General features: G+C 56.9%; 9 protein-coding genes, 1 long non-coding RNA gene and 1 other non-coding gene across 21 annotated transcripts; 6 read left to right on the top strand and 5 right to left on the bottom strand.

Annotated features, from left to right (window-relative positions):
- Positions 1-821: 821 nt before the first annotated feature.
- Positions 822-9,898, bottom strand: CDT1 (chromatin licensing and DNA replication factor 1). Its single transcript, XM_073308193.1, has 10 exons — positions 8,846-9,898; positions 7,760-7,918; positions 7,050-7,270; positions 5,863-6,057; positions 4,832-4,977; positions 4,109-4,212; positions 3,307-3,495; positions 2,869-3,003; positions 2,572-2,773; positions 822-1,712 (listed from the first exon to the last, which is right to left on the bottom strand). Exons 1-10 carry the CDS (start codon positions 9,881-9,883, stop codon positions 1,549-1,551), a joined length of 2,553 nt encoding a protein of 850 aa, XP_073164294.1. The 5' UTR covers positions 9,884-9,898; the 3' UTR covers positions 822-1,548.
- Positions 9,899-19,136: 9,238 nt separating this feature from the next.
- On the top strand, positions 19,137-133,121 carry PIEZO1 (piezo type mechanosensitive ion channel component 1 (Er blood group)). 6 transcript variants are annotated; one of them, XM_073308187.1, is made up of 51 exons: positions 19,140-20,308; positions 70,513-70,608; positions 80,338-80,460; positions 85,287-85,329; positions 85,994-86,156; positions 97,522-97,687; positions 98,007-98,220; positions 99,536-99,707; positions 100,366-100,467; positions 100,996-101,068; positions 102,058-102,158; positions 102,684-102,944; positions 103,032-103,143; positions 103,754-103,932; positions 104,496-104,644; positions 105,414-105,593; positions 106,853-106,935; positions 107,344-107,504; positions 107,820-107,996; positions 108,253-108,378; positions 108,779-108,979; positions 109,337-109,541; positions 110,144-110,248; positions 110,800-110,953; positions 111,359-111,602; positions 112,142-112,238; positions 113,126-113,294; positions 113,789-113,878; positions 114,188-114,276; positions 115,039-115,110; positions 117,999-118,099; positions 118,570-118,657; positions 119,146-119,223; positions 119,683-119,855; positions 119,934-120,046; positions 120,363-120,557; positions 121,317-121,575; positions 121,770-121,958; positions 122,732-123,197; positions 123,492-123,591; positions 123,850-123,997; positions 124,192-124,406; positions 124,878-125,036; positions 125,364-125,511; positions 127,618-127,806; positions 128,361-128,453; positions 129,429-129,601; positions 129,693-129,815; positions 130,470-130,549; positions 130,995-131,193; positions 131,922-133,121. In XM_073308187.1, exons 1-51 carry the CDS (start codon positions 20,245-20,247, stop codon positions 132,169-132,171), a joined length of 7,710 nt encoding a protein of 2,569 aa, XP_073164288.1. In that variant the 5' UTR covers positions 19,140-20,244; the 3' UTR covers positions 132,172-133,121. The 6 variants fall into 6 exon arrangements, with proteins under 6 accessions (XP_073164292.1, XP_073164288.1, XP_073164289.1 ...); XM_073308188.1 differs by having other exon boundaries at positions 97,519-97,687; positions 130,995-131,155; XM_073308186.1 differs by having other exon boundaries at positions 97,519-97,687.
- LOC140896562 (uncharacterized) lies at positions 60,373-62,434 on the bottom strand. Its single transcript, XM_073308489.1, has 2 exons — positions 61,579-62,434; positions 60,373-60,990 (listed from the first exon to the last, which is right to left on the bottom strand). The coding sequence occupies exons 1-2, from the start codon at positions 62,159-62,161 to the stop codon at positions 60,491-60,493; spliced, it is 1,083 nt and encodes a 360-aa protein (XP_073164590.1). The 5' UTR covers positions 62,162-62,434; the 3' UTR covers positions 60,373-60,490.
- CTU2 (cytosolic thiouridylase subunit 2) lies at positions 133,048-145,854 on the bottom strand. 4 transcript variants are annotated; one of them, XM_073308207.1, is made up of 15 exons: positions 145,731-145,853; positions 144,752-144,826; positions 143,519-143,597; positions 143,364-143,423; positions 142,645-142,705; positions 140,370-140,479; positions 139,583-139,869; positions 138,819-138,954; positions 136,401-136,532; positions 135,841-135,932; positions 135,335-135,441; positions 134,663-134,804; positions 134,369-134,435; positions 133,964-134,022; positions 133,049-133,668 (listed from the first exon to the last, which is right to left on the bottom strand). In XM_073308207.1, exons 1-15 carry the CDS (start codon positions 145,790-145,792, stop codon positions 133,599-133,601), a joined length of 1,539 nt encoding a protein of 512 aa, XP_073164308.1. In that variant the 5' UTR covers positions 145,793-145,853; the 3' UTR covers positions 133,049-133,598. The 4 variants fall into 4 exon arrangements, with proteins under 4 accessions (XP_073164307.1, XP_073164311.1, XP_073164308.1 ...); XM_073308206.1 differs by having other exon boundaries at positions 133,048-134,022; positions 145,731-145,854; XM_073308209.1 differs by lacking the exon at positions 133,964-134,022.
- Positions 145,855-145,974: 120 nt separating this feature from the next.
- On the top strand, positions 145,975-172,806 carry RNF166 (ring finger protein 166). 3 transcript variants are annotated; one of them, XR_012154546.1, is made up of 7 exons: positions 145,975-146,181; positions 157,836-157,992; positions 160,370-160,482; positions 161,143-161,257; positions 162,212-162,319; positions 164,355-164,479; positions 172,607-172,806. XR_012154546.1 is itself a non-coding variant. In XM_073308185.1 (6 exons), exons 1-6 carry the CDS (start codon positions 145,985-145,987, stop codon positions 164,418-164,420), a joined length of 756 nt encoding a protein of 251 aa, XP_073164286.1. In that variant the 5' UTR covers positions 145,975-145,984; the 3' UTR covers positions 164,421-172,183. The 3 variants fall into 3 exon arrangements, 1 of the variants encoding a protein (XP_073164286.1); XR_012154547.1 differs by lacking the exon at positions 172,607-172,806 and adding an exon at positions 170,050-172,183; XM_073308185.1 differs by lacking the exon at positions 172,607-172,806 and having other exon boundaries at positions 164,355-172,183.
- Positions 172,807-183,798: 10,992 nt separating this feature from the next.
- On the top strand, positions 183,799-190,172 carry SNAI3 (snail family transcriptional repressor 3). The gene is made up of 3 exons (XM_073308488.1): positions 183,799-183,907; positions 185,354-185,971; positions 189,283-190,172. Exons 1-3 carry the CDS (start codon positions 183,832-183,834, stop codon positions 189,462-189,464), a joined length of 876 nt encoding a protein of 291 aa, XP_073164589.1. The 5' UTR covers positions 183,799-183,831; the 3' UTR covers positions 189,465-190,172.
- Positions 190,173-206,712: 16,540 nt separating this feature from the next.
- On the top strand, positions 206,713-206,805 carry TRNAR-UCU (transfer RNA arginine (anticodon UCU)). The gene is made up of 2 exons: positions 206,713-206,749; positions 206,770-206,805. It is a non-coding gene; the product is annotated as a tRNA-Arg (tRNA).
- Positions 206,806-210,448: 3,643 nt separating this feature from the next.
- Positions 210,449-222,451, top strand: MVD (mevalonate diphosphate decarboxylase). The gene is made up of 10 exons (XM_073308182.1): positions 210,449-210,655; positions 211,633-211,703; positions 213,452-213,566; positions 214,277-214,423; positions 214,910-215,109; positions 215,802-215,876; positions 218,073-218,291; positions 219,620-219,735; positions 220,378-220,486; positions 221,609-222,451. The coding sequence occupies exons 1-10, from the start codon at positions 210,586-210,588 to the stop codon at positions 221,687-221,689; spliced, it is 1,203 nt and encodes a 400-aa protein (XP_073164283.1). The 5' UTR covers positions 210,449-210,585; the 3' UTR covers positions 221,690-222,451.
- On the bottom strand, positions 222,366-225,338 carry LOC140896414 (uncharacterized). Its single transcript, XR_012154545.1, has 3 exons — positions 224,993-225,338; positions 224,254-224,393; positions 222,366-223,456 (listed from the first exon to the last, which is right to left on the bottom strand). It is a non-coding gene; the product is annotated as an uncharacterized lncRNA (long non-coding RNA).
- A 35-nt stretch (positions 225,339-225,373) lies between these two features.
- CYBA (cytochrome b-245 alpha chain) lies at positions 225,374-234,255 on the top strand. Its single transcript, XM_073308183.1, has 6 exons — positions 225,374-225,521; positions 229,225-229,294; positions 230,115-230,189; positions 231,582-231,665; positions 232,829-232,910; positions 233,680-234,255. Exons 1-6 carry the CDS (start codon positions 225,464-225,466, stop codon positions 233,881-233,883), a joined length of 573 nt encoding a protein of 190 aa, XP_073164284.1. The 5' UTR covers positions 225,374-225,463; the 3' UTR covers positions 233,884-234,255.
- Positions 234,256-240,319: 6,064 nt separating this feature from the next.
- IL17C (interleukin 17C) lies at positions 240,320-244,976 on the bottom strand. Its single transcript, XM_073308181.1, has 3 exons — positions 244,788-244,976; positions 243,751-244,067; positions 240,320-242,460 (listed from the first exon to the last, which is right to left on the bottom strand). Exons 1-3 carry the CDS (start codon positions 244,803-244,805, stop codon positions 242,211-242,213), a joined length of 585 nt encoding a protein of 194 aa, XP_073164282.1. The 5' UTR covers positions 244,806-244,976; the 3' UTR covers positions 240,320-242,210.
- Positions 244,977-245,293: the final 317 nt, after the last annotated feature.

Here is a 245,293-nt window from a genome sequence, read left to right as displayed (position 1 = left end):
GCACATGTGCAACCGCTTTGTCTACTGCCGTCCTTCTGGGGGAAACGGGCACCTTCTGAACCTGCTCCCTAAATGAGACAGGCCAGCCTGGCTGCACTTTACCCAGGGGAAAGTGGTAAAGAACAGAGCTGCTCCCTGTTTGGACTTCTGATATAACCAAGCAGTAACTCACATTCATGTCCTAGTACTTGAGACAAGGAAGACTTGTTCCTTAACTCCCCCACGCAGCATTTGTATATCCTGAAGCCTCTTTAGCTGAGAAAGCCCTTGCTAGCACAGACCTGGATGGCACCTCTGATTTGTAAGCTCAGGGGTTTAGGGTCCACCCTCAGACTTACAGCATGGACCATCTAGAGCAGGGTTCCATCAACAGGGGCTTGATGTCCTACCAATTCACAATACATTTTTAAAGTGGTACATGAACCAATAGTTAAGAATGCTCTGTACCCCTCCATTTGTGCTAATTAGATTATGCTGCAGTTGCCAAAAGCTGTCAGCAGTTCCCAAAAGCTGTCAGCAGTTCCCTTTCCTTGAAGGCCTAACCTTTGATTAGGTACCAACCCTCAGATGCTAAACTCTGCTCTCAGCCATGCCTGTACGTACAAAAGTTGCAGTCATTTCTCTACAAATCCCTGCTCATTTTTCTCAAGAAGTCTCTGCATAAATTGGCCGACAACTCAACCCTTCCCCTACTGGTAATTCACAATGTTCTGCCGCCGCTGAGAAGCCTCAGCACCTACAGCTGGAGTTAAGGGTGCCTCAAGCAGCCCACTGTTTAAGGCAAGAACTCTTTCTTTAAAGCAGGGAGCATTGCTACTGCCAATCATTTAAAAGTTTAATACCAACACATTTCAACAATGTCAGAGCTGGAGTGGTCTGAGATGCACTCTCTCTCTCTCTGTAAAACAGAACAGATTAAAAGAGCCCCTGGGATTTTTCCTTTCCAAAGGAAATTCCATTTTTCTTATTTCTCACTTTCTAGAAATGGCGTATGATCCCATCCACCCCCACAACACCTTCAGCTAATGGAAGAAATGGATGCAAGTTGTCATACTGGAAACTTGTTCAAGGGAATTAAACATTACAACATTGCTCAGAGAGGGGGGTCTGGCTTATGTAACTAAGGCCATGCCAGCCAGAGATGCTCAAACACCCCTGGCTCCCACTGTGGCCCGAGGAGTTTTATTTGTTGTATGAAGTTGCCCATAGTAACTAAGCAGTCAGAGCTAAAAAAAGGGAGCAATTTAGGTAGGAAAGCCAAATGCAACCTCCTACTGAAGGAAGGCATGCAGTAGTGAACATAACCTATTAGCCCTCATATTTGAGGGCCAGGGGAGTTGCCCAGAACTGTGCCAAAGGAACAACTTCAGATCCAAGAGGCTTGTCTACCTTCTTGGTTTCTTGTGCATAGGTAGGAACGAGAGAGGTCACAAGCAGCCCAAAGGGGAGTTCTCTGCAAGACCTTAAGAGGGACACATCTCTGCTACATTCAGAGGCACATCTAATTAAGATCAGGATCTCACCCCCAGCCACTCCCTCCCCCCGGAATCAGAGCTTCTCCTCCTCCTTAATTATCCTCCTCAGTCTCTCCATAATGACATTGAGGTCCATGCTCTTGTCCAGCTTGATGTAGGTGTCTTTCCTGATCCGATGGATGATGACCCAGTCAGGCAACAACTCCGAGAACAGGTGTAGGTGTTTCTCCATTTCACCTGCAGAGAACCAGAAGTGATCAGCAAGTTAGTTTCAAACAGCTTCTCCCAGCTGTCAGCCAGTGTGTTACACAATGGGCAGCAGTTCTGGCTTCTGCTCCCTACCCAAATCACAGAACCACGCAGGTGAAATTCCTCCCAGCCATTGCTTCCAGGCTTTGAGCTTAGCCATCAATTACACAGCTGTGCTTGGCACTGCTGGTACACAGGAACGGAAGCAATACAGGGCAGGGAAGCCCTATAAAAATATTCCCACTCCTCTCTCCATCAGATTACAGCCGTTATTTGAGGAGTTCAGACTACCCCAGGGTTTCCCATGTCTGGGGGAGAGGCTACAGAACTCACAATACCAAGCCGATGAAGCAGTGTCAGCTTCTACATTGGCAGGCAAACTAGTCTCTGGGGGAGGGGTGCAGCAGCTAGGCATTCTGGGGGAGCATAGAGATGCCGGATAAAGACTAGACCCTTAGCTTCCACCAAGGTAGGGTCTTAGGGAGACCACTGAGGGAAAATGAATTATTTACTATTGTTCCATTGACAGGATAAGCACTGTTCCAGGATTCCATCAAGACCAGCACGAGGAGCATGAGTTAGAAGTGAGGCTAGAAAGTAAAGGTTCTGTCCATAGGGATCCTCCAACTACAGCTAACTCCAGGATAGCGTTGCAGCTCCCAAAAATGTATTGTTTAACATGGTAGCCATAGCAACCTCTAGAGGTAAGTAGGTATTACGGTACCCATTCAGTGCTTCCTAGCATTCAGCTCTACCTTCGCTCCGCGGTGGCAGGAGATGTTGGATTTTGTGACTCAGAACCTCACATGCCAGAGGCAAAAACCCCTTTCCAATCCCCCTCTATTACCAGCAGTCATTGTGGTACAGTAGCTGTCGAGCATCCGCGCACATGCCACCTCTGCAGTCAGCGCCTGCTTCTTTTCAGCCACGAACACATTGCGCAGGAAGCGTGCCATCTCTGGCAGCCGTGAGATCATGACGAGCCGCTCCTCCTGTTGTGGGTTCCGGGTCATCAGAGCCTGCAGTTTCTGAGCCTCCTTTGCTCTGATCTAAGGGAACAGAAGTTAGTGGGGGTTGGGTCAGACACTCTCCAGACCCCCCTTGTCGGGGACACTCCCTCTGCAGTCACAACCAGGTTACTCACCCTTTCTAGCAGGGCCTGGGACACTCCTTTCAGGGCACTGGAGGTGTTGGCCGTGCATGTTGCTTTGGGGGCCTCATGCTCTCCTGGGCTGGTTTCAGCTGTTCTTAGAGCCAGGTTGGCAAGAGCCTTTTCCATCTGTTCACACAAAGGAGAGTCAGAAGTCTCATGCGGGAGCTGCAAGGTGTACCCAGGGAGCCTATGCTTGAAGCTAGGGGCACGGTTCCCAACTGCAGGTTAACAGTTCAGGGTCTTTGATCAATAGCAGGGAAGAGTCTAAGATGGAGTTTCCTCCCCAGGGAGGAGTGGGTGCTTGAGTATTACTGCAATTGGGTCACAGGAGTACCAGTGATCCCACAGATGTGAGAGGGGGTAACAAGTTCTTCACAACCATCCAGTATTGGTGCTGTGTACTCCATCCTAAGCATCTCTGTCCCTTACCTTTGGGGTCATCATGCTCTGGGCCTTGGTCAACACCTCCTGTGCCGTGGTCAGCTTGTCCACCTGAGGGGGCCGGGGCAGCTCAGCTGGTATGATGTCTGGCACCTCGTCTACATTGAAGCGAGGGTGCCATCTAGTCAGCTTGTCATCTGGTATGACCATTGTGGGGTTGAGGGAAGCCATGAACATCTGGAGTGAAAAGAGTTGTGTGTCAGCCACTGCAAGTCAGATACCCAATAAGAGTTTGGTTTTGTTACCCTTGAGCTAGATCCATTACCTCACCGCAGTGTTGTGCTTTTAGCAGAGTTTAGTGTCATGTATCTATGAGAAACCAGAGCCAGGAGAGTCCAGGACAAGTCTCTCTCCCTAGGAGAATCCTGATCCTTGTCTCAATGTTTCAGATTTTCTCCCCTCCCTGCCTAGGATTCCACAGACATGAATGGTTTGGTGGTCCAACTATGTACTTTTATTTTGGATCCCAGGCCCCTCAGTTAAGTGGATTCTTATCTCTGCCTCTAGATATCAAAAAAGTGTCTTGGGGAATCCCAGATCCCTGAAGGTGAAAGACAGCAAGTGACCTAAGAAAGAGCAGGTCTCATCATTGCATGATGGGGAGTTTCTGAATTGGAGAGATTGTTAAGGAGGCGATGGCTTAGCTTCACGAAGTACAGGAGAACGCAGCACCCCCGAACGGTAGTAAGGTTCCAGCTGGCTGCATGCACAGATGGCAGATTCACTCAGTCGGCATGGCCCCTGGTCTATACCAGTCTCCCCAGGATACCAAAAACACCGAGCCATTCACCTTGTGGTGCTGTTTGACAACGTTCAACAAGTTCCTGCCGAATACCCTCCTGCGTTCCAGCAAGCGCGACGCTGACAGGTGCGGGCAGCCATCTACCTTCTCCTCTGGAGACAAGAGAGGTTCCCTCATTATCCCCAGGTCCTGAAACTGGGGAAGCTACAGGGGGAAGAACTGGCTGCAGTACCCCAGGGCTGACACATGCCATCACACTGCGGCAGCTGTAAGTACAGGAGCGTGAAGCAACACAGCCTCAAGGACACCAGACTTGATTGTCAGCTTCAGAGCCAGCCCTCCGCCCCCGCCTGCTGCATCACAGGGAAACAAACAGAACAGCACCTGGATGAGTGCAGAGCACCAGCGTAGCCAGAACTGGGAATGCCATCAACAGGTTATGTTCTGAGCCGAGTTTCAAAGGAACCCCTGGGAAAGACGACAGGCTTCGAGATCCATTGCCAGGCCAATAGTTTTACATGTCTGGCCCACTGCTGGAAGAGGTCAGAGCTGCTCCCCACTCTGCCCACGTTCAGGGAACCAGCTAGTCAGATGGTCTCAGTTCCGTCAGACACAGTGAACTCGTTTGGGGGGAAAAGGTTTCCAGAGACCCAAACATCCTTTCCCAGCAAGCACCATTAGGGATCAGGTCAGAGAGAGAGCTTAGAGCCCAGCCTGCCAGCAAGGTCTCCTCCACAAGGGCTCGGTCAGACAGTATGCTGCAGCACGTACCTTCCCCCAGCACTGGCTCTATGGTGAGCTGGTAGCTGGATTTCTTCCAGAAATTGCTGAAGGTTGGGATGTTCCTCTCCTGGCGGAACTTGTACGAAGTGGGGTACACGGCTTTGATCTGACCCACATTCCTCTCTTCAAACTGCCTGTGGCATTGCAGGAAGAGTCGGAAATTAGGTAGCAGCACGGACACAAATGAGCATCAGCAACAAGTGCTTAAACCCAGCAGCCCCGATGGAACCCAGAGCAAAGGGGGGCCCCGGGAATCAGACTCCCACGCGACACGCAGGGTACTAGCAGTCAGAGTCCCTGCCTGCAATACGTATGGGAGTGAACAGCAAAGGACAGAGGAGCTGCAAGTTAAAGAGCAAATCCTGTCCTGGGAAGTGGTCTGAGTACAGGTCCAGGAGCCAAGGGCTCTCCTGGTCCAATCCCAGTCTTGACATAAGCTTCTTCTGTGGCTTTAGGCAAGTCATTTAATGCCTGTGCCTCTGGTCTGCTCTCTGTGACGTGGAGACAGTCAGGGTTTTCCCCTGTGACGGGAAATAGATTTGTAAGAGGTGCTGCAGGTACCGCAGCAAGGAGTGAGTCACTCCACACGCTCCAGCCAAGTCTCCCTTGTGCCAGCATCAAAGACTCCTCCCCCACCCACATGGGCACATCCAGCAATGCCAGTCCTCAGCTATGCTGAGCCCTTCCTCATTTAGAGGAAAACGTTACAACCAGAATTTATCACAGGCAGCCAGAACAGGTGGAAGCCCCCTCCCCCTCAACCCTTCCATGTATGCTTCTATAGGTCCCTCTTTGCAGGTTTGGGAAGTCTGCATGAGAAAGCCCTTCCAGTGCACTTGAATCCTGACCTTCTTAGATGCTGCTCATTGTGCATCTGCTTTGTACTAGGCACAAAACTGGGAAAGTTCACAGCTGTTATGCTGCTGGCACAATTACAGGGAATGCCGAATGCGGAGTCCTACAGCGCTATAGCAATTCCTCGTACATAGAGCTACCCACCATCAGGAGGAGGAACTTACTTGTGCATTATATCTTGGACACCCTGTTTGACTTTGGCAAAGGTTACCGTCTCGGAGCGATTGAAGAGCATCCCCACAATGGTGTCCATGCTGCGGAACATCTCTGCCAGTACTTTGTATTTATAGGGCAGCGCGAGACCGGGGGGAATATCCTGAGCAAGGGTGTGGAATCGCTGATAGGCAGGTGCCCTCTCACTGATAGAAGGGAAAAGTGACCAGGAATTAGACCCACAACAAGTAGCTTCAACATGAGATTAACACCAGGTGTCTGTGAGCACGTGTGTGAACAGACTGGCTCTTGGTTTGCTACTCAGAAAGGAGGTCAGTAGGAAAGCCTGCTAGTTTCAGGTGTGGTAGAAATCTCTGTTGAGTCCATGCTGACATGGCGATTTGATGTTCATACAATCCCCAACCTCTGCAATCTTTTGCCTCTATGTTCTCCAAGGGCCAATCCTGTGCTGGCAGGATGGGGATGGATTAGAGGAGCTGAAAAGGTCCAGCTCAGATTCTGAGGCTGTGCTACACATTCCAGAGGCAGAGAGTTTCTTTTCCTAGCCGTCAGAATAGAAAGAAGATACGTGCGAGTTGCATCCCAAGTTCACGACAGCATCTGTGTAGTGCTTTCTTCAAGTGACCCTGCTGAAGTCTTCCCCCACCCTGACTCTGCTTCAATGGAGAAGCCCGCTCACTTTTGCTGTCCAGAGCATAGGCAGCCGCAGGTCACCCCTCAGGGATCACTCGCGCAATGCCATGTCAGTGCCCAAGAGTGGACATGCTCAGAAGTAGCCTCTCGGTTTAAACCATTTAGTGCTGGCGCACATATTTGTGTGAACGAGGCAAGCAGGCTCTCACTTCTGGAGCGGAGATGTTTGGTCTCCGAGTAGAAAGATCCCATCTATGCTGAACCCCAACTACTGGGTATTAAACATCAGAAACAGATGTTTGAGAGACCACTGGAGAGCTGCAGCATTTTGCTACCCAAGTGCCTTGGGCTACATTCTACCTCTGCCTCGTAGGTGGTAATTAGCCCTTCAGGAAACCCAGAGCAGCCTTAGTTTTACCATCGCTGACTACGCCAATTAACTGGAACCCCAGGTCTATTGTCCCAGACTTTGTTTCAGCACCAGGTTAAACACACACTGAAGGTGAAGTTCCTATTCCAGCTATCCCCAAAGTTGGCTTCTCACCTGGCTTCCACGGTTGGCTCACAGGTCTCTTTGGATGGTTGCAGTCCAGATCCCTTCCCCTCCTCTGCCTTCCTGTTGCGGATTTTGGATTCTAGCTCCTGCACTTGTTTCAAGCGGCTCTTCAAGTCACTGCAGGTCTCAGAGGGGCAAGCTGGCAGTTTGGCTTTCCGAGTCAGCTCCTGGAGTCTCTGCAGGCGGTGTTTCAGCTCCTTGGATGAGACCTGAGATGGGGAGTGGGAAGGGAACAGATACAGGACTCTCAGAATGGGAAGATTGTTTACAAGTAATGCTCAGTTGTTATTCTGGACGGGGCTGGAGGGTTAGCATAGCTCCAATGGTCACTTATACTCCTACAGAATCATGTATTTAGCATGCAGGGGGCCAATCTAGGTACAGCACACTTGCTGAACATACCAGGCACGTGCTGGTATCTCAAGGACGCCAGAGGTGGGTTAGTGAGAAGAGAATTCATAAGGGATTCGGCAGGAATTCTACCCCGACCCAGCTTGTGAGCAGAGGGAGCTGTTACATCCCCCCTTGGTGTTAACATGCATTTAGATGCCGCTGCAGAGCTAAGAGTGATGGGGTTTGTATCCCCATCAAGCCACTTTGAGGGAGAGCGTGCAGAAGAGCGCGGAGTTATTAGCAGAGCTCACTCAGTGGAGCCCCTTCCCAGTCTCAGGGAGAGAAAACTCACAAACTTTCCATACCTGCTTAAAGCTTATGTTTCCCCCTAGCGTAGCCAGGCCAGACTGCAGCCCACTTTCTGGACCTGGTGAGAGGGTCCCATTCACCAGGTTCTTCACATTCTTGTCAAGGGATGACGGGGTTGGGGGTCTGAGGGCAGCACTGGAGCAGGGGCTGGAAACCTGCAACCGGAATTTGTTGTTAGAATGTTTTGCCTTCACTGCCTGGCTGTTACTCACCAAGGAGTCTCCCTGCATCAGTGGAAGATAAACCTTCCTATGGCTCCGAGTCAGCATGTCCGCTAGAGCTCGAGTCAAAGTCAGATTTTCTAATACCCAGTGAATCCAGGTCCGAGCAGTGCGGTGCAACTAACAGACAGCATTCGTTCTTTGACTCCCCCACTCCCCAAACACACACACGCTGTCTCAGCAGCCCTGCACCAGCGATTACAGACTGGGATTAGGAATTCCATCCCTGGCCCAAAACGTTTTCTACACTAGTTCTACTCCACCAAGTTTTGCAACATCCGAAACCCTAGCAGAGATGGGCCACCAGCTGCTGCAGGCTGTTAATACTGAGTCACTGCCCTTATCAAAGCAGATCTAATCTCCAGAGTGCACAAAATACCAGCAGCCTGTCTACACTAGAGCTCCCAGCGTGCTTAACACCAGGATGAGCAACAAGGGACGAGTCCTTCCTTCCTTCCCTCCTGTAAGCAGGACCCCGGAGAGCCCAGCAATTTGAGTTTATTACAAACGCTATTGCTCAGGTTTGTTGCCCGCAGGGATGTGCCCTGTCTGCTTCAATGGGGTGTGAAGTAGGAAGCACAACGGCAAGGTGAAAAGACACGCTGTTAATGGTTTCCCTGCTGATATTTTGGGCACTGGATCTTCAGCGCAGGCCGGAGGGGGCCAGGGGAGCAGCTAGGGGCCTGTCCTACTTCTTGCCAGCACAAGCGGTACGGAAGGTCCCAACAGGCCTCAGACCCCGCGCTGCCCAGAGGCCCCCAGGACAAAGGGAACCCACCCAGATCTGCGGGGCCAAAACTGCCCCCGTCCAGGGGTCTCGCGTGGGTCTGGGCTGGCCAAGGGCCTTCAGGGGGTACCTACCGTGACTGCCGCCTCCTGCTCTGTACCCTGGTGATCTGCATCTGCGGGCAGTACGAGCTTCTTCCTGGCCCCTCTCTTGCGGGTCTCCCGGGGCTGGAGGCCGGCTGGCGGGTCGGCGTTTCGCTCCGCTTCCGCTCCAGGATCCAGTTCCTGTCTACACCGCTTTCTGCCCGTGGGTGTCCGTGCCGGGGGTTGTGGGCAGCCGGGATCGGGGCGCCCCGGGGTGCGGGGCGAGGCCAGCAGCTGCTGCTGCTGGGGGCTCAGCGGAGGCAGCCCGGCTGCGGCGCTCACCGCCGCCCGATCGTCATTTCCCAACCCGCCCAGCGTGGCTCCGGGGCTGGCTTCCCGGAGGCTCCCTGCCGGGATCGCTAGCGGGGCCGCGTTGGGCCGGCTTCTGGAGCCGGCGGCCCGGCGCTTCTCGCCGGCCGCGCCGCCCACGGGCTGGGTTTTCCGCCGCTTGCTGCCCAGCGGCCCGTCCCGGGCGGGGTTTTTGCTGTGCGGGAAGAAATCGGTCACCCTGCGCTGAGCCATCCCGGCGGGGCCGGTTCCGGGGGGAGGCCGGCGCGGGTGGGCGCTCGGACGGACCTGGCCCGGCTCGGCTCGGCTCGGCCCGGCTCGCTGGGAGGTCCGCGCGGTCGGACGGTGCTGGCCGGGCCCGGCTCGCTGGAACGTTGGCGCGGCCCCGCGTTCCACCGCGCGCCGAATGTAGCCACTTTCCGCGGGAGCCCCGCCCCCCCCTGGCGGCGGGCAGCTGCGCACAGGGTGCCGCGCGGGAAATTTGGCGCCAGTTTTCTCGGGAAGGCGCCGCCCGCCGCCCCTCTGCGCCCGCGGGGGCCCTTGCGGGCGGCCCGGGCAGAGGCGGGGCGCGCGGGGGTCCTCCGCCCGCGCGGACACCGCCGCCCTTTGGGGCGGAAGGATGGTGCCGTGGTCCGGCGCCCGGCTGGGGCGAGGGGAGGTCTGGAGTGGAGTCTTTGCTCTGGCACCGAGTTCCCCTGGCACCTTGGGCAGGTCACTTAGCCCCGCTGGGGGTAATGACATGAGGAGCGTTAGAGATTGTGAAGAGATCAGGCATTCCTGCCACAGAGGCCACCCAGCCTCCAGCCCCTTCCCCAGCTCCCCACACCCTGTGGAGGGGCAGGCCGCCGTGGGTTCTAGAGGAGATGGTGCTGGGCTTCGGTGTCTGAGACCTCTTCCCTCTGGGCATGGTACGCTGGGGGAACAGACCAGGGACCGTGTATCCAGTCCCTGTCCTACTTAAAAAGCCGGGTGTCTTCTGCTGCCAGGTGCCAGGGAGATTCAGGCTCTTTCAAAGGCTAATATCTTCAGTGGCCTCCAGGGCGTGGGTTTGTACCTTGCACCAGTGGGATGCTGGCACATGGCCAGGGTTTCTGGGGCTACTAGAATACAAGTAAAAATAATCATAATTAGTAATAGAGATCAATTAATGAATTGTATAATTAAGCATAAAAGGCTGTTTGTCGATGGGCCCGTTAGGAGTTCATCATAAGGTTGGGGGTGACCCTGAGGCTGCGAGACCTTCAGGCACTGGGGAAAGAATGCCCAGAGAGGCTGCTGACACACGCCGCTTCGGCTTCTTCCCCCTCCACCAGCATATATCCCTCCAGCCCAGTGCTTCCCTCCAAGCTTATCAGAGTTTCCAGCATGTCTGTTAGCAAACAGATGTGGGTTTCCAGTCAACACACGGATACACTTTAGACTTGGCTTTTTAATGGCTTGTCAGCATTACTAGTTCTTTTTGCTTCATACTCCAACCCTGAGTTAAAGTTGTTGACTTAAAACTTGATTCCCCTCCATGATTTGACATGTCATAACAGCTCTGACCTACTCACATTTTGCTGTTTTGCCCAAACATCCCATAGCAATTTAACAATATCCATTAATAAACCTCACAATATCCTTGTGATATTTTGTTTTCTTTTTTACAGATTGGGAAACAGGCACAGAGGCATTAAAGGCCAACATTTTCTGTCTAAAGTTAGGTTTCAGAGTAGCAGCCGTGTTAATCTGTATCCGCAAAAAGAAAAGGAGGACTTGTGGCACCTTAGAGACTAACCAATTTATTTGAGCATAAGCTTTCGTGAGCTACAGCTCACTTCATTGGATGCATTCAGTGGAAAATGCAGTGGGGAGATTTATATACACAGAGAACATGAAACAATGGGTGTTACCATACACACTGTAAGGAGAGTGATCAGGTAAGGTGAGCTATTACCAGCAGGAGAGTGGGGAGGGTGGGGACAGATGGCGGGGCGGGGGGCCTGGGGGAACACGACCTTTTGTAGTGATAATCAAGGAGGGCCATTTTCAGCAGTTGATAAGGAACAGTGGTGGGGGGAGGAAGGGGGGGAATAAACATGGGGAAATAGTTTTACTTTGTGTAATGACCCATCCACTCCCAGTCTCTATTCAAGCCTAATTTAAGTTTGCAAATTAATTCCAATTCAGCAGTCTCTCACTGGAGTCTGGTTTTGAAGTTTTTTTGTTGAAGAACCTAAATTCATATTTATGCACCTAAATAATTTATGCAACCTGGTTTTCAAAAGCAATGAGCTCTCACAACTCCATTAACTTCAATTAACAAGAAGGCCACGTTTATGTCATGGAAGTCACAGGATGTGTGTGACTTCCAGAGACCTCTGTGACATTCTCTCCATCAGCCCCAAGAGCTGCAGGACTCTGGAGCTGGCAGCCAGCAGGGCCCTGGCAGGGTTCCAACGACAGGCGACAGCAGAGACAGGAGGCCCCCTGCAAGGTTCCAGCAACGGGCGACAGCCTCACTTGGGGGGGGCACCTCGGGTGAGCACCTGGGGGTGTCCCATTTTCTCCTGCAGATCCCAGCCACGGGGGGCAGAGGGGGAACCCCGCAGCTCAGAAACCATGGAGCCACAATGGCAAAAGTCACACACAGGTCACGGCTTCTGTGAATTTTTGTTTATTGCCTGTGACCTGTGTGTGACTTTTACTAAAAATAACCGTGACAAAATCTTAGCCTTAATTAACAATCCTCCAAGGGGTCCTCGAGTAAATAACAGAAGTCAAGTCCTGTGATTTCTAATGCAAAACAACAAAATCCAAGAACAAATCCCTATATTAACAACAAAACTCTTTTGTTTTGATTTATAATCATGCAGAACACAAAAAAGATACTGGCACGTTTTCCTTTGTCAATCATCTTTAAGGTTAATTAATCCATTCAAATTCCCTAGCTAGAGCAATGTCCATCAAATCTCTGGTGAAGGTCTGACTACCTGTTGGACCTAACTATGAGTCCAAAGATGCAAGGGCCAAGATGGCTAAAGACCTTACTATGGTTTCAGAATCTAATAAATTTATTTGAGCATAAGCTTTCGTGAGCTACAGCTCACTAGTCTCTAAGGTGCCACAAGTCCTCCTTTTCTTTTTGCGGATACAGACTAACACGGCTGCTACTCTGAAACCTGTCAGAATTTAATGTAACTATTAACGCCCCTCGGAGAGCTCATGGGCAGTTACCTTACAGTTCAGCCCAGAATTCTGCACGGACAACTGGCAACCAGCGCAAGGGGCTGAGAGCCCTGTGTGTGGGTAACACCTTGCAGACTTCAGAGACAGAAGATGGACACATCTGGGGCACAGTTGTTTCCACATCCACATAGCTTTGATCTGCTTCCAGGTTTGTGTCAAGGTGAAGCCAAATCTGGGACGCAGCTGCTTCCACGTCCAGCTGAGCTTGAGCCTTTAGGAAAGTCCTGCTGTGAGCAGGGGGTTGGACTAGATGACCTCCTGAGGTCCCTTCCAACCCTGATATTCTATGATTCTATGAAAGAAGCCCCTGATGCAGCTGGCAGTTTAGTGTTCTGCAAACACATACAAGTCACGGCAACCCTTTGGAGAACACCCTTCCTCCCAAGGGATCCCAAAGCACTTCACAAACATGGAAATATAAACGCCTCTGGGATATAAGATGGCAACCAGCCAGCTCACTGCACAGCCGCAGGGGAAGGGAAAGTTTGAGGTTGACGACACTGAGGCAGAGTTTATGGGTTCTTAGTCCAGGACTAGGAGCCAGCAGCTCCTGGGGCACCTGGTCCTAATCCTGGCTCTGAAATCATCTCTTACTGCAGCCATGGGCAGTCACTGCTCATCTGGCAAATGGGAATAATGTTACTGACCCACCACCCAGGGGATTAGTTTGATTGCGCTAGTGCCCTAATTTAGCTAGGTGGTGTACAATCCCTGTCCTGAAGAGCTTATGTTCTAAAGGTTATTGTCAATCAAAATACTATAGCCCCAGCTAATAATGGATATGCTGTGTATCTGTGTGGAGGATATGCCCCTTAAACGAATGCAAGCCAGGAAAGGCTGAGTTAAGGTTGTATGGATCTGATCTCACTTTCAATTACTTCAGTTGGCTTTGGATCAGGCCCCAAATGAACTTGGCATGCGGGTATATTCTCTAGGGGTCAGGACTCCTGGGTTCTATTCCTGATCCTTCCACTTACTCCTTGTATTATTCTCTGATTCCCTCGCTGTAAAATGGAGACGATGCTTTCCGAGTTCTCCAGGAGGATGGGAAGTTGAAATGTGTGAAAAGCACATTTGGATGGAAGGTGCTAAAAACAAAGGGAGTACCACCTTTTCCTGGAACACCTGCATCGGCTCAATACACAGTGTGTCAGGCTGGACTCATTTGCTGCTGAAGTCCTGCCGTGTCTGGTTTTTGTGGGTTTGTTTCAGGCTCTGGACATTTAGTTAATGCAGAGCTCTGTGGCTGAATGCTGAAGAATGCTTTACCTTCAGTGAATACGTCTGGAGACCAGCCTTACCAGAATCAATAGCAAACCTGCAGTGCCCAGGCTGTAAGTGAAATGAGCTTTGATGTGTGACTAGAATTGGAATCTTTGTTCCGCTCTAATGACATCTGACAGCATTTAGGCCAACTGAAGCCATCTCCGGATTCTCTAGGAACACTCTGACGGGGGGCTGGGTTTGTTTGATTAGATCCGTGCACAGCACAGGTATTTCAAGCCTGTGTGGCTAGTAAGTTAGGCTCCCTTACCTTCCCTTAGGGCACAATCCTGCTGCTATTGCATTCACTGGCAAAACTCCAGTTCACTCTCATGGGTGTATGATTGGGCCCTAGTAGAGCAGCATTTGCTCCTCCCTCCCCCATCATAAGTTATGCATGTTCTAATTTGCAGTGGAGCTGGGATGTTCCAAACCACATTATTTCAATAGCAGCTAGAGCCTCACTGCAGGTTAGAGTTTACCACAATTGAATTGGAGGATCTGGCTGAGACAGCCAAGGTCAAGGCAAGGTTGCCCCCAGAATTGAGTAAGTGGCAGCTTTGGATTTTTGTTGGGAGGTTTTTGTGTTCTTTTTTTCTCTCTTATCTACTCCTGTCCATGCCCTCAACTGAAACATCAGACACTGGGGCTCAGTAGAGTTTGGTTAATTAATTGCTTGGTGCAGAGTTGGAAGTTAGCTAGAGAAACCATGCAAAAAGCTAGTTACAACCCAGGTACCTTTAAAAATAAAATTTAAAAGAGTGTAATCAACTTGCAGGAAACCGTGGGAAACAAGCTATCTGGGATGACAATTGGATGCCATTTTATTTAACATGGACAAATGTACTGCGAACCAAGTAATGTAAAGAATTTCATGCCTGTTATTTCCTGTTACAGTGTCTGGAACACCATTTATCATTACTGTAATTTGAAATTAATAAAACAAATCCGTTCTGTCCCATCTGGAAGGGGGACAGGAAAGTGTATTCTACTTTAAACTGGAGCATTTATTTGCATGTATACATCAATGTGGACTTGTCTCAGCACGCAAATGTTAAGCATCATATACTGGCCGCAGTCTGCATGCTCAAGTCCCAGGGAGGTTAGTGGGAGCTCTGCATGTCAGCTGAGGACAGTATATTATAATTGGTTTCAGAGTAGCAGCCGTGTTAGTCTGTATTCGCAAAAAGAAAAGGAGTACTTGTGGCACCTTAGAGACTAACCAATGCATCCGATGAAGTGAGCTGTAGCTCACGAAAGCTCATGCTCAAATAAATTGGTTAGTCTCTAAGGTGCCACTAGTACTCCTTTTCTTTTTATATTATAATAATACTTAACATTTATACACAGCTTTTCGTCATCAAAGCTGTTTACAGACATGGCTAACTACATGGCACTAAATGAAGCACTCAACCTCAATTGGATTTACTATCTTAGTTATGATAGGCAAACAGAAACCACATTATCATTTTGACCACAAATGTCCTTACCCTCTACCTGCCTGCTGTAAAATGAGAAGTTGGCATCTGAGCACTTCAGTTCAGCCCTGATCCTGCAATGGGATGCATGCAGGTGGACCCAGGCAGAGATGCATCAAAGCCAGGGCAGCTGGGCCTCCTTCAACAGTTAGATGCTCAAGAAAGGGCAGGGCTGTGTCCTCAGGGTGGGGTAGGGAAGTCATTTCAGGGGGAAGGTCTGCAAAGGCTAGTATTATACTCGGCCTAAACATCCTATACACCAGGGTGAAATCCTGGCCGACTGGGGAGTTTTGCTATTGATTCCAATAGGGCCAAAATTTCACTGCAGGCTTTGTGTACTGGCTGGGTTATTTGATGGCTGTCCCAAACAGCTGAGGATGGCCTGAGAGCTCAGGCCCACCGCCCACTAAATACATGGTCTCCATGCTGAGACTGACAACCAGGGTCTGGTGTGACAGAGTGGGAATTTTCTGTAATATTATGAGTCTTGTTTGTGCCTCAGTTCCACCGCCCCCAATGTGCTGCATTGTTGCCCAGCGGTGGAAGGGGAATTGTTTGCTCTCAGGGAAGGCTGAGACACATAGGTGTGGGTGTCACCTACCTAGTTGTCTGGGCCTCAGTTCCCATATGAATGGAGGATCTCAGAAAACAATGGCAAATCCAATCATCAGGACATTGACACCTGGCAACCAATGACCCAGAGGGATCTGGACTTCCCTGCCTCTCCTGGGGGAAGCTGAACAGTCTCTAGCTCCAGATCAAAGGACTGGAGAGGTGTGAGAGTTGGCTGCTGGAAGGAAAAGAAGGAGGCGGTGAGAGGGAGAGACAAAGCTTGAACCAAGGGGTTCACTACAGGTTGGCTGGGCTCTGGGCTAACCAGAATGGACTATGCTTTAACCTTCATTTGTGTATGCTACCCTAAGGACTTCCTATGCTGTCTACCAGTTAATGAGTAACCCTACTGTTTTGACCGCTATCACCAGTTGTCACGGGGACTCTGGAGCTGCTCCCTACGAAACCAGGCAGGACTCTGGGGAAGTCTCCTCTCTGGGAGCAGACTGTCTGCAGGGCAAGAAGCTCACATGGCTTTCACCTTCCTGGGTCTGACCTCGGAGCAGTCAGCATCCTCTCTGCCCCTCCGTGCGCTTCCCACAGCGAGTCTGCCCAGGCGGGGTCCTGGGGAAGCCAGAGGGTCCTGCCCTCCAACTTTGCAGTCAGACATGACTGTCAGCCAGCCAGTAAAACTGAAGGTTTATTAGACAACAGGAACATGGTCTAAAACAGAGCTTGTAGGTGCAGAAAACAGGACCCCTCAGCTGGGTCCACTTTGGGGGGCAATGAGCCAGACAACAACGTCTGCACTTCACTCCATGTCCCCAGCCAGTCCCAAACTGAAACTCTCTCCAGCCCCTCCTCCTCTGGGCTTTGTCCCTTTCCTAGCCAGGAGGTCACCTGATTTATTTGTTCTCCAACCCTTTAGCTCTCACCTTGCAGGGGGGAAGGGCCCAGGCCATCAGTTGCCAGGAAACAGGGTGTCGGCCATTCTCTGTGTCCAGACCCCTGCACACACCTGCCCTCTAGGGCTCTGCAACGATCATACACCCTTATCCCACCCCCTAGATACTTAAGAACTGCACTGGGGAAACTGAGGCACCCCCACACTATTCAGAGGAAACATTAAGAACAGTCCCACTTCGAGACCGAACTGAGCGGGGTCACTTTAGCTGGTGACCTGGGGAAGTTTGAACCCACCAACATTCGCTGTGTGAGTGTCACTGCAAATGTGCACGGAGCTCACAATGTGAAGCAGGCATGCTGAAGGCTCAGAGGTCCAGTCTAAGGAGCTGGTGAAGATGTTCGTCTTTCCTCAGAGGAAGAGTGAGACACCCAGGGGGTCTGGCACACTGAAGAGTTTCCTCCTAGAGGGTGTTCCAAAGCTGGAGCCGTAGCACCGATACTGTGAACATAAGAACGACCATACTGGGTCAGAGCAAAGGTCCATCCAGCCCAGTATCCTGTCTACCCACAGTGGCCAATGCCAGAGGGAGTGAACCTAACAGGCAATGATCTAGTGATCTCTCCCCTGCCATCCATCTCCACTCTCCGACAAACAGAGGCGAGGGACACCATACCTTACCCATCCTGGCTAATGGACTTAACCTCCATGAACTTATCCAGTTCTCTTTAAAACCCTTTTATAGTCCTAGCTTTCACAACCTCCTCAGGCAAGGAGTTCCACAGGTTGACTGTGCGCTGAGTGAAGAAGAACTTCCTTTTTGTGGATCCAGGACGGTTGGTGCCACGATATTAGAGAGACAAGGTGGGTGAGGTAATATTTTTTATTGGACCAACTTCTGTTGGTGAGAGAGACAAGCTTTCAAGCTTACCCAGAACTCTTCTTCAGCTCTGCCAAAGGTTCTCAGAGCATCACAGCTAAATACAAGGTGGAACAGATTGGTTAACGACATATTTAAAGGGACCATTCAAGGTGAAATGGCTCATTAATACCCCTGCAGTCACAGGAGAAATTAAAAAAAGGGGGGGGGGGTTAGTGGGTTACAGATTGTTGTAATAAGCCATAAATCCAGTGTCTTTATTAAGACCATGGCTTTTGCTATCTAGCAGAGTTATTAATTTAAAAGCTTCCAGGCTCATCTTTTGAAGGTGTTTGCGCAGGTTTCCTTTGAGGATGAGAACTGAGAGGTCAGATATGGAGTGATCATTCTGTAAAAAGGGTTTGCCCATAGGGTGTTTTTGTCTTTTATCATTTTCCCATGTGAGTTCATGACAGTGTAGTGACTGTCTGGTTTCACCCACCTAGTTGCTATTGGGGCACTTAGTGCACTGGATGAGGTACAGCACATTTTGTGATCGGCATGGGTAGGACCCATGCATTTTGAAAGGTGTGTTGTGGGGGGTTTGATCACTGCAGCGGAGGAGATATGTCTGCAGGTTTTGCATCTGTTGTAAGTTGGATACAATACTGGGATTGGTCCCCTAGCCTTATCCCTGCTTCTTACCAGGTCCTGAAAACCCTGTCCACAGAAAAGTTTTCAACTAGCAATAATCACACCTTAGTCTGAACTTCATCTACGATACTGCCCTGTTCGTCTGGCAGTGCACTGAGTTGGTGTGTCCTGGTCTGTATGGCTCTTGCTTTTGAGGATGAGCTTAGTGTGGTTAGGGGTTGTTCAAAGGCCAGAAGAGGGGGTATGGGAAAGATTTCTTTCAGGATGTGGTCTCCATTGAGTTATGGGTTATAATTGTTTAATAATACCCCAGATGGGTTCCAGTGTGGTGTGGTAGGTGACAGCTAGGGATATGCAGCCAAAGGTGGTTGTTCCCCCTGTCCCCCCCATTGAAGGTTCTTTTGGAGTATTTGGGTGGCCCATTCCATGCTGCAATCTACATCTCTGGGGAAGTGTCTCTGTTTGGTGAAGGTGGTTTTTAAGCATTGTAAGTTGTGTATCTCGGACTTTCTCCTGGGAGCATATTCTGTGGTATCTGAGGGTTGGCTGGAGATAACCGATTTCTTGGTGTGTTTGGGGTGGCTACTGGATCTGCAAAGGTTTGTGTGGTGACCGGTTGTCTCTAGGGTTCCAACACTGGAGCTGACCAGGGTGCCCTGGAAGTTGGTGGGGGTGCGGGAGGGGGAGTTTGATGGATGGGTGCTGATTGTTGAAGTTGTGGTGGAAAGGGTGGAAGGCAGGTGAGCTCTGGCTAAGGCTTCTGGCTCCTGGCATATGGCTCTGGTTCCTCTGGCAGGGGGAGAGGTGATTTGCTGTTAATTTGCACAAGGCACCTCTCAGGTTGGTTTCTCCTTTTCTAAAGGGCAGCAGAGACCGAGGCTGTGATCCGCTCGCACTTCAACAATAAGAGGAGTCTCCCAGAGCTTCCCCTCCACTAACTGCACAGCCCCAACCCCCCTGAGCCCCCCAGCCCGCAGTCTCCTCCTTGCGCAAGGCAGCCCCAAATACAGCAGCGGGCGCGCACTCTCCTGGCAGAGCCCCGCCAGCCCTGTCTCTTTTCCGACCGGGCAGGGGCCACCCCAGGCAGGAAGGACGCCACAGGGTGGGTGCTGGGTGCCCCCCAGCGCTGCGGAGTGTCGCGGGCTGCCCGGCGCTAAGAGGAGCAAGCGTGGTACCGGCGCTAGGTGGTGCTGGCTCCCCGGCTGAGCGCGGCGGCTGCCCGGGGACGGGCAGGGAGTGGGACCCGCTGGCGCAGGCCGGGGAGGCCACAGCAAAGCGCAAGTTGGACGCAAAGCGCCTTGTGGCCGCAGCTTGCACACGTGCTGCGGGGATGGGGTCGGGATCCGAGGCCAGCCAGGACCCCCGGAGCCAGGCCCGCGGCAAGGAGGGCTGCGCCTCGGGAGGGCGAGAGCGAGCAGCCTGCCCCTGCCCCGCCCCGGGCGGCAGAGCTGCCAGCGGGCCGGACCCACACGTGGGGGGAGCCCCTTGCTCCGGGCTCGTGGGCACTACGAGCAGAAGCCGGGCCCGGGGGGCAGCTGTCGCTTCCCCATGAGCCCTCCGCGCCAGGACAGCGAGGCCTCCCGCCCGCGCAGCGCCTCCCCCGGGCAGGCTGTGAGCCCGGCCGGCCCGGCCCAGCCCAGCCCAGCCCATGGGGGCTGAAGGGAAGCGGCCCGGGGCTGGGCAGGGAGGAGACCGCGCCTATAAAGACCCGTGGGAGAGCAGCCGGGCCCAGCCCGCCGAGCTCGGCCCCCGGATAAATCCACCTTCTTCCTTCCCCCGCATCAGACTTTCCACTGGAGCGCCGGGGCCAGGCTGCTCGGGTTACACACGAGCCTGCGCGGGGCAGCGCGGGAAGGGGGCTCCGCGATGCCGCGCTGTTCCGCCCCCCGCAGCTGGGAGCGGGCTCGGAGCGGGCCCCGCTGATCTGCCCGGAGCGGAGTTCCCGCAGGAGCGGGGCCAGCCCGCCGCGCCCGGGCCCGAGACTTTCCCCGCGGGAGCTGCCCGGCACCAAGGGACGATTGCGCGCGGAGCCCGCCGGGGCTTGCCCAGCGCCATGCGCTGCGGGCGGCCCCTGGGCTCAGCCTGACCGCGGGGCTGGCTGCGGGCACCCACGGGGAGTCTGGGCTCTTTCTGCCCCCCACCCCCGCCGAAGTCGCGGGGCGGGATGGAGCCGCGGGCGCTGTGTGGGGCGCTGTACTGGCTGCTGCTGCCTCTCTCGCTCCTGGCCGGTGAGTAAGGAACTGCCCCCCTCCCTCCCGGTTTGTCAGAGCCCGCTGGGGGGGCCCGCTGGGGGTCCAGGCGAGGCCGGGTGGGTCGGGAGTTCCCTCGGGAGGCTCGCGTAGTGGAGAGCCTAGGGAAAGTCCGAGCCCCCTGCTGCCAGGAGAGGGCTGCTTGCCGCGCGCGGAGGCTGGATTTGGGGGGGTTGGATGTGTGATGGTGCGGTGCGGTTGTTTGTTTTTTAAGACGTGGCTGGCGACCCTTCCAGCCCCCGTGTATGTCGCGCTGGGACGGGAGGAATCGCCAGCGTAGCGTGGAGAAACTTTGTGTCCGCTCCGGGCTCTTGGGCTTCCCCCGTCCCTTTGCAGAGCGGAGAGCTACGCGTTCCGCGCGGCCGGCGGGCGATCCCGCGTGGGAAGCGCGCTGCGACTCACCAGCACGCGTGGGGGAGCGAGCTCGAGAAGGAGACCGGACTGGGGCAGAGCCCCCTGGGCACTCGACCTGTAGGATGAACTGGCCAGTCACTGCACGCAGCACGTGTTCTGCCAGGGCTGGGTCCGCTCTCTGAGCAGCGCGGGCATGTCCATGGGGGGAACGGAGGAGCAGGAGAGAAACAGGGGGCAAGGCCGACCCATGGGGGGAAGGAGGGGGGGTGTCACTCTATATAAAAACCACAGATCAGTCTCAGCTTTTCTTTTCCCCACCCACCAGTCCCTGAATTGCTTAATTTTGACGCTAAGTACATCCCCAGCAGCAAGAAGAAAAGGAGGACTCGTGGCACCTTAGAGACTAACCAATTTATTTGAGCATGAGCTTTCCTGAGCTACAGCTCACTTCATGGGATGCATAAAGTGGAAAGTACAGTGGGGAGATTTTATATATACATACAGACCATGAAAAAATATCATTTGGCAAGGAAGATGATGTCTGTCTGTATCTGTACAAGTTCTTTCATGAAGTGGATCGATTTCCACTCCATACAGCTAAATGCAGTGCCTTGCATAAGGACAGGTTTAATGTCCCTGCCCATAGGGGCACCACCTACCCATATGGGGCACCACCTCTCCAGCTTTCCTCTTCATTTCAACCATCTTTCTTCCTGCCAGATGAGACCTTAAGAAAAGATCCCCCCCGCCCCATCCCCACCCTTCTGGCTGCACCCCCACCCTTCTAGTTGGAAGGCACTGGGCAGGAACCCAGTCATGTTCCTGTCTTAGCCTGAAGGGCCCTTGTTTAGTGACCCGAGGTGCTCCCAGGGGTGAGAGGTTAGCATAGATCAGTGGTTCTCAGCCAAGGGTCCGTGTACCCACCCGGGGGTATGCAGAGAGTCTTCCAGCAGATTCATTGACTCATCGAGATATTTGCCTGGTTTTACAACAGTCTACATAAAATGCACTAGTGGAGTCAGTACTAACTAAAATTTCATGCAGTGACTTGTATACACTGCTCTAGATGCTATACGCTGAAATGTGAGTACGTTTATATTCCAATTGATTTAGCTTCTAATTATGTGGTAAAAGTCAGCAATTTTTCAGTAACCGTGTTCTATGACCTTTTTGTATTTTTGTGTCTGATTCTGCAAGCAAGCAGTTTTTAAGTGAGGTGAAAGTTGGGGTGCACAAGACAACTCTGATTCCTGAAAGGGGTACAGTAGTCTGGAAAAGTTGAGAGCCACTGGCATAGAGGATGGAACATGGGTGTCCACATGGCAGTGCTGGCTAGGTTGTGTGTATTTATATTCCTATGTATGGTCTCTCTAAAGCTGCCTACCGGGCACCTATGTACTATGGCAATCAGTGGCATGCAAACACTCACAATAGTATATCATCTTTTGAAGAGTAACTGGCTTGTCTATCACCACTGGTGTGCATGGCACATTCAAGACATGTAAGAAACCATGGTCCCTACCCTGAACAGCATGTCTGAAGAACAAATTTGTATCAAAGCCCTGAATGCTTAGTGTGGGATGAAATCAGGTGTCATACTTTCCAAGATGCTTTGTGTTCATGGCCCGGGTGAACCTGGCTTTCTGCTCTTAGGCACCTGTGGAACTCATTGCCAGGGGATGTTGTGGAGGCCAAAAATGTAACTGGGTTCAGAAAAGAATCCGATAAGTTCATGGAGGACAGGTCCAGCAGTGGCCATTAACCAAGATGATCAGGGACACAACCTCATGCTCTGGGTGTCCCCAAAGCTCTGACTGCCAGATGCTGGGACTGGATGACAGGGGATGGATCACTTGATAATTGACCTGTTCACTCCCTCTGATGCATCTGGTTCTGGCCAGTGCTGGAAGACAGGATACTGGGCTAGATGAACCATTGGTCTGATCCACTGTGGCCGTTCTTATGTTCTGTTGTCCCAAGACACAGGGTTAGGGGGTAGAAAAACAAGCAACTTCTGCCTAGTGCTGCTGGGGGAGTAGCTCTTTTAAATTTTCCCCAGGCAGTAGGGAAATGCATCAAATCAGTGCAGGCCAGCTATTACTAAACATTCGCTTTGCTTGGTTTGCCTTTAGCTAGGTGAATGGGACCACACCTGTTAACAGGACCTTGTCAAGAGGGTTAGGTTTGTAAAAGGAGTCTGCTGTGGTCCCATGGATGGAGTACAGGACTGGGAGTCAGACCTGGCTCCTGAGTCCGTCCTGGAACCACTGTGAGAACTCAGCCTCTGGGCCTCCGATTCCTTAACTATTGAGTGGGGACAGTGATGCTTGTCTGTGAAGTGTTCTGAGAGCGGCGGGGGTAAAGACTAGTGTTTTATTGGAGTTTTATTAGACTAGTGTTTTATTCGTTACCCATCAGATAGCACTGTGCAAGAGGAGTGGAAATGTCTCAGAACAAACAAGCAGCGTATGTGGTAGAATGTCCGCTTCACAAAGCAGTAGTGGTGCAAGAGCCAGGGCCACGCTGTCCTCAGATGAGGGCAACCCAGCTGGGGAAGGAACTTCCGGAGATTAGAATCAAGCAACTGAGCACTCTTGAAAATGCTGCAAATCCTTCCTCTTTGATAAAGCTTTTCTTTAGTAGAATGATCTATTCCACATCAGCCACCCCTCAGCGTAACCTCCCTCTTCTCCTCCCAGCATAACTCGGAAACAGAGAATATCCAGAGATAATAAAGTCCCTAATGTTCTTCATGTGTCATCAATCTATCGTAAGGGGAAGGCACTCGGCTACTATGCTGGTGAGTGGCAGTACAAAACCCTAAGACAGGTGGTTTTAATCATATCAGGTGGTAGTAACAGGTGTTTGTTGGTTTTTTTGAAGTGAGTGTCATTTTTGCAGGAGTTGTTATTCAGAATGATAAAACAGTGAGTGCTACCAAGGCGTGAGTATGTGAAGTAGGAAAAAGTTGTGATGTTGGAGTCTAACTTCTTACTCTTCCTCCCCGGCCTCTGTCTGAAGTCTCTGCATGCATCAAGTCAGCAAGTATTTCAGAAATATTTAAAAAGCAAACTTCTGGTCATCCCTGAGCTGTTTCTGTTAATCCAGAGTTTACTTTTGCAATCTAATTTCCAGAAACTTGTGAGAGAGGGACTGACTGGCGTATAGTGACGCAGGTGGCTGTTAGAAAATCTCGGCAGCGTTTCCAGGAGCTGTGCTAATAGCCTTCAGGGTGCAGTTTTGACTAATTTTGGCTTTTCCCCCTAATCCATTCACTCAGCCCAGAGAAAGTCTCAATCTGTTAATAAGACATTCTGGGTAATTTGTATGCTTGGGGAAAACCCACCTAGGCTGTAGCAACTGGTTTTCAGAGAGGTCAAATCAATGATAAAAGGCTGCTCTCAGACTGTTTTAAGCAATGCACCACCAGCCTGAGCAGTCGTTTGGCTAGTAGTCTGGAAAATATCAGTGTCCTGAGACTTAAAAAACAGAATAAACCTTTTCGATCTGTACTACTCTGTGAAGTACGTTAGTTGACAGTGGACTGTCCGTTTCCCTTTAAACAGACACTAATGAAAAGCCCTGTTGGGTCATCCAGCCCATTGCTCTGCAAATGAAGGATTGCACTCAACAGCTTCCTTGTGTTTTGTCTGGCCAAGTTTAGAGAGAGGCCCAAGCTATGGTGCTTCCACCATTTCCCCAGGGAGATGAGCCACAGCCAAAGACCTCCTCAGATTCTAGTTAGAAACTGGGGGGAGAGGGAAGGGGAGGGAAGGCGGCGTGTGGCTTTCCAACCCAAATTCTGTGGCAAACTGCTGCTTGGAGGGGAAAAGAGAGCGGTTGAGGGGGAAATCTGCCGCTGTGAAAAGCTATAGTGTGACTCTTCTCCAGTAGGTCAAAATTGCTTGACTGCTTCTGCCATCAGCAATGCCACCTCCTCCGATTAATAAACTGAAACTGTTTTGCCATGAGCTGTCAGGCTGCATTTGGGATCACAGCAGGTCAGGATGTGATTTACAGGGATTCGGGTGGCAAAGTGGGCTTTCTTGGCGGTTAGAGAAAATCTGACTAGCTCTTTAGCTGCCCTTTTTACTTTGGGTGACAGAGGCGTTTTTAAAAGTTGCTGACTTCCTATTTGTTCTAGTCTGTGTGTGTCTCTCAAGCAGTGACTCACAGTGACAGAGTGTGCAGGATGTGAGAAGATAATTATAACTCTGCCTGCAAACACCACTACGACAGTGTGCCCATCTGTCTGTTACAAACCCACTTTTCTGGGTGTTAACCACAGCCGCAGGAAGTTGATGTGGAGCATTTCAGGCTGGGAGCAAGGATTTGTTTCCCAAATTTGCTTCATGTTGGTTTGGGCATCTTGGAGACACACATGGTTATAAAATATACAGGGGCATATCCTCACCTGGTGTAAATTGGTGTGGCACTGTTGACTTCTCGTGAGGCCTACTGTCATTTACACCAGTTGAGGTTTTGGCTGGTTAAGTGTGTGTTCACAATGGATATAATCTCTTTCTAAAAGAGACTTCCTCTGCGTGTCCCTGTAGTAGAACAGCAGCTGAGATTTGGACTGAAAGTACATTTTTTGCTGTTCGGTGAGTTTTGACAGCGCCGCGAACCTTGTCAGTTTCACTTTCTGCCTTGGCCTACTGCTGGCAGCATTTACATTCACAGCACTACAGGCAAATGTTTAAAGCCGCAAACCCGGTGTTCTTCGAAATCCTGTAAAATTGCATGACTTCCCCCTGCACGTTAGGTTCTGTAGTTGTTTCTTTGTACTGTACTAGGAACTGAGTTAAGTAGCCACTGTCCCTTTTAGTTAGAAGACTCCTGGGTGTGCTCAAAACTATTTTTCCGAAGTGGAACGTTCAGGTGACCAGCTCCCAGTATGATGTGGGGAAGAATATTGTGAAACACCTGCCGAGTTATTTCCTTCTGAAAAGGGCTATTGCGCACTTCTGTGGTCCTGCGCCCCACTGTGCCTGAGCACTTCGCAAACGTCACTCTGTGAGCTTGGGCAGAACTGTGCATTCTATGGATGGGGAAACTGAGGCACAGAGCAGGGACATCACTTATCCAAATTCACACAGTGAGTCAGTGAAAGAACCATCAATAAAACCAGATGGCCTTACTCCCTTCCTTCCAAAATCCAGAACATAACCCAAGTCCTGCAGCTTCTTTCTGTACAACATCTCTAAAACATAACCCACTCTTCCTCCCCATCCCAGCTGCTTCTCCCTGCCCTAGTCTTCGCCTGTCTTGACCCCGTAATCATCACCTCTCAGGTCTTCGATATTCCTCTCTCCAGTCCATCCATCCGTGGCTGAATCCTCTCCCCTGCCTGTAGTGTCACTTTGCTGCCTCCCTTTTGGGGTGCATGTGAAATGAAAGCCCCATGTTGTCTTTCCAGGCTCCCCATGACACTGCTCATGTTTCTACCCTGGTTTTATTAGGGGTCTCATCCCCATCTCTGTCGTTGCTGCCAGCCTCCGTTCCCCTTCAGTCTCTTCTCACTATTGTCTCTGCTGCCAACAACCTTCCCAAATCTTGTCCTCTTCCTCCCCCACCTCACTTCAGCTACTCCTGAAGCCCCTCTCTGGAAGCACCACATGCGAAAAGAAGCAGGCATCTTCACTGCCAGCCCAGAGTACGTGGCTTAGCTCCAGGCACTGGTCCAGGGCCATAACCTCAGTACTGCTCCTCAAGAACTCCGTGCGCATGTAGCCTGCCCAGACCTTGCCTCGCCTCCTAGTCCCTTTGCTCGGATGCCTCAGTCCCTTCCTCCTCCTGCCCTTTGCCTGTAGACTGTTCCTCTTCTCAGCAGCTTTGGGCAGGGAACTTGTGTATGTGGGAAACACCTGGCCCATTTACAGTGCTACCAGGCTACCCCCTCGGGGGCTGCTTCCTCAGAGCTATTTCCCTCCCTGGTCCCACCCAGCTGTCTCCATTGTGCCAGAGGTTCTCCGGTTGGTCATAGGCAGTAATTGTGAATGGAAGCTCCTAGGCGCACACCCCGCTCCCAGGGCAAGGCTTGGCATGGCTGGGGCCTGTGGCCGGGGCAGGCGTGTGCATTCGGACCTGATCTCATGCCCGCAACAGGGAAGACGGACATGTGGGGATCAGTGTGCCGTGGGTTAAAGCTCTTTGTAGACCAGGCCGTGTGTAGCGTTAGCGGGTGTTCGCTGGTGGAGGTTCCTTGTCTGTACTAGAGTTCTGTTTAACATCATAACTTTAAAGTGATGGAAATAGAACTGCACAGCCCGGAGTACCGGGACCCGAGCAGGCTCCTGACCGTGAGGAACTGGCGCGGAAACTGCCCTCTGTCCACACCAGGATGGCACTAAGACTGGGATAAGGACCCCGCGCCGATGTGACCTGCTCTTGAGAGGCCTCATTTCCCTGGGTTTCAGCCTCTCTCAAGTGTTCTGTGTAATAAGGAGTCCCCCTAACCCCACCTGTTTAATACTGTAACGATAGGGAGTATGTTGAGGGGTTTCTCTCCTGGACAAGCCCAGGCGTTGGGTGCTGGCTGCTGTTCCCCAGCCTCCCTATTTTAGCTTTTATGTTTTTTCCTCCTGAAATAAAGGCTCCACGAAGTCGGCTCCAGCCGATGACTCCGCTGCCGCTTGTCTGGGAGAGTGGGCTGCACGGCCGTCCCTCCTGTGGCTGGGCCCTGGGTTAAATAGAAGAGAAGTAAACCAGCATCAGTGGCTGCGTCTTACGGGCAGGGCCTCAAAAGAAAAATAACTGGTGCTTCCAGCAAAGTGCTGGTCTGCACTGTGTGTGTGTGTGTGCGCACGGTCCCGGTCTGCACGGGGTGTGTGCGCACGGTCCCGGTCTGCACTGTGTGTGTGTGTGTGCGCGCGGTCCCGGTCTGCACTGTGTGTGTGTGTGTGTGCGTGGTCCCGGTCTGCACTGTGTGTGTGTGTGTGCGCGCGGTCCCGGTCTGCACTGTGTGTGTGTGTGTGTGCGTGGTCCCGGTCTGCACGGGGTGTGTGTGTGTGCGCACGGTCCCGGTCTGCACGGTGTGTGTGTGTGTGTGTGTGTGTGCGCACGGTCCCGGTCTGCACGGGGTGTGTGCGCACGGTCCCGGTCTGCACTGTGTGTGTGTGTGTGTGTGCGTGGTCCCGGTCTGCACTGTGTGTGTGTGTGTGTGCGTGGTCCCGGTCTGCACTGTGTGTGTGTGTGTGTGCGTGGTCCCGGTCTGCACGGGGTGTGTGTGTGTGTGCGTGGTCCCGGTCTGCACGGGGTGTGTGCGCACGGTCCCGGTCTGCACTGTGTGTGTGTGTGTGTGCGTGGTCCCGGTCTGCACGGGGTGTGTGCGCACGGTCCCGGTCTGCACTGTGTGTGTGTGTGTGTGCGTGGTCCCGGTCTGCACGGGGTGTGTGGGTGTGTGTGTGTGTGCGGTCCCGGTCTGCACGGGGTGTGTGTGTGTGTGTGTGTGTGCGGTCCCGGTCTGCACAGTGTGTGTGTGTGTGTGTGCGGTCCCGGTCTGCACAGTGTGTGTGTGTGTGTGTGCGGTCCCGGTCTGCACGGGGTGTGTGTGTGTGTGTGGTCCCGGTCTGCACGGTGTGTGTGTGTGTGTGTGTGTGTGTGTGTGCGCGGTCCCGGTCTGCACTGTGTGTGTGTGGTCCCGGTCTGCACGGTGTGTGTGTGTGTGTGTGCGCACGGTCCCGGTCTGCACTGTGTGTGTGTGTGTGTGTGCGCGGTCCCAGTCTGCACGGGGAGTGTGTGTGTGTGTGTGTGCGCGGTCCCGGTCTGCACGGGGAGTGTGTGTGTGTGTGTGCGCGGTCCCGGTCTGCACAGTGTGTGTGTGTGTGTGTGTGTGCGTGTGTGTGCGGTCCCGGTCTGCACGGGGTGTGTGGGTGTGTGCGCGGTCCCGGTCTGCACGGGGTGTGTGTGTGTGTGCGTGTGCGCGGTCCCGGTCTGCACGGGGTGTGTGTGCGCGTGTGTGTGCGGTCCCGGTCTGCACGGGGTGTGTGTGCGTGTGTGTGTGCGGTCCCGGTCTGCACGGGGTGTGTGTGTGTGTGCGTGTGTGCGGTCCCGGTCTGCACGGGGTGTGTGTGCGTGTGTGTGTGCGGTCCCGGTCTGCACGGGGTGTGTGTGTGTGTGCGTGTGTGCGGTCCCGGTCTGCACGGGGTGTGTGTGCGTGTGTGTGTGCGGTCCCAGTCTGCACGGGGTGTGTGTGCGCGTGTGTGTGCGGTCCCGGTCTGCACGGGGTGTGTGTGCGTGTGTGTGTGCGGTCCCAGTCTGCACGGGGTGTGTGTGCGCGTGTGTGTGCGGTCCCGGTCTGCACGGGGTGTGTGTGCGCGTGTGTGTGCGGTCCCAGTCTGCACGGGGTGTGTGTGCGTGTGTGTGTGCGGTCCCGGTCTGCACGGGGTGTGTGTGCGCGTGTGTGTGCGGTCCCAGTCTGCACGGTGTGTGTGTGCGCGTGTGTGCGCGGTCCCGGTCTGCACGGGGTGTGTGTGTGTGTGCGTGTGTGCGGTCCCGGTCTGCACGGGGTGTGTGTGTGCGTGGTCCCGGTCTGCACGGGGTGGTGTGTGTGTGTGCGTGTGTGTGCGGTCCCAGTCTGCACGGTGTGTGTGTGTGTGTGTGTTGGTGTGTGCGCGCGGTCCCGGTTTGCACTGTGTGTGTGTGTGCGTGGTCCCGGTCTGCACGGTGTGTGTGTGCGTGTGTGTGCGGTCCCGGTCTGCACGGGGTGTGTGTGTGTGTGTGTGCGTGTGTGTGCGGTCCCAGTCTGCACTGTGTGTGTGTGTGTGCGTGTGTGCGCGGTCCCGGTCTGCACGGTGTGGGGTGTGTGTGTGTGTGCGTGTGTGTGTGGTCCCGGTCTGCACTGTGTGTGTGTGTGTGTGTGTGTGCGTGTGTGTGTGGTCCCGGTCTGCACGGTGTGTGTGTGTGTGTGTGCGTGTGTGTGCGGTCCCGGTCTGCACGGGGTGTGTGCGTGTGTGTGCGTGTGTGCGGTCCCGGTCTGCACGGGGTGCGTGGGTGTGTGTGTGTGTGTGTGCGGTCCCGGTCTGCACGGGGTGTGTGTGTGTGCGGTCCCGGTCTGCATGGGGTGTGTGGGTGTGTGTGTGTGTGCGCGGTCCCGGTCTGCACGGGGTGTGTGGGTGTGTGTGTGTGTGTGCGGTCCCGGTCTGCACGGGGTGTGTGGGTGTGTGTGTGTGTGTGTGCGGTCCCGGTCTGCACGGTGTGTGTGCGTGTGTGTGCGGTCCCGGTCTGCACGGTGTGTGTGTGTGTGTGTGCGTGTGTGTGCGGTCCCGGTCTGCACGGGGTGTGTGCGTGTGTGTGCGTGTGTGCGGTCCCGGTCTGCACGGGGTGCGTGGGTGTGTGTGTGTGTGTGTGCGGTCCCGGTCTGCACGGGGTGTGTGTGTGTGTGTGCGTGTGTGTGCGGTCCCGGTCTGCACGGGGTGTGTGTGTGTGTGTGCGTGTGTGTGCGGTCCCGGTCTGCACGGGGTGCGTGGGTGTGTGTGTGTGTGTGCGCGGTCCCGGTCTGCACGGGGTGTGTGGGTGTGTGTGTGTGTGTGCGGTCCCGGTCTGCACGGGGTGTGTGGGTGTGTGTGTGTGTGTGTGCGGTCCCGGTCTGCACGGTGTGTGTGCGTGTGTGTGCGGTCCCGGTCTGCACGGGGTGTGTGGGTGTGTGTGTGTGTGTGCGCAGTCCCGGTCTGCACGGGGTGTGTGTGTGTGTGTGTGTGTGTGTGCGGTCCCGGTCTGCACGGGGTGTGTGGGTGTGTGTGTGTGTGTGTGCGGTCCCGGTCTGCACGGGGTGTGTGGGTGTGTGTGTGTGTGTGCGCGGTCCCGGTCTGCACGGGGTGTGTGTGTGTGTGTGTGTGTGTGTGCGGTCCCGGTCTGCACGGGGTGTGTGGGTGTGTGTGTGTGTGTGTGCGGTCCCGGTCTGCACGGGGTGTGTGTGTGTGTGTGCGCGGTCCCGGTCTGCACGGGGTGTGTGGGTGTGTGTGTGCGGTCCCGGTCTGCACGGGGTGTGTGGGTGTGTGTGTGTGTGTGTGCGGTCCCGGTCTGCACGGGGTGTGTGGGGGTGTGTGCGGTCCCGGTCTGCACGGGGTGTGTGGGTGTGTGTGCGTGTGTGCGCGGTCCCGGTCTGCACGGGGTGTGTGTGTGTGTGTGTGTGTGTGTGCGGTCCCGGTCTGCACGGGGTGTGTGGGTGTGGGTGTGGGGTGGCCGTCTGCACAGTGGGCGGTGGGCGGTGTGGGGGGGGTGTATAGCACATGGGCATGTACAAATATGTCCTGTGTGCAGGGTCCTAAACCAGCACAAATTTCCCCGCTCTGGGCCTTGCTTAAGGGCATATGCATGAGCCCACTTGTAGGCCCTCAGCCTTGCACCCTGCACCGCCCTCTCACTAACCCTATCTCTGTGCAACATCTCCCCCCACCCCCAACCGCTTGCAACACTTGCTTCAGTCCTGCCCTGCCCCTCCAGTTTTTGGTTTCACTTTGTTCCCCTCCCACCTCTTCCCAGCCCCTGCTGTCCAGTCCATCCTCCACCCCCCACCCCCCGCCAGTCGCATTGTTTGGCAGCTGCTATACAAACCTGCCTAGGATCAGCCTTGTGAAAAAGCTGCCGTGTAAACAGATTCCAGGGTGGAATGTAAGCGCACCCTGCTGCCATGCTGTGTGGGCCAGTCTCCTCTTCCTTTGGCCTGCTTTCCTCATCGCTGCCTTGGCTTGCAATCCTGGCTGGGGTTTCGAACTGGTCCGGAGCGCTGTGGGGACTGGGAGAGCCGGAGCCGCTCTCAGCCCCGCTCTAGGACTGTACACACGCGTGCTGTTTAGCACTCTGCTCCCGTCAGACACGGCGCGATCAAACGCCGCACGCGTCCGAGGGCTGCCGTGGTAATCGCTTGTAGGGCAATGAGCCGGCTCTGCACGTGTTCGGTCCCCTGCATGGCTCTCTGACTGAGCCCTCTGCAATGTCATTAGGGTATTAGAGATCCAACTTAGACCAGGGGGCCTCTGTATACAGTCACCTGGCTGTATCCTGGCTCTCTTGGGTGGTTAAAACCACGGAAGCATTGATCTCTTTTGCGGGGGAGGGAAGGGGGCTGTTCCACTGATTAATTTACATTGTTTATTTCCAAACGGTCCATGCTGCTGACTGTGTGTCCCAGCCTGCAGGGGAAGTGTGACCCGGGGAGGGCAGCTGCACTGTGTTCAGTTTGCAAGTTTATTCTGTGGCGTGTGGTGGGGTGGGGAGGTTGTTTAAACAACGGGTGTTTAACTTCACTGCAGTGGCGTAAACTGTTGAGACCTGGACAGCGAATGGAAAATATGATGGCAGCTCAGGGAATGTAGCTGTTGGGGGTGGGGAGAACTGGGCAGTAGGTCGAAAGCAGGAATCGGGTAGCTTGTTATCTAGCGTGGGCCTTACCTCTCCACGGGCAGTGTCCAGAAAGGAGTCTAGGCTGGTGACTGCAGCCCTGCTATTCTTGGCCATTGTAAAATGCCCCTGTTGGGATCTGAAGTTTGAGTGAGACTTGCAGATAAGTAACCATTGCTTAGCACTTTGCTTTAATGACACCCCCTGGGAACTTGGCTACGGAAGCTGAAGCAGAGAGAGTGACTTGCCCCCAGGCCACAGCAGGGTTGGTGTCAGCGCTGGGATTAGAACCGAGTTCTTGGTTCCCACTCCTGTCTTCAGCCCATGCTTCTCTCTTGAGTCTTTGTATCTTTCTCCTCTCACTGAGCCCAGTGTTTTGGGTGATGATAAGCTTCTCTCGGCTCAGGAGCGGGCTAGCCTATGGGCTGGGAAGCTTATGCAAAGGGCAATGGAACTCCCATAAATCTCTGAGAATGTTGAGCCGGCCAGTGTGAGTGAATATGGTCCTGCCAGGCCGGGGCAGAAATGCCAAGGTGCAAGAGGAGAGAGATCCAACGTCTGGAACACTTTCCTTTCCTGTCCTTCCAGGGTCTCAGACCCTGAAACCCCAGGGTGCAGGTAATGCTCTGAGATGGTATGGGGCTGTGCAGGCCAGCTGGGCCCTGACACCTACACAACAGAGCTCTGCTCTGGTGGGATCAACGGGGCTGTTTTGGGATCGCAGGGGCTGTTACAAAGAGTTGCGGGTTCACACCCAGGACAGCAGCTGCTTCAGCCCTTCACTGTGAAGCTGCATTCTCAGGGTTCCTCTGCCATTCAGTCCTGCTCAGCCTGGTAGCTGGGTGGGCACAGCAGGGACTGAGATGGCAGCTGCCCTGTACCACACACAGGTCCGACTGAGTTTTCTGCCTGCCTGTGAAAATTGAAGTTTGCAGGCAGATTCCAGCCCCCCAGGTTGGCGCAGACCATGTTGCTCCCAGCACCATCTCCCCTCCGAAGGGGGATCATTTGCGCTTAGCGCAGACTGTTGCCATTCCCCGTGCCTGGCCCCGGTGAGCCCAGACTTCCCAGCCAAGCATGCTCCTTGGGCTTATCCCTGAAAAGCACCCAGCAGGCTCAGCTACTGCAGAATTTATGAGCCCGTCTCTTAAGAGGGGCAAACCTTTGAGACCCCAGTGCCCATATCAGTGCTCAGCTCGCTCCTAAGTCACTTCTCCCTGCATCCCATCGCCAGGCCAGTGGGATCCCTTCTGCTGGCTGGTTTGGGGGCAGGGGCTTGTCCAGACCCCTCGCTGTCTGGGCACCCCAGCTCCTGGACTGGCCTAGCCTCAGGAGTCTGGCCGATGGGGGAGGGGTTTGCATCCCTTTCCCAGCGTGCCAGGGGCTCTGTTCTGGATCTGTGGAGCTGGGCGACTGCACGCTGTTGTATTTCAGTGATCATGAGGTGCTTGTGGGCTGCACTGGTACATAAACCACCCCGCCCCAAACTCCTCACGGGGGTCAGCCATCCACTGTGCAGAGGGGCCTCCAATGGGCAGGGGCTGTGGGGCAGGGAGGGATGTGGTGGGGAAGCATCCCAGATGGAGGGGGAGAGGGAGACCACTGGGGAACAGCAGAGCAGCCAGGGGATGAGAATTGGGGCAGCTGGTTTGAGCGAGCCCTTGGAGCTCTTGGTTGGCTCTGGAGCGGGCTAGGGAGCCGGCGATGATACTGGAGGCTGGAGAAGGAGCCATGGTCCCGTGCAGGCTCTGGCTGCAGGAATGCCATCCTAGGGGGCTAAAGCAGAGTGTCTTCCCACATTGTTTTACTTGATTCTGCCGGTGCTGCGGCCTAAAGGTGTGTCGGACACAGACTGGCCAGGTTGTCAGGACGCTGGGATTTCTCTGTCCCCTTCCGCAGCTCTGGGCTGACACAATGTCCATGCATCCTGGCTCCACATCCCGAGGAGCTGAGGGCTAGGGCATGCTCCAGGGCGCCCCGCCCCTCGTTGCAGCTGAATGCATGGGGGCTGTGTGGCCTAGTGATTGGAGCACAGGACTTAGGAACTGCTGCTGGGGGCTTGTGACCCTTAATGTCTGCAGACAGCTTTGGGATCCTTGGGTGTCAGGGGCTGTGGAAATGCAAATGATTCCTAGGGGCGGCTGCGCCTGCCAGTACAGAGCGCCAGATGGTGCGTTGCACAGAGCCAGAAGCTGGGCTCTCTCCTGTACCCTGCCGTGCACCTGGCGCTCCCTCCCCATTTGACAGGCTCCCACCCTAACCGGAAGGGCTGGTGACGCAGGAAGGAGCCAGGGCCACGTATCCATCCATAATAGCCACGCTCCCCCTTCCTTGCTGCCTGAGCAGCGTCGGTGGCCTGCTCTCCTTCTGGGTGTCTGTCTGTGCCCGGAGCCTGCCTGTCACGCTGGTTCCTGCTGCCTAGACATCCCCTTTGTGTCACTGCTGAGCCGAGGGCGGGCACAGGCTTCCTGTGGGGATGAGAGCAGCGGAGTCCAGGCCAGGGGCTTGTCCGGCCTCCGCCACTGGGAAATAAAACCCGGGCTGAGCCCTCTGCCCTTCCTGCTCCTCCCAGCCCAGCCTCCCTGCTGGCCTCCTGGGTTTGTGGTGTATGGTCCTGCCTGGCAGGGTCTTTCTGCCACCTCCCCGTTAAGATCTATTTTTAGCAGAGCAACGAAGCTGGCTCCCTTGTGGGGCATGCCTTGTGCTCCTGCCGGAGAGCTGGGCTGCTCCTCTAACACCTGGACCTCTCTGCACCTCCTACCCCACCCTTCACCATAGTTGGCATCCAGACCCGGGGGGCTGCCACAATAGTGCCCTGGGGTGGGAGCTGCCCCTTCAGAGCATGGCCGCAGCCTGTCATGATTTCCGTGGCCACTGGCAAGGGAGATGAGCACTGCCCAGCCGCTCCCCATACAGCCTGCTTGGGATTCCTGGGTCCAAATGGCCACCCCCTCGGAATATGGTGACCCTGACCGCAGCTCCTCCCCCAGCAAAGGCCCCGGGGATCGTTAGCGGATGTCTGCATCTCACTGTGCAGTTAGGAGTTGGGTTAATTTCCCATAGAAACAGAATGTAGTGGGTGAAATGGCATTTCTGATCGCCTCTTCCAGTAACAGGAAATCTCGACTGATTTGCTAGGAATCTTGCTGACTGGGAGCGTGTTCAATACGTCCCTGGCAGCTCAGAGCAATCTGTCTGTCCTCTGAATTAGTGGGCAAGTGGGTTTTTCATCTGAGTGTCAAGTGCAAGGCAGCATGGGTGTGTGCATCCCAGGGAGGCTGGAGAGTGTGGTGAGGTGGGCAGCTGAGGTGGGACAGAAACGCAGTCAGGATTGATTTCCCTGTGATTCACTGGGGGGGAGCGGGAGGGCAGTTGGCTTAGGGAGTCTGTTCTGGTGCCAGAGCTAGAGGGTTTCTAAGCCTGGTCCCATTAGCATGGGGAAGGGAAGCCCTGGAGCTGGAATACGAAGGTGACTGGAACTCCTGAAGAAATAGCACTTAGAGAAGGGCAAACTCCTTTTGGCTGAGGATCTCCAAGCACTTTACATCCTCTTATCGCCATGGTAGCAGGGGGTTGCTAGGTGCTTTAGAAATGTCTAAGATGTTCTCATAGCCGCCTGATAGGTCACTTCCCCCTCTGTGAAGTGGGGTAATGGAGGCGCAGAAGGGTTAAGTGACTTGCCCAAGGTCTCACAGCAAGGCAGTGGCAGAACTGGAAGCAAAGCCGCAGAGTCCTATCTCCCAGTCCCCAGCTCTAATTAACATGCCACCCCCCCTTCCCCACCAGATGGGTGTCGGACAGAGGCAGCATGCTGCCTTCTAGCCGTTTGAGTCACAGCTGCCCATTCTCATGGGCCCTGAGATTTCCAGGGCTGGGAGCGTGATGTGATCTCGTTGTTCAGTTTGCTGTGTAACGTGTAGAGACACAAATCTGTCCTGTCTTCCATGGCATGAAAATAACCCCCCAAGTGCAGGAAGAATGACGCCTCTGCAGCCTGTGGTCACACGGGTCACGGCCTTGGGTCGCTGGTCTGGCTCGACGCCTTTCTGTGGCTTGTTTGGGATGAATGCGAGGCCTGGGTGTGAAGGAACATCATGGGGACATTTGCCTGCACCTTCTAGCTGGGGAGCTGGAGTGCGGCTTCATGTCACTGCCATGCCATGGGGGAACCAGGAGAGCTGCCCACTGTCTGCGTCCGTCTCACCCAGCTTTGCTGTCCTCCTGCCAGGGGGCTGCAGCTCAGGTGTGGGAATCAGGAATGCTCTAAATGGGCACGGGGTGAGTGCTCTAAGGAACCGGGGAGCCGGGGAATGACCCTAATGGGGTTTGTAGGAGCAATTCACTGTGGATAATCTCCCTCAGCTATAACTGTGATGGGGACATTGGAGGGTTAAATGCTCAAAGCATCCCATTAATGGGGAGTCCCTAGGCTAGGTCCCTTGTTCCTGTCCTCGTAACACGCCCTCCGTCACTGCCCCCATTGTGGGCGTGTACAAATAGCGCTGCAAGCCGTGGATTAAATAGCGCTGTGTTAATTACTGCTGAGCGCCAGCGGGTCCCTGGGAGGGCAGCGGTAATTAATGAGGCCAGCTACTTAGCATAAAGAGCTCCTGAAACCTCTCCACTTGCTCTTTCCAGTGAAACAGCCACTGTGGAGATTCACAGCCGCCAAAGGCGGCAACGGGGTCAGGCCGATCATACGAGGGGGACGCTTCGTGTGTGCGATGCTGCAGTGACTGTTTCAAGCGCAGCACTGAGCAGCCGTCCCAGCACGGAGAGCCGGCTGCTTTGTCAGGGGCTCTGAGGCTGGCTGGCTACTTGAATGGGCTTGGGCCAAGAGGCCTGGAAGCTGCTTCATGTTGCATTAAGAAACCACCTGCCTCAAACCGGCAGGTGGCTTGCCCCTGTTCTGCCAAATCCCTTCCCTTCTGTTCGTGACCCAGCTAGAGAGCCTGAGTCCCAGAGCAGCACAGCTTGGTGGAGGTGTTAGCCACTGACTAGGAAGTAGATCCTAGCCCCTGTAGTTAATGCCCGACCAGCTAGTCTGGGTCGTGAGCTGGGGCTTTCACACGACCTTCTGTCCCCCACTGTTTGCTTCAGAACCTCCCTCTCTTCCAGCACTAGCTGCTGCAGCCAGCAGTTTGTGAGCCGGAGCTGGGTTTCATCCCAAGGCTAACCTGCGAGAATGTGAGCTTGGGGTAGGTTCCTTTTACGTGCCCCGGTACGAGGGCTGGGTGGACATGGGATCTGCACCGTTATTCAGAATGCAGCACTGTTTCTAACATGGAAGCTAAATGAATCAAGTCTGGCTGTGGATTTACTCTGGGACTGATGATCCAAACCAGTTGGGTCCCCTGCAGTAGCCCCCCGCATAGAAAACACAGTAACTTACTCTTGCCAGGATAGGAGGTATGTTGTTATGGAGATGGCTTGCTATCAGCTGGCAATAGTGAAATGGGAGATGGGGCACATGCTGTTCCTTGACTATCTTCAGCTCCTTGCTGGAATTCCTGCTCTAGGGGATGCACCCGCCACCCGTGCCAAGAACCTGTCCTCCTTGGGTCAGTAGTTCAGGATTTCTGCCCTCTAGGTGAGTTTCTGTACCAGCTTCCTGGCTACGCCCATGAGATCCCACTGGGTGGGAAGGGGTTGAGTGGAGAGATTACTCCTTACAAATAAAACAAATGGGGCTGAGCACCCTTTCCACAGAAATGCGATTGATTCCCAAAGAAAGGCGAGGGGATGCTTCCCAAAGCTCTGACCTGGTGAGCTGGGGCCCCTAAATCCATAGATGACCCCGCTTTGCCATCAGGGTACAGTAGCGATTCTACTGGTGATATCTCCTCTCCAGGGTCACAGGTCTTTGTTATCCTGGGTATTGAAGGTGACCAAGTTAGGGAGCTCTTCCACAGAGCTGAAGGTGTCTCTAGAGTCTGGTTCTTGACTCGCAGACTTTTCTGGGACCAGGGAAAAGCAAAGCAGCCATTGTCATCATCTTCCTTTTTTATTTTATTTTTTTTATTGTCTAGCTCCTTCTTTCTCTGCTTGTGAAATACCCTCTCCTGTCATTGGCCAATATGTCTTGCTTTGAAATTTTCTGCACCAGCTGTTATTCTGGCTCATTAAGCCAACTGGTTGGCCACTTTGGCTTCCCAGTCATGGATATTTCTGTTGCAGTAGGGACGGACGTATTTGGGTCTCTTCCTCTCTTTGCCTCGTCACCTCTTGCCCATATTAAAGTTCACTGTAGATTTTTCCTTTTGGAACCTGTCATCTTCCCTGAAGAGGGCATGTCCAGTCAAGCAAAACTAAGCTTTCATAGGCATGTCTTCAGCACTGTTTGTGCAACATCGCTGGAGAACCTCTCTAGAGTCATGACTTTATCCGGCTACCTGAAATGAATGAGACCCTTTCCACCCCCTGGATATGCCTGGGATAACGCATCTGTATTCCAGTGCTGTGGAGTAAAGTGAAAACACTACATGATGGGAAAGGGGGACTTTGTTCTCACGCATGACCCTGTGCTGTTACAGACCTGATGCTGCAATCTGCCAAGTGGTAGAACATGTCTACAGTCCCACTATGCTGCAGCGTAAGCCCTCCTTAGTGGAGAAAATCACTCCTACTTCCCTACTGAAGGTGACCTAGAGAGTGTGTCTAGTGAATCTAGTACCCCGCTTGGGTGTGGTGTAAACAGTGATAACTCTGGAAGGACTCGGTCAGTTGTTATCTTCGGGGAGCACTCCAAAGAGAGGGGACCCATCCCTTTGAGAGTACTTGCCCTCCCTTTCCTTGCCTCTCTTCGTGATTCAATAGATGATATTGATAGTTCCTTGATCTTCATATTTATTATTTGTAGTATCGTGTAGGACCCCAGTGTGCTAGGCGCTGTACAGAGACTGAACAAAACAACTGTCCCTGCCCCAAAGAGCTGACGATATACAGATGAGACAGCAGATGGAAACAGGCAGACTGATGGGGGAGCACAAGGAAATGGTGCTGCTCAACATGACAGGTTGTGCGCTCAACATGACAGGTTGTGCTCTCAGCACCCCAGCAGCCGAACTGTGGCCAAGTTTTTCTGGAGGCTTTGAAGGAGGAGGAGGTAGCTTTGGAGACTCGGATGGGGAGCTGCTCCCAAGTGTAAGGGGCAGTGAGGACCTTGTGGGACTAGTCCCTCTGCCGTTTTGTCCCAAAGCAGGCGCACAGAGGGTTGGTAAATACAGTGCTGCCAGGCACACAGGCTTCCGGGGCTGTTTATGTCAGGACTTGGGGCTCTTTTGGTTTTGATCACTCTCACCACAACATGCCAGGGAGCGCTCAGCGGGCCGGATGCTGCTTCCCTTCTCACCCTGAGCATCGCTCTCCTCCCCGCGTGTTGCGGTAACCAGGGGCACAACTTGGAGAGCAAAGTGTTGCTCAGCCCGTGCTCAAGGGTGGGGAAATCTGTCCCCTGAAAAACCAGGGAGAACCCTCCTCTCTCTCCTTGTGTCACTGAAAGGGTGGCTAACCTGCAGCCTGCTTACCCATCATGGCTCGCCAGACGGCCCAGTCAGCTCTTCCTCAGGCATGAGTCACGCCAGCCCTTGGAGTGAGCTGATGGCTTCCTCCAAGTCTCTCTAGAGCTGCTGTTAGTCATGCTGCGGCCATGCACAGCACGCTGAGAGATGAACGCCTCTTCCTTTGTGCTAAGCTGTGAACTGACTTATTCCCTCTGACAAGCTCTCCAGATCCTTACTGATCACCTTCCAGGCTGTAAATCTGACACCAGCACATCTGGGCCCTTCACCTGGCTCGCCATGCCAGTGGAAGCCTGTTTCCTGAGCACACCGTCTTCTGCACAGAAGGGCATTAGGAGGTAGCGCGTCAGTTCTCTCGAAATCTGGGCTGTTTTTCGCTCTCAGCAGAGTGAATCGTTATTCTCCTGAAGTGCCCAAGATGAGAGTGTGACCCTCCCTTCTCTGTATCCGCTGGGGTGTGATGAGCTACCAGCCATGGCTTACTGCTCTGGCAGAAGGAAGTGGACAATTCACAGGGTACCCCGGCTAGCCCCTGCACTACATAGGATGAGCAGTGGGATCCTAAACAGGCCTGCCCAGCCAGCCAAGGCATCCACTCCTGCTGCTTCCAGCTCCAGTGTCCCACAGCTCACGTGCAGACTTGCAGACTGCCAGCTGCTGCTGGTTGCCCAATTGACCTGCATCTGCTCAGATTTAAAGTGAGACTTGTGTGGAGCCACTCCAGTTCTCTAGTGGGCCAGTGCCCCTGGTGAGCATGGCACAAAGCAATGGATGAGTTGGGTTCGGGTTCCCTTCCCCAAGAAGGCCAACCTACAGACATACCCACTTCATCCCACAGAAAGTCCCAAGTCGATGGAGTATGGGTGTTGGGTACATGGGCCGATGCACTGCCCCTCTGGGACCCAATACCGCTCTGAGATCCACAGTCTAATATCCTTAGGGAGCCAGTTACTGTTCTGAGAGCCAGAGGGTGGTGCAGTGGCCCTTGCTTCTACAGACTGGGCCATAGAATGGCAAAGCTAGAGAGCCCCTGGCTCTGGCTCTTGCTTGCAGCCCGGTCAGCCAGTGTGCAGCCCCTGGCGTAATGAGGGGTGCTGGGCGGGGGCGGTGGTGTGCCTGGCACAACGGAGGGCCCTGGTCTCGATCGATGTTAGTGCTGTGCCTGGCTCAATGGGGGCCCTGGTCTTGGCTGGGGCCTCTAACTCTCCCGTAATGCCGCTAGTAAATCCCGTCGTGCAAGGGGAAGAGTCACTCGCTCCGTTTTGTGGCTTTGTCTTGCTGTGCCTTCACCTCTCCCTGCTGAGTTGCGCCTGCCGTTGCGCTAGCCGTCTCCTCCCCACGCCCCGCCAGCGGTGGTTGGCGACTGCATGGGGCACTAAGTGGCTGAGCGAAGGAGTCGGTGAGGTTTCGTTTCCTTGGCAATCAGTGTGTAGCCGTGGGCAAGTCTCTTGCACTGAGCTCTTCTGACTTTGCTTCTCGGCCTCGCAGGCAGGGTTGCTCCTAACCCTAATGTACAGCACCGAGTCATCTGGGAAGATTTCTATCACATGCTGGATCCGAGCCCCTTGCGCTGTGAATCCCTGGCTAGTTTTTGCCATGCAGCCAACCCCACCCCAGCTGTGACAGTCTCCCCTGTAAGCTAAGCAGGGTCAGACCAATTCAGCCTCTGGAGGGGAGACCGCGGAGGAGTTCTGGGGAGCTGCAGGAAGCTGATGCTTCGACAGGAGGTGCTGTTCCCTCCGCAACCACACAATGCCCCAGCCATGCAGCTGCAGCATAAACCCCCTTGTGAGTGTAAAAAGTCCCTCGGTGGCTGCCCTGCTTCTCCTGGTGCTTCAAGCTGGGAGAGCCCCCGAGGGACCCCAATGGTGACAGATGCTCTGAGATGCATCAAGCCCTGGCTGAGCTGCTGGTGAGTCCCCAGGCTCTGTGCCAGGAGCCTGCTTGCTGCCCTCCGCTGATGGATGGTGTTTGTGCAAGAGAAGCGGCTCTGCAGCCGCTTTCAGAAAGGTGCTGGCTCCGGGGTGGTTGTCTGCTTACGTCAGCACATTGGAAAGGATTTCACGGGCACATCAGTTCACTGTTTCCCAAGTAGCCCTGCCCCGGGGAGGGGAAGCAGCGTACTCCAGAGAGGCATAAAATAATCAACCCGGCTCCTTGGGAAAGTCCATAAAACCCAGCGCTTTGGCCAAATTGGGAAGATGCACGTGGCTCAGCAGGAGCAGCTGTCTGCCCAGAAAACAACCGTCCCAAAGCCCCAGTGAGGGAGGAGGAGGCGGGATTCAAGCTTGGCGAACTTTAGCCCATGCAAAAAGATTGCTGCTTCTCTCCTCTCTCCCTCACCTTCCCGGCTCTCTGGCAAGCCCCACTGGCTAGGCCTGGCTGCCCCTCAGCCCCGCTCCTCAGCTGTGTGTGTAGCGGGTGAGACTGAGTGATCTGGGCAGGTTAGTGAGACCAGCGAGGTGGGCAAGGGAGCCTTTGCAAGAAAGAGGGCCCACTCGGCAAACCCCAGTGGCTTCAACTGGGGGGCTTGGACAGCACCTCTTTACTGCCCTCCCCGCCCACCAAGGGCAAGGCCCTGCCAGCCACAGGCCAGCGGGGTGAATCCGTCAGGTTCCTTCCCCACAGAGTTTCTCTGGTCCCTACAAAAACACTGGGGAGGATTGGATCAGAGACTTTTTATTAACTCTCAACATTTTGAATAGACTCTCGACTGTCTTATAGATCCCGGTCTGAGGCCTCGGGAGAGGGCTCGGAATGAGAATCTGAAACGACTGGTGCTGTTGAGTTTTGAGAGGAGATTAATAGGAAAGGGCAATCCAGAGGCGGTCGCAGTCATGATTGGCACAGAGCGGGCAGATTGGGAGCTGCTCTTTACCCTTTCTTTTCATCCAAGCGCTGGGAGACAGTCAGTGCAAGCAGCAGGTCTAAAACTGATAAAGGGAAATGCCCCTTTTATGCCAGGCCTAATTAACCAGTGACCCGAGGTATTGTTGAGGCCAGAGCGAAGCAGGTAAAATTGAAAGAGGATTAGCCTTTATAAGGATAATCCAAGCCTGTGTGATTACATTGGATGGGATAGAAAATTAAAAAAAAAGTGTGTGTGGGGGGAATAAACCCTCATGCTTCAGAGCATAAGCAAGCCACTAAATGATGGGGGTCAGGAAAACTTCCCTAGGGGCGGACATTGCGTAACTGCAGCCCAAAGGGGCTCTTTCACCTCCTGTGAAACACCTGGTATTAGCTACTGAGAGAGACAGGGTGTGGGACTAGATGAACCTCTGGTCTGATCCAGTCTGGCAAGTCCTGTGTCCCTAAAGGAGAGTGTTCTCGCTGTCCTCTTGGCTATTGCCCCATCTTGGAGCTAACTCCGAGTCCTAAATCAACAATGTGGCAATTGTAATGGTTCTGGTACCTGGAATGGCTCCAAGGGTGAGCTGTGGGAGGGAGGATCCAGCAATCCTGGACAGTGTCCTTTGGTACCAGTTAGCATAGCAGCATGTTTGCACATAGAGGGAGTTTTGCGCCAAATTCCTCTGGCCTGTCGGCCCTCAGCTCTGAGGAGGGTCTGACTCCGCGCACAGCAGTAGCAGCTGGACGTGGAGGAGCAGAGAAACACCCCTGCTACAAAGGCAGTGTCCCAGGGAGCACCACTCGCATTGTGCCTGTGGACTGAATTTGGCACAAGTATCCCTTGGCCACTGCTGAGCTAGACAGGGCAGGGCTGGAATGTGGAGTGATTGCTTTGGATTGTCACCTGGATAATGTACTTATTTATTGAGGGCTCGGTTTGCGTCAAGATGCAGGATTGAAGGAGGAGCAGCATAGGGGGAAATTAGTATCTATCTTTCTTGTAAGTGATGTATATACATGGAAAACTCTGTTTGGTGGTGGTGGGTTTTTAACCTTTAGAAGCGTAGCAATACTGCGTTTCGTCTTCCCTCTTCCCTGTTCGTTCTGGAGGGCTAGAGAACTAGGCATCTGCTTTCCCAGAGACAGTAACTGGAACGGGTGGGTGTCACGGAGTCCTCGGGTGATGCCCTGGAACTGCTCCCTACGAAGCCAGGCAGGACTCTGGGGGAGTCTCCTCTCTGGGAGCAGACTGTCAGCAGGGCAAAAAGCTCACATGGCTTCCACCTTCCTGGGTCTGACCTCGGAGCATTCAGCATCCTCTGCCCCTCTGTGTGCTTCCCACAGCGAGTCCGCTCAGGTGGGGCTCCTGGGGAAGCCAGAGGGTCCTGCCCCCCAACTCCGCAGTCAGATGGGACTCTCAGCCAGCCAGTAAAACAGAGGTTTATTAGATGACAGGAACATGGTCTAAAACAGAGCTTGTAGGTGCAGAGAACAGGACCCCTCAGCCGGGTCCATTTTGGGGGGCAGTGAGCCAGACAACCACATCTGCCTTTCACTCCATGTCCCCAGCCAGCCCCAAACTGAAACTCTCTCCAGCCCCTCCTCCTCTGGGCTTTGTCCCTTTCCCCGGGCCAGGAGGGCTGTTCTCCAGCCCTTTAGCTCTCACCTTGCAGGGGGGAAGGGCCCAGGCCATCAGTTGCCAGGAGACAGAGTGTCAGCCATTTATGTACACTGGCCCCTTGCTCTGCAACAATCTCACTCCCTTATCCCGCCACCTAGAGACTTAAGAAATGCCTTGGGGAAACTGAGGCACCCCTACAGTATTCAGAGGAGACATTAACAGTCTCACTTTGTCACAGTGGGCCAAGAGAGATTTTCTCCCAAGTGTTTCACAGATGTTCACAACAATCAAAGTTTTAAGTTTTAAGGTCTCACATGTCAGATCTCAGTCTTTTGTGACGTCCGATCCCACTGCCCACCCATGCATTTGCTCGAGGGCTCTTTGAAGGCAAGACTGAGATTTTTAACTTTAAAAAAACACGGGCTATACCCAGGGCTGGATTAAGACCTTTAGAGGCCCTAAGCCTCTAAAGATTATGGTGCCCCCCCATGTAATTCAAAATAAAAACAATATTATACCGTAAAATAAAATTTTATTTTTCAAAATGACACAAAATTTACGTGTATGCTGAAATTAAAATAGTTTCTTTCTAGATTTTCTGATTGCAAAATTCTGGATAAGTTCATCGAAGCTGACTCGACGAAGCATGTTTGCTTCCATACACAATAGGGAAAGTGAATCAAGACTGTCCTGACATGTTGTTGTTCTCTGAGGGTTTTTTATTCTTTTCAGCTGAGAAAAAGAGCATTCTGTGGAGCAGTTAGTAATCATCACTGTTAGAAAAATCCATCGTGCGATTTATGTACACTGGCCCTTTGGAAATACACATTTGGAAATGCACATTGTATTCTGCCTTTCAGTATTGTGTCCTGAAGATCAATGTGACTGAATTTCATTTTCCCTGTTTCATTAAACGTTGCGCACATGTAACGGTGAAACTGCCGGACTTCTCCACAGAGATTCATGTTCAAGTCAACAGGGTCTGAGTCAACTAGCTTTTGGGAACCTTGTGAATATTGTTAGTCAGATAAGTCCATATTGTTTAGGGGAAAAAAATCTACTTGATACTACTTTGTACACTTCACCTCTCCTCTTCATATGAGCTTCAAGTTTATCAATTATAGCGTAGTAAGTAGATATGGAAATTTGTCTTTAGAGTTCAATGCTGTTTCTGTTGCTCTGCTATCATTTGCTTGTTTTTTCCTGATTTGACTGCGGGACTGGCCTTCTTTATAGTTAGTATCAGGCAAGATATCTTGATAGGTCTTCAGATCTTTCAAAATCATTCCTCAAAGTGTGTAAGTGGTCTGCTGATGATTGGCAGAGGTCTGCACATATTTTCAAATCCAATTCTTTTTCTTGGAGAGCTTGACTTGTGTGGTAAAACTGCTGTAAAATTTCATTCCACATGGTCAACATGAATACAAACTCTAGTTCTTGCATCTTGTCTGCAATGTTTGCTGCCTCTCGTCTAGTTTCTCCCTTTTGTGATTGGTCTTCAGCTGTACTTTCTAATGCATCCACAATCTTTGAGTAGGACTCCAGAATGGCACTTGTTGCCGCTTCCTGAGCCTGCCAGCAAGTATTAGAAAGAGATTTCAACACAGTCATTGCCCAAATATGTTTTAAGAACTGCCCATCGGTATGTTGAGGCAGAGAAAAATGTGTAAAGTAACTGGACTGTTGAGAAGAACCTTACTGCCACCGGACAACAATCAACAGCTCTGCGGCCAGCAAGATTGAGAGAGTGCGCAGCACATGGTGTGAATATGGAGCATTTGTTCTGTTCTAAAAGCTTCTTCTGCATTCTTTGATAACGCCCTGACATCTTGGCAGTGTTGTCGTAAGATTGACCTCTGCACTTTGAGAAATCTATTTTACAAACTTGGCACAGATAATGCAGTACTTGATTTGCCATTTCTTCACCAGGGTGGCTTTTCTAATTGAGGAATGTTATAAATCGTTTGACTGGTTTTCCATCTGTGGGAGACACGTATCTTAGTACAATACTCAATTGATCAATATGTGAAGGATCAGGTGTAGAGTCAACGGATAAACTGAAGTACCCAGCCGTACTTATTTCATCCACAATAGCTGGACGAACTTTGTCACTCATTAGACCAATGAGTTCGTCACATATTTTCTTGGATAAGTATGATGGATTACCTTTGCCGGCATTCCCATATTTTGAAATATGTGTCATCTGATCCCCGGAAAGGCAGACCGTGTTCAGCTAATGTTTGAATAACAGCTATAACGTGCTGCAAGACATGTTGCCAGTATTCACGCTCCCTTTAATTTGTTCTTCCAATTTTTGTGTTAATCCAAAATCCTGTCTTCGATTTAAATATGTCAACATTGAATCTTTGTGAGTAATGCTATTTTCATGTTGTTTAATTAAAACAGTATTCCACCAGTCACTAAATCCATCTGTAGCAAACCGGGGTGTTGAAGGTTTATGTGCAAAAAGTTTGCAAACAAAACAGTACACAGACCCTGTTGATGGTGAATACAGTAGCCATTCTCGAGTGTATTTCTCACCATTCGCTTTCATGCCGAAAAATATTTTTTGTGGACAATATTTTGTTTGCTTGCCACTGGTAAAAGTCTGACGTGATTTCTCAAATGGCCCAGTGTGGTGCTGACAGTCATTTGGTCATGATCTATCCAGTAAGCTACATCATCGGTACTGAAATCAACCCACATACCAGGATCTTTTCTCCTATTATTTACAGCATGAGCAGGTTCAGTCTCTGACGCATCCACACCTTCTAGAACAATGTCTGTTTTACCACCAGGAGTAGGATGATCGGTTACAGTCTCTGACACATCCACATGTTCTGGAATGGTGTTTGTTTCACCAATAGAAGAAGGGTTAGTCTCTGAAACACTTACAGGTTTTGAAACGATGTCTGTGCTACTGAGAGAAGATGTTGCTTCTGATGGATTTGCTTTGAAAAATGTCAGCTTTTTGGAAGATTTTAGAAAATTTCACTAGTTTTTTGTTCTGCCAGTTTACGTTTCTGTGCTCCAATCAGTTGGTTACGTTTCATCCTGCCCCTTCTCTCAGTTATCTGAACTTAAAAAAATTACACAACTTACACTATTTTTATGTATATATTGTGACAGGGTCGGGCCAGATGGCTACAGGAGAGTAATAGAAGGTAGATATATTAGCCCCAGGCTAAGTAGGTCCCTTTTCCCTGGGTAAGGTAACAGGGAAGGTTTCAGAACAATCAGGAACCTTCTGGAGACAATTAAGACAGACAGACTGATTAGAACACCTGCAGCCAATCAAGAAGCTGCTAGAATCAATTAAGGCAGGCTAATCAGGGCACCTGGGTTTTAAAAAGGAGCTCACTTCAGTTTGTGGTGTGCGTGTGAGGAGCTGGGAGCGAGAACGCGGACTATTGGAGGACAAAGGTGTACAAGCATTATCAGACACCAGGAGGAAGGTCCTGTGGTGAGGATAAAGAGGGTGTTGGGAGGAGGCCATGGGGAAGTAGCCCAGGGAGTTGTAGCCATCGCACAGCTGTTCCTGGAGGCACTCTAGACAGCTGCATTCCACAGGGCCCTGGGCTGGAACCCGCATTGGATGGCGGGCCCGGGTTCCCCCCAAATCCTCCCAACTCCTGGTCAGACACAGGAGGAGTCGACCTGGACTGTGGGTTCAGAAAAACGGCCAAGCTGAGGGCTGCCATGAAGCTCCAAGGCGAGCAAATGCGCCAATAAGCGCAAGACCCACCGAGGTAGAGGAAGAACTCTCTCTCTCTCTCTCTCTCTCTCTATAGAAATATATATATATAATTATATAATATAATTATAATTATATAATATAATTGATTCAGAAACTGAATCAAGTACATATAACTCAAGAAAATATCAATAATAAAACATAAATTTATTGCAGTACATGACAGGATCTGATTTCCTCGCATTATTTCGATCTACGTTAGTAGGATGTCCCCCTGGTTTAGGTGGGGATAAGTAATAAAAAGAGAACAGAAAAATGGAGGAAGTGTGTGTAGTGGAGTGTAAGGAAGTCTAACAAAGTTCTGATTTTTACCATGATGACTACTTTGATGCTTTTTTGAAATATCAAATGTCAAATTTTTTCCAAAAAAATCTTTTTTTTTTTGGTGCCCCCTGCTTTGCTGGTGCCCCAACCGCGTGCTTAGTCTGCCTATTGGGTAATCCAGCGCTGGCTATACCTGAGCCAGGGAAAAGCTTTTCAGGTTTTCTTTATACGTATAAAAACTTGAAGGCTGGCAACCCCTCATGCTCTTTAGCAGAAACCCTCCATGCATTTGCACCTTCTGGCTAGATTGGCTCAAGTGAATGAGTCAGAAATACCAAGAGGGAAAATAACTAATGACCATTGGCACCCCCGAGCTTGCTGAACGGAGTGAACTGGAAAAATCGGGCCCTGCCCTTTGTAGCCATGCCAGGAGCCAGCAAGGCTGAAGGATATTTGTGAGCCTGAAGCTGTTGCCCGTTAATGCTAACGAAGAGGTGAAAAGGGTGAAATCAATGGAAATTAAGAGCCTAAGTAAAGTACCTCAGTGGATCTGGCTAAACTGGCTCCGTACCAGAGGGAGCTTCCAACGCTGCCCTGCTGGGATAACTTCAAGTCAGCTTGATGAGAACATTTACCTAATAATCCACAGTGCTGGGGACATGGCCATATAGTAACACCCCATATTCCCTGTCTCTGACTCCAGCACCGATTTGCTCCATTGGCAAGTTCCGAGGTGATGCCCGCCCCCTCCCGCACACCGCTCGCCACCTGCCTTGCGAGGGGCCAGGGATCTGGCCGCATCGCTGGGCTTTTTCTGCCTCCTGCAGCATCAGTGCTCCATGGCCTGGTAGGATGATTTCGCTGAGGAGGCATGTGGCAGGATGGACACTGACGGGGCTGACGAGGCCAGACTCACTGTCCGCAGGTCAGCAGGGGAGCCTGGCAGGGGCTGCGATGGAGACGGAGCGGAAAGTGACGCCGCATAGTCACTGTGATGGCTTCAGGTGCTGTAAGCAGGGCAGGGGTGGTGGTGTTGGGATGGGCCTTAGTCTGATTAGTAACCAGCCCATTCCGCAGGCTTTAGTTGGAGTGAGGCTGGGATCTTCCTCATTCTGGGTCAGGATCTCCCCAGCTTGGCTAATCCAACGTCCCTTGGGCTGGGCCGGCCCCTTAAGTACTCTCAAGTGGCAGGTTTGCCTTGCTTCAGACAGCTGGATCTTTGACCCGCTTGTAGGCCAGCTGGCTAGGAGAGGCAGTGGGTTCTGTGATTCTTCTGGCTCTTGCTTAAAGCCTGTTCTCGTTTTTCCAACACTCTCTTAATCACATATGACTCTGAACTCCAGTGGGTTAAAGTGGATGTTACCAGTCTAACCTGCTCAGAGGTTTCCTCCTAATCCCCACAGCTGGCTTCTGAATGGTGGGAGGGTGGCTGCTAAGTGAGGAAAGGGCATAAATCAAAGGAGTGGAACAGCTGACCGGGGCGTAGTTGGGTAATGGTGATTCTCCCTTGCGAGCAGCAATCCAGATCTGTGCGCTCCATAGGCCTGAGACTAAGTTAGGATGTAAAAATAGTTCCTTCTCACTGCTGTGTGCACGCTCGCAGCTCGGCTGGGACAGGCAGGTTTTCACTCCTGTTGGCCCTGGCGAGCCGGCTCTGCTGGAGGCTGGGAGAGCTGCGCTCTGACCTCTTGGGGATGCATGAGCCAGAAGTGCGAGTGAGGCTCTGAGAGCAAGGCCAGATCCTGCTTCTGGGGCCTCCTGTGCAGCCCTGCTGGAGACCACCAGGAGACTGCAGCTGCCCGGGCATCAGTCTGTATCACTGCTGTGGAGAGGAGCAGAAAGAACCGAGCTTGACTCTCAGATCCCAGGCTGAGTCATAAAACTTATTGTGCAAACCTCCATCCTCCTCCTTGTAAACTGGAGCAGGCTGGATCTGGAGCCAGCGAGAGGCAGCAAACAGGAAATTATGTGGTGAGCTGTATTTTAATTTAGTCCCTTTTCTGAGGAGCAGGAGGCTTTCAGGCTTCCATAACTTGCTCAGCCGGTTCTTAACTACGGTTTTGACAATGTCTGCAGAATCCTCCTGTCCCCGCCCAACCCCTGTGATTGCACAGGACTGCGTTAAATTGCAGGCGTGTGAAAACTCGGGGACCAAATCCCTGTGCTGCTTGTTCTAATGCTCTCTCTGGGGCAGCGCCGCTGTGTCTGTGCTGAGTGGCAAGGCACGGTCTGGGAGGTAGAAGCTGAATGTGGATTTCTCTTCCTCTCTCCCCCAGTAGGTTTTCTGATCCTCTCCGGTTTATTGGAGGTGGGGCGGGGAGGTTGAGCAGATATCCTGAATGCCTCTGTACACCAAAGCTTTCCTCTTCCTGGCGCCTGGCTGGCCCCGTGATAACAGCCAGGAGCACGTGATGGGGGAGATGAGACTGAGATAAGCCTGTGGCTTCATCCCATGAGCCCCATGACAGCAGGAGGCCTGCGGGATGCCACCGGTGCCAGCAGGCTCTGCTCTTGCTGCTACTTCCTCTCTGCCTGGCCTTGTGGCGGGAGCTAGAAACTGAGGGCCTTGTGGGTAGGGGCAGGGCTCTCCCCATTCCTGGCAGTGTCTGACCGCGGCACCGCTCCAGGGAACGCTGGGTGAGCGGCCTGGGCTTCCGCCCCACCAAGGTCTCGTACCTCGGGCCTGTGCAGAGCAGCTGCGGTTGACTAAAGTGAAGGAATTCCTTTGGGATTGAAATCGCTTTCTAATGCATCAGAATAACCCCCTGGCTCCTTAATGCCACCCCCCGTAAAGTGCCATTGCTCTCAGGTGCGCAGTTATAGCTTACCCCTAACGGGCAGGGCCTTCCCTGTCTGGTGCACTCTGCCCGTGCAGGCCAAAGATGCTTTGGGCATCCCCCTCTGCCCAGGAGCTGGAGAAGGATTGGGGTCCCCTCACTCATCCATGGGAGGGCTGGGAATAGAACCCAGGTGTCCTGGCTCCCAGCCCCTTCCTCCCTTGTGCCCAAGGACCGGTGTGCTGCATGCATCAGGTTAAACGTGGACAGAGGCTGCCTGCATGTGCGACTTGCCCTTAGTTGGGAGAAGCTGGGCACAGAGGACAGGGCTGTGCTGAATGCCTGGAACAGCACAGCACACTGGCAGCAGCTTCTGAAGGTGTGCCCCACACCGCTGGGCACACACCCAGCAAGGGTCACTGCAACCCCCTTGAACAGGATGCAATGTGCGCTCCTCACTTCGCTAGCTCATCTCTGCAGACTGGTACAGAGCGGGGTGAGGCCATGGCCCCTCTGGGGTCCCAGCCACTCTAGACTCTCCAGTGCCATGTGCTTGGGCAGAACCAGGGCTGGCTTCAGGGCTGGCCCATGTGTAGGGACATAAGGGTATCTGGGAGTGCAAGAGATACCCTGGGGCCCCTTCCCCTGGGGCGCCTGCGGGAGACGAGCTACAGAGTGGCCCTTAGGACTTGTCTACGCTTGGAAACGTACCAAAGTAGCTACTCCGGAGCAGTTTCTTGCGAAAAACCCCCATGCGGCCAGAGAGCTCCTAGAGCGCAATCGCCTTTGGGCAGGGGACTGTGTTTTCTCTCTAAGGCACAGTGACATGGGTTTAACCGTGCTGCGGTGGGATGGCGTGGCAAGGGAATTGCAATAGCTCTAATCACGCTACAGCAAACGGGCTTGGTGGTGGCATGGCTGTCCCCGTGGAGACAGTTTGCCCCTGTTGTGCGCTCTGGGGATGGGGAACGTGCCTGGCAGAAGGTGCAGTCAGTGGTGCGAGCGTGAAGGGCTGTCTGCCCAGGCATGCGTGTGGAATGGGGGTAAATGGTCCGGGAGCGATCTGGGGCCCTGGAATGTGCCGCTTGCTAGCGGAGAGTTCATGGCACTTTGCGGCTGACTGGCAGAGAGCGGGAGAGAGCCCTCGGCGCGTATCTTCCCCACTGCCACTTGAGCAGCGTTCCCAGCCAAGCAGAGGACCCAGCAAACCCCGGGATCAGACACCCAGTCCTGCTGCTCCGCAGCTCCTGTTCTCTCTTGGCTGGATCCCTGTGCGGCCTGCAGGGCGCTACCGGGCCTCCACATATGAGCATCGCTGGGGCCATTCACGGCCTAGCTGTCTACCAGCCTTTGCGGCGGTGGGGTCAGACTGTGTGAACCTGGCTGGCTCTGCTCGCTGTGCTGGATTTACCACGTCTGAATGGTCCTAGAGGGCAGCTGGCTGGGAATGCAAACCTCCTCACTGGGCCTGGAGGAGCTGCTGCAGCTGCAGGGGAGGCGGGATAGGCTGGGAAGGGGTCGCAGAGCCTAGGTCACTGGTGTAAATGCAAAGTGAGGCTGCAGTGGGCCGCCAGCTCAGGTCAATAGTTCTCAAGGTCTGTCAGAGGCTCCCGCCTTCCCTGCAGCAGCGGGAGCACCGGGCCACGCGAGTGCCTCCTTGGGATGGATCGAAATGGAAGTTGCGCTAACGGGATGGCCGTGGCTGCCCAGTTCCATTTCCCCACCCTGGCAGCAGGGTTTAACCTGTCTTAGCTCTGAGTCACCTCCGTTGCCTGCTGTCCCTGCAGCTCTGCATCCCCCCCCGGCTCTGCGGCTCGGTTCTCCTCTCTTGGGTGGCAGCTGCTTCCCCGCCAGTTCTGGGGCTGGTTGCAGAGGGGAGGGCTGAGTCCGCCCCAGAGAAGCAAGGCGAGGGGTGAAGCAGCTGCCCACGGCACAGGGATGGGGTTCGCTGGACTTAGTTCAGCTAGTTGCTGAAAGCCGTGGGACGCCTCCGAGCGCCCAGGCCTGGGCCTCAACAGGCGGGAAGCGCTGCAGCTTGGCTGGTGCTTCCCCCACGCCTTGAGGACAGAAACAGCCCCTGGCTCCGGAAAGTAGCTTAACAGGGCCAGGCCCTCTCCAGTGCCTTCAGCGCTCAGGCCCCGGTGGCTCAGGTCTGAGGCCCTGTGAGGCAGAGCGGGGTGTGAGCACTCCCCCTGCTCAGTCCGCTAGCTCTGTGGCTAGACGGTTTTGTCTCCAAGACCCTCAAGGCAGCTCCTCTCACCCACCCTGTTCCTCTTTTTCACTGAGTTTTCGGTACAGAATTTCCCACCCCGCCCAGTGCCACCCAGACACTAGGCTTAGGGGCTGCTGAGCTTATTCTCCGCAGCGAAGAGCAGTTCTGAAAACCAGCTGCTGCACAGGGAATGCTCAGCATGTTAGTGTGTGTGTAAGGCTCTCTCCCTCATCCCTGAAGTGCAGCTGCCTCTGGGGTGGGACGTGGCGTATGCTCTGGCTCAGTATTGCTGCAGAGCAGTGTTTGAGGAGGGGGAGGAGATGAACACTGGGCTGTCGTGCGTGTGTGTATGCATGCACAGTGCTTAACACAGTGGGGCTGGGCCGTCCAGGTGCTCCTGTACCAGGCAGGTAGGTTGCTACAGCCCACCAACCATTGCACTGAGTCCTGGCCAGAGGCAGGAAGGGAAGTGTGGGACTCTGCTCACATGCCCTGTTGCCTTGAGGAGCTGGGATCCCATCCCACACATGGAGCTGCTTCCAGTCCCACACCCTGGCCTGAGTTGCATTTAGCTGCTAGTCAGTTCTGGTGGCTGGGTCTGTGCCGACTCCTCCCGAGATCAGCCCTTCTGAGTGGCTAGAGCCCAGCAGCCGTGGAGACTGCTCTGATGGGGAGAAGAGAGGACTCTCACTGCTTGCTTCGTCACATAACCCTGGGGGAATTCTGTGCCTTTGCACATGTGCAGAATTTATGTCCCCCCCCACATTTCTTTGCTTCCCTGCAGAAAAATGACTCTGACGGGGAAGCAAAGGGAAGCCAGAAGAGTGGTCATATGACCTTCCCCAGCAGTATGTTTCAGGTGCTCAGGGCAGCTGGCAGAGAGGTAAATCACTATGGGGAAGGGGGCAGACTGGGGAAGACCCAGCTGGTGGTTCCTACCCTGTGCGGGGCTCAGCGGCTAGTCCCGGCTGGGCTGGGCTGGGCGGGACTTCCTTTTTCCCTGCATGGCATCCAGGGCTGTGTCAGACCCACCCCCAGATTTCTCCCCCAGGAGCAGAAAGTTCTGCAAACTCCCCCACCCCCCTGTACAGGGAGTTGCTCCCCCATCTGCCCAACCCCTGTGCATCCGGACCCCCTTATAGCCAGACCCTCCCACCAAGCCTCATCCCCCCGCACTCAGAACAACCCTAATGAGCCCCACTCCCTTTGCACCTAAGACCACCCCGACGAACCAACTGCACCTGCATCCCAGCCCCACCGAGCGCCAATCAGCTGCACTTGGATCCCCACCCCGCTGAGCCCCACTCCCCCAGCATCTGGACGCCCCCACTGAGCCTCCCACACCCAGAGCTCCCTGCTGAGCTCTATCCTCCCCACACCCAGTCAACCCCCACATTCATCTGAACCCCCCTGCAGAGTCCCATTATCGTTGCACCCAAAACTCCACAACAACCCTCTATGTACCCAAATCCCCCTGCACCCAGATCCCCCACTGAGCTGCTCACAGCCAGATTGCCCCACACAGCGCCCTCTCAACCCACACCGAGCCCCTCTTGCATTGCTGAGCCTGCCTTCCCACGCCTGGTGCACCTGGCATGGAGGGGCAGGGCCCTGGGGTGTTTCTGGGGCCGGCCCGGTCCTTGCGGTGTGTCAGGGTTGGGTGCAGCCTCACCACTGAGTCCGTGTCCCAGGGGGAGTTGCACAGTGAGCTCCCACTTCTGCAGCCAGTGGCCTGTGCTCCCCACTGCCATGCTGGAGTCTCCACATTTATCTGACATAAAATTTGCAGAATTTTAAAACATGCACAGAATTTTTAATTTTTTGGCACAGAATTTCCTCAGGAGTAGTCACAGCTGGATCTGGGGTGTGGTAGGTCTTGGTGCTGAAGGGGTTAACTGCCTGGCGATTTAACCTAGAGGCTCTAATGCCCCTGGGCTCAAGGGGCCAAGGTCCCTGGCAGGGAAGCTGGGAGTGGTCCTGAGCCTCCTGGGGAAGAGGAGGTGAAAACGGGGTTGCCCTCCTGAGTCAGCCACAGCAGCTCCAGCGGTCTCTCGCTCTCAAGAAAGGGCGCTCTCTGCCTCATTGTTGCTGGCACCGGAAGAGGCATATTTGCTCCATGAGATCATGCAGTCTGCTAACTACAAAACGTACAATCGTTGGCACTTGTGAAGCCAGGGAGCGCAAGTCGCTGCAGGCAAAGGTCCCTGGCTGGACTGCTCCCCTCCCAGGGCAGCACCGAGGGATGCGCCGCGACCAGTGTTGTATGGGACTGGAGTCGGGGATGCCGCTGATCAGCGCTTGCCCCGTCACCCACACCTGTCGCCTCCAGGCTGCAGCGGGCAGGGCCTGCCAGTGCTGGCCGAGCTGGGAAGCACCCAGGGTGCACACAGAGGAGGCCAGACCTGCGCTCTAGGGTGGACCCTGTGGCTCGTAGGCACTGCACTCTGGGAGCCAGACCCCTTTTGGGGCCACGTGACTTACAAGCTTTTGGCTCCAGCTTTCCAGCCTCGACTGCCCTGTGACACTCGCACTCGAACCCTCTCTAGCGCTGGTTTCCTGAGCGGACAGCCGGGAAGCGAAACTTGGGGGGTGGCTGTGCGGAGAGAGAGAGCAGCACCATTGCTAAAGGGCAGATCCCCACTCCTCGGGGCCACACCCTAACGCGTGCTAAGAAGGGAGGCTGGGAAGAGGGAGGCACGCTGAGGGGGCATCTCACTCCTGAGCCCTGTATGCCCCAGCCTGTCTCTCCCCTGGGCTTAGTCTGACCCTTACCGCAATGGGCCGTGTTCACCCCTGGCTGGCATGGGTGGGCTTCTTGTCGTGGAGAGCCAGTGTCTCCCTGGGGCAGTGCAAGATCTGCCTTTTTGGGAGGGGGCGCGTTTTAGGAGACCTGGGAACGTCCAGCAACTGCCTCTGCCCCCCATCCTCAATGACTGGCTGCTCCTTCCTTGTAAGCGGTCACATCTCTGGGTGTGGGAGGTGCCCCGAATGTTGTGCATGGAGCCACTGGGGAGGAGGAAGCGAGAGGGAAGGGGGTGGGTGATCCTTGCCTGCCTGGGCACAGCTTGCTCTTCCTTTGCACAGGAGAGGTTGCTGGGCCGTACCCGTTCCCCAGGTGGCGGATGGCGCCTGCTGGTACTTTCCCTGGAGACCATGGGCTGTTTTGCCTTCCCACATGCTCTGTTTCAAACTGGGCTCCGGGCCCCCGGGCTGCCCTCGTCTCCTGCCGATAGGGGGGTCTGGTGGGGCAGGCTCCTTAGCAGGGACGGAGGGGGCTGAGTGGGACATGGAGCCTAGGGGCAAGAGGCGGTGGTCGTCCCCGTCCCCCCACCGTCCTGTGTTGCAGGATGGGGGGCACTTGTTCTCTTGCCACCGTTAAGATTCCTGAGAAAGCGGCTGAGCTGGCTTTGATCTCTGAAACGCTCTGCAGGGCTTTCGCCTTTTGCCACGTGTCCCGCTCCATCAGCGCCTCGTTCGGATGCATGGAGCGGGACCGGGGACTGGCAGTATCACGGGTACCTCACTCCCAACATAGGGAGCAGCCAGTGGGTCACCCCAGCTCTCTGCATTCTGATTCTCCGCGGTGGACCCCCACCGTGTGCCCCACACCAAGCACTCTGGGTGCAGCACCAACCTGCCCATTGGTGGGGCTCAAGGGAGACTGGTTTGCTGGGCTGCAGGGATGACAGGCTCCAGCCCAGCCTGCCCCCAGCAGGGCTCTGGATGGTGTGCTCACTCCTGGGCGTGTGTGTCGGGCAGCACGGAGAGGCCCTCTGTCCAGGCAGTAATTTTATATCCTTGGCATCCCAGTCCTGGGCTTTCCGCCTGGGTGCATTTGAGCTCCTGATGGGAGCATGACGGGGCAGTGGCTGGGGTCATGTTTGTTCCCGCGGTGTCCGGCTACTCGGCCTTTCTGTGCATGTGCGGCTTCCTATCCCCAGGGAGCGAGATCCCACGGAACCCTGCTGGTAAACACAGGAAGAGCCGTGCCCCCTTCCTGCCAGAGCACACCGCCCAGCACCACCAGCCCCCTTGTATGGAAAGGATTTATACTGTGCTGCTGCCTGGCTGGGGCCTGTTCCGCTTGTTTCCAAATTGCCGTTGGCAGCTGGGGCCTTCTCCGTCCCCCCCCTTGAGAAACGAGGCCCTGGCGCTCCGTGTAAGCAGGACAGGCCTTGCTTATTGCCCCCCCACCCCCGCTGCGTTTCGTTAACTCAGATAAAGGCCGGGGGAAGCTGGGACCTGGGAGTCCTCAGCCTCTGCTTCTGGCTGGGCCTGTGGGTGTGAGCCGCTCTGGCACAGGGAGTCAGGCTAAGAGAGGCCACGGGCCTGGAGCGAGCTGGGGAGGGCAAGGGAGGAGGTGATGACTCCGGGCGAGTGCTCAGCAATCAGACACTGAGGGGTGCATGTCAGGGCGGGAGAGGCCAGCCAGTTATACCCCTCCCCACCCTACCCCACCCCATTTCTGCACCTGGCCCCTTCCTAGCCTCCCCAATTGCTGCTTTAGCTGCCTCCTAGGGCCGTGGTTCTCAAACTTTTTTTTTTCACAGACCACTTGAAAATTGCTGGGGGTCTCAGCGGACCACTTACTGATCTTTCCAAATGTTGTTTGTACCCTTAGCTAACTATTGCAGCGCGCTTTGGATAAAAGCGCTATATAAAAAAACCTTAATAATAACGAACTTTTTTTGTTCTACAAATAAAAGCACAGGGTTCAGAGTAGCAGCCATGTTAGGGTATGTCTACACTACGGAATAAGGTCGAATTTATAGAAGTCGGTTTTTTAGAAATCGGTTTTATATATGCGAGTGCGTGTGTCCCCACAGAAAATGCTCTAAGTGCATTAAGTGCATTAACTCGGCGGAGTGCTTCCACAGTACCGAGGCTAGAGTCGACTTCCGGAGCGTTGCACTGTGGGTGGCTATCCCACAGTTCCTGCAGTCTCCGCTGCCCATTGGAATTCTGGGTTGAAATCCCAATGCCTGATGGGGCTAAAACATTGTCGCGGGTGGTTCTGGGTACATATCGTCAGGCCCCCGTTCCCTCCCTCCCTCCGGGAAAGCAAGGGCAGACAATCGTTTCGCGCCTTTTTTCCTGAGTTACCTGTGCAGACGCCATACCACGGCAAGCATGGAGCCCGCTCAGGTAACCGTCACCCTATGTCTCTTGGGTGCTGGCAGACGCGGTACGGCATTGCTACACAGTAGCAGCAACCCCTTGCCTTGTGGCAGCAGACGGTACAGTACGACTGGTAGCCGTCATCGTCATGTCCGAGGTGCTCCTGGTCGCCTCTGTGAGGTCGATCAGGAGCGCCTGGGCAGACATGGGCGCAGGGACTAAATTTGGAGTGACTTGACCAGGTCATTCTCTTTAGTCCTGCAGTCAGTCCTATTGAACCGTCTTATGGTGAGCGGGCAGGCGATACGGACTGCTAGCAGTCCTATTGCACCATCTTCTGCCAAGCAGCCATGAGATGTGGATGGCATGCAGTCCTTCTGCACCGTCTGCTGCCAGCCAAAGATGTAAAAGATAGATGGAGTGGATCAAAACAAGAAATAGACCAGATTTGTTTTGTACTCATTTGCTTCCCCCCCTCCCCTGTCTAGGGGACTCATTCTTCTAGGTCACACTGCAGTCACTCACAGAGAAGGTGCAGAGAGGTAAATCTAGCCATGTATCAATCAGAGGCCAGACTAACCTTCTTGTTCCAATAAGAACGATAACTTAGGTGCACCATTTCTTATTGGAATCCTCCGTGAAGTCCTGCCTGAAATACTCCTTGATGTAAAGACACCCCCTTTGTTGATTTTAGCTCCCTGAAGCCAACCCTGTAAGCCGTGTCGTCAGTCGCCCCTCCCTCCGTCAGAGCAACGGCAGACAATCGTTCCGCGCCTTTTTTCTGTGCGGACGCCATACCAAGGCAAGCATGGAGGCCGCTCAGCTCACTTTGGCAGTTAGGAGCACATTAAACACCACACGCATTATCCAGCAGTATATGCAGCACCAGAACCTGGCAAAGCGATACCGGGCGAGGAGGCAACGTCAGCGCGGTCACGTGAGTGATCAGGACATGGACACAGATTTCTCTGAAAGCATGGGCCCTGACAATGCATGCATCATGGTGCTAATGGGGCAGGTTCATGCTGTGGAACGCCGATTCTGGGCTCGGGAAACAAGCACAGACTGGTGGGACCGCCTAGTGTTGCAGGTCTGGGACGATTCCCAGTGGCTGCGAAACTTTCGCATGCGTAAGGGCACTTTCATGGAACTTTGTGACTTGCTTTCCCCTGCCCTGAGGCGCATGAATACCAAGATGAGAGCAGCCCTCACAGTTGAGAAGCGAGTGGCGATAGCCCTGTGGAAGCTTGCAACGCCAGACAGCTACCGGTCAGTTGGGAATCAATTTGGAGTGGGCAAATCTACTGTTGGGGCTTCTGTGATGCAAGTAGCTCACGCAATCAAAGATCTGCTGATATCAAGGGTAGTGACCCTGGGAAATGTGCAGGTCATAGTGGATGGCTTTGCTGCAATGGGATTCCCTAACTGTGGTGGGGCTATAGACGGAACCCATATCCCTATCTTGGCACCGGAGCACCAAGCCGCCGAGTACATAAACCGCAAGGGGTACTTTTCGATAGTGCTGCAGGCTCTGGTGGATCACAAGGGACGTTTCACCAACATCAACGTGGGATGGCCGGGAAAGGTGCATGACGCTCGCATCTTCAGGAACTCTGGTCTGTTTCAAAAGCTGCAGGAAGGGACTTTATTCCTAGATCAGAAAATAACTGTTGGGGATGTTGAAATGCCTATATGTATCCTTGGGGACCCAGCCTACCCCTTAATGCCATGGCTCATGAAGCCGTACACAGGCAGCCTGGACAGTAGTCAGGAGCTGTTCAACTACAGGCTGAGCAAGTGCAGAATGGTGGTAGAATGTGCATTTGGATGTTTAAAGGCGCGCTGGCGCAGTTTACTGACTCGCTTAGACCTCAGCGAAACCAATATTCCCACTGTTATTACTGCTTGCTGTGTGCTCCACAATATCTGTGAGAGTAAGGGGGAGACGTTTATGGCGGGGTGGGAGGTTGAGGCAAATCGCCTGGCTGCTGGTTACGCGCAGCCAGACACCAGGGCGGTTAGAAGAGCACAGGAGAGCGCGGTACGCATCAGAGAAGCTTTGAAAACCAGTTTCATGACTGGCCAGGCTACGGTGTGAAAGTTCTGTTTGTTTCTCCTTGATGAAGCCCCCCGCCCCTTGGTTCACTCTACTTCTCTGTAAGCTAACCACCCGCCCCTCCTCCTTCAATCACCGCTTGCAGAGGCAATAAAGTCATTGTTGCTTCACATTCATGCATTCTTTATTCATTCATCACACAAATAGGGGGATGACTACCAAGGTAGCCCAGGAGGGGTGGTGGAGGAGGGAAGGAAAATGCCGCACAGCACTTTAAAAGTTTACAACTTTAAAATTTATTGAATGACCGCCTTCTTTTTTTTGGGCAATCCTCTGTGGTGGAGCGGCTGGTTGGCCGGAGGCCCCCCCACCGTGTTCTTGGGCGTCTGGGTGTGGAGGCTATGGAACTTGGGGAGGAGGGCAGTTGGTTACACAGGGGCTGTAGTGGCAGTCTGTGCTCCAGCTGCCTTTGCTGCAGCTCAACCATACACTGGAGCATACTGGTTTGGTCCTGCAGCAGCCTCAGCATTGAATCCTGCCTCCTCTCATCATGCTGCCGCCACATTTGAGCTTCAGCCCTCTCTTCAGCCCCCCACCTCTCCTCCCGGTCATTTTGTGCTTTCCTGCACTCTGACATTATTTGCCTCCACGCATTCGTCTGTGCTCTGTCAGTGTGGGAGGACAGCATGAGCTCGGAGAACATTTCATCGTGAGTGCGTTTTTTTTTCTTTCTAAGCTTCACTAGCCTCTGGGAAGGAGAAGATCTTGTGATCATTGAAACACATGCAGCTGGTGGAGAAAAAAAAAGGGACAGCGGTATTTAAAAAGACACCTTTTATAAAACAATGGCTACACTCTTTCAGGGTAAACCTTGCTGTTAACATTACATACATAGCACATGTGCTTTCGTTACAAGGTCGCATTTTGCCTCCTCCCACCGCGTGACTACCCCCTCAACCTTCCCCCCTCCCTGTGGCTAACAGCGGGGAACATTTCTGTTTAGCCACAGGCAAACAGCCCACCAGGAATGGGCTCCTCTGAGTGTCCCCTGAAGAAAAGCACTCTATTTCAACTAGGTGACCATGAATTATATCTCACTCTCCTGAGGATAACACAGAGAGATAAAGAACGGATGTTGTTTGAATGCCAGCAAACATACACTGCAATGCTTTGTTCTACAATGATTCCCGAGTACGTGTTACTGGCCTGGAGTGGTAAAGTGTCCTACCATGAAGGACGCAATAAGGCTGCCCTCCCCAGAAACCTTTTGCAAAGGCTTTAGGTCTACATCTAGGAGAACCGCAAATGCCAGGGAAAAGTAATCCTTTCACATGCTTGCTTTTAAACCATGTATAGTATTTTAAAAGGTACACTCACCAGAGGTCCCTTCTCCGCCTTCTGGGTCCAGGAGGCAGCCTTGGGTGGGTTCGGGGGGTACTGGTTCCAGGTCTAGGGTGAGAAACAGTTCCTGGCTGTCGGGAAAACCGGTTTCTCCGCTTGCTTGCTGTGAGCTATCTACAACCTCCTCCTCCTCATCATCTTCTTCGTCCCCAAAACCTGCTTCCGTATTGCCTCCATCTCCATTGAAGGAGTCAAACAACACGGCTGGGGTAGTGGTGGCTGAACCCCCTAAAATGGCATGCAGCTCATCATAGAAGCGGCATGTTTGGGGCTCTGACCCAGAGCGGCTGTTCGCCTTTCTGGTTTTCTGGTAGGCTTGCCTCAGCTCCTTCAGTTTCACGTGGCACTGCTTCGGGTCCCTGTTATGGCCTCTGTCCTTCATGCCCTGGGAGATTTTCACAAAGGTTTTGGCATTTCGAAAACTGGAACGGAGTTCTGATAGCACGGATTCCTCTCCCCAAACAGCGATCAGATCCCGTACCTCCCGCTCGGTCCATGCTGGAGCTCTTTTGCGATTCTGGGACTCCATCATGGTCACCTGTGCTGATGAGCTCTGCATGGTCACCTGCAGCTTGCCACGCTGGCCAAACAGGAAATGAGATTCAAAAGTTCGTGGTTCTTTTCCTGTCTACCTGGCCAGTGCATCTGAGTTGAGAGTGCTGTCCAGAGCGGTCATAATGGAGCACTCTGGGATAGCTCCCGGAGGCCAATACCATCGAATTGTGTCCACAGTACCCCAAATTCGAGCCGGCAACGTCGATTTAAGCGCTAATCCACTTGTCAGGGGTGGAGTAAGGAAATCGATTTTAAGAGCCCTTTAAGTCGAAATAAAGGGCTTCATTGTGTGGACGGGTGCAGGTTTACATCGATTTAACGCTGCTAAATTCAACCTAAAGTCCTAGTGTAGACCAGGGCTCAGTCTGTATTCGCAAAAAGAAAAGGAGGACTTGTGGCACCTTAGAGACTAACCAATTTATTTGAGCATAAGCTTTCGTGAGCTACATCCGATGAAGTGAGCTGTAGCTCATGAAGCTTATGCTCAAATAAATTGGTTAGTCTCTAAGGTGCCACAAGTCCTCCTTTTCTTTTTGCAAATAAAAGCACGCAACTCATATTTTAATATCAGTCGTCTTACCTTTCTAATGTGATGGATGTGCCCTCTCTCCCACACCGCAGCAGTCCCCGAGCTGGGGCTGGGAAGACGGGGGGTCTCTCCCTCTCTCCCCTGCTGCGGCAGCCCCCGAGCTGGGGCTGGGAAGACGGGGGGCCTCTCCCTCTCTCCCCTGCCGCAGCAGCCCCTGAGCTGGGGCTGGGGAGGAGGGCCATCTCTCCCCAGCGGCCGCAGCCCTGGAGCTGGGGAAAGTCGCCTCTTTCTCTGCCCGCCGCAGCCCTGCACTTCCCAAATTCCCCCCACCCCCTCTTCTCACCCCACTGCCCCCTCCCACCTACCCCCTATTCCCCCCAAGGCCACCTCCTCACCTTACATGTGCGTCTTCTCCAGGGTCCAGTCATCTAATTAGTGGAGTCACGCCGGTCGGCTCCACTAATTAGGTGGGTGGCCCTTCATTCTCTCGTATGCAGGCCAGGCACGCACCTTACAGGGAACTATCCGCAGACCACCTGAATGGAGCTCGCGGACCACTGGTGGTCCATGGACCATAGTTTGAGACCCTCTGTCCTAGGGGAAGGGCCTCCCAGTGGCTATTTGCCTAGTGCCACCCCCCTCCCGCTTCGCTCCTCAGATGCCCCCTTTCCCATGAGGCCTCAGTACATGAACCTCCCCCTCCCACGGCCTCCCCAGACTGCCTGTGCCAAGTATCAAAAATCACATCAGGCCCCTGAAAATCGGGAGATCGGCTTGAAGATCATGAGATTTTAAAACCAAAATCAATGTTTGGGCCTTTATCTTGGCCTTCTGGCCTCTGGCGGGTCACACTGCCAGTTCTTCCCCGCAGCCATGTACACTAGAAAGTGAATTAAAAAAAAAAAAAAAGCAGAGATTTTCCTGTAATCGCATGACTCAGGTACTGGGGCTTTAAGAAAACCAACAGATCATCAGCTCCTGATCTTGTCGGGTCTGGCAACACCATGCAAATAATCCTTCACTTTTATTGTTGGGGGGAAGGGCGCAGCCTGCTGCACATGGTGGGTGACCCGTCCCACCCCGGTCTGGTATTCCAGTAGGAAAGTGGGGAGGGTGGCTAGAAACGTGGGGCACAAATTAATGCTGACAGCAGCTGCGGTAAGCGGTGCACCTACGGCTTTGTGGCTAGCCTCCTTCAGTGCCGGCGAGTGGTTCCGGTCGGCCTGTTGCTCATGTGGGTGTCTGCAGTTGATTGCAGCTCGTGCGTGGTGTTGCTCAGCAACCCTGTTTCTGATCAGATAGCATCTAGCCTGGTGAGTTACACCTGAAGTAGACAGACTTTCTCTGTGTATCCCCGTGAGCTGCCGTTTTTGTAACCCCACTGTATGGATTGCAACTTCTCCGTCGCTGTTGCTGTCGGCGACGTGGGGTTTCCAGCTATAGATTAAAATGAGAGGCTGGCTGGAAGCACAGTGCCCATCGTTGGATCTAAATCCCTCCAAGCTCCAGACTGGTCAGATAGTTTCACTCCTAAAACAAGCTGTAATTTGCCTAAAAATAAACCCCAGCAAAGAGGAAAGCTGATCTTGTGATTAAAGCACAGGATGGGGAGTCAGGCGATCTGTCTCCTAGCCCGGACGCTGCTGCTGACTTGCATGCGGCTTTGGGCAAGTGGCTTGGCCTCTCTGTGCCCCTCAAGTACAGGTGGGAGGATGGGCCTGAGCTTCCTTCCCAGTGCACAGCAAGGGTGAAGAGCAGGACAAGGCTAGAGTTACCCAGTTTGGACCCCAGTCTGGACTTTCCCCTAGCTCAGTGGGCTTGGAGCCCATGTTCTGGTGTGAACGAATCTCTCCATAGCTGTAATAAAGCTACAAGTGCCATGGCTTCAGGTACAGGGGCGTGGGGATGGGACTTACACTCCGCTTCCCTGGAGCAAGCCAATGAGAGCAGATTGGTGTCACTGTGCCCCCAAAGGTCCCCCACCTCCGGCCTCCCATGCGTGTCTCACAGCTGTTCTTAGAGCGGGTTGAGAGGCCGTAAAGGGTCCCACACTCTGGGGAGCCCAGAGGGAAGCCGTTGTTTAAACTGCTTGTGCTCTGAATGTGCCAAAACAAACACTGATAATCGGGATACACAAGGGCCCTCACCCAGACACCCACCCTGCTCCCGGACGCTGTGGCTACTCTGCAAGCTGTGCCAGCTTCCTGCCGAGGGCTGGGGCAAAGAGCGCCCGCCCCCTGAAGGCCTGATGGCAAATGGCTGGTTCCTTAGGGTGTTGAATTTCCCCTGCAGTGGAGCCCAGAGGGCCCACACGCAGTGGCATTTCTCCCAGTGTCTTGCCTTTGGGGTGGTCCATCAAGGTGCTTATACAGTGCACAGCACCGGTTTACGCCCTCCACCCCCGTGAGTGGGTGCAGCGGACACGTGAGACACGGGAGGTGATGGCTCTGCTGTACTCAGCACTGGGGAGCCCTCCGCCGGAGCGCCATGTTCAGCTCTGGGAAAGACAGGAATGAACTGGAGAGAGTCCAAAGGAGAGCAAGAAACGCCATCAGAAAACCTGGCCTATGAGCACAGGCTGGAAGAATTCGGCGTGTTTAGTCTAGAGGAAAGGAGGCTGAGAGGGGATCTGAGAAGCCTTCAGATATATTAAGATAAATGGACAGTGACCAACTGTTCTCTGCATCCACTGCAAGTAGGACAAGAAGTGATGGGTGTAAGCTGCAGCGAGGGGGATTTAGGTTAGGTATTAGGAAAAACTTTTGAACCATGAGGGTAGTGGCCGAATGGAATAGGCTTCCTGGGGAAGTTGTGGAATCCCCAACAGGTTGGACAAACACCTGTCTGGCATAGGGTTGCCAATTTTGGTTGGACGTATTCCTGGAGGTTTCATCACATGACATAATCTTTAATTAAAGATTGATCTTTAATTCCTGGAGACTCCAGGGCAATCCTGAGGGGTTGGCAACCCTAGTCGGGTATGGTCTTCTAGGCTAAGACTCCCCAAACCTCGGCTAATGCTCCCCACCATGGCCCCAGGGCCAGGCCGTGATGGGGCTCAGGACTCCTCCAGTGGGTGGGCTGGGAGTGGCTCAGTCGAGCCGTCTGGAGCTCCTCCAGTTGTGGTGGGGGCCTTGGAGATCCTCTGGCCCTGGTGGGTGAGAGCAGGAAGTGGGGACACGGGGCTAGCCTCCCTGAATAGGGGGTTCACACACTGTCCATGTTCAGCATGGGGGAGTTGGGCCAGGTGACCTCTTCCAGCCCTACGTTTCCATGATTCTCTAATGTGGTAACACACCCAGCCATAGGCCGGGGCAGCACTGTGCTCGGTGCTGTATAAACATCACAGAAAGAGAGTACCTGCTCTGGAGTGCTTACAATTGACGTAATTCAACCCTGGGCACAGGATGAGCTCAGTGCCCCAGCCCCGGTGGGAGTCTTGCAGAGATGGTGTAGGGTGGGGCAGATCCCCCAGGAGGCCAGGGCCAGCCCTGCTGCCTGTGACTTGTTTGGGTGTCAAAGCAGAAGGGAAGGCGTGTTCCTGGCTCTGGGTGAAGCGTGCCTGTCAGGTCCCGCTTTGCAGGGAAGGCTGGTTCTGGCGCATTCCCAGTGTGGGCTGTAGTGCGAGCTCCTTGGGGAGGGAAGATGATGGGACCCTTAGCGACACAGCGGGCTTCTTGTGGCATGTCTCTAGAGAACGCTGCCCTGATCTGAAGGGGTGCGTGTGGGTTTGTGTGTGAGATGTATTGTGGAAATGGGAGTGGGAGGTTTTCAAATAAACAGTCACATAAAAAGGTCTTGGCTGGCACCATAGTACCCGCCCCCCCCAAGCATTGGACGAGATTGAGTTTTGTTTTGTTTGGATGGACACATACAACTACAGGAACTCCTCACTTAAAGTCATCCAGGTTAATGTTGTTTCGTTGTTACGTTGCTGATCAATTAGGGAACATGCTCGTTTAAAGTTGTGCAATGCTCCCTTCTAACGTCATTTGGCAGCCGCCTGCTTTGTCCACTGCTTGCAGGAAGAGCAGCCTGTTGCAGCGAGCTTGTGGGGGCTTCGAACCAGGGTGGGCTGGCAGCCCCCAATCAGCTCCCTGCTCCCCTAAGTCCCCTGTGCAGCACCCGCCTAGGCCCAGCAGGCTATCAGTTGCTGGCAGTTCAGCTGTCCTGCTTTCCCTACCCCCCCCCCCCCGCCATGTGCTGCTCCTGCCCTCTGCCTTGGAGCTGCTCCCCGAGACTCCTGCTTGCTGTGGGGGGACGGTGGAGGGGAAGAAGAGGGGGGCTAATGTCAGGGTGTCCCCTTCCCCACTGCTCCTGCACCCCGCTCACCCCATCTTCTATAGAGTGGGGGGACACACAGACGGAGGGAGCTGTGGTCTGGTCTCAGCTTGCTGATCTAACAAGGCAGTGTACTTCTGACTCCACTCTTCATACTTAAAGGGGAAATGTGCATCTCCATCTCTCAAACACACACAGGGTGTGTGTCTCTGTCTCTGTCCGCCCTCCCTCCTTTCCTGCTGCCTTGTAGAGTGTGAGTGTTAACCCCTCAGGGCTCAGCCAGTCACTAATTCATCATTTAGCAGTCAGGCATTCCCTGGGAAATATCCCACCCTCTGACTCTGGCTGGGATGATTTAACTGGGAATTGGTCCTGCTTCGAGCAGGGGGTTGGACTAGATGACCTTCTGGGGTCCCTTCCAACCCTGATAGTCTATGATTCTATGACTCCTCCACCTCAACCGAGCTTCACAATCATCATCGCTGTGTACCAGTATTACACTGTTTGTTTAAAACTTATAGTGGGTGTGTGTGTATATATATATAGTCTTTTGTCTGGTGAAAAAAATATCCCTGGAACCTTATCTCCTCATTTACATTAAGTCTTATGGGGAAATTGGATCCGCTTAACATCGTTGCGCTTAAAATCGCATTTTTCAGGAACAGAACTACAGCGTTAAGTGAGGAGTTCCTGTATTACCAGACTGCCCACTTTCTTTTAAAAAGGGGAAATCCTGGCAGCCTGAGCCTGGCGTGGGGGAATGGAGTCTGGCCTGAAACCATTTCTTGGGACAGTCTCCCAGTACGGAGCTCTGGCTCGCACGCTTGTGCTCTCGCTTTCTTGAGAGGATTTTTTTTTTAAAAAATATGTATTTGAAGTGGCTGCATCACTGGAAGGAAAGTCGCCGCCTTTTCCAGAGGGCAGTGGCTGCTAGCCATGGGGAGGGAGTGCTGGCTGGATGAATGAGTGGAGATTTATCCTGCCTGTATGGTGCGCGCCTCCTCCCAGAACATACGGGCTGATTCCACGCTGGGGTCGCCCTGTGGGTCGGAACCAATAGGGAAGGTCCGGCCGATCTAGTGGCCAAATGGGATGCTCCTCCACCATGATCTGTCCCAGCCAAAGCCCCAGCCATGGGAGGAGGGCAGCAAGTCCCAGAGCCTGCCCACGGGCTGGAAAGCCATACTGTGACGGCAAGTGGAAAAACCTGCACAGGAACCTGCTTCCGTTTGGGAGTCTCCGTGTGTCGTTCCCCCCCCCCCCCCCCCCTGCACAGGCTAAGGGCTAAGCCTCTGGTGTGAAGTGACAGGGAGGCAGGAGGGGCTAAGTTTTTGGGGAGGTAGGAAACCCTGGGAACTGGATCACAAAAACGCTGACTCTTGTCCAGCGGTATGGATCCTGACTCCCTCCTGCAGGACTCTCCCACGCAGGGGTTTTGCCCGACACGGGAAGCACGTCTCCCTCCCCGCTGATGATGGTCCAGCTTCAGAGCGTCCCTTTTGGGCGCATGAGCGAACAAGAGGGTTTCCCAGCGTGCCAGGTCCGATTGGAGGCTGGGTCCCCCAGGGGATGAGCAGGGAGCCCGAAGAGAAGGGGTCAAGGCTGGGAATAGGGTGTGTGTGAGTGAGGAGGGGTCCCGTAGAGATTCCGTCTTGTGGAGCAAACTAAATGGTGTGAAGAACCAGACTTGGAAACACACTGGGGGCAGGGTCTTAGAAGGGCGAAGCCACCCTTCAGCCCCCTCGCTGGCTGGGGCGGGGCTGGAGCTCTCCAGAGGGGTGGCTGTGTGAGGCCCCTGCTGCGTCTCTCTTCCCCCGCACCTTGAAATGCAGGGTCAGGTGTGCTGGGAGTTAGGCATGGTCTAGTGGCCAGACCCCTGAGCTGGGAGCCATGAACTCCTGCGTTCTACTCCCAGCCCTGATGCTGCTCTGCCTCTGGGGGAGACTTGGCCTTTGTTAAAACGTGTAAAACGCCATGTAACGGTTGAATATCGTATTAGCCCTGTGGCTGCCTGGGAGCTTCAGTCCTCTCCATGCTGCACAGCAGGGCTATGCCACAGCAGGGTGATGGTGGGGCTGGAGCTCTGCAGCTCCAGACACACCGGCCTTAGTGCTGCAGCTAAAGGGAGAAGTTCTGTAACCAATACAAAAAGAAAAGGAGGACTTTTCCTGGCACCTTAGAGACTAACCAATTTATTTGAGCATGAGCTTTCGTGAGCTACAGCTCACTTCATCGGATGCATACCGTGGAAACTGCAGAAGACATTATATACACACAGAGACCATGAAACAATACCTCCTCCCACCCCACTGTCCTGCTGGTAATAGCTTATCTAAAGTGATCATCAAGTTGGGCCATTTCCAGCACAAATCCAGGTTTTCTCACCCTCCGCCCCCAGCAGGAGAGTGAGTTTGTGTGTGTGGTTTTTGGAGGGGGGTGAGGGAGTGAGAGAACCTGGATTTGTGCTGGAAATGACCCACCTTGATTATCATACACATTGTGAAGAGAGTGGTCACTTTGGATGGGCTATTACCAGCAGGAGAGTGAGTTTGTGTGGGGGGGGGCAGAGGGTGAGAAAACCTGGATTTGTGCTGGAAATGGCCCAACTTGATGATCACTTTAGATAAGCTATTACCAGCAGGACAGGGGGGTGGGAGGGGGTATTGTTTCATGGTCTCTGTGTGTATATAATGTCTACTGCAGTTTCCACAGTATGCATCCGATGAAGTGAGCTGTAGCTCACGAAAGCTCATGCTCAAATAAATTGGTTAGTCTCTAAGGTGCCACAAGTACTCCTTTTCTTTTTGCAAAGACAGACTAACACGGCTGTTACTCTGAAACCTGTAACCAATACAGGGGATATGACACACGGCTGAACAGTTCTGAATCTGTCCAGTAGAGGGCAGTGGTGCACATTCCAAACCAGGTCATGGCTGGATTGTTTTTTGACAGGCTGCTTCTAGTCTACTTCAAAAACTTCAGTTCTTCTAGGGACCTTCCCTCAGTTTCTTCCCAAACATTCCCATATTATGAATCTGCAGACCCAAAGTTTAACAAATCCCATGTCCTGAAACCCCATGCTGGTGGGTGTCGGGAATGCCCCTGCTTTCCGGGAAGCATTTGGGGGTGAATCCCCCCTTTTGGGGTCAGAACTGGTACTTTTATATGGAGTGGGCGAGCAGCCAGAGGTGGGTTGAGGTCAGAGCCTGTCTGCCTGTGGGTCCCTCTTCCTTGGGGGGACAGGCGGTGGCTGGTAGCTTGTCGGTGCCTTGACGCTGTGTGGGTCCCCCAGGAGGAGGTGATCTGGGTTCTTGCTGCCTGAAGGCACAGGCCTTGTGCTGCAGCGAGGCCTCGGTTCCTGGACCGAGTAATGAAGAGCTCTGCCCGGGGTGGAGATGGGGGGGAATGATTCCCCACAGCCAGTGGGCTTGTTCTACAAGTCGCTCCCAGCTGCCTAGGGGACCCTGCAGCAGCGGGGGCCACGGGGCGTCCTGCCCCGGGGCGCCCCAGATCTCTAACCCGCCTCCCTTTGCCTCTCTCCCCAGCTTGCGTGTTCCGGTTCAATGCCCTCTCGCTCGTGTACCTGCTCTACCTGTTGCTGCTGCCGTGGTTCCTGGGACCCACTGAACACACCATCAAAGGTAAGGGCCGAGGGCTGCCGCGGCTCTCGCCTCCACAGGCTCTGGACACGGCACTTTTCCCTTCGCCATACGATCCCTGAAGGTTTGCCCTCTCCCCACCCTCCACGCCTGCTCTCCTCGCTCTGTCCTGGCTGATGGTGACTGAGATTGGGGGGCAGCGACCTGCCAAGTGACAGTCTCTGGAGGGAGATGCCAGCTGCAGTCACGGGGAGACTGCTGTGCTTCCAAGGGGCATTGCTCTGGGAGCTGGCGTGCTCTCTCCGGCAGGGCTCCTGGCCTAGCGCCGGAGCGAGTTCCTGTCCTGGATACAAGCCATAAAATCCTTCCTGGCCTGGGCAGCCAGAGCGCAGGCCCCACCCTGAGAAGTGTCCTGGGTTTTAACAGGAACAGTCCCATCACTCAGCTGCTGTGGTATTCTCCACCCCTGGAAAGCCAGGCTGGAGTTGGGGGAGGCAGCGTTGCTCAGCGGCTAGAGCGTGAGACTGAATATTAGCAGTCCTGGTTCCGCAGCCGTGGGCGCACCCTGTCCCAGTGCTGTGCCTCAGCCTTCGCAGCTGTCGAATGGGCGAGAAGGAAACTCCCCCTCTCTCTAATACTGTGAGATGCACCCATGAAAAACATCCTCAGTGCTGTGTATTATAGCAAGTCAGCCCACCTGGAACTGCTCACTTGTCATCGGGCTGCACTCCAGGCCCACTGAGAACTTCCTGACAGCAGGCACAGGGCACAGGAACTCCTGCATCCAAAGCTCAGGGCTCTGCCTCTTGAGCTGAAGGAGAATCTCCCTTAGCTGCTAGCAGTATTGAGCCTATGGCACACAGCTGAGCAGTTCTGATTCCGTGCAGTAGAGGGCAGTAGCACACACAGATGCTATTCATTATGACCTTATTCATCCGTATTCATGCTGCCTCTCTAACTGGGAATGGGCTAAAGGCCACAAGGCAACTCAGACATGGCTTGGAGATAATCTCCCTGTCTCCTGGACACAGCCCACATTGCTAGCTTGCCTTTTGGGGCCTGAACACAGGACTTGCCAGACTGGATCAGACCCCAGGTCCATCTGGTCCAAAGTCCTGTCTTTGACAGCAGCGCACCCCAGAGGCTGCAGAAGGAGGTGGAAGAACTCAGCCGTAGGCAGGTGTGGGATAAGCCGGCCCCACGTTATGTCTCAGTCTGGTCTCTAATAGTTAGAGGCTGGCTTAAGCACTGAAGCAGGAGGCTTAATATCCCTGCCAGAATTCTGATCCTTTGTATAATGGATATTCTAGTTCTCCATAGAAATGTCTATCCCTTTTTGAATCATGCTAAACCCTTTGCCTCAGTGACTTCCTGTGGCAGTGAGTTCCACAGTCTAGTTTTGCATGGGGTGAAGAACTATTTATCTCTGTTGGTTTTGAATTTTCCATCTTTTAATTTCTTCGGGTCCCCTGCTCTACCCATCCCATAGCCCAAAGACAAGAAGGTGCTGCTCCCCCTCCCATTCATTACTTTATGTACTGCTCTCAGGGTGGATATTTGCACTTGGCATGCAGTGGGACTGGGTCCTCACTGGAGCAGGGGCTGGTTCTAAAGGAGACCTCGGGCACAGACGCGTGTGAATCAGCAGTGGCAGGGAAAGCGAATGGAGACAGTGTGGACGAGTCAGTGAAGCGCCGAGATAATCTTGTGCTCTAGCTCGGTGCCCGGGCCCTGCCCTGTGGTGCCCCCACAGTCTGGAGGAGTGGTTGCTTTTCTTGAGTTTTGCTTCGATTGCTGATACGAACCACGCTTGAGGGTAGCTGCCATGGCGGCTCACCTCTGAGCCACAAGGTTGTGGGTTCCAGTCCCACACTAGGCCTTGAGCCTCTTGCTGGTGCTGCCGGGCAGCCCAGGGGAGGCAGCGGTGGTGCTAGAGGGGAGACATGACGGAGAACTAGTGTTCCAGTGGAAGTAAAAGATCCCAAGTTCCGCTGGGGACGATTGTCCTGGCCGTTCTGCCTCTTCCTGAGAGCGCTGACGCGAGTCTGCAACTGAGAGCCGGACACCTGCCACGCCTGCCTGTGCACCAGCATCGTCCATCTCCCTGAAAGTGACTGGGACCCCTGGGGTGGGAAAGGCTCTGGAGATGGTTTGGATGCAAAATCCTTCCTGCTTCCCCTCTCGCTGCAGTGCCTGGCCTGAGCCACTGTCCTTTCTTCTGCAGGCCGACTCCTGCGTGGAGGCCAGATTGTGGCTTTGAACCACAGCCCAAGCTGGGGGAGGCAGCAGAAGGCATGTGATGACTCAGCCAGGATCCCTCCCTTATGAAGGGTGCTGCAAGCACTCCCATCCTAGGGGGCTCTGCTCCCCATGCTGGCCCCGTGTGTCGCTGCTGGCTAGCTCGAACAGCTCCTGATGGGCATTTCAGGAGAGACGGCTGCATAGCAGCCCTGACTAAATCAGCTTTTGGGGGCAGTGGCGGGCAGCCGGCTGGCTTAGGGTTTGCAGAGCCAGGGGATCGTGAGAGAATCCGCTGCCTTGTTAGCACTGTGGAGATGGGGTATCCCAGAGTCGCCAGGCGATAATCCCTCTCCACGTGGCTGCTGAGAGCGCACCTGGCATGTGGCGTCCAGCTCCGGGGCCCTCCGTGCCAGAGAGATGTCAGTGAACTGGAGCCAGCTCAGAGAAGATCCACAAGAATGCTGAAGGGACGGAGGCTCGACTGGGGAGACAAGGGTAAAAAGTCCATCCGTGCATGTCCTTCGGCTGCTCGGGGAGGGACCGGGCAGGATCCCAGAGGAGAGGAATTGGAATCGAGCTGGGAGCAATGGGATGATATGTCATCAAAGGAACAGAGAGCCTGGCTCTCTGGGACAGGACTGTGGAGTGGGGCCCAAGGGAAGAGTCGCTTATAAATAGAGGGTTCAATCACTGCAGGCTCCCTGCCAGGAAGAGCCCTGTCTTAGCCCCAGGGCCAGCCGAGGTGACGCAGCCATGGCTCTTTGTACCATCGTGACCCCAGCACCACTGGCTGCTGCCCCGGGGAATGGGGGACACCAGCGTGTCCGTGGGGAGTCCTGGCTCTTCAAGCTGGCGAATTGCTGGAGAGGGGCGACTTGCTCACGCAGCACTCGGGGTTTAACCGGCCCCAGCACTGACCCATGGCTCCTCGTTCTCCACCTGCCGGGAGCAGGATTAGAGAAGAGGGTCTGAACCCCATCTGCACGCCCAGGATACCACTCCTGCCCGCACTGGCCTGCACCACCAGGGAATTATGGGTCCTTCTTTCTCTAGTGTCAGCCCTGGCCTGCCCTCACTGTCCTGCACCCCTCTCGTGGTCCCGCTCGGAGCCGTGACTGCAGCCGAACGGCTATCCAGATCTGCCTGTGCGAACAGCCTGGGTCCTGGTGAGGTGTGCCACGGTATAGCATTGGCACCAGTGTCTGCCAAAGACCAGTTAGCCTCTTGGCCAGCGGCTCTGGGTGGGCATGGGAGCTTTGTCTGCTCTGACGGGAGGGGTGCTGGGGCAGACTGGACTCAGGCAAGCAGCAGGGGCTCCCCTGGCGCCATTCATCCTGGGGCAGGACCCGTCCTCGGAGTTCAGAGCTCACCTCTGGGAGCCCCTGATATTAACTCTGCTGCCCCAATGCCTCCCCCACTGGGGCTCACCCTGGGGGAAGCAAGCTCACTTCCTGGGCACTGGGCAGGCCCTCAGAGCTTTATCTCCAGGCTGGCAGCACCTTGCTGTGGGCAGAAGCCTTCCCTTGCCCGACGATACCATCGGGCACTGCCCCCAGATGTTTGACATGCAGAGGAGAGGAGGGGCAGTCGAGACCCAAACTCCATGAGTGGCAGGAGTGTGGTGTCCCCCGGGGAGGGGGCTGGAGCGCCATGCCCCCGTGACTGAGCAGGGTGGGTAGCTCTGAGGCTGAGAGGCCTGGGTTTCTCAGTCTTTGGGGGTTATTTTTAGGGCGAGGGGGGCGTGAGCTGTTCTAAAGTGGGCACCTTCTCTCCTTCCTTTGTGGTTTCCCCCAGGCCGGGCAGCTTGGGGACTCTAGTCTCCTGGTGGTTCCTGGGCAGTAGCACCGCTGTTAATTATAGCCCGGCTGTGCTATGAATAGGCCTCTTGCTCTGAAATGGCTGGGTCCAAACACCAGGCTTATTAACCAGAAACCTCAGAGCCGAGCTGCATCCATCCAGGGAGGAGGGAGATGCTGCGAGTCAGCCCCCCTGCCTCGCCGTGCTCGCCGCAGGAGCAGAGGGGCATGCGGCGGGGGGGTGGGGGCTGGCTGCAGCAGGAGCCCCATGAGATCAGCTGTTCAGCATCTCCTGGGGGCCGTCCATGGCTGGGCTGGTGGGAGCTGCTGGGGGCCTCCGGCGTAGGGAGACCCACCGCAGGCGGGCAGGCAGTGCCTCCCGCAGGGGGAGAGGTTGGCAGTGCCATGGCTTTGGGGCAGCTGGCAGGGCTTTGGGGTGTGGCGAGCGGGCCGCCCCTCCTCCGAGAGCTGGCACTGGGGCCGCCCTGCTGCCGGAGCCCGTCTGGATCGGGCCCCAGGACCGCCCGCCCCCTGCAACAATTAAAAGATCCATAATCAGAACTGGCCTCCCTCGTTTGCCACCACTAAAAGCTTCTGCCCCTGAATATTTCATGGCTTTCATGCCATCCGAACCCAGCTCTCTCCGGCGAGCCGCAGAGCTGACTTACAGTAAAGGATCATCATCACTGAGTGAGACTTTGGACGGGCCAGTTCTCCCTCCCCTCCCGGGATCTCTCTTTCCAGCTGGGAGAGGAAAATGTGAGCCCCCCCAAGTCTGGCATCCTTGGATTTATGAGGCGTGTGTGAGCACAAGGGGCTTAGCAGCATCTGGTGGAAGATTTGACTGGGGTTATTATCGAGGGTGTGGGGGGGTTGAAGTTATTGGCTACCTTGTGGCTCACGATTGGAAAATTCCAGGCTGGCTTGAGCCAGGGCCGCAGCCTGCAGTGAACGGGGGTGGGGAGAAGAGCCATCCCTGGCAGGCCGCAGGAGCCCAGCTGGGTTTCATTTCTGCAGGCCCCAGGCAGAGGAAGGTGCGGTGGGGTGAGGAGGGGAGCCTGGATCCTTGGGCAGCTCCCCTTTGTCAGGGCCAGCTGGGCCCAGGGGTTTCATTTAAGCAAGAGGGGAGGTCCCTGAGACTGCCCACTGGGGGGCATTTGGGGTGGTATCACCCCAGGGATTTGCCCCCCCCCCCACAGGGACCCACCAGCTTGTTTCCCATGGGACCCCAGCTACTGGGTCGTGACTGCTGCACCCGGCAGGGTTGGCACTGGCTTTGCAGAGCTGTGAGGCTCCGTATCCCGCTGCCCGTCACCTTTGCCAGCGGCTGTCCCGGATAGCACACCGGCCGTTTGGGGGCGTTTTCTCCTTCTTTGTGTCCTGGCTCTAACCCATGCCCCATGTCTGACCCTGTGCCTCACTTCCCCATCTGTAGGGGGGGGATGATAGCTCTTCCCAGCATGACCAGTCATGCTGAGTTTAACTCATGAATGTCCATTGAGCCCTGTGAGATCCTGGTGTCAAAGCAGCGAAGCAGTGGGAGGGAGAGAGGGGATTTTTACCTAAACCTTCCTGCTCTTGGCACCCAACCTGCTGTATGGAATCAATGGGGCTGCCCCAGATGGGACAGCATGGGCGGGGCGATGTTCATCGTCCACTTCCAAAGGTCCCTTTGTGCTGAGAGTAGAGAGGAAAAACGCAGCACTGGGGACTCAATCCGTGGGCCCAGCATCTAATCCCCAGCTTCTCTCCCTGCCCCAGCACAAACATACCCCCAGCGTAAAGCCTGGGCATGGACTGCTGGATTTTTGCTTTATTTTGGTGATTCGGTGTCTAATTTATATGTGTGGGACCGCGATGGTGTGTGCAAATTGCGAAATCTCCCTCCACACGCACCTCAGCTGGCCTGGTTTGTGCACATCACTGTGGTCACGGTGCACAGATACAGAAGTGCAATTGCACATGCATTTTAAAACTGAACATATGCACACCGAGCGCTGGCCCCTCTTAGCTCCCTCTCCCGCCCCCGGAGCGCCGGTTCTGTGCTCCGCCTGGAGCTGGGATGTGCTCAGCAGCTGGCACAGTGCATCCCGGTGCATGTAGAAGAGAAGGTGGTGGCTGGCAGGAATGGGAGAATGTCCCCCCCTGTGCCCTGTTCTTTCCAGGCTGTTTGGGGCATCTGGCTCATGCCGCTGGTCTGAAGTATTTGCAGGTCCCCTCTTCAAGGGAAGTCATAGTTGCCCCATGGCTGGGAGAAGACGAGACAGTCCCCGCCGGCATTGCATTGTGACGTGGCCTCCTACAGGAGAGACCCTCGGAAGGGGTGACCCCTAGCACAAGTGTCTGACTGAGTTCCCCCAGGGGAGCCCGAGGTTCCTGCGGGAGGTACGGGGATTCTCCTTCAAGCCATCCTCTCTGCTGGCTTGATCCTGCTATGTGCAGAGCACTCTGCCCCGATCCAGCAGGGCACAACACCCCATTGACATCAAGCACATGTCTAAGCTTTGCTGGGTTGGGTCGGAGCACTCAGCCCCATGCAGGATTGAGTCCTCACGGCTGGTGCTCTGTATGAAGTGGCGTGGCTGTGAGCCACTGAAAAGGATCTGATTGAGAATTACACAATCTTGGTTTGGCTGTTGAATACCCAAAACTCGGGGCCTCGGGGTTTGGCCCCGTCTCTAAGCTGGAGCAGAACCAAAGGGAGGTCCAGTTTCATTTCAGATGTAAACTGATCACTTTGCATAGCCCACATTGCCCGGGCTGGCTGTGGCTGCTGTGCCCCGCACAGGGGTGTGCCCTTCCCAGCCTGCCCGAAAGCTGGTGCTCTCTAGTGGTGTGTGGGGCAGGAGTTGTTTCTCTGAGCTGTTTGCTTTGTGAGAGTGTGTCTGACTCCTCCAGCATTGCAGCTGGACAGGGCTGGCTGCGTGTGTGCAAATGGGACCGATCCTTACGCAGGTAGAGCTGTGCTGGGGGTGCACAAAGGCTGTGAAAGGGTGTACACAGTAAAGTCCTTCGTGGGCCGATGAAGTGGGTGTGGGAACTGTCAGCCGTGTGTGTGTGTGTGTGTGTGAGTGTGAGAGAGAGAGAGACTCGGCCAGTCATATGGTGTCCCATCAGTTAATGTAGGAGCCTGGGGAGGAAGTAGGGATCTGCATGACACCCCCCGAGATCCAGGGTTCATTCCCCTCTTGGTTTCCCAAGGCAGGGGATCCCATCCCCCTCTTGTGTGGATTCAGCCAGTCATAGTGATGGGGGTTGGTGTTGAGACCCTCAGCTCCAGGGGTGACCAATTAGGTCTCAGGCCTCCGGCCGTCACTTGTCTATGGGCAGGGCATGTCCCACGCCCTCCTGACCAGGGGTTAGGCTGCCCAGCTCCTGCCATGCACTGCTACCCCCAGCAAGCCCGTCTGCCTAGCAGCCAGCCTCTGCGCTTCGCTTTCTCTAGTGCCGGCAGTTACCCCCAGCTCTTTCTAAGCTTGTTAACCATAAAGGTTCCTGGACGCAGGCTCGAGGTCCCCCGTGAGCCTTCTGGAGCCCTAGCAGGCCCAAGTCTTTCCAGCCCTTCCCCCTGGGTTGGGCCCCCATGGACAGAAGGCCCAGTCTGGTCGCTGGCACAGAAAGAAGGCCCTGAGTCAGTTCAAGCTCATCTTTTTTACACCAAAAGCCCTTTCTTTGTCTCTGAGTCTTGGGAAAACCCAGCCTGACCAGTCTATGAAACCTCGCTGGGGGGTTCCTCTCCAGGGCTGGCTAGTGTCAGTGACTCACCTTAATCACCCCCCAACCCCAGCTGTTCTGAGTTTCTGGAGGAGCTGTGGTCCCCATCCCCGGGGCAGAGCATAGCCCGTCATGAGCCATTCAGAGATTTGATTCAGTGGTCCCAAAGATACTGCCTGGGGGTGCAATATCAGTGTGCACCGGGCAGACTCCGCTGGGGTTAACGGGCACGTGAGGGCACGATCCCTGCCCACCAAAGGCCTTCAGGGGACAGCATCTAGCCCCCAACTCCTGGGGGAGGCCTGGACGTTGGTGCTGCTCTTGCTGTGGTCTGGGCTACCCTGCGCCAAAGCAGAGGGCCTGGCGGGCTCTGTGACCGCCCCACCCACATCTTCCCGTGGCCTGGCAGACCGCGCCAGTCATGTTCCCCATCTTGCTAGTGAGGAGAAGGGTTAGTTCTCCCCCGTCTGCCTCGCGTGGGAATCTCTGCTCCCAAGGGAATCTCTCCCAGAAGGGACCTTTTGTTTCCCACCACCTCCTTCAGTGGGTCTGTGTTTAAATGAGCCCCCGGGGGCCTTCCTGATTCTGGTCTAAGAGTGTGACTTTGCTAGAGTTGCCTTGGAGGAATCCTTTGCTAATAACTTGAGGCTGCTAGCACCTTTGCAGGGCTGGTGTGGACACTCTTCTGCCTGTTTGTTTCCAGGTAGAAGCACTTGGAATTTACTCTAGGCTGATCCCTATGGGACGTCATAAGCCGTCCCCACCTCCCACTCCCCAACTCCCATCCTGCTTCCAGACATCACACCAGGTCTATCTTTCGCCTCGGTCCTGATAGTCTCACGCTGTCTCTTTCAGCTGTGGGCCCCACTAAGAACAAAGTCCTCCCTGGCATATTCCCCGGATTGCCCTGTCCTGATTGGCTGCAGCTGTTCCTGGAATGGGGGACGGCTGCTTGGGCACCATGGCCCCACCGTGCCATCTGACCGGTGTGTGGATATCTCCCAGGATTGTGACAGCCTCCCTCCCTTCCTCCCACAGATCTGCACTCCTCTCTGCTCCTGGTGATGGAATGGTCCCTGCCGATCCTGCCCCTGCCATTCTGCAGGGAGAAATCCCAGGAGGCCTGGGGCGGGGAGATGCAGGCCCCTCAAGCGTGGGCGTCTGTTGGGAAGGGGGCCCCGGCCCTCTCTGGGTGGGTCCGGCTGGACTCTCCTGGGACATAGCCCTCCTGATGCCAAGGGGCGGAAGGGACGTTCCTCCGATAGCATGCAGGGTGACACATTCCTGGGTCAACCAACCTTGGAAGGTTTGGAGGCTGCTTCTCCCAACCCCTTGGGTGTGAGGACAGACACAGGGACCCAGCTTGCAGAGGACAGGGTGGGGAGTGTGCTCTGACTGTGCCCCCGGGTGGTCAGTGTGAGGAGTGCCATGTGGGTGGGGCTTGAGAGACCCCAGACCAGGTAGGGGCTCTCGATACAGAAGCTGTGTGCGTTTTGCTCCCAGTCTGTGATGCTGTGAAGGGAACGTGCGTCGGGGAGCAGTGCACCAACCGCAGCTGGGGCTGGCTAGGATGCTGGTGTCCGAGCAGGCTGCTGGAATGCAGGAATAACGTAGCCGCCTCCGGCCCAGTCCGACACAGCTAGAGCATGGCGTGCGCTGAGCCCCTCCAGCGGTTGAGCTGATGGAGTTGCTTGCCGGGGGGAGGCCTGCGTTTGCACAGCAGTGGGTCAGGTTCCCTGTACGCAGCTGGCGAAGCGTTTGTGGGAGATGCAATCATTCTCTGGCACTGGAAACATCACCCACATTGTGGGGTGTAGTGGTTAGAGCAGGGGGGACCGGGGTTCTCATCCCAACTCTGCCACTGTCTTGGTGCAGAGCCTTGGGCAAGTCACCCAGCTTCTCTCTCTCCCCGTCTGTGAAACAAGGATGCTGGCCGCAGTGTAAAAAGCATTGGGGCCTTCGGCTGGGAGGTGAGCCAGGAGGAGGATTTAATAACCGGGGGGTTATTTTTGTCTTCTAGGGCACACAGGTCGTCTCCTCCAAGCTCTCCTGGGAACCAGCATCCTCTTTCTCACTGCCCATTTGGTCTTCCAGATATGCCTGTACACTGTGCCGGATCTGGGCCAGCTGCTGGGACAGAACTGTGAGTACCGAGCCCCCATGTGGCTCTGCTGGGGGTTCTTCAGTGCAGCTCAGTGAGCTCCTCCCCTGGCCCCAGTCAGTCGTATTCAGTCCCAGCTCCGTTACTGGGCCCATTTTGCCCATCACTCCTCTCTGCTAGTCAGATCTGGGAACCAGTCTGTTCCCTCTGGGGTTTGGCTGGGGCGCTCTCAGCACCTTTCCCAGACCTGAAGAAGAGCTCGAATGCGTGTCTCTTTCACTGACAGAAGTTGGTCCAAAAGGAGATATTACCTGCCCCACCTTGTGCACTGTAGTTACTTGTGAAATATCCCAGGCAGGAGTTGATATCTGAGCAACCTAGATCACAGCTGCACTGCACAGGCATCCACTCATCATGGACTGACCAAGTGTGCATTTGGTGGGCAGGGTGACTCTTCCCCAGCCTTGGTCAGGAATTGTCAGAGGATTCCCTCTATGATTTTCCAGGACCCATCTCCCACCCCCTTTCCTCCCCATTCTGGGGGCAAATGTAAATATTTGTTGCATCTCAGTGGTAGCTACTGGATTGATTCCAGTTAGCCCCATTTTTATCCCAAGCCTCTGCTCTTCTCCAAATGCCTTGCAAAATGCCCCCGGGCTCCCTCCTGCCGCCCAATGCAAGCTTTCACGAAGAGCTGGCACTTTGTTTTCAGAGGTTTCTTACTTACTTGTCGAACAACATCCCCAGATGGGCGCAGGCTGGCCGAGGGGTGAGCGGGGAAGGTGTGTGCCTCTGCCCTCCAGCCCCTGCAGTTCTGTTTATACTGGATTCTCTCGCAGCCTATGGCAGACGGAGTCTGTTTGGTCTCTGGAGGAGCGGGGGGGGGGGGGGGTGTCTGGCAAGTGCCTTTCCTCTTCTCCGAGCGGAATTGGAGGCAGTAGGAAATTGTTTCCCTTATGGAAAGCCAGGCTTGGCTTCTGCCGCTTGTTCCCGCTGTCTCTCCCCCCATCCCCCGGGAACAGCCTGGCCGGTCAGGGCTGCATATAGTACACACCAGTGAACCACTCCCCGGCAAACCAGGACAACCAGTGGGAGAAATGTCCCCCTACTCCCAAATTTCCTCCTTTCCCAGCGAGGGGCTCCCTGCAGCCAGTGCCCCTGTCTTGCTCCCCGTGGGCCCTCCTTCCCCAGACCCTACAGATCTTCCTCCCCAGTGTGGCAGGGGGCAGAGGAAGGGGAGCAAGATGGGAGAGGGGGGTGTGCAGCCACCTCTGTCCCCAGAAACCACCTTCTCCTGGGCCTTGGCTCTGTGTGTCTCCTTTGGAATCCACCCAGAATATAGGTGTCCGCTGGGCGTCACCTGACAGTGCTTGGCCAATCCGATTGCTCGGCTCCCGGAACTGTCAAGGTGAAGGAGATGTACCTGTGTCACGGGGTTCCCGGGCGATGCTCTGGAACTGCTCCCTACGAAGCCAGGCAGGACTCTGGGGAAGTCTCCTCTCTGGGAGCAGCCTGTCTGCAGGACACACAGCGCACACAGCTTCCACCTTCCTGGGTCTGACCTCGGAGCATTCAGCCTCCTCTGCCCCTCCGTGCGCTTCCCCCCAGTGAGTCCACTCAGGTGGGGCTCCTGGGGAAGCCAGAGGGTCCTGCCCCCCAACTTCACAGTCAGACGTGACTCTCAGCCAGCCAGTAAAACAGAGGTTTATTAGACGACAGGAACATGGTCTAACACAGAGCTTGTAGGTGCAGAGAACAGGACCCCTCAGCCGGGTCCATTTTGGGGGGCAGTGAGCCAGACAACCACATCTGCCCTTCACTCCATGTCCCCAGCCAGCCCCAAACTGAAACTCTCTCCAGCCCCTCCTCCTCTGGGCTTTGTCCCTTTCCCGGGCCAGGAGGTCACCGGATTCCTTTGTTCTCCAACCGTTTAGCTCTCGCCTTGCAGGGGGGAAGGGCCCAGGCCACCAGTTGCCAGGAAACAGGGAGCTGGCCATTCTCTGTGTCCTGACCCCTGCACACACCTGCCCTCTAGTGCTCTGCAACGATCATACACCCTTATCCTACCACCTAGATACTTAAGAACTGCATTGGGGAAACTGAGGCACCCCCACACTATTCAGAGGAAACATTAAGAACAGTCCCGCTTCGTCACAACCTGCTCCCTGGCCTGTTCTGTTCCAGCCCCGGGTTGGGGTGGGGGACTTGGGACAGCTGAGCTGGGTGTTCCCGGCTCCTTGAGCGGTGGTCCCGGCTCATCCTGTTGTATTCATTTTGATGGATAGTATGGGCCGAAGGTGTTCCCGTAACCCCCGTGTCCTACATCAAACTGTGTCAAACAAGGGGAGGGGTCGGTGTACAGAGACCTCCGCCTGCGTCGCCCCGGGGCGGGTGCCCCATTAAACAGCCACCTGACCTTTCGCGAAAGATGCAGCAAAGCGGGAGAGACCGTTCAAGCCTTGGGAATGTGACATCAGAACTACGGCTTTCACGTTTGCCACATCCCTGGCCCTTGAGCTGGCGAGCGTCCTTAGAAGGAGAAAGCCCCTGGTGTGCCAGTCCCTTGGGGGGCGCTCTTAGAGGTCCTGCTGGGCCAGGGAGAAGTTTGCTGAGATGCGCTGGAGATGTCACTGTTGCTGCTGTCGTGGAAGTCTGGCCGGTTAGGTGGCCGGACGGTCAGAGGGCGGCGCGGGGAACGCTGGCACGGAAGGCGTGTACGCGCCGGGCGGTGCCGCACGGGGCTGCGGGGAGGAGGTGCTGTGGAGGAGGGGGGGGTGGGGCTGTAGCACACAATCTCCCCTCTGCCCCTGCCATGGAGCAGCTCCCCACACCTGCTGACCCTTTCGACGAGCTCGCTAGCCAGCTGCAGAGCGGGTGGTGTCTGAGCTCTCAGCAGCTCCACTGGCCCTTGCTCCTGTTCCTGGCACCCTGCCCTTCTCGTTCTTCCGGGCTTGACAGGGAGAAGGGCTTTGCTGGCGGCGTCCCCCCGAGCAGTACCGCATCCACGTGTGCTGGGGACGTTGCTGGAGGCAGCAGCCTGGGGCCAGGGTTGTGGGGGGCTCTTTGCCATTCAAGGAGACCCATCTGTGCCCCCCGCCCCCCCAGTGTTGTCGGATATATCGTGGCCCCATAGTCAGGTGTCCCAGCCAGCCGGGCTCTGCTCCCAGCCAGAGCGCTCTGGAAGGAAGGATGCACTCAGCAGTGCACGGCACGGCGATAGGGATACAGATTCCCTGCATGACAGGGGCACGTTGTGAATGCCTGAGGCAGGATTCAAAGGTCCACGTTAATTCTTGGTGGGTCTCCATTGCCTCTGCGCCAAGTGTGGCCGTGACCCCATGTGCCCTTCCCCATGTGCACTCTGGGGAGTCCGCTCCGGCTGCAGGGCTAAGAATGAGATGGCAATGCTACGGTCCTGACCCACCTGGGGTTACGGCAGCCCCCCCCCGACCCCCCCGAGCAGGGCTGGGAACCCCGGTGTCCGGCTCTAATTCCAACCTGGCAAATTGCATTTTGCTTCCTAAATTCCCCTGCAGTTTCAGCTAGATCGAAGATTATTCTTATCCTCCTCTGACGAAGTGGGACTGTTCTTAATGTTTCCTCTGAATACTGTAGGGGTGCCTCAGTTTCCCCAAGGCATTTCTTAAGTCTCTAGGTGGTGGGATAAGGGAGTTTAATTGTTGCAGAGCAAAGGGCCAGTGTACATAAATGGCCAACACTCTGTCTCCTGGCAACTGATGGCCTGGGCCTTTCCCCCCTGCAAGGTGAGAGCTAAAGGGTTGGAGAACAAAGGAATCCGGTGACCTCCTGGCCCGGGAAAGGGACAAAGCCCAGAGGAGGAGGGGCTGGAGAGAGTTTCAGTTTGGGGCTGGCTGGGGGCATGGAGTGAAGGGCAGACGTGGTTGTCTGGCTCACTGCCCCCCACAATGAACCCGGCTGAGGGGTTCCGTTCTCTGCACCTACAAGCTCTGTGTTATACCATGTTCCTGTCGTCTAATAAACCTTCTGTTTTACTGGCTGGCTGAGAGTCCCGTCTGACTGCGGAGTTGGGGGGCAGGACCCTCTGGCTTCCCCAGGACCCCGCCTGAGCGGACTCGCTGTGGGAAACACATGGGGGGCAGAGGATGCTGAATGCTCCGAGGTCAGACCCAGGAAGGTGGAAGCTGTGTGAGCTGTGTGTCCTACAGACAGGCTGCTCCCAGAGAGGAGACTCCTCCATAGTCCTGACTGGCTTTGTAGGGAGCAGTTCCAGAGCATCGCCCGGGGACTCTGTGACACCTCCCCTCAACGGATATTATGAGGCTGTTAGACAGCCGGCCCGTTCCACCTCGGAGGTGATCGCATTTCAGCGGTGGGCAAAGCGATCCCTGCATGGCTAGTCTGGAAAGAGCTTTCAGCTCTTTGGAAGATGTTGTATAAATGTGAGATCTAGAGGGCTGAACCTGGCATTTCTATGGGCAAAGCGGATTGTACAGTATTCGCTAAGACCGTAATTGGGTGTGCAAACAGCCGGGGGCAGAAATAGCCGTCTGACTGTTCCCTCCCACGTGCCCTTGCAGTAACTTTGCACAGATTCGGTGCGTGCCGTTTTGCACACACGGGTCTGGTGATCTAGGCCTGCACTAGTCACACTGTTCCTTTAGGTGAAACATTCTAGTTTTGAGCCATTTGGCTCGCGAGGGTCAAGCTGGTGAGTTACTGCAGGCGGCCACCTGCTGTGGTATCAGGCGCTGCTGGCCCTGTGCTGGCCCTCAGCTCCCCTGCTCAGACACTGTCCATCTGCTGCTGGGCTCAGCAATGTCTTGGTGTCTGTGTCCGTTCCCAGGGGGGTTGCCAGGCTAACTCCCTCTTTGTTTGCTTCCCTACAGGCAGCACGTGGGAAACGCTCGCCCGTCACATTGGGGTCACCAGGTAAGGGGCAGATCTCTGCATTATGCCGCGTGGAGCTTGGGTGGTGATGGCTTTCTCGCATGTGGCCCCAGGCACGCTCCTCTGGGGCGGGCCCCATATAGGGAGCCAAGCCCCTGCTGTGATTGGGCGTTGGCTGGGTGGTCACGGGGGCCATCGGGGGCTGTGCTCCAGCCCATGAACTGATCGCTGGGGGGAGGCTCAGAAGGCAGGTCCCCACCCCGGGGGAGTGTCTCACAATTGGGCCTTACGCCTACCTCAGCAGCACCGTGTGGTGGGACAGGCCAGGGCCAGAGCCCGCCTGTGTGCCCCAGCATGCCGCCGCAGCGACTCAAGGCATTTGCTGCTGTGCTGGCAGAGGGCGAAGGCAGAGCCGCAGTCTCCTTGTCCCAGCTGGGTTTGCCAGCTTCCCACCCAGCCTGGCGGAGGGACTCGCTCGCCCAAGGCAGGGCCAGAGGGAGCTGTGGGGTGGCCAGCAGGAGCACGTGGCAGGGCGCGTTGCTCCCTGATGGTCTGTTCCCACAACCGTGGCTGAGCCACGTGGGTCCCCCCCCAGCCACTCCCACTGGCCTCTGCCCGTGGGTCTCACACAGCGCGAGGGGCTGGCCTGTCGGCAGGCGAGTGTTTACCTCTCCCTCCCCCCGCCCTCCGACTCGTTCCCTCGCAGGCTGGACCTAAACGACATCCCCAACTCTGTGCGCCTGGTGGCTCCCGACCTGGGGATCCTGCTGGTCTCTGCCACCTGCCTCGGCCTGGGCCACCGCCTGGTGCCCAAGGGCAGTGCAGCGGTGCGTGTCCAGAGGCTGGAGTCGCTCGAGCCCCTCGAACAGGTGAGATGCTGCCCCGGCACTGGGTTCTCCACCAGCTGAGATGGCTGGTCTCTGACGGACAGGCGCCAGGCCCGGGTGTGGTCCCTGCTGGGATGGCCCGTGCCCAGCGGCAGGGGGAAGCTGGTGAACTGCTCTAGCTGTGGGTTAGAGCTGTCAGGCTTTTCCACCCCGGGTTTCTGTTAGCCCCTCCCGTGGGCAGGATTCTTCCCCAGGGCCTTGTCCAGACTGGCTGTCAGTGTCTCGGGTGATGGGATTTCTTCTAGACCAAACACACACACAAACAGCCCTCCACACACACTTTGGGGAGCTGTCCTGTGCAGGGCATGGACTCAGGAATGACCCCCGCACCCCCATTAGAATCTGGACCTCAACAGAACCATTCCACGGCCACAGGGATCTTCCGGGCTCCAGCCATGGCCTTGACTTGTGTCTGCAGCTTCAATCCGTGCGGTGGGGGAAGGACTTCCAGCACAGGCCAGGCCAGGCCAGACCTGCCTCAGGATAATGAGCATTGGGTCCGCAGCTGGTGTGTGTTTCCTTTCCTTGCCAGCCACGGCCCTGCTCTTTCCAGAGCCCCAGCCAAGATAACAGGCTGGATTCCTTGGATACAGGATTGTCCTTCCTGTCCGGAGCAGTTCTGCCCTGTTAAACAGGGGCACCAGAGGTGGCTGCCTGGCACTAGGGCTTGTCTACACTTGAAACGCGGAAACAGAACAGCTGCAGCGGTGCGGGGATCCCCCTCCCCAAGAGGCGGTAGCCAGGTGGATGGAAGTTTTCTTCCACTGACCTAGCACTGTGTACACCGGGGGTTAGGTCAGCTGAACGACACTGCCGTGGGGGGTGGATTTTTCACACCCCTCAGCAACGGGGCGACCTCCCTTTTCAGTGTAGGAGGAAAGTGATCCTTGTGCATACGTGAGGCTTGCTTCTGCCGTGGCTGCGTACATGAGCTCAGAGGGCCTGGCGTGTGCACTAAGATGGAGAGCCCTTGGGATGGGAGGTGTTAGAGAGCATGGAAAATGATGTACTTATTGTACCGTCCTGGCCCTCGTACACGGGGAATCCCATTAGCTGACACTGAGCTCCTGGGAAAGCGGCCCCGAGGAGGAGTTCAAGGGGCTAGGTCTGTCTGGTCCCAGGTTAATCTGCAGCACAGAAGTGTCCCAACCTGTCTGCAGCCAGCCCGCCGCTTAGCACAGGAGCTGGCCAAGCTGAGCTCCCTCCTGAGCATTATTTAGCTTTTCAAATTGCTGCCGCTGGAGCCAGCTGGGAGCCTGGGAAGCTTGGCCTGGCCGAGGAAGCCCCAGAGACCACTTATGGAACAGATGTGCTAATGGGATTAGCCAGGACCAGCGAACCTGGCCCCCTGGGAACCGCATTCCCGGCTGTGGAATCTGGCACTGCTGCCTAATTTACGGGGCAGATCCTTCAGCTTCACACTGGGCCTCGCCCTGTCTCAGCCCCCGGAGCTTGCAGGTGCTCAAGGGCTGACAGCGAGAGATTGGACTGTTCCAGTTTGCACCAGATGCCTGCTGCGTGCCGGCCTTGCATTCATTGGCCTTGCAAACCCTGTCCGCATGAAGGGCTCTTCAGCTCTGGGGCCTGGGAGGGACCCATCCCTGGGACGGGGCAAGATGCAGCCTCCTAATGGGGGACACGTCTTGTACTCGCCAGCCTGCCCTGGATCTCCCCCAAGAGCCGGGGTTGTCTGCCTGCACTGACTCATTGACCCCTTCCCCTCGGGGTCCCCCCTGGTGGCTAGGGCAGGTGTGCTGGTCGCTAACCGCCGGTGCTGTTGGATGCCGTGGCCTGGCCGTGTGCTAATGAAAGGCCTGGGGAAGAGCATGACCAGCCCGTTGGGTTGCCAGAAGGGAGGCAGCCCTGTCCAGTGAACAGGGCCTGGGGCTGTGGGTCCAGAGAGCAGGGTGCTGTTTCTAGCTCCACCGCTGCCTCTGTCATCTGACCTAGGGCAAGTTGTGGTCCATTCCTGTGCCTCAGTTTCCCTCTCTGGAAGAGGAGGCTTGGGCACCCCTTGTTCCCAGTGGATTTGGGAGGGAATCCCCCCCCCGCCATCCTGGGGCATATTTATGGGAATGGGACGTGAGCTGGGGTTAAAGCAGAGGACTAGAAACTGGGGAGCTCTTCCATTCCCAGCTCTGGCATTGCTGTACTGCCATCTTGAGCCAGGCCCTCCCCTGCCTTGTGCCTCAGTTTTCCCATTGGTTTGTAAAGTGCCTCAGGCAGACGGACAGCTCTAGAGAAGGGCAGAGGGTTCTGATTCCCTTGGCCTGACTGACCGGGGTAACCTGGGCCCTTTCCCCACGACTGACGCCCTGGAACTGCAGGGCGAGGGAGCCCCCAAACATGGGTGGGGCTCGGTTCCTCCCATCACCTGCACTCCCGGCTCAGTGCAGTCGTCCTTTGTCCTGCCTGCAAGTCACCCTAGGGCCTGTCTGTGCATGGGAACGGGCGGGCTCTTGGCCCATTCACCGGCGGCCTTTTGCGGCAAACCACATCAAGGGCCCCAGCTGACTTGCCCTTTCAAGGCACCACAAAGACTCTCCTGAGGGAGGAGACCAGCACCCGAGGCTAATCCTGGCACAATTGTCCACAAGCTGCTCCAAGCCTGACTCACCCAAGCCCCCTCAGCATGGCTCTGGGTATGAGGGGCCCCAAGGCAGGTGTGGGAGAACCCCACAGAGAGTGTGGAGCACAGGGCCAGGCCCCCCACCCATCCTGGTCCTCCCTGGCCTGTGTCCAGTGAGCCTGGGTCATGGATTCATAGCAGCCAGATGCTTCTGCCACGGACACAGAGTGCCCTGGTGTGATGGCAGAGAACCTGGCCCGTTGTGTTTCCCGGAAAAGTGGGGGGCGAATGGAAGGATGAGGCCAGTCGGTCCCATCCCGGACTGGTGCTTCCCTGCAATAGCCCCGGCTGGAGCCTTTGTTAGCTGGTCAGACAGCTCCCATGTAACAGCCACCGGCTGCAGGAGTGAGTCTGCGTCGAGCCTGGGAGGCCGCTGGGGAGAGAGCATGTGAAGTCGGGCGTCGCAGCCTCCTGCACTGCTGATCTGATCCAACCCCTACTGGTCTTAGAGACGGAGGCCAGCCCTCCCCGCTGGGCCCTGCCGCCAGCCCCCAGTCCCTGAGCTAGCACCCAGCCACGAGCTGCAAGGCAAGGCTGTCCCCAGCTCCAGGCTCCCGGCATCTCGGAAACCTTGTTTCAGCAGCTGCTGGGCCCCTCTGCCGATGGAGCCAGCCCAGCGCGCCTGGCTCAGTGCTGCGTTCGCACAGCCCAAACTGCCCGCGTCCACCCCCGGGCAGATCCAAGCAATGGCATGACCGCAGTGCCGATAAACCCCTGGCCTCGAGCGACACGTGATCTCCACAGTGGGGAGAGCCAGCCAAGCGGTTTCCTCCCAGCCCTGACCCCACGCTCCCTCTGCTCCACAGAGGAAGTTTCAGGGCGTCTGCCCAGATAACCGGAGACTTAGCACTGCCAGCGCACACTGGGTTCGGTTCTACTCCAAAATCCCACGGACGCTTTGGCCTCCTGCGTCTGCACATCCTCCAGTATCCGGACCCCGCAGAGTTCTGTCCAGCCTGTCAGCTGACACGCAGCCCGAGATCGGGCTGCTGCAGCTACGAGCCCAGATATGTAGCCCTCTGGCAGCACCGTTTGCGGAGGATCTCAAAGCACTTCACAGATCTTCGCACGGCCCCTGTGAGAGAGAAATCCCTTCTTCCACTGGTGAAATGCAGCCACTTCCGAGCTGGAATGGAGACGTCGCGCAGCAGCTAAGGACAGGACGTGCAGGGAGTGCTGTGTCCCGCTGAGCACGTGTGGGGCTTTCTGGGCGGCAGAGTGGAATTACCACAGCACGAGTCTGGCCAACATGCAGGGCCAGAGCTCCCCCGTTTCTGCTCCAGGAGGGCAGGACTCTCTGACGGCCGTAACACCTTGGCGTCTCCGTTCCTTTGCAAGTCACCGGCTTCCCGGCTCCCACCCCAGGGGCTTTGGAAGGAGGTGGACGCATGGAGCCTTTTATCCCGCCGGGGGGATCCAAGCATGGAGCCAGCGTGAGGATCTAGGCACGGAGCAGGCAGGACGTCCATGGCGGGTGAAGAGGAGAGCTGCTCCAGGGCTTCTCTAGCCCCCACTGATTTGGGAACGGTTTGGATGTTGGACCCTTTGGAGGCCAAACCCCAAACTTCTGACCCGCCAGGCTCCCCACTGGAATCCCCCATCCTCAAACTCAGGGCTGTTTGTTGGGAAAATCACCAAGAAAATGGCCCATGAGCAAAATCACCAGGCCTGGCCTTGCCGGCAGCGGGACACCTCTAGTGCCCTGAGACAGGGGGCAGGAGGCCCTGCCCCAGTGCAGCATAGAGTCTAGCACACCCTTTGTGACAGCCGTGTGCATCCGCCTTTCCAGCCAGAGGAGAATGAGTCCTGCCCAGGACCCCACACGCTGGGCCGGGGTAAGGAGCTGGTTTGGCAGAGCTGGGCCTGTGTTGCCCAGAGGCTGGGGTTTGGAATCCGGGTGCGTGGGGCTGGTGCTGCCTGGCGCCGGGGGGGGCGGGGTGATGCAGGCAGTGTTCCCCCCACGCCCACCTGGAGGGAGCTCCTGCTCCTCTGCCCCCCACCCCCATCCCTTGTTCCGGGCGCCTTGTAAAACCCAAGGTGAGTCACCCAGCGAGCGGAGGAGGGACCGCGTTTGCTCCTCGGTTACCATGGGGACCCTAGGAAACAGCCCGAGTAACAGAGCCGATATTATGTGGGGCTCGCCAGAGGCCAGGCTGCAGCTGGGGCCGGGGCCAGATGGGCTGGTGGCCGAGTGTTGCTGCCTGCAGCTCCTGGAGCCTCCCGCGGCCTCCCTGTCCGGCCCCTGCTGCAGCCCCTGGGCTTCATCACTGGAGCGGTGCTCCTGGCGAGCTGCCCTCGGGGCCGGGCGCAGCTGGATCTGCAGCCCAGGCTCCGGGGCTCACAGCAAGGGGTGTCTGGGGGCAGCGGGGTGGCACGTGCAGCCTTCTCCCTGGTGTGCTGTCCTGCAGCGCTCTCTACTCCCAGCACAGAAAGCCTCTCCTGTCCCATCCCTTCAGACCCTCGCTGAATGGTGACCAGTGGAACGAATCCTCCCCCCTGAACAAACCAGCCCGGCAGGTCCATCCCCAGCCAGGGCACCCAGAGGTGCCTGTGGGGGCAGGACGCTGGCACTCCAGCTGATGAGGCCGGGAGGTCACCGCTGTGTTTGAGGAGTTGGCGTTTTAGAAGCAACCAGTCACTCGAAGCCTGAAGGGGAACCTAGGAATTGCAGCTGCGGAAATGAGCATTGGTCCGTCTAGCTGCAGGAGAGGCCAGTGCTGCGTGCTTCAGAGGAAGGTGGGAAAAGCCCACAATGCACCTGGCTAAGGCTACACCCTGGGAGGGGATGCTTTACTGCCTCAGCTGGTGATCAGGTTGTGGCCTGAAGCCTGAGGATCAGTTGCCTGAGTAACTATATCCTAGCAACTAGGACGTCTAATGCTGCAATCCATGGACATCTGGAACCCTTGTTGTTCGCCTCACTAATACCCTGCAGCAGTGAGTTCCACGGGTGAATTGTATATGGCATAGAGAATTCTCTTCTCGTCTGCGTAGTGGTGGTGCAAGGTGCTGGACCGGCAGCTCCAGAGCCTGCAGGCTAGAACTGCTAGTGCAGGTAGTAGCACTGCATTTCCCCGGCTCTGATCCGTGCCCCTGCCCTGGAAGGGGCACCCCCAATGGAGAGAGCTTCTCCGCTGAGCCCAGCAGCAAAGTGGCACCCAGTCTGGGGTTTGTTTTGTGACAGGGACACAGGACTGAGGCCATCTGGGCCGCAAGTGGCTATGGGATGGGAAAGGCCTCTGATGACTACCAGTCAGCGACCATCTCCTGACCCTCCTCTTCTCCATCTGACTTGCCCCTGGTTCCTCAGAGGAAGGGGCCTTGGGTTGGGAGCACTCGTCCTGCCAAGACGGACAATGTTTTCCTCATTAGCTGTGCCTGCGGTTCCAGGAGCTGCCTGGACCATCCCAGGAATTGTCTGAACCGGTGCCTGTGCTGTATTTGGGATTGGCGCGGCCCCTGGCCCCTGTGAACATTCCTCAAGATTCACATTCCTTAATGAGAGCTCGCCTAAGCAGCCCCGGGCCGCGGACCTGGGGAGCAGGGCCTCCTGCCTCTTCTGGATCAGACGCTGCCCAGATCCCCCCGTGTTCTGCCCCAGCTGGTACCTGGGCTCACTTGGCTCCTGCCCTCCAGCCATGTTGGCAGGAGGCCGAGCGGCCAGAGCAGTGAGCCAAGTAGGAAGGAAATTTCCCTCTGCGGTTTGGAGATGCTTGTCCGCTGCACTGGGGGTCTGGCTTGTTTGGGGACCCTTTGTGGTAGTGGGTGCTGCCGGGTGCCGTGTTCAGTGGAGATGTCCCCCTGCTGCCACAACAAGCTGTCGGGGGCCTTGGGGTGCGTGTAGGGGCAGAAAGCAAAGGCGGACCTGGGGCAGCACCGCGGGGGATGTGGGCTTTGGCCAGCCTCAGGCCCAGCCGCACCTGGGCTGGGATCGGGGGCGCGGAGCCTGGCCCTCTCCGCTCCTGCTGGGAACGTTAACTCTTCAGCTCCTCCCAGCCCAACGCCCTGCCCTGCCCTGCCCGCCTCAGAGCTCTACGGCGCCAGCGTCCCGCCCCGGGTTGCGAGGGGGATGTGTGTCGGGGTGTTCTCGTGCGCCTGCTGGCCAGAGAGGGGGCTGATTGCTGCACCCAGGAGTGGTTCGGGGCGGCTGGCTCATCCTCAGAGCTCTGCCAATGTGCCTTGGGCCCAGTCCAGCCCTTTTGTGGCTGAAGGCTGCCAGTCCTACCCAACTGGCGGATGGGTCCAGACAGGGGCCAGGTAGAGACCCAGCAAACTCGTTCCAGCTCTGGCACTCAGAGCTGAGCGCTGTAGAGCTCCCTGGTCCCTGCTTGGTGTCTGGGCTGAAGAGACTCACTGGCAGAGAGCTGAGCTTGCGTCCCATGATGGGGACCTGGTCACCAGCACCCTGCGTGGCGGGGCCTTTAGGGGGTTGCGAGTGGATTATTGTTTCTAGTCCTGTGCTGGCTGTGTGGCTGGTTGGGAGCAGGGCCTAGTGGTTAGAGCAGAGGGTCCGGGTTTGGGTTCTGGCTGTGTCCTGACTTGCTGTGCGGTGCCACGTCTCTGAGATGGGAGCAGTGCCCCCGGTGCCCTCCTTCCAGAGGTGGCACAAGGCTTCATGCCAGAAGGATTGTAAAGTAGCGTGAGATTCCTCAGCTGCTACGACCCGGCTGCTTTCCCCAGTTCCTCAGACAGCTCTGGCATGGGCCTGTCCAAAGCCAGCTGCTCGGGGATAGACCGTTCTGATTGCTTCTGGCCGTGCTAGCAGTGAAGAAACCAGGGGGCTTCTCCCCACCCTCTGTGCTCCCGGCCCACAGGAGACAGACCCCAGCCTAACTCAGGGCCGGCCAGGCCTTTTGTTTCCCATTGGCACTGGCCCGTGAGAACGTTGCCCAGTGAGGTGGCTGGCACAGCTGCGCCGGCCCCTGGGTTGCGCCAGCCGCTGCTGCCAGGAGCCCCTTGGCTCAGCTAGGGGGAAACGCCATCGTTAGCTCTTGGGTGCTGGGGGAGGAGGGTGGGGTTTGCAGAGTGCTCAGGTCGGACCAGGGTGAGCCAGGGGCGCGGAGCCTGGAAGCTGCTAAGTCTCAGCTGCCCCAGCCCCCCACGGGGAGGCAGGTGGGAAGTGTCCGCGTCCCCCAGCAAGCTGCAGCATCTGATCTCTCTTGGTTCCTAACACTGGCTGTTTGTCCCAGCCCGGCCTCGGGGATGGGGCTGCCTGGGCCAGCCACGGGGAGCGCCCAGCAGGGTGCCTGGCAGAGCTGGCCCCGCAGAGCTGATGGAGGCTGGCAGCTGTGGGGGGAAGGGGAGGGATTTTCTCTCCAGCCGTGGCACTTGGTGCAGCAGCTTCCTGCGGCCAGCGCTCTTGGCAAGCCGACCCGGGCTGGGGCCACGCGCAGGGCACTTAGCTGGGCACTGGAGACCACAGGATGCGTGGGGACGATTCCCTGCCCACCCTTCCGGCAGTGGCTCTTTAGGGGCAAGGGGGCCCAGGCTCAGACAGCGAAGGAGGGGACTCGCCTGGGGTGACCCCAGAACATGGCTCCTTCATGCCTTTGATTGGGCTCAGTGTGTGGCTGCAACCCGCTGTACCCCGGCCTGCTCTCTGGGCATGGTGCCTCAAGGGCCCTCGCTTTCTACCATTGCTGTGAATTTTAGCTCCACGTGTCCCGGGGTCTGTTCTGTGACTGGTGCTTGTGACCCATCAGCCCTGGGCCTGGCAGCCTGGCGGGCGAGACGCCCTGGTGCTGATGGACAGTGCCCAGAGCAGAGCCAAGGTCTGCCTTGGCATAGCTCTCCTGGCAGAAATGGAAATACCTGGCGAGGGCCTCAGCCCCATAATTCAGTGGGGTTCCACCTCCAAATCCCACAGCTGCAAAGCCCTGGCTCCCCTGGGTGCACAGCAGGGACCCTATCGATACATCCAGCTGTGCAGGAGGGAGCTGCCCAGTTCTCCTCGGCTGCCCATCCCCCTCCAGTTAGGATTGAAGCACTCCCTGGCCCTGGCCCTGGGCCTGGGCCCCCTCTCGCTGCAGATCCCCCATAGCAGGGGCCAGCAGCGAGTGCAGAGGTGAGGGTGGAAAAGGCTGAGTGAATGCCGGCTCCAGGAGAGGGTTCCAGCCAGCCCTCATGCCGTTTAGTTGCGGTCTGTTTCTGTGCGTGAAGTAATCTGAACTGGATCTGAACCCGGCGCCCCGAGCCCAGGCCCGGACAGTGCCAGGCTGCGGCTGGAGCCCCGTCAGCTGCAAATACCTTTGCTGCGAGAATGGATCAGTGCGGAAGGCGGCCTGGAAAATTGCTCGGTGCCGGGAACCCAGGCTGCAGCGCCAAGAAAAACAGGCTTTTTGTAATGTGTTTTCCAAGCAGCTAATGAGACAAACAAGGCCAGGTGCAGGGCTGTGGGGTGGAGAGTGGCGGCAGCTGGCTCCCACACCAGCAGGGCTGGTTCCAGAGCTGCAGAGAGCAGGGATTGCTGGAGGACTGGGCAGCATGTGAGTGAGCAGTGACCAAGCTCCTGGTGGAATGTGCTGGTCTCCAGTGACCCCCATGGGACGGGGCAGGTCCCCAGCCTGTCTCACCCTCCCACCCCCGTGTAACATGACCCAACCCAGAAATACTCCCAGGTTGTGACTCTCTGACCTGGAGGGTCAGGTTATGGCTGGGGAGGGACGGGACACCACTGTACATGGGGTGATGAGGCACCTTTGCCCGCCCAGCCCAAACAGTCTGGGTCTGAATCTGTCAGCAACGGGCTGAACCCGACCCACCAGAACCTTGGAAGAGTCTGGATCTGGATCTGGACATTGCGGCCCGGGTTCCTCGTCTGGTAGGCAGCATCACTCAGTGGACAGGACACACAGATGGGAGCCGGGACTCCTGGGTCCTCGTCCCAGCTCTGCCACTGATTCACTACCACTGTGGGGGAGTCGCTTCTCATTGCTGGGACTCAGTTTCCCCTGCTGTGGGGTGTGGGTGAGGATGCTGCAATGGACGGCTGGAAAGTGCCCTGTGAGAGCAGCAGAGCCCGGGGGGATCCCAGATCCCTTTCCCCTTCCCAAAGGTCTGGAGAAGCTCCTGCCTCTGAATCTATGGCATTGTCTTGGGCGCTCGCTGTTAGAGACAGGAGACCAGGCTGGCTGGGCCCTGCCCTGCTCCAGCGTGGCAGCTCCGTACATAGGGCTGCCCCCTTGTGCCCTCGCCAGGCAGATCATGCGTGGCATTTATATGTAGCTACAGCTGGGCTGCTGTTGTCTGAAATCTCTGAACCTCCCCGTGGCTGAAGGGTGCAGCGAAGGGAGGAAGAGGCAGGTGGCCAAGCGGCTCCCGGCACGCCTGGTACGTGGCCCGGTGGGGCTGCTCTGGCAGCAGATTCCTCGTTGCTCCGTATTTATTCTTCCCTCGCCCACCTTGCTGTGGAAATGGCAGGTGCTTTGAGAACTGAGCAGGACGGGCAGCTGGTTCCACTGCGACTCCCTGTAACACCGGTGGCTTCTCCAGCTATCCTCCCACCGAAGCCCTGGTGGGGAGCTTGCCGCCTCTGACCACAGGAGACGGCACCCTTTCCCAGCAGCCGCAGCAAACTCCTGCTGTGCCACGTCCAGTCCTCTCCAGGGCTTTGCTGGTACCTTCCACCTGGGACCCTCAAAACACCAGCCGGCTGAGTGAAAAAATCCCTGCAAAGCAGGTCTGGTTATCCCTGTTTTACTGATGGGAAACTGAGGCATGGAGCTGGGGTATGACTCACCCGGGGTCAGTGTCAGAGCCAGGCCCAGCCCCTGACTCCTGTGCTCTAGCCACTGGTCACTGAAATGACCATGGTGTGGGTGCAGAACCCTCTCGTGTGGGGCTGGTAAAAAGGCCAGGCCATTGGGCAGGTAAACCAGACCCATAGAACCTCCCCCACCCGTCGGGCCAGCGCCACAGGCTGGTCTAGAATAGGAGTCTCTGTCCCCATTTATTCCTCTCTGTGCGTCGGCGGAAACCGCAGCCTGACCATGCTGCCTGCATCTCCCGACCCATCCATTGCTGGGGGTCCATGTCTGTCCGGTGCTCTGTACAGCCAGCGTGACTGATCCCTGAGCGTGGGCTCTGCTCCTGCCCTCCCTTGCTCTGACGCCTCGCCTCCGGTGCCCTGCCCAGAGACCGATCGAGGGTCTCCTTTCCCCGGCAGGCTCCATGGTGGTGTCGTCCTTCTCTGCATTCCATGGCTCTGCTCTGCGTCGCCTGGCCGGAGCTCAGCTCATCCTGGGCTTCCGACTAGCTCAGTGCCTTTGTATTGTAGGGATAAGGAGCCCTTTGCGTAAGCCAGGCAGGTCAGGGGCACCAAAGGCATCTGGAAGATGGGGAAACTGAGGCACAACAAGGGGCAGTGACTTACCCACGGTCACACAGTGAGGGTGACGGAGCCAGGAATAGAACTCCGGAGTCCTGCTCCGTGCTAACCACCAGTCAATGGTGTCTTTACCACGTGGTGTGTGCCGCACCCTCTGAAGAGGGGAACTGTCTCCTCCTGGCCCCTGGCTCTGTACTGCCTCCTGTGGGGCCAGGGCGCGTGGAGAGTGTGTGCGTGTGTGTGAGACGCCCCAGCGTGCAGGGCTGGATCCCTGGATTTCCTACCACGTGTGCAGTAACTGCACCGACCAAAGGAATCCATCTCTGTGGCCGCTCTTGCTGCCGGGCCGGAGGGACACGGTGACAGCCTGGCTCTCGTTCCTTACTTAGGAGGAGGAGGAGGAGGAGGACCTGAAGAGGCCGGCTGGGCAAGGGACTGCAGAGGAGGTGGGCTCTGCGAAGCGAAGGGGGCTGCTGGCTGCTACGCTGCGGGTGAGGGTGCACTGGCTCCTGCTGGCGGTGGGGAAGTTTCTGGCCATCCTGCTGCTGGCTCTGGCAGGTAGGTGTTGAGGGGAGGGTCCTCTCCAGTTTCTCCTGGCCCAGGGTCGCCGGGTCACTGCAGGATCCGTGGCCTGGGCATGGGATGAGTCTGGGGCTCTCAGCCTAGCTGGCAGCAGAGGGGCTGGGGGTTCGGGGAGTGCGGGGGGGAGCACAGCCTGCACTGCCCCTGTTCACTGCAGAGGCCTCTGTCCCCAGTGCTGAAGTGGGGGGCCCCCGTGGGCCTCAGAGCAGGGCCCTGGGGGGAGCCCCAGCTGTGACCCGGCTACTGCAGCTCTCAGCAGCCCCAGTAACAGCCCCGGTGTCGGCTCGTTCCCCAGGGATCGCTCTGCCATCTGCCTTCTCCAGTGTCTATTACCTACTCTTCGTGGGCATCTGCACCTGGTGGGCCTGCCACTTCCCCATCAGCCACCTGGGCTTCAACACGCTGTGCGTCATGGTGGGCGTCTTCGCCGGCGGCCACCTGCTCTGCATCTACAGCTACCAGGCGCCGCTCATCCAGGGGCTCTTCCCCCCTGCCAGCATCTGGGCACGGTAAGGCCCCGGGCCTGGCCTCCCTCCTGTGTTCTGACGCCCCTATCCGGAGCCCTCCCACCCCCCTGCTGCCGGGCTGGCCCGCCCCTGTCCCATCGCCCCTCCAGCCGGTCTGGCCTTCCCCTGTCCCGCTGCCCTTCCAGCCCCTCCAGCCGGTCTGGCCTGCCCCCGTCCCGTCGCCCCTCCAGCCGGTCTGGCCTGCCCCGTCCCATCACCCATCCATCCCCTGCAGCGGGGCTGGCCTGCCCCTGTCCCGTCGCTCGCCTGTGGCAGGCCTGCCCCTCCAACTCCAGTGACAGTGGGCATCACGGCCTCATCCTGCAGCACAGGTGGGTGCAGCCGCCTGCCCCCTTCCTGACTTGCGGGGGGAAGACCCATCTCCCACGGGTGATATTCCCACCTCCGTCCTGCCTATCAACCTGCCTCTGGCACCAGAAGGTTCCCCTGAATAAGCCCCTCCCGAGGGAGCAGGGAAGGAAGGGGGGACCTGTGGGTCGCCAAGGAGGAGCTCTCCCGTAGCCAGGGGCTGGTTTGGAGGGGGATGCCAGGGGGAGCTGATGGAACCAGCTGCCAGTGAAGGGACCCTGGATGTGCCGATCAGACCGGGATCCAGCAAGTCCTAGGGCCTAGTCCCAGCTCTGCCACTGGTTCGCTGTGTGCGGTGTGGGCACGGCACGGCACGGCCCTGCTCTCAGTGCCTCAGGGGGGCTGTGAAGCTTGGTTGGTTAGCACAGCCGTCTGTGCAGTCACCAGTCCTCGGCTGGGTTCAGCAGTAACTATGGCCTCTGCTCAGCGGACGGTGGCAGTGAGGAAAGCCGAGGACGATGGGGTGGGAGGGCTGGGCTGAGAACTGATCCTGAGCTCCCCGGTTGGGTGGATTGCTGGGCCGCTGGCCCGGCAGGTGGGTTCTGTCCGGCCCGAGGACAGAGCCGAAATGGAGGGATGACCCGCGAGGCTGGCTGGAGCCCTGGCGAGAGGAGGGGGTATGGGAAAGGCTCAGGTGGTCCCGTTTGCAGAGCGGCCGGGAGAAGTGGCAGACGGGGGGTGGGGGGCAGCGAACGGCAAAATGAGCAAAGGAAACAATGTGCTGTTGTGGAAGAAAGCATGGTCGCTTTTCCCACTGGCGTCCCGGGCAGCGAGAGGGGCTCTGGGGCATGCTCAGCACCGGGGCACCCCTTGCAAGCCTGCGAATGACCATCAGCTGCCGGCACCTCAGTACCCAGACTGGCCTGCCAGCTCCCAGCTGGCTCTGCCCCCTGGCCTTGACAGTGCTTCCATGCCCAGGGGTGTAACGCCGCCTCCTTCCTCCCTGCAGCATATTCGGCTTGAAGGCCTTCATCCTGCCGCTGAATTGCTCCAACCCCAACGCCCTCCTCCTCAACACCAGCCACCCCTGGCCGGTCTACGTGAACCCCGGTGTCCTGCTGCTACTGTATTTCACCGTGGCCTCTCTGCTGAAGCTGAGGAGGTTGGACTCCTCGGAACGGGTGAGGGGCTCGGGGGCCGGGTACAGCACAGTGCTGTGCCCATCCTGCCCCCTTGTATCCCACCCAGTGCCAGGGGAGGGGCAGCTGGGAAGCTGGTGCTCCAGAGGGCACTGGTGCCGACCTGGGGACGTGGGCAAAGAGCAATCAAGCTAGCGGCTGAAAGTGGAACTCTTCACCATGCTACACAGCAGGGAGTGGGGCCAGAGCCCCAAACCATTGGCTGCCCCACTGCAGATGGTCCTCCTCCAGCCCTGCCAAGTGTGTGCCCCATGGGTCTGCAGCACAGAACCCCACAGCTAGGGATCCCTGCCAGGCCAGGCCTCTGCCCTGCCCCGAGTTCCCCAGAGCTCGCTCTCGCCCAGCGTGTGACTCCCCGGGTGCTGGGGAGCCTTGGAGAGGGAAATGGGGCATGTGGCCAGTAGGATTTGGGGGCTTTACGTGCAAAGGCATCCAGAGCATGGAGGGGACGGTTCTGTTCCAGGCAGCTCAGTCCCAGAGGCTCCCCTCTCGGAGCAGGGAGGGCGCAGTCCTTCTCTACCTGGCTCTGGGGAGACCCCCCCCACGCCCCGGGTCCCTGCTGCAGCGCCCGTCACCGTCTGCCCCACTGTGCATGTGGGAGCGAGGCACTGAGGTTGGCTCTTTCCCCCCCACCCCGAAGGACATGGCGGAGGCATCAGCGGTGGCAGCGGACCCCCAGGATGAGCTGCTGGAGCTGGAGAGCTGGCCCAGTGCGGGAGGCCACCTAGCTGAAGAAACCGAGGTTAGGACAGGAGCCGCTGGCCCTTGGGTTTTTGGGAATGGGGCCCCTGTACTGCGCTTGCCCTTTGGAGACTCCCGGCTTTCCCTCTGGAGTTAGTGCGACAGCTGGTGCCTCAGGGCAGAGGACGGGGCTGTTGGGCACCAGCCAGACGAGGGCTCGAGGGCTTGGTGGGTTAGTGGGGCCGGAGAGAGGTGGCATGGAAGGGGGGATGCTCTTGTCCCTCATGCTGGAGAGTCCATGGGGTGGGGCTGCAGGGGGCAGCAAGAAGGGCCAAGGGACACTGGGTCGGGGGTCTTGGTGCAGGACGGGTGTGTCTGTGTGTGTGAGAGAAAGAGAGAACATCCTGGACAGATAATGGCGGGGGAGGCAGGAGGAGGGGTTGTGGGGGGAGGAGAGCACACAGACCTGCCCCTTGCACCCTCCGTGGCTGTGAAGCCGCCTAGCGTTTGCAGCCTGTATGCCCAGGCCTGACGCTCTCCAGACTGGGGCTGCCCAGGGGTTCACCCCCCTCCTATCTCTGTCCCCCAGCGGATGCTGTCCCCGGGCACCGAGGCCTCAGCTGCAGACACTGAAAACTGCACCGTGCATGTGATCGGGCCAGGTAAGTGGCCGTAACCAGCCCAGGAGAGACACACTGGGGGGCGGCTCAGCTCAGTGACTGCAGCGGCTGCCCCTTCCTGGGCACTGCCCTGCTGTGCTAGCCTCTGGTGCTCTCCTGGGCGTAGGGCTCCATCACGGCCCCACTCGCCTCGGCCCTTAGCTGGTCCCCACCCCAAGCCTGCAACCCCTGCGCCAGGAACCCCCTTTCCTTGCGCCCAGGGCGGGGCAGCCTCCAGAGGGGAGTTTCTAGGGCTTGGCTGGCACAGGCCCTCGTCCCTGCTCTGCCCCAGGCAGTGAGGTGGGCATGAGCTGCCCCCCAGCCCTGCTCATATTAAAGGGACCCCAGCAGCCAGGCTGAACCGGCTGCTCAGTTGGGTGTGAAGCAAAGCTGACTCCTAGTGGTCAGAGCTCAGCATTGCAGGGACGTGCACCTTCCAGGGGTCACATGAATGGGGGGTCTGTTCCTGTGTGATCCCCCAGGCCCCACCGCCCCCTGACCTGGTCCCGGGCACTGCGCCTGTCACTGTCTGATCCCCTCATGGCCCCACAGCTCCCTGCGCTGACCCTGGGCACCGCGCCCATCGCTGTCCAATCCCCCCACAGCCTCTGACCTGGCCTTGGGCACTGCGCCCATCACTGTCTGATCCCCCCATAGCCTCCAGCCTGGCCTCAGGTACCGTGCCCGTCACTGTCGGATCCTCACGGCCCCCGGCCTGTCGGTGCCGCTCTCGTTCTATATCGGTCCCAAAGTGCGTGGCCAGTTTTCAGCCTTGCTCTGTCTCCTCGAGGCGGGTGGGGCTGAAGGGGCTGGTGGGGGGATTTTGGGGCAGTGTCAGGTGCCTATGGGGTGAGCTGGAGCCTTCATGCCCCATGGGATGGGCTCCTCTCTGGGAGGTGATGGGTATGAGTCGTGGGGTGCTCTGGTGGTGGTGGGGGTGTATCTGGGCAGTTTTGGGGCTGCTCTAACCGTCCCTGCGATTCTCTGGGCAGTGAGTAAGAAGCCGGAGCGGCACAGGCAAAGGCTGCCCCTGCACGCGCTGGGCCACGTGATAATGAAGCAGAGCTACGTCTGTGCCCTCATCGCCATGATGGTGAGCCTGGGGCAGGGTTCCGAGCGGCTGGGCAGGGGGAGCGCCGGAGCGGAGCGCTGAACCCAGGGGGGGCTGGGCTGACGTGGGCAGGGGGTACGGCTGCTCCGGAGCGGAGCATCGAACCCCAGGGGGGGCTGGGCTGACGTGGGCAGGGGGTACGGCTGCTCCGGAGCGGAGCATCGAACCCCAGTGGGGGCTGGGCTGACGTGGGCAGGGGGTACGGCTGCTCTGGACCGGAGCATCAAACCCCAGTGGGGGCTGGGCTGACGTGGGCAGGGGGTACGCCTGCTCCGGACCGGAGCGCTGAACCCCAGTGGGGGCTGGGCTGACGTGGGCAGGGGCCAGCTCTGTACTGGGGCTCCGAGCCCCAGTTTGGGGGCTGGACTGACATGGGGTGTGGGAGGGGGTGCACCAGCTCCGGATCAGGGCTCTGAGCCCCAGTGGGGGCTGGGCTGACATGGAACATGGGGAGCGATGCACCAGCCAGGTGCAGGGCCTGAGGGCAGAGTCTCCTCTGCCCACCAGGTGTGGAGCATCACCTACCACAGCTGGCTGACCTTCGTGCTGCTGCTCTGGGCCTGCCTCATCTGGATCGTCCGCAGCCGGCACCACTTCGCCATGCTCTGCTCCCCCTTCCTCCTGCTCTACGGGCTGGCGCTCTGCAGCCTGCAGTACGTCTGGGGCATGGACCTGGAGCCCGAGCTGCCCACCCGCGTCGGCTTCATGAGCCTGGAGCAGCTGGGGCTGGTCAGGACCAAATACCCCTGCTTGGACCTGGGGGCCAAGGTAACCCCCCCTCCGCTCCCCTCCCCTCCCCGCCTTTGGGCCGGCTGGTTCCTCTGCCCGTGGCTGATCTCCCGCTGCTCCCCACAGCTGCTCTACACCTTGCCCTTCTGGCTGCTGCTGCGGCAGTTCGTGAAGGAGAAGCTGCTGAAACGCCAGCGCCCGCCCGCCCCGCTGCTGGAGGTGACCGTCTCCGACACAGGTGAGAGCCCCTCCCCCACAGCCTGCGGGGTGACCCCGAAACACCCCCGGGTCCTGCCCGGGGCCTCGGCCTCCCCCACCTCCACGGGGAGCCCACGGCAGCCTTCGGAGGGGGAGGTGCAGCGAGTGCGCGCTGGCCGGGGAGACGCTGCTGCGCCCTCCGCCGTGCCCTGGGCTGGAGCGGGCACAGCCAGTGCCTGGCCGGGGCCGTTGTGGCACTGCAGACCTGTGTGCCGGGATGATGAGGGGCTGGTCTGCGTCCGGCTGGATATAACTGTGGCGGGACCTGGGCAGCTGTGTGCCCCCCTGCCCACAGTAGCAGGGCTCACAGGTGTTGCTCAGAGCAGCCTGGGCACGCTCACTGCTTTGCCATGGGGAGGGGAGCGGGTTGGGGAGCTGGCCCCCTCTGCCTGGGCACGGAGCAGGGCATCTCGGGCACCAGCGGGCTCTGATCCCAGGAACCATGCCTGGTGCCACCTGTGGGTGATGTCTGCGTATCTGGGGCCGGAGCCTGCCGCCCACCAGGGAAACGTACATGCTGGGTCGCCCGGAGCCGCTTCCCTGGCTCCAGGCCTGGCATGTCCCCGGCTCTCACCCGCTGTGCCCTGCAGAGCCCGGCCAGCCACGGAGCATGCTGAAGTTCTTGGGCGAGCTGCTGATGGATCTGTACGCCAAGTACTGGATCTACGTGTGCGCCGGGATGTTCATCGTGGTCAGCTTCGCCGGGCGCCTGGTGGTCTATAAGATCGTCTACATGCTCCTCTTCCTCCTCTGCCTCATCCTCTTCCAGGTGAGGCCTGCGCCCGGCAGGAGAGGCTGGCTGGCAAGCCCTGCGAGGCACCTAGTCTGGGCATGTTCCCTGCATGGGGCGCTAGCCTAGGCAGCCGCTTGCTGTCTGATTCCAGGGCTGCCTGGGCACCTGCCCCGTGATCGGCCACTGTCTGCAGCTGTGATGGGGAACCCGCCTAGGTAGGGTGGGCAGGTGCACCAGGCTGCTGGGTGGGGTGCTTCCCGGCCAGCCCTCCGTGCCGAGGCTTAAAGAAACCTCCAAGGCCCCATGGGGTGACTGAGCCACTCTGCGGGTGGCAGCCATCAGGTGGGGCAGAGCAAGGGGCATTGAATTAACTGGCACAGCCGTTGGGGGTCCAGGCCAGGCTCCGAGGGGGGTGACAGGGCTGCGCTGGGCAGGGTGATGGTGCAAGCTGATCATGGGCTCAGGAGAGGGAGCGCGGCACCCACCCTACCCTGAGGACAGAGAAGCTGGGCAGCCCTGCTGGGAGCTGGGGGTGCGGCCGGGGTCTGGGCTGCGAGGGAGGTGGGGGCCCAGGAGCTTATGGCTTCCGGTCCCTGCAGGTCTACTACAGCCTGTGGAGGAAGCTGCTGAAGGGCTTCTGGTGGCTGGTGGTGGCCTACACCATGCTGGTGCTCATCGCCGTCTACACCTTCCAGTTCGAGGACTTCCCCGTGTACTGGCGCAACCTGACCGGCCTCACCGACCAGCAGTGAGTGACGCCCCGGGGGCCGCCCAGCGGCCGCCCCCCCCTCCAGCCCTGCCACTGCCTGCACAGCGCTCCAGGCCAAGCTTTGCTCAGTGGCTGCTCCAGCTCCTAGGTGCTCAAACCCTGCCCCAGGGTCAGAGCCCCCAGGCGGGGTCGCCCCATCCCCTCGGCAGGGCAGGGTCTTCCCTGGGAGTGGGGCCGGAGTACACGGCGCTGAGCTGGCCCTTTCCAGAGCCTGGCCCAGTGACCCTCCCCCCCCGAGAGGAATGGCAGGATTGTTACCTCCCCCTGGTCTATGGAGAGGGAAACTGAGGCACAGAGAGGGGCAAGGACTTCCCGAAAGGCCGTCTGTGGCAGAGCCAGGGAGAGAACCTAGGAGTCCTGTTTCCCAGCCCTCCTCCTCTCCTAGCACAGACTCCAGCTTGCTCTGTGGCCACTCAGGTGATTCCCACAGAGGATGTTCCCGGGTCCCAGCGCTCAGCCTGCTGTCTGGAGCGTGTGCTGGGACCGGACGGGACCAGGGCGTCTCCGTGTCAGTAGCAGCCTGCATCGCCGGGCGCTCTGCCGGCATGCCCATTCTGCTCCCCCGGGGACAGGCAGCTCCGGCCGGTTCGACTAGCTGCTCTCCCACCAGGCTGGGACCGAGGCAGTGCCCCGGCTGCAGCTCTCCAGCTCTGCTCGCTGCGGCTGGGGAGCAGCGTTTGGGGTTGGATGCAGGAGTTGGGGTGGGGGCTCCGTCACCCTGGCCCTCAGCTGCTCTCCTCCCATCCAGGCTGGGCGACCTGGGCCTGGAGCAGTTCAGCGTCTCCGAGCTCTTCTCCAGCATCCTCATCCCGGGCTTCTTCCTGCTGGCCTGCATTCTGCAGCTCCACTACTTCCACCGCCCCTTCATGCGCATCACCGACCTGGAGCACGTGGCCCTCCCGGAGCCCCGGAGCCCGCCTGCCCCCAGGTATGCTCCCTTCCCGCCTGGCGCTGGATGTGCCCTGAGCAGCACGGGGGGGACACGGCTTGGGGGGTGGCTGCAAAGAGGAGGGAGCAGCAGCCTGGGCAGACCCAGGGCTGGTGACACTGGCCAGGTGATTTCCCAAGAAGGGTTAAGCCGGGCATCTGTGGGCCCTGACTGCTGAGTAGACCCAGAGTCCCATCAAGCCTACTCTCTGGCCTGCCTGGTGCCCCAGTACAGCGTGATGAGCCAGGGCTCGCAGTCTGGGCCCTTGGGTTTGGCTCGGCAGTGGGGCAAGTGGGCAAATACGCCAAGCAGGGTCTGTGGGGACAGGGAGCCGGGAAAGGGGCTGGAGCAGGCTCTAGGAGGTGTGTCTGGAAGGAGAGGGCGCAGTTCTGGGCATCCTGTCTGCTCCAGCCTGGTGCTCCTCTGGGACCCCTGGGCTGGGAGCAGGGGTCCCTTCTGCAGACAGGCCTGGATATGAGCTTGGGGTGGGGGGTGGGCTGGCATGGGACCCTGCCTCTGGCGTTCATTCCCCTTGGTCTGACACGAGGGTAGTGGGGTCCTGGTATCTCCCTGTGCAGGAGCAGTGCAGCCCCTTCCTTGATGAACCTTCCCTGCCCCTGGGCAGCCCCACGCCCTCTCCCCTGTCCATTTGCCCCACGTGTTCAGGAAGGGAGCGTGCGGTGCCTGGTTCCCAGCCGGGCAGGGAGCAGCGTTGGGCTCCTGCATGTTCGGGTAGCACCTGCTGCTGGCTGCGCTGTGGGGCTGGACCGTCCCTCCCCAACCTCCTCCCTTGCTGCCCTGAACGAGGGAGGGGCCAGCTGTGGGCGCTGGAGCCGAGCCTAGCCCTGTTCTGAGCTGCTCTTGCAGCTGGGCCTCGGGATCCAGCCCTGGGCACGCTGCCGTGCAGAGAGCTGGGGCAGGTGAGCGGACGCGGGGCTGTGCCCGGCGGGCTGTCGGAAGGCTCCAGCTGGCCAGTGCAGCGCGTGGGATAAGCAGAGGGCCCTGCCGGGGGGTCTGTCGGATACCAGGGGCTGCAGGAGCAGGGCAGGTGGCTCAGCAGGGCCGCCCGCCCCTCGGAGCGCTGACCCCGAGGCCCCGCATTGGCACTGGCGGGCGCTGAGCTACTTGGGGCACCACCTTTGGGATCTGGCTTCTGCTTCTTCAAGGGCCCCTGGCCCCTCTGCTCCCGGCATCCCGGCCCCCGGGATCCCCCTCTCAGCTCCTCCCCTCAGACCCCGTCCCTTCCCTCCCTGCTGCAGGTGCGAGGAGGCGCGGGGGAGCCACCTGCTGCCCCGTGCGGAGGAGGAGGCTGACCCCGGGGACGCCGACTCAGCCTCGGAAGGTAATCGCCGCTCAGGGCTCTGGGCAGAGCCCAGCGGGGGAGGGAAGGGTGAACTGGGGTAAGCTGGGACTGTGGGGGAGGGATGTTGGGAAGGGGGAGGGAGCCTGCGGGGTGGGGGGGCACTGGTGTGGGAGGGAGCAGGGAGTTGCAGGGCCTGTGGGGGGTGCTGGTGGGGAAGCGGATTGGGAGAGCACAAGGGCGGGAGCTACTGGGGGAGGGGGAGGGCACCGAGGGGAGGGGAGTGCTGGGCACGGGGTGGGTGCTGGTGAGGGAGGGGACATGGAGCCCAGGGTACATGGGGGGTGCTGGTGGGGGAGGGGAAGTGCCTGGCGGGGGGCGGGGCTGGGCGGGGGAGGGCACGGCACGTGGGGGACCGGTGTGGCCGTGACAAGCTGCCCTGCTTTGCAGCGGTGCCCAGTAAGTGGGGCCTGGTGCTGGAGCGCCTGGTGGTGCTGGGCTGGACCTTCTCCGACATCCTCACCCGCGGGCAGGTCTTCGTGCGGCGCCTCGTGGAGCTGCACGTCCTCAAGCTGGTGGCTCTCTACACCGTGTGGGTGGCGCTGCAGGAGGTAACGGCAATGGGCGGGCGTGCTCGGGAGACCAGAAAGGAAAATGCCCTCGAGGGCTCCCACCCTGCTGCTGGGGAATCTGCCTCTGCCAGCCATGGGGAGGGCCCCATAGGCAGGGGGGGATCCTCGGGGCAGGAGGGAGCGCTGCGTCGGGGTGGGAGAGGGGCCGCTAGCTAGCCGGGGGTTCCTTTGGCTGCCCTACGACTCAGTGGGGGGCCCCGGCCGTCCGCGGTGAGGCTGGAAGGTGCCCCTGGAGTTGGGGGCCCCCTGACCCGCGCCCCCAGCTCTTCCCTCGCTCCCGTGTGCTCTCTGCAGGTGTCGGTCATGAACTTCCTGCTGGTGGCGCTGTGGGCCTTCGCCCTGCCCTACTGCCGTTTCCGCCACATGGCCTCCTGCCTCTGCACCGTCTGGGTCTGCATCATCATCGTCTGCAAGATGCTCTACCAGCTGAAGGCCGTCGACCCGCGCGAGTACTCCAGCAACTGCACCGAGGTGCGCGGGGCAGGGGCGGGACAGGATCCAGAAGGGGATCGGGGCTCCCCCACAGCCTGCGGGCTCCCGGCACGCCTGTCCCTGCAGGGCAGCCCAACGTGCTGCCACCCTACGACGGCAGCTGCCAGGCAGTGGGAAGGATTGGCAGCCGGAGGGTCTGACGCCCCTCCTCCGATGGAGAATCGTGGGGACCCCCGGCCGGGGGGCTGGGTCCCTCCCCTGGCAGCTAACGTTTGTTTGTTGGTTGGTTCCGCAGCCTCAGCTGAATGGCACCAACCTGCTGGGGGCGGAGCTGAAGAACTCCACGCTCTACCGGGGCCCCGTGGACCCTGCCAACTGGTTCGGCATCCGCAAGGGCTTCCCCAACCTGGGCTACATCCAGGTGGGTCGTTCGGGGGCACAGCCCCTCTCCCCATGCCCCTGTTCTCTGCTGGACTCGCTGCCCGCTCTGCCGCTGGGGATGCCCACGAAGCGGGCATGGGGCGGAGACCCCCGGCTCCGCCCATGGCAGGATTTGAGCCCTTGGAGGCAGCAGGCTGCTGGCCCAGTGCAAATGGGAACCGGCTGCCCCTCTGCCAGGGTCAGCGTTGGCAGCAGAGCTGGTGAATCCATGTGGGCCGTGGGCAGTCCAGCACCTCGCCCACAGCTGGCGGGGTGACCCCTCCTGCCTCTCTGCCACCCCAAGCTGGAGGCTGGGACATGGCGGCTTAGCATCCTGCCCGCGATGCCCCGAGACCTCGCCCGGCTGGGACTCACCTTCGTCCCGGGCCGTTCCCCTGCAGAACCACCTGCTGGTGCTGATGCTGCTCGTCTTGGAGGCCATTGTGTACCGGCGCCAGGAGTATTACCGCAAGCAGTACCAGGTGGCGCCGCCCGCCACCCAGACGCTCTTCGAGGAGGCATCGCGCGAGCACCTGGACCGGGGCCTCGTCAGCTGCGCCAAATACTTCATCAACTACTTCTACTACAAGTTTGGCCTGGAGGTGAGATGGGCAGGGCTGAGGGCATCCCCTGGCGCTGAGGGGGCAGGTCTACGGGAGCGGGCGCTCCCCAGCCCTGTGAGCGGGACCCCAGCGTGGCAGGCAAACGACCCCCCAAGACCTTGGCTTTGGACACGGGCGGGCACCGGTTGTTGGGAACGAACTCCCCCTGGATGGTGATTCCCTGGCCCTGCTGCCCAGGGTGCAGTTCAGGAGGGGAGACCCTGCGGGCCCAGGGGGACCCTGGTTCTTCTCGCCCTCGGCTGGCTCCTCATGGCTCGGTGCGGGGTGGGCGGCGCCAGCCAGGGCCCCCCCGGCATGGGATTGCCGGCAGCTCAGCCCCTTGTCTCCCCCGCCCAGATCTGCTTCCTCATGACGGTGACCGTGATCGGGCAACGCATGAACTTCATGGTGATCCTGCACGGCGGCTGGCTGGTCGTCATCCTGACCCGGCGCCGCCGTGCTGCCATCGCCAGGCTCTGGCCCAAGTACTGCCTCTTCCTGGCCCTCTTCCTGCTCTACCAGTACCTGCTGTGCGTGGGCATCCCCCCCGCCCTCTGCATAGGTAAGGCCCAGGGGCCGGGACCAGGAGAGCAGGGGATGCTTGGAAGCCCTGGCCCTAAATCTCTTCCTGGGCAGGAAACCCCTTCCTTCCCCCCTCCCCAATCTCTGCACAGGCAGGGACCCCCTTCCCCCCCCACACCTCTCCACAGACAGAGATATCCCCCCACCCCCAGATCTCTGCATGGCTATGAACCCCCTTTCTTCCCACCCTCCCAGATCTCTGCATGGGCAGGGACCCCCTTCCTCCCCCCCAACCTGTCCACAGGCAGGGACCTCCTCCCCCTGATCTCTGCATGGCTAAGAACCCCCTTTCTTCCCACCTTCTCAGATCTCTGCATGGGCAGGGACCCCCTTCCTCCCCCCCAACCTGTCCACAGGCAGGGACCTCCTCCCCCCAATCTCTGCATGGCTAAGAACCCCCTTTTTCCCACCCCCAACTCCCCAGATCTCTGCATGGGCAAGGTCTTGGGAGTAGCTGAGGGGAACATGGAGGCTTGTGTGTTATCGAACCCACATCTCTGTAGCAGGCCTGGGAGCAGACCTATGGGCATGGGGGGGGCACGTGTGCCGCCCTCCCCCGGTGACCTCTCCTCTCCTTGGCAGACTATCCCTGGAGGTGGACCCACTCCATCCCCATGAACTCGGCTCTCATCAAATGGATGTACCTGCCTGACTTCTACATGGCGCCCAACTCCACCAACCTCATCAGTGAGTACCCGTCCTCACCCCCTGGCTCCCGCGGCACCGCTGCTCCCCGCTCCCCACGGGACTGGTGCCTCCTTCTGCCCGTCTGTCTGTCCACCCACCCGCCAGCCACAAAGCAGTGGGCGGCACGTGTTCCCACCCTTGGACATGCCTCGTTCCAGGCCTTGGGAGCAGTGTCTTGGTTGCCAGCGTCCTTCCCCAGGGGAATCCCACAGGCCTGACTCTCCCCGTGCATAGCCCCCCTGCTAGACAGAGGAGCTTATCGGCCAGCCTCGCCCACTGGCCCCATGACCCGGCCAGCTGGGTATTCACCATGTGCTTCACACCTCTGGGCATGTCCCGGGGAGCAGCTTCCTTGGAGGTGAGAACTAGCTGTGCCTCCCAGGCAGGGGGAGGAGCCTGCCTGGGGTCTGCCCCCTTGGAGGAGGGGCCCAGCTGGGGTCCACCCCCTTTGGTGGAAGGAGGAGGGGCCTGGCTGGGGTCCACCCAGCTCATTCTCCAAGGTGCCCATGGTGGCGGCAAGGTGGGGTCCCTTTGTCTCTCTCTCCCTGCAGGTGACTTCCTGCTCCTGCTCTGCGCCTCCCAGCAGTGGCAGGTCTTTGCAGCCGAGCGGACGGAGGAGTGGCTGATGGCGGCCGGGGAGAACACGGACCTGCTGGAGCTGGCGAGGGGCAGACCCAACCCGGTGCCCAACTTCATCAATTGCAGGTAGGGAGCTCCCCGGGGCCGCGCTGGGAGCGGGGTCTGGCCTGGCCTGGGCGACTCCCGGCTCACCTGGGGCTGTGTGGAAGCACCCGGATGGTGCAGGGCCCGCTCCCTCGAAAGCAGTGGGCAGGGGGGCTGGGGACCCACAGGCTGGGGGGCCCTGGCTCAGGGGAGCAGGACATTGCTCTGACTGGATTCCAGTGGAGGCCCACGGGCGGGGATGAGGCATGCAGACCATCTGGCGACCTGTGGAGCCTCTTGCTCTGCTCCTTGGGGAAGGGGTGTCCTGCTACCCAGACCCCCAGCGGCCCAGGACCGAGCTGCCCGCTGTGCTGCAGGGATGGGGTGGGAGGGCCCCGCGGGACCAGGGCTGTCAGCGCTGCTCTGAGCCGGCTGCCCCGGCTGCAGGTCGTACCTGGACATGCTGAAGGTGGTGGTGTTCCGTTACCTCTTCTGGTTCGTCCTGGTCGTGGTCTTCATCACCGGTGCCACCCGCATCAGCATCTTCGGCCTGGGCTACCTGCTGGCCTGCTTCTACCTGCTGCTCTTCGGCACGGCCATGCTGCGCAAGCCGGCCAAGGCCCGGCTGGTGCTCTGGGACTGCCTCATCCTCTACAACGTCACCGTCATCATCTCCAAGAACATGCTGTCGGTGAGCACCTGCCCCCGCCGACGCCCCGCTGGCAATGGGCACCGGGCCCGGCTGGGCGAGCCCTGGCAGGGCCTGGGGGGCAGGGGCGCTGCTGGGTTGGCCAGAGCCCGAGGGAGCACCCTCTTAGCACCCCCCATGCAGCCCCAGTTCCACTCTGTGCCTTGCCCTGACACCTTTCCTCCTGGGCGATCTGCCCATTGGCTGCTCCGCTGGCCCCGTGGAGCCAGGGCTGGGTGGGCGAGAGGGGGCTCTGCCTTTCTTGTCCGTGCAGAATTCAGACCCCCATGTGCCCCTGGGGCTGGATGGGTTGGGCATGGTTCACACGCCCCTGTGGGAGCCCCCTCCTCCGTAAGGGCCTTCTACCTGTGCTTTCGGAAGCCCTGGCAGGGGCCGGGCTGGGCATGCATTTCCTTTAGACAAAGGGTGGTGCGGAGCAGAGTGGCAGGGGCCCAGGCAGGCAGCGTGTGGGGAGGGGAATAGTCCCACGCTGTTTGCCCAGCGAGGGGGGGCTGACCACCTCCCCAACTCTGTCCCGGCAGCTCCTCTCCTGCGTCTTCGTGCAGCAGATGCAAAGTAATTTCTGCTGGGTGATCCAGCTCTTCAGCCTGGTTTGTACCGTCAAGGGCTACTATGACCGTGAGTATCCCTCTGCTGGGCAGAGCTCACCCGCGGGCAGGCCGCGCTGGCAGGGTTAGCGTGGGCACCCCGGGCACGGCCACAGACATCTCCGCCTTTGTCTTGGCTTGGACAGTATCTCTGGGGGGAGCAGAGGCCTCATACTAGCCCCACTGCTCTCTCACACCCCACTGCTGTATGCCAGGGCTTGGACCATGGGCCTATCCCAGTACGAGGGGCTGGCCATTGGGGCCTGGGGTCCCCCCAAGGTCAAGAGGATGGGAGGGGCTGAGGCTCAGGGTGTTGTGGGGTTGTAAGTGGGGGGCCCAGAACTGTGGGAAGGGAGCCTGGGGTCTCCCAGTGCCCAGAAGGTGGGGGCTGAGTCCCGGAGATTTTGATGCCTGCAGTGTGGGGGTTGAGGCCCAGGATCTCCAAGGATGTGTCTACACTGCATTGTAGACTTGGGGTTTTCAAGCCCGCCCTGGAGTGTCCACCCTGCACTGTAAACCTGGACTTACAGGTGCTGAACCTGGGTCTCTCAGCCGTGTTAGCACATCCACACTGCGCTGTGCAGCCCTTCTGAGCTGGGTCTGCGGTTTGAGCTGTGTCTACACTGCACAGCGATGGTGCTTGGCCCTCAATCACAACAGGACTCAGGCTGTGACCCTCCCCACAGCAGGATCCAAGGACCGGGTTCCTGAGTGCTTGTGACCCAAGTCAGACAGATCTGTGTGTGGACGGAAGAGGGGTGTGGGCTCAAACCTGAGTCAGGACCTGGGTTCGTGTGCTGTGTAGACATAGCCCTAGTGCCAGGGATGGAGTCCGGCCCAGCCTCGTGCTGCTGTTTGCCTTGCGGTTGCTGGGCTTTGCCTTGTGCCCTGAACGCTCCTGTCTCTCTGCTTTGCCAGCCAAGGAGATGGGCAAGGACCAGGACTGCTCGCTGCCTGTAGAGGAGGCTGGCATCATCTGGGACAGCATCTGCTTCTTCTTCCTCCTCCTCCAGCGCAGAGTCTTCCTCAGTTACTATTTCCTGCATGTCATGACGGAGCTCCAGGCCTCGGCCCTGCAGGCCTCCAGGTGGGGGCGGCACGGCCAGGGGATGCGTGCTGGTGGGGCAGGCGGGGAGCCCACTCACTGCAGGGGCAGGGGGAGAGGGATCTCCCTGTGAGGCGCTTCTGCCCCCGGCCCAGCCTGTGCTCTGAGAACCAGACGGGGCATGGAGGTGGCATTTCCTGCTTTTGCCCCCTGCAGAGGCTGCAGGCTGCATTTCCCACAGCCCCCAGCTCCCATGGAGCACCGGGGACTGGAGGCCCTTGTTCCTGTGGGTCCCTGGGCCCCTGTGCTGGAGGCCCCCATCCCAGAGGCCAGCAGGGGCTGGAGAGCCTGGCTCTCTGGGGCCCCAGGGGAGGCTGGAGGTGCCTCTGGATCCCTTGTGCCCCAAGCTCTGGGCGCAGTGCCCCGGGGGTGGAGGTTGTCTCGCCGTTCTCTGGAGCAGGTGCCTGGAGTGCCCGGGCAGGGGGCAGTGTGCGGGGGGGCGTGCCCTGGCTCACTGCCCCGTGGTGTCTCTGCAGAGGTTTCGCGCTGTACAAGGCCAGCACCCTGAAGAGCATGAGTTCCCACCGGCAGACCGAGGAGAAGTCACTAGCCCAGCTCAAGCGACAGTGAGTCAGCAGAGAGGGCGGGTCCCAGGCTGGGGGTTCTCGCTGCCCACAGCCCCTCTGGAAACGGGGGCCTGGGGAGTGGAGGCTAGCCGCCCGGCTCTGTGGGGGGAGATGGACCCTCCAGCTGGGGGCAGGGGAGGAATTGGGCAAGGAGAAGGTCTCCTGTACCCGTGGCTGGGGCCGCTGCATGCTGGGGGACTCCACAGCGGGCAAGGGGGGTTCCAGGCCCAGGCTGTGATCAGACAGAAGGCCGGAGTGGGGAGACAGACAGCGACAACGCCCGCAGCTGCTCTGTGTTTGTGGCTGCAGGATGGAGAGGATCCGGGCAAAGCAGGAGAAGTACCACCTGGGGCAACACCCCAGCGACTCTGCCGAGGCCCCGGATGAGGACCAACCAGGTGAGGGGGGTGGTGGGGCGCAGCCTGGCACCATAGGAGTGGCAGAGCTAGCTTCTGCTGCCACCCCCAGGGAGTCCTGTGCACCCAGTGCCCATCACCGGGCTGGTATTCCAGTGGGAGCCTGGCTGGGTAGGACGGGCTGTAGGGCAGGAGGGAACTGGCAGTGGCTTTTGGGGATCCGGGGTGCATGTGGTGGGGCTGTGCGCCCCACGCCCGGTACCCTGGAGAGCCTTAGCCCAGGTGGCCCCTAATCCCCCACGTTGAGCAGAAACCTCTGTCTGTCCCTCCCTCCCATGTGTGTCTGTCATTCCCCTGCCCCGGGAAGCCTCGCATCCGTCCCCGTTCTCCCCCAGACCCTCCCTTATCAGTGCAGCGAGGTTGTTTGCCCTCAGATGGTGCCACCCCTGGGGTACGGCTCGTTTCAGGCCCCCACAGCAGCACTAGTTCCTTTGCCGGCCGGGGAGCTGCTGGGGCCACGGCTTGTGCTGTGAAGAGTGTGAGCAAGCTAGGGATCCTCCCTCCCTGCCTCACTCGCCCCCAAGTAGCCTCAGGGGCTGGCTTGGGCATACTGGGCGTGTTCATTTCCACCCAGTGCTTTGGGTGTGGCCCGTCACCTCGCCTCATGTGCCCTGCCCTAGGCCGAGATCTTTGAGGTGGTCTTGGCTGCCGTGGGGCAGGGTGGCTGGATGCAAGCTGGTGCAGCCAACAGGCGTCCTGCCCCGGCTGACGGGGTCCTCACCCTCCGATGTGCCCGTTCCGCAGAGCCAAGTGGCGAGAAGGACCCTTCCCGGCAGAGGAAGAGTTGGTGGCGGCCCTGGTTAGACCATGCCGCAGGTACTCCCCCCGCCCCAGCATGGAGCACTAACACGGGCGACTGCCCTCGGCTCTAACCCTTCTGGTGGCGAGTCACTGACGCCTGTGGGGGGCTGCAGCAGGGGCAGGGCCGATCCCCAGCCGGCTGCCCGTCCCCTCTGCAGCCCTGGGGCAGCAGCTCCAGAGCTGCCTTCCTCGTGGCTGGCACCGGTGCTGACGGTCTGTCCTGTCCTGCATGGCCCTGAGCCCGGCTCCCTTCCCCTCTGCGTCCCACCCCACCCTGGGGCGCTAACCTGGTGTTTCTGTGCTTGTCGGTACTAATCCAGTGAGGGGCGCAGGGACAAATCCTCGGTGCCCATTGGAGCCCGTTTGTAGGCAAGTCCCGGGACAAGCTCCAGGCTCCAGGCTTAAACCGAGGCAAGGCTCAGTTCCGTGAGCAGAATGGCTTCCCCGGAGCACTCACATGGGCCCTGCCTACAGGGGCGTGTGCCATTCAGCTGCTCGTGCGCACCAGTTCCTCCTGGGGCGAGTCACTGGTGCAAGCTGGCACATGGCCCCAGAAAATCCCCGAGTGCCTGGCCGTAGAGGTGCCAGGGTGCTCTGTGAGCACTGCGCCCCAGGGTGCTCCCCGCGGGCTCCAGGGCTGATTGGGATGCAGCTGTTTGAGCGCTCGGCGGCTCTTCGGGGACTCCACTCTTGGTGCGTGGGTGCGTGAGATCAGATTCTTTGGCCGTCAGTGTGTACAGGGCCTGTGCCTGTGCCCTAGGTGTCCACCCCCAACCCTCCGCCCAAGGGCATAAAGTGCACGGAGCCGACCCAACCGCCCCTCGGTTCCTTCTGACCCCCCGGGGCCGCAGGACAGACCAGTGCAGTGTCCACCGTCCCTCTGCGCACCATGCCGGTGCTGTGTAGGCCATTAGTTGATTGCCTCTCGGCAGAGTAGCTGTGTGTATATTTATGTCTTTGCCAAGGTTCGGGTAGGCTCGGAACATGGCACTAGCCACATGGCACAAGCGAAATCTCGGGGGTTTGAGGCTGCTGCCCTGTGGCACACTCCCAAGCCTGTTCGTGCTGGCCCCGCACAGTGCCTGGCCCACGTACGAGAGGGACGCGGCCCAGAGGGACGTGCCGCCCATTGCTCTTTCTCCAAGTGCTCATGGTGCGAGGGACGCCTGCCTGGAGCTGTCCATCCTCGAGAGATTGGATCCAGCCTCCCCCAGCTCCAGGAGGGGCTCACCCAGAGCACCGTCTCTCGGTCAGTGCCCCGGAGTCTACGCCCAGCTCCCAGGCCGCATTTGCTCAAAGCCCTGTTTGCCCGCCACCACCCCAGCGTCGACATCGTGTGACCGGGGCTGGAAGCAGCGTTGCTCCAGGGCACAGCCAATGCACGGGTGCCATCTCCAGGGCCAGCAGGTCGAGCCGCAAGATGACAGACCTGTGACTCGTCTCAGGCTCTGCGTGTAAAGGGCCAGAGGCTGGAAACCCTGCGCCTGGTGCCTAGGACTGACCTCCAAGAGCACAGCAGTCCCTGTCACTCTTGCTACCAGCCCCCGGCCCCACGGGCATCAGTACTCAGACCACCGTGCCATCCAGCCCTGTCTTGATTGCCTGGGAACCGTCTCTGGGACCTGGCACCATGGCACCAGCTCTCCTGGCACCTAGCTGGTGTTGAGTGCTTTATCTGTGGGCCAAGTAGCCATCACCTCTCCCTCCAAAGCTGCCTATCCAAACTGTCAGTGTCAGAGATGTCGGTACGCCAGGGTAAGGGAGGTGTCCCTTGTACTGTCCTCTCCTCCACCAGGGCCTGATAGACGGGTCCCTCCCTAGGAGGAAGTAAAGTCCTCTTCCTCCTCCTGTGCTGGGCAGAGCAGGGCTCAGCTCCCACCCTCCCCCTCCCCTCCCTCGGTGGCACGGTGGAAGAGGAGTCCATGAGAGGTAGCAGGAAGAGACCTCACAGGGAGCTTGGCGCGTCATGCCAGCAGAACAGAATGATTCCGGGATACCCCCATGCTGAACTTGGCCTTTGCTGATAGAGACCAGGGGCCATGGACACCTCCCAGCCGTTCTCCACCGGTAAAGACATGGTAGGAGCTAGCCATGTTGGATCCAAAACGCCACGGTAGCGCTCGTTCCTCTGGAACTGAGGCAGCCTCTGGGGCCTGCCTGAAGAATGTCCCCATTTCTCAAAGGCAGGGCAGCCCTGCAGACCTCAGGCTTCCCCCTCCAAGACACTGCTCGTTAGCAGAGGTGTCCAGATGGGAGGCCCATTTTGGCAGGGCCGTCCTGCTGGTGAATTCCTACCCACCTCCATGCTTGGGAGCCATCAGGAGCAGGAGCCGGCTGGCCAGCCACCCAGAGAGGACGGTTCCTGACCTTGCAGCAAGGGTGGTTCCTCGAGCTGGGTTGTCCATGTGGCTTCCTCGCCCTGCCCGCTTTCCCCACTGCTCCTCTGGGGTCCCGGGGAAGGAACTGGGGGATTGGGCTCCCTAAGTGCCCTCGGGTGGGGGTGTGAGGACGTGTAGGGCACAGGCAGGGCCCCACGGCCAGGCGCAGGTCTCACGCGCAGCGAGAGTGGAGTCCTTGGGGAGCCCGCCGGGAGGAGCACCGTGACTGGAGGGTAAGCGACTGCTCGCTGGGTTGAACTAATGAAGCCCTGAGATTCACTGCACTCAGGGCAGCCTCCAGGTTGGCTCTGCCCCCGGGGCTGTAGGCCTGACTTCACCTTATCCTGAACTGTGCTGGTCAAACCCCACAGACCCGTCAGTGCGGTGGGGCCTAGCCTGAGTGCCATTCCCCTCCGCCAGGAGTCAGGGGGGTGGGGGCAGGAACCTTCCCTCCTGGGCTGCGTCCTCTGCGGGTCCCTCCATGACACCGGCTGTTGTGTGTTGTCTCCCCCCGGCTCCCCGCAGTCCTGCACTCAGGTGAGTATTTCCTCTTCGAGTCGGACAGCGAGGAGGAGGAGGAGGCCAGCTTGGAGGAGCAGAAGCCAGCCAAGCAGAGTGCATTCCAGGTAAGGGCAGCCCCCAGCCGGCCTGCTGGAGCCGGGCAGCTACGTGTCCGTCTGTCTGCTCTGCCCATCTGTCCGTCCATCCATCCGCATTCTGGCCACCTATCCCTGTACTTAGCCATCTGTCTCTCCCCTGCCCCTGCCCCCAGCTCTCCCCACCGTGCCGGCCGTCTCCATCCCGCATCCTCTTTCGCCCTCCTCGGCCAGGCTGCACTGATGGCCCCTGGGCTCCCTTGGTGCCATCCCCGGGGATAGACGGGACCAGACTCCAGTGCCAGGAGGGCACCCTGGATAGCTTGTGGAGCCCGGCGATACTTTGGCACAAACCTCTGGGCAGGAACCACCCCCCAGCTGCCCGCCTGCCCTCTGCTCACCAGGAGGGGCAGCGGGGCAGGTTGGTCCTGGGCAGGGCTGGCGCGGTGGGGCTGGCGGCTGCCGGACACTGAGCTCTGCACCTTGTCTCTCGGCTCCAGCTGGCGTATCAGGCCTGGGTGACCAATGCCAAGTCTGTGCTGAAGGAGCGGCAGCAGCAGGACCGGGAGGACGCTGAGTTGCCAGCAGGTGGGACTGGCTTGCCCTCCTCTGCCCCTTGCCCGGCTCGCCCTGGCTGAGATAGATGGGGGCAGGGAGCCCCCTGGGCTCGCAGCGTGTCCCTGCCCAAGCTGGGAGGAGCCCTGGCTGGGCGCGTCCTGTCCCTTGGAGGGGAGAGCGTGACAGAGGCGACGTCACAGCTGGGGAGGCCAGCAGCATCCCAGCCCCATGTGGAGAAGGGGTGTCCTTCCCCCTGATCCCAATGGCTCCATTCCCCTCCCTGTCCTTTTCCCCTCCTCTCTGTGGCCCCATTCCCCGCCCCAGGAGGGATGTGGCGATCCTTGCTGGAGAGGGGCCCAGCTCCCCGCCCAGTGCCCACAGGTCCCATAGGAGCCTTGTCGCGGGCCAGCCCGAGGGGGCGATGACGACCAGCCCCACGGAGGCTGTGCGTGAGCGTCTGGAGACGGCAGGCTGGGCGGGCGGCTGGTTTCGGGGGCGTAACCCACCCTGCCGTGCAGGGGACGGCGGAGACGGAGACGTCTGTGAGGCCGACGCACCTGAAGAGCCTGAGGACCAAGAGGAGGAAGAGGACACAGGTGGGAGATGGGGAGATCTAGGGGTTTGCGTCCCCCATGGCACGGGCCCCCCATAGCCCTGATTGCCTCCCGCCCTGTGCCAGGCCCCACTCCCTCCCCCGCACACCGAGCGTGGGATCTGCCGGAGATCGCTCCCCCTGGGGATGACCTGCCCTGCTCCCCGCAGGGCCCGGGGAGGGGTCGTGCCCACAGCCAGCAGGGCAGCGTAGCCACGCCCCAAGGGGGTTGACAGGAGGCGGGGGGGGAAGGGGCTGCCAGACTGGACCCTGCTCTGGCCTGGGCGCGGGGGGCTCAGTCAGGCACCAGGTGCTGCCAGGCCCTTGTGAGAGCAGCCAGGCGCTGCGTGAGCCATGGGGGAGACCAGCCCGGACCCTCCCTGACCTCTGGGTGGACAGGGGCCCCTCCCCGAGCTGGGTGCCGCGGTTCCAGAAAGCAGCTTCCCCCTCCCCGTCCCCGCAGAGAGGAGCAACACGATGCAGCGGGCGCTGAACATGGTGCGTTTCCTATGGGTGCTGTGCCAGGCCACGGTGGACGGGCTCACCCAGTGGCTCCACACCTTCACCAGGGAGCACAGGGACATGTCCACCGTCCTGTGGGTGGAGAGATACGTCCTCACCCAGAAGCTGTGCCAGGTAGGTGTGGGTGGGGGGGAGGAGCGCTGCAGGTGCCAGGCCGAGGGGCGCTGGGTGACGCTGCGGTTCCCCTGGCAGGGAGACGAGGTGCACAGCGGGGTCCTGGACGACCTGTACCAGCCGGCGTTGGGTGACGAGATGGGCCTGCAGGCGGCCGTCGCCGTGGGCTCTCGCAACAGCATGGCTTCAAGGCAGGTGCATAGATGGCCTAGGGGGCCTGGGCAGGGGCAGCTCAGCCCGGAGCCAGGTTACTCTGCTTCCTTCTCTGCAGTCTGGTGCCCTCTTCTGCCACCTCTCTGCCCCCCAAGTGATCCCTCCCTGTGGCAGCCGGGACTGCTGCTCCTCCCCTCCTGCCACCTGTGCTCTCCCCTCAGCCACACCACGCCAACCCTGCCATGCCCACCTCTGAACCCCAGCATCGCCCAGGCCGGGGGGCAGCGGTGCTTCCCCCGATGCAAGCCCTGGCTGCTCGGGGAGAACCTGACCCTGTGCTTGTTGCCCTCCCAGTGGGTGCGAAGGAGGAGACCTTCTCAGCAGTGGGGCTGAGGTCACTAACGACACCACCTCCCCCGTGACAACCGGCTACCACAGCGAGGAGCAGATGGGCTCCCAGGAGGATGTGGAGCGGATCCAGGGGTCTCAGGAGCTCCTGGTGTATCCCAGAAACCGGACCCGGACAGCCAGTGAGCTGCTCTCCAACAGGTAGTGGACGGCTCAGAGTGAGAGGCAAAGCATTGTGGGAAAGCCATGCAAATTAGCATGGCCCTGGCTAGGAAGGACATGACCTCGGAAGCCTGCAGCAGCCACTGGGATGTTCTCGTTAGTTTCACGGTGTGCATGGTGGCCTCTAGTCGCAGATGTGTGTCTGTGTCACTGCTCCATGGCTGCTCAGCCAGCCCCCACGGGCAGCAGCTCCGGGCAGTAGCCCTGGGGCTCGGTGCTCCGCACACGGAGGTGAGAGACCCGGTTCAATCTGTGCGTTGATCTCCCAGTGACTCAGCCAGGCCACGGGCGAGTGGCTGTGTGTGCAGCCCCGGGAGAAGGGGAGCCCTTGGACTGCTCTGGCTTCCTGGAGTCCCATGCAGCTTGCCTGAGCCAAAAGACGGGCAGAGAAAGGGTGGCAGGTGCTGGGGAGTGGGGGGATCCCTGGGGAAGGCGTTGCTAGGCTCCCAGCCTGTCTTTTCCCTCGGCAGGACAGAGCAGGCCTGTGGACGTAGAAGACCCAGCTCCTGTGTAAATGACACTCCCTCCAGGGAGGCAGGACACAAACCGGGGAGCGCAGCACCCCAAACACAGGCCTCTGCCAGTGGAGCTAGAGAGGGTTTCCCTTAGCTGGTAGCAGAGCAGGTCCCTTATCTGTCCCAGGGCTCAGCCACTAGAGGGCGACACTGGGCGTACCAAGCGTATCCCCTGATCCCGCAGGCAGGAGGATCAGCCCACGTTTGGCTCTGTGCTTCCCAGGCAGGTGATCTTCCAGGAGCTGGAGGAGTCGGAGCAGTTCTACCTGTCCCAGAACCGCTTCCTCAAGCTGCTGCTGGCCCTGTACCACTTCGTGGCTGCCCATTCCGAGCTACTCTGCTACTTCATCATCATCCTCAACAACATGGTGACGGCTTCCGTCATCTCCCTCTTCCTGCCCATCCTGGTCTTCCTGTGGGCCATGCTCTCCATCCCACGGCCCAGCAAGCGCTTCTGGATGACGGCCATCATCTTCACCGAGGTGGGTGCCCTCTCCAGGCTGGCTCCTTTGCGACAGAAACGCAGGCGCTGCCATGTGCCAGCAAGGAAGCCAGCCTTCACTCTGCCCCCCGGCGGGCTGGGGTGGGGCATGCTGGGCCCCGCGTCCTGCCTGGTTGCACGGGGGTCGGAGCACTCCCACCTGGGCTCCCCGCTGACCCCCTCTCCCCTCCGCAGGTGGTAGTGGTGGTGAAATACCTCTTCCAGTTCGGGTTCTTCCCTTGGAACAGCTACTCCTCACTGGTGCGGAACGAGGCCAAGCCCTTCTTCCCGCCGCGCATCCTGGGCCTGGAGAAGACCGACCGCTACCTCAAGTTTGACCTTGTCCAGCTCATGGCTCTGTTTTTCCACCGCTCCCTCCTGCTGGTAAGACGTTGCAGCCGGTGTATGCGACTTGTGACTGAGATGCCGTGGGGCGACCTGCCTGAATTCTTGGGAGCCAGGCCTTGAGGCTCACTGCCCCAGGCAGGGGGATGGCCCAAGCCCTGGGTCCACCATGTGCCAGCAGTGCTGTTACCTTGGAAGCTCCAGGAAGTATGGTAGCAGAGGTGGGGTGCTGGAATTTGGGGTGGCAGCCTTTCCCAAAGCTAGGGGTACACCCCTGGGGGCATAGGACCAGCTGGGGGCACAGAGAGCCTCTGAATGGCTCCCCGGCGTCTCGGCACGGAAATCAGTCACTCGTGGTTCCGGCCGTCTTCGGGCGGTGAGGCCAATGTAACCTGTACAGCAAGTCTGCCTGAAGTCAGGGCGCTGGAGACAGTTGCTTGGATGCGGGTGTCACCCCCCTGGGTTTCAGTAGGTGCCAACGGTGGTACCTTAAGTTGTTAGTGATTTGGGAAGGAAAGGGGAGGGTCAGGCTCTGCAGAATGATAGGGGCAAGTGGGGGCCCAGCGCTAGCTGGGAAAGGTGTTTACATCCTGGTGCCCGGGCCTCTGACAACACACAGGGGTTGCAGCGGGTCTTGTTTCACGGGAGTGGGGCTCAGCTTTCAAAGCCTGGGAGGCGCTGTGGTGCGGGATAGCACAGCCGAACATGCCGTGCCACGCTTCAGGCTGGACACCGCAGTGCCCTGATCCCGACCCCCAGTCACCCATTCTCAGACAGCTGGCACTGATCCTGGGTGCCCCTCTCCCCGGCAGTGTTATGGCCTGTGGGATCACAAGGAGGATGCCTTCGCCAAGTGGAAGCGCGAGGCCGAGCGGGCGGCGGAGGAGAAGCGCGAGGCCGAGCGGGCGGCGGAGGAGAAGCGCGAGGCCGAGCGGGCGGCGGAGGAGAAGCGCGAGGCCGAGCGGGCGGCGGAGGAGAAGCGCGAGGCCGAGCGGGCGGCGGAGGAGAAGCGCGAGGCCGAGCGGGCGGCGGAGGAGAAGCGCGAGGCCGAGCGGGCGGCGGAGGAGAAGCGCGAGGCCGAGCGGGCGGCGGAGGAGAAGCAGTGCGAGCTGGACTCGGGAGACGGTGCAGAGGCAGAGGTGGTGTCAGCAGAGCTGGAGCCCCAGCTCCAGGAAAAGGGGGCTGGGGAGGGGGAGAAGGGGAGCCACCTGCGCTTCCGGAAGAAGAAGGAGAAGAGGAGGTGGACCAAGAAGTGGAAGGCAACGGCAGCAGTGTCAGGTACATGGGCGGGGGATTCCTGGTGGTGTGAACACATTCCCCACTGGGCGGGCGCTAAGGACCCTGGCAGGGTTGCTGGGCCATTCTGCTGGGATCTCCCTTAGAAACCCTGGCACTGTGGGGACCCGCTGCCAGAGAAGGCTGGGGGGTGCCTGTCTGTGCCACTCTGGGGCTGTGCAGAGCAGGGTGCTGTCCTACCCCACCCATCCGACGGGCAGAAGCCCACGTGCTCGCTGCCCCCAGCCCACTCGGGCTGGGCATGCTGGGGGCTAACTCTTGATTTTTGAATGGCAGAGGAGGAAGAAGAGAAGGAAAAGGGAGAGAAGAAGCAGAGCCCAGCCTGGGAGAAGCTGAAGGCTGCTGGGCTCAGAGTCAAGCTCTTCTTCCTAGCTGTGTAAGTGACCCCAACCCTCAGCCTGGAGGGTCAGCGAGGTCAGGCCAGCCTCTGAGCCCACCACCACCGCACACCCTGGCCCCCCACCCCTGCTACCCCCCATCCCCATCAGATTTGTCAGGTGCGGGAGGGGAAGAGATGCCCATTTCTATCAACCAAACATTTGATTTGCTTGATGGTGGCTGGTGGGCCCTGGGGGGGGCCCTGCCCCTTGGCTGCCCGGGGGTGCCCTGGCCTGAGTTCCTCGCCTACTTTCAGGGCACAGAACATGTATCGGCCACTGAGGGGCTTTTTCTGCGCCATCCTGAACACCAAGTATCAGGCTGCTACTGATGTCTACGCCCTCATGTTCCTGGCAGACGTGGTCGACTTCATCATCATCATCTTCGGCTTCTGGGCCTTTGGGGTAAGCCGGGCCCCAGGGCTGGGCTGCTGGGCTGGCTGCTCCCCTAGGGACCTGCAGTGCCCACTGCTCCGGGCCAGACACCCGCCCTGCTAACCTGCTCCAGCCTCCTTGCAGGGCTGGAGCCCGGGCTACCTAGCTGGGCCCAGGGCCAGGCGTTGTGCCCCGTAATGGCCTGTCTCTCTGGCTTCTCCCAGAAACACTCGGCTGCTGCCGACATCACCTCCTCGCTGTCGGACGACCAGGTGCCGGAGGCCTTCCTGGTCATGCTGCTCATCCAGTTCTCCACCATGGTCATCGACCGCGCCCTCTACCTCCGCAAGACCGTGCTGGGCAAGCTCATCTTCCAGGTCATCCTGGTCTTCGGCATCCACCTCTGGATGTTCTTCATCCTGCCCGCAGTCACCGAAAGGTACTGTGGCCACGTGGAGCTGGGGCCGCCGTCGGGCACCTCATTCACTCCAGCCCAGGTCTGGCGGAATGGAAGACGAGGGCACTGCGCAGCGCTCTGCTCCCAGAGTATCCCAGCCCGGCCCCTCGTCGTTCCAGATGGAAGGGTGGCCCTATGGTCCAAGGGAGGTTCTAGGGAGTCAGGACACCTGGGTTCTGTTCCCATCTTGCCATTGGTTTTTGTGGGCAGGTCATTTCCTGCAGGGATAACCCTGCGCTTCCCCTGGGGGTGCAGATAGATCGGTGAGCGTCTGCAGACAGGAAGTGCACACTCGGTACGAATTGTTAATTACACAGCCCCTTCATGCGCAGGCTGCGTGGGGTCTGGCCCAGCCAGGTGGGAGCCGAGAACTGTAGTGATGCACAAATTGCCCAGACGCCTGCCGGCCTCCCCATCTCTTTGACTTCTCTCCCCCCGTCTCTGCCCCTGCAGGATGTTCAGTCTGAACACAGTAGCCCAGCTGTGGTACTTCGTGAAGTGCATCTATTTCGCTCTGTCGGCCTATCAGATCCGCTGTGGTTACCCGACTCGCATCCTGGGCAACTTCCTGACCAAGAAATACAACCACCTCAACCTCTTCCTCTTCCAAGGGTAACGGATCTGCCCTCTGATCTTCACGGGGGTGAGCTCCACCCTGGCCCCCTTGTCTCTGAGCCTCGCTCCCCAGGAGTGTGTGCAGGGACTGTATAGCACCAATGCCAGGGACAGGACTAAAGAAGGGTCCTGAATCCAAGTGGTGCTTCCCAGGACCCTGGGGGAGGCAGAATGGGAGGGCTCAGTCTGGCATGTGCCCAGGGCCCCAGGGCTGCCCCTGAGCAGGGGATCCTGGGGGAGGGGGACACTCAGGGTGGACAGAGGACAGCTGGCTCCCCCCAGGGTGCAGCCAGTGACTGCTCGCTCTCCCCTCGCCCGTGGCAGGTTTCGCCTGGTGCCCTTCCTGGTGGAGCTGCGGGCCGTGATGGACTGGGTCTGGACTGACACCACCCTGTCACTCTCCAACTGGATGTGCGTAGAGGACATCTACGCCAACATCTTCATCATCAAGTGCAGCCGGGAGACTGAGAAGGTAGGGCTCCCCATCCCTGCTGCCCCCCCACTGTCCACAGTATGGTGCTAGCACCCAGCCCCGTGCCATGCCGCGCTGGAAATGGAGACCTGGCTTGCTCACCCCCCAGCCTTTTGGGAAGGGAGGAACCTAGGCAGGAAGGATGGGCTCCCGCTAAACCCAGGTGGAGCCAAACTGCTGGCGTGTGTAGCTACAAAGGTCAGAGAGGGTTTTCTAAACGAAGCCAGGTGGAGGAACGCACAGTTCAGGCAGACGCATCCCGTAGGGGTGATATCATTGAAGGGAGAACTCTATATCCTGGAAAGGAGGACAGGAAAGAAATGGGTAAAGTCCAGGGAGGAGCTAGTGAGGAACAGTCAAACATACAAGAGTCTCATGTAAATCTAACACAGGAAGGCAAGCAGCTGAATATTGACAAAATGTACAAGTGCTTCTCTAGAAATACAGGCCGTTGAACTATGAAGACGGGTGACCTAGAACAGCTGGCATGAAATGAGGATAGGAATGCCGGAAACTTGGTGGAACGGTGCTAATCAATGGGGCACAGCAATAGTGGAATGACTGACTAGGTCGCCCTCGTGGGGGAGTGGTGCTGTGTGCGAAAGCAGAGTCCATACAGTAAACATCTGTAATGAATGAAAGCGCCCCTTAGACTCTCCGAGGAAAGGAATTCCATGCCTGCATGATAAGATCATGGCCGTGGGAAGGTGCTGCCGACGCCTGGCCAGGATGGCCATGGTGATTGTGACATGCTCAGGGGGATTGGAGAGGCCACGAAAACAGTGATCATGGGGGATTTCAACTACCCCTGTATTGATTGGGACCGTGTTGCCACATGTTATGGACAAAGTCATGCTCACTGGGCAAATAATCCCAAATGTATATAAATGAGCTGTTGCCACTCAAGGAAGGGATCTTGGAGTCACTGTGGCTAGTTCCCCGAAAACATCTGCTCAATGTGCTGCAGCCATCAAACAAGCTATGTTAGAACCGGAAGAGGTGCAGAGAAGGGCAACGAAAATGATGAGGGGGATGGAACGGCTTCCGTGCGAGGAGAGATTAGTAAAACTGGGGCTGTTCAGCTTGGAAAAGAGACAACTGAGGGGGGATATGACAGAGGTCTGTAAAATCATGACGGGTGTGGAGAAAGTCCGTCAGGAAGTGTTGTTTACTCCTTCTCATAACACAAGAACCAGGGGTCACCCAATGAAATTAACAGGCAGCAGGTTTAAAACAAACAAAAGGAAGTATTTCTTCACTCAATGCACAGTCAACCTGTGGAACTCCTTGCCAGGGGATGGTGTGAAGGCCAGGACTATAACAGGGTTAAAAAAAAAAAAAAGCTCATGGAAGATAGTCTATGGCTATTAGCCAAGATGGTCAGAGATACAATCCCACACTCTGGGTGTTCTTGGGCCTCTCCCTCTGGGACATCTGCCATTGGCCAATGTCAGAAGACAGGATACTGGGCTAGGTGGACCTTTGTTCTGACCCAGTGTCGCTGTTCTTATGCCCAGGCCTGGGGACTTGAAGCTGAAAGGGCATTAGGGACAGGGCGAGGTGGGGAGTGCGAGGGGGCAGGGCGGGGTGGGTGAGCTGGGTAGGGAGGGGGGCTGGGTGGTGTAGCAGGCACTTTCTGCAGAGCTGAGTTCCAGGACAAGTGAAACGAGTTTGAGGATCTCAGCTAGGTGCCTGGCATTTCTTCAGCCACAGAATGTGGCGACGTCTGATTCAGCTGGCGGACCCTGCTCAGGGGAGCCCGGGACTGGCAGAGCAGGAGGCCGTGGGTTGGGGCTCAGGGGCATCAGCTGAGCTGCGTTGCAAGGAGCCCAGGGTAGAATAACACAGGGGCTGGGATTGAGGGGTATCCGCAGGGGTGTGTGGGGAGACCATGTGCTCCAAGTCACTCAGGTTTTAACTTAGTGTGATCCTCGTCCCCCCATATTCCTCCTCTGCCCCCTGTAGGGTGGGAAAGGCCTTGAGATGAGCCTTGGGAGCCATTAGCACAGCTGTCTCGCCAGGGCGGGGGTCTGTCCTTTCCCAGGCTGGGCCAGTGCCTGCAGGGAGCCCCGCTGGCCCCAAGCTGAGCCCACCCTGTCCCCACAGAAATACCCCCAGCCCAAGGGCCAGAAGAAGAAGAAGATTGTCAAGTACGGCATGGGGGGCCTTATCATCCTCTTCCTCATCTGCATCATCTGGTTCCCGCTGCTCTTCATGTCGCTGGTGCGCTCCGTGGTGGGCGTGGTCAACCACCCCATTGACGTCACCGTCACCCTCCAGCTGGGGGGCTACGAGGTAATGGCCAGGCCAGGCCCCGGGCATCCCACTGCGGGGGGGCTCAGACCCCCATGGCTCTGATCACCACCAGGGCAGCTCCGGGGCTCTGCTCAGCGGGGCTCTGCTCAGCCACGCTCAGCTCTGGCTGCCCAATGGCCCGGCTGCTGGCTGGGGAGAGGAAGGGGACCTTCCTGGCTTTGGGCTCAGACTCCCCCTTGGTGGGATAGGGAATCAGGCCACTGGCTGGGGATGCCTGGCCTGCGCTTGGCTGCAGAGAGGCAGGCAGGCTGGTCTAGAAGCAGGGTAAGGGCCCGGACTCTTGGGTTCCCTGGCTGTGCCTGCCTCCTCACGTGACCCTGGGCACGCAGGGTCCGCAGGATGCTGAGACCCTCGGCCGGATGGGGCTGCGGCTCCTGTTGCCCCGACCTCCCACTCAGCCTTGCCCCAGGGCTTCCCAGCGGGTGCCACGTGGCAGGAGGAGGTTGGCGCTGCTGCCCGGGGGGGCATTGCTGAGGCTGTCCCCACCCGCTCCCTGGCCCTAACACCTGCTCCCCTTCCCCGCTGCCTCGCAGCCGCTCTTCACCATGAGTGCCCAGCAGCAGTCCATCCAGCCCTTCACGCCCCAGGACTACGAGGTGCTCACCAACCAGTTTGAAAGGCAGCCGGTAAGGGGCCCACCCCCCAGCAGTGGGGGGCATGGCCGGGCGGAGCCACGGTGTGCGGGTGAGGGGTGCAGGAGGAGGGGCAGATCCTGGCTCCCAGGGGATGTGCTGGGGGGGACTGGGAAAGGGGGGGTCAGCGTGGGGGGCTGTGGAGGGGCTGGTGGTGCTCACACTCACCCATCCACTCCCACAGAGGGGCTATGCTGGGAGGCACCCATGGGCGTGGGCTGGACTGAGCGTCCCCCTCTCCTCCCAGTCGGGAGCGGGACTGCTGCCAGTGCTGGCTGCCCATGCTCTGCTCCTGCTGCCAGGCCGAAGCCTGCCGCCTTTGCACCCAGCGGGAGTCGCACCCACTCCTGCCTGTCCCTAATGTGTGCAAAGGCAGCGACTGCTCCAGCCCAGGGGCCTGTTCACTTGGGTCGGGGGCCCTGTCTGGAGTGGGGGGTCCCTGCCCCACACTCCCGCCCTGACGGTCTCTCCCTGCCCCTGGTGTCAGTGATGGGTGGGGGCCGTGGCAGCCATCTGGGGCGGGGCTGACGGGCAGGGTCCACGCCCCTCATTCCTGCCCTGAGGGTCTCTCCCCACCCCCGGTGTCAGTGATGGGTGGGGGCTGTGGCTGGGGTGGCAGCCATCTCGGGGGGGGCTGACTGGCAGGGTCTCTGCCCCGCACTCCTGCCCTGATGGTCTCTCCCCACCACCCCCATGTTGGTGATGGGTGGGGGCCGTGGCTGAAGGCATCTGGGGCGGGGTCCCTGCCCCTCACTCCTGCCCTGAGGGTCTCTCCCCGCCCCCCCATGTCAGTGATGGGTGGGGGCCGTGGCTGGAGCCGTCTGGGGCGGGGTCCCTGCCCCTCACTCCTGCCCTGATGGTCTCTCCCCGCCCCTGGTGTCAGTGATGGGCGGGGGCCGTGGCTGGGGCGGGGCTGTCAGATGGGGTCCCTGCCCAACACTCCCGCCTTGACGTCTCCCGCGCTGGCAGGTGGCCATGCAGTTCATCACGCTGTACGGCTACGAGGACATCGTGACAGCGCGCATCGAGGGCAGCTCGGGCTCGCTCTGGAGCATCAGCCCCCCCAGCCGCGAGCAGATGCGGAGGGAGCTGCTGAACGGCTCGTCGGACATCACGCTGCGGCTCACCTGGACCTTCCAGAGGTAGCGGCTGGGACCGGGCGGGGGGCTCTGCCGCCCCCAGGGCCTGTGCCCTGCTCCACACTCACCCTGCCTCCCCTCTCTCTCCCGGCAGGGACCTGGGCAAGGGGGGCACCGTGGAGCACACCTTCGATAAGCACACCACCGACCTGCAGCCGGGCACCCCCGTCCGCACCGAGCTCGCCAACCTGCTGCAGGGAACCAGGGACGCCCCCGTGTGAGTGCGGGCACCGCACTGCCCCAGGGACGGAGCCGGGGGAGTGGAGGAGGGGCTGGAAGCCTCCAGTTAAACCCCTCCCCTCCTGCAATGAAGCATCGGCTGCCCAGTGGCAGGGGGGACAGGCTCCCAGGGCGTCACACGGCCTCCCAGCGGGGGCGTTGGGGCCCCGTGGCATGGGGGTCGGGGGAGAACTAGCTTCTCCCTGCAGGGCGCTGGGGAGAGCACAACAGGAAGTGGGGAGTTGGCCCTGGGAGGAGGGGATAATGGGGGGCAGGTCAGAGTCAGCTACAGCAGGCAGGGCAGGGTGGGTGGGTAGATGGCCGTGGGTCAGGGCTACGAGTGGAGTGACTAGGGGTGGAGTGGAGCCACGGGTGACTCAAGGGTGACTACCATGGGGCGGGGGGTTCTGCCTGGGTCCAGCACGCTGGTGAACCGCGAGGCCTGGGGGCCCGTCCCCACAGCGTGGCCGGGAGGAAACCAGCCTGCGCCGTGCTGAGGGGCTGGCGTGTCAGGGAGCGGGGAACAGCGCGGTGCAAGCAGTCTGACAGCCCCCCAGCCGTCACCCTGTGCCCAGCTCCCCACGGAGCCTGGCCGCCCCAGGAGGAGCAGGAGGGCTTGGCCTGGCTCCCCTCACCCCCCTTTGTGTTGCAGGCAAGTCCCCCACCTCTTCCCCACGTACATCCGCGCGCCCAACGGCCCAGAGGCCAACCCCGTCAAGCAGCTGCTGCCAGGTGAGCCGGCCGGCCGGGGTCTGCCCCCGGCATGCTGAGCTGGGGGGCTGGGGCTGCCTGGTGTGGGGAGAAACTTGCCCCCGGGGTGCCAGGGAGGAGGGGCTCAGTCCCTGGTTTCTAGGGTGACGGGTGTCCCCAGTCTCCATGCTGCTGGCAGCGTCAGGGCCTTGCTTCCTTGGAGGGGGGGCAGCTGAGGGGAAGATGGCCCCCTTTGCCTCTCCAGCGGGCAGGCCACGGGAGCGCTGCTGCAGGGCTGGGCCTTGCAGTGGTTGGCAGAGGAACTGTGGGAGGGGGTTGCCCGGGGGCATGGCCCAGCAGGAGCCGCTTTGGGGGGTGGCTGGGCTGTGCCTGGGAAGCCAGCCACGGGGGTGCTGGGGGAGGCGTCCCGCCTGGCTGGAGGGGGGCGAGCCCCCAGCCCTGACCCCGTCTCTCCCCATCCCCGCAGAGGAGGAGGAGAGCTACCTGGGCGTGGAGGTGCAGCTGAAGCGGGAGCCCGTGGGTGCAGGGGGCGGCACCGCCAGCTTCCTGGAGTGGTGGGTGGTGCGGCTGACCGAGTGCCAGCAGCGGGACTGCGACATCCTGCCCATGGTGATCTTCAACGACAAGGTCAGCCCGCCCAGCCTGGGCTTCCTGGCCGGCTACGGGTGAGTGCCCGGGCCCCTTCCACAACCACCCCCCATTGGCCATTGCTGGAGGAAGGGCACCAGGCTGGGGCAGCCCAGGGCTCTAGTGTGGGGAGGGGAGGGATAGCAGCCTTGGGGTGCTGCACTGTGGGGGGAGTTGGCCATTCAGGGGTATGGAGAGATATCAGCCAGGGCGGCCCAGTGGCTATTTAGTACAAGGGGGTGGAAGGATGCCAGCCCAGGGCTCTGGTGTACCAGGGGGGCAGGGGAAGAGATGGGCAGGGTGCCCCCCATTGCAGTGAGGGCACCCCTGGGCTCGCTGGTACAAGGCAGGGAGGGTGCCCCCCTGCAGTGTCAGGGGACATCTGGCCTGAGGAAGCCCCTAGGCTCAGTGGGGCATTACTCCCTATGGCCTGGAGGCCTTTCTGGGGGGACTCCCTGGCCTGTCCCCAGTACTGTGGTACAAACCCTGAGCCCATCCAAACAACCATACCAACAGCAGAGCTCAGGGCCTCCTGCTCCCGGCGCCCCCCATTCCTCACCCCAAGGAGCACACGAGTGCGCTCGGGGCAGCCTCCTGTCCCTTGCTAGCTTCCCAAAGGGAGTCCCAGCCGGTCCCATTGCTTGGAGCCAGGCCGGAGGCAGCAGGACCTGACCCTGCTCTCAGTGCAGGACCCAGCGGTTGTAGGGAAGGGCGCTGCTGGGGGGCAGGGAGAAGGGCTGACCCTGTTGCCCTCGCCCCATTGCAGGATCATGGGCCTCTATGTATCTATCGTGCTGGTGATCGGCAAGTTCGTGCGGGGCTTCTTCAGCGAGATCTCGCACTCCATCATGTTCGAGGAGCTGCCGTGCGTGGACCGCATCCTCAAGCTGTGCCAGGACATCTTCCTGGTGCGCGAGACGGGCGAGCTGGAGCTGGAGGAGGAGCTTTACGCCAAGCTCATCTTCCTCTACCGCTCGCCCGAGACCATGATCAAGTGGACACGGGAGAAGGAGTAGCAGGGAGCCACCGGTGACCAGCGCTGCGGCTGCGGGCCCCCTCTGACCCCTGGAATGTCACAACTGAGGCCTTAAACCAGCCCAGCTGGAGAGCCCCGTCGGGGGGGGGAGCTGGGCCGAGCGCACCCTGAGCGCTCCAGGCCAGCCCCAGTGACTGCAGGGGGTCCCACCCTACCTGGGGGTCTGAGCTGTGCCCAGCACCACCCATGAGGGAGAGGGGGCACCTTGGGAAGGCTGGACTTGTGCTTTTTAAAAGGAAGTTTAACTGCTTTACTAGTGAGTCCTTCAAAAGGTAGCTGGGTGAAGACCCCCCCTCCCCAGGAGCCATGGTCCCTCCACATCAGCTGGGTGGGGACACGCTCCTGCCCCAGCCCCACCTCAGTGCCTTCCAGCCCTGCTGCTGCCAGGCTGTTAGCACCCCAGAGAGAAGGGGGGGTGCACTCTGGAGCCCATTCAGCAGCTGTGCCTGCCTGTGAGGGAGATGGCCTCCCCCTCCTGCAGCGGGAGAATCCAAGCCAGCCGGCCGCAGTTGCTCCCAACCCCGCTGCAGGCAAAGCCTGGCCCAGTCACCCCCTTGGCCTGCACTAACTCTCCAAAGCAATACCTTACTCCCTCAGCACAGCACTGGCCAGCACCCATGGGTGCAAGCAGAGGGTCCCACTGGCCTGACACCCCCGCAGGCGGTGCTGGGCTTGCCGCCCCTCTTGCCCTGCCTGCAGAGGGTGTGGGACATGCTACTGCAGCCACTGCTCCCCATGCTAGCCCCATGCAGGCAGCTCAGCGGAGCTCCGCTTGCCCCAGGACTGGTTTGGCCCCCCGCACCCCCCCAGCCACTCCCAGGGGCGAGGGCTGGGCTCCCTCCAGCTGGACTGTAGATTTTTTTTTAAAAATTCAAATGGTTTATTTATAAAGATCTCTAATAAAAGCCAAGCCAAGGCCTGCTAGTGTGACTGACTGACTCCATCTTCCTGCCCAGGCGAGGCGTGAAGCTGCCTCCTCCTGGCTGGGTGCTCCACTGGGGACTGGCACAGTCCGAGGGCCTGACTCAGCCTGGCCTCACCCGCTCAAGAGTGGGGAGTTGGCCCAGGGCCTCGATCCAGCTGTGCGGCCAGGGGTGCAAAATAACGTATTCTTCTTCAAAACAGTCATTAAAAGGAGGGCGGTGTCTTCTCTCCTCTCCCCCGCAGCAGGTAGCAGGTGCCTCCCAGGGGCAGGCAGTGAACAAGAGCTGGGCCCTGCACCTTGGAAACAAAGGCAGGCCCAATGCCCTGCAGCAGGGCCCCGGTGATCTCAAGCCCAGGCTGGAGGGGGCTGGGCCCAGGCCCCATTTGCTCTCTGGCAGGTGTGCTTCTCCTGGGGCCCCAACAGCCAGGACAGTGTAGAGCTCTTTGGGAGTGTGGTCCAGAGAAGGGAGCCCTGCCCACCTGTCAGCTCTCACCCGGATTCACAGCTTCATCTTCCAGCAAGAACTCCTGGATTTCCAGCTTCATCAAGGCCCTGGAAGACAACCAACATCTCAGACCCCCAGCACGCTGGGTTGTGAGCTCCCGGCGCGGGCCTGGTCCCACTGGCTCAGGTCACGTTCTGGATGTTACGGTAAAGGAGGAGATTCTGCCTCTGATTTACTTATAACTTGGCCCCTGGGTCAGCGGCTCCTCCCCGGCCTAGAGCCACGTCTGCCGACGAAGGGGTTGGGATCCGTGCAAGAGCCAAGTCCCGGCCCTCCCAGGGCTCAAGCTGTGATGCAGGAGTGCGGTGACTGATGGCGCCGACCTGCCCGCCCTCCCCATACCTGCGTTTCCTGCGCTCTGCCTCCGAGCGGACGTAGAGCGGGAGGCTCTCCAGGCAGGTCTGTAACAGAACAGAGCGGTGGTGACGGGCTGCCCCCAGCACCCCCCATTCCTGAGCTGCTGGTGTCCCTGCAGGCACAGCACATGCAGCGCCAGGGTGTGTCCTCCACCCGCCCCGGCCCCTGGCACTGTGCCTCAGCCCTTGGCTGGGGGCAGGGGAGGATGCAGGGAGCTGATGGGCAAAGCTGGGATCCTAAGGAGACTCCACCGGGACCACAGTCCTGCAAACAAAGGAGACCCACCCCTCTAGACAGCCAGGTCTGCCGGGGGCATAAAGCAGGGCTGAGACTGGTCCCGCCAGCCCGGCCTGGGCTGCAGCAGAGCCCCGGAGGGGCAGAGGGGCTCACCATGTCCTTGATGGTCAGTCTGCAGCCGTAGCAGAGCAGGGGCAGGAAGTCAGCCCGGGCGTCGGCCCTGAGGGGAGAAGGCAGAAGTGAGGTGAGGGCTGGGGGCCGGTTCTCTCCAGGGATACCCTGCGAGGAGCTGGCTGGGGGCAGCTCAAGGAGGATGGTGGTGGGGAGGTGCCGCGGCTGCTAGGGGAGTGTCGGCCCAGACGGGAAGCGCACGCAGGGCCACAAGGCCAGTGCTGATCCAAGCAGAGCACCTACCCCGCAATGGATCCTGGGCTGGGGGTGCCTTACCCTGGAGCGGTCGTGTTCGTGCAGCACCCTCTCTGCTCCTCTGCCCCCTGGCAGCACCCTTGCCCGGCAGGCGATGCAGCTGGCAGCCTCTGCTGGGAGAGCTGCTCCGAGACCAGGATTGCTTGCAAAGCAGAGCCGTCCTCTGCACCAAAGAGAGATGGTAGTCAGAGCCCCTCGGGCTTCCGTTCCCCGTCCAGCAGGCCAGGCATCTGCCTCTCCCTGGCGGAGCAGACAGGGCCAGCCAGTGACCCGAGCCAGGATGGCAAACCCCACAGCCCTGGCCTTCAGACGGCCCCTTCCAGGCCAGGCACAGCCAGAGGCAGGTTCCCCTGCACGAGGCGCCCTGGGAATATCCAGGCCCCTAGTTCAGCTGGGCAGATAGGAAAAGGGGCTAGTTAAATCCTCACCCTGGCCTGCCCTTAGCCAGGCTGCATCTCTAGGCCCCTGGTACCCCACCATGGCAAGGTTCCCCTGCTTTGCTCCTGTAGGGGTGGTGAGGGGCCAGACCCCGATGGGCTCTGACCTGGGAGGGTAGCTGTTGATGCCCTGCCCTAGATCTGGGGGGATCCTGTGGGTGGGAGAGGCTGCCCCCCAGGGAAAGGGGCCGAGCGAACAGAGCCTGCACTGGCTGGGCTCAGCCGGGAGAGGCGGGTGGGCGGCGTTTGCACTTACCCACATTAGTGTCCAGGGCGCACGAACAGAGGAGGCAGCGCTCGGGCTCAGTGGCACCAGGGGCAAGGCCGGCATCTCCAGGGGTCGCACTCAGCTTCTCGCCCGTCCTGCAGCCCAGAGGGGGACGCACAGAGGTTAGTGCCAGGCGATGCCAGCATCTGCCAGTGCCCCTCAGTCCTGACCCGCAGGTCCCATTACTCCCGTCCCAGGCTCCCCCACGCAGTTCAATCAGTGCCTTGTAGCCCCACCCATGCCATTGCAGTCCTGGGCGCCCTGCGCAGCAGGAGGTGCTGTGAGTCAGGGTTCCGGGGCGCTGCAGAGTTCTGACCCTCCCATAAGCAGAAGCTTCCAGCCATTCCCACCAGGGCTCTGGTCTGATGAGGGCAAATGGCCTCCAAGGTGAAGCCAACCCCACATTTCCCAGCTGAGCAGAGCCAAGGTCTGCAGAGGTGTCGCAGGGACGGGACTGATCTCAGTCCCATCCCCGCACAGGGGCCAGCCCTTACCGGTACACGGTGCTGACGGTCGAGGGGAACTCTGCCTGCAGCCCGTAGAGGAAGCGCTCGATCACCCGGTGGATGCTGGCCTTCTCCAGGGCCTGCGGGGAGAAAGCCACAGGGCGTCTCGTAGCCTAGCTGGCTCCAACCCCCACGCCCACTCCAGGACTCCCCTGTGATGATAGCAAAGCAGCTGGGTCATCCCCACAGACATTCAGGGGCCCTGGGGTGATGGATTCGGCACCATGCCCAGGGGCGGGGGCGTTAGCCTAATCTGCCAGAGCCTTCCCCCAGTCACATCGGCCGGGCCTCTGGGCTTGCGGCCCTGGCCTCGCTGCCCACCCCTATCTGGGATCACTGCAGGCAGGCACTTTGGAAAGTGCTCCTTGGTGCCAGGGGCACCGGAGTCCCTGCATGGCACAGCCACCCTGTGGCACTGACCGCTGGGAAGGGCTGCAGATCCCGTGGGCTGGGCTGGGATGTGAGAGACGGGGGGGCCCAAGAGGGGGTGCCACCGCCCTGCCGGAAGAGCCCAGTGCCCGGCAGGCTCAGACCCGCGCACCCCCTACCTTGGTGTCCAAGGCAGGAGTGAAGACCGTGGGAACGCCAAACAGGTGGTTGTAGAAGGCAATTTCCTTGGCCATGTACTCCCTCATGGGCCGCACCACCACCACGTCGCCATGGCGATCGTCCGAGAAGCCCTGCGCGGAGAGAGACTGGGTGAAGGACCAGGCGGGCCCTGAGGGCCCAACACCAGCGCAGAGCCGGGATGGCCCCAGTCCAGCCCCCTGGGGCCATGGATGCACCCAGCCGTCCTGCGCGTCTGCCCGGAGCGCTCGGGCCTGAGCGCGGCTGGGTGAGCACCGGCCCCATGCCAGGAGCACACCAGGGGCAGCGCCAAGCGCTGGGGGTGAACTGCCAGGCAGGAGCATGCCCCCTGCCCTCCAGACTAGCTTCCCCATGGAGCTGGACTGCAGCATGCTCAGAGCTGTGCTGCTCTCCGAGGGCAGTCGTAGGAATGATTCTGGGGCAGGCAGCGCCCACGTCAGGGTTCTCTACAAACCCCTCCGCCCAGCCGCTACCCCCATCTCACAGGGGGGCCCGAGGCACTAAGGGGAAGGGACATGCCTGAGGCCACACAGGGGGTCTGTGCCGGAGCAGGGTCTAGAACCCAGGAGTCCCAATTTCCAGCCCCTCGCTCAAACCACTGGGCAATGTGCCTTGCCAGCTGCTGCCCATAAGGGAGTGTGGGGAGTTCTCAGGCTGGACATGCAGCCTAGTCCAAGAGGCAGATCCCAGCGGGGCGAGGGTGTGTCCTGCTCCCTGGTAACCTAGCGGCCTCCAGCAAAGGGACAGAGGTTCTCTCACTGAGTTGGCATTCACAGGCCTCTTGCGGGGCTCCACAGAGGGCGGCACAGGTCGCTGCTGAGGGGGCTCTGTGTTCAAAGCAGCTGTGAGGCAGGACCCAGGGCTAACCCCGGCACAGCTGCTGTCTGCAGAGTATGTGCAAAGGAGCACCTGGGATCCCCCTTGAAGGGCAAGCAGAGGCTGGGAAAATAGGGATCGCCACCCTGGATCAGATCTACCATCTGTCAAGGCCAGTAGCTGATCTTCAGCATGGGCTTCGGTGGGAGGGAGAAACCCCAATGCACCTAGCCTGCTCTGTGCAATGGGGGATGCCGTCCTCTGATCTCCAGTTGCCAGACAAGCAGTGTCAGCAGATGTAACGTTATTGGTCCCTTGCGAGGAAAAAAATCAGGCCCCAGTTCTCTCTGGCCGACCTCCCAGTGCTGGGAGCAGCTGCCTACACTACAGGAGGTGGGGCTGCTTTTTACGGGAGCTACCTTTGCTTCCCCCTGAATTTCACTAAACCCCTCCGCTGCGCACGCACGGGAACCCCGGCCAGCCCACTCCCCTTGCTCTCTGCTGCTGGGAAGGGATTCAAGAGCAATTTCCTCAGGACGCACAGTGCCTACGGCTGCTGTCCTTCTTAAAATGGGGACTAAAGAATATAGATCAGACCATTCCCTGGGGCTAGGAGTTTCCCTAACTCCAACTCCCCCCTTTAGATTTTCAGGGTGGGAGAATCAGACATTAGTTTTTATTGTAGCTTTAACTTTTTCTTCCTTGGCCTCCCATCAGTAACTAATAACTCAGTGGTTGGTCTCCTGCTCTGAGCACGGACAGGGGAGCCAAGAACTCTTGGGTTCTCTGGTCTTGGAGCAGTCACTTCCTGTCGGTCCTGGCACCTGCCCCACGGGGAGGCGTGGGTGAAGATGTACAGTCCCAAGTATCTCTCTGTTAAATCAGTCCCCAAGTGCCTGGGAGCTGCAGTCTAAGGGTTAACGCAACCCGGCAGGATCCAGGGCTGCAAGGCGTTCACTCCAGCTTGTGAAGGGAAGCAGAAGGACGTGGCTCGGCTTGCCTGACCGAAAGCCCTGGCTCGAGCTGTCAGTGCAGTGACATCTGTCCCAGCTCCAGTGTTCGCTACTGCAGCTGAGAAATGTCAATTTCAGGGGCAGGAAAACTTCCCCTTCCTGGAGCGCAGAGAGCAGAAACTGATTGGATCAGAATCCCCATGCTGATGCGTACAGCAGCTTGCACGCTGCTCTGCTCCGATGCCCATGTACTGGCGGGGAGCCTGGTAGAGGCACTAAGGCAGCTGGAGAAGATCAGGGAAATAGCAACTCGTTGTTCCAGACCCCCACGAGGGCTACACGTTCACCCAGCATGAAGCCGTGGGCCCCGGGTGCGTTCAGCGACGAAGACAATGGAGACAACGGCACTGCCAGCTTCTCCCCAAGGTCCCACTGAACGACAGCGCATTACTGCCGCCACGGCCCGGGCAGTGCAGGTAAGGCTGGGCCTGGGGCCTTCCCCCAGCCACCCTTCCCCCTAGCACAGCAGCCTGGCAGCGCTAGGACCAAGGGGCTAACGGTGCAGTCTGGGTAACCAGTGACTCCGACCCAACTGCGGCCAGCACTTACCGTGTCCATGGCAAGGGAGGCTCCCCGCCCCAGAGAGAGGTTGGTCAACAGTTTGACAGCCAGGCGGGTGCAGCTGTCTCCCATCATGACCTTGGAGTACCCTTGGGCCCTGGCCGTGTGCAGGATCAGGTGGTTGCTGAAGAAGAAGCCAGAAGGGAGTGAGGGCTGCAGCCCGGACCCAGGCAGAGACGCTGAGCCCATCAGCCCTGGGCAGCTCCTCACGAACACCAGCTCACACAGCAAGCCTCCCACCCATTGCTGTACCCAGGGCGAGGCACAGGGGCCATGTGGGACAGCAGAGCCCACTCCTTCATGGGGGCTTCACAGGAGGGAGACGAGATCTCAAGGGAGCTGGGGGGAGATGAGCAGGGCTGGGCTTTCCCAAGGCCCTGAAGGGAGATTGGAATTCAGTGGGGATTGGAGGCCAAAGGCAGCTGGGTGCCTTGCAAAACCCAGCGCACGCGGGGTAGCGGCCTAGGCAGCTCATCCTGAGATCCCCAGAGCTCGCTGGGGGGCCTGGCCCGAGGGCGATGGGACAGACAGACACTCCTGTGGACGGGAGCTGCAGCATCATGGCTGGGAAGCAGTGCATGCTGGGATGGACTGGAGGACAGGAAAGGCAGAGGAAAAAGGTCCTCAGCCCCTCCCCACCTGGGCAGTCCCCCCCCCCCGTGGCAGGGTCAGAGAGGGCAAAGCATGCAGCCCTGTTCACAGAGAAGGGGGAGGCCCTGTCCATCCCCCACAGCACTCTGGAGGGGGCTCACCGCAGGGTCTGCAGCAGCTCTTCTTTAGCCGTCAACGTCTTCACAGACCCAAAGAGCTGGATCAGCTGCTCTGTCTGGACTGTGGCCAGCCCCTCCGTTCTGGGGACATCTTGCATGCAGAACTCGGCAAGCTTCTCCTGGATATGCCTCTCAGGCAGAGAGGGGCCTCCGCCCTCCTCCTGCCTCTGCTGGCGGATGAAGCCCTCCACTGCCTCCTTGTAGCTGTTCTTGGGGCCTGCGGGATTGTGGGGCACATGCTGCAGGATGGAGCTGGGCAAGTCAAATACCTGCACAGAGCAAGCAGATGGATCCTGTTAGCCACAGCAAGCACCTGCATGGTGCTTCTGAGTCCCACACCTGCTGGCAGTGAGATCGGTGCCTCGGGAGCTGGCAAAACCCAGACATTGGAGGAGCCCCAGGGAGCTTGTGCCAGAGACAGGATTAGAGGTCAGGTCCCAGCTCCAGCTCCTCACTCACACCAGGCTGCCTCTCTAATACACTTGTCTCATTCAGGCCCTATCATTGCTAAGGACACCTGGCCATAGGCCTCCTCCATCCCAGCCTCATCGGCTCCTATTGGATGGATCTGTTTCCCTCATTCCTAGGGCACTGGGTGGCTACCCTGAGCAGGGGCCTCGGACATCTCATCCAGAGGCTCTTCTCCCAGCACCTGGAATTGCAGCGAAGGTCTGATCTCTCGCCCAGTGACTGCCCCAGTGTGGGAGCCCCCAGTTCCCTGCAATGTGACTCCGCCCCAGCGCTCCCCAGGGCTGTGATCCCACCCTACCTCTTCTAGGTGGGCCAGGTGATATGGGAACCCTGAGGCTTGCAGGATGGTCTCCATCTGGAGCAGCGTCTCCGCTCTCTCAGCCAGGCTTTGTCCGCACACAGCTCCCTCTGAGTAGCAAACGAGATGCCAGATGAGGTGAGTTAGCTGCCTTGCAGGAGAGACTTCTCTGTCTGCGGGGAGGGGGTGACCTAGGACACTCCAGCCAACCCAGAAGGCACGCGGCCACATCTATCCTCCTCACCAACTAATAAGGCAGGAAGCAGGGGCTCTCCAAGGCTTGGGCAGGGGGGATATTGGCTTGCAGGCCTTGAGGGCTGCATGCAATGGAGCAAACTGCAGCCACCCTTCTCTTTAAGACAGGAGTGCAGCCTGGGGAGCAGTCCCCAGCAATGCTCCATCTTCCTAAAAGTAGCCAGACCCGACCATCTCCAGGTGGGACCTGGATTCTCCATGGGCAGCCTGGAGCCATGCTGCAGAACTTCAGATGCGTACGCCCTCCCTTCCTCATCTCCATATACACTATTCGCCAATACACGTTAGGTGTAGTACACCGCATACGAGTAGGTATTCTGTGCATGGGTTTATAGATCTAGGTGTTGGGAAGTTATGTTAACTGAATGAATTATGCCCTTCCCAAAATTCTGTTCATCCACATCAAATATCCCATAATGCTCTGCAAAGCTGAAGTCAGCTTTGGCATTAGAAAATAAGAAACTTGTCAAAGGCAAAATCCATGAATGTTCTGCCCCAGCACAGTGGGGAGGTACCTTCATATCCCTGGAGTGCTAGTAACCAAACAAAGATAAGGAACAAACAGGCCAACAAGTGAAGGAACCGGTACACACGGAGGGATTGGACTTCAGTGACGTATAAAGAGCTTTGTAACTTGTAAAATCATCCTATAAATGCCGCTAGTTGAAATGCGGATCTTTGAAACACCCCTTCCATGCGTGGCGAACCCACCGCGCAAGTTTGCTTCCCGGCCGGAGGGTGCGCGTCTCTCTGCGTGTTGTGCTGGTTTCTCTTTAGACGATGCATTTGGATAAGTTCAGCTGGCTGGTCTCCAATGTTTTTAAGACTGAAGTGTGAGTGTCATCAAACAGGCTACGCCACTGAGTCAGCAGCAGCACCCAGCAAAAGAACCCAGAAGAAACACACTGATCCTCCAGCCAGGCCCCACTCCCTTTCAGCACCCCGCAGGGACGGCGGGAGGGGTAGGAGGATGCCCCCCTCCATCCTGAAACAAGCAGAGCAGCTCCACCCATCCTATTTAGAGTCTCTCTACTCCTACGCAGCTTGCTGGCATGACCATGTGGAGAGCGCCCAGCTGGTCGGGCAACAAAGTGCTGGGTTCAGCAGGGCATGGCCAGTCCATGCACCTGCTGGGGTCTGGGAAGAGACCCGCTAACTCGTGCTCTGGTAGGGTCCAGACTGGGATTGCTCTGCAGTCTCTGGAGATGGAAGCACAATTGGTACACTAACCCCCTGGTCCATCCCACTCCATAATGGGGGCTAGTGTAGCTACCTAGCCTCTTGTCTCTTAGGATTTAAAGAGAGCAGCTAGCAGCTGCCGATAAGCCTAAGCCTATCTGCGATGGAGCCACACATCCCCTGCCCAGCTGAGGGTGGGGTAAGGGTTAATAGTCTGTCAGGGCAATGACAGAGGAAACTTCCCCTCCTCCCCCCCAACTCATGAGGGCAAGGAAAGTAGATGGGGCAGTGGGAGGCTCTGAGTCCCCCACAGGGGAAGGGATCTCCCCCTGCTTCCTGCCCAGGGGGACCAGAGAACCAGGTCAGGTGGGGAAGCTGCTGCCTGCGGAGGGGATACTGTGAGTGGTGGATCAGGCTAAGAGCCCTACTCCTGAGCCCATGCCTTGGCCTGCCTTGCCAGGAGCTCTGGCTGGAGGGGTGTGGGAGCGTTTGAGTGGTCGGACCCTTCCTGGGAAGGGGACACCATCCACCTGCATGCCCTGTGTGTCTGAAGCGTGCCTCCCCTGGGTTCCAGTCAGTGAACCAGACTAGCTTAACCCCCCATTTCCAATGTGTTTACTCTGTCCACTGGCCATCTCACTGCTCTCTTGGGGATCCTGCCTCTCCAGGCCTGAAGGGACGCTACCAGCAACAGGAGAGCAGAGAAACCAGACAGGCCTTAACAGTGAGAGGGGCACTATCCGAAACCAGGCTCTCCTAATGCTGGACAGCGTCAGCCTGTAGGCTGGCCCAAAACCACGTGCACAGAATGGGCTGGGAGCAGGACAGGTTGCTGGGTTACCGTCGATATAGATGATGCCTGGTATAAAGCGCAGTTTCTTGGCTGTCTCCCGACTCAGCCCCTGAGAAGAGAAATGGGAATGAGCCGCTCGCCCCAAGCGCTGGGAAAGGTAATGAATGGTTGCGTGTCTTAGCAACATCCCTTGGATCTAGCAGAGAGGGCAGGTCTGACTCTTCTGACCCTGGCTGTTAGTGAGGCATTCCCATAGCCCCAGGAGAGATAGCGAATGTTTCTAGTTAACAACACGCCTAGATCTTGTGGGCTGAAGGCCCCAGCCTAGACCAAGTGATTGTAATCGCCACCTGATTAGGCTCAAACGTTGACCTGGCCACTTACACGCACAGTCGCAGTAACTGTTGGCGCAGCTTAGATGCCCCCCTCGCTCGGACTTCCCTGGGGGGCTGTGAGCTTCCCACCTTTTGGGAAAAGAGAGTTGCAGGTGCACTGGACAGGAATTGTGAGAACTTCTAAGGAGCCACATTCAGTGATTGCACTACTATGGGTTTAGACATGGGGGCATACAGAAGCAGACAGCCCTCTGGGAGATCCAGTCCATCACCCCACAAAGCAATGCTTTCCTCTCTGCTAGTTCATCAGTCTCCTCTTAACCATTTCTAATACCCCAGCTATGGTCCAGGTGGCTGTTCCTTCCTCTGGCTAACTGCTCTCACTGTTCCTAACATCTAACAAGTTTCCACGCTGCGCTGCAGAGCGGATACCTCTTGGACTTGTCGAAGCATTGAGCTGGAGGCAGGTCCACCTGATAACGCAAGAAGAACCTGTAAGGGAGATATGAGAGACACTTAACCATCCATCTCTGCTTCCTCCTCGCCTTCCCACATCCGTCCCTCCCTTACACAAAAAGCGACTCTACCTTCTCTCCTGGGTAAATGGCACGATTCTTCCCAAGCATCGCACGGAACTTGTGAACAAAATACTCCCTAAAACAGGCCCTTGGAAACAAACACGCATGTAAGTAATTAGAAATGACAATCCCAACCCTACGCGAGATCCCAGCCTTGGCAGACAGCACCTCAAGCACCCGCATCTCACTGCTAATAAAGCTTTGATTCCAGCACAGGCCAATTGGGAGGCACAGTGAACTGCCTGCTACCCTGCCCGACAGCAAAGTCAGTCAATGAGTCCCCCTTAAGATTTCATCAATTAGCTTCTGTCTGACAGCAAGACAGCTCCAGTTTGGGGACCCAGAAATCTGTGGAGATCCATTTTAAAGCTAGCCTGAGAAACCAGGCTTGCTGGACTGGATCCCTCTCTAGCCCTCTGAGCCAAAACACTTAAACAAAATAAAAAGCCCAAGAGGAAAAAGTTCCGTTGTACAATGACAGATATCAATTTTAAAGGGTTTGCTGCTTTTTTAAATGGTCAAGTTAAGCCAGACACAAGGAGAGGTCATTTAGTTCCCCAGCCTCAGTTCAGAGCTGTCAGGGTAAAAAGCACAAGGCGAAAGAAGGCCACGTTTGCAAAGAACGTAGGCATGCAGGTAGGTGCATGCATGCTGCTAACTGCAACTACAGCTCTGATCAGTCGCGTGCGTGCCGTTGCTTGGGTTGTATCTCAGTCACAGCAGCCCCTGTACAAACTGCTTACGCAACTGCAATCCCAGGCTTTCAAAAATCTGGCCTGCAGAGCTCAAACCAATCAACTTCCGAGATTCATATAAAAACAAAATGGGGCAGATTAGATCTGTTTGTTTTCCAAATTTAAAAAAAAGGGTGACCCACCCCCGCTTTTCCCTATGCTCATACCCCATTTCTCTATAACTAGGGCCATGCATCACAGTATCTCTTGCATGCAATGGTAGTGATTGAGTCTTTGCAAAAACAAAAAGATGCAAATCCAAAGCAAGGGCCTTACAGGGCAACTACCCACATTCCTGAATTAGTTCAATCTGCTGTACACAACTGTACACAATAAAGCGGCTCTTTATTATCTAGTTGGTTTGAATCTCTCTTGCAACCCTCATCATAAACAGCCCTATTTCAAACAGATTTATAAAGATCAGTAAATGAGGTTCTAAAGATGGGAACGTTCTGGCCTTCTGAACAGGGTTTCCTCTTGCAAATCACTATGACTGTTTCTTTCTTACTTGCAAAAGGCATCTCCAACACGAATGACTAACACGGGAGACGCCTCCTTGCACTTCATGCACTTCTGTGCACAGCTGGGGAAAGAGACAATCAAAGCGAACCGATTACCATCCTAGGGACCACCTTCAAGCAAAGAGCATTGCAAACCACCATCAGCTTGTTTAAACACTTGGAAGATACCAGGTGCTTTGTAAGTTCAGAGTTGAAAGATGGGTGTAGTACAATTGTGAAATGAATCTGGGGTTGATGTGGGAACTATAGAGCTTGAAATGCTGTGGTTATGTATGCATGGGAGGTGATAGCACAACCCGTGCTCTAGCAGTAAAAGGCTATATTATACTATTAGTCCCTGAGCTGACCAGTTACCACCTCCAACTATACAAATCTCTGTCCACATCTCAGTTATGTCAGGCCCAGTTTTCAAAGCACAAATCCGGAGGAATGCCTTCAAGCTGCCACACAGCTGCAGTTGTGCCATGCACAATTGCGGCCACGTGCAAATCTGGCCAGATGCAGGTCCAGGGGCACCCTGCAACTTCTCTCGCCTCTGAAGGGCCAAAGCACCAAGGAGTGGGTGGAATACTCCCAGTACAAGGCAGCGGTCACCTTTGTGGCTCTTTACCGATGTGCTGTGCCACCCAAAGGCCCAATTGGGCGGGGCACTGCAAGCCCCCCCCCCCGCCCACCGATCGACGCCCCAGGCCCGGCCTGTCCCCAGGATGTCGGCGGGCACGGCTGCCTCGCTCAGGGAGGCGAGAACTCCGCATCGCTGAGCTCCGGGGCGAGAGGCCGGCGAGCCCCCAGGGCAGACGCAGCAACGGCCCCCCCGCGGCTCAAGCGAGCCGGGCAGGCCGCGGGCGCTGAGGCCAGAGCTGGCCTGGCCCAGGCTCCAGCCGGCCGCCCGCCCGCCCCCGCTGTCTCTGTGGCCGATCCCCAGGGGACCCTGGTCGCTCCCCGCGCGGCGGGCCGGGCTCTCACCCGACGCGGGGCCGCCCCTGAGGCCAGCCGCAGCCCCCGTACTGCTCCTGCGCCTGGCACATGGCGGCGGCGGCAGCGCTCCCCTCCCCTGCGCTTCCGGCGCGCCCCTGCTGCGTCACCGCCGCGCGACGCGCAGCCCCGACCACAGCGCTTCCGGCGCGCCCCTGCTGCGTCACTGCCCCGCGCCGCGCGGGGAGGAGGTGCCCCGCGCCGCCCTCACGCGCGCATGCGCGGCCCCCCCCCCCCGCGCGCTCATGGCGGCCGCGATGTTCCGGAGCCTGTTGGTCTCCGCGGCCCAGCAGCGGCCTCAGGCCCCGGGCCCCGGCGGGGCCCCCCGGGAGCAGCCGCCGCCCGGCGCCCCCGCCCCCGACACGCTGGAGGCGCAGTTCAGCTGCCCCATCTGCCTGGAGGTGTATCACCGGGCCGTGTGCATCGGGGGCTGCGGCCACACGTGAGCGCGGGGGGGCTCCGGGGGGCGCCTTGGGGCCGGACGTGCGCATCCGGGTAGCGGGCCGGGGGGGCGGGGGGTAGGGAAGAAACCCCCCTGGAGCCCGTAACCCGCCCCCCCCCCACGGCTCAGCGCCTGCCCCGCCCCGCCCCCGTCTCTGGGGTACCCCGGGACCCCTCAGGCCCCCGGGCTGCACCGCAGGCCTGTGGCTACATCCCCTCCCTGCCCCCCAAGCCGGGGCCTGGAGCCCCGCCCCCACCGGCCCCGCCCCGCGCGGCTTCCAGTCGGCGGGTCCTGGCCGTGGATGGGGGTGTGAACCACACGCCCCGGCCCTGCCCGGGCGGGACTCTCCCGGGGGCCGGGTTTCGCCCCAGGGGCTCGCGCGCCATGGGGCGCTTTGTCTGGAGCGGAGCCACTGAATTCTCAGCTTTGCCTGGAGTCTGTTTGGGCGCGGGGTGATTGGCAGCTCCTAGTGTTGCGGTATCCGATCATCTAACGGCTGAGTCACCCGGTTCCCTAAAACCGCCTTTCGGTGCACATGTCTTATGACTAGATTCTCCCCGGAGCCAGAGGCAGTTGTAAATGTCAGAACATGCACTACTTGTTTTGATTAATTTTATCTCCGGAGCAAACAATACGTATACCGACGACGGTGGTGGCTTGCTTGTGTGGTATCGGCAGCATGCAAAGTGCTTTGCCGAAGAGCTCTGCCCTGACAAGCTTACAGTCTAATTGGGCAAGAGGTGAAGGAGGTGGGATGGGAAGTGACAGGAGGCAGCTTGAGGGGCAGGTGTCCCTAGCCTCTGTTTGCCAGAAGCTGGGAATAGGTGATAGGGAAAGGATCACTTGATGATGACCTGTTCTGTTCATTCCCTTTGAAGCACCTGGCATTGGCCACTGTCGGAAGACAGGATACTGGGCTAGATGGACCTCTGGTCTGACCCAGTATGATTGGTCTTATGTTCAGTGCTAGCAAATGTCCTATTCCATGGGTTTTGTTTTGATTTAGGGTACAGGTGGAGCAGCAAGGTTTAAAGGGTGCCTGGAAGGAAGCATTTCGTAGACCGTCCCTTGATTTTCCCTTCTCTTTACAACCAGAAGTAGTTTCCAGGATATCTTGAAGATCTCCAATTTAAATACTGGCAATACTGAATGAAACAGCGAAACTTACTGCCTCCTTCACCATCTTGGACTTTACCTCAATCTCCCCATATCACCTCCTCAATGTAAATAGCTACGCCAGGGAGTGGGGCCCACCCTGATGGTATGGGTGTTCCATAATCTGCCACCCAGGTGTGACACTGATGGGCACTTCAGCAATGTGTGTGAGGGCAGAACAGAGCGCTGCATAGTAAAATGGCAGCTGGAGTGAAAGGAATGTCTGCTAATGACAACACCAGCAGAAACTATGGAGTCTTATTGTGCCCTGTGCTTGCATCCGTCACGAAAGCTCATGCTCAAATAAATTTGTTAGTCTCTAAGGTGCCACAAGTACTCCTTTTATTTTTGTGGATACAGACGAACACGGCTGCTACTCTGAAACCTGTGCTTGTATAGTTATCTGTGGATCTGCTAAGAGGCTAATAGGGAAACCCCACAACGGACAGGTCCCTCCTTGGCAAAACAAGATAAGAGAGAGCCTCACTTGTTGATCAAGAACTTTACACTCATCGGGAAAGGGAGGACTGCTGGAGGAGATGGGGTACAAACCCCCGGTTACAGGGTCACTCAGAGTAGCAGACAGATGACTAGGTGGTTCTGGTCATGTAAAATACACTCCTGCTGGTAGACGAATGTAGCTTGGTGGTTTGAGTTCACCAGCAGTGGAAAAACTTGCAGCTGATGAGCTTTGCCCTGGAGTTTCAGGGAGTGTCGTGTCTGGTGCTGCATTTTCAGACTGAGCATCCCTTGAGGGTGGATGGAAGGCTAACTGTTTGGGGGACTGCAAATGGCATGGCCAGACCAGCTGACAACTCACACCATAGGAGAGAGAATTCTGTGTAGTGGTGGTGTGTGAAAGACTGTTAAATCAAACAGGGAAGACAGGCACCTTTGACTATTTCCAAATTCTTAATTCTAAGCCATGTTCCCCTTGGGTAGTAAACAGCAAGAGTCGGGGTCAGGGCTGCGTGTCCCATGGGGGAGGGGAGCGCTGCCGCCAAGTGCCAGACTCCTCAGCAGGCTGATGGGGCCCAAAGCTCTTCTTGAACTTCCTTCAGAGCCTGAAAAATGTCCAGTTTCTCCAAATCACGGACTGCAGTTTAAAATCGCCCCTTCTCTGTTGGACCAATGACAAACGTGGCAGGTTCTGGGTTGGTCTGCAGGCCTCAGCCTCCAGCCATTGTTCACTTTGCTGTTGATGAGCCAGACAGGATCAGCAATTCCAAGAATCAGTTCAGAACATTACTTTCTCAACAGAGCAGAGTGGAGGGACCGTGCAGTTCATGCTCCTACATCAAAACAAGCTGGCCGGTCCAATTTTAGGCCTCCCTCTGTCCCAGTAGCATTCCTTTTATTGATTGAGCTTCAGTGTTCAGCACTGTGCCAATGGATAAGTAGACAACACCGGACCCAACAAGCTTGCAGTCTACTGGAAACAAACAAAGCTGTTCTGGTACCTAGCCTTGCAATGGTGACTCCCGCTGGAGTCCTGCTCCTTTTGTTCTGGTCATTTTGGGTCACTGGGGTGGATTTGGCCTGCCTGCAGTACTGTCTCGGTAATGATTGAGCGTGATGTGGAGGGCAGCCATGTCTATCACTGTGCCTATCCCTCCTGTAGACACAGTGGTGTATGCACCAACTACAGGTAGGAATCTTGCAGGGGACAATGTTGGAAAGCTTTGCTGTGAAGAGGAGAGGGCTGTCATCCCTGCATCGGGGTCAAAATGGAAGGAAGGAATGGGTGGGGGCTAGGTCCCCATGAAGGAGTAGGCGGGAATGAGGCTGCGAGTGAGCAGAGCTTTGAAGGTCCTATGCTTACACTTGGTGGGGAATGGTAGAGGAAAGGTGGTAGAGAGTCTGCACAGGTGGTTGGAGACATGATGAAGATTGCTAGCAGCATCTGGAGGGAGAAGCAGGGAGACCTGAGAGCAGATTACAGGAGTTAAGGAGAGGTGACCAATGTGCACATGAGGGCTTTAGATCTTGTCTTCACTAGGAAAAAGTTGTGGGAGCTAAAACTTGAGCCTGAGAGACAGAGCTGTCAGTAGTGATGGCAAAGGCAGCGTTGGGGAGGGATGTGGAGAAGCTGTGGGTTTATTTGACCAAAGTGCTTTTGAGTCGGTGACCAAACTGTTTAACCTGATACCTCACCCTGCCTGTCCAATAGGCTGGACTCTTGGTGAGCTGCCTGTGCTAACAGACCCTAAGAGGATCCTGTGGTCCTTCCCTCTGTGCAATATGCTGCATTGGAAGCTGCTGAGGAGAGGAGTCTGGGTGGAAGGCAGGTTCGCTGGTGGCTCCCTGCTTTTGTTCAGGAGCAGGGTAGTGACCATGTGAACTCTGCCTCCCAGCAGGAGCTGCTTGTACATATCTATTACCCTGTTCTCATGCCACTGATCCAGAGAGACTGTCAGGAAGTGCAGCTTTTGCGGACACCGGCTGCCTTTAATGTGTGAGAGAGTCCATCTTTGCACCAAGCTGGGGGGTGTCGTTGAGGACTCTCATGCCAGTGACAGGAAACTAAGCAAGTGGCATGAGGTGGGTGTGGGAACTGGCATGTACCACAGTGCTCTGCATTATCATTTGCTTGTGTTACCATCATGCTTGCAGGCCTCAACTGAGACAAGGCCTTAGTGTGCTGTGTAAACACATAGTGAGAGACAGTCCCTACCATGAAGAGCTTAGCGAAGTAGTCAAGACAGGCAAAGGCTAGGAGAATGCAAAATGGGGCCGATAGTATTCCTTAATAGGGAACTGCGACAAGGAGATGAAGCAACTTGCCTGGAGTTGCGCAGGGAACACATGATGGAGCCACATCTTGTTTTGACATTTTCAAAATGAAAAATTCTGGTTGTCTGGTTCAATATGACATTTTGATTTGAAATTTCAACTAATTAAAGTGGGACAGGGTAGAGAAGAAAGGTAAAGTCAAAACAAGATGTTCTGATTGACCTGAAACGACAACAAAATCCATGTTTTAGTGCAGAAGTTTGAGATTTGGGCGGGGGGGGAGGGGCGGATTTCCAACTCTCAGGTATTCATGGGACCAATAAAACATTTCCCACCTAGCTCTAAATTGAAACATCCAACCCCACTCCAAGAGTTAGTCGTGGGCGGCAAGACGGTGTTGGGTAAACTCCACTTTGTGTTGTTGGGGAGCAGACAATGAACCAATTGCATGTTGACCTTAAAGAATTATGGATTAATTGCAGATTCTGTTTGTCTATTTCAGAGCTGTTGAGCATGTCTTGGGTGAGCGAGGGAGGGAGCGGGTTCTTAATATAGCTGTCTGGAAACTTTCCATGCTGAAACTATAGCTTCCAGTTTATTTTCAGCAGGGATCCCAGCTCATCTTTACAGATGTCTACACTTTTCCCTTTGCTCAAGATAAAAAGTTACGGCCAACTAGCTGTTCCACTCTGGACAAATCAGTTCACGGTGGAAAGACTGGTGCACTACCAAGAGAGATTTGCCGTTTGCCCTTTTTGTCTTCCCCACTCACCCATAGCCCTGTTTCCAGTAGAAAAGTTTATTTCCTAGAATTTCCTCTCCAGCACTTGATTTAAGGTCCCTGTTTCTGCAGCCATAAGAACTTTGAACGGTGATCCCCAGCCTAATCTCAACGTGTCCTGGCCTATTACTTCCCTCCCATGAAGCCCTAAATGGCTTGTTTTTGAAAATCATTGCATGAGCATCTACAGTGAAAGCACATTACTTGGTCTTGCTGCCTCGCTGTGGGTCTCTGGATCACTGGTCTAATGCTTCCTGCCCTTCATCTGGGGTTCATAGCAGAGCACTTTTTCCCAGCTCGCATTTTGTGCATGGGTGCGCATGGAGATCAATTAGATCTTATTCATGTGACGTTGTGTAGTGCAGCATGGAGTCTGCAAAGGGCAACAGGCTCCTGTCTGCTTTCTGGCACGTACCCCCCAAACGCTCTTCCTCATCCCTAGATGTCTACAGACAGGCCTGACATTAGAGGTGGTGCAACCATCGTTCACTCTCACTGAAGAAATGTTGTTGGGGATATTCCCAACATCCCTTCAGCCTGTCCCAGGCTGGCTGCCCTGCCAGCAAGGTGTGGCTGGCTGCGATAGGTTCTAATAGTGTTGTTCAGCCTCAGAGAGTGGTCACTCTTCTCCAGCGTTTGAAGTCTGGACATTTCTAAATTGGTATGTGGAGATTTAACCCTGCAGCTACCATGGAAAGGCAGTCACATTGGTAGGTCCTCACTTGCACTTGTAAGTGTAACCCTGGGGCACAGGTGAATTCCTGGATGGATGGTATCATGAGCAGAAGCAGACCTAACTTTGGCCTCTGTTAGTGTCCAGGTACTCTGTTGGTTTAAAGGAGCAGTGTGGCAAGAATGTTACTTACACGCCTTCTGTTGTCTGGTTAGCTGAACACCTCTGTTTACCTCTATGGCTCCTATCACCACAGTATGTCAGCTGGCAGCTCAGCTGTGCAAACAGCCTGGAACAAACCAACCTCACTCACTGTGTCAATGAAGGAGATGTTTTCCTTAATGAAGGACCAGACGGTAGAAGGGTGTCCCCTTCCCCGAGGGCCAAGTCCGTTGACTGTCACACTCCTAATTCCTGCAGGCTTGGGAACCAAGGATCAGGAGCTGACTTTGCCCCAGACAACATCACTAGCTCTCGGCACCAGCCTGTGCATGGGATCTGAAACCTCGTTAATTCTCAGCGATGCTTCCCAGTGAGGCTGTAGCCGGAGAGCTAGCATAAGATATCTTTCTGTGAGAGGCCATTGGGGGTAAATGCAAAGCCAGACCTTGTTGCACAGCCTGAAATTCTTACCTACAGGGGCCAACCCAATGTGGTTGCTACATTGGCTGCAGCCTGACACGTGATCGCTGGCTACTGGGGAGGAAACCTGAGCGTGTTTGTTCTGTTGTGGTCATGCATGCAATGGGCACGTTCCGCTCTGTATAAGTCCCTCACTTAGAAGCCCTGCCCGCAAGCTATCTGTTCTGGACACATCCAGATCCTTCTCTTTGGACCCTTAGCCATTGCAGCCTGGCTGGGTGCTCTGGTAGCCCTGTCTCTGGAGGTACTCGTAGAAGTCTCTGTATGTATAGAGCATCCATTTTCAGATGGTAGGGAGAAGCTGCTGGAGAAGGCAAATTGGTCAGTAGGTTCAGTAGCCCTGTGACTAGTCTGGGGAATTCAGGAAAGTGTCTAGACTATGCAGGAGGGAGGTGGCAAACTAGAACAGGAGAGTAGTGGCCAGGAGGAACAAGTAGGTGAAAGTCTCAAGTCCCTGCTCCAGCTGGCCTATGAGCCCCCCACATGCCCCCATAAAGCAGAGTGGGGTGGCTACATGAGGCCTGCAACTCAGATGCACAGTGTGTTACTTTTGAAACAGGAGTCCGGAGTTGCTGATTTCTGTGTATTAGTAGTGCATTGATGTGCACGGGAGAAGTTCAGCCTGTTGGACCTATGTGCTGGATCTACGTGGAGGAACCGTTTCCATGCCCTTAGATCTCATAGATGTTACTAGATCCTTGGTGGCTAACAAAAAGCTCCTACCAGCTTCCTAAAGTCTGAGGAGAAACCAGTTCTGTTGATCTGTGTGGGATCAATTCCTGCGTTACTATACTGAGGGACCCCCAAGAAGGCAGTAGGCAGGGCTTCTTCCTATGAGTAGGTGTGTCAGGGGGCATGTGGGGGGAAACCAAAATGCCACGGGGCCCTTTCATAGAGTCATAGACTTTAAGGTCAGAAGGGACCATTATGATCGTCCAGTCTGACCTCCTGCACAATGCAGGCCACAGAATCTCACCCACCCACTCCTATAACAAACCTCTAACCTATATCTGAGCTATTGAAGTCCTCAATCGTGGTTTAAAGACTTCTAGGTGCAGAGAATCCTTCAGCAAGTGACCCATGCCCCACGCTGCAGAGGAAGGTGAAAAATCCCCAGGGCTTCTGCCAATCTGCCCTGGAGGAAAATTGCTTCCTGACCCCAAATATGGTGATCAGCTAAACTATGCGCATGTGGGCAAGACTCACCAGCCAGACACCCAGGAAAGAATTCTCTGTAGTAACTCGGGTCCCACCCCATCTAACATCCCATCACAGGCTATTGGGCATATCTACCGCTAATAGTTGAAGATCAATTAATTGCCAAAATTAGGCTATCCCATCATATCATCCCTTCCATAAACTTATCAAGCTTAGTCTTGAAGCCAAATATGTCTTTTGCCCCCACTGCTTCCCTTGGAAGGTTGTTCCAGAACTTCACTCCTCTGATGGTTTGAAACCTTCATCTAATTTCAGGTCTAAACTTCCTGATGGCCAGTTTATATCCATTTGTTCTTGTATCAACATTGGTACTGAGCTTAAATAATTCTTCTCCCTCTGTGGTATTTATCCCTCTGATATATTTATAGAGAGCAATCATATCTCCCCTTAGCCTTCTTATGGTTAGGCTAAACAAGCCAAGCTCCTTGAGTCTCCTTTCATGAGACAGGTTTTCCATTCCTCAGATCATCCTAGTAACCCTTCTCTGTACTTGTTCCAGTTTGAATTCATCTTTCTTAAACATGGGAGACCAGAACTGCAAACAATATTCCAGATGAGGTCTCACTAGTGCCTTGTATAACGGAACTAACACCTCCTTATCTCTACTGGAAATACCTCGCCTGATACATCCCAAGACCGCATTAGCTTTTTTCACAGCCATATCACATTGGCAGCTCATAGTCATCCTGTGATCAACCAATACTCCAAGGTCCTTGTCCGCCTCTGTTACTTCCAAATGATGCCTGTTTAAATCCCAGTTTATAATAAAAATTCTTATTAATCCTTAAATGCATGACCTCACACTTTTCACTATTAAATTTCATCCTATTACTATTACTCCAGTTTACAAGGTCATCCAGATCTTCCTGTATGATAGCCCGGTCGTCTCTGTATTGGCAATACCTCCCAACTTCGTGTCATCCGCAGACTTTATTAGCATATTCCCACTTTTTGTGCCAAGGTCATTAATAAAAAGATTAAATAAGATTGGTCCCAAAACTGATCCCTGGGGAACTCCACTAGTAACCTCCTTCCAGCCTGACAGTTCACCTTTCAGTGTGACCTGCTATAGTCTCCCCTTTAACCAGTTCCTTATCCACCTTTCAATTTTCACATTGATCCCCATCTTTTCCAATTTAGCTAAGAATTCCGCATGTGGAACCGTATCAAATACCTTACTGAAATCGAGGTAAATTAGATCCACTGCATTTCCTTTGTTTAAAAAATCTCCTTCTTTGAGAAGGTAACAGATCAGGTTGGTTTGACACGATCAACCTTTTGTAAAACCATGTTGTATTTTGTCCCAATTACCATTGACCTCAATGTCCTTAATTACTTTCTCCTTAAAAATTTTTTCCAAGACCTTGCATGCTACAGATGTCAAACTAACAGGCCTGTAATTACCCGGATCACTTTTTTATCCTTTCTTAAGAATAGGAACTATGTTAGCAATTCTCCAGTCATATGGTACAACCCCTGAGATTCATTAAAATGTTTTGCTAATGGGCTTGCAATTTCGTCTGCCAGTTCCTTTAATGTTCTTGGATGAAGATTATCTGGGCCCCCCGATTTAGTCCCATTAAGATGTTCAAGTTTGGCTTCTACCTCGGATGTGGTAATATCTACCTCCATATCCTCCTTCCCATTTGTCGTCCTACCATTATCCCTAAGCTCCTCATTAGCCTCATTAAAGACTGAGGCAAAGTATTTGTTTAGATATTGGGCCATGCCTAGATTATCCTTAACCTCCACTCCATCCTCGGTGTTTAGCGGTCCCACTTCTTCTCTCTTTGTTTTCTTCTTATTTATATGGCTATAGAACCTTTTACTACTGGTTTTAATTCCCTTTGCAAGGTCCAACACTACATGGCTTTTGGCCTTTCTCACTTTATTCCTACATGTTCTGTCCTCAGTAAGGTAGCTTTCCTTGCTGATCCCTCCCATCTTCCACTCCTTGTAGGCTTTCTGCTTTATCACCTCTCTAAGGTGCTTGCTCATCCAGCTTGGTCTACAACTCCTGCTTATGAATTTTTTCCCCTTTCTTGGGATGCAGGCTTCTGATAGTTTCTGCAACTTTGACTTGAAGTAATTCCAGGCCTCCTCTGCCTTTAGATCCACAAGTTCTTCAGTCCAATCCACTTCTAATTTCTAACTAATTTCTTTCATTTTTTAAAGTTAGCTCTTTGAAAATCAAAAACCCTAGTCACAGATCTATTTTTGTTTATCCTTCCATTTAATTTGAACTGAATTAGCTCATGATTGCTTGAACCAAGGTTGTCCCCTACAACCATTTCTTCTATAAGGTCCTCACTACTCATCAAAACCAAATCTAAAATGGCATCCCCTCTTGTTGGTTCAGCAACTACTTGATGAAGGAATCCATCAGCTATCGCATCCAGGAAAATCTGAGCCCTATTATTATTACTAGCACTTGTCCTCTAGTCTATATCTGGGAACTTAAAGTCTCCCATGATCACACAATTCCCATTAGTATTTACTTCATTAAAAACATTAAAGAGGTCTCTATCCATATCCAGATTGGACCCCGGCGGTCTATAGAAAACCCCAAGCACTATCCCAGGGCAGGCTCTAGTAGCTTTCTTCCCCAATGTGATTTTTTGCCCAGACGGACTCTGTCTTATCCATTCCATCGCTTCTTATTTCTTTACAATCTACCTCATCCTTGATATACAGTGCTACTCCACCACCTTTGCCTTTATTTCTGTCTTTCCTAAACAGCACATACCCTTCAATCCCTGTAGTCCAGTCATGACGACTATTCCACCATGTTTCTGTTCTCCCTAGAATATCTGATTTCACTTCCTGCACCAGTAGCTCTAGTTCCTCCATTTTGTTACCTAGTCTCCTCGCATTGGTGTACAAACATCTTAAATTTTTGCTGTTTGGCCTCGCTCACATTCTGTACCCGATTAGGCACGGACATTCTACCACCAGTATCACCTATTAGACTGGTATGAACACTACGCCTTCCTCCTGATGTCCATTCTCCTACCCACGACCGTATCCTTTCTTACTTCGTTTTCTTCCCTCTCGATGTTAAAATCCGGTGTGGAGATAACCTGGACATCTCCCAACCATCTCCCCTAGATTCCTAGTTTAAAGCTCACTTGATCAGTTGTGCCATCCTAGAAGTCTGTTTCCCTTCTTACTCAGGTGAAGTCTGTCCCAGGAGAACAGTCTTCTGTCCATGAATGCCTCCCAGAGGCCATACTTCCCAAAGCACTCCTTGTAGCACCACTGCCTGAGCCATCTGTTGAGCATCATAATCTTGTCACATCTTTGTTGCCCTTCTCTAGGAACAGGCAGAATCCAACTGAAGATCACCTGAGCTTCGATTTCCTTAAGCGTCTTCCCAAGCCTGGCATAGTCTCCCTTGATACGTTCCAGTGAGAATCTAGCCATATCATTTGTTCTCACATGAAGGACAGTCAGTGGATTCTTTCCTGCTCCCGTTAGGATCCTCTTCAGCCTCAGGTCCACATCCCGTATCTTAGCACCCGGCAGACAGCACACCCTTCTGTTCTCTGGATCAGCTCTGGTTACAGGCCTGCCTATCCTTCTCAGTAAGGAGTCCCCAATCACATAGACCTGCCTTTTCCTGGCGATGGTGCGATTCTCCAGTCTATCCCCTGTTCCCTCTGGCTGCAAGTCCTCTCTATTCCTATTGTCCCTTGCAATCCTCTGCAACCCATCCCAAATCCTCCTGGGGCTCATATTTGGTGGTGTTATCGCCATTGACTCTTGCCCTCTTCCTATAGGACTAGCTGCTCTTCTCTTCTTCATTGCCCTCTCACCTTCAATGACCATCTACTGTGACCCTTCTTCATTTTCTAACTCCGCAAACCTGTTGTTGAGCTCTGTTTCTCCTTCACTAGTCTCTTTTCCTCTGCCTGGTTCTCTTAGTCACATGCTTCCACTGTCCACTTTCCTCACCCAGCAATATCCCCTCAGAGTTCTTTGGTCTTGCTTCCACCTGCAAGTCTGAGCTTTTCTCTTCAGCCTCCTCATGTCTTTGCTTCATCATCTGCTCGAACCCCCTTCTAAACTCGACCAGAGTTTCCACCTGCATCTCCAATCCTCGGTTCTTTTCTTCCATCAGCTCTATCAGGTGGCACTTCACGCAGACAAAACTCTTTTCAGGTACCCCCTCCAGGATCATGTGCATACCACAGCTTCCACATCCAGTCATCTTCATTGTGCCTTCCACTGCCTGGGTCACTACCACTGCTGCCTCTGTGTCTGTCATCGCCTTCCCACCTAAGTCCTGTTAGTCTTCTCCTCCAACAAAATACCTTTTCCTCCAACAGAACTCCCTCTCAAACTCCCCTGTTTACATCTCGGTTTGCTGGCTCCTGTGCTGATGCAGCTGTCTGGACTGTGATAAATAACGGTTCTCCTCTGAACAACTTAATGGTTTTGTTTCTCCTCCAGATTTTGCGGGGAATGTTTGCAACCATGTCTCCAAGTGCCGTCTCCTCTGTGTCCACTCTGCCGCATGCCCTTTGACCCCAAAAAGGTGGAGAAGGCCTCCAATGTGGAAAAGCAGTTGTCCTCCTACAAGGCTCCCTGCAGAGGGTGCAGTAAGAAGGTAATCCATCAGAGCGGGTCCAGTTGTGACTGCCCCATAACTGGTATTTTGGGGGCAGGACAGGTATGGATGACACCCCGTGTGGCCCATTGTGCTAGTCAAGGTTTTGTCTGTGCTCAGATGAATGTTGGTTTATGTCTGAGCACAGTGTCTCTTTCGGGAGTTACTTCCTGCGTCCCCAAAGATTGTGAATGGGAGGCAAGTGGGATGCTCCACTGCCAGACATGTGGCTTGGAACCTCAGGGCAGCACGACAAACAGGGTACCCCACCGCTATAAGAAAACCTGACCTTTGCTCCAGTTGGGGAGGCGGTCAAATAGCAGGAAGGGCGGCCTTGTACTCTAAGCACCAGAGTGGGAGTCAGAAGAGCTGGGTTCTGTTCCTAGCTCTGTTACAGAGTCATGGTGTCTCCTTGAGTCAGTCACTTACCCTCTCTCTGCCTCGGTTTCCTATCTGGACAATGGGGATAATGCTTCCTACATCAGAGGTGCTGAGGCTTAACTTGGGAATGTTTATGAAGTATTAGCAATGCTCTCTTGCAGGCCAAAGTCAATATTTTATTACGTGGATGCATCTTTTAAAAAGGGAACCTGGGCCCTTTTCTCCCTCTGTTACTTAACCCTTTCTACAAGACAAAAGTTGTCCGTTTTCTACTAAAATGCATCCTTTCCCTGTAATGATCATCTCCCCACTCCCTGTATTTGGAATCAGCACTGCTCCATGCCTAGTTCTTGTTAGGGAGTTTACTGCTGGCTGAGCAATGGTGCAGACCTGACGTGGGAGTGTTAATTCCTCAGCACCAGTGCATATTACAGTGGCAAGGTTGCACCGCTGTAGTTAAGGTTGTGTCAAGACTTCTGTTTAAAGGTTGAACTTCCTAAGTCCTCTGAAATGGACATGCTCAGTTGGACGCCTTTGAAATTTGCTGTGCCTCAGGAGAGTGCAGGGTGTGGCGAATGACCCCAATGTTTCCTTCTTGTTCTTTGATGGTGTTCGATGGAAACCTGTGGGGGAGAGTGAATGGGTTGTAGAAGGAGGTGAAGAGCTTGTACATTTCAATAACACTGGGGTTGGCAGAGTAATGGGGCCATTGTGTGTACTGGGCCATTGCTGAAAGAGGGCAAAGTTAAGATTGCGTGGACCACCTTGACTGTGGATTTCCTGCTTTTCTAAATTTGAGATTTGCTCAACACAATGTTCTGCAAGGGGACGGCATACCACCAAGCAACCTTAACTCTGTGTTACCATAGTTTTTTTGCCACTGAATTTAACATAGATGTTTAGACTCTAGAGAACACTCCTCACGAACCAGATCAAATTCTGGAACCCAAAATACTTGCTACCATGCTTGGTAAAGCTCCAGCTGGTGGTTACACCCGAGGGATCTCCTGGTGGGCTGGCTGAGTTTCACATGCAGTGCTGCTCAACTTGAGAGCTTAGGTACATGGCCTTTTGCAAAATCCTACGCTGTTGGTGCTTATGAACCCACAGGGCCCCTGCAGGAAGGGCTGTGAGATATCTGAGCTATGCTGACGTGGCTGCCTTGTGCGAGGTGGTGCTGTGCTCAGATGAAACATCTCTGTGTCCTAACACCCTTTGGCAGAAGACTAGTGCCATTATTAAAACAGTGGAGCCTTCCAGAGAGACTTGGGATGACATAAGAACAGAGGGGGACAGACCTCAAGTGGTACAGCTGGTGTTTCATCTCTTGTGTATTAGCAGCCTTACAGAGTGGGATGTTCTTCCCTTTAGAGCTGGTGAAAGAAGTTGGATTGACCGCCCTCAAGATCACAGCAGAGAGTAGGTCTGACTAGGGCATTGTCCTGCCATCATGCCTCAGCCCTGCCTTGAAGGGACCACCTGTGGGGTAATCTAGACCTGGGTGCCTCTGAGACTGGCAGTAAAGTTGTTCATTTGTGGTGGCTTTGTGATGTGGATACCTGTCACCTAGGGGACAGAGACCCTTTCCCTCTGCTGCTCCAACACCTCACTTGCTGTCAAGTGAATAATTCCATAACTCTCTGTGTACCTTTGAGCCTGGCATTTCTGTTCCTTGTTGAGAACTTGACTCTAAGGTTTGGGTTGCCTTGAAGGGCAAGAGCTCTACCATGACTTGCTTTGGTCTTATGAAAAGGAAATGGGCTTTCTTAGCAGTATCTGGGATCAGCTAGACTAACCCACCCCACTCCCCCAAAATCCTGCATCTCCTCACTGTAGCTGGTTGGTTGATTGTTTTAGTTGGCTATAATGAGACATGCTTTGGCCCAGCAATTCCACATTGGTGCAGATTGATGTGCAATAATCCTAGTTCAAAGATTTTCCTGGTTCTCCAATAATCTTTTTTTTTCTTTTTCCCTCCCTCGGTTTGTCTTTCTAGGTAACCCTAGCGAAGATGAGATCCCACGTTTCATCCTGCGCTAAGGTTCAAGAGCAGATGGCCAACTGCCCAAAGTTCGTTCCAGTGGTTCCAACTTCTCAGCCCATTCCAAGGTATTAAAATACCAAATTCAACTACTTCACATGAGAATCCTCCCATTTCGTTTTTGTAACAAATTGCTATTTAAACAGTGCACAAGATGAACCAGAAACTGTCAGGTCAAATCTGGCCTTGAATTTTAGAGGGATTTCTAAATAGGCTTTTCCAAAACCTGATCCAACACAAATGTCTATGTGATTTAAAAAAAAAATCCAGTGGAAAAGCTTTTCCTTAAACAAAACTTATTCTATGTATAATTATTAGGAAACACATATCATATGCCTCAACACATCCTAATTTCATAGGAATTAATACTGATAAAATATAAGAATGAAATGGATTAATTCAGAAAGAGAAACATATTATTTGATACGGGTGGCTGAATTAGTAGGATATAATAGCTAGCAAAATAATCCTGTGGGTACACTGACTGTGATGTAAATATGGAGTAAGTCCACTGAAGCCACTGGAGGTGCATCAGCATGTGATCAAAATCTTTGCCTTCAGTCTAAGGTGGTGTTTGGTGCCAGTGGTGAGGAAGTGACTCATGGTGCATCAGATCCTTTGGAGTCTGCTGCGGTCAGCTTGTCTCTGTGAAGCTAGTTCTGTTTTCACCTTTCCTCTTCCCTGTTGGTCTCTGTTGTGTTGAATTCTTGACTGCTGTTTCTTTTTAGCAATATTCCAAACCGTTCCACTTTTGTCTGCCCTTATTGTGGAGCCCGGAACCTGGACCAGCAAGAGCTGGTCAAGCACTGCATGGAGAACCACCGCAATGACCCCAACAAAGTGGTGAGCTTTCCTCTGGCAGACTGGCGAGTATTTGGCACCGTGGCTCTGATTTCCATGTCTGGCTCTTTGCTCATGAACTTCTTACTGGGCAGAGAATGGGAGCGGGGTAACCTCCAGTGAATTGGAAGTCTCTGCGTATTTTAATTAATCCCTTGTTCAAAGTCAACAGGCGCACACATCTGCTTCTGGGCATAAAGTACTATCCGCATTTCTAACTCATTTAATCTTTGTTAAATCTCTTTGACAGGCAGACACAGAGCTGGATCTATTAGCTTTGCTCGAGGTGCATTGCAGAGCAAGAACTGGGTTAAGCCTAGATTTCAGTGCTGTCTCCCTAACTCTAATGGTTTTGCTTTGCCACTCACTTTCCACTACAATAGGCTGTGACTTTTAAGACCTCTTTTGTGCTTCTGAGACGGGAGCTTCTTCTGTGTCCCTAAATGCATTGTGCCTTTAAGCTCACAGAGGGATCACAGCTTTTTGGCAGGGAACCCTCTGCATTTAATTGATTATATTTCCTGTGTCCCATTCTGGTCCTGAGCCTATTGCGCTCAACACCCATCAATGCTAAAAGGGACCATCTCCAGATTGAAAATACCTCTTTAACCCACTAGAGCATCCCCAAGGGTGCTCAGCATTCTGTCTGTCGCTTTCATGCACCATTCCCACAGTTGCGGGAAATGTGTGAGCATGCATAATGTCTAAGCAGTCTCAAAAATCTGCCCTTTGAGTCTGGAGGCTTCCAGCACTAACCGACATGCCCTAGCTCTCCAGCTTGTGTAGATGCACGGTGTCTCTTGAAGAGGGTGTTTGCAGAAATTGCTCTGACTGATAGAAGTTAAAAGGGAAAAGTAGTCCTGCTTGTGTTTGGGCTTTGGGTGGCAGGCAGCAGTTTCAAGAACTGCACCACATTGCTGGTCTCATGACTTCCCTTTCCTCCCCTGTATGTTCTAGGTGTGCCCAGTCTGTTCAGCGATGCCCTGGGGGGATCCCAGCTACAAGAGTGCCAACTTCCTGCAGCATCTCCTACACAGGCACAAGTTCTCCTATGACACCTTTGTGGTGGGTACTGCTGCAAATCAAAGTTCAAGTTGCTTAGGGCCCTGGCCTGTTCCCACTGACGACATTCCAGCCCTTAATCAGCTGGCATTGCCTTCACATGTGGCTGGCGCATATGAGAAATGAGAACGCCACTTTTGTGTGCAATTATTGCACAGTTTTCATGCTGAGCTATCAGTTACTAACATCTTTTAGTGGGGGAACAGAAGGGGAAAGGTTTTCTTCTGTATTGCAGGTATTTGTCCCAACCAGCTAAGTGGCCTTGAAATAACTTCTGCCTTTTTAGATAAAATCACATCTATACTGAGACAAAATAGCATGTTGGAATGGTGAAGCAAGACTCTGCAATAGGCTGTGGCAAGAACCTGTGTTGAATAGTAGGAAGTTCCCCTCCTAGCAGGACACAGGAGGGTTGGGGGGGAGGGGTCCTGTCTGAAGGCTGAGCTTTGTTCCTGTGGCCTGCACTTCTGGGAGACAGCTGTATGTTGCTTGTCCTGCCATCTCCGGGTCATCCACTTTAGTATTATCGTCATTGCGGTAGTACCTTGAGGCCATTGGGAGGGATCTGGGGCCACGGAGCTAGGACCTGGAGATGCATGCTGTGAAACAGATCCCTTCCCCCAAGGTCTGACAGTCTGAGTGATGAACTTCGCCAGTTTGTGATCAGTGAGGCCAGCCAGGGGAGTTGGGAAAGGAAGAGTATTTAAGCTTTCTATCATCTCCTGTGTCCCATTTAAACACACTGGGAAATGAGCAAGAGAAGTGTCACTGAAAACCTGCTAGGGCTACAAAGTTCCAGCCAAATGTGCTGTCAAGTTCATATCAGCCTCTACGTGCAGGCTGAATCTCACCTGAGCTTGACACATTTTAACGAAGAAGGTTTTTGAGAGAGGTAAAGCCACTAATTCAGGAGCTGGGCTGCATTTGGCAGGCTCCACGCTGCCTTTTGGCATGCAGCACGAGCTCCCTTCACAATCTGCACTGGGGACTTGAGAGAAGTGAGCCGGTGGTAATTCTGTAGGAGTAGTCATCGTTCCAGACAGCCTCAGGAAGATCTCCATCCGTGAGAGGCTGGCCAGGCTGTACTGGCATCTCGCCAGAAGCAAAGGTCCAGGATGTGGCCATAAGCAAATACCTGTGTTGTACAAACAGCTATGGGGCCTGTGGCCAAAAGGGGCGTGGTACAACACTGGACTGGCTGAGTCCAGCCCCTCACTCTGAGACCGGCTCTTGCACAGCGGCGTTGGAATCTGAGCTCCAGAGACCATTCAGAAATACAGAACATGCACAGCGTGCGTGCTATGTCCTTCTCTGGTGTGGTGCGCAAATGAGAACTCTGGCAGGTCTCCCTCACTGTTAATCTTTTGTGTGGGTGTGGGGTGGTACTCTCCCCTCGAAGGCTGCAGCCAGGGCAGTTCTGCTCCAGGGACCTTGTAGATAAACTCCTGTTTGTATCTGCCATTATCGTTTGGTAGATTAGATTCCAGAGTGACTGTTAACCTCAGAGGACAGATACTAAGCTTTGAAATATTTGCACGTCTCATCTTTCAAAGGATCCTCATGGTCATGTAGCTTGTGCCCAAATTTGGGTATTGAAAAAAAAAAATGGTGGTGGTGATGGAAACCTTTTTTGACTTTGTAAATGAAACCTTTTCAAGTGGCTGCATCTTCCTGCTGCGTGTAGGCAAAACAGAGCGTGAAACTGAGGGTAGAACTGACCAGTTTATCTTCACTGTCCTTTTAAAATGCAAGAAATAAGCTTAGAAAAGTAAATTAATCTCCTGTTCTTCCCAGCCTGGCCTGTCTGAGGTGGCAGTAATTGCACAGGAGAGGTTTCTTGTAATCATGTGGCTGTTTTGACAGTGTCCATGATCCGAAAGGAAGGTCAATGTGAAGATTCTTTCCGCTTGGCATTCTGGTCCTTTCTTGGGAATGTCACAGGAGGTACGAACACCCGGGCAGACAGCTCACTGATGCAGGGAGAGACGCGTTGACTCTTCCTCAGCCCATCTGACCTGTTCACTCTTCTTGTTTCCAGGACTATAATATTGATGAAGAAGCTGCATTGCAGGCTGCATTGGCGCTCTCCCTCTCGGAGAACTGACGGCGACTGCTGAGCAGCGGTGTGGATCCTTTGCACAGGTCGCCTTTCCACTAGGAGAGGTGTGACACTTGTTCATCCCGCTGCATCCCCTAGAGATTAGGCCGCCCATCTCTGTTTAAATCACACCTTGTTTAATAAGGTGGAATCTTTTGTTGCACAATGAAATGGTGAGCGAGCATGATCTGGTGAGAGTGACCCCTGCTGGATGGGAAGAGGCAAAGGTGACCTTACCAAATGTTTGTTTTTTCCAATTGGGCATTTCATATCCATATACGGAGTATATATCTATATCTATATTTATTATTAGATGCTTTTTGGCACCGTTGCTCCTCATATTTGTTGCAGTTAATGGGTACGTAAAAAAATGATGCATTTTATGTAAAATGCCCTAGTTTTCAATTCTTCTCAACAATAGGGTTTTGTTTTTGTTTTTTTAAAGCATTGAGTGTTTTTTAACCTCGTAAGAGTATTTATGGAGATGTTGGCCCTCCACCCTCCCGAGGGCATGAGCACTCTGTTGCTCAGCTCTGTTGCCACTGCTCAGGGAAGGCCAGAGGCAACGAAGCGCATTGGGCTAAATCTGGGCACGAACCTGCTGCGCTCAGAGACCGTGATGACAGGTCTATTAAAAACAGCTAGGTAGAAATGGGAAGGAATCCTGAACTGTCCTGCCACTGGCATTCTTTCCCCTTGCTCATTTTGTACTAGCTTTTGTGATACTAGAGTTCTTGCATTTTTTCTACATTAATCGGTGTGAGACCTTTTCACGTTTTATAGAGCAAAAATCAAAACAGTTACTCTTCATATTGCAATATTTGTGTTTGACTAGGAACAATAGTATTTTTATGGAACCTTATTAAGAAAAATATTATATTTTTTAAACACATGCTGTGGATTCAAGAACTGGGGGGTAGGGTGGGGAACTGCTGGAACCTGGAATTGAGAGGGGGCTCTTTTCCATTCGCGCCCGAGCAACAGAAAGGTTGGATTGTTTTGTATTTATTTTTTGTGTTTACAGTTTTTTTGCTTTTGCTTCTTTTACCCCCTCTTTCCCCACCCCCATGATGCTGATGTGCAGCCATGCTGGATCAGCCATGTGACCCAAGCATGGGAGGGCAGTACTCGGAGTTACTCACCAGGCATTAACCGGGGTATTGGTCAATGGATCAAATCCACTTCTGAAAAAAAATAAAAACTGTGAATTAGCTACAAGCTGTGCGTGTCTCCAAGATGCAAAGCCCTGTGAGTGGTTCAGCAGAGGCGGTGTTCTCTGGGGCAACAGTCCCATTAGCATTATCAAGGTGCAGGCCAGTTAGTGTCTCGACTCCAGGCTGTTCGTTCGCTTCTGTTGGCATGGATGGGCTGTTTGGCTAGGATTGTGAGGGGGCTGATCTGGTCCTAGCTTGGCAGAGCTCAGTTCAGCAGTGGTCTGGTGTTTAAAAGTGCATGTACAGCATGACAAGCAGGCTGCCTTCCACTATTACTACTAACTTCAGGTCTCTTAAAGCTTTTGATTAATCTATGAGTTCTAATGTGTGTGAATATGGCACTTATAGTGTGCAAATCCAGCCTTGGGCTGTGGCATGTAAACTGTAGTTAGGGACTCACTTAGATTCTAGTCACCTATAGAGAGGGAAACCGATGCTCTTCAGCAGCCATCCAGAGATTGATTGAGTCTCCGTGATCCCGAGGCAAAGATTCAGGAGCTCACCGGGAGTGATACCAGTAGGATAATTTATAATAAATGTCATGCCCAGATTATTTTTTCTGTTACAACTGTAATTTTACAGCATTAAACTTTATAAGGAGGTGACTGCAAAACTCTCCATTGGTGTGGAGTTAAACCCAGCATTTGGTGCTGGCCCTGTCTGAGACAGGACACATGACTCAACAGGCCCTTGGTCTGAGGGCATGGCAGGTCCTGAAATCAGGTAGAGCGAGATCTGTTTGTAACCGACCATTACGTACTGTGGGGTGGCTGAAACTTAGGCCTAGCTGCATGCATTCTTCCTGGGGGCCAGGAGGCTGTCTGGGCGTGCTCAGGTCCATGCTCTTGCTGTAGTGTAGAGTCAGACCTGCTTAGTCCTCCAGCACTGTGAAGATCACTTCCTCGTTTGCTCCTCGGAGGGTGCAGGCGCCTCTCTGGGAATAGGGAGGATCTGACCAAAGGTTTGGGCTGATCCTGTTTTTAAGGGAGTTGAAATTCATTTTGGAATAGTATGGCTAGCAATGCTGGGAAACGGAATGGCTGGAACAGGGTGCCCTCTCCATGGCAAGGAGACGTGTGTGTTCAGTTAACTTGTCCAGCCAGCGCGGTTCGGAAGGAAGTGCTGGGAGTTTTGACAGTGCATTCCCTGTCTAGTTTCTGCTCAGGTCTGTGACTTAAAGGTCATTGGTGATGTTGCGTTGACTGTCGTTCAATGGGCCTGTGTAACACTGGTTTAATCCTTGTACTGACTTGAGGCCTGATGTTCCCCACCTTAGATGCCAAGCCTCAGACCAATGCTGCACACAGCCCCTTTCTTCCCAGCCAAGGAGAACTGGCCGCTTGTCACTGGGCGGTTCCCATCCTTAACTGGCCTCTGGGATCCCCATTGCTGGGTCCTCCTTTCTATAGTGACTGGACATCCTACTCTGCAGCACAAAACAAAACAAAACAAAAGTTCCTGGTTGGTATTCACAAGCCCCTCTGTTGATGAGTTCTGGGGAAGAGCCCTGTGGGAGGCAGGGCAAAGTCCATCTAGAACCATTTCATTTCCCATCTGCTAAGAGACATCCTGTAGCCTCCCTAGCTATAAACACAAAACGGGTAAATCACGTACAGTCCTGCTTAGCGAGCTGGAACCCAGCACCTGCCACTTCCAGGGACCTGGGAGCTTTTCTCCTCCAGTGCCCCCGGAGGGGAAGTCACGGATAGGAACACAACCCAGCAATAGATACCTTGTCCACTCACAACCTGCTGTGAAATGTGAAGGGGCAGGATTCATCAGGTTCTGTGATTCTCTCATCCCATGGGTGTTTGGGTGACGCTGTACTTTCACATTCAGGGTGTTTAAAGCCAGAAGAGGCCATTAGAACCTCTAGTCTGATCTATGTAACATAGGCCATTAAAGTTGTCCAAGCATGAGGTGGTGTGTGGCTAGTGGCCATGTGTTGGCCTCTTGGAAGGGGACCTTTCCTCCATCCATCTGTTCCTGCTTTAGCTGTTTTGTTTTCTGGCTCTGTGCCTGGTTCCTGTCCCTTCCCATCACAGTTAAAATCAGCCTCATCACTGGATCACTTTTTTGTTCTCTATTTGCTCTTTTATCCTGTGACCTTTGTTATTTGTCACCTGACCTACCGTGAATCCTTCTATCTGCAGCAGTGCAGGAGGCTATCCTATAAACCCACCCCAGGGAAGGAGCATTGCAGCTTGCTAACCTTCCTGCTCTTGGTCTCCCAATATGGACACATTGTGCTACTAAAGTTCTTGGCTTATGGCGGTCTAATCTCAAGCACGCTGGCTGAAGGCCACCTGGTGCTGTGGGACCTTGTGGAGGGATCTTCTCGTTTTCTTAGGTGGGATCTCCAGCTCCAAACCCTTATTTATCATCCTTGGACCTTTGCTCTAGCACGCACAGTTAACCCTTTCTCCAGAATAGCTATGGGTCTCTGCTTGCCTCTGGTTTGCCCACTGTCGCCTTTTCCCTTTGTTGCAAAGCAGCTGCCACCTTCCCAACATGCTAGAACACCACCTACTTTGCATCGCACTTTGATAGTCTGGGACCAATTGGCAGGCAGTAGCATTGGTACATTCCCTCTGAGGGATGGAGTGCTCTGCTGAGTGAAAGCACGACTTCGCACTGACGCCTGTGGACTCTCAGGGTGTGCATGGCAGCTAGCTAATCTCCTGGCGTTTGGGAGCTGGCTTGTGCAGGCCTTCCTTTCAGCATTGCTCTGGCTGCGTGATACTCGCCATCTGGCACCACACCGTCGCTGCGAGCAGTTCCACGGTCGTGCCAAATTGTCTTGGGGGTGATAGTTTAAACATCTCAGTAGCCACTTCATTCCAGGCTGGAAGCTTAGTTTGTAAGTGAGTTACCTACCAACCATAGCTGAATGCAACTGCCTACTGCAAACCCAGGGACTGATGGAAACTGCCCCCAAATCTCTGCCTTTGAATGTAAGATGAGATCGGACTGGGAAACTCTCTAGTACGGTGCTGTTAACCTTGCTTGTTTTGCTTCACTTAGTTGGGATGGGTTAGGGAAGGAGGTTTTGTCAATCTAGCCTTAAAACCCAGCCATCTGCCAGCAGGCTGTTTGTCCTGGGTTTGGATCTGTACTGCTGCAGGGGCAACGTAAAGAGGGCAGCGGAAATATAATCCAGAGGGCTTTTCTTCTCAAATGAGCGCCTTCTACCTTTCGCAAACGTCAGATCTCATCTGTTCCCATTTCTCTTCCAGCAGCATTAAGCTGCAGAGCTTATGTACCTTTAAAGTATGTAAGCTTTAATAAACCTACCTAACTTTTCTACTCTTAATGTACTATATAGAATGGGGTCCAGTTTTGCACTGGCTTTCAAGGCATGGGGAGTGGGGAGGGTGTCTGAGTCTTGTCTTAATGTAAATTGTGTCTAACAGAAAATGGGAGTTTTGGCAGGAGAATTTTTTACTTATGGCTTGAGGCTGGATGTGCTTGATCTCTCTTCAAAGTGGTGGCGTAGGACTGTGAAACGCAAACCTCGTGCTGGGAACAGGAATGGCAATGAGTTGGCCAGTGTGATGAGGAAGAATCAGAACCCATAAACCTTGTTAACTTTCTCTAGCCCTGTCTCACCCCAACCTGCCAGCTGACAAATTGCCTTAACTTTTGTTCCTAGCATGGAGTTTGTTCCTATCTTTGTATTGTTCGCTGTCTTGTTATAACAAGCAGAATCCTCTAGAGGGAGCAACAATTACACACTTGCTAGGGGAAGCCTGTCTAGTGTATATCTCAAGTGCTGCATTTTGTCATTACCCTTGAGATGCCGTTGGAAAAAGCCCTGTGCTTTGCTGAAGCCATGCGCATCTTACAATGCAGTGTGTAAATGTCTCTGGAATGTGTGCTGTCATGCAAGAAATATTCATGTGCTACCGTAGAAGTCTTGTTTGCCATAGGTTCAATTGCACTTGTGAGGCAGCAAGGATTAGTGGTTAGAGCAGGGAGCTGAAAGCCAAGACACTCGAGTCTGTCTCTACTACTCCACTCACTAGCTGGGTGACCTCGGGCAAGTCACTTAATCTTTGTGCCTCAGTTTCCCTACCTGAGCAATACCCACCTTAGGGATTATTTGGGGGTGATGCCCTCCTCTGTAAAGTGCTAGGGGATCCTCGTATGAACGGTGCTATAGAAATGGGAAATGTCACCTTTCAAAATCAGTTGAGTGTCAGTAAGCACAGTTCATTTTTCAGCTGTATAATTGTTCAGATCTCTTTACCTAAGAAATTTGGTGATGTTTGTAAATCATTCACTCTGTGCTCAAAATGGCTGTTCATTTCCAGCGGGCTAATCTGGACTTGCTAAATGAGTGAACTGTGCTGGAGCAAGGCTGACTTTCAGTGCATGCTGGTATATTGCTGGTTTGCAATATACTCTATCTATATTTTCAGTGCAAATACACAGAGATGCTATCGAGTACATGAACGTCAATGGCATATCGCTCTCAGACCTGCAATGTACCGCGGCCTGCAAGAGAGAAGAGTTTTTTCATACGATACAGTTCTAGCAGCATCTCCATGGGTGACTTTGGGTTTATGTGGCACCTTCATACTCCAGGTGTCCTGAAGCTCTTTCCACTGGAGTGAGTGAAACATCGGCAGGTGCAGCAGCTGTTCTGCCCTCTGCAGTTGCCCAAATGTGGAGGGTGAATGCTGACCAGGGTTCTGGTGTTGTGGAAAAACTCTTTGAAGCAGATGGGGAGCAGCCGTCAGATATGGGCAGAAAGGCCCTTGATGGAATGTCTCAGCCAAAGGTTGCTAACGGGGCACATCAAGTCGCCATGTGGTGTTCACCTGAAAGAGCAGCTGCCGCTTGGGAGACTATCCAGGGTGGGTGACTGTGAGGAACTCCCTGTGCAAGGACAGCGTGTTTCAGCTCGTACTCGGTGGATCAGCACAACGCTCAGGAGCCCAGCCCTTAAAGGGCCTATGTTTAAGTTCACTCATTCCCATTCTGGGTCCATCTTAACCTTTATACACTGTTCCGTACTGATCAGTTTGTTGTGAATGTCTTCACTTCTCACCCTGCTCACCCAAAATCCAGGCAGGGGAGGGAGTGGGTTAGCGTTCATCAACCACACTGAGATGTAGAAGGTGGCTGCCTTCTAGTCCAGAAGCCATCCTCTCCCAGGATTGCTTCGTGTCCGACTGGGGCCTGAGAGAACTTTCAGTAGTGCCATTGGCTTTTGATGGGACTCAGGCTCTCTTGAAAATTTTGCTCTACATTCCTAGGTTGAAGAGCGCAATTTTGGGGCTTAACCAAGGTACTTCCCTGCACCCTGTTATCCGAGTTTTAGGCTCACACTCTTGTAATACAGGTTTTTTTCCACCTCAGTCTAAATAGTAACAGAAAATATTGCAATGCATGTTTGCTCCCGAGTGGCTAGCTGTCCCTCCCCCACCCTCTCACCCGGAGGAACCTGCAGTCATCTGTACAACACATGAGCAAAGGGCAAACACTTAGCAGAGGCTGCTCTGAGGAATTTCCTAAGTTGGGAGTTAGCCATGTGGGGCTGCTTGGGAGACATGAATAAAACCATAGGCCCCCTGGCTCACTGCGGATTTCTTCCTAGCCTGCGTCTGCACTTTTCCCCTGGGGACAGCTAACTGGATTTCCTGAAGATTATGGTACCTCCTTGCAATATATGCTCTCTCCAGGAAGAAAGGAGTTGATATACAACCTGGGAAGCGTCTGGGTTTCCTGTTTATGCCCGTCCAGTACCCGGGTCACTGCCCCTGGCCTGTACTGTTGGGTCCCATGTATAAAGAGCTCATGCTGCTTTGTGGGCAAGTCTGTGCCACTTCTTAGCTCCTTCTGAAGGGGACTTTGCCCGGAAGGGGGGCAAGTGGTGGCACCCTGAGCGGGTTGCTGGCGAGGACCCCTTTCTGTGGTATAAATTATGAATGGCAGCATTTATTGGCCCAAGATTTGCACTGGAGGTGGGGAAGGGGAAAGTGCAACAGATGCTAGCAAGGCAGCATGGCTCTGTGGATAGACTTGTGGGGCTGGGAGTCGAGGCTTGAGTTCCATCCCTGGCTCCTCCTGTATGATCTTCAACAAGCCACTTCTCTGTGCCTCAGTTTCCCCAGCTCTGTAGCAGGGGCAATGATACCTGCTTTTGTAAAGCACTTTAAGGCCTATGGATGAAAAGCCCCATATATGTATGTGCTAAGTGGATATTTACTATGCTCCCTTTGCATCAGTTATGTGTAATAACGTAAACTAAAGGGGTTTACACTCAGAATTCCACGTGTCACAGCGAATCATCAGACTTCTTCCCCTTGAACTCCTGATTCTACTCGAGGTTTGGGAATGTCGGGCCCACGGTTCTGGGTGTAGGCAGAGTCCCCCGTGTTGCGTGTTCTCTGTCAGGTTTGGCATTGGTGACGGTCATGCTGTTCAGTGTGGTGTTGTGACTATTTTGCATATGAATAGAACTTTTAACGAGACATACTGTTTTTTGAAGAAAAAATCAATGATGTATTTGTAGCAAACCATTTTTCTCAATAAACGCAGTTTCATCCATTGGTGTCGGGCTGAAATCTCTTGGGAGCTTGGGACAAGTTGGGGTAACAGTGTCAGCTCAAGAGAACAGAAACACCCCCCCCCTTCCCCCGTCCCACTCAGTAGACCTTTGATGGGTCTGTTTCTCCTCCCACACTCCTCATCCTCCCACTTACCGTGTTTGAATCTCTTATTAACACGGTTATGTGCATGTCAAAGGGAGATGAGCACCCTCCAGTCTAAATCTCAAGGTATGTAAATGCTTCGCTCTGATACCTTGCTGCTAACTCTCCAGTTCGGTCCTTTAGGGATATTCTTGGCTCTTCCTTTCTGCCCGGTGATGGGACTCCTGACTAGCAGTTAGCAGCTAGGAGGAGGGGAGTAGAGTGCTGAATGAATTTTAGTAGCATATTAACTTGTCTTTTTTTTTTATGGCCATTCCAGACGCTTTGAGCCTGCCCGTTGCATTGGACAAGCGTTGCTGATCCCCTCCAAGACATAACTACAGGTGTCTAACCTGTCTCTGCTCGGAAGCACCCTGAGCCTAGAGCAGAAGCAGGTATACCGAGGCAAAGCCCACTGAGATAGGGCAACAAGTGCTGAATGTAATCAGCCTCTTTGTTTGGAAAGGGAGACGCTGAGCTGATCTTTATGACCTCGTCCACTGACTCATTAACTACTGCTGAGCACTGTGGTGCCTGTCAAGTATCTGGCAGACTAGGTTTCATCATCCTCAATCTTGTATTTCCAGTGCCCTCTGCTAGATAGACGGTTGTATCAAGTCTCCAACAATGCACTGACTGCTGCTTATCTGGCTGACGCAGAGTAGTTAAAACCTTATCTCTGTCTCACCTCTGTCAACAGTGGATTTAAGTGTGGATTTAAAACAAAAACCCAAAGAAGGGTGATCATAACTACTGTCTTTCTTCAGAGCCTGCCTTATGCTTCTCAAGTGGCCTAATTTAGCTGCACTTTTCGTTGGTGAATTCCCCCATGCCTCATGCTTGCACAAGGATTGCTGAGCTGAAGGAAAAGTCCAGTGACAAAATTCTGTACAGGGAATGCAGTTACAGTGAGCTCAGACAGCATCTCCTGCAAACACACTGAGCAGTTGGCGGTCAGGGCAAAAAGTGCCCCCTACTCCTAGCAACCTGAAATCTTGCATAAAGCTATGCACTTTCTGAGTCGACTGCTCCCGTCTGGTCTCAGCAATCCATTGCTGAAAGCAAAGGGGATGCTTTTTTACAGGTTAACGGCACTTCTTCGCTCTCAAGAGCAGGAGCCTAATGCATGGCATAGGTTGATGGAGCTCTGTATCCCTCTTCCATAGCTCTAGGAAGTCTCTTACTCTGGGATTAGCTTCTCTGTGCTGTTGTGACTGGATAGTGTAAGCAAGGGTGTGGCTGTGCCTTGGAAGATGAGGACAGGGAAGCTCCTAGCTTTGGGAATCCTGGGTACTCTAAAACCCTAGAAATTGGGGTGGGGTTGTGGATTTTTTTTCCCCCACACAGCCGTGCCTGGGTTGAACATTCCATAGTGCTTTAGCGGTGTGCTGACTTCTCCCCAGTCCTGCCTGTGTGGGGGTCCAGGTTGGAGCGTGGGTGTGTAACTGCTCTTGTGCTGCATTAACTGGGCAGCAGGTAACGACCCTGGCTGCTGAAGTGCCATGGGCTGGCACTTGATTTGAATGTCAGACTGAATAGCAGCCTTTGATTATTTCTACAGGACCAGAAGCGGGCAGCTCTAAAAAGACTGAACCCCATAGGAAGGGTTCCATGTCTGTATTCCGTGTTGTAATTGGCACAGCTCACAGGTCCCTCCATGGATGATTTGGGAGCTGTTTTAGTAGCAATGGCTGCCCACGGCTCCAGGACCCCTCATCTACCCTTCTGTGTGACTGACATACCCCCAAGGGTTATTAAGGAGAATATGACAGGTTTCAGAGTAACAGCCGTGTTAGTCTGTATTCGCAAAAAGAAAAGGAGTACTTGTGGCACCTTAGAGACTAACCAATTTATTTGAGCATGAGCTTTCGTGAGCTACAGTGAGCTGTAGCTCACGAAAGCTCATGCTCAAATAAATTGGTTAGTCTCTAAGGTGCCACAAGTACTCCTTTTCTTTTTAAGGAGAATATGGTTCTCTTGGTCCCTTCCTTGCATTATGGGACAAGTTCCAAATGCCAGGCAATGCCAGGAGATTTCTGTGACCCACTCTGGCTACAGTCCAATCTCACCTCCCCATCCTGTATGCATGATTGTGTCTGCCTTTGACTGCAAAGGGTTACATGATTTCATGGCTCGTTTATGCCTTTTAGATGCCAGAGGGAGAATATTTTTAAAGTGCATTTATATTGAAATATAAGTATAATAAATCATACAAAATACACCACATTTTCTGCACACGCAAAGACCCTCGCCTTTATTGGGTAGTGCTCACTAAATGACACTAGGTTCACTATAATCACTGGAGATCTTGCCACAGAGGGGCAAGTCAACAAGGAAGCTGGGGCTCATGGGTAGTCTGAGCCCAGCACCTGTCCCCCTTTCCTTGCAGCTGCACTAAGGAATAGTCACTGAGCGTGAATCCAGTTCAGAAGCTGCAGAGCACCTTGCACTACCCATCTACCAGAGCAAAGTGGCTTGTTGCATGAATTGCACATAGCGGTTGCCCAGTGGCCTCTCGACTGGGCCAAGTCCAAAGGGTGGAACTCAGTAGGCTTATGTGGAATAATTCTTGCTCTCAGGTCCAAAATCTGCTGCAGAACTGAGGACAGGAGCGGCTTTTGTGCTGACCCACGAAGGGTCGTCTGGTATGAAGCCAGGAAACTGGTGCCAAGCCAGAAAGGTGAGTTTGCCTAAGCACTGTATTGTTATCCAAGGTGAGCTCGCTGGGCTGCTCCCACAGAGGAGGCCACAATGCGGGCATTGATATTGGCCATTACTGATTTGATTTTTTTATATATATATTGCTGTAACACCTAAGAGCCTAGTCATGGACCTGGACCCCAGGGTGCTAGGCACTGTATGTACGCTAGCGCACCCTTCCAGATGCAGGCCGTGTGTGTATCAGTGCCCCCAATGCCGTCTTATGCTGTCAACTGCTAAGATGCTGCTCTGAAACTGGGGGAATTGCTATGGAGACAGACGATTGGGGATGCTCGCTGGGTGAGAGATGAGATTGGGAGTTGGTAAGTTGAGTTGTTTCCTGCTCTGCCACTGACTTCCTGTGTAACCTCAGTCAAGTCACTTAACCTCTCAGGCCTCAGCGTCTCAGGCCACGTCTACACTGCAGGGGCACAGCTGCAGCACCATAGCAGAGATGCTTCCTACATCAGCAGAATTGCGTTTTCCATCAATATAGTTAATCCACCTCTCCAAGAGACTGTAGCTACGTCGATGGAGGAATTCTTGCCTCAGCTATACCAGGGGTTCAGTTGACCTATTCGAGACATGAAATTTCTCGCAACCCAGAGCAACATAGATAGGTCCATCTAAGTTTTAAGTGTAGATCAGCCCTTAAGTTGATAAAATGAGGAGGGTAATAGCTCCTCACCGTTTTATAAAGTGCTTGTAGGTTTTTGGTGATGAGCATTGCTGGAGACCAGAGTTATCTAGCACTACTGGCTGGATGATGAGATGCCCAGATCATTTTCCAGGACATGCACACACGTGGGGCTGTGTTTCTAGAGTCACTTACAAAGCTGCTAGATTTTTGCTGCCTTAGTTGCTAGGCCTTGTGGGTGGGAAGTAACAGCCTCTTTTCAAGGTTACTGCGGAGCCCCTGTTCTCCGGAGCACATACCAGATGGGACTTGAAAAGCACCTATAAATCATCTTAATTGTAAGCACCAGAGGGCGGGGGGGGGGTGTGGATCTCTGTTTGCTCCCATTCCAATTTCTCAGGATTTGAAAAATCGTTTGTAGAACATGATACTCTGAACACTGTCCTGAGCAAGGCAGGTGCTGAGAGACTTCTGCGGCATTCTCCCCTGTAGCCTGACTCTCTCTGCTTCTCAGAGTGGGGGACCCTGCTTCCCTGGCAGGCTCAGGTGAGTGGGAGCAGCACCTGTGCCCCAACTGGGGAAGAACTACGCAAGCAGGATGAAATCTGCCTGCAGGGGTGGGAATGGAGAGTCCTGGGGATGCCCGGAGTATACTCCCTGTGCTGAGGAAGCATTAATCTCTCAGCCCATTTAAATGCCTGATGATATTAAGCAGCATTAAACAGGGGTGTCAAGGTGCTTCATACTGTCATTGTTCTCGGGCTGCCCCCTACTTTGTCTAGGATGGATCCTGGGCTAATTCAGTCTGTCATGTGGGCCCCCCCCCCCCCCCACCTACTGTCTAGGCTGCAAAGAACCTGGGGTTTCCCCTTCCCAGTCTGGTGAGTGGAGGATAAGCATGATCAGTTCCTTTGCGGCTGCTTCCTCAGTGTCTCATGGCCTCCCACTGGGTAGAGAATCAGCAGATGCCTTTGCAATGGACTGGCCCAGTCTATGCTTCGGAGCGTGGTGGGAAGAACTATTTCAGCAGGCATGACTTTGCCCCTACGTGGATGGGACATAACTTGATTTAAATACTTCCCGTGGCCTGCTGTGATCAGCTATGGGGCAAAGCCATGCCCGCTGAGCCATCTTTAACAATAGCATAGCCTCTCTCTGGAGTATTGACAGGGCCTTCTTCACAGAACTGGGGCATTGGGAGGCAATGTGCAAGCAGTAAACACCATTTCCTGACAGGTTTCAGAGTAACAGCCGTGTTAGTCTGTATTCGCAAAAAGAAAAGGAGGACTTGTGGCACCTTAGAGACTAACCAATTTATTTGAGCATAAGCTTTCGTGAGCTACAGCTCACTTCATCGGATGCATACTGTGGAAACTGCAGAAGACATTATATACACAGAGACCATGAAACAATACCTCCTCCCACCCCACTCTCCTGCTGGTAATAGCATTTCCTGACAGTTTCCAGGAGCCCCAGCTGCTTTTTGGCCAGGGTGCTGCTGTGCGCCACTTTAGAGGTGATATCTGTGCTTAACTTTTATATTGTCCCTTGGTTCCTCAGCATGAGGGTTATACCAGCCCAGGACCCCTTGCACATGGGCAGATGTTGTGTGCAAGGGGTTGTGTGTGAAGCAGCCTAGCTTGCACTAACTCTGAGTTTAGCCTACAGTCTCAGAACCAGCAGCGTAGTTTAAATGCAGCGAGCTACTCTAGAGGGCTAAGTAGCACTGACTAAACCACTTCTAACGGTGGGAAGTTAGTGGTGGGCTATCTTGGCTTTAGGCTTTCCAAAGCTCCAGGAGGGGTTCTTTCCTGAACGTTACAGGACCTGGCTTGGCTATCCTGTGGAGAGCAAGCTTCTTGAGGTTTAAAGTACAGGACCAGAACTTGAAATCTGGGGGCTCTGTTCTGCTACAGACTTGCTGTGAGATGTTGGGTAAACCATTTAACAGCGCTGCCTCAGTTTCCCCTAGCTATAAAAGGGAGACTATTTCCTAACCTACAGGTGGTTTGTGAGCTTTTATTCACTAGTGTTTGCAAAGGGCTTGGAGAGTCTGATAGAAAATGCTGCTGAAGGACAATTGGCTTATAAGCCTAAACACTCCTCTGGTATGGGCGTGCCCAGTCTGGAACTATCAGGGAGTGTCCGCTAGCTGTCTGACACCAAGCAAGTGGCTGCTGGTGCATTTGGATCCTCCTGCTTTAGTACCACAGTGTGGTGCCTCTGAACAGCACTATTTGATCCTGCTGGCTGGGTGCCTTGCAGCGCACAGTTCTGCTGGCACTCCTGAGGTGTGGAAGGCCAAGTGCAGATCCCCTGGAGAGCCTAGGGGCTAAGAAAGGAGCTAGGCATGTTCGGCACCCACTACTTTTGTGAGCAAAGCTATTAACTGCTCGGTTACTGCCTGGGCTTAACCACGGTTTTCTCCAGCCTTGCTCTCCTCTCCAGCATGCTCTGATGCCTGAAGTTCCCCCTCTTTTTCTTCACCTTGCTGCTGCCTCTGACCGCTCGGCCCAAACCCCAGGCCCTTACTGGTCTCTGCTAGGCCCCCCCCTTGTGATTCCCACCCTGTCTTCCACTGCTCCCCCGTCTCCGACGCTGCCTCCACTGACTGTGAGGGAGGGACTCCTTCCTCCCCACGCACTGTACACCTGTCTCTGTGGACAATGCACCTTCGGAGAATAGGGGTTAGTGCCTGGGCAGTTCCCGTCCCTTCAGTCTTGGCCAATATTTGCTGTGTGTCATTGTCATAAACACTCATTTCCTGCTAATCCGATGGGTTTGGGGGTCTTTGCTCTGTTGGTTCAGAACCAGCCATGGGCTTGCTGAAGAGTTTCTAGCCTAGATTCATGACACAAGGGTTTTCACACACGGAGTGGGGCTTTTGAGTCAGTGGCTAACGTCTCTGAAATCCTGCCCTGGGCGAAGGGCAGGCTGACCCAGGAGGGCTTGTCCAACTCCAAATTCCAGGCTCCGATTTCACTCCAGACATGCAAGTGCTGGTTGTCAAAGACGTGCTGGGCAGGAGAGGCCCGAGGGTGGTGTGTCTAACTGTGTGTGGTTAAACATGGGCACTGCCAAGGCGGAGACAATGGGCAGTCTCTGCCTTCAGCTTGATGGGGCACTTCTGTAGTGGTGGCAAAGCAGTTCCTTTGGGTGCTCATCCTGTGTCTTAGCTGCAATGAGGGGTAGGGAAAATCTGAGCCGCTATAAAGGTAACAAACCATTTTCTCAAGGGCTAAGACAGACTCTTGCTCACCTTCCACCGTAGGGGCCAGGCATGCTGCTTCTACCCACCTTCTCTGACAAACGCAGCACAGCGTGCCTGCTCAAAAAATCAACCCCCTGCCCTAATTAAACGCTGCACCCAGCGTCAGACCGAGAATGAACCACCTGTAATGGATTCCTCGAGGCCAAGGCCAGAAGAGACTGTGGTGATCATCTAGTCTGACCTCCTGCATAACCCAGGCCAGATGTGAATGCTGTCGCTTAATGCATTAGCAAAAGGTGCCCAGCCGCTACGGGGAGGAAGGTGGTGTAAGACCCTCTGTAAAATAGAAATGATGCCTGAATAAAAGCAATGAGCTCTGTCCCAGCCCTGGCTTCTCTTGCTGCCTGCTGTTCTATAACCTTGGAGACTGTGATGCCGATCTGCAACTGCAGCCATCACGGGTGTGTCAAATTCAGTTTTCGGATTTCACAAGAGGATCGTGTGTAAGAGGAGACAGGCCAGGAAGGTGCAAAGACCCTGTTAGAACATAAATTATCTCCAGCTATTCACAAATGTGGCAGTAAGAATTCTGAGAAACAATTGCCAGGTGAATGGGCATACTGTCTGGGGCTCTGACAACACTGAAGAATAACTCTTATCTAGCATCCTGTTGCTTCAAAGTATTCTCCAAACATCCCCTTAGCCTCAGATCTCCCGGTGAGGTAATGGTGGCTATCCTGGTTAGACAGATGAGGAAATTGAGAGCGGCTCGCTAAGTGAGTGAGGGGCAGAGCTGGTTGGCATTAGACTCCAGTTCTTGGCTCCCAAGATGCTCAGACCACCCCCTCTTCGCATGGGTGTGCATGCCTATCAGTACATCTATCTCCCTCTCTGGGCCCTTACATTAAGGGGTGTGTCCTACACCACCCTGGGGAAGTGGAGAAGTCTGATCCCGATTTTGCAGCGGGGGAAACTGAGACACGGACAGTCTGCACTTGCATTATTCCTAATCCTCCACCCCTGGGTGGTGCAGTGTGTAGGGTGGGTGCAAACCTTGCTAGGCTGGCAGTGCCAAGGGAGAAGTGCAGGAGGATTATGCGGGGGGTTGTATTTTGCGGGAGCAGCTGCTGGATTACTTTGGCAGGGTGCTGGGGGAGGCCTGTGTGTTTGAGGCAGGGCTGCAGAGGGGGAGGGGGTTGTGTGATGGGAAGACGTGAGGGTGCTGGGGCAAGGATGGGTGTGGCGTGTGGGTGAGCAGGAGGGTGCTGAGGAGGGACTGTGTAGGGTGGGGTGTGTTGGGGGAGCAAGAGGGGGTTGGGTATGTGTTCGTAGAAGGGGGAGGGGCTGTGTACAGGGGGGTTGTGGGTGGTGGCTGGGGATAGTCTGGTGGTGTATGGGGGTATGCTGGAAGGTGTGGGGTAAATGGTGAGCGGAGCAGGGGATGTGTACGGTGGGGTTTTGGGTGGTGTCTGGGGGCAAGGGGAGAGCAGCGGTTGTGTAGCAGGTTACTCTGGGTGATGGTGAGGGTCAGGGCTGTGTATGGGGGATCAGGTGTAGCGTAGGGGGTACTCTGGGTGCCCTGGGGGGTCAGTGCTGTGTAGGTGGGAGCAGGGTGGTGTAGAGAAGTGCTGGGGGGGAGTAGGGGTAGTGTAGGGTGCGTCCTGGGGGGGTCGGGGTGCTGGAGGGAAGAAGGGGTGTGTGTGGATGCTGGGGGAGCAGAGGTGGTGTAGAGGAGTGCTGGGGGAAGCAGGATCAGTGTAGAGGGGGAGTGGGGTATGGTTAGGATGTGTAGGAGGACACTGAGGGAGAGCAGGAGCGGTTTAGGGAGTGCTGGGGAGTGCTCTGGGTGCCCTGGGGGGGGTCAGGGCTGTGTATGGGGGTACTGGGGGGGATAGGGTGTGTGAATCGGGACACACTGGGTGGTGGGTGTGGATACTGGGGGAGCAGAGGTGGTGTGGGGAGGAGCGGGGGCAGGCAGGGGGGTGGGGGTGGTATGGGCTGGGTAGGGGGATACTAGAGCTGGTTTATGGGGGTGCTGGGGGGAGCAGAGTGGTGCAGTGCAGGGGGGTGGGGGTGGTTAGAGCGGGTAGGGGGATACTGGGGGGCTGTTTATGGGGGGACTGGGGGGAGCAGAGTGGTGGAGAGGCATGCTGGGGGCAGTGTAGGGGGTGGGGATGGTTAGGGCTGGGTAGGGGGATACTGGGGGGCGGTTTATGGGGGTGCTGGGGGCAGCAGAGGGGTGCTGGAGGAGCTGGGGGGCAGTACAGGGGCTGGGGCTGGTTAGGGCTGGGTAGGGGGATACTGGGGGGCGGTTTATGAGGGTGGTGGGGGCAGCAGAGGGGTGCTGGAGGAGCTGGGGGCAGTACAGGGGGTGGGGCTGGTTAGGGCTGGGTAGGGGGATACTGGGGGGCGGTTTATGGGGGTGCTGGGGCCAGCAGAGGGGTGGAGAGGGTGCTGGAGGAGCTGGGGGCAGTGCAGGGGGTGGGGCTGGTTAGGGCTGGGTAGGGGGATACTGGGGGGCGGTTTATGGGGGTGCTGGGGGGAGCAGAGGGGTGGAGAGGGTGCTGGAGGAGCTGGGGGCAGTGCAGGGGGTGGGGCTGGTTAGGGCTGGGTAGGGGGATACTGGGGGGCGGTTTATGGGGGTGCTGGGGGCAGCAGAGGGGTGGAGAGGGTGCTGGAGGAGCTGGGGGGCAGTACAGGGGCTGGGGCTGGTTAGGGCTGGTTAGGGGGATACTGGGGGGCGGTTTATGGGGGTGCTGGGGGCAGCAGAGGGGTGCTGGAGGAGCTGGGGCGCAGTGCAGGGGGTGGGGCTGGTTAGGGCTGGGTAGGGGAATACTGGGGGGCGGTTTATGGGGGTGCTGGGGGCAGCAGAGGGGTGGAGAGGGTGCTGGAGGAGCTGGGGGGCAGTGCAGGGGGTGGGGCTGGTTAGGGCTGGGTAGGGGGATACTGGGGGGTGGTTTATGGGGGTGCTGGGGGGAGCAGAGTGGTGGAGAGGGTGCTGGAGGAGCTGGGGGGCAGTACAGGGGCTGGGGCTGGTTAGGGCTGGGTAGGGGGATACTGGGGGGGCGGTTTATGGGGGTGCTGGGGGCAGCAGAGGGGTGCTGGAGGAGCTGGGGGCAGTGCAGGGGGTGGGGCTGGTTAGGGCTGGGTAGGGGGATACTGGGGGTGGTTTATGGGGGTGCTGGGGGCAGCAGAGGGGTGGAGAGGGTGCTGGAGGAGCTGGGGGGCAGTGCAGGGGGTGGGGCTGGTTAGGGCTGGGTAGGGGGATACTGGGGGGCGGTTTATGGGGGTGCTGGGGGCAGCAGAGGGGTGCTGGAGGAGCTGGGGGGCAGTGCAGGGGGTGGGGCTGGTTAGGGCTGGGTAGGGGGATACTGGGGGGCGGTTTATGGGGGTGCTGGGGGCAGCAGAGGGGTGCTGGAGGAGCTGGGGGCAGTGCAGGGGGTGGGGCTGGTTAGGGCTGGGTAGGGGGATACGGGGGGGCGGTTTATGGGGGTGCTGGGGGGAGCAGAGTGGTGGAGAGGGTGCTGGAGGAGCTGGGGGGCAGTGCAGGGGGTGGGGCTGGTTAGGGCTGGGTAGGGGGATACTGGGGGGCGGTTTATGGGGGTGCTGGGGGGAGCAGAGTGGTGGAGAGGGTGCTGGAGGAGCTGGGGGGCAGTGCAGGGGGTGGGGCTGGTTAGGGCTGGGTAGGGGGATACTGGGGGGCGGTTTATGGGGGTGCTGGGGGGAGCAGAGTGGTGGAGAGGGTGCTGGAGGAGCTGGGGGGCAGTACAGGGGCTGGGGCTGGTTAGGGCTGGGTAGGGGGATACTGGGGGGCGGTTTATGGGGGTGCTGGGGGCAGCAGAGGGGTGCTGGAGGAGCTGGGGGGCAGTGCAGGGGGTGGGGCTGGTTAGGGCTGGGTAGGGGGATACTGGGGGGCGGTTTATGGGGGTGCTGGGGGCAGCAGAGGGGTGCTGGAGGAGCTGGGGGGCAGTGCAGGGGGTGGGGCTGGTTAGGGCTGGGTAGGGGGATACTGGGGGGCGGTTTATGGGGGTGCTGGGGGCAGCAGAGGGGTGCTGGAGGAGCTGGGGGCAGTGCAGGGGGTGGGGCTGGTTAGGGCTGGGTAGGGGGATACGGGGGGGCGGTTTATGGGGGTGCTGGGGGGAGCAGAGTGGTGGAGAGGGTGCTGGAGGAGCTGGGGGGCAGTGCAGGGGGTGGGGCTGGTTAGGGCTGGGTAGGGGGATACTGGGGGTGGTTTATGGGGGTGCTGGGGGCAGCAGAGGGGTGGAGAGGGTGCTGGAGGAGCTGGGGGGCAGTGCAGGGGGTGGGGCTGGTTAGGGCTGGGTAGGGGGATACTGGGGGGCGGTTTATGGGGGTGCTGGGGGGAGCAGAGTGGTGGAGAGGGTGCTGGAGGAGCTGGGGGGCAGTACAGGGGGTGGGGCTGGTTAGGGCTGGGTAGGGGGATACTGGGGGGCGGTTTATGGGGGTGCTGGGGGCAGCAGAGGGGTGCTGGAGGAGCTGGGGGCAGTGCAGGGGTTAGGGCTGGGTAGGGGGATACTGGGGGCGGTTTATGGGGGTGCTGGGGGCAGCAGAGGGGTGCTGGAGGAGCTGGGGGCAGTGCAGGGGCTAGGGCTGGGTAGGGGGATACTGGGGGCGGTTTATGGGGGTGCTGGGGGCAGCAGAGGGGTGCTGGAGGAGCTGGGGGCAGTGCAGGGGGTGGGGCTGGTTAGGGCTGGGTAGGGGATACTGGGGGGCGGTTTGGGGGTGCTCGGGCGGGGTGTGGGGGGGCGGCCGCGCAGCACGTCCCGCCGTGTCTCCCCCCCCCCGCCAGCACCTGTAGCGGGGGGGCGGCCCCGGGGGAGGCGGCCCCGCCCCGCCCCTCGCCCTGCGGTTGGCCCGGCGGGCGGCCCATGCTAATGAGCCGGGCGCCTTAGGGCACCTGCCGGCGGGCTCCGGGCGCAGAGCCGCTGCCCGCCCGGCCATGCCGCGCTCCTTCCTGGTGAAGAAACCCTCCAGCACCCGCGTCCCCAACTACGGGCAGCTGGAGTCGCGGCAAGGTGAGGGCGCGCCGCGCCCCGGGGCAGGGCCCCCAGGGGGGCCCCCCGGCTCTGGGACCCGTCGCGGGGTGCGGGTCCTGCTGGGGGTCACCCTGCTGCCGGACCGCGACTTCCCTGCGCGCCCGGGCTGCTCCCCTTCCCACCCCGCCCGGTCTCCCGGCTTCCCGCGGGCGCTGTCCCGGGGCGCAGGCTCCCGCGGCGGGCAGGTTCCCCTGCGCCTCGCCTCCGGCAGCGGGGCGCCTCCTGGGGGTGACGGCGAGGGTCTCCCCGCCCCAGCGAGCCAGCCCCACCGCTTCCCGGGCTCTGGGGCTGGCGGCCCGGCTCTGCACCGCCGGGAGGAACGAGCGTCACGCCGGGCAGGGGTCGGCTCCCCCCTGCGCCCCGCGCAGCGCAGCGCGGCGGCCCGCGGGCGGGGGAAGCGGTGGCCCGGTCCTGCCGTGGGGCTGCCCCGGCGGCTGGGGGCGGGCTGGAGCAAAGCAGCGCGGGGGTGCGACTGCAAAGTAACCTCGCTTCCTTCTGCAGGGGGGTCTTCGGGCCGGGGGAGCTGCGGAGAGGGGCTCCCAAGCAGTTCAAACAGGCGGTCCCAGTGGGGGGCCCCCCTTCAGACAGGGGGACCCTCCCGATAGACCCACTGCTGTCATCTCATCCGAGTCCAGCAGGAGGGGGGGAGGGAGTATTTCCAGTCTGCTCCGGCGGGGGAGGTCAGAAATCTCCCCAGGATGGAGGCACAAGGGCTGACACTGGCCGTGTTGTGATTAACTTCCCTCTTGGACCTCCTGGAAAGTCCAGCGCGCTCCACTGAGCACCATGGTGGGCCTGATTCACCCATGGATAGATGGCCTGGGCCGTCTTCCCAGCAGGGGCCCCTTGGCTGGGGCAGGATGCCACCGGATGGGAGCCTTAGCAACTGCTGGAGCCAGTTCCCTTCACAGGTCCAGGACCTAGGAGACTGGGGCAGCAGCAGCAGGAAAGGTGGCCAATTCCATCAGGTAGAACAAGGCTCTGGCTTCTGCACTGAGGCTTCCCTTCCCTAGAGAAGGGGGATCATTGTGGGGAGTTAGATGGGTGGACCTTGGAGCTAGCAGGGAGTGCTGGGGCCAGCCCAACATCCTGGTGCTCAGCCTGTAAATAGCACTGCCCCAATAGCAGCCCCTGCCCCAAAGCGGTCCCCGGCTTCTCTCCACACAGTGCGTAAGGGCCGAGCAGAACAAACCCGCAGGGGGTGGAGGAGTTGGGGTGACCGTGATGCAGGGCCTGGTGTGTACACAGTGTGTAGGCGGAGCGGACTTTGGTTAATGGACACACGGGGGGAACTGGCCTTCAGCTCTGCCGTGCTGCTCTCCCCGGTGCACAGCTCCTGGCTAGGCGCGCCTGCAGGGCATGCGGGTGGGAGCCACTAGACAATGTCCATGGTTCCGTGTTCACCTGCCTCTTGCTTCTCCCCAGAAATCGATGGCGCGTGCCACGCCTGCGGGGGGCTGGTCATCCCCATCCTCATCCCGAATGACGGCGCCCCTTCCGCGCCCTGGGCCGGCAGCTCCATCCTCGCCCGCTTCTCCTTGCCTCTCCCACTGGATGGGGATACCAAAAGGACTCCCAGCACAAGCCCCCACAACCTGGAGATCAGCCTGGTGGACACGTTAACGGGCCGAGCGCCGGGCTCCCCTCTCAAAGACAACCAGAACAACCTCAACCTGCCCCCCGTCCTCAGCCTGCCCCAAAGGAGGCCACCCGACCCGGGGAGCCCAGCAGAGGGGCACAGGGGAGCCCAGGACAAACTGCAAGGGGCACGGGGCAGGGCAGCTGAGCCCCTGGAGAGATTTGAGTGCTTTGACTGCCACAAGTCCTACCACACCTTCTCCGGGCTGGCCAAACACCGCCAGCAGCGCTGCGTGCTGCAGGCCAGGAAGTATTTCACCTGCAAGTACTGTGACAAGGAGTACGGGAGCCTGGGAGCGCTCAAGATGCACATCCGCACCCATACACTACCATGCGTCTGCAAGATCTGCGGCAAAGCCTTCTCCAGGCCTTGGCTGCTCCAGGGACATATCCGAACGCACACAGGTGGGGTGCAGTGCCGGGGCGAGTCCTCGGGGTAACAGCGCAGGGCTGCACAGGGAGGGAAGCACCTTTCCTGTGTTTACAGGGCTCTGCCTGGCCAGTAACTTTGCACAACAAGCTGGTCTAGTTGGCTCGCAGGTGCATAGCGGGCGGTAGTGGAGGGCGGGTTGGGAGAAAATGGCTAATCTGTTGTTGTCCCCAGGCTTGACTGGCGGATCGGCCTTTTAATGTGGCATTCACAAAACAGCCTGCCAGGCCCAGTTGGGTTCAAAATGCTTGTATTTTGTATGGAGATTTTTTGCAGATCCCAAGAGTAAAAGATCAAACGCTGCAGACCAACCTCTGTACCTGGGACACTAATACTCTGTATCTGTATCCCAGTAGCACCTAAAGGCTCCATTTAGATCAGAGTGAGCCTTTGGCGTTAGGCGCTGTACAGAGACCCAGGATACCGCAGTCCCTGCCTTGAGGAGTTTACAGGCCAAGGGCTTGTTTTAGTACACTGGAGCTCCTCTCACTGCTCGCTCCAGGGGCCACAGTTGATGAGTTGTTGTAATCTGAGTGGCTGCATCCCCCCTGGAGCTTCAACTCCCCCTTGGTGGTGCGCCAGCTAGGTGGAGTTTAAAGTGTGGACGGGAGTCAGGGTAGGGGCAACGGGCAACGTTTGAGCTCTAGCTCCGGCCAACAGTGCAGAGATGACCAGCCCTAAGGCATCCTGCACAGACTTTACCTTTATGCACCCAAATAATCCCATTGGCTTCAATGGCTCTACCTGCATGCAGGAAGTTAAACAAGTGCATAAATCATGCCAGGATCTTGGAAGAAGAATCTAACCCCTTAGAGTAAGTAAGTAGATCCTCAGAATCCCATTTGCTCGGCCCTGTTTTGCTCTTTGTTTGCCCTTTGCATTTCTATTTGTTTGGACAATGCAAACTCAATGAACTTAGTTTTCCCCCTGTGAGTTTCAATTTATAACTCTTGGTGCTGTAATGTCTGGGTTACAGACACTGCAGATGAATGTTTAAAAACAACTGTTTTCATGGGAATGAATTTTTTTAAAGTATGGAAATCTTGCCCTGTTGGGTTTAGGTTTCATAAAAGCTTGTTTTAGCAAAACTAATATTTTTGTCACCATTTACCTTGATTGTGTCCCTTTAGTAGAAATATTTGCAGTATTTCCTACCTATTCCCTTAGAAATTGGATAACTCAAGTCAAATTGACTAGCAGCGAAGTAACCAAAAATCAGACTGACTAGCTTTGTTCCGTTATGCCAGATGAGAACAACATCCAGAGCAAATGCAACTAGTGAGAAGTAAATGATTTAAAAGAGAATTCTTCTGGTTTTAATAATCTTAGGTATTACGGATTGGGGGAAGGGAGGGGAAATTCCCCTCTCCTTTTAAAAAGATGTTCTCTACTCCATCCAGATTAGCCCTAATTCTATTTACTCATGGTGTGTTTATTGTAAGATTGTTGTGGTGCCTTTACAGTCTTGGTTTGCCCCCTCTTGGCTCACGTACTATGGCCTTGGGCATGTTGCCTCAGTTTCCCCATTGTGAAACATGGGTAATACTTACCTATCTCCAGGTGGGTTGTGAGGGTTGGTTAGTGCTGATAAAGTGCTTTGAAGATTTTAGTGCTGTCAGCAAAGAAAGTGGCAGAGGAGCACTGGTCGAGTACATTTCTTCTGCCTAAACAGTCTCTTGCCAGATTTGCTGTTGTGGGAAAGTTCCTCTTGTAATAGGAAGTGCTCATGCCATGTAGGCTGAGAAATCCAGTTACAAAGCTGGTTGTTCCGAAGTGGGAGACTTGCGATTTCCCCCCTCCCTGCACGCTTAAAATAGAGGTGGTAAACAGGAAACACAATACCAGTGCCCAATGCACATATCCCCCTCCATATCCCATGTACGAACCTAGCCCAGAGCTGTGCGTGAGCAGCAGTGCTCCTGCAGAGGATACACAATAAGCTGATGTTTGTCTCCCCGCAAGAGAGGCTGGGGGCGGGCTGGAGGCTGACTCACCAGTGTCCCCTTAAGCAGACAGCCCATCGGACATGAGCAGGTAATAGGATCCGGTTGCAAAGCAAAGGTTAGCGTGTGTGACTCTTGGGCTCCGGAGCAGGGCCAGTCCTGGTTCCTTTGTACAGGGCTCTGGGCACGGCACCTGGAATATTGCCCCTGGTTCTGGGCACCAGGATCGCAGGAAAATATGGACAAATTGCAGGGAGTTCTGAGAAGAGTGACCGATCAGCAGCCTGGCAGGATTGATTTACAAGGAAAGACTGAAAAAGCTGCATGCACCTAGCCTGGCTAAGCAGCACCTAAGGGTGGGAGCAGAGGAAGTGAGGGGCTACTCAGTGTGGTATATAGAGGGATAATAAAGGGTGGTAGTGGGGTGATTAGGTTGAAGCAGGGCAAACCTGGCAGTGAGCTGCCTTGGGGTGTGGAATATTCTCCCCAGGCGAGTGTTGTAAGCCCCATGGCTGGCAAATGGTGCTGGGAGGGGAATGATCTGGGCCTCGCCCTGGGGAGAGGGTCTGATGGGGCTTTTCCATCTCCAACTTCTACGTCGAAAGGGAGTCCTTAGATTGTGAATTTCAAGCCAAACTGTCTGGCCTGTGCTGGCTTCTGCAGCAGAGGCTAGGGGGGTGGCTGGGAAGAGTCACCTGGCTTGGCTTGGAGGGAATACAAGATCCTGACTCCCCTGGGTGCTGTGTCCCACCCCTGCTGCTACGATATGCTCAGGTGAAAGGCTTCCAGCTGGCAAGTCCATGCTCCCCCCATGGTGGAACGCTTCTGACATTTACGTGTGCAGTCAGCTGCTGGAAATGAGATTCCAGGTCTCTTGGGCTGTCTGTCCACCTGGCTCCAGTCTCCGCTCTTTCTTCCTGCTGTACAGCCCCCTTCCACATGGCAGGGAAGCGGAGCATTCCCCTGGTTACAACGGGCAGCGGGCTGGGCAGCCACTGGGATGTTCACAACACTCCCTCCCTCCTACTCCCTGGAAACCCCCTAACCCACCTGAGCGCCTAGCAACCCATGGCGATTGCCTGCCATTCGGCCTGGCCGCTGCACCCCACTGATTTCAAGGGGGAGCCAGGATAGAAGAGTTGTGTGGAATTTACTGCTATTTCTGGGACCCCAGGCTGCTCGGATCTCAAAGGACAACTGTACAAACCAGACCAGAGGCGGGACCGGTCCCTCCCCCGACCCGGCCAAGCCAGGCTGGTGCCCCGGGCCCGGGGCCTTGTCCAGCTGGAGCTGCTTGAGTGGGGGCGGTTCTCTCTGACAGTGTTGTCTTTGCTCCCCCCCAGGTGAAAAGCCCTACAGCTGCTCGCACTGCAGCCGCGCCTTCGCCGACCGCTCCAACCTCCGCGCCCACCTGCAGACGCACTCGGACGTCAAGAAGTACCAGTGCCGGGGCTGCTCCAAAACCTTCTCCCGGGTGTCTCTGCTCTCCCGGCACGAGGAGGCTGGCTGCTGCCCTGCATCCTGACGCCCGCTGCCCAGGGCCGCACCAAGCGGTCAGAACAAGGAAACCCACTGTAGACCTGGGCATCTCCGTGGGAGCTCCTGGCATCCTGCCACGCTGTGGAGGGTGCGGGTGGATGTGTGCTACCGGGGGAGAAGGCTCCGGTTCCTGGTGGTGGTGGAGATCTATACCCATCTTCCAGCTTTGTGTCTTCAGCTGAATGGCACCAGCTTTGCAGAGGGCAGTGCTGGAGGCCTGGCAAACGCATTGCAGGAATGGCTTGGTTCTGTCTCCATGCAGGCAATGCCCTTCAGTTTGCACGTGAGGAAGGGGAGTGGAGACTGCGTTCCAGGCTAGCTTTGAGCTCCTTGCCTTGAGCTCTGGCTCTCTAGGGGTGAACTGGATCGCCCCCAAAGCCCCAAGCTGCATCCACTCTACTCACCTGCCTTGGAAGTATGTTTGTCTGCACCCATTCAGCTGGGCTGCCTGAACGGTGCTTCAAGCACAGCCGCGCCGGAGGAATAGCCTCTAGTCATTTCTGCCCCTCTCCCATCCTTTGCATCCAAGAGTCTCCACCTCCCTCATTAGGGGCTGGGACGTCAGGTTACCTGCAGCCAGTGGGAGCTGTCCATTCCCCACCTGCATGCTGCCACTGCTCCGTGGCTGCCCCTGTGGGATCTGTTGTTGCACATGGGTTCAGTTTGATTGCCTGGTGTCTAATAAAAAATAAAACTGACAGTCTGCAAAATGAACTTGTCTTATTGCCCAAAAGAGGATGGGGCCAGCGACTTCTCACTGCGAGGGCGCAGGTTGCTTGCTGCCCCACCTTGGTGACACACCCTCCTAGCCTTGTTTCACGATGCATTGCTCCCCCCCAGCCTCAGCACTTATCTGATCGGGGTTACTTGTATTGCAGTAGCACCCAGAACCCTAGCCATGGGCCAGGATCCCAGTGTGCTAGCCTCTGAAACACAGAACAGAAAATGGTCCCTGCCCCAAGGAGTTACAGTCTTAAGTATCAGACAAGGGGCAATGGAGGATAGAGACAGAATAGAAGAAACAATGAGACATTGATTGGCAGAAGTCTCCAGGGCTGTGCGTAGTCATAGCAGAGGAACTGCTTCTGTGCTCTTTGGCTTTCAGACACTCTCTTACCTCTCTCCCAGGCATCTGCTTCTCCCCATTCGTGGCACAGTTTCACTCACCTTCACCACTTGGACACAGACATGTCCTCCAGCCCCAAAACATACGGTGTCTTGCATTGTTAGCAGCTGCTGGAAGGACAGCTCTCAGGTCTGAAATCTCTGCTGTTTGTGTAGGCTTTGTTCTTTAAGGACCTTGTTTACGTAGGCCTACGCCAGTGTGTCATGCACCCCTGCTTTTGCTTCACTGGCAGTCGTGCTGCATTCACAGCTGTGCTCGGAGGTAGCAGAAGACCCATGGGACCAGGCCCCCACATCTCCTCGTTGCCTATCTGGGTGTGCTCTGGTCCCAGCCACAGCCAACCTGGCACCACACCGCAACTACCATGATGAGGGAGGGGCTCACTCCCTTTTACCTCTTTTTGTGCCTATAGGGCCAGATTTCCAAGGGCTCGGTGCCCACAACCGGCCCTATCTTTCCATGCTGCTCCGCTCTTGTTGCGATGCTTTTATAGCCAGATCTGTCTGAGAGCTTCTGCACCCAGAGCGATCTTGAAAAATCTGCCCTTAACCTTCAGTGTTCTCTGATCTTTTCTTGGAAAGAAATCCTAAAGCCAGGAGTGCTGGAGGAACCCCTCAAAGGGGCTGGGGCTCTATCTTTTGGATCAATTTTCCTGTCTCTCCCTCTGACTTAAGCACTTGAGCCCTTCCCTCGGGGAGGAGCGAGCGAGGGAATGAATGATCGGGTGTAAATTCTTCAGCTAAACTCTCTGCATTTCCAGAGGGGCTGTCAGGGGTCAGCCATCATGTGAGTGTAATTTGGTATAAAATTTTACCGATTGGGGAGGGGGGAATGGGTCCTAGGCAGGGAGGGATTTGCTGCAGCTCTGCACCAGGGATGGCACGTGGAATTTGAATGCATTATCTTGTTTTGCCCTATTCAGTGTTATGTCTTCATCTCTTAATTTTTTAAACAGGAAGCAGAGGGCCTGGACCTGAGGCTGCTTCCATGCAGGCAGTATAAATAGAAGCAGGGGTATTTATTTTTGCTGATCGCTGAATGTAATTTCAGTGGGCAGGGCTCTCACATATCAGATTCCTGGCCTGGTTTTCTTTTCTCCCAAACTGCACGTGCCCCTCTGCCCTACCCCAAACAGGGTGCTGTCACAGTTGCTGCTCACGTTCCTGGGCTGGATGAAGGCCGAGGCCCTAGATTGCTACTCAGGACCCCAGCTCCTGGAGTCAGGATTGCAGCTTGGGATTTCATTTTTTTTTGTTTGTTTTTTTAAAGCGTCTCTGTCTTGTGGTTGCAAAGAAACACTTGAAAGGGGAGTCTGGGGGTAACCAAAGCAGTGATGTCTGCCTGTGTCTGCTGAGAGCCTGAACCGATAGCTCTGAGAGCTGCTGCCTGCCCTGTGCATATGGATGGGTGTTCACACCAAGTCCTCTCCATGTGGCAGCAGATGGTTACAGCAGGCTCCGCCCACCCTCTACAGATACACCTTGACTGCTGGGGGATGTACTGGGGCTCCCCTGCTGTCCCTCTTGCCTCTCTGACGATGGGCAGGGGACCCCCTGCTGCCACTTCTGTGGGACAAGGGGGCCACATGCTACTGGCCCAGTCTGTCTGGGAGCAAAGGGAGCGGTGACTGTTGCCACGGCCACTCCGAGTTGGGGAAGGGCTGTGGGGAAAGGGCAGTGACGGGGCCCTACATTGTGTGCATTGGGCCCCTGGCCCCATTTGTGGCCTCATGTGTTTTGTGGCTTTCAGCTCCTCCTCGCATCCTGCTCAGTGGGGGCAGCATGAGGCAGGGCTGCAGCCCTGTCGGATTTCGGGGGGGGGCTGTGGGAATGCCCCCTTCCCTTCTGGGGTCTTAGAGATGAGCAGGCATTTGGCTCTGGAAGTTACCTATCTACCCCTTGAGCAGGTCAGGGCAAGCTTCCCCCCCCTTCTCCCCGGGGGCTAGGGAGGGCGAATCTCTCTGTATCCCTGCTCCTAGCCTGTCTGCCTGCTCCTCCTCTTCCCTGGTGTAGCTCTAAGCTCTGCGGGGCAGGACTCTGCTTGTGTTGGACACAGCTGACTGTGTCCGTGCTGACTGCTGCTGGTTTCGGAGCCCTGTGCAGCTGGTTAAACTTCCAGACCCGTGGTGATCTTAGTCAAAGTTCCCCCAAGACAACGGCTCATGGGGCTGATGCAGTTAAGGTATGTCAGTTTCATAGCCAACGAGCGAGTCATGAGGCCAGCCTCACGTCCACCCACCTCTGCCTGCCCTCACCTGAGGGATCAGGTCTCCATTTTGCAGCTGGGTGAACCAGTGGTGGTTTGGCAGTGTGATGTGGACAGCCCCTTCAAGATGCTGTGGGTGGACGATCTGAGCCAGGCAAGCCACCACCCCAAGCGCTTTGAAGAACAGGGGGCCGGGTTATGTTGTTTCAGCACAGAGAGCAATGGGCCAGGCACCTCATACAATGTGCAGTGGAAGTCCTTGCCCCAAAGGGCATGTCGTGCCAGAGAGGTGTTTTCCCCCCACCCTGCACACATCAGAGATCTCAGCTACTCATCCCTAGCTGTGTGAGTGGAGAGACAAGACTTTGGCACAGGGGGGAAGCTGCTTCTGTATTTTCATGGGTCTGGGCTGTTCCCTGACCCATTTGCTCTGCTGGTGGCAGAGAATAGGTATGAGACCTGCCCAGTACCAGCTGTAGAGTGGGCAGCTTGTCTCCAGGGGCCTTTTCTGTTGTACAGCCAGGGCCTGTGCGCTAGGCGCTGTACGGACTCTCCAAAGGGCAAACCCTGCCCCAAGGAGCCAACAAGCGCCGTGACAAAGGGAACTCAGGGCTGCGGGGAGGGGAAGCAACGCAGGGAGCCGTGAAACAGCTCAGCTCAGGGCCATGTCGTCATGGGATGCTTCTCAGTGTAGAACCCCGCGTCCCCCCCTTTAGCGGCTATGGAAAGCTCCGTATGAAAGAGCCCGCGTGTGTTTCCTTAGTGGAGATGGCAGTGTGTCTGGGTGAGCGGCGGTGTGGGGGCTGCTGATGTCACTTTCCTGGCCCAGCAGAAAGGCAAAGCAGAGCTAATATGTATATTTTGGGCACCAGGCGGCTTGAGTGGGGGGTTATAAATAGAGCCCAGAGGCCTAAAGGAAGCTATATTGTGAATTGCATTCTATTCCTAGCGCCCCATGTCTAAATATGTCCATTGCACCTGTCGCCAAGCGGGGCAGTGGGGGAAAGAATCTTACAGGCTCTAAAATAAACCCGAATGTTTTCCCTTCTCCTAACGGTGCATGGAAAATACGTATAAATATATCCCCGGGCTGGGGGGAGAGGAGCAGACGGGGACCCTGGCAGCCAGCCAGCCCTGGGTGCAACAAGGGAGAGCAGGATCGGAATGAATGAATGAGATTTTCCACTCTGCGGTGGTTAGGCTGAAGCTGTAAACAGCGTGTGGGGCCTTCTCCCCCCATCATCTCTGGGCCTCCTGCACACCCAGCCCATCCTCCCCACGGGGCCTACAGGGCCCCCCGCCCCCTTCTCTGTTCCCCTCTATTGCCTCTTTCCTCTGGGCTATCTGCCCTCCACCCCAGGCAGCTGGGCCCCTTTACCTTCCTCGGGGCTTGGAAGGGCAGTGCCTAGCTGGGCCATGTGGGTCAGCGCCTCTGCACTTCCCTCTGAGAGGACAAAATCCACCCTCCTGGGGGTTCCCTCTCCTTGTACAGAGGCTGGGTGGGAGATGCTGGGCCTGTGCCAGCTGGCCTAGCAGAGCCTGGGACCACCCATGGGAGCCACAGAGCCCAGGGACCAAAATTTACCAGAGCCCATGGCTGCAGGAGCCGTAGTGGGACGCTCAGCACTTTATACCTGCTTCCCCATCGGTGCGCCCACGCGACCCCTACTTTCCCCATCTGACAGCTGGGGAAACTGAGGCACAGCCTGGCCTCAGAAGGGGCACACACAGAAGGAGTCAGGAATCTCCTTCCCTGCCCAGCCCATTTCCAAGCCCCACAATCCCCGTTAGAAAAGCGATGCCTTGCACTGATGTGCTAGCAGTGAAATGGCTGTGCTGCACGGAGCCAATGGATGGGGTGGTCTTTGTGCCGAGGCGCAAGCGTGGCAGGGGTTCTCCTTTCCATCACTCCCAAACCAGGCTGATCTCCCCTTCAGTACAGGCCACCGGCTGATTGCTAGGGGGAGGCTGCTGGGCTCGCAGCTTGTGCGTGCGCGAGGGGAGAGAGAAGAAGCTTGCGGCCTGCAGACAGAAAGCCAGCAGCTCTGAGACATTTCCTGAGTGAGGTCACCAGGAACATAGTTCTGCTTTCGAGGGCGCTGCATGTGTCTGGCTCGGGCCTTCTCCCTTCCCCACAGCGGCAGAGCGGCGACCGTCTCATGATACGGGTGGGAAGGGGAATGAACCAGGGCTGGCTCGTCCAGTGCAAGGAGTGACCTCCCCATGAGCTGGTGCACCTATGGATGCATGCACGACTCGTCAGAGCCAGATCTGGCATGTGCACATTAATCAGGAGCAGAGCCCATTGTTCGGGGGGCTGGGAGCACTGGTCACGGATAGCATGGAGCCATTTCTCTGCGTTTTATAGTTGGACAACCTGCCTGGCCCATTTCACGCCCCCAACACACCAGGCGCCCGTCCTGCTCAGGGTTTTAACTGGCGGTGGATGTTCGGCACGTTTACAGGTTTCTGCAGCTTCTCAAAGCAATTGCCCACGGCCGCACTGTTTTAGGAAGCAAAGGAATACAAGAAGGGAGTTAATTTATGTGTCGTGGCAGGAACTGGCAAACCAGTGGGGCTGCCCAGAAGGAATCAAAGTCACAAACTGGCAAGGTGGCAGCTGCACTCACCAGCTTAAAGAAGATTTGGTTGTTAACAAGCTACACTTTTAAGACCAAGCTACAAACCTTCCAGTCCAGGGTTTATCTCCACCTTACCCTGTGGAGGTGAAAGCCGGAAATCCACCAAAGATCCAGACAAATCTCGGAATGCCTTCAGCGGCAAATGTCTTAGGAAAACACTCGCTATCAAATGGAATGACTTTATAGCAAATGCCAAGATTGGTCAGAGTTCAACGGCTCCTTATCTCTAAAGAATCAAGCCAGAGCAGTTGTGCCAGGGGCATCCGGAGGAATGTGCAAAAGGGGTGGCCGAAAGAATCCAGCTGCCAAACAGTGCTCAGAGGGAGAACTTGTGGGACTTAACACAGAGAAGGTACAAAGAGCAGCCTGGGATAGGCAGGAAAGGTGAGCCCTGTTTGTGCCTCCAGTGACATCTGACGGTGCGGGAAGGATTCTGATTCAAACAACCCAGGAATGTTCGCTGTTTGAGAATAACGGACAGCCCATGTGCTCCGTGAGGAGCAGCCTGTGTTGATTTCTGGGGCTTGGGCACAGGAGGTCCCTTAGCAGAGGAGTGAAACTTTCTTACCAGAAGAATGAAGAGTAATGCACCTTGCTACCCGACCCCCTGACACTTTCAAGGTCCTCACAGTACAGTTGCTCACTACGGCCCAGTGAACAACGTCACATCCAGACTGAGGGCCGTGTTTGCAAATCAGGCTTCTGCTCATCATCCACAGAGCTGTCGTGCAACAGGGGGTGAAAACAGATTTCTCCCACTCTGGTAGACTCTCCCCAGGGAGGGTGTGGCCTAAACTGCAGCAACCTGTCTTGAAATAACCAAACGGGAGTGCGTTGTGTCTAGGGGGAAGTCTGGCCCCTGGCATCTTGCACCAGAGTGCAGAATTACAACTGCTGCCTGTAAATTATGCACTAATTGCTTGTGCAGATCCTCTCTCCTGGGGGAGAGTGGCTGGGGAACCGCACCCGTCTGTCTGCCTCACTCTTGTCAGAGTTCAGTAAATCTGCCCGTAAGAGCTGGTATTTAATTTACACATGAGAAACAATCCTATTACTGTCCCATTAAGGGGGTGGCTAGTTTTTGGGGTGCTCTAGTGATGGTGACGCTGCCCCGTTGACACGGCGCTGAACTGCCATGGGTTCAGACTGAGTGTTTGGGATCTAGAGGGAAGGGTTCATGGCTCTAGGAGGTGAGAATAGCATCTCCCTCCTGGCTCTGCACCAGTGGATTGGCGCGTGTCTGTTTAAATTGCCTCTCCCAGGTGCCTTGCGATCTAAGGTGCTGGTGTTATTTGACGAGCGTAATGCTGGGTGGAGAGCCCTGGTGAGCTGGAAGGGGCAAAGCAGTGGGGAAGCGGGGTGTTCGGTCTCCAGCACAGCCCAGGCCCTAGCTGAGTGCGCCAGACCCCAGCGCCCCTTCCCCCTTGCCTTTCACGCCATTCTCTGGCCGTACCTCCTGCCCCTCTATACACATATGGGTGGGGGAGCGGGATAGTGGCTAAAGCCTGGGACTGGGAGCCCATGGCTCTCCTTGGCTCTGGCATGCGGGGTCTGTGAAATGGGGACTGTGAGAGCAGGGGTGGGAGAGGCAGATCCGCAAGCACCTGCCAAACTCTTTCAGATGGTCGGATGGATCCTCCTCCATCACTTGCTGGCTTTAAGCCTGGCTGCCTTCTGGGACATGATGCTGCAGCCAAGCCCAGGTTGCCGGGATCAGGACCAGGGTAACTGGGGGGAGCTCTGTGGTTACCCAGGAGGGCGGTGGGGTGGAGCTCATGGTCCCTTCGGCCCTTAAACCCAATCTATGAGGGGAAGGCCAAAGTCACGTCCTCGCTCGCCGGCTCTGGGCAAGTTGGAAATGATCGGATCAAGGTGTGGGCCGGGGAGGGACTGGCACAGGGTTGTGACGGTTGGAGATGCAGCACGGTTCGCTCCTTTGCTCCCCAAAGCACCAGCCCCTCGATCAATATCCCCTGCAGTGGAGCCTGGCAGAGGGAGGGAGGGGCCCCTCTGGTGAGTGTGACGACCTGTCTGAAAATAGCCGCGTGGTTCCTAGCTATTGCCAGCTGCCCTGGGCTGGGCCTGCCCTCCACTTACTATCTATAAGCAGCTGGCAGGCCCCTCTGGAACCACACAAGTTTCCAAGGCTCTGTTAGCACGTTAGTGGAAGCGGCTCAGATGCCAGGGAGGGCACCTAGGAGCTGGTGAGGCAATCGCTGGCTGGTGCTGGGTGGTTTGAGCTGGATCACAGCGGCGGGCTCCGCACCCCCACGCTGTGCAGGGCAGCAGGCGTCCCCGCCGCTGGGAACTCCTGCTGCTGTCTAGTGTGACGGGCAGCAGGGAGCCGGCTGGATTCCCAGAGCCTGGGGCAACAGCCTCTTGGTTTGCAAGTTGCGCGTGTTCGATCTGGGATCGTTCCCGGGGCAATTGGGTCGGAGCTTCCCGGGGCCAGAGCCCACGTGGTGGCAGGGAGGGCTGGATCACGGATTGGCCCAGTCTGTCAGCAGTTCTTCATCAGATTCAATCTGGACGGGTACCAGGTGCCCAGGTCTGAGTCAGGCCTGCTTCCCATTGCCCACCTGCGGCTTCTCCAAAAGCTAACCCCGAAAGCCTAAGGCAACAAGGGCATATGGGACAAGCCACAACTGTCACTGATTTCAGTGTGTGTGTGTGTGGGGCAGAGGGTGTCTACATTGCTGACGCTGGGGCTGAATTTGAGCCTAATAGAGAAATTGACCTCGCTAGCTGGGTGCCACAGGTGGCTTTTATTCCGTGAGTCAGGGCTGAGCCTAGAACGCCCCTCGGCAAAGCCACGGGGTGTGAGGCTGGGCCAGCCCTAGTGCCTGCAGGGAGCAGCAGCCCTTCACCCCCTCCCCAAGACATAGAAATCCCTCTCCCCCATTGCATGGATCAGCAGCATCTGCCGGGCGGGTTGCAGCTGGAGCGTGACTGAGGCTGCTGCAAAGCTGATGGGTTAGCTGGGAGAGCACAGGGCAAGGGCTGGGGGTTCTCCACTCAAGCCCCCGCCCAGCCTGTATGGGGAGGAGGAGCCTTTCAGAGAGGCACAGGGCCAGCTCCCCAGCTGGGGTAAATTGCATGGCTCCACTGAAAGCTATGGTGATTTACATCAGCCCATGGCTCTCGAAGGGGGCAGGCTGAGATGGGACACTGACAGCCCCTTGAATCCTAGTGAGCACACACAGTTCTGTCGCTTTGGACTCACCGGCTGGGGAGGAGGCTTAGTTCAGCACCAGAAGTGAGCCCACGTTTCTGGAACTCTTCGGTGCTCAGACGCCATGGTGATGGGCTTGCACTTTCGGGACTGAGCTGAGGCCGAGCCCAGCCATAACTCAGCGCACAGTGACGGTCATAGCTCCTGTGCCCCAGGCCAGTGAGAGGTTGGTGGATCCACCCTTAACTGCAAATCCGGAGTTGTGGTGACCAAAGGTAATGGGGTCCAGGTGAGGACAAGAAATGAACGGCCAAGGTGGCAGATTCAGAACCCGTCCCAGGGAATGCTTTTTCACACGACACGGAATTAGGCTGTGGAACTCACCGCCACAGGGAGCTGAGGCCAAGAATTTAGCCTGGCCATGTGTACAGCTCTCGGGAATAGACTAGCCAGAGTTGTTATGATGAGTGATGATAATGCTGGCAGGGAGATTACATCTCCCGTTCCGGGGCTTGAGCCGATTTCTAACTATCAGAGACCAGATTATCCCACGTCTGCGGCTGCGTCACCTGCCTCTGGTACTGGCTGCTGTTGGGGACGAGACACTGGATCAGATGCAACTTGGCTCTGATCCGCTCTGGCGGTTCCTAAGTTCCATACGTTCTGATAAGAAGGGCAGCGGAGAACCCTGTGAATGAGTCACCCTCAAGGCACTCAAGGGGCAGAGCCGCAGGTTTCCTTGGCACGCCCGGCTCTGCCTAAACTGCAGGACAACAGGGCATCAGTCTGGAGGGATGTGGAGCTAACTGCAGGGCTCTGCTGGGACCAGCTTTGCTTCTTCAGTGGTTGTTTTACCACCTATGCCAGGGTTTCCCATTCTGCCTGAGGGGGATCAGCTCTAACGTGCTCCAGCTATTAACCCACCAAGCAGGTGTGCGCTAAGCAAGGCTGCTATTTTTAGCCAGACCCAGTGAATCAAGGCTGGGATATATTTATCCTGGGGGTTGGGTGCATGTGTGTGTGTCTCTCCTAGGGCTGGGATTTGCTGAATACTTTCCACTGTGAAGGACTGGAGGATAAAAATACCCCTCCACCCCCCCCGGGGGCTGGCTGGGTGAATGAGGCTTTACATGCACTTGTTACCTGCATTTCTCTGCTAGGTTCATGTAAATACAGGGGCAAAAGTTTGTAGCTGCTTGTTTTGGAAATTCGTTAAGGATGCAGAGCAAGCCGGGCTCCTCAGAAGGTGGCAGGGGCAATTTGCCCCCCCCCCACATGGCGAGGGAGCTGTCTTTGTTAAAGGGGGCGCAAGGACTGAATTTCAGCTGTTGCCCAGGGGATGGGGCATCTGCTCTTTCTGGGGGGCGAGGAGGGGGAAATTTGGAGCTAGTCCCCTAATAATCTTCCATCTAGCACTGATCAGATGGCAGCTGGAATCCCGTGTTCCTCAGTGCCAGGAAGATGTTGCAAAGGTCAAGGGAATTCAGAAAGCAACTAAAAGATGCCGAAGAGATGAAGGCAGAATCAAATGATCCTGTGTGGCCTGGCCAGATGGTGACTGCAAGGGGCATGAGATAACCCTGGGAGCTGCAGGGGCAGAGCAGGGCTAGCTTGGTCTAAGGGACAGGCTGCTGGGGATTCCTCCGAGCCATCAGTTGCCCAAGAAGTCAGTCTGACACCAGTCTCCTCACTCTGGTCCATGGGTGGCAGGTGAACCCCTGCTTTAGGGAGGCTATCCCCTGGCCCCCCTCCTTCCACCTGAGCCCTGCCCCCTGGAACCCTGAGGCCCTGCCCCCATGGCTGGAGGAGCCCCGAGCCTCCCTCCCTGCAGCCGGAGGAGCCCCATGGCCGGAGGAGCACCAGCCGGCCCACACCAACCGGCCCGAGTACCCAGCCACCAGCTGGAGCAGAACCCCTGCCAGCTTCAGGGGAGAGGGAGAGCGAGGGTGGGCGGAGGGTGGGCAGGGCCACAGGCCTGGGTTAGGGAGTCTTAGCCTCCCCAGCCTACGATACCCACCACCCATGCTCGGGTCCCTGGATCTGGCATACAGCAATGCTACGCTGAGTTGATCAGACTCAGTGTATGGTGAGTACAGGCTACCCCACGCAGCCAGAGTTACACAGCAAACCTCTTCCTTCATATGCACGTGCACATCACATTGCATCTGCTGTACACTGCATCCCACGTGTCGGGATTGGCGCGGTCCCTTGTAGGGACCAGACCCGGGGCAGCATGCTCTGTTCCCGCACGGGCTGTGCACGCCTTACTCTGCGCCTCATCTCACATGCCAAACTTATGTGATCCCCTGTAAGGGGGTCCGTGGGTGTCCCCCTTTATCTTAGCTCATACAGACGTTCCGCTTCCATTGACCTCCCTCGTTCGGTCTCCCAAGAAATGAGGCCGTGCCGTGTCCCATTACTCACGTCAGCCCAGGCCTACGGGTAGCCGGCTGTGATGGGACATTGGAAAAAAGGAAAATATGATAGTAATATTCACCATCACTCAGAACTCTCCCCACAGGCCTGGACAGAGCCTTGGAGATCAGACAGCAGGGAACAAGGGCTAGAGTGGCCGGGATCCATCCCCCCGCCCCCAAAATGATTTATGGATAATTATTAGCACCCCCAGCAAATGGAGGGGAGGCTGGGGCTCGGGTCTGTGCTTTGCTGTGGACTCTGAACATTGGGTCTGTTCATATAGAGACTATCAAGCCAATGGATTGTCTCACCGGGAATTACCCCAGTGTCAGGGGAAGTCCCCGGTGTTGCGCAGAAAAGGTTCTAAGCTGTCCCCCTCCAGCAGCTCCCAGTCCAGGGATGGGGCCAGGGATGAGAGAGGGTGGAGGAAAGGAAGGGTGGGTCTGTGCTGCTTCTGTTCTGGGCTGCAGCTTGGCCCTGCTGCACCTATGGGAGGCCGTCACAAGTTAGAGCAGCTCCTGGCCCTGGCCCTTGACCCCTGCAGCAGGCCGGAATTCAGGAGGGGCAAAGCTCACCCGTGTAGCTGAGCTGATGGGGGTCAAGATTCTGAGCTGGGAAGGAAGAACCCTGCCCCCCTGCCCCAGGAAGGAGAGTGAGATGGGACCTTTGGGGCTGCAGGACTGAGAGAAGAGGGAGCATTTGTTATCAAGGAAGCCCTGGACTTAGTAGGTGTCTGGGGCTAATGGGCAGGCACCTGCTTCCTGGAGCGGTGACAAAGCTGAGGAGAGGACTGTGTGTGTGAGTGTGACTGTGAGTGAGTGAGTGTGCGTGTGCGCACGCAGTGGGTGTGAGGTTAAGGATGCGCCTCGGGACCCCCAGCGCTCACCCCCGTCCTCCACACCCCATTCGAGTGTCATTCCCTTTGCCGGTGGCGTGATCGGGTGAGAACTATGCCCGGAATCCAGAGAGCTGGGTAGGTATTTAAAGTGCATAAATAAATACGGCAGCTGGTTCGTCAAGGAGCAGCGGCCCCCCCAGAGAGCTTAGCAGCCCGTGCCCTGCGCTGGCCCCCCAAGGGGCGAGCTGTGCTCCTTCTAGGGGCGCAGCAGAGTATGTGGGCAGACCCAGCAAAGAACAATTCCCCGCAAAGTGGAGGCGCTCTAACCAGTGGGCATCGCTGTCTGCAATGCTGTTGGAGAAACGATTAGCGTCTTTGCTGCTGCTGCTTCCCCACCTGGGCGGCTCGCGTCTCTCAGCATTCCACTCCCATCCATGGCATGTCAGGCGGGCCCGGTACCGGCAGTGCAGCAGGCGTCACCTCCCTGGGTATGCCTGGGCCGTCCAGTGGCATGGCCAGTGTCTCGTGCACGGCTCGCGGCCAGCGGCCTGGCCAGTGTCTTGTGCACGGCTCGTGGCCAGCAGCATGGCCAGTGTCTTGTGCACCGTGTGCGGCCAGCGGCATGGCCAGTGTCTCGTGCACCGTGTGCAGCCAGCAGCATGGCCAGTGTCACATGCACGGCTCGTGGCCAGCGGCATGGCCAGTGTCTCGTGCACCGTGTGCGGCCAGCGGCATGGCCCGTGTCTCGTGCACCGTGTGCGGCCAGCAGCATGGCCCGTGTCTCGTGCACGGCTCGCGGCCAGCGGCATGGCCAGTGTCTCGTGCACGGCTCGTGGCCAGCGGCATGGCCAGTGTCTCGTGCACGGCTCGTGGCCAGCGGCATGGCCAGTGTCTTGTGCACCGTGTGCGGCCAGCGGCATGGCCAGTGTCACATGCACGGCGTGTGGCCAGCCGCATGGCCAGTGTCTCGTGCACAGCTCGCAGCCAGCGGCATGGCCAGTGTCTCATGCACGGCTCGTGGCCAGCCGCATGGCCAGTGTCTCGTGCACCGTGTGCGGCCAGCGGCATGGCCAGTGTCTCGTGCACGGCTCGCGGCCAGCGGCATGGCCAGTGTCACATGCACGGCTCATGGCCAGCGGCATGGCCCGTGTCTCGTGCACCGTGTGCGGCCAGCAGCATGGCCCGTGTCTCGTGCACGGCGTGCGGCCAGCGGCATGGCCAGTGTCTCGTGCACGGCTCGTGGCCAGCGGCATGGCCAGTGTCACATGCACGGCTCGTGGCCAGCGGCATGGCCAGTGTCTCGTGCACCGTGTGCGGCCAGCGGCATGGCCAGTGTCTCGTGCACGGCTCGTGGCCAGCCGCATGGCCAGTGTCACATGCACGGCTCGTGGCCAGCGGCATGGCCCGTGTCTCGTGCACCGTGTGCGGCCAGCGGCATGGCCCGTGTCTCGTGCACGGCGTGCGGCCAGCGGCATGGCCAGTGTCTCGTGCACGGCTCGTGGCCAGCGGCATGGCCAGTGTCTTGTGCACGGCTCGCGGCCAGCGGCCTGGCCAGTGTCTCGTGCACGGCTCGTGGCCAGCGGCATGGCCGGTGTCTCCTCTCTAGCTGTGGCTGGGCACTTCCAGCAGCAGGGTCGGGGAGTGCTGCCTGGACATCCCAGGGAGGCCCTGAACAGAGCAGGTGCATTCTGGTGAGTGGGTATAAATGGCAACAGAGTAGCCTGATGCAAAAGGGGTAGGTAAGTTTGGGGCTCCTGCAGAGTTCAGCAAATGAAGGAAGGAGATGCCCCGCCGCAAAGCTGCCTACGAAGGGGGAATGGAGGGGCTGGTGCCAGGCCAGGGAGGAGGGGACACTGCCTGGAAGTGCTTTGGCTGCAGACTGCCCAGGGCTGGAGGCTGCAATAGGCCTGAGCCGTGCTGCTTCCGCTGCAGATTTGCTCCACCCTGCTGGGGCTGCGGGGGATGTGAGATGTCAGCTGTTGGGCCCTGCTGGGGAAAGCCTGTTCCAGGCAGCCCCCCCTCCCCAGGAGACGGAAGGGGGAAATCTCCGAAATCACCCTGGTCGGTTTCGTCCTGAAAGGTGGGGAATATGGTGTCCGCTGTCCGTGGGTCTGTCCCTGGGCTGGCTCGCGAGGGTCCCTCCCCCAGCCCTGCCATCCCTTGCATCTGGCTCCGTTTCCATCCCCCCAGGGACGGTTTTTGGGGGGGCGTCACTGGGTTTCTTTGCCCGCAGGAGCGATCGCTCATCTGGGCGCCATCCCCAGGGGTCCGGGTTCCACCTTCGCATCTCGCCGGCGGGCGCTGGGCTCGGCTGTGCAGAACCCGCCCCTGGGCAGACATGAACGAGGTCCTGGCCTGGCTGTGTAGGTGCAATGCTGAGCCTGCCGGGGAGGGAGCCGGGGGGCCGGCTGCAGGCACCAGGGCTCCAAGAATGCTGGGCTGGGACCCCCTGCATACTGTGTTACCCACACCAGGGCCCTCAGACAAGGGAGATGAACTGACTCTAAGCTCTCCAGGGAACGGGCAGCCCCAGTGATGTTGGTGGGCCCCCTAGGGTGGTGCTGGAGGGGGACCATTGTGTCCGTACTGGGGGCAGCTGTGCATTCGCTCTGCTCCTCGCTCAGCCCCTGCCCCCAGGCGGCCTGGCTGGCAGGTGCTTGAGGCCCGGAAAACAGGGCCTGGCTGCCGCGCCCATTCGTGCCCCTCCCCGGATCTTTGTGGTGCTGGCGAGATGAGCGGGGCTGTTCAGGGGTGATAGGCGGCCGTGGACAGGGCTCAGCTGCGCAGAGAATGGGAGCTCATTAGAGCCCTGCTGGGGGCTGTTGATGAGGCTGGGAGACCCTCGCAAAGCTCCCGCCTGCCTCTGTGCCCAGTACAGGCACAGAGAGGCCGGGCAGTGCAAGGAAGGGTGGTTGACCTTTTGGAGGGGCAGGGTACAAAGGAGGGGCAAACTGAGTGGGTCGGGCCCTGCTCCTTGCAAACCCTGTGACCTCCTGTACTGTCGTTCTGGCCTCTCCAACTCTTCCCCTTCAGCTCCTATTTTTTTCACTAGGAGGGTGGTGAAGCACTGGACTGGGTTCCCTAGGGAGGTGGTAGAATCTCCATCCTTTGAGGTTTTTAAGGTCAGGCTTGACCAAGCCCTGGCTGGGATGATTTAATTGGGGATTGGTCCTGCTTTGAGCAGGGGGTTGGACTAGATACCTCCTGAGGTCCCTTCCAACCCTGATATTCTATGATTCCCTGGGATCGCCATTAGGCGCGGAGAGCCAGCCCCGTCGGGGCTCTGACTTCACGCCCCGGCCCAAGGCCATGATCTGGGCCGGCCCAGCCCAAGGCAGGGAAATCCCCCAGCAAACCAGCCAGGAGAATTCTGCTTAGCACTTCTCTTCCTCCGGGCCCCTGCCCGACATGAGCGCTCCCCGTGTCCCAGGGGGGCTGGTGGGGCCTTGCCCACTTGGCTGGCGGGAAGGAACCAGAGGGGTGACGCTGTGGAGATTAGAGGGTGACTGGGAAGGTGCTGGGGGATGGAAGGGAGGATTCTTGGCCCGCTCTCGGCCGGAAAACATCCCTGGTTCACAGCGAAAGCTGGGCCTACGCCGCCACCTGCTGGGCAATCCCCGTCATGCAGCCCCCAGTACCAAGCTGCCTTGGCCCCAGCGGTGACCGTGTATTTGATACAAGGCAGCGTCTGATAGTCAAAGCGCCATCAGAAACAGCCCTCCTGAGTGCAGCCACCTCCCCAGAGGTGCTGCAGTGGAGGGCAGCGGGGACCTGTAAGGCAGTGGTGTAGCTGCAACGGGGCAAGTGGTGCAGGCGTACCAGGGCCCACGAGGTTACGGGGGCCCCACCACCTGGAGCAATGCTGCGGCATGTCTCCTGGCCCGTGGGGTCACGACGCCACTCGCTCTCATTTGGCTCCATCGCACCTCTGTCTTGATGGAAGCGGGGGGATGGCGGGTCAAACCTGACCAGCGGCGCGACCTTGGCACCATCTCTCAGATTTGGCTTGTGTTGTGTGAGCGTGGGGCGGGTGATGGGAGCAAGCGGAGCTGCTGAGTAGCCGGGATTGGGAAGAGGCCCCATAGGCAGGGAGGCGAACGGCACGCTGAGCGGGAGGGCGGGGAGCGGAGGCAGTGCTGGTGACTGGCCAGGAAGGTCCCAGGCCTGTGGGCAAGTTGCTAGTGGGCTATGGAGTGAGTGGAGCGTACTGGGAGGGCAGCAGGCTGAGGGGTTGGGGATGGTGGGGTAGGCCAGGGGACCATGATGTCGAGAGTAAGCAACATTTTAGCTTTCAGAATCAGGAAGGGGGCCCATAGCCTAGTCTTGCACCAGGGCCCTCTGAGGCATGTTACGCCACTACTGTAAGGAAGGGAACCAGCAGCTCAGCTCAGAGCCTTCCTGTGGTTAACAGGAGCCAGGAGATCTGGGTTGTATTTCCAGCTCATTGCGTGAGCAGGATCACAGCTCTGTGCCTCAGTTTCCCCATCTGTAAAATGAGGATAATGCTAGTGACCTGCCTCCCAGGGGCACCTGCCTCCCAGTGAGCTCCTTAATGTCTGTAAAGCCCTTTGAGACCCTGCAATGGCAGGTGCTAGACAGGTGCAAAGCATGCATCTAAGAAACGGGGTGTCCCTGACTTCCGTCGCCCAGCCTCCTGCCAAATGAGTCCTGCTGAAGAAATACATCAAGGCTGGCAGAGTCCAAACCTCCACCAGGATCTCGTTCTTCTTTTACTTCGGCTGTACCGCCATGCGAGGATCATATCTACCAAGGGGGTTTAGGTGCCTGAGGAGCCCAATTCATGTGCTGCAGATTTTCCCCACATGTGACAAGGGCTCTGTGGCACAATGGATAGTGCATTGGACTTCTAGACTGATGACAGATGGAGTCATTCAAAGGTTGTGGGTTCAAGTCCCACCAGAGCTGTTTTACCCCTCACAATGAATGTGCTGAAACCAAAGGATATTCCACTCATCGGCACCAAGACTGGTTTGATGAAAACAACAAGGCAATCCTAGCATTAATTCAAGAGAAAAGAAAGGCCTCCTGTATCTGGCAGAATGATTCCTCTAGCCAAGGAAAACATAAGGCCTGTCACTTGCTCAAAGCCGAAGCTACGTGACATCAAAAACAAACAGGAGCTCTCTCTATCTTCAAAAACAGTTCGGGGAGGAACTGGTCATTGTTCATTCCTGCCTAGGCCACTGGTCAGAGGTGAGTGAAGCTGTTACCATCTGAGGGTTGGTCAGTGGCCCCCGTGCCATGGATTGGCACATCAAGTCCAGTTCCCGGCAGACTCCACACACAGAAATTACAGCGGCACTAATTGTCCGGCTGCTGATCAGTCTCTGTAGACAGGCCGGTGACCGGATTTTCCCCATTTCTCTTGGGAGATGATCAGATTGGAACAGTAGACAGACAAATCCATTGCGCCTGGCAGGAACACTCCCTGCTCGCCAGCCTCAACCTCCCTTTGCTCAGTTTTACACCTTGTTAATTTCCAACATGCCCACGGAATGTTTTGCAATTGACTTTGATGGAGCAGGAGCGAGCCTTAAATCTCAGCTCACCCCATTTGAGGGTCCCAGCCGGATCCTCAGGCTCTGGGGCTGGAATCTAAAGCAGCTCCAGGCTGCCTGCTTGGAGGATACTGGCCAGTGGAATCAAGAGCCGCCTTCTGAAATTTAGGTAATTACTGCAAACCATGAGAACAAACCAGCAGGGCACTGGCTGGTTCAGGGCCTTGGCAATGGGCTGCAGACCCTCTTGTCTCTCGATGACCCATTCAAACCAAGCTGGTACTAACCTAAAACCTTTTCATCTGGTGACCATTTGGCTGCCTCTATGCAATGTAGGGTTGCCAACAGAACACCCTAGCCCTGCCCCTTCCCTGAGGCCATGCCCCTGCCCTGCTCCTTCCCGAGGCCCTACCCCTGCTCACTACATTTCCCCCTCCCTCAGTGACTTGCTCTCCCCCACCCTCACTCACTTTCACTGGGCTAGGGCCAGGGGGTTGTGGTGCAGGAGGGCTCTAACTGGGGGTGTGGGCTCCGGGGTGGGGCCAGGGGTTGCGGTGCTGGAAGGGGCTGTGGGCTGGGGCAGGGGGTATGGGTGCGGGAGTGGGAGTGGGTGAGGGTGAGGGCTCCAGCTAAGGGTTGGGGCAGAGGAGTTCAGGGTGTGGGAGGGGGCTCTGGGCTGGGGCAAAGGGTTGGGGTGCAGGGTGGGTAAGGGCTCCATCTGGGGGTGCTGGCTCTGGAGTGGGGATGGGGATGAGGGATATGGGGTGCAGTAGGGGGCTTTGGGTTGGGGAGGTGCTCAGGGCTGGGGGTTGTGGCACAGGCTTATCTCCAGTGGCTCCCTGTCAGCAGAGGGGTTACTAAGGCAGGCTTCCCACCTGCCCTGGCTCTGCACTGTGCCCCAGAAGCAGACAGAGGTCCAGCTCCTAGGCAGAGGTGCAGCAGGAGGCTCCACTCACTGGTCTTGCCTGCTGACACCACCCCCACAACGCCCATTGGCCGTGGTTCCTTGCCAATGGGAGTGCGGAGCTGGTGCTCAGGTTGGGGGCAGCACGTGGAGCCCCATGGGCCCCCTGTCCCCCGCCAAGGAGCTGGACTTGCTGGCCGCTTCCGGGGTGCAGCACGGAGCCACGACAGTTTGGGACTAGCCTGCCTTAGCTCCGCAGCACCGCGAACTGGACTTTTAACGTCCCAGTCGGCTGCGCTTTTCCAACCAGGTGTTCCAGTCGAAAACTGGACACCTGGTCACCCTAATGAAATGAGGCCTGGATCCCTGCCCAGTTCACAGGCCTCTGTAGCAGACAGATCATTCCACAAGGCACCAATCTGTCCCTTTGCTGGCAGGAGTGGGTGGGTGAGATTCTGTGGCCTGCATTGTGCAGGAGGTCAGACTAGATGATCATAATGGTTCCTTCTGATCTTAATGTCTATGAGTTGCAGCAAAGCGGCCAAGAAGTGAATGGGAGACGCTGGCCTATGTGGGAAGCTCACCCTGCTGCCGCCCATGCTGCATGAGCAGAGGCCCAGATCCTCAAAGGTATTAAGTGGCCTAACTCCCACTGGAGGCAAAGGATCTGGGTCAGAGTGCAAAGGGCCATCGACAGTGTCTTAATGTCTCCAGAGTCAGCAAGCAGCAATGCAATGAAGGGTTAAAGAGCCTGGTCCAAAGAAGGGGTGGAAATCAGCTGGCTTTAATACATAGCGAGGATGACACATGGACCTGCCCAAGTCCACCCTTCTTGCCACAGCTGCCTGTAGAACAAATGCATCCAGGTGTATGAGGCTCAGAACCAGCACCAGAGCCAGGCAGCCATGTTCACAGGATCTGCCTGGCCACCAGGGCTGACCCATGCTTGGCAGGAGAAAGAAGAGGAACTAAAAAGCCAGGCTGAATGTTACTTCAACGAACTCTGGTTACAAATCCCCTAGTGTCTAAACTCTTGTGACCCAACTTACACACAGGCTGCTTCCTCAAATCTCTTTGAACTGTCCACGTCATGCCACTGGCTGACATTGCTGGAAGGGCCCCATTACAGGCAGTTACACAGCCCCTGAGGGATGTGCAGTACTTTGCAGGAAAACATAGGGAACCAGGGCTGAATCTCCTCTTTCATTGGTGTAAATCAGGAGTGACACCCTGGTTGGCTACACACGAATGGGGCGCTGCCAACCTCAAATGTTAAAAAGGCCTCCCCAAAATCAGAAGATTGGATTAAAAATCACAAGAGTTATAAAAATAACAAATGCCTGGTTCTTTTTATTTGCCTGCTGGTGTCTGAGCCATTGGGGGGAAGGGGGAAGGATAGTTTTAAGCTTTCCTCGGCAACCACAAAGGCTAGAAACTTACTAGTTTAAAATGAAAGCTGTGATTTCGCAGGCGATCCCCTGACTCCAGAAGCTGGGGCTTTCCAAAATCTGCGGAGGTACATAGATTTTTACAGCGCTTGGACAAGTCAGTTGTTAAACAGTAAGAGAGTCTCCAGCTTGGCTATAGTGGCCCTCCCCTGAAGATCCCCAAATATCCCTCCAGCCCCCCCAAATGTTGCAAATATCCCCAAAACCCTCCCAAAGTCACATAAGCCGCCATATAACGTTGCAAGACCTGGCACCCTGGGTAGTCTGGTGTCAGTGACCCCAGGATCAGCCCCCCCAGGCTGCTCAGCTGCAGGATCAGTCCCTAATTCTGGCCGCCCCAGCCCGCACCTCTCCCTTGCATTTGCCTATAGTGTCATGGCCGACGCTGGAACGCTCGGGCCTGAATGACGGGGACGCTAGTTGTATAGACTGCGCATGTGCATGCTGTTCCACTCTGGAATATGGCACCTGGTGCGACCGTAGCAACAGTCCCCTCTTCGTGTGCCAGCTCAAAGCCTCCGGGTGGTAACGTGCACCCGGCGCCGCCAGGGTCCCCCCCCTGCTGGGTGCGGAGGGAGCGGCCGGCGCCCATCTTCCGATCCCTCCCATTGGTTGACGGAGCCAGCCGCGGGCGGGGGGGCCGGTGCTGATTGGAAGCGGCTGTAGCAGCTGCTGGTCCGCTAGCCAATCCGCTCCCGCCAGCTGATGGGGGGGGGCGGGGGCGTCGCGCGGGGCAGGCACGTGTGGGAGGGCAGCTGCCTGGCCGGGCAGCCAGAGCTGGGCTCCGCGCTGGGGCGCCCCTGGGCTCCCTCCCTGGGCCTCTGCAGCCCCCGGCATGGCTGAGGAGGCGCCCCTCACCGTGGTGACCTGCACAGCCCCTGTCAACATCGCTGTCGTCAAGTACTGTGAGTATCCCCTGCCCCCCCCCCCGGGCACGCCCCCCCCCGGGCCGGGCCCCCCCCGGTCCCAGGGCAGCGCCCCAGAGGGGGGCGCGTATCCCCCAGGAAGGCCCTGGGGTCGGCCTGAGCGAGCAAACGCCCGTGTCTGTTAGACTGTGTAACCTCCTCGGGGCAGGGGCTGCGTCGTCCAGCGGGGGCCCCCCCGCGCGCCCCCCCCGGCCCCTCCCCCCGCCCCCCCGCGCCCCCCCCCCCGCGGCCCCTCCAGATGGCGCCTTTCATCAAGGGCAGCGGAGCGGGTCTGGGCCGGGAGAAGAGCCCTGTCAAAGCCTATCTCATTGAGTCTGGCAGTCTTGGAGGAGCTGAAAGTTACCAAACCCTGTGACCCCGGTGAGGTCCCCTTCCAGTCTAACAGGACTGGAACAGAGAGCACTGCGGGACGGGGGCACAGCTAGGGGAAAGGCTCTCACCATCACTGGGGCAAAGGTCTCTGGGGGGGCTCTTGGCACCCTGTTCTGCCCCATGTCCCCTGCAGGGCGGGCCATCAGGCCTGTCTTTAATGGGGCTGACTTTGGCTTGTTCTCTGTTCCTGGGTTTGCAGATTTTGCCCTCCTTGGTTGTCTCAGGCTCTGCATCAGAAGCACCTCCAGCTGTCGTGGCAGCACACGCTGTAGGATTTAATAAATTAAAACAGAGGCCCTGGTATCTAACCAGGACTGGGTGAGGCAAGCAGAATGAATTCTGTAGCCTGATCTCGTCAGACCTGTTTCTTGTAGCCAGTTCGCTGTGGACTGATGAGGATTATTTGGAAGTGACTTGGGTCTCTCTCTTTTATTGCATTATTGGGCTCCTCTGATGGGTCTCCACGTGCCTGAGAGCAACTGCTGAGGCAGGAACCTGAGTGATTAACTGTCTGATGAGAACCCCAGCCCCGTACTAATGACTGGGGACTCTCCATGCTGATTTTGCCATCTAATCTCTTCCAGGGGGGAAGCGAGATGAAGAGCTGATTTTACCCATCAATTCCTCTCTGAGCGTCACCCTGCACCAGGATCAGGTTGGTATGAACTTGTAATAAAAGCCCAGGAAAGATGCTTCTCGGGAGTGACTCGGAGCTGAGGCTGGTAGAGAAGAGAGATTGTTAGCGGTTGGACTGGAGCAGAGAGGGGGGTTTCATTTGAGAGTGAAACAACAGCAGCCACTCTTCTTCTGGGAACAATCAGGCAAATGTTCAAGGAAACAGGTGGTAACTTTCTTCCCAAAGGGCTTGGAAATGATGGGCCACTGTGGGAGAAACATCTGCCTAAAGTGTGGTTTGCTATAAACCCCACTGTCAGCGTGTCATAGAAATCTTTCCTCTCTCTACTTTCTATGTTATCATCATTCCAGTGCATTCCCCAAGGACCAGTACATGATTGTCCCCTGTGGCTCCTGTCCCTTCCCTTGGGACAATATTACACAGCCTCCTGGGTCACAGCGTTGGGACTTATTTCCCTGATATTTAGCCAAAATTTCCCCCTTTCTTATTTTAATCTCATTTGGCCCAGTCTATCCCTTGGTGTAATCATTAACTCCCGGAAATTCAATGGAGTTCCCTTTTGCCCTTCATTTGTAGATCCCTGTGCACTGTGATCTGTCCCTCTGCAGTGTTTGAACTGGCACGTGTGCTTGGAGACATGTATCAGCCACGTATTAGCTCAGCGCTTCCCCGCAGGGCGAGGTGGGTGCAGCCTGGTGAAAAGGTGGGGGCTTGGGATCCGAAGGGATCTCTGGTTGGCCCGTGGCCTGTGCTGAAATGCTGCCTCGTCTCGGGTGACTTGTTGCCCCTCAGCCCCAAAGAGACACCTAGTTTAAACTGCACTTCTAGGGCCTTGGGAAGGTCATGCCCAGTCTGGCTCTCATAAAGGTGAGAGGTGCCAGCCTGTTGGCGATGTCTCTTCCCATTTTAGAAGTGCTCACATTGGAGGGAGTATTGCCTGGTGGCAGGAACACCTGGGTTCTCTTCCCACATCTGCCACTGGCTTGCTGTGTGTGGCCTTGGGCCAGTCACTTCCCAACTCTGCCTTGTTTTCCCCATGTGTAAAGTGGGAGATGATAGTATTTACCTACCAGCGGGGGTTATGCAGCTGTGAGTTCACAGGTAAGTGGTGGTATAAATAGAAACCTTTTATTATTATCCTAGCAAAATGTGCAAGCCGCTGCCCCCTGGGAACAAGGGGTTGGGGGCACTTAGCTTTTGCTCTGCGTACACTTGCGGTTAGAGAGGAGCCGCTCTGTAAAACAAAGTAAACTTTGCACAGAAGCTGTTCACACATTCAGCAAAGCCGGGTAGCAGCCTCTGAATGGAGGGGGAGGGGGTGACCAGTGGGCAGGGTGCTGGGCTAGGAGTTGGAAGACCATGGTTCTAGTCCCACCTCTGCCACTGACCTCTGCTGACCTTGGGCAAGTCTCTTCCCTCTTCCACCTGTGTCAGCTCTTCAGGGGATTGTGTCACTCTGCCTGTATACAGCACCTAGCACAATGGGGGCCTTTGGGTGCTACCGTGATAGAGAGCAATCGTGATACATTAGAATAATTTTGGGCTTTTGTTCTTCCTCGTCATAAATAGAACTTGATCCACGGCCCCCTCTGAGATGGGGATGGGGGCTTCGTGTGGCCCCGTGGGTGGAACACAGTGGCCACTGCCACGGGGCGGGGCTCAGCACTAATCCCTGGAGCTAAATCTAACCATGTGCTTGCACGTCGCTGGAACGCCCCTGCCTAGCCCTGGTTGCAGCTCAGCGCACTCTGATCTCTCCCTCCCAGCTTAAAACCACCACCACGGCCGCCATCAGCAGAGACTTCAAAGAGGACCGGCTCTGGCTGAACGGGGAAGAGGCCAACGTGGGGCACCCGCGGCTGCAGTCCTGCCTGCGGGAGAGTGAGTATCCTGGCTGGGGGCAGGGCAGGCACAGCCAGGTGGGCTGGTGGTGAGCAGCTGGAATTGCCAAGGGGCAGGCCCCAGTTTGAGCCCCCAGCTTTCCCTGCGGTCAAGGTCTGTCTCAGTCCCTTGGGTTGCCCATATACTTCCAACTTGCTGCGAGCATGATCCCCACTGGGCGCGCTCAGTACCTCCCCACAAGGCCATATGCAAGCTGCAGGTGGGACTCCTGGGGTCCATTCCCAGCCATGCCAGTGGTTCCCCACGTGACCCTGCACAGGTCGCCGCCCTGCTCTGTGCCTCAGTTTCCCTCTCTGTAAAACCTCCCCCGTGTTCTTTGGGGTTTGAAGGGCTGTATTTAAAGCTTGTGAAGTGCTTTGGGACCCTTGCAGATTGCGGGGTGGAGGCTGCTTCTCTGGGATGTACCCCGCTCCCTAAAAGTCCCTTGTGCTACCCCAGTGCAGGCCCTCTCCTGCCCTGCCCAGAACCCATCCAGGAGAGCGAGGAGGGGCAGGCAGATACCTCTGTGGCTGGCACCATGGCCCTGCTGCTGCTGCCTTGCTCATTGTCTTCTCTCCAGCACCCAAAAGGGAGTGGGGGTGTTAGGTGCTAACCATGGACCTGCTGCCCCCAGTCCAGACCCCGTGGAACCCACTGGGGCAGGTCAGATGCCTCTGGACATCTAAGCCCCGCTCTGCTCTGTCCTGCAGTGCGCCGCCTGGCCAGGAAGCGCAGGGGCGGCAGTGCTGGGGCCGCGGCCCCCCTCAGTCTGTCCTACAAAGTGCACGTTGCCTCGGTGAACAACTTTCCCACGGCGGCCGGCCTGGCGTCTTCAGCAGCGGGGTATGCCTGCCTGGGTGAGTGCATGGGTGTGAGCCCTGCCCCAGCTCCTGTCCCCCCCCTCTTTGCCCCCACACCCTGCCCTCGGCTCTCGGGAGGGGGGAGTGGGTGGTGTGCATGCGCTGGGTTGTCCCTGCTCCTGGCTCTTGAGAGAGGGTGCCGGGCTGTCCCTTCCCCCCCACACACACACTGTCCCTGGCTCTCCAGGGAATGGAGGGTGGGCTTTCCATGTGTCTCTCTCTCCTCTCGTCCCCCTCCCCTCCCAAATGCCCTGCACTGGGCTGCTGGGCTGTCCCCTTCCTCCCCCGTGGCTGGGCCGTGCTGTAGTGAGGTTCGGGGAGAAGCCTGGGGGGGGCTGTCTGGGGACGAGCGACCCTAGGATCGGCCCAGGGGGCTGGATGCTGGTGGAGGAGGATCCAGCTGGCCAGAGCCCTGGGGCCAGGCCCCATGGGTGGGGAGCGAGTCCCCCAGCCGCGCTGACCTCACCCCGTCTCCTGTCCCAGTGCACACCCTGGCCCGGCTGTATGGCGTGGAGGGCGAGCTCTCCGACGTCGCCCGCCAGGGATCGGGCAGCGCCTGCAGGAGCATGCTTGGGGGCTTCGTGCAGTGGCTGATGGGGGAGCGGCCTGACGGCAAGGACAGCGTTGCCCAGCAGGTGGCGCCAGAGACACACTGGCCGGAGCTCAGAGTGCTCATCCTGGTGGTGAGTGAGAACCGGGGGGCGACCCAGCGGGTCTGGTACCCCTAGGTCACGGCATCCATCCAGCCTGAGGGTGGGGCAGGAAAAGCATTATGGGATGGTGAGGAAAGAGTGAGACCTAGGGCTGGTTCTGCCCTGGGAGCTAGGACTCCTGGGTCCTGTTCCCAGCTCTGGAAGGGAAGTGTGGGCTAGTGGTTAGAGCAGGGACCTTGGCATCAGGACTCTTCGGTTCTGTGCCAGCCTCTCCCGCATACTAGACCTTGGGCAGTCACTCCCACTCCCTGTGGATCACTTCCCCTGCAGTCCCGGGCCTGCCTCCCAAAGGGGCTGGAGGGTCATCCGCGGGGGTATGTTCCAGATGGGATTCTGGCTAGTAGGGCTCTTGCAGACAGTCGCTCTCCGAGACTGAGAACCTATCGACCCAGACCTGGGCTCTGGGGTTTGCTGCGTCCTCACTTGGGAGGGAGAGCGGTGTCTGTTCCTGGTGTGCTGGGGCGCGTGGAGTCAGAGTGGTCCTGAGGGTTTAGGGGTGAGATACTCCCAAGAATGTCCCAGTTGGGGTGGGGCAGCTGACTGGCCCCAGGTGGTGAGATCTGTTCCCCAAGCATCTGGGGGCCGCTGCACCTTCCTCTGGGTGGGGAGAGCCCTTGGGGATGTTGATGCGAAGAGCTTTCTTCCTCTCCCCCCCCCCGCAGGTAAGCGCTGAGAAGAAACCGGTGGGCAGCACAGCTGGGATGCAGACAAGCGTGGACACCAGCCGCTTGCTGAAGGTTTGAGGCTGGAGCCCTGTTCTCAGCTGTGTGGGGGCAGGTGTTTCTCTTGCTCACGTTTGATCTAGCTGTCCCTGCAATGCTGCTGGGGCGGACGGGGGCGCTGGCGTTTGGAATAACCCCCAAATCACTCACTCAAATCCCATAGCAAAGGGGGCCTGATGCTAACTTCCCACTTCCCCTGTGCTCCAGCACCTGCCCCTGGAGCCCTGCTGGGGGGCGTGTTTGACTCCTGACCCCAGAGACTGGAAATGTGGAATTTGGTGGAATCCAAACTCTCCTGCTTCAGGGCCTGAGCTGACCTCTAGCTAATGGTGGCCGGGAACGGGCAGGTTATTCCGTCCATGCTGTCTGCAGGGCTGCTGGGCCTGATGCCGTGCTCCCTTGCAAAATCTGCTGGACCTCTGAGTGCATTTGGTGGTGTTTTTCCAACTCCTTCCAGCACAACGGATCCATGTCAGTGTTACTCGGGCTCTGGTCACTACAGTGACTGAGCACCTTTGAATGCACTCGGGGAACCAGCTCATTGCTTGCAGGCTGTAACGCAGTGCGGCTGGAGACACCGAGGCCCTTTAGCTCCGAGTCTCTTCCTGCGGGGGCTGCTGGATCCGAGGGTATTGCCTGCGCGTTGGGGAGGTTTTACTCGGGGGTGAGCAGGCTCTACCCAAGTGGCCACGGGCCGAGTTTTCAGCCAGCTGCTGGAACATCCCTGACTGTGTTAACAACTCAGCCAGCTGCCGCGTTGTGATGTGACTGAGGGCGTCTGGGGAGACCCTTCGTAGCTGAAGCACTAATTCTATCCAGAGGGTGGGAGGGAGATTTGGGAGCCCTCCCGCCTGACATCCCCTTCAAAACAGGACAAAACAGCCCTCCACAGCCAGTGGGGAGCAGCTGTGCACTGACTCCTGGTGGGCAGGGACTGTTATCAGTGGTTCACGGTCAGGCTGGAAGGGCATAAGGAGTGGGGTCCCACAGGGATCAGTTCTGGGTCTGGTTCTGTTCAATATCTTCATCAATGATTTAGAGAATGACATAGAGAGTACACTTATACAGTTTGCAAACGATACCAAGCTGGGGGGGTTGCAAGTGCTTTGGAGGATGGGATTAAAATTCAAAATGATCTGGACAAGCAGGAGAAATGGTCTGAAGTAAATCGGATGAAATTCAATAAGGACAAAGGCAAAGTACTCCACTTAGGAAGGAACAATCGGTTGCACACATACAAAATGGGAAATGACGGCTTAGGAAGGAGTACTGCGGAAAGGGATCTGGGGGTCATAGTGGACCACAAGCTAAATATGAGTCAACAGTGTAACATTGTTGTGAAAAAATCAAACATCGTTCTGGGCTGTATTAGCAGGAGTGTTGTAAGCAAGACACAAGAAGTAATTCTTCCGCTCTACTCCGCGCTGATTAGGCCTCAACTGGAGCTTTGTGTCCAGTTCTGGGTGCCACATTTCAGGAAGGATGTGGACAAATTGGAGAAAGTCCAGAGAAGAGCAACAAAAATGATTAAAGGTCTAGCAAACCTGAACTATGAAGGAAGATTGAAAAAATTGGGTTTGTTTAGTCTGAAGAAGAGACCACTGAGAGGGGACATAACAGTTTTCATGTATGTAAAAGGTTGTTACAAGGAGGAGGGGAAATATTGTTCTCTTTAACCTCTGAGGAAGCACAAGAAGCAGTGGGCTTAAATTGCAGCAAGAGTGGTTTAGGAAAAATTTCCTAACTGTCAGGGTGGTTAAGCGCTGGAATAAATTGCCTAGGGAGGTTGTGGAATCTCCATCATTGGGGATTTTTAAGAGCAGGCTGGACAAACACCGGTCAAGGATGGACTCTAGACAATACTTAGTCCTGCCATGAGTGCAGGGGACTGGACTAGATGTCCTCTTGAGGTCCCTTCCAGTTCTATGATTCTATGACTCCTCCAGCTCTCCTGGCTCTTTTCCCACCTTTGTAGGGGCATTGTTGGTGGGTAGGGCCTTGCTGGGAGCAGCCCCTCCCGATGATTGTGTGGGGCCCAGGGTTAGAGATGGTGCAGTCCATCCCTCGTGCTGTGATGAGGTGCCCCCACTGGACGATGGTGCCAAGGAGATGGCACAGGTGCCCAAAATAGTAATGAGACTTTGTGGGTCTCCCCATCCCAATGCAGTGGGGCCCCCCCCCAGTGTAACTGTCCCTGTTGCCCCATTGCAGCATCGCGCAGAGGCAGTGGTGCCGGAGCGCATGGCCCAGATGATCCAGTTCATCCGGCAGCGAGACTTTGAGGGCTTTGGCCAGCTGACCATGAAGGACAGCAACCAGTTCCATGCCACCTGCCTGGACACCTTCCCTCCCATCTTCTACCTCAACGACATCTCCCGGCGCATCATCGCCCTGGCCCACCGATTCAACGCGCACCACGGCAAGACCAAGGTGGGCTCAGAGTGGGATACCTGGACTGGCATCAGGGGTGCACAGCATGGCACTTCGGGCAGGGCCTCCTGGTTCAGAGAGCGGCTGTCCTTTCACCAAGGCGACAGGGGCCAGGGGAGCGAGTGTCAGAGCCCCGTGATCGGAGGGTAGTGTCTGTCTGCTCAGAACATGAGCCATTGGCCACCCCTTTGAGATCTCCCGGGGCCGATCTGCTGTGCCGGGTGCTACAGTCACTCACTGAGCACGTGTGCTCAAGCAGGTCCTAGGGAATCTTGGGATTTCCCCAGGAAGATTGTGGGAGTTGGGAGACTTTTACCACCTTCTCCCCTGGCACCCAAGAGGGCCCCCCCCCCAACCATGTGCAATTGTCTACCATGCGCTGCAGCTTGGAGTGGCACTGGGAGCTCTGGGGTATGTGTCCAGGAGACGCCGCTTCCCACCTAACTGAGGGCAGCGCAGGCAGGGTGCCGGGGCAGGACAGCAAACCGGTGTAGGGCTGCACTGACTTGTAACCGCTACGCGGGAGGTAACTTCCTAGTGGAGCGATTTCCCCCATAGAGGGCTCCGGTGTGTGACGAAAGGATCCTTGCTGCCCCAGACGACCTGCCCCTAGGAAACCAACTAAAATCGACCTCCCTGTGTGAGTGATCTATCCTTCCCGGCTTCTGCCACCCACCCTGCAGCACCTACCCCCCTTCCCCAGTGACTAACCTTCAGCACATCTCCATCACACGCCCCTGACTGTTTGTGGGAAATGTGTGGGATCCCGCGGCCCCGATCCCTGGGGCGTGATGGAGTCGAGCAGTTGGTGGATGTGAGGACGAGGTGCAGTCGGCTCGCACGCTTCAGGGGCCCCACTGCTCTCTGCAGGGCTCAGGGAGGGATCCCCACCCCAGATGCAGCTGTCGGGGGATGAGGGGGTTGGTTCATTCTGCAGCACCGGGTGTTGCCCATGAATACTAGAACTCATGGACCGCTGGGCAGGATCTGTTTGCCCACCTGGCCGTGCTAGCATCGGCCCCGTGGCGTGGCGGAGGAAGGGATGTGCATCTCATAGGGGGCAGATGAAACAGGAAGCAGCTGCTGCTCTTCTTGCTGCCTTCCTCGAGCAGGTGTTTCTCTCTGGTCAGCCCCATTCACCTGCCCCCTGAGCTCCCTGCTCTGGTGCCAGTGTGCCGCAGGGCACCGGAGTGTGGAGACGTGCCCTGGGCCAGCAAAGGCTGCGGCTGTGGGGCTGGGCGAGTGTTCGGGATGCCGGGCGCTGGAGCCCGCGGGCGACAGGCAGCCCTGCTCCGCGTGCTGTGCTGACCACGTCCGCTCTGTTGTAGGTGGCCTACACCTTTGACGCTGGCCCCAACGCCGTGGTCTTCACCCTGGCGGACACGGTGGATGAGTTTGTGGAAGTGGTGAAGTGCAGCTTCCCTCCTGAGTCTAATGGAGGCCAGTAAGTCCCAGCCGCCCTGTTCAGCCAGCGCGGTGTGCTGGGGACTGGGGTAGCAGGGGCTGCAAGTCGGGACTGAGGGGCACCAGCAGAGGGGCGTAGGTCGGGGGAGGGAAATGCTGGTCAGGATTGAGGGGTATCGGTAGAGCTGAGGGCTCCCAGGGGAGGGGGCTGCAGGCTGGGATTGAGGGACATTGGCAGTGCTTGGGGTGGAGGTGCAGTGGGGCAGCAGGAGAAAGTTGGCAGCAGGGCTGTTCCCTCTGCCCGGCCCGTTTGATTCTGGTCCATCCAGGGTCTCTAGTGGCTGCTCTCAGCCCTGGTGCCAGGGTCTGCTCCAGGCGAGCATTTCCCGGGGCCCAGGGCCTGCAGCGGCCAGAGGGTTTGAGGCTGTCAGGCAGCACTAGTGGGGTCTGCCCGCGACGGACTAAGGCGGGAGCTCTAGGAGCTAGGCCTGGGGGCCTGGAGAGGGCATTGGTGAGAAAGAGCCAGTCTGGAGCAGATGAGGGGCAGCCCGAAGTGACCCGGCGCAGGGGGGGATGACTGGGAGGGCAGCGACTCCTAGCCCCATTTGACCACCCGCCCATCTCCCCTCTCTTGGGGTGTGCCCCACGTACCCCTGCCGATATCCCCTTTGTGCCCCTGCAGGTTCCTGAGGGGGCTGCCGGCCGGGCCCGCCTTGCTCTCGGAGGAGCTGCTCTCCACGGTGGTGCTGGAGCCTGTTCCTGGGGCGATCCGGTACATCCTCCTCACCGAGGTACGGCGTGGGGCTGGGCCCGAGGCAGGTGTGGGGTGCTGTTGCAGACCCGGGCCCATCCACACTGGGGAGCTCAAACATGGCTGGGCCCTGGGGTTGACTGTCTGCAGCGGCAGAAAGAAACCATGTTTGCGCAGCCTGGAGTGGGTAACGAGAGGGGCGCAGGTCTGTTTGACTCCCCTCTGGGTCTCTGGCCACGCTCCGAACCCCAGAGTCTGAATTAGGGGCGGGGAGGGGGGCTTAAGTCCTCCCCCCCCATCCCCATTGCAAAGGCCGTCTTTAAGCCTGGCCCTTTGTAAGGACAAGAGCCCTGTGCCATGGGGGAGCGCCCCGAGATTGTGGAGCCAGTTCCTTGGGTGGGGCTGAGCGCTCGTCGAGGCCTTGTCTACACTGCCACTTTCTCGCTCAGGGGAGTGACAAAACCCCCCCCTGAGCGCTGCAAGTTTCAGTGCTGTGACGTGCCAGTGTAGACAGTGCCCCAGTGCTGGGAGCTGCGCCCCTCGAGGGGGTGGGTTTTTTGCAGCACGGGGAGAGCTCTCCCCCAGCACTGGTGCAGCACTTTAACATTGCTAGTGAGGACAGACCCTGAGTTCTTTCCCGGCAGCTGGCCCCGCCCCATCCCAGCACCTGCTTCCTCTTTCTCTGTGACCCAGCGGTCCCCTAGCACGTCGGCCACGTGGAATCAGGGCCTGGAGGAGCCATGTGGCTCCCAGCCGTGGGTTTGGCCAGTGCTGGTGTGAGAGGAAAGCAGCGTGTGATGCAAGGTGTCCCCTGGCATCACAGGGTTAAATCCAACGTACCCACCAGAGTGCGGAGGGGAGACCTGGGGCAAGCATCCGGTTAAGAGCAGGATGGAGGAGGCATTGGATGGGGGGCAGGCTGCTGGTGAAGACTTAGTCATCCCAGATTGGACTGTGAGGTTCACAGATCATGCAATGGCATGCTCAAAGGGGGCTTTCTTCAACCCCCCCCCCCCCCCCGGCAGGGCACCCAGTCGGCTGTTTGGTGCTCTCTAAACCCTCTGCTGCGTACGTGTCTGGGTCTCTCACCCGTAGCACCCAAGGGGTCCCAGCAGCCCTCTCCAGCTCCCCTCTGTAATGTGTGGCTTTGTTCTTCTTGTAGCCGGGGCCGGGGCCTCAGCCTCTGGACGATCCCAACCTCCATCTGCTGGGAGCAGATGGGCTTCCCCGCCTCAGTGCCTGAGCAGCCCCCTGCAGAGCAGCCACCCGGCACCCTTCAGCCTCAGGGATACATGCTGAGCAAAGACGCTTCCAGCCCGCGGGGAGTGGGGAATGTGGATGGTGGCGATGCTGTTTCAGTCGCTGGCTCTCAGGAGAGCAGAGAGGCGTTCGGGGAGTGGCCTTGGGGGATCGATCCCAGCAAAGCTTGGGGATTGCCAGTGAGGTACAGTCTGGGAGAAGGTTTTCAGGTCCTGCTGCTCCCTCTTGGGGGATTTAATGCTGGGGAAGAGCGCTGCTGACCAAAGCCCCCTTGCAGAACACACGCCACCTGGCCAGTGGCAGGGCTAGTGTCCCCACACTGCCCAGCCAGGGTGCTTCTCCCCCCATGGGCCAGGACCCCTCAGGAAAGGAGGGTCCCATCTCCAGGCCAATTCTGCCAGCAAAGGAGGGCAGTTGTGATGAGGCTGCTCGTCTGCTAGGAAAAGGATTGACTCCACAGCAAACTGCTTCCAGATGGGAACAGCTCCTGGTGCCAGCTGCCCTGGACTCCTTTCTGGTGGGGCCTGATCTGGACTGACCTAGAGATGAAGGGCTCACTTACCCATCCCCTTAGCCAGCTGGTGCTGCTCCCCGGCAGGCATGGAGTTCCCTCCCCAGATCACCCCATCCCACTCTACGCTAACTGGGAAGCTGGGTTTTAAAAATGGAGCAATCTTGAAATGTCCCTACTTCCTTGTTTTTGGTTTTAAGTGTAAATGTCCATGAATATCACTTTCTGAACCCAGGAGTGTGTCTGCTCAGTTTTTTACATTCTTCTCTCCTCCCCCCCCACCCCGCTTTCCCTTCGACTTGTTAAGATCCAGCGGGAGACACCCAGAGGGATGGGGGAGAGGGTGTTGTCCAAGAAGAGGCCGGAAATGAAGCAGGTAGATTAAATTCCTACATTACATTAGCAGCCCTAACCAGTCCAGTCCCACCATGCATGTAGGCTCGTTTCTTTCCATTGTGATTCCACAGCTACTTTAGCAAATGTTTGGAATAAGAGCCCTGATATCTGGGGCAAATTCTGGTTACTTTTTGGCTACCCTCCTATTCCCTTCTGCAGGTCCACTTGTAGGAGTTATTCTTCACTTCCCCTCTTAAAAACACACTCCCCCCACCCCCCCACATGCTGGTGTTGTGTGCTGCTCAGCAGCTGCAGTGTTCCACCCCGAGGCAGCTGCATTTCAGAGGTGGGTGAGTGATCACTAGTGCAGGGACAGCCAACACTGCACTTGAACTGGAAGGCAGGTCCTATCCAACAGTTCGAGCAGCTTTATTGTTCAGAATCTTTTCCAAACGTCCCATAGCTCCTCCTCCCAGAGACCCTTCTGCTGTCTGGCAGAGCCCGCTTACTCATGAGGAATTTGGCTACAGGCGACCTGGTTGGTTGGTTTTCATTTTGTTTTTTAAAGCCCTTTGTCATAGTTCATTCCAGCACCTTGGTTGCTCTTCTCTGCTGTGCTTGAGACCTATTTGACCCTGATGAAATACCCCCGTTGGCGGAAGCTCTGCGGGGAGGGTTGCTATAGAAATAGGGTTGCTCATTCAGAAGTTCAGGGGGACTTGGGATGTCAATGGGGTAATGTTTGAGGGGGGTTGCGTCACCTCCTGGGTTAGAGTAAAAGTTGAAGGGACAGGCCCAGAAATGTGTGTAGACCATAGAGCTTTGCCTGATGCCTTTGTATGGGGGTATCTCGAAGGCCTGGGGCAGCGGCAATCTTGGTGGCCTGGGAGGAAATTGGGTGATCTAAGAAGGGAGGAGACAGGAAATGTTTGCTGTAAATCAGGGGTTGGGGGATAAAACAAAGGAAGCATGGGGGTCAGATGGCCTTTGCCGGCTGGGGGGCAAGGAGGAACTGCCTTTGTCAGGTTCCTCACTGACTGATTGCAGCCGGGACTCCTTCAGCTGTGGCTTGCAGAGCCTAGGCTGGGCTCTGTAGCCAGAGGCTTGAGTGAAAGCATTTCAGGGTGGGCTCAAGGGTCCTGCCTGGTGCCTGACCCACAGAGCAGGAGCAGGGTCTGGCCACGCAGCAGCCTTCCTCTCATTCCCCACCCATCTGGAGAAGGGGAACAGGGCAGCAGTTGCCTCTGCTTGCCATGATTCCACAGCCTCTGTTAACTCCCCTGGGTTGCATGGCTCTCTTGCGAAGTGTATCGCAGCTGTCAGGGCCTGACTGAAGCGATTCTCCCCCAGCTGCTTTGGGTGAGCAGGGCTGGGCCTGCAGAGAACCCGAGTTCAGTCCCTGCTCTGCCACTGCCATGCTTTGTGAGTGAGGGCAGGTCCCTTTGCCTCTCTGTGCCTCAGTTTCCCTAGCTTTAACCTCCTTAGGTCAAGTGCTGCAAGATCTCCTCATGAAAAGCTCCATAGGAGTGCGGTAGATAGCCCTGCATCCTTGTCCTTCTGCCAAGCTGTCCAGCCCTTAGGGTCACAGCTCCTAAGCTGCACCCAGTTTCTGATGAATGCAAAGAGCACAAGGGCCTTTTAAGCTCCCGTAACAAGGAATGTTCCCTTTAAGCAACCTGCTTTCCCCCGTTGCTCCCTACCTGAGGAAGGTTGACCTAAAGGTTAGATGAGTCCAGAGGGCTGGATCCGGGCCCAGTCCTAGCACTGGCTCCACGAGTGATGCTGGGTCATACAGTCACAGCGTTTCATGCCCGAAGGGACCACTGCCCGCACCCACATCCTAAATGCAACAACCAAAATGGACCCGTGTACTGGGGGGGGGGGGGGAGACAATCTGGGAGTGAGCGAGGTGCACTAGTGCCCGAGGCCTCCCCAGGAGCAGGAAGATGTGATACACCTAGATAATTCTGGCAAGTGACTTGCACCCACATGTTGCAGAGGAAGGTAAAAACACCACCAGTCTGACCGGGGCCCTCCCCGCCCTGTGGTCCCGTCTCCAGCCTTAGCCCTCCCCACCCCGTGGTCCCTCTCCAGCCCTGGCCCTCCCCGCCCTGTGGTCCCGTCTCCAGCCCTGGCCCTCCCCGCCCCCTGGTCCCTCTCCAGCCCTGGCCCTTCCCACCCCCTGGTCCCTCTCTAGCCCTGGCCTTTCTCGCCCCGTGGTCCCTCTCCAGCCCTGGCCCTCCCCGCCCTGTGGTCCCGTCTCCAGCCCTGGCCCTTCCCACCCCCTGGTCCCTCTCTAGCCCTGGCCCTTCCCACCCCCTGGTCCCTCTCTAGCCCTGGCCTTTCTCGCCCCGTGGTCCCTCTCCAGCCCTGGCCCTCCCCGTCCTGTGGTCCCTCTCCAGCCCTGGCCCTCCCTGTCCCGTGGTCCCGTCTCCAGACCTGGCAATCTCTGATGCTTCAGAGGAAGGAGATTAAAAATAAAAACCCCAAAACCCGGAAGGGGGGGGGAATCCCTTCCAGACCCCCTGCAGGTGGCTGGCTGAAAGCCTGCAGTCGCTTCACGTCTGTGCCTCAGTTTCCCCGGTGTGGCCGGGGGCTGGCTGAGCCCTGCCCTTCCCCGCGCTGGGGGCGGGTGCCGGGCTGTTTGCGGAGCCGGGGGCCCGCCGCTGGCGCCTCCCCGGGCCCGCTCCTTCCTTTGAACGCGGGTTTTAAAGCCTCCGAGGCAGCGGGCAGCGACGCGCCGGGCTCCCCCGCCGGGCCAGGGCCCGAGAGCCGGATCGCCCCCGCCCGCGGCTGGGCTGGGGGCGGGCCGGTCCCTGCCCCGGCCCCGGCGGGTGTGGCCAGCGGCGGGGGCGGGCCCGGGCCCCGGCGGTGGGGCGCAGTGTGTCCTCGGCCGGCAGCAGCGCAGCCATGGGGCGCATCGAGTGGGCCATGTGGGCCAACGAGCAGGCGCTGGCCTCCGGGCTCAGTGAGTCGGGCGGGGGCGCCGCTCCGGGCGGGGCGCTGGGGGCCACCGGGGGGCTGCGGGAGGGGAGCGGGGTGGGGGCAGTGGGGGGGGGCGGAGAAGGGAGCTGGAGGGTGATTGGGGGGAGTTGGGTGGGGATTGATCGGGGGTTGGAGGAGGGGGCAGTTGGGGGTTAGGGGAGCTGAGCTGGGGGGAGACGGAGAGTAGGTGGGATCTGGGGGTGAGAACTGGGCTAAGGGGAGCTGGGGGTGGGGTGGAGAAGGGGGTAGGAAGGGGGGTATGGGAGGATAGGGCTGGCAGGGAGCTGTGGGGCTAGGGGGGACGTAGGGTTTAAGAGAAGATCTGAAGTGGCTGCCTTACCCCAGGGTCATTCCTGGGGGTGGGGGGAGCCTCTGTGCCCTGCAGGGTCTGTGAGCAAAGCCCACTCCTCGTCCTTGCATTTCCCAAACGGCTGTTCCTCACTGGGGACCCAGCCTCCTCCCCCCCCAGTACCAGCCTCAGGGGGCCTGGGCTAGCACCCATCACCCTGCAGCTCTAGGCATCCCCAGTGGCTGGGGCTGAGGTTGAGGAAGTGAAAAGAAAATAAAAAGGGGAAGGAAGCAGCTGGGCTGTTTTTCTTCTCTTCTCCTCTTGCTTAACGAGTCTCTTCCATTGGCCTGATTAGCATCTCATGAAAACTCCCACTGCAGGGTGGGTACAGGGCCTGCGCCACCAACTTCACTTCTCTATAGAGACCCGAGTAAACTGGGTTTCTCTGGGGACTTGCTCATATGAGAGAGCTGCCGTTCAGCCCCCTAACCTGAATGCAGTTATCCCAGGATAAAGGCGCTTGAAACCGGAATCGCTGTCCTGGGCAGGAAGGGAAATAAATCACCCTACTGCTCCAGCACCTTTATCCTGGGACGACCCCCCTCGCCAACACAGGGATGTGGTAACGTTTCGAAGTGGAGCCAGGCCTCCGTTTGACACATGACGTGGGGCTGAGTCCTGTGGGAAGAGAGTTTGTACAGGGGTTTTTCTCTTCCAAAGTGTTCTTGAGCTAGGATTTGGGATCCCTCCAGGGCAGCGGTTCTCAACCTATTTATCATTGCGGGCCGCATCCAATATGACCTGTATGGCCCTGAGGGCGTCACATGGGCCGCAGCTGTGTGCTGACTGGGCTACAAGTGGCCCACAGGCCGCAGGTTGAGAACCACTGCTCCAGTGTCTAAATTATCTCGATCTGCCCTGCTGGCACCTCAGCTTCTTAGCCCCCAGCCATGACTTGACTGCGAACTTTGCTTAGCTGCCGTCCAGAGAGAAGAACCTAACTACATCATGGCACCACTGAGCCCCTTCGGTAGTTGGGGAACTCACTGGAAGTAGAGAGCGAGTGAGTGGCCAGGAGGGCCGGTTGGAAGAGAGGGATGAGACGGGGGAGCCTTTTGCTTCTTGGTTACAGGATGTTGTTACCATCAGGTGATTGTAGCCACCAAGTTTCATTACGGTCTAGTTCCCGTGGACAGTTGGTCATCACGAAATCCACTGTCAGTCTGGCACCCATCCTGGCAGTGAGGCTTAAAACCAATAGCTGGAAAGACTGGCCTCTGGGTGTGAAATTCTGGGCCCATTGAAGTCAGTGGCAGAACTCCTGCCGACTTTGCTGGCTCTGGGATTTCACCTTCAGGGTAGGTCTTCCCTGCAGTTGAGAGGGTAGGCAGACCTGAGCTAGCTTGCTAAAACTAGCAGTGTGTCTGGGGCGGGGGGGGAAAGGGGGGGTGGTATCATGGGCTAGCCACCCACGTACTGTCCTGCCTGGGTACGTACTGGGGCATCTACCCCATGCCGCTGCCACACTGCTAGTTTTAGTGAGCTGGCTCCATCTAAGATAGCTCAGTTCTGCCTACGCACGCTGCAGTCCACCTCCCGATTGGGGGGTAGGTGTACCCTGTGTTTCCTGCCACTTCCATGGCTGGTGCCTCCAGCTTGTGCTGATGGGGACGTGAATGAAGAGCAAGGTAGCTGTGGATAAATGAAGGAGCTGGGAGCTGCCAGGCCAGCACCAGCCTGGAACTCAAACCCACAAGTGGCCAGTTTATAAATGCAAATGTGCAATGCTGCATGCAAAATACACGTCTTGTGGGCCTGGCACGTAGGAATTGCCAGTCTGGGTCAAACGCAGGGTCCAGCTGGTCTGGGAACCTGTCTCTGGCAGTGGCCAGCCCCGGATGCTTCAACACAAGGTCCTAGGTGACTTGTAGCAGGCAGTGAGGGACTAGCCTGTCTGCAGGGAAGGCTGCTTCTCCACCCATCACTTAGGATTTGGTTTACAGCCTGAAGCAGGCATGGTTAGAGCACTTGGCTTTTAATCCTTACACCTGCTATCTGGGTAATTATGCATGGCAGTGTGCCTAATTAGTGGCTGGCGCCTAATTAGCGATGTGTGCATGTCATTATCTGAGTTGTGGGATTTGCTGTGGTAACTGTGGTAAATTAGACATGCCTAAAGAGTTAAAAGAAAGGCCCCAAAACAGGCAATGGGGGGCATTGCATTTAAGGCTCACAAGTCGGGCCATGTCTTGGGGTGGGTGAGAGAGGGTTGAAGATGGGGGTAGGGGTAGATGAAGCTACTTATTGAGCCTTGGACCCTTTGGGCTTATTTTTTCCTGTTTGGACATGGAAAGTCCCGAGGCGTCTGTTAGTCTAAAGGAACCGAATCCAGTGAACGGATCCTGGCAGCGGGGCTGTTTGCTTTGGTCAGCTAGAAATCTCTCGCTGCAGCAGATGCTGTGCTTCAGGGTTAATCGCCTCTGCTTCGAGAATGTCAAGGCTGCATTTGTGGGGGGTTTTTAAGCAAGGAAAGAATATGACGGGCTGCGCTGGAAACAAGGAAGTTTCTTAACTTTGGGCCTGCCTCTGAGAGTAGCATGACCTCCCTTAGACCTAAACCCTCCTCTCTGGCTGGCTCTGGGCTTTCACGCCAAATATGCTGGCCGTTGTCTAATCCAGTGACTAAAGAGCCAGGCAACTTCTGTCCCTCTGCTCCCACTCCTGTCCTGGCTGATGGGAAAGTGCAAGATGGGCGTCACAGGTGCACTAGCTGTGGTTTTTAAAAAGCCGCCTCTGGGCTGGCTTGGCCAGAGTGAGAGCTGCATCACCGGTCAGCTTGCCGGTGGGCGCTTGCCCTTCACAGGGGACCACGCCTGCAACACTGGCTCTGCTTTAGGGCAATGTGAAAATGCCCGGCCAGGCTGCTGCTATCTGGCAGATTCAGGTGCCAGCTGCTGTGACAGGGCAGGTGTGCCCTCGCTGGGAGGGGTTGTCTGTGCTCTCGCTGTGTGAATTGCAGGCTGGAGCCTGTTTCCAGCTCTTACCTCCCAGGGAGAGGCTTTGATTTAAAATCTTACCCAGGCTCCGTCTGTGGCGTGATACTGGCTGGGCGGGGAGCAGCAGCGGGGGTGGTTTGAGGTTGTACGGTGTGTGGGGGGGGTTTCTCTCCTGCATGAGAACTGTGTCTCTATAAATAGACAGAAACTACCCGCCAGGGCGTGTGGGGTGCTCAGTGCATGGCTAGACCTGGGATTAACTATCGCTCTGGAGCAGAGGAACATGGGGTCAGAGCCTGTTCCGGGCTCAGGGGAGATCAGCTCTTGGGTACCACTCGGAGAGAGTGTGGGGATGTTCACTCGGGTTTAGTAACCTCCTCTCTCTCTCCCTTGCCTCCTAGTTCTAGTGACGGGAGGGACTGTAGCCGTGGCTGCTCAGTTCAAAGGGTGGCAGTTTGCTGCCTACGCCATGTATCCTCTTCCAGAACCGCCGTCTGTCCCCAGGCGTCTGGCTGGCGAAGATCTCCGGAGGCTGCCGCTTCCTGGCTTTGCTCAGCACAGCTGTGGTTTAAAAGGGTGCCGACAAACGGCTCGGCTGTCGGGAGGTTGAGAGTCGCTGGAAAAGCTTTCGCAACGTCACAAAGTCAAAATGAAGAGCCTGGGAAGGGGCATTTCAGCCCCTCCCCCCTCAGGGACTAGAAACCCAAAAGCAGCCATTTGGGGGCCAGTGTATTGGAACCCGGAAGTGGACCTTACTATAAACAAACAGTGAAACTTACTGGCCGAGTTCCGCAGTCTAAGTGATGAAGTGCCCAGCTGCTGTGGCTGGGTTTGTAATGAGGCTGGGAACTTGTCTGCGGGTTAATAACCTCTGCGGCTCTGTATGCTAGAGCAGGGGTATCCAATCCTCACCTTGGCAGGGGCAAACGCCTCTCCTCTCTCCCTTCCCTGCCCCCTGCTGGGGTCAGTCAGCTGTTGTTACCCTCTGCCTGGCATTGCTTAGCTGGCTAACATTATGGGCTTTTTCTTGTCTCCCTCTGGAACATCAGGCATTGTCCATGGCCACAGGTGGGATCCTGGATTTGATGGGCTGATCTGCACCGGCCAGCCCTAGGCTGCTGCAGCTGGCAGCAGAAGCTCCCCAGGGTGGATGCTGGAGTCAAGGTCCCATCCAGGCAGCGAATGCCAGAGGGAGTCTGAAAAAGGCTTCTCCTGACCTCGTGGGTCTGTGCTGCATAGACCAAGGGGGTGGGGGCATTGGGAAGCTATTTTCCTTGACTGGTCCTCTTAGAGTGGCCGGGGTCTTCATCTGCTTGCTGGAGTACCCCCGGGGGAAGCGGAAAAAGGGCTCCACCATGGAGAGATGGTAAGTACTCCCCTGCCTTCACCTCCAGCTGCGTGTGTGGCGGGGTTGATCATAGAATATCAGGGTTGGAAGGGACCTCAGAAGGTCATCTAGTCCAACGCCCTGCTCAGAGCAGGACTAATCCCCAATTTTTGCCCCAGATCCTTAAATGGCTCCCTCAAGGATTGAACTCACAACCCTGCGTTTAGCAGGCCAATGCTCAAAGCACTGAGCTATCCCTCCCCCTCCCTCTCCCCTCGCAAAGGGGATTTTTTGGCTTTCAGTCCAGGCCCAAATTGACCCCTCGTGTTGCAGCCCCTCCTGGCAATGAAATGGCATGGAGAGCGGAGGCAATGTGCTCAAAGCTAAGGAAAAGAGATGGTGTCTTAAGCCATGGATAAGTAATCTGTGGAACTCACTGCAACATGATATTAAGGCCAACATCTTAGCAAGGTCCTAAAAAGGGATTTTGACATGGGCAGGCTTGAAAGGAGTATCCATGGCTAGATTAGATTGGATAAAACCCGATAAATCCTCATGCTTCAGGGCACTGGCCAGCAACTCACTGACAAGAGTTAGGAAGGAACTCTCCCCTATGAATGGGGTGATCCTTAATGCCCACAATGGAGTTTCTCATCCCTTCCTCTGAAGCAGTTGGTGTTGGTGGAAGACAGGTTATTGTTCCTCTGATCAGATCCAGTCTGGCAATTGCTTTGTTCTTCAGGCCTAGAAGGGCCAAAACATGCCTCTTCCTGCTCCAACAGCCCATGTCTCCAGACTGAATTACAGGAGAATCTCCGAGCAGTGTGGGGGTTATGACACATGGCTGAACAGCTTTATTCCACCAGCAGGATGGCGTGCTAGATAAGGTCTCACCCTGCCAGCAGTGGGGCGTTTCCATGGCAGTGATGCATGGCTTGGCTGGGGTTAAAAAGCCCAAAATGCAGCCGTGGCCCTGAAATTCATAGCTGGAGGGACTCTTTTGGAGAAGTCGTAAGGGAGCTGGAGTGGCCGAACTGGGCTCGGGTCTCTGGGTATTGCAGCCTCGTGTCCAGGGTGCTGACCCCCTCCATAGCAGCAGAGTTTTCTCTGCCTTGTCTGGCTGCCTGTCCTGTTGCAGTTCAGATCCCCAGAGTGCCAGGGACCGCTGGTCACTGCCCTGTTCACTAGTCGTTGGTGATCAGGTCGGGGGAGACTTCTGCGCTCCCACAATGTTTTCCACTGCCTGGGTGAGCATGTTAGATCCTGATCAGGATAGAGGGGGAGAGGGAGGGGTGAGGCGCAGGGCAGATTGGGGCATGTGATCGGGAGTGGAGGGAGGGTGCCCTTCTGTGTCATGTGCCCCATCCTCTGTAGGAATCCCATGCCTTTCTGACCCCTCCCCCCCCCGCTCTCTCTCTCCACCCAATGCAGTGGCCAGAAGTACCTGACAGCTGTGGTGAAGGTTTTTGGGCCGGTCACTAGGAATTACTACGTCCGGGCCATCCTGCATGCTGCGTAAGTCTGGCTGGCATCCCAGGGGGTGTGTGTGTGATCTCTGCTGAGCGAGTGCTCCCTGCTTTATCCCTTAGTCTGATCCCAGACGCAAACCGCAGCCGCTGCCAGCTCCTACCCGGGGTTACGTTTAACCATGTCTCAATACACACATCCCTGATCCCGAGTGAGGCCCAGCCCGGCTCGGGCTGAGGGGGTGTGCGTAGCCAGAGGGGATGGTTTCACTCCGTAAGCACCAGGTTTGAAATCCCTAATCCCCGCTCACCATGGGGTGAGATCCCCATAGGGTCAGTGTAACCCTCACCCTTCCAACATCGATCCGAGCCCACGACTGCTCTGAGTGAATGAGTGCCTGTTTGCCCTGGCCAAAAACGCTTTTTGTTTTCAAGCAGGATTCCCCCTGGGATCTGGCCCAAAGTTTTCCCTTTCCCCTGCTGTTACACAGCACAGAGTGCCCCCGTGGGCTGCTTCCCTCCACCCCAGAGGTGGCTGCATTTCAGGGGGGCTGTGTGCGTTGCATGGAGTTTGGGATGTGCTCTGCAAGGCTTCAGAATGGGACGCGTGAGACGGTTTCATTGATTTGGCGATGGGAAGCCAGCCTTTGCTCTCAGCAGGGGCTGGTTTCCGTATCCATTCCTGCCTCCTGGATGTCAACGGCGGGTGTCTCCCCAGCTTCAGTTCACAGGGAGTTTATGTGTAAACGGCCTGCTCTGCCCGCTCGGGAATTCTCCCAGGTTGCCTGCGGGGCTTGGCAGCTGTCTGGCCTCGGGTTTGGTTCTGAGCCCGTGGAGGAGAGTCTGCTCCCATCCCCCAAAGGTTGCAGCAGGGAGAAGCCAGGAGTGGGCAGCGAACTGTTCCTGCTAAACCCACACTGGAGTTTTGGGGTTGGCACCTTACCCAGCCTGTCCCTGTGCCCCGCACCATCTCCCCCATGGCAGACAGGCTCTTTTTGTCTGGCCAGCCACAGAGAGAACCAGGGATTTGACTCGCCAGCTGAGGAAACGTTTGATTTCTGGGTAAATGAAAGCCTGGATTCTGCAGAACGCATCAGAAGCCACAGAGAGAACCCGCTTCCCCCGCGCATTGCCCACAGGCCTTTGCTCCTAATTTATTTGGAGGCTTGTCGGCAAAGGTTTCTGTTGGAGCTAAATCTCTCTCTGTCTCAGTCTTGCAGTGCCGGCGGGTTTCCTGTTATCCACTATTCTGGGCACGGCGTGTTTGGGCATAGCAAGTGCCATCTATTTATTGGTAAGTGCCCAGTGCTGTCAACTCACTGACCTTGTTAGCTCCCTCGGGCCTTATTTCTACAGATCAGGCGCTTGGTGGATTGGTTTTCTGAGAATGGCACCAGGCAGCACCTGCCTTTCTACTCACCCTGCGTGATGCCTTTATCACCTTTTGTTTGCTTCTGCTTTAACCATGGATATAGTTGACAGGAATTTATTTGCCCCCCAATGGTATAGTCTAGTGGTTAGAGCATGAGAGAGGCAGGACTCCTGGGTTCCATTTCTGGGTCTAGTGTTTAGAGCAGGGGACTGGGACTCCTGGGTTCGCGTCCTAGCTGCCACTGCTTTCCCACCTGATCGGTGTGTGCCTCGGTTTCCCCATCAACAAACTGGATGGTGTTTAGCTACAGTCCCCCACAAGGGGTTAATTAGTTAATATTTGTACAGAGCTGGCAGGGTGTCATGTGTAATACAACCCCAAGGCCACCGCCTCCTTTGCTTTCCCTCGGTCTGACAGAGACGTTTCTCTGCCAGGTGCTGAGTGCCCCCTGCTGGCTAACTTGAATGCTGAGCACTCTGGATCCCTAAACACCTCCAGGGTCCATCTAGAGTTAGGCTGGCCAGCAGAAGCGCCCGTTATGTGAATGGGAGATGGTGGGGGTGATAGCTGTGTGGACGGGTTCCTAACATCATTTCTTCTGCCCTGGGCCTGAGGGAGGCCCTCTGGAGGGGAGGGCTGGCTGGGAAAGGGGTGACTCGGCTCTCACTGCCCTGTGGGGGCTGCTTTGCAGGCTGCGATCCGCGGCGAGGAGTGGAACCCCATCGAGCAGAAGCCCCAGGAGCGGCCACAGGTGGGAGGAGGCACCATCAAGCAGCCCCCCACCATGCCCCCGCCGCGGCCGCCCCCAGAAACGCGCAAGAAGCAGCCCGCGGAGGAGGCCAGCCAGGAAAATCCCATCCCAGTCACCATTGAGGTCGGGGGAGTCGGGCGCTGAGCACGCTCTGTCTGCAGCCGGGCGCCCCCACTGCCAGCTCCGTAGCCTGTTGCCCCCTTCACCGATGCTCCCTCCCGGGGTCCAGCCTGCTCCCCATCCCCCTGGACAGCCAGTTCCCCCCCCTCCCAGCTCTAGAGCCCCATCACCCCTTCACACTAGAGCCCGCTCAGGACCCCCCAGTGTCACAGAGCCCGGCAGCCTCGGTGTTCTTTTGCACGGTGGAGGGCTGTGGGGCCCACTCTGCCCATGTGGGGGTGGGGGGGCAGCTGTCTCCTGCTGGGCCCCTCCCCTGTATGGGTGCGTGGTCGTGCTGAAGGGCAGCACTTCAGTGGATTGTCTCCTTTTGATACTGTAATAAAACGAGTGACGCGATCTCTGATCTCACTGCACGGGAGGGGGCTGTGGCTGGCTGGGAGAGGGGGTGCAAGCAGGCAGGATCCCCCAGGCCTTGCATTTTCCACCTTGCCATGTTGTTCTGCCAGTGCTGAGATGCCTGGACCCTGCCCCATCCCCCTCTGGTACCAGGGCATCCCGTCCACGCCTCGTCTACATCTTCTCAGGCACCAGCCTCTCTCAGCATGGCTAGCCTCAAAGGATGGGTTACAAGGAGAGCCCTTTTCAGCCTGCCAGGGCAGCTCCGGGGGGCAAGATCCCTGGGGCAGGAGCAGGGACACGGTGTGGACCGCTGCCATCGTCTGGCTGCTGGGGGAAGCCAGCATCCAAGGGGATCTCTGGGTGGGGCAGGGGGTGCTGTGAGGAGGTTGAGTGGTTCCTGCAGGGGGTGTCTCTACCACCCAGCTCCAGTGCTGGCTGGGGACCCCAGGCTCACCCTCCTCCTCTGCTGGCTGCCTGATGGGGCTGGGGGTGGGTGGGGAGGCAGAGAGTTGGGTGGGGGCCGGTGCTGGGATGGGGGTCAAAGAGTCAGGTCCAGGGAGGAAGGGGTCCTTCCTCAGCCCCCTGAGAGGTGAGCGCCAGAGGCAGCTGAGCTTCCCCTGGGGCCTGAGCTGGGGGGGGGGGGGGGGTCCCCCAATCCCAGGTGCTTGCTGGGGCTGAGTCGTGGGTAGGGTCAGAGTCTGGCTGAATTTGTGGTTCTGGACTGCAGGGGGCGCTGTGCGCTTGCTGGTGCTATTCAGCCAGGGCAGCTCCAGCTGTGAGGGCAGGGGCAGCCCTGGGGCGGGGTGGGGTGGGCAGGTGGTAGGATTGCCCCCATCCCATGTGGGCAGTGAGGGTGCTGGGGTGAGGGGCTGGCTGATGTCCTCTGGGCCCAGGATGGATGGTGGACAGGCAATAGGAGCCATGGAGGGGAGGGCAGCCAGCCCATGGCCCCCAAGGGCCAGTTTGCACCCATGTGGGGCTAGTGTTTGCAAGGGCATAGTTGCTGGTTGTCCGTGGTTGCTACATTCAGACGGGGCACTGAATGGCTGGCACGTCGCAGCCGCCTTGGGCACATCGGGCTGGGGGCAGTGGATTCCCCCACCCAGACCCTGGGTCGGCACCGGTGTCCGGAAGGTGAACAGCACCGTGGCCCAGGAGGAAATGAGCCGGGTTTCTCCTTTCCCCCAAGGCAGCTATTGTCTCCTCTCCTTGCGTCAATCAGGGCCCGAGACATGAATCACCCCGGGCTCCCTCCCTGGCCTAGCCTGTCCTCCCCTTGCCCAGGCAGGGCTGGCCTGCAGCAGTTGTGTACCCCATTCCTGACCTCAGCCCGCTCGCCCCTGCTTCCAGGTGTGCCAGCCCTCCATGCTCAAGTTGCACCGTTGTGCGTGTCGTGATTGCACCACGTCTGTTCCGTCGCGGCCCGGACCGTGCCAGGAAGGGCTCACGCAGCAGGTGGTGTGACAGAGCCTGGGGGGCCAGGGGTTTGGCCTGTGACCCACGCAGCGCTGCCCCGGCACTGTGGACTGGCTACGCACCCAGCCACGGTGCCGCGGCACTGTTGGCTCTGGCCTGGGGGGTACCTGTACCTGCCTCAGAGTCACACGCGTAGACACTGGGCTTAGTTAACAGGTCAGCAGTTGCGGGGTGGGGGGAGCTGTCTGCTACTGTCTGTACAGCGTCCTAGGACAGTGGGGGCTGCTCGTGGCTGGTCCTGGGCTGTGTTGCAAAGGCCACTGGGCCCAGGGATGCGCCTAGACGATCGCTGACGTGCACGACGCCAGAGTGAGGGGCCTAGGTGCCTACAGAAGGATTGGGGAGAGACGGGGCTCATAGAGTGAGTCGCAAAAACCAGCGCGCTGAGTGGGGAGCTGCCCGAGCCAGCCGGGGGGGGGGGGGGGGTGATAGCGGGGTGGGTGCGAAGCCCTGCTGCTCTCTGGGAGATTGGGGTGCGGGCTGCCCCCTCGCGTAGTGCCGAGGGCACTCTCCTCCTTTGCCACACCAGCACCAGCCTCTTAGCATTTAGCCCAGTGGGTGGGGTGTACGGTGGGAGCACCCCGGTTAACTCCCCTCCCCGCCGGACGGGATCAGCTCCCCCATCTCCAGTTGGTGCCCTACCCGCTGGCATCGGGGGTGTGCTGCCCTGCGGCTCCGCCAGGCCGCCCCCTTGCAGCTATTGTACTGGGGCAGTGGGGCCGGGGGGGGGGGGGGGGGCTCAGAGGCCACTTCAAACCCTTCCTCCCCTTCACATCGAGGGGGTGGGCATGAGACCCAGCTGCGGACCCTAACCCTGGGTTGAGTCACGGGGGAGGCTGCTCCCGCCCGCCAGCGGGCCTGCAGCTGTGGGAGCCCATGCCTGTAGGTGAGCTATGAGTGCAGATAGCAGCTCAGGGCCCCATGGGTGACTCGTGTGTGTGTGTGGGGGGGGGGGGGGGGATCCATCCTCGGGCTTCATGTCCGGCCAGCTGGGCATGAGGCTGCGTCGCACACGTGCCGAGACAGACCCGGCGGAGCCCTGTGGCTTTAGGGGGCCTACGATGTGCAGTGGCTGCTGAGCGGGGGGTTTGCGAAGCCCAGTGGGGCCTGATTCTGGGATTTAGACACTGAGGTGTCGGGCACTGAATGCTCTCTGGGCCTCTAGCCTGAACAAGAAAAACCTGGTTCGGCATGACAGTGACGCTTGCCCAAGGCCCCCAGCAGCACCTGAAAGCCGGGCACGAGGACATCCCGGGCAAAGCGGCTGGTGCTGCGTGGTCTGTCCTATCACCTCCCCCCCCACCCCCAACCGTCACGAAGGCCAGCACCACACCGGGTTTTGGGGCCATCGCCAGCAGACACGTCAAAGCACATGGGCCGGTGTGTAAACCACGCCAGCCGAAAGGGCCCGGTGGGTGCGAGGCGGGCCCGTGACCTGTTTCGGGGAACGGCGCGCCCAGGCCTGCCGCAGTCTGGCCCCATTCTGCGTCAGCTGCCCAAGCAGAAACAAAACCCAGAGCCTGTGGAAACTGCGTGGAGCTACAAAACACGTCTCATTTTTATAGCGCACGGCTGGCCGCCCGAGGTGCTGATCCCAGCCTGCCCGCCTCCTTCGCGGGAAAGACTGGGTCTGCGTGTTCGTGAGCGCCCGGTGGCATGCTGGGTACACGTCCTGCTTGGGCCAAACGCACGGGCCACGAAGGGGGGGGGGATTGTGGTGTTTGTTGAGGTGCTCGTGATACCGGGCAGTTCTGGATGGCAGCTCCGGGCTGGCAGGTCAGCCACGCCAGCTGTTGCTCTGGACCCTGACACGTCCCGGTATGGATCGCCGGCTCGGGGCTTAGCTAAAGTACGTCACCGTACAGCCACGGCAGTAATTACCGTGGTGGGTCACAGCCACACTTGTTCCTTCTGGTGGCAGTGTGCGGCCTCACCAGGAACGCTGCCACCGACTGACGTGGGGCAGTGGTGGGGGGAGGGGGGCTGACCGCTGGAGCCTGGCAGCCCAGGGACTGATAGCCTCGGCTGTAGGCACTGAGCTCTCCGCCGGTTTCCCTCCCTGCCCCTCCCCCCTAAAGCTGTAGGGTGACCAGATATCCTGATTTTATAGGGACAGTCCCAATTTTTGGGTCTTTTTCTTATATTGGCTCCTCTTATCCCCCCCACCCCAGGCCCGATTTGTCACACTTGCTGTCTGGTCACCCTACAAAGCTGTCAGGTGGGCACCAGCTCATAACTGGGCCCGCCCACCCCAACAGCCTGAGCCCTTCTCCCTTCCTCCCCCAGCTCCCCACTTGCCCCTGCTTGCCCTGGCCCAGTGCTGACAGCCCAGCGATGAGGCCTCATGGGCTTCCATTTCACAGCAGGGAGTGTATTATTCCACATTTCGGCTCCGGCTCAGGCTGTCAGCTGGCCCCAGGGGGGAGGTGAGGGCTCCGTTCCTTGGGCTCCCACCCTTGGGAGCCAGAGAGGTAATGTGAAATAATAGCAGCTGTGAAACTGACATTCTTGTCAATTTCACAGCTGGCAGACCCCCTCCCTGTGAAACTGAGCCCAGTGCAGGGTCACAGCTGGGCTGTCAGAACCAGCGCTGGGAAGGGGAAGATCCTGCTGTGAGCCCCTCTGCTGGGGCTGACAGCCAGGAGCCCAGCTACCTGCCAGGGAAGTCTCATGGTGGGGGAAGAGACCCACAGCCTGGCCGGGGCTGTTCCCTGCCCCCATCCCTCACTGGGAAGCAGTAGCAGGGGCTGGGACTGGGGGAGCTGTGACTCCTGTACCCCGCTGACAGCTTGGGCTGTCAGTCCCAGGACTTGGGGATGGGAGGTCAGCCCTTTTGGGACTGGCCGCCAACAGCCGATGTAAGTCATGCAGGGTCTACACAGACCCACGGTGAGCGCTACACCCCTCGTGGCGGGGGGGGGGGGGGGCATCATGATGTCGGGGTAACGGGCTGCTTACTTCGGCAGGCGCACCATCGCAGTGGACATGGCCATAACTAGGGTGACGTACGCACCCTTTCGGTGCCCTAACTCTGTAGTCCCACCCTCCGGCTGGGCCATGTTGTTATAGCCCAAATGCCTCCCCTCCCTTTAGGAAGTTCCCTGGGAAGGCACATTAGCAGTATATATTGCTAAAGCTATTGCAAGGTGAAAGATGTGCACGTGGGGAGTGGAAGTTTTTTTACAGGGTATAAAAGGCCAAAAAAAAAGCTAATTAAATAGTTTAGTTAGCTTAATTTGAAAATAAAACGCTGGCCCCAGCCAGTCCAAGGTCGCAGTTTGCAGCCGACTTTTGGCTGCAAGCCGAGAAAGGCGGGGGCTTTAAAGTTGCCCAAGCAGCCATAAAAAAAGAAAATTTAACTGCACAGACATGCACTTTCAAACAGCAAAGCCAGCAAACAAGAAAACAAAGCCCAGGGTTGCAGAGTCTGAAAACACAAACACAACAACAAGGGGCAGGGCGGGGAGGGGGCAAGCCAGGTGTCCCTAAAGCCAAGGTGTTAAAAAAAAAAACCCACAAGAAGCTGGTTTAGACTGGCACAAAGAGCACCAGGAACAAAGGTCATGGAATAACCCCCCCCCCCCCCCAAGAAGCCCAGGACTTATAACCCTACTAAAAGCTGGAGCAATTCGGAGAGCACAGCAGATCCTTGGATGGCCTGGGCCCAGGACAGCACTCCTGCCCACCTTCCCCGCCCGCCTTCTTCTGACATGACACTCAGACCTGGCCAGTCTGGGTCGTGCGTGTGTGAGAAAAGAAGTGGGTTAGGGCTTGGGGCATTAATGCTTACTTTCTTCCCTTAAGTAACGTGGCCGCATTCCTAACACTCTCTGCTGTTCTTTTATGATTTTATTCATAAAGCTTTAAACTGTAAACACTTGGTGTGTTGTGTCCTCTCTTCCCCAAAAAACCCTGTGGCCCCAGCATGATCAACTGTGGCCCCAGGAAAATTGGAAACAAAAATCTGCCACGATGCCATGCTGGTGCCAAGTGGTGCCACTGGGCGCAGGGGTCAAGCAACCGGTCGAGGGAGCAAGGTAGGCCAGGAGGACAACAGGGGGCTTGGACGGGAGCAAACGAGGGAGGGGAAGCCAGAGCAGGTGCTCACATGTATCAGGTGGGGTCAGTGCTGGGCTGTGGGCTCAATGCACCGATGAAGGACAGGCTGACCCAGAGGCCTGCTGCCCTTGCCGGAGACTAGCCCGGGAGTCCGGATCACTCTTTTGCCCACCCCCGTCTCGCACTGGGTGGAATAGCCCATCCTCTAGCTCATTCCCTAATTAGGCTGGGTTTCCAGCACACCAAGCTGGGCCCATTCCTCTCCTTGTTCATCAGGCACGGCCCTTGGCTTGCCTCAGTCGCCCCTTTTGTTAGGCCTGAGCCGTCTCTCTGCTTTTCAGACCCCTGCCTTTCCACTCACTGGCACAGGGTGTTGCAGCCAGAAGCACGTTCCAGCGGCTGAGCTCACAACTTGGGTAGAGTTGCAAGACCCCCGCCTCCCCCCAAAATGATAACAGCAGTTCTCCAACTCACCCCAAACCTCACTGGCCAAAGAGTCGTGTAACAAACAAGGCTGAGCCCTGGACGCTTTCCATAGCGACATAAAACTTTATTTGCTGGCACTTCTCCCACTTCCACACCAGAGAAATTACATCCCAGGAACAACAGATGCTTTCAACAAATCAGCAACATTCAAATCCAGGCAATATTAAATAGGGTGGCTTAACAGGGACACAATAAATAACAATGGCTTGGCATAAATAATAATAATAATTAGGCATTATCACACACTCACCAGAATTCACAATAAGGACACATGGAGCTTAAATAAATAGATTTTCCCCGGTAGCTGTGGAGCTTGGAGGGCTGGCCCTGGGGAGAGCGTGCCCCCCGAGCCATGTTCAAAAACAACAACAGCAGCTGCTGCAAAGGAAATGGCCCTGCTGGTGTGTAGTCTTGGGTCCAGCTGGGTGCTGGGCTGGCCTGGTGCACTGAGCACACATGCGGCCACTTGGTTTACGCTTTACAAGCCGCGAGCCACAGGGATTGCTTTGCAGGGGCATTTTGAAGCTCATGAGGGACTATAAGCACTGCCCAGAGCCGGCAGCCTCCCGTCAGCATGGCCAGAACAGCTCATTGGTGTCCCACTTGGCAGGCCTGATTTCCAATGCAAGACTTCAGGCTGTGGCTAGTATGAGACAGGCCAGGGGATTGGATCTGTCTCAGTGTTTTTCCAAAGAAAATGTTTCTCGGTAACAAGGGAGCCAGCACCTTCATCTCTGGGGACAGCATCTCCCATCAAATAGAAATAAATAAATAATCAATAAATACACAGAACAAATCAGCATCAAGGCTGGCTGGCCCCGACCCCTGTCGGCCCAGCTGGGGGCCATCTGGGCTGGACACAGCCTTGTAATAGCCCATGGTTCCCTGCGTTGCAGCGTCAAGGACGGCTGCAGGGTATTGCAGGTCTCCCAAGGGGCTGGGAATGCGCAGAGCACAGGCTGATCACCCCACTTCACAGCTTGCTGGCCAGTCAACGTGCTTGGGTTTGCTAGGAAAGTATATGTGAGACCCCAGCCCACAGAGCATCTTAAGGCTGCAAAGTAAAGCAGCAAGGACAATGCTCGTCGGTATGCACTGCTTTCTGCAGGGCAGAGTTAAGGCTATGGAGGCAACCCCAGCTTTGCCATTGCTTCATTGTGCAGCCTTTACTGTCAGGTTTTTCTGGCTGGAATTTCATATGTTTTGGGGTTTTTTTTTTAAAGACAAATGTAGCCACACAAAGAAGAGCCCTGGCATGCTCTCTGTTAGCGAGCACCCGGAGGCAGTGCCTGGCACAATGTGTGCAATCAGCAAGGCGGGTGTGCTCGCCTACCTCCATAACACCCCTCCTCCTCCTGTCACATGCACCCTCTATCTACCTTGGGGAAGGAGGCAGGGCCAGCCAGGCATGAGGTCTGTAATAAACACAAGAGCATTAGAATGAGCCCTCCAACAGGCTAGTGGCCTGTGGCTAATGCCAGTTGCTTCAGAGGAAGAAATACATTCCCGCTCGCCTCCCAAGAGATGCACCTAATTGTGCAAAACTCTAGCAAGGAGAAAATTCCTTCCTGGCCCCTCTAGCTGGCAGTCAGGTGGTGCCCTGAAGCATGAGGATTCACAGCTCTTTTCATTGCATTTCCAGCTTGCAAAGCACCTGCAGCTCAACCTGGGCAGCTGACGGTTTGGATTTCAGGATCACCAGGTGGCAAGCTGGAATCCAGATCCCAGGACAGCTAGCTGGTTGGGGTTGGTCTCGCTAATAACAGGGAACTGGTTCCATAGGGCCTACAATTGAAATAAATAGTAAGTAAGTGCTTTAAAACAAACATACTGGTCTGTGTGACATGGTCACACTGCGGGTCTGGGGTTAACATGCTGGAAACCAGCTGCCTCCACAGGAGCTCGGCTGCTCCAGCATCTGTCACATGTGTTCAGCCGCTGGACCTGGGGAGGACACAGGTGCAGCCGACCGGCACCTTGATGTAGTCCATCTCGAAGGCAAAGGTCCCAGGGCTGGCACTGTGCGGGCATGGCTTGCGGCGAAGCACCATCATGGTCTGGCGCATGGGCACGGAGTTGAGCGAGGCCGTCTCCCGGCCTGTCTTGGCGTCAATGCAGCCGGTACACAGGCACTCGGCGAAGGCCAGCTTCCGCGGGTAGCGGTTCTCATCCTCATCGATGCTGCGGGAGAGGAGAAGGGTCACGCCACGCTCTGGGAGAGGCAGAGCTCATGCAGCCCCAGCTCCCACTGGCAGCAGCCTCGCCATGCTCAGAGCTCAGCTGGCATCTGAACACTTGAAACTCCCCTGTGTGACCTGGGGGGCACAGGAGCTGGCCACGCTCCATCCCCCATGGATGTCAGTGAGAGCTGCGGGTGTCCAGTCCCAATGCCATGTTTCCAAGCGTCTCCATTCACCCAGCTCTGCCCCAGACATCCTGCGTGCCCTTGGGCAAATCACTTAGCTTCTCAGTGGCCCTCCTGTATGATGCGGATAATCTCTCACAGGGGTGCGGGAGGATAAATACATGAGCTGCGCTGGGGATAGGGCCATGGAAGTACCTTCAGTAGATAGTTCCATATTGCTGCACCATCTGGAGATTCGTTCGGGGTCTATTTAAGGCCTGTTTCCACTGGATGGACCCAAGGAAACAGTTTCGATGAGCATTTGGGCACTCAGTTTCCCCATCTATGAAATGGGGACAGTAATACCTCCCTCCCAGGGCAGGAAGGGAGACAGTAGTTCATGGTGCATCAGCGCTAAGCTCCAGGAGAGGGGTCCAAGCCTGCCCTGGCTGCAGGGGATGGACAAGGTGTAAACAATCAACAGGTCTTCTGTTCTGCAATTCTCTTGCAGAGATTTACCAGCTGGGGAGATTTGCTCTAGGGCCACAGTGGTCTTTTTCTCTCAGAGATCCCCTGTGTGTCTCTCACTGAACCGGGGGTTCCTATGACTCCCCGGGGAGTCCACAGATCAGTAGTTCCTTAGCAACTGTCTGTTCCTTTGTGGCTCCCTGGCTGGGGAGCAGTGGGACTGGAGTGTTTTGCTCCTGCTTTGTGTGGGGGAGAACCCACAACCCTTGTTCTGCCGCGGGAACCTTTCCACCTGTCAGCCCTCGCTCCCTACAGGGGATTTTCATACGGAGCCGGTTGGTCTTCAAATAAAAAGGACCAGCGACAGCCATGCTCAGACGGCATCCGGTGCGTTCGTGGGGCTGCGCGAACGCTAGCGAGGGACAGCTAGCGTCAGCCCGCTCCCCAAGAGAGGAAACCGAGGCACAGCCAGGGGAAGAGGTGTACCAAGGTCACGCTGGGTGGCGGGGTCAGAGCTGAGCCTCGAGCCCAGGAGAGCTGCGATCACTAGGCCGTGCAACCCCGACTCAAGCCTGCTAGGCACAGAATGCTGCCAGGTCTCACTGTCTAAGGTTCCTCCCCATGCAAACCCTGCCCACCCAGGGGCGGCCCAGGCCTACCGGTATCTCCAGGGAGAGAGGGAGCGCTCGTTGGGCTCGCTGTTGATGGTAGCCTGGAGCTGCAGAGCCGGGCAACCATCTACTTGGCGCTTGCGTCTCTGGCCTCCGTCCTGCTGCAGCTTTTCCAGGTGTGGCACCAGCTGCACGGGGGCGTAGCGGTCCCACTTCATGGTCCTGCTCACAAAGTGGGTGGGCAGCTCCCCGGCCTGCAGCTCCTCCTGGCTGAAGCAGTGGTGGTGGTGATTGCGGCGGTCCCTTGACCGCCCCTGGGCTTGGCCGGCCGACAGCGAGAGAAGGAGCAGGGCGCACAGCACCCCCTGATGTACAGAGACAGGGGGGGGAGATAAGTGCCTGCAGACGAGCAGCCTTCCCAGGAGGGACGTCCCGTGACAGCCCGGGGGACACCTCCAGAAAACGCCCTCCCCTCTGCAATCATTGCCGGCTTTCCCATGAGCCTGAGTCCTGGGGCAATACAGTCCCACCCCACCCCGCAGGCCCGGAGAACAGTCACAGCTGCCATTGCATTTTATCTACACACACAGTCACACAATGGACTGTGCATATTCCCCCCAGGCCTCTACAAACATACAGTGTGTAGGTCTATACACCCCCTTCCCACACAAACACACAGCTTATATGTGTATCCACACACCTCTCCACATAGTGTGTGTGTATATATGTACACACACACACAAAGCATATATATGTATCCACACTGCTCTACACAAACAGGGTGTGTATATAGGTACACCCCCCCACCATGCACACACACAGAGCTTCTATATGTACCCACACAGTGTATATATCTATACATATGTACACACACCGCTCTACACAACCCTACAGTATGAGATTGCCAGCTATGGACCTGCCCACCCACCCTTATTCTGCTTAACTGCTGACCCCCTTTGCCACTCAGCCTTCCTGGCCATTGCCTCACACACAGCGTGCCAGGAGGGCCGCACTGGCATGGGTGCCGAGCCAGCCCAGGTGCTGGGAATCCCTTGGCGAAGAGCTGGCCGAGGCAGCCGCCTTACCACGCTGGCTGAGTCCATGGAGGAGGGGGAAGACCAAGTGGCTTGGAGCAGGTGATGCGTCCTCAGGCTGCAGAGCGTCTGCTCTCTTCTGTGGCTCTCCCTAGGCTGGCTGCTCCTGCCCTCAGGGGTGGTAGGTGCAGTGACAGGTGTTCTCTGGCCAGGTCTCTGGCTGCCTGAGTTTATATAGTGACCGTGTAGGTGATGTACACACACCTGGAAACTCCAAACACTCAACCTCTCTTCCTCCTCCCATTTTACCTCGGCTACTTCCTCTTGGGCAGGAGCAGGACAGTGGCTAATTGATTGTAAGAGTCTCTCTTCCTTTATTCTGCAATCTGTTAATCATTGGCTCAGCACTTTAGGGGCGAGGTGGCCCGGGGCAGGGAGCTGGGGGAATGTGGGGGAGTCCTTTTTACAGGCTGCCATCTCCCTGCTGTTCCCCACATGTGGCTCCCTCTGGAGCTTGACCCAGGGACCATGTGTTTGATTCGGGAGGCAGAGGAAGA

Source organism: Lepidochelys kempii, chromosome 12 (genome assembly GCF_965140265.1).
Source record: "Lepidochelys kempii isolate rLepKem1 chromosome 12, rLepKem1.hap2, whole genome shotgun sequence".
Classification (NCBI taxonomy): Eukaryota; Metazoa; Chordata; order Testudines; family Cheloniidae; genus Lepidochelys; species Lepidochelys kempii.
This window is presented reverse-complemented; position numbering and strand designations above follow the sequence as displayed.

Coding starts and splice junctions, on each gene's coding strand:
- RNF166 (XM_073308185.1), top strand. CDS start 145,985: ATGGCGGCCGCGATGTTCCGGAGCCTGTTGGTCTCCGCGGCCCAGCAG. Junction 157,993..160,369: donor GCAGAGGGTGCAGTAAGAAG/GTAATCCATCAG, acceptor TTGTCTTTCTAG/GTAACCCTAGCGAAGATGAG. Junction 161,258..162,211: donor GCAATGACCCCAACAAAGTG/GTGAGCTTTCCT, acceptor TGTATGTTCTAG/GTGTGCCCAGTCTGTTCAGC.
- SNAI3 (XM_073308488.1), top strand. CDS start 183,832: ATGCCGCGCTCCTTCCTGGTGAAGAAACCCTCCAGCACCCGCGTCCCC. Junction 183,908..185,353: donor GCAGCTGGAGTCGCGGCAAG/GTGAGGGCGCGC, acceptor GCTTCTCCCCAG/AAATCGATGGCGCGTGCCAC. Junction 185,972..189,282: donor ACATATCCGAACGCACACAG/GTGGGGTGCAGT, acceptor GCTCCCCCCCAG/GTGAAAAGCCCTACAGCTGC.
- CDT1 (XM_073308193.1), bottom strand. CDS start 9,883: ATGTCATTACCCCCAGCGGGGCTAAGTGACCTGCCCAAGGTGCCAGGG. Junction 3,496..4,108: donor TTGTCAAACAGCACCACAAG/GTGAATGGCTCG, acceptor TTTTCACTCCAG/ATGTTCATGGCTTCCCTCAA. Junction 3,004..3,306: donor AGAGCATGATGACCCCAAAG/GTAAGGGACAGA, acceptor TTGTGTGAACAG/ATGGAAAAGGCTCTTGCCAA.
- CTU2 (XM_073308206.1), bottom strand. CDS start 145,792: ATGTGCCAGGCGCAGGAGCAGTACGGGGGCTGCGGCTGGCCTCAGGGG. Junction 144,827..145,730: donor CAGGGGCGGCCCCGCGTCGG/GTGAGAGCCCGG, acceptor CTCTTTCCCCAG/CTGTGCACAGAAGTGCATGA. Junction 135,442..135,840: donor ACCGTCAGCACCGTGTACCG/GTAAGGGCTGGC, acceptor TCTGGGCTGCAG/GACGGGCGAGAAGCTGAGTG.
- IL17C (XM_073308181.1), bottom strand. Junction 242,461..243,750: donor CTCTCTCCCTGGAGATACCG/GTAGGCCTGGGC, acceptor CCTCTCCCGCAG/CATCGATGAGGATGAGAACC.
- CYBA (XM_073308183.1), top strand. CDS start 225,464: ATGGGGCGCATCGAGTGGGCCATGTGGGCCAACGAGCAGGCGCTGGCC. Junction 229,295..230,114: donor CAGTTTGCTGCCTACGCCAT/GTATCCTCTTCC, acceptor TGGTCCTCTTAG/AGTGGCCGGGGTCTTCATCT. Junction 232,911..233,679: donor CAAGTGCCATCTATTTATTG/GTAAGTGCCCAG, acceptor GCTGCTTTGCAG/GCTGCGATCCGCGGCGAGGA.
- LOC140896562 (XM_073308489.1), bottom strand. CDS start 62,161: ATGCAGAGCTCATCAGCACAGGTGACCATGATGGAGTCCCAGAATCGC. Junction 60,991..61,578: donor AGGCGGAGAAGGGACCTCTG/GTGAGTGTACCT, acceptor TTTCTCCACCAG/CTGCATGTGTTTCAATGATC.
- MVD (XM_073308182.1), top strand. CDS start 210,586: ATGGCTGAGGAGGCGCCCCTCACCGTGGTGACCTGCACAGCCCCTGTC. Junction 211,704..213,451: donor TCACCCTGCACCAGGATCAG/GTTGGTATGAAC, acceptor TCTCCCTCCCAG/CTTAAAACCACCACCACGGC. Junction 219,736..220,377: donor CCTGAGTCTAATGGAGGCCA/GTAAGTCCCAGC, acceptor GTGCCCCTGCAG/GTTCCTGAGGGGGCTGCCGG.
- PIEZO1 (XM_073308186.1), top strand. CDS start 20,245: ATGGAGCCGCGGGCGCTGTGTGGGGCGCTGTACTGGCTGCTGCTGCCT. Junction 121,576..121,769: donor CGGCCATCATCTTCACCGAG/GTGGGTGCCCTC, acceptor TCCCCTCCGCAG/GTGGTAGTGGTGGTGAAATA. Junction 125,512..127,617: donor GCAGCCGGGAGACTGAGAAG/GTAGGGCTCCCC, acceptor CTGTCCCCACAG/AAATACCCCCAGCCCAAGGG.